Below are 268,081 nucleotides of genomic sequence, written 5' to 3' on the forward strand. Positions count from 1 at the left end.
GCCCGTGAGCCATGGCCGCTGGGCCTGCGCGTCTGGAGCCTGTGCCGCACAACGGGAGGGGCCACAGCAGTGAGAGGCCCGCGTACCGCAAAAAAAAAAAAAAAAAAAAAAAAGAGGCAGAATTAACTTTCTAGTCCTTTTAATTATTTAACTTAAATTTGTAGATATTTCATAAAAATTTTTTATTGTATTTTTATATATATTTAATTTTTTAAACTTAAAAGTTCTGTATTTATAGTTTTTTCCCTCAATTTATTGTATCATGTTCTTTAAATTCTTTGCTTTTAAATTTTAGCTATTGGTTACAACTGCATATTGAATATTACAACAAGGACTGCTAATTCTGTAAGTCTGAAAAATCTTATTGAAATATATATAGTGAAGAAACAGTAGATATTTGAGGTTGATGTTTATTTTCACTATAAATGAGAAATTGCTCTTAAAATCTGAAGTTTTACATAAATTTGTCTTTACAGAAATTACGAGGCCAAACTGAAGCTCTTTATATACTAACAAAATGTAACAGTACTCGTTTTGAGTTTATATTTACAAATTTGGTTCCTGGAAGTCCTAGACTTTTTACTTCTGTGATTGCAGTACACAGGTATGGTAATACTTTATAGATTATTGAATATTTTTAAGGTAATTCTATGATATAAAGGTTTAGAGTAAAATTTCAACATGTGGTGCTGTCTTCCTCCAAGCTCTATTGCAAACATCCTGAAGATACATAGAACATGTTGCATTACCATTTAATAAACACTTTGAAGGTATTTATAAAGCACATAAAACTGCTGAAGAGTCTATTAAATTAGCTACCAAGGTAGTTAAAAATGAAATAGAGAATTCGTTCAATGTAGATAACCAAGTTGAATAATCCAATTAAGGAATTAAGGTTATTTTTCTAACAGTAGAAGGCATGATTGGGTGATTTCTCTAAAGAGAAATTTTTTGTTGTTTTGTGGTTATTTTGATTTTTTGTTTCCTTAATTATTCTCTTTTTACTACCCCAGCTCTTTTTTTTTTTTAACCAGCCCTAAGTACTATGATTTTTTTTAAAAGTTTGGCTAAGATGACAGGCCAAAAAAAAAAAACCACACACACAAAAATTTATACACACAGATATATATAGTATGTATATATACCATTGTTTTAATTCGAATTTCTTTTATTACTAGTGATGTTGAAAGTTTTCATATTTGTTGGCTATGTATAGTTTTCTGTTGTAAATTTCTTAATTTTACTCCTATCTGTCATGTATGTTGCAAATTAATTTCTTTCCTAGTTATTTTATTTTTAAATTTTGTTGATGATTTTTTACTCTATATAATTGTTTGCTTTTCTTGGAGATATAACTCACATAACATAAAATTTACCATTTTTAAGTTTACAGTTTGGTAGTGTTAGTATATTCACCACTTCTCAATTCCAGAATATTTCCATCACTCCAAAAAAGAAACCCCCATAGTAGTCACTTCCCATTCCCTCATCCCCATGGTCCCCTGGCAACCACTGATTTACTTTCTGTCTCTGGATTTGCCTATTCTGAGCATTTCATATAAATGAAATCATACAATATAGTGACATTTTATGTCTGACTTCTTTCACTTATGTAATGTTTTCAAGCATGCTACATGTTGTAGCATATATCAGTACGTCATTCCTTTTTATAGCTGAATAAGATTCCATTGTATAGATACATATTTTTTTAATCCACTCATCAGCTGATAGACATTTGGGTTGTTTCCACTTCTTAGCTGTTAGGAATAATGCTGCTGTGAGCATTTGTGTACAAGTTTTTGTGTGAAAACATATTTTTTTAAGCTCTCTTAGGCATATACCTAATCTTTTTATTTCAGTTTACTTAGAGAAGTAATATGAAATGGAGTATGAAGGGAACAGGGAAGCTACTTTTCTTTAATAGTATAAAAATGTTATGTGTTCCCTCCAAAACAATTTATAACATGAATAGTTTCCATTTTTTCCACTGGTTAAATATTGATGATTACCACTCTAAAGGAAATTAAGATTTATAGTCAAATGCTCGAATCCTGCCCTTTCATAATTTACATACTAGAAGATTAATTAATGTAAAAATCAGAAGTTTAACAATACATATTATAATTTATATAAATGATTTCTAAAGTTATTCAGGTGAAGAAAACCCTTTAGTTTTATTAAAAGGGTAAATTAGCCTGTATTTTTGTGGAGTTAAAATTAGAATTAATCAAAAGTTAATCAGAATTTTCTTCTGTGTTTATTATTTATCAATAGGGAGACATGGAAAGAAAACAAAGTTATAGGGATTTTATTGCATACATACACAGACACAGATACATACACTGTCCTAGGGTACCTTTTGGAGTTGGTACAGATTCATTCTAATTTTCTGTATAAAGGTAGATGTGAGCATAATGTTTTCAGGTTTCAGTGAGAAAAGTAATTGCAGTTTTATTTATATCAAAAGAATAATGGTGCCTTTAACTAAAACAGAGAAATCAAGGGAAGCTTTTTGATAGAAAAATTAATTTCCATGTCTGTTTTTACAAGCACTGTTCTTCAGCTTAAAGAAAAAAAATCTGCTTCCTCTCATTTGTGCCATACTATATATATTGACTTAAAAATTAGACATCTAGGGACTTTCCTGGTAGTGCAGTGGTTAAGAATCTGCCTGCCAATGCAGGGGACACAGTTTTGATCCCTGGTCTGGGAAGATCCCACATGCCACTGAGCAACTAAGCCCATGTGCTACAACTACTGAGCCTGCTGTCTAGGGCCTGTGAGCCACAACTACTGAGCCACATGCCATAACTACTGAAGCCCACGCGCCTAGAGCCCGTGCTCTGCAACAAGAGAAGCCACCGCAATGAGAAGCACGTGCACCACAACGAAGAGTAGCCCCCGCTCACCTCAACTAGATAAAGTCCGCGTACAGCAACAAAGACCCAACACAGCCAAAAATAGATTAAATAAAATAAATTTTAAAAAAATTAGACATCTTGGGACTTCCCTGGTGGCGCAGTGGTTGGGAATCTGCCTGCCGATGCAGGGGACACGGGTTCGAGCCCTGGTCTGGGAAGATCGCACATGCCGTGGAGCAACTAAGCCCGTGAGCCACAACTACTGAGTCTGCGCATCTGGAGCCTGTGCTCTGCAACAAGAGAGCCCGCGACAGTGAGAGGCCCGCGCACCGCGATGAAGAGTGGCCCCCGCTTGCCGCAACTGGAGAAAGCCCTCACACAGAAACGAAGACCCAACACAGCCAAAAATAAATAAATAAATTTAAAAAAAAATTAGACATCTTAAATATAGGTACTGAGATAAAATGTGTAAATACTACACTGAAATGACAAATACAGTACAAAAGACTATAATCACCAAAACTTATTGAGAAGAAAAAATTTTTAATGTACCTTAGTAACTATTTGAGTATATAACTGTGTATTTTTGTAGATAAGTAAACATAATCTAAGAAAATCACATTTTCAGTTTGGATTAGTCTTTTGTTCTTTTTTATAGAGCATATGAAACTTCTAAAATGTATCGTGATTTTAAATTGAGAAGTGCGCTAATTCAAAATAAGCAACTAAGATTACTACCACGAGAACACGTATATGATAAAATCAATGGAGTATGGAATTTATCCAGTGATCAGGTACCATGCAAAGAACTAATGAACCTTTTGGGGCAGTGCTTTCTTTGGTAATCATTTTTCCATTTATGATTGGGTTTGTATATTTATTTAACTGTTAAGCATTAGAGCTCTTAATTAACATAGCTCTTGATATACGTAATATTCTGATTTTCATATTTGTATGGTTTTATGCTCTTTTTATCAACATTTGTTATGTGTAGACTTAGAGCTGGAATGGGCCTTAAAAGTCATCTAGTCCAGTCTCTATTTACGTACAGATGAAAAACTCAGGCCCTAAAGAATTAAGTGACCTCCACATCTATTCTGTTCCACAGCCACGCTCTTCCCCCATACCACACTACCCTCCACATCATGATAACTTAGGCTGATTGAGGAGTGTCATAGGGTGGACAGTTACGGAAGCCTTTTAATCCAGTCTTTATGGAATTAAACATATAACTCATTTGGTGACTCCTACATCCATGATTGTAACTTTTCATTTCCTCTTGAAATTATGACCAGAGGAAACATATAAGCAACTAATAGTTGGAATAAGAAACAAATCAATTTCTAGAGAATAATTTGTCTCTTACTAAGAATAGTTTCCAGCCTTTGTGGGTGTTTCAACCTAGATTCAACTGATAACCAGTGTGGCAAAGCTGTAGCATTTGATTGAAGAGCTCTTGCTAACCATGGAATCATAAGCTTAAATTGTAAATAAACTTTGCACACTTGAAAAGTTCTAGTTTTAAACTATGATAAATATTCTATAAGATATAGACAGCTCCCCATCTGAATAACTACTCCTCATAATACTCAATTCTGGTATTTTATGCTGCTGTGAGAATCAGAATTATTCTCGTGTTTAGAAAATAAAGAGTAAGTATTCAGACATGATTGTTGATGCCTCTCTCATCACTCTCTTTTACAGGGAAATTTAGGAACTTTTTTTATTACCAATGTGAGAATCGTGTGGCATGCAAATATGAATGACAATTTTAATGTCAGTATACCATATCTGCAAATTGTAAGTGCATGCATTTTGATGACCTTATTTTAATGTAGAATAAATAATTTCTGTTCAACAGTTAATAGGAATTTTGGGATTAGATGGGTTTTCTCTCTCCCTAGTGGCAACAGTTTAGCTGAGAGCATACTTTTTTTTTTTTTTTTTTTTTTTTTTTTTTTTGCGGTATGCGGGCCTCTCACTGTTGTGGCCTCCCCCGTTGCGGAGCACAGGCTCCGGACGCGCAGGCCCAGCGGCCATGGCTCACGGGCCCAGCCGCTCCGCGGCATATGGGATCCTCCCAGACCGGGGCACGAACCCGTATCCCCTGCATCGGCAGGCGGACTCTCAACCACTGCGCCACCAGGGAGGCCCAGAGCATACTTTTTAAATGTTGGTAATCAGAAAAGACCCAATTGTACTTCCATTCAAGGGAAACGGCACCATTATCAACTTGCTGTTAAGAGAGAAATATACTGGATTCTAAAAATTTTAATAGTTATCATACAGATTAAGGTGATTTTTCTTAGATTTTATTCAAAGGGCTTTTAGCTACTAAAGTTTTCCATAACCTTTCCAGGAGGCAAGTATATAGTGGTTCTTTGGCATGGCTTCAGCTCACTGACCCACACACTTTATGGCTGTCTTGCTACTTTCTGCTCAAACCCTTTTAAAGCCAGAGCGAATTCATTAATTCTGTGAATGAACAGTTTTTATTGTATTCAGATACAGCATGTACTATAAGCTGGATTCATACTACAAGTTCAGTGAAAGGAATCAAGATGGTTTTTAGTCATAATGGTTTTAGCTTAAATTAAAGCTGTTAAAATTTAGAATAAGAACTAATTATACCTGAGACCAGTTTGTTGGGGGGTAGATGGAGATGGTTCTTTTTACTCTGCTGCTGCTTTCATGGTAAGTATGTGATTCAGTGAAACAAGTAGTAAACTCCAATAATCTGAAGAATTTCATCTCATATATTAAAAAAAACCCTACTTACTGGACCCTAGTGCAAATTAGATGGAACATAAAAGTAGTTAATGAGAATCCTGTGAGGCTATCCTATGATAATCACCCTTATTATAGAATATAAGTAGTCTTAAGACTAAATAGTTTCATTAATAAATATTTATTGAGTATTCGATACAATGTATGTGATATCTGGAAGACGTCATTCTTTAAAGAGACCTCTTAACCTATGAGAAAGATGATTCTTTACAAAATATTCCCAAGTCTATCTTTTGCTAAATTGTTTGATTACTGAGTTACTTTAAAATATTTGATCATTCATTTGCCAAATACTGAGCACCTACTCTATGCTCAGTGATGAAACTCATGAACCAGTACGCAGTTTCTGCCTTTAAGGAGCTTTCAGTGTGGTGGAGAAAAACAACACATTAAACAGAAAATCATAGGATCTGATAGGAAAAAAATTATTTCTGGCCATCTAAAGAAATATGAGAATTTATAAGCATAGCTGGAAATATGTGACAGAGTCTACATAGGTATTTGATAAGTTGATGTTTGTATTGTTCGTTGCTGTTTTATATTGCATTTACATATCAATGTCTATTATGCTGAATAATTACTGAGTAGTAAACAACCTTGTGATTTCTGTTCTTCAAGTAGGATACTTTTCGTTATTTAAGAATACTGTTGCCAAATACGGATTCTGGAATGAATTCAGCCTGGCCTAAACAACTTGCAATCTGATATCATCACAATCTGTCACTGGGGCAGTCATGTTCTAACTTCAGCTCTGGGCCTCAGCCATTGTCCTGACTCCCTTCCTATAGATGTATATTTATATATGTATCTTCTTGCCAGTTTCTATCTTACCAGCCTGTGTCATCCACAGTTAACCTGGTTAGATTACCTATCCATAAGCAGGATGCCAGTGTTCTATGGTTCTTAACCAGGACTCTGCGTACTCCTGGCAGGGTGTGAAGTAGTCTAGATGGAAGCCCAGGTTTTCATAACAATTACCATTTAGGCTGTCTGTCTGTGTCTCTCTTTTTCTCAACTTCCAATGCCCATCTGTCTGGAAGTATGATACACAGTCACCTACCACAGATTATTATCCTTCTTGGACTTTTGGTCTGCTGGTTATAATGTTAGATCCCCCATGGTTCTCTCTAACCCTGTCAGCAAGTATGTTTTGTTTCACTTTCTACAGGTCCTGCATGTCATTATGCTTCTACCCCTCTACCCTTCTCCCAGGCCACTGGTATCACTGCTCATCCACTAGCCAAGCTTCACCCTCATGTCACACTTACCAGTTGAGTTAATTATATTTGACCTATCCTAGCCTTCTTTGATGCCCAGTGATGAATGCCCATACTTTTTTTTTTCAATAAATGCAGTGGAGGTTCTTTCAGAATTTAGTCATTTATTGTGTAAGAAACAGAAGGCACATGCAACATTTTTTTAACATCTTTACTGGAGTATAATTGCTTTACATTGTTGTGTTAGTTTCTGCTGTATAACAAAGTGAATCAGCTATATGTACACATATATCCCCATATCCCCTCCCTCTTGCGTCTCCCTCCCACCCTTCCTATCCCACCCCTCTAGGTGGACACAGAGCACCGAGCTGATCTCCCTGTGCTATGTGGCTGCTTCCCACTAGCTATCTATTTTACATTTGGTAGTGTATATATGTCCATGCCACTCTCTCACTTCATCCCAGCTTACCCTTCCCCCTTCCCCTGTCCCCAAGTCCATTCCCTACGTCTGAGTCTTTATTCCTGTCCTGCCCTTAGGTTCTTCAGAACATTTTTTTTTTTAGATTCCATATATATGTGTTAGCATACAGTATTTGTTTTTCTTTTTCTGACTTACTTCACTCTGTATGACAGATTCAAGGTCCATCCACCTCACTACAAATAACTCAATTTCGTTTCTTTTTACAGCTGAGTAATATTCCATTGTATATAAGCACATGGGACTTTTAAAAACTAACCCAGCCTTAGGAGCCACAAAAGACACTGGCTCTCCATAACTAAAGGATTGCTGGCCTTTGGTTTAAAATATTCAGAAAAGTTGTGGACTCCGTGAAGCAGGGGACATTTAAGTCAGAATTTTGTACATATTTCAGAGATGTCATCTTTGTGTTGCCTTACAAATTTGCCACCTATTTCCAGTACGAAAATTTTCATTTACTTGATCTCTATAGGAGTGTAAGGAAAAAGGAAAGAGGAAGAGTTCTGTTCTTCAGACTATGAAAAGTAGTTACTGTGTAAAAGTTGAAAAATGTGTTAAAGTGTCACTACTATCAGATAATAAAAACAAGCATTTTTTTTTCGTTTTATGTCTAGCGGTCAATAAAGATTAGAGATTCAAAATTTGGTTTAGCTCTTGTCATAGAAAGCTCTCAGCAGGTAAGATACTTTATATTTTTATTAATCTTTAATAGATTTAAAAAACTATGTGACAGTCTATATTTTTAGTTTTATTTTTATAGTAACCAGTTTATGTCCAAGAAGAGTATTAGCTGTAACATGAGATTATATGAAGAGTTTGAGTTTGAAGTCATATAGTAATTGTCCCCATGGGAAGAATCCTGCTTATATTTCTCTTTTGGGCAGACATATTAATTATGATTACAGTCATGACATTATTTCAATCTTTACACAACCCTATGATACAGTTACTATTTTTTCCGCATTTTATATTCAAGGAAACTGAGACTTGGAGAAATTAGAAACCTTGCCCATGGTCTAATAACAGTAAGTGATAGGGCTAGGTTTTGATTCCAGGTCTGACTGATTCACAAGACTGTCTTTGAGCAACACAGGTCTATACAGATAAACACACCCTATTTGAGATTTTATACCATCAAACTCAGATTGTACTGTATCTAATTATAGACTGCTATACCCCGTTATGCCTGGTTTTTGCATTTATTTGTTTTTATAAATTTTTTTTAAAAAGAGATTTTTCTCTTCTAAATTCTAAATTTAAATACAAATGTCTACTCACTCCTTTCCCCAGCATCATACAGCTAGTTGTATGATGTAAACCATACATCATATGTAGTGTTGTAAAACCAGGATTTGAACACAAAAGTGTATGCTCTCAACCATCACCATATGGGTACTTAATTTTTTAACACTTCTTCTCCAACAAACTGTCATGGGCAAGTTTCTTCCCTAATTTTTCAAGGAGATAGCCTCAGGTATGCCATTCCCTTTTTTATTTTAATATATAGTCTATTCCTTTTCAAGGTCTAGCTCAGGAAAAACTCAGTTCCCTTGGCCTTCACAATCTATGGTGTATTTTTTTTAATCTTGAAATATTAGCTTTGATACTTACAGATGAAATTATGTGATATCTGGATATATTTCAAAATAATCCTGAGTGGGTGAGGGGAGGAGATTTAGGGGATGGGGAGGTTACATATGGAACAGAGCTGGCCATATGTTGTTACTTGTTGAAGCTGGATGATGGCTACATGGACATTTATTGTACTCTTCTATTTTTGTATATGCTAGAAGTTTTCATAATAAAAAATTTAATTTTAAAAAATCAGCCTACATATTGTGCTCTGAAATAAGGACAGCTAGAGCTGTAGTTTATCATATACTGTAAAGACTGTTCCTCAGGCTTTTCATTTTTTCATTATTTTCTCTTACAGAGTGGAGGATATGTTCTTGGCTTTAAAATAGATCCTGTGGAAAAACTACAAGAATCAGTTAAGGAAATTAATTCACTTCACAAAGTCTATTCTACCAGTCCTATATTTGGAGTGGATTATGAGATGGAAGAAAAGGTAATTTGTTCAATGTGTGATATACAGAGTTTGCTCAATTGCCTTTACACAATCTATAAAATTCAGATATACACACACTGTGTACAATTTAATTTTAAACTATGTTTAAAATGATGAATATAGAGGCTCTGCTCAGTGAGTATGGCCAATGCTAATTTGTGCCTACCACCTGTTTTCTCCCTGGCTGCTTCACCATTCATTCCTGCCGTTCTAGGTAGCAGCCTATCCAAGATGTCCCCATATGCAAGGCTCTTCTGATGTAGAGACTTGAATCTCCCACTCTGACAGCTTTATTTTTATTTTACTTCAGCCAGCCATTAGCATTTGGTTAAACCTTACAGGCCTCACAGACACCATTCTCTTCCCCCAATGACCCACAATATAGCAACTCCAGGAGGCTGCTCCATTAATATGGCCTGTGTCTGTTCCTATTCATCAGATCCTCTTCCATGTCAGTTATGAAAAATTTTGAATATCATGCCCACATGTCTGCTCTTTGCCTTCCTCACGACTTCTGGTTTCTGCACCAATCCCACTCTCCAGGTACATCAGCTGTCCTTTGGCTTTACTCTTCAACCTCTGCAGCTGGGCCCCTTGTCATCTGGTGTTTCACTGTTGTCCTCACCAGCCACTTCATCAGAGACTCCTCGCCATCTGCTCTGACAGTGGTACCCTTGCCAGAGGCGCTCTGTCACACGTTCCCTTGCTGTCTGTTCTTGTCCTGGGGCCCTCACCGTACGCTCTGTTGCTGGTGTCCCTGCCACCCACTCTTTCATCAGGGTCCCTGCCAATACTCAGCATGTTGAGCCATATCACATATATTATCTGTCTCTCTTCCTGCTCTTGGACTACAGCAGGTGACCAGGGAGATCAAGAAGTAGGACTGGACAGCTAAGTACAAATTCATACCCTCTGACTTCAACCTCGTTGTGCTCCATATACTTAATTTGTTTGTCTCCCTGTCAAATTCCATATATATCCCTTTCCCCTTCCAGCTGAAACTTGTCTCTGGATTGTTGACACCATATTGTACATACACTCTAAGTATTTCATCTCCTTAACCATCATTTTCTGCTTTCTTCCCAACCTGCACTTCTTTCAGCATTCTCCCTTTTACTCTACCTTCTCTGTATATTCCCCAGTAATATCACCTCCTCCTCCAGTTTCTTCAAGTTGTACTTCTGTAGATGACTCCCAAATCTTTCTGATCTTGGCATACTCTCTAAGCTTACCAGGGTTCCAAATATTTCTTGAATATTTTCATAGATGAGCATTCCAAATAACATGAATTGAATTTCTCATTTAAAAGTTTATCTTAGGGGCTTCCCTGGTGGCGCAGTGGTTGAGAGTCTGCCTGCCGATTCAGGGGACACAGGTTCGTGCCCCGGTCCGGGAAGATCCCACATGCCGCGGAGCGGCTGGGCCCGTGAGCCATGGCCTCTAAGCCTGCACGTCCAGAGCCTGTGCTCCGCAACAGGAGAGGCCACAACAGTGAGAGGCCCGCGTACCGCAAAAAAAAAAAAAAAAAAAAAAGTTTATCTTAGTAATTTAATTAATAATTTTCCAAGTCAGTAAGATACACTAGGACATGGTTGAGTATCTCAAACTTGGCATACCTAAAATCTTGTCATTTTTCTCAAAAGCAGTATCTTGCTGATTTATCTATTTATTCACTACTTATTTATTTTTAACATTGTCAAAGTCAGATGTGCTCAAAACTCCGGGATTTTCCTTTTTTATTTTTCCCATTATCTTACTTTACACATTCAGTCAGTTGTACCAGTCTCTCCCCTGTTCCTATACCTTTCTTTCCATTCAAACTGCAGTTTCCTTTGCTACTTTTGCTTGTAAAATAATGTTGTAGAACAAGCATGGTCCTTGGAACCTGACAAACCTGACTTCAATCCCAATTTCACCATTTATTTGTGATCCTAGGCAAACTTGAGCTTCAGTTTTCACATTATAAAATGGAGGTAATCTCTCTTACAAAGTTATTGATCATGTCTGTAAAGTGGCTGGCACATTGGAGACAATATGTTAGTTCTCCTACCCATTCTGTCTCTACCTTTCATTTCTCTTCTTTTCCCCTTCTTTGGCCCTCAGTACATAATAATAACCAGCCATAGTAGCTTGCTTTGTCACCACATATAAGTCCTTACTCCAAAGCCACTTCTTCAGGGAGGTCTTTGGACTATCCATCTAAAACACCAACCCCTGTCACTTTTTTATCCTTTATTCTGCTTATTTGTTTGCTTACTTGCTTGCTTGCTTTATTTTTGGTAACACTAATCAGTCTCCTTCACTATAAATAATCTCCATGAAGTCAGGGATTTTTGTCTATTTTCTTTAATCATTATATCTCCAGCAATCAAAACTAGCACATAATAGGCTCTTAATGAATATTCATAGTTGTTGAATGGCTATGTTGAATGCCTACTCTTTGCTGTTAACTGCTCTAAGAACTTTATATGCCTCATCTCGTTTAATCCTCCTAAAAACACTATAAAGTGTATCATCATCATTATTATTAGCCCTATCTCACAGTTAAGGAGACTGAGGCTTAGATAGGTTAATTTACTTGTACGCAGTCGCCCAGCTCTGAACATGGTTGAAACACCAGCTGTCCTCAGACTAGGGCATCAGGTCACCTCTTGTCATCAGTACACTTCTACCATCAATCTTACCCCACCAATTACCTATAAGTAGTCCACATTCTCTGAGCTGGTATTAAAAAATTTCAGTAAACTTCAGTCTACCTTTCCCACCTTATCTGCACAGCCACAGTGTCTGGTTCTGTAGGCTGTGCACTGCTCAGAGAACATGGTTCCCGTAGACTCCAGTGTGAGTGATACTCCTTGGCATTATTCAGTACAATATTCTGTGTAGCTCCTTCTGTCTTGTGGGACTCTCATATTTTGACCGTATCAGATTATTCATCTTCTTCGGCCGTATCCTGTGGTTTCTCACCTTTGCTGATACTGATCCCCTCTGTCAGGAATACCCTTTCCCCTAATCCCACCTATGAAAATCATCCTCATCCTAAAAGCCCTAGATCACGTGCCAGCTTTTTCTTCATGAAAGTTTCTGGCATGCACAAGCCAGAAGTTGTGCTGTCTCCAAACTCTTCTATTATAATAGATATTGCATTTGTTACAGCTATTTTTTGGAGGTTGAACTATATGATATTATTAATATTTGACCATTTTTTACTAAAATGGCAATTTCATAGAGTTCAACCTGATATTTAGTTATTTATAATTGTGTTTTGTCCTTCACTCCATTCCCACTAGATTACACACCTTTTGTGGTAAGGGCAGAGACTTTAAACCTTTGGTAGTACCAGCATGGTGCCTCATACACTAAAGATATTCACATATTTGAAAAATGAATTAATAGATATATTAATTTATTTAATATATATATTTATTCTGCTTTACCTTTAGAACATTCCATACAAATCTTAGTTCTTCTTTTTCACAAATTTCTTTTTTCACAAATTTTACTTAATGACTATTTTGAGGAAAATTTAAAACTTGCTATTATACAAAAGTTAGTTTTTTTAAAACTTAAACTATCAGATAGTTTTTAACTATCAGAAAATCAGATAAAATTCAATGAGAGTTTTTTCTTGATGGATATTTCTAAGCATCATATTAAGTTTGTGTAAATTTGTCATTTTAAATCTTTTGATGATATTGACTTGAGATTTAAAAGCTTGGGTTTAACTGACTCATTTTATTATTCATGTTAGTTTTAATAGAATATAAATTATGCAGCGATTTTTGTAAGACGAGTGGTTGGTAACTGTGATATCCTTTTACAGGTATTTACAATTCTCACAGCACATTTTACTAAAATTATTTATTTGATTAATATTGTCTCTTTGATACATTTTAACATCTGATTTAACTGATTTTCTTTTTCTTTTTTCTTTTTTTAACATCTACGTATTTTCAGCCAAAGTCCCTTGAAGCTCTGACAGTTGAACAAATTCAAGATGATGTAGAAATAGACTCTGATGATCACACAGATGCTTTTGTGGTGAGCATCACAAAGAAGAGCTACTAAATTTCTCGTGATTTTTTTAAAATCTGAGTCATGTTTAATTAAATAATGGTTTAAGTGTGTAAAATAGCATAGAACTTGAGACTTTTTAGAATGTCTTAAACATGAGTTGGAGAGTAGTTTTTTTTTCAGGTTAGGGATTTTTTTGTGTGTGTGAAAATACTTTTAAATTACCAAACTGGGAAATAGTTTGAGAACATACTTATTCAGAGGATTTCAGATATGTGAAAAGTTTTTTCACACTTTAAGATAACAGAATATATTAAATATAGTTAATTTAATTAATTTAAAGTCTATACTTTCCATAAGTAACCTTTATGAGATGGACCTCCCTCCTTTCACTTTATAGGTATATTATCTTAAAATGGATTTCTATTTGAACAGTAAACTTTCTTGTTTCCAAATTTGTATTATTTAATTAATAGCCAAAATAATAATAATACTTTCTATGTACTGTGGTGTATGAATCTGACTAGACTATCTCTCTGGGAATGAAAGTTTTTAAGCAAAGTGTGAAATAAGTATAAGATAGTTAATAATAAACTACTACTGCCTTGGTGTATGCATTTGCTGACACAGTGAAGCACTGATTGCTTTGTTTTGTTTTGCCAGCATCTTCTTCTAAACCAAAAGTAGGGGTGAAATCTTATAGCTGCTTAGTCATTCTTTTTATCTCCTTTCAAGTTAACAATGCTAATTATACACCAATTACAAAGCACATTTTTAGCGCTTAAAGCGTAACTCTTGAAGACATAAATAATGATTGACAGAAGAAGTGAATTCTGCTACCAGCATTGTAAAGATAGGTGAGAAAACCATTAGACACACAGTAACAGAAGATAAAATACAGTTAGTTACAGAATTGTTCTGTAAATTAATTACCTGTTCCTTGGCCTATTAACCTATTATATATCAAGTATGTGAAATATAATTTTCCTTGTCTTATAGGCTTATTTTGCTGATGGCAATAAGGTAAGGATATTTTACCTATAGTATATGAAAAAATTTTTCTATATTCCAGTATTTAGTATTCACAAACTTATGTGAAACCTATTTTTTGGTTTTTTTTTTTCCTCTTCCTTGCCCACCTTCTCTATTCCCATCTCATCCTCTTATCTCCCAAAAAGCAACAAGATCGTGAACCTGTGTTTTCAGAAGAACTGGGGCTTGCAATAGAGAAATTGAAGGATGGATTCACCCTACAGGGACTTTGGGAAGTAATGAGTTGATCTTGAGTTGAGCTGGGTTTCTATTTAAAGTTATCTCAAGATTAAAGATACTAGTCACCTGCTATAAGGCATGGCATAGTTTTTACATTTACAGAAAAAGCTTTTCAGAGAGTTTTTTAATGATTAAGGAAAAACTCATTTGTTGAAGATTTTATTGCCAGTCTTCTAAAAATTATATTTGAAATTGTAATCAAAATGTATCTGGTTTGTTGTAAATATGTTTATTTTGTAACTAATACTTGGAAGTTATTAGTCTGTGGATATTAAAAGACTGTATCATGTTGAGCTTCATAAAGAATTTATGCAGCACCATTAAATGTTTTGAAAGTGTTATCTAAAAGCATAAGACTATTCTTATGGAGTAATCAAAATGCTGCTTTTTTAATTATAAAAATCTGGTTTAAATATATTTATCGCATAGCTCCAAAGGTAAGCCAGCACTCATATAAATTATAAACCTTAAGCTTGTCATTTTTAGGTAACCATTTATGTAAAAACTAAAAACTTTAGCTAACTTTGGAGGATATCAACCCCTACGTAAAGTTTTGGGCACTATTTTGGAAATAATTTCAATATTGTTTTGGCAAGAATACATTTATTTTGTAAGGAAATAGTTTTAAATAGTTTGTAAATAAATAGTTTATTTGTTGACTTGCTCTTTGTTTGCATTCATTGAAACTTCTTTGAAGTTTTCAAAAATATGATATTATTTTCTGATTTCTTGGTCAGGTAAGATTTGGTGACCTCTCTTGCATAAGTGTTTTTTGCCACTGCTTCAGTATAAAGAAACTTTGTAAGGAACTTCTCTCAAAACATTAACCCTCTTTTTCTAGAGTGAAAAAAGTGAGTGTGTAAAATCATTTAAAATAAGATGCAACTGTATGTACAACCGTAGACACATAGTACAATCAAGGGCTAACCTGAATTTAATAAAGATCAATGAACAAAAGCTATAAGTTGGTTTCTTCATTTAAATAGGAAAGGATTTTTACATTTTTAAGGGATGGGGTTATAATAACCTATATTAGGGGGAAAATGTTGCTTGAAAAATGTGTACAGGTCAAAAACATGCAGCTAGGAATATTGTTTCAATAGTTTTTCAAGCAAAACAGACTATAAAATTGCCAATTAGTAAGGAATAATCTCAAAACGTCAAAACACTGTGTTTGCATCTGACTCATTAATCTTTTCAGATGTTAGGTGTTACGTATAAAGAGAAATGAGTCATTTATTGTTTAAACAAGGGAGCAGCTGTTGGTTTTTTCTAGTGTTTTAAAACCTTTAGTGGCCTCTATAAATGGAAAGAGTCAATGAGCTCTTCTCTCAGCTGTTGTTTTAGCAGCTGACAGTACCATTGACTTCACCGTGATGTAAAATAAGGGAAAAAACTTTTACTGATGGATGGAGACCTTGAAGTTTAAAAATACATAATTCCCTGATCTGGGGGCATTCATTGATTCACTCAACAAATATTTATGGGGCACCAGTGAGGCCCTGTGGCTATAGCATTGAGCAAAACAAACCTCCCCCAAATCCCTGTCTTTATGGAGCTTATGTTCTTTTGAGCATGTTTAAGAATACCAACCTTTGAAATTACAGTATTTTTACAGCCCCACTGAGTTTTTAAAAATGTGAGAATATAATTTTGTAATAAAATATTTCATGAAGAAGTATATGATGCTATTTGTATGTAAACAGAGGATCAATTATTTTCAAGTCACACTTTCTGCATCCCATAATTAATATGGTGTGTTCTATTATAATCAACAACTTAAATTATGATTCTAGTCATATACTTTTTGTGTGTGTGTATAAAGCCTGTTTTTCAAATTATACCAGGGATGTAGCACTTCGTCCTGATTTTGCTATGTTCTATTGATTACATTGTTCTCATGGGGTTACAATACATCTGTTCTATTTTTTTAATTTTTATTTAATGAAAGATCAACACAAAACCACAGAATACCTTTAGTGATCATACTGTATGTGTGTAGATTTTTTCTTTCCCTAGGGCCGACTTTTAACCTTTTTTTTTTCTTGTCTTAATGTTTGCCACATCAAATCCTTTGTAGAGCAAGGCAGGGTGTGAACAAATTAAATAATTTCATAATTAAATTCAATACTAATTATAGTTTTTCCACTTAAAAATACCGATAATTTGGAATGTCTTAGAAAATAGCAGTTTCTCTGCATTTATTTTCAATCATGATGGGGGGATATTATTATTTTAAAGGTTTTTTTTCCAAAAAAAAATCTATAATTATAGTACCTAAGTAGAAGTCTTTGTTTCCTACTTCTAAAAGAAGATTATATATCCCACTGTTTTGAGTAGAAAATAAAAATTTGTAGCAGTTATTGGAAAGGGGATCTTGCTTATGAGTATCCAAATGAACTCAGCTCATATTCTTGAACTTTGCATCATTAATTCAGATAGCCGAGTAGCTTGCCACTAGACCATTTTTAGCGGACTGACTCATTTTTATGATTCAGTTTTCTGTTAGATTAATAAACATTTTCTTGCGGTAGCCTTTATTAGCATATCTTCTAATGCTTTATGTATTTTAAAGTTTTCCACTTCATTTAAACCTCTTGTTTCTTAGCTGTTTCCTTAGTGATTAAAAGTTCCAGTTGTTCCTTTCAATCTGTAACAGCTGCAAGAACTCTTCTTTCCAAACTAGCTCTCCTAAATTCCCTTGTTAGAGTTGGTATCTATATTTAGCTGGTGGGATTAAATTGCAAAGGCTTCAAGCCGGGCAAAGCACACTGATCTGCCTTTTTACTGCTAGACCTGTGTGCTGTGAGGAGCTAAGGCCTTAGTGTCCCCTTCCTTACCCAGGTTACTCACAAAATGGATTCCCAGCGGGAACTTGCAGAGGAACTGCGGCTTTACCAATCCACCCTTCTTCAGGATGGTCTAAAAGATCTCCTGGATGAGAAAAAATTCATCGATTGCACACTAAAAGCAGGTGACAAAAGTCTTCCTTGCCACAGATTGATTTTGTCAGCTTGTAGTCCTTACTTCCGTGAGTATTTTTTATCTGAAATTGATGAGGCAAAAAAAAAGGAGGTAGTACTAGATAATGTGGATCCTGCTGTACTGGATTTAATCATTAAGTACCTGTACTCTGCCAGTATTGATCTCAACGACGGAAATGTGCAAGATATTTTTGCATTGGCCAGCCGCTTTCAGATCCCCTCTGTGTTCACTGTCTGTGTTTCTTATCTTCAGAAAAGACTTGCTCCTGGTAACTGTCTAGCTATCCTAAGATTAGGACTTCTTCTTGACTGCCCGAGACTCGCCATCTCTGCCCGTGAATTTGTGTCTGATCGCTTTGTACAGATTTGTAAGGAAGAGGACTTCATGCAACTGTCTCCACAGGAGCTGATCTCAGTCATTTCCAATGACAGCCTAAATGTAGAAAAGGAAGAAGCGGTATTTGAGGCAGTGATGAAATGGGTGCGAACAGACAAAGAAAACAGGGTTAAAAACCTTAACGAAGTGTTTGATTGTATCCGTTTTCGCCTTATGACAGAGAAATATTTTAAAGATCATGTTGAGAAAGATGATATAATTAAAAGCAACCCAGAACTCCAGAAAAAAATCAAAGTTCTCAAAGATGCCTTTGCAGGCAAACTCCCAGAACCTAGCAAAAACACAGAGAAGGCTGGGGCTAGTGAGGTGAATGGTGATGTTGGTGATGAAGATTTACTTCCTGGTTACCTGAACGATATTCCCAGGCATGGAATGTTTGTCAAAGACCTCATCCTCTTGGTTAATGACACAGCTGCAGTGGCTTATGATCCCACGGAAAATGAATGCTACCTTACTGCATTGGCTGAGCAGATCCCCAGAAATCATTCCAGCATTGTTACCCAGCAAAATCAGGTGTACGTGGTAGGAGGCCTCTATGTGGATGAAGAAAATAAAGATCAACCTCTACAGTCGTACTTCTTCCAGGTAAGAAAGGATGTTTTCATATATGTAGAGACATAAAGGAAAGGCTGTTATTCACCATCTAGTTAGCTGACTTGTGAATTATTCAGGCTGCTTGTATTTTACTCTGCTTGATGTGCTATTCCAGTCCCTTGAATTTTCATTACTTAGAGGGAGGGCTGACAAATATTTGAATCAGTTAACTGCTTGTTAATATTTAATAAACATTTTGGTAAAGAATGAGGTTCTATTAATATTTAATAAACGTTTTGGTAAAGAATGAGGTTCTAATTAATGTATAAGTGATGGCTCACGATTTTCTTTATGCACTTTTACCCAAAATGTCATGTTTATAGTTGATTGTGACTGTAATTCTTTAAAGTCCAGTATTTTAGTAAAAACGAAATTTAATCTTGTGTCCTCTTTCTGAAAAACAGGTTACTGTATTTCCCAAAATCAAAGTACTTTACACGTTACAAAATGTTATAATTGATCAGATTTTCTACCTTCTTCCAAGTTTCCTTGAACTGATTTGAAGTTCCTGGAGGTAGCATTTCATCTCTTATTTATGGTTACTGCCCAAAATATAGTTTTGTTGACAATGAAAAGAACTTGTATACATATTTTACATGCTTTGGATTACCTTCTAGGAAACACTGTATACACAAGTGTCACTAATTTGGATTAATTGTATTTAGAAATATTTATTTATGATAAATTATCAAATTTATTTGGATCAGAGTTGTACTTAGACATATTGGCAACTTAATCTGTATTATGAAACCATAGAAGTTTCCAAGAAAACACATCCTCCTAAACTAACACTCTTTGTAGTTTGTTTGAAAGGAGTTCGTTGCATATTATCAACATATTATATTTACCAGTTTATGAAGGAATCAGCGGCTTAACCTTCATCTTTAATAATGTCAGTACCAGTACTTTGTAGCTTACAGATAGTTCAAAAGAGTTTGTTTAGGTCATGGCTACTTATGGCCTGGGGTTTATGGGCACTTGAGTTGGAAAGGCCAAAGATAAGCATGTGTAGAATGTCATACCACAGTCACTGAGTGCTTTCAAAGTGTGTGACATACGGTGCATTTATAAAGCACACTCATAAAGCACACTCTTTTTTTTTTTTTTTTTTTTTTTTTTGCGGTATGCGGGCCTCTCACTGTTGCGGCCTCTCCTGTTGCGGAGCACAGGCTCCGGACGCGCAGGCTCAGCAGCCATGGCTCACGGGCCCAGCGGCTCCGCGGCATGTGGGATCTTCCCCAACCGGGGCACGAACCCGTGTCCACTGAATCGGCAGGCGGACTCTCAATCACTGCGCCACCAGGGAAGCCCTAAAGCACACTCTTTAACCAGCTTTTTCTAATCTTGAAAAATGTAATAATACATGTTAATCACGGTTCTTAATTTTCCAAGTTCCATTAAAGAATGTTAACTATGAAATATAAAAATAAAATAGAAGCTGTAATCATAAGTATTTGAATGTGGGCCACAAAATTTCCTAAGCCCTAATTTTAAATTCAGATAAATTTCAGGAAGGGTAAATTCAATTGAAAAGGCAATAATTTTATCTAAGAAGTAAAAATGACATCAAAAAACAGACAGACAGATACCTGGAAATCATAGACCCAAAGAATACTTAATAGCCTTATCTTTATTCTCGTCCATCCTGTTACTGCCCTTGCTTTTATTGACACAGCCTCTCATTTCTGAAACCTGCTTGATGTTGTTCCTTTTAGCTACAAAAGGTTATGTAAAGTTGAAAAGGTCGACTCCCTGTCATTTACCATGACTTGCTCCTTCTAAAAGACACAAATAGTGGGACAAGATGCCAGGATAAAAACACCTGACTGTAAAAGAGGGTTATGACTCACAAGAAAATATATGTATGAGAATCTCAGGCTTTGTATTTTCTGCTTGGTCACCTCTGTTTAAAATGTATTAAGTTAGGATTCATATGACCTTTGATTGTATACTAGAATTAGATTATGAGAATTTTTTTACCTAGGTAAGAGCCGGTTTTTTCCATAGACTTAATAGTTTCATCAAATCTTTGAACACCACATCTTAAAGTAATCTAGGTCCAAACTCTAATTTTAAGAGTGAGAAAACTGAAGCCAGAGAGGTTAAATAGCTTGACAGCTCATCTGTAAAATAGACACTGTCTCATCTGCTGTAGGAAGTGCCCTATCCGGGGTAGTATAGGAATGTAGACAGTATTGTGTAGTGTGGGCAGTAAACCCTCCGGTTTGGGATTATGATGGCTGCTGTTCCCATTTAAAAAGACAAAGTATGGATTTGTATAGCTTGCATCAAGTATCACTTAAAAGGTCTGTGAGTTTGTGCAAACTATTTAACCTTTCTGTACCTCAGTTTCCTCATATGTAAAATGGAGAAAATAAAAGTCCCTATCCTGGAGGACTAGATGAGATTACCTGTGTCAAGCATTTAGCATGAAGCCTGTCACAGAGTAAAAACTCCATAAATGCTCATTATTACTGCTACTATACTACATACCACTTTCTTGATAAATAATTTTTTTTCAAAAAATGAAAACATTAGTGATCACAATCTGGATGTTGAAATTTGTGACTGCAAACTAACAGCGTATGTGTGGGGATCAAACCGCTCATCTCAGCTAGTTTTAATTAGTACTTTGCTTTAACCAAGGTTACTAGACCAGATAGAGATAGGCTTCCATAGGGACCCCTCCCTATACCACAGACTTTAATATCTGCATCTATCCTTGGTATCCAATTATTCTGGGTTTTATTCCTTTTTCTTCCACTGCATAGAAGTAGCACTAGAGAGGACAACAAATCTGTGAATGCACACCCTCAGAAAGCAGTTTTCTTGTGTTTTGGTGTCCTAAAATGCAAAGTGGAGAATCATAAAATTACCAATAGTAAGTGCTAAAGCTGATGCCAGCCATATCAGAATCACGTATCCCAGAGCGTGGGCTCTTGGAGCGCGGTCTTAGGCTTGCAGAATCGGCAGTAGCAAGAACAAGCAAAGTTACTTCCTAATATAAACGAGAGAGAGAGAGAGAAGCGTATTTTAAATGACTCCCCGAAAAAGGCTAGGAAGTTATAGGCTATAACACCTGCCTATATCTGAAGTACTAAAGTGAAGCATGGAGAACCTAAAAATGTTGAAGGAAAGAAAAAAGATAATGCCTAGTGCCCCTGCTGTCTGTGAACTGAGCGACAGGTCCAGCTGTCCCGGGCGCCAGCTTGGGAGCATGTTAAATATAGCATGTGGGGTTCACTCATGTACTGTGACCCTCTTTTTCCCCAGTGTCCTAAAAGTATTATGATTCCTTGTTCAAACCTGAACAAGGCAACATGGGAAGAAAATTTGACAAGAAATCTCACAGTTCTTAACTAATCGCCGGTGACTATTTTATTTTCTCTTTCTTCAAGTTCTGCAGGTTTGAATACTTTTAGCTATTTTGGTAGGCCAAGTAGCTTTTCTCATTTTTCTCGGTAATTCAAAGGTAAAATATGATCCTTTTGGGGTTGTAGTTTTACTTGTGAGAACTTTGACTATCTCAGTGAATTCTAAACAACAAAGTATAGCATATTTTTTGGTACACCTGTAACAAGCTCCACAATTCCTCGTATATTCTTTCTTTCAGCTTGATAATGTAGCATCTGAGTGGGTTGGACTTCCACCTCTGCCTTCAGCCAGGTGTCTCTTCGGTCTGGGAGAAGTAGATGACAAAATCTATGTAGTTGCAGGCAAAGATCTTCAAACAGAGGCTTCGCTGGATTCAGTATTGTGCTATGAGCCTGTGTAAGTTGGCATGACGTTCTCGTTTCCTAAGCATTCAGGTATATGAGTGCTTATATCAAAGTCATAATTTTAGAACCTGAAATTCACTGAAAGCATATAAATTCTATCTTCTGATTTTAGGGCAGCCAAATGGAATGAAGTTAAAAAACTTCCTATCAAAGTCTATGGCCATAGTGTGATTTCACATAAGGGGATGATATATTGTCTCGGAGGAAAGACAGATGACAAGTAAGTACCCTGACATCTCCTTATGGTTTATATCCAAGTGATTTTTTTATTACAAGGGTTCCTTCCTGTTTTCACTTGAATCTACATGCTGAAATAGGACTTGGTTCTCACCCATAACATTTTGAAAGTAAAATTTCAAAATAAAATTTTGAAAAGTTATTGGAGGATATTTAAAATGATTGATGAAGGAAAACTGTATACAGTTTAAAGTTGCTAAAGTCAATTTGTGTATGCCCAGCATATTGCTAAGAACAAACATAATATCTCCAACATAAGCATTCTTACAGTGGAAGAGCAGTATTTAGGAACATAATCAAGCCTTTTATTTGGCTAATTTATAATTATATTTTACTACATTAAAACCAGTGGGCTTTTCATTCATTTAGCCATAAGTGATAAAAATTAAGTGTATCTCTTTAATATAATATTTTAAATATAACTATTAAAACAATAGTGCTTAAAAATCATGGATTTGTACTTTACATTCATCAGAGAGAATTTAGATAGTTGAGTTTGAAACTGGTGAATGGGGACTGAAAAGGGGGCAGTTCTTTCCTCAGCAATGTTTCACTTATTTACTCCTGGACAGGTGATATTCAAAATATTTAACAACTGGTCACAAACAGGCACAGATCAAACAGAATAGATATACCTGATATACCCAGTAGCACCCAGTCTCTTATGAGAAAAAGAGGATGAACTTTCCTATAACTTGCTTTCTAGGTACTTCTCAAGGGATAGGTCATTAGGAAAGAGATCTTATACCCCCAAGGGAGAAGTGAGTTTAGAGCGCTCCAGAAGTCAGTCAGTTAAGCCAGTAGCCTGTCTGGTAAAATGAAGATTTTTAGCTTCAATAGTGAGAACAAATTTCCTGCCCCTGAAAACTCTGCCTAATTTGGCTTGTATCATTTACCCAGTTTGTTCAAGAGATGCCCAATCCTGGAAAGGGAGTCAGAATTAAGAATTTAAGGGCAAAGCAGGAAAGGAGAATAAAATATGGAAATGTGCTAGAATTAAAGAACTGTATATTGTGCAGTTAATAGTTAATGGCTATTACTCAATTAAAATGACATATTACAGAAAATATGACTTTTAAAGCAAAGGGTTTTTATACAGTCTGTCCATATTCAAAGATAATATATTCTGAAATTTTGATATTCCCATCAAATAAACATTTAAAGGAAGACCATATTATAAACACAGAGCAAAATCTTGTTTGGAACATTTTTCCTGAGTAATAGAATGGAAAATCTGTATTAAGCAGTGTTATGACTGGAAACATAGTGACTCCGCCAAATGATTTAAATTGTTTCCTTCAAGTAGTATTAGTAACTAGGAAATTGATGTGTCAGTAAGAAGCATGCAAGTCTTGTCAGTAAGAATACATTAATCTTGAGAATATGATTAACCAAAACAACATTGCGGGCTTCCCTGGTGGCGCAGTGGTTAAGAGTCCACCTGCCGATGCAGGGGACACGGGTTCGAGCCCTGGTCCAGGAAGATCCCACATGCTTCAGAGCAACTAGGCCCGTGCGCCACAACTACTGAGCCCACGTGCCACAGCTACTGAAGCCCGCGTGCCTGGAGCCCGTGCTCCGAAACAAGAGAAGCCACCACAGTGAGAAGCCCGTGCACCACAATGAAGAGTAACTCCCGCTCACTGCAACTAAAGAAAGCCTGCGCAGCAACGAAGACCCAACACAGCCATAAATAAATAAATAAAGTTCCCTTTAAAACAAACAAACAAAAAAAACCCAGAACATTGCTTGACAAATGCCAAAGTCAAGAACTTTGAAAAGAGTCATTGCCTAAAATAAGCACTGAATTATACTAGTTATCGCCACTGCATTTGAAGAACATGATTTTGGATTGTGTTCTTATGGAGGAGTTTTAAGATAATACTCATAGTCATATATTAGAGGAAATGCTTCTACTCCAGATATCTGGTCTTTTATAAAACTAAAGAAAAAAATTGTCCTCACAAAAAGTTGAGGTTTTGTTTGGTTGCTTTTTGGCTTTACCAAATATATCCAGTTAATGAATTCTTATTTGGAATTCGAACTCCCATCAGTAAATTATGGAATCACAACAACATACTAAGAAGGATAATTCAGGTAAGTCCAGGTTTTTCTGGTACCATTTAGCATATAAAATTGTTTTCATTACTCATCAGCTCAGATGAATAGTTGTCTAATCTTTAGTCCCAGATTTCTTAAAATGCATTGGTATATTAGTGGTAGACTAAAATAAAATGAGCCATCATATTGCAGTTACATTTAAAATAGGTACTTTCACACCTAGTTATTTCTTAAGTTAATTGATTCATTCTTAGGATATTCAGATAATGAAATGAATAAACATTTTTGTTACTGAGGCACAATAAAGGGTTCATAAATTTTTGTTATCTCTATTGTGTATTGAATTTAGTAGCAGATAGGATTAAAATCTACTCTGCCTGGGCCTCTAGGCAATTGCCAAAAGTAAAGGATCCTGGGCTTCCCTGGTGGCACAGTGGTTGAGAGTCTGCCTGCCAATGCAGGGGACACGGGCTCGTGCCCCGGTCTGGGAAGATCCCACATGCCGCGGAGTGGCTAGGCCCATGAGCCATGGCCGCTGGGCCTGCACGTCCGGAGCCTGTGCTCCGCAACGGGAGAGGCCACAACAGTGAGAGGCCCGCGTACCGCAAAAAAAAAAAAAAAAAAAAAAAAGTAAAGGATCCTACCTTCCTGTAGAATAATTAAGATTTAAAATAGCTTTAGTCTTCATATTTGGAATTATCCTTTGCTTGGTGACATATGTTCAGATTAAGAATTTTCCTGATCCTCACTATACTACATATTTCAAACAAGAAGCAAAGGTAAGTGATTAGTGAAGTTGCTTCTTTCAAAACAGAAAGCTTCTAAAAGGACCATTTTGTTGTGTTTTATGTTTACAGAAAGTGTACAAACAGGGTGTTTACCTACAACCCCAAAAGAGGAGACTGGAAAGATCTGGCTCCAATGAAAACCCCTCGTTCCATGTTTGGAGTGGCAGTCCATAAAGGCAAAATTGTGATTGCTGGAGGTGTCACTGAAGATGGTCTTTCAGCTTCAGTTGAAGCTTTTGACCTCACCACCAATAAGTAAGCTGCCATCTCTTACTACAGCATATGAATCACTATATGTTTTAATTTCTAATTTTGGATAAAAATTAAGCTTTCCAATTAGGACATGGGGAGAAGAGGGTAGGGAGGCAAGGACTGAAGAGGAAGTATCTTCATCTGTGTTTCTTTTGGTGTTATGGGTGTGAAATGCCTAACATTTTGACGCATTATGTGTGTTTGTAATTTGGAATACATGACCCTCAAGTAAATGTTGGAGTGATCAATCTATCCTTACTTGTTATTAACTTTGTGAATTTAGTCATGCAAAGGTAATACTTCTGAATAATTATATACACATAAATGGATATACATCTCTCTATAAGGTTATTTGATTTGAAATATGTAGTTTCTTTAAGGACAAAAAGACCTCCACTTAGTTTGTGATATTTGTAATGCTTCAGATGTTTGATTCTTTTGTGTTCTTTATAATTTTCTTTTTTTTTTCACTTTTAAGCTTGTATTGGCTTAAAGTTAATGTAAAAGATATTTGACAGATATTCTTTACATAGAATTAGTCCTTTTCAAGTTTTTGAGCTCACACATCTAGATAAGTATATAGTTTTTATGCTCCTCGTTTAGCAATGAAGAAAAAATTACAGCACTATTATTACTTTTTTAAGGAACCATGTATGCCTGATTACAAAACAGACTTTAGTTCATCTGAAAATTACACGGAAGTTTTATGGAATTAGATTTTTATGATCGTTAAAAACCATGTTTTCTGAAGACTATATAATATGGGTAAAAACCCATGTTATAAGAAGTTAAAGCAGCAGCACACGAAACTGCAAATACTCTATGTTCTTAGTTTTGTTCATATGCGTAGTTGGATGTTTAAATTTATATGCATTTTTTAAAATGACAAAATTATAGCAAAATATTGCTTATGATTATGTCTGAAGGACATGATCATGGGTGATATTTGTTTTCTTCTATACCTTTCTGTTTCTCCAGATTTTGTACAATGTACATATATTTTTATAATTAGAGAAACAGATAATATGTTTAGAGAAAAACTATGAGGTCCACCTTTATGCCAGAGTAATGGAAGAAAGCTACCAAAATGACTAACTCATTCTAGACTCTTGATACTTCCAATTAATTTGATTGATTTTATCTTTAGTGGTCCTATTTCATATAGCTATTAACATTAAAAGTTCCCTTAAATCCTTTACTTAAAAGGACGAAGTATAGGGCTTCCCTGGTGGCGCAGTGGTTGAGAGTCCACCTGCTGATGCAGGGGACACGGGTTCGTGCCCTGGTCTGGGAAGATCCCACATGCCACGGAGCGGCTGGGCCCGTGAGCCATGGCCGCTGAGCCTGCGCGTCCGGAGCCTGTGCTCCGCAACGGGAGAAGCCACAACAGTGAGAGGCCCGCATACCACAAAAAAAAAAAAAAAAAAAAAAAAGGACGAAGTATAAACTATTAAAAAGAAAATTTCCAACCCTAGTTTGTAAACTATTCTTATCACATGCTTTATTAAAAAGGGTTTGGAGATTTCTTGAGATGCTATGGAGATCAGAGTTTTTAAAAATTTGTATTAGCATTCAAATGAAATCCAACACAGTAGGGCCTAGGAGCCCTAGAACTTCCCCCAAAAACTCCATTTTTTTTTTTTGGCCACACTGCACAGCATGTGGGATCTTAGTTTTCCAACCAGGGATCGAACCCGTGCCCCCTGCAGGGGAAGCACAGAGTCTTAACCACTGGACCACCAGGGAAGTCCCTCAAAGCTCCACTATTTATGGCATACAGTTTGATAACCACTGCTGAAGGTGCTAACTAATGAAGGTGAAGTATTCTTGGATTGACATATTGAGGGCTTTAAAATCTAATTTGGTTACATCTTTCAAATAAAGGAATATTTAGATATTTTCCAGTAGCAAATTTAATCTTCTAATTTTTGATGTTTATGCTACTTGAAGTTTTTAATTATAATTTCCTATAATTGTTCAGTAAATACATTTGGCATTTTTTAAAGTTTTACATTAACTGTATCCTCAATAATTCCTAGGTGGGAACTAATGACTGAATTTCCCCAAGAAAGAAGTTCCATCAGTTTGGTCAGCCTGGCTGGATCCCTGTATGCCATTGGTGGTTTTGCCATGATTCAGCTGGAGTCTAAAGAATTTGCACCCACTGAAGTCAATGACATATGGAAGTAAGTTTTCTTCACTCCAATTTTCTGAACCAAATATTAAATCAAATAAGATAAAACAATTTTGAATAGGAAGCTAGACTTTCCCAAAATGCGCAGGCTCAGCGGCCATGGCTCACGGGCCCAGCCGCTCCGTGGCATGTGGGATCTTCCCAGACCGGGGCACGAACCCGTGTCCCCTGCATCAGCAGGTGGACTCTCAACCACTGCGCCACCAGGAAAGCCCTGTATGCTTCTTTTTTTTTTTTCAAAATTTTATTTATTTATTTATTTTTGGCTGTGTTGGGTCTTTGTTCCCGTGCGTGGGCTTTCTCTAGTTGCGGCGAGCAGGGGCCACTCTTCATCGCGGTGCGCAGGCCTCTCACTGTTGCGGCCTCTCTTGTTGTGGAGCATAAGCTCCAGACGCGCAGGCTCAGTAGTTGTGGCTCACGGGCCTAGTTACTCCGCGGCATGTGGGATCCTCCCAGACCAGGGCTCGAACCCGTGTCCCCTGCATTGGCAGGCAAACTCTCAGCCACTGCGCCACCAGGGAAGCCCTATGCTACTTCCTGATAGTAAACTAAACACTCTTTGAACGTGTTGAACTTTTACACATTGCCACTTACTTAATCAGGTACTGCTTCTAGTTAGCTGTGAGCTTGGGAAAGAACTTATCGGGGCCTATTTCTTAATCAGTGATTGAGAGTTGGACAACTGATCCTTTAAGCTCCCTTCCAGCCTTAAAAGTGTAATGAACGCTCTAGGCATCCAGTAGAGCAAAGGCTTCCAAACCACTTACCTTTCTCCCAGAGAGTACTTTACTTCCTAAGAAAACAGAGTCTGGAATAAACACTAAACCTCTTGAGTTTTCCATGATTCATTAACTCTATTTTGAATCTAATTTAAATATTTTCCCAATTTTCTGAGGATTCAGTTATAAAAGCTTTTTAGAAAAGTGAAAAGTAGCAATCCACTTGACCTCCAAGATAGGTGCTGGGTAGGTCTCCCAAGTATAACACTTGCAGTTGTTACCCAATTGAACTATTTTACAGTTAAGCTTAAAATGAATGTATTTAAAAAGGTGTGTGTGTGTGTGTGTGTGTGTGTGTGTGTGTGTAGTTTACCATGGTTTCTAATGCAGTGAATGTCACGTAGAGGACCAGTGTATCCAGAAGTCTTGGGAGCAGAAGTGTAACTTGTGTCATGGAAGAAAGTCACATAGTAAAATAGCTGGGGCAGGGCATACAGTGTGCAGACGTCTGGTCACTATCAGGTCACCACATGTGCTGTCTTCAGCCCAGGCACCATGCTTGCTGATCTAAGTTTACAGGAGGTAGATCTCAGTTGCCTGAGGTGAGCATGAGTTCATGCTGTATACTCATCCAGAAACTGCCAGACTTACGCTTTACCTGTCAGTTTAAAGGCCAGCCCCACTCCCAAGTCGGGATGCCCTTACCTGGCCTGTCACCAGATTGTCCAGAATCTTGGTACTCGAAGTATGGTCTGTGGACCAGCTGAGTTGGCATCTCCTGAGAGCTTCTTAGAAGTGCGGAATCCCAAGCCCCAACCCAGACCTACTCAATCAGAATCTTAATTTTAACAAGATTAGTGGGTGATTTGCTTGCACATTTAAGTTTATAAGTACAGCTTTGGAAGAGTGATCAGTGAAGGCATAACACTGAGCCTGAGAGTGAAAAGTAGGTAACATTTGTTCTATACCTGAACTAGTACATGCCTTATTCCCAGCTGGTAAACTAGAAGGCTGAAAGGCTGGCAGCTTAACCAAACAATTATTTTGTGCATCAGACATCATTTCCTTATGTTGTTGTAACAGTAACTAACTGTGTAGGGGGCAAGAAAAAGTGGCTATAAAAGGAAGTTAACTGGGACTTCCCTAGTGGCACAGTGGATAAGAATCTGCCTGTCAATGCAGGGGACACGGGTTTGATCCCTGGTCCGGGAAGATCCCACATGCCATGGGGCAACTAAGCCCGTGTGCCACAACTACTGAGCCTGTGCTCTAGAGCCTGCAAGCCACAACTACTGAAGCCCATGCACCTAGAGCCTGTGCTCCGCAACAAGAGAAGCCACCGCAATGAGAAGCCCGCGCACCGCAGTGAAGAGTAGCCCCTGCTCGCCATGACTAGAGAAAGCCCGCACACAGCAACAAAGACCCAATGCCGCCAAAAATAAATAAATAAAATAAATAAATTTATTTTAAAAATAAAGGAAGTTAACTATTACCTTTCTCCCTCCAAAAAAGAGGGAAGAAGATAAAGAAACTGGAAATTTCCAGGGAAAGAGGTTAGACCTAGCAAGAGGATGAGATGGGGATAGACTGGAAAGCAGCAGAAAAAAATATGAAATAATGGAGGGCTGGGAAGGTTAGGGTTTTTGGAAAATGGGGATAGGTATCAAGAGTGAATAGGCAGTGATTGTTAACCCTAGCTGCTTTTACCGTTTTTTTTTTTTTTGTTTTTTTTGGCTGCACTGTGCGGCATGTGAATCTTAGTTCCCTGACCAGGGATTGAATCCACGCTCCCTGCATTGGGAGCGTGGTGTCTTAACCACTGGACCACCAGGGAAGTCCCCTGGCTGCTTTTAAAATATACCAGTGCCTGGGCCTTCATGCAGACCAATTAAATCAGTTTCTAGGCAGGGCCTGGGCATCACTAGTTCTTAAAACCTTCCAGGTGATTCTAATATGCAGCAAGCCTTGAGAAACACTGATGTTAAGGAATGGTGCTATCAGCTGAGCCCCACATGAGCCACTCTGGACCCTAATGGTGATCAAAAGCCAAGTTGCTTCAACAGAATACTGCAGGCAGCAAAGGGAAGTACAGCATCTCCTGGTAATTTTAGCAGGAGAGATTCTGATGATGGTTTATTTCTGCGATTAAGGCAGTGCTTCTCCAAACTGCTTGCTCATTGGAATCACCTCGGGAACTTCAAAAAGCACTGATGCTGACTCTGTTCCCCTCTGTTGATTGTGACTTAATTGACCTGGGATTTGGTCTGGGCTTTGGAACTTCCAAAAGGTCCCCAGGTGATTCTAATGTGCAGACAAACTTGGGAACCACTGGATTTGGGAAAGGCAAGAGGAGGGGGCATTCATCATTATCTGCTTGGCTGTAAAATTTTAAATTTAGGTATTGGTATTTTCCATTTAGGTAATAAAATCTGGGGCAATAATTCTCAAACCTTGCTGCATATTAGAATCACTTTGGGAACTTTAAAAAATCCTCACGCCCAGGCCATAGTCCATACCAATAAAGTCAATCTCTAGGGGTGGGACCCAGGCATCAACATTTTTAATGTCTCCAGGTAGTTCCAATTTGCGAGTCAAGTTTGAGAACCAATGATCTGCAGTGGGTCCCAAGGCAGCATCAGCACCAGCTGAGTACTTGGTAGATGTGCAAATCTTTAGTCCTCACCCCGCAGACCTACTGAACCTCCGGGGGTAGGGGCCAGCAAACTGTGTTCTAACAAGCCCTCCAGGTGACTTTGATATGCGGTAAGTTGAAAGCCACTGACCTACAGAGAAGTGGCTACCCACTTGCCCTCAGCTTCCTAGTGAATCTCTATTCACACATGCAGAGATGAAAATAAGTGTACTACATTCTACATCTATAGACCCTCTTACTATGATATGTAAAAAATAATTTCCATTCTCATATTTTTTCTTGAAATCATTCCATTATGTAGGACAAAGCTGAAAGTTAAAAATATAACTGCCAGGAAGCAAATGCTTTTAGGCCTCATTTAACCTCAACCTCCTATTGCTTAAATGTGGTCACTTTTTCATTAGATCATTTAAAACTGTTCTTTATCTTTTAATTTGTTGCTCCAAATTTTATATAGATAATCAAGGTTCTTTTCCTGATTAGTGGTAGAATATTTTTTGTCTACTTTTCCCCACATAAAAATCACACAGTGCACAGTACAGCTGTACAGCTGTTAAATTTGGACCATTGATGAAATTAAGTCAGATAGGCATCAGCTAATTTTAAAATTATTTTAAATCTCACTCACTCCTTGTAGAATGATTTGGGAGTATTTCCTATGTGCCAAGTATTGATAGCTTCTGGAGGAGGGAAGATAGCAATGTGAATAAGATATATGTACTTTTGAGCTTGTTGAGGACATAAATATAGGGGAAAAAATTAAAATAGAAGGGTAATTGTCATAATGGATACCATACAAAGGGCACTGTGAGAAATGAAGAGAAAACAACAAACTGCTTGAGGAAGGTGAGAAAGGCTTCAGAAAGAAGACAGTGTTTTGGAGTTTCCCATGCAGAGATGGCATTCCAGGCATCAGGCAGAGGAAAAGCACACAGGTCTCAAAGGAACCCAAGTTGTCTGTATCTTTATAACCCTGAATATTCAGAGGGGACGACCAGTTCTTACCTAATGTCAAGTGCAAAGAGTAGTACTCACACAGGACAATAAAGGGGAAAGAGAATGGCTTCTTACAGAGTGACCACTAGTGTCATGTACCATGCTGAGCACTAGTGTATGGGAACAGCTGAAATCATAATCAAAGTGACTAACAGTCCCTGCTCTTCCCAGTTCTTACTCTTTGCTGACCTTGACTCATGGGGACCAGCCATCTTTAGCAGTCCAAAGGTGAAAGATTAATTGCCTGTCTTTTACCGGTCATCTCTGGACGGTCTCTGATTCCCACAGAAGGCTTAACTGCCTAAGCATCCAGATTAAATACCATGCCAGTAATATGGGCATATGCTCAGAGAATGCGTACTTTTGGAGGAATTCAAGTGTTTGTTAGTCTACAAGTCAGGTGCATCCTCCTCTGGGTAAGAGCCAGTAGGGTTTTCTCAGAGAACAACATTTGTATATTCAACACCGGGAAATCTATAGAACTATCTACTTAAAAACAACTTACTGATTGCTTTCTTTTTCTCCATCAGGTATGAAGATGATAAAAAAGAATGGGCTGGAATGTTGAAAGAAATACGTTATGCTTCAGGAGCTAGTTGCCTAGCAACACGGTTAAATCTCTTCAAACTGTCTAAGCTATAAACAAGAAGGTGAAAGACCATAATAGATAGGGAGGTGGTCTGTTTGGATAATAGGGCTTTAATTTATTGTTTTTAAAAAGGCTATACAGAGATTCATGTAGAAATTATTCACTATGTTATTGTCCAAGAGATTAGCAATGGGAATCAAAACCTCAAAGTTACTGAATCTTCAATGTAATGATCGGAGCTTAAAACCATTTTCTAAGAAATTAAATCTTAAATTGAACAGATTATTCCTTTTGTTAATCTGTCTCAATCAACTGTAAAGAAGCTTCCTAAATCTGAGTTTACTAATCCTTTCATTTGCATTGTTGAGGTAACTTTACACTTGTTTTCTATTACAAATGAAATTGGAGAATGAAATATGTACATCTGCATTTTCTAAAAATGTTTAAAATAGCAAAAACCTTTCCTCATGCTTCAGGATATAACAAGAATCCTGTGCATTATATAAAAGATTATATGCTGTAAGAAAACTTTGGAAATGCTATTTAAGGAGTATAATAAATGGGTCTCATTTAAATTTAAAAAAATTAAAATAATAAAATAAAATAATATAGTTCCTGCCACATAGTATGCACTCAAAGAATGAACTGTAAACTACTTAAGTTTCTTAAAAGCTACGTCTTTTATATTAAGAATTTTAAACAATTTCCCAACTAGATAGTAGAGAAAATAGTCCATTGTAAAATGTCTGTTTATTTTAATAGGTATTAATTGACCTAGAAATCAATTCTACATTATTTTTTAATTGAATCAAGCCACTTAATTAAAATAAGTCCAAATATGACACACCATAACTAATTTTCAGTAAAAACTATGATGATGATTTGCCTTCTCCAAATATCCGTTCTCTCAGGTAGTCCATTCGAGCATTCTTTGTTGACAGTGCCATAGAGTTCCATTCAAAATGAGGGATCTGTAAAATAAGTAATGTAGTCTGAATGAAAGCTCAAAAGCAGCAACAAAAAACATCAGGGAAGACCTCTAAGAATACTGAGAAGAGCTATAGGAACCCTAAGACATTAGTTTACATAAGCATAGCCTTTGAACCCTATTTGGAAGGTTGCCTTCTTCTTGACAACACCTGGAAGACCCTTTTCTGCTTCACAGCTCCTTTCATCCTCCTGTTCCTACAATACCAACAATGGACATTTTTCCCATGTGCCTTTCTTATATTTGTACACTAGCCTTTTTCTCTTATAACTCCATCCATCTCCATAGTGCCTCTCTTTATTGTAAGATGAATATAAAAATCAAGAGATCTTCTAGAGACAATTTTAAAAATTATTTTTATTTACTATTCTTAAAAAAAAACAGAGGGTGTTCTATTTCAGACAGATTTTAATATAGCTTTTTTTTTAATATTAAAAAAAGGTAATTCTACAACTTTCACCTTAAAAGGGGACACATGTAAAGCCAGTGTCTCTGGGTTTTTTAAAGGCTGAATTACATAAGTATTTCATACCTGAATTACATGATAGCCCAAAATTTCCAAGTGTCGTTTTTTCATAGCAGATTTTCCTTTTAAATGAGGGATGTTTCTACAAAATGCTCTCGAATCCAAAAATTCCAAAGCAATCCTACATAAGATGAAAATAAATATTTACTTCTGAAATTGAGAAACTGAATAATTATAAGCCTTTCAGGAACAAGGGTGCATCTTTATAAACTAAAAACCGCCAAATGAATAAATGAGTATACTAAGTTATTTTTCTACTTAAATTAGTAATTAATGACAAATAATCCGATTCATTAGAATTAAACCAAATTATAGTAAGTATCTGCATGCTTTCATCTATTTGTTTCTTTGTCCAATACATATTTATTATGCACCTACCATAAGTAAGGCACTGTGAGGGATACAAAAATAAAAGGACACACTTTATAGTCTAACAAAGAACATATGATACATAGTAAGTAACTGTAATGCAGTGTAGGAAGCAGCTATGTGCTATCTGAAAAGTAGAGAGGCATGGGAGGTCCAAAGAAGAAGATACTATTTATTTCCACTGAGGACAACTTGAAGGTTAGTGCTTTAGATATTGCTAGGCTTTGGACAATGAAGGATGGAGATTAAAGCAGAAAGCATAAGAAAAGCAAAGGTATGTGGGTAGCATGCATGAGATACATGAGGAGCAGATTCTACTATAAATAACCCTTGATAGCTGAGTTCATTAAATCGTGCCAAATTTAACATTTAGATAACAAAATCTGAAACTAAGAAAGGTACTTTTCAGCTCCTGGTGGCAGTCTTGATCCAGCTATTTGAGTATTTAATTCCGAGTGTACTTTTGGTAGTTTTCCCAAAGTTGTATTATGGCTTCCATACGGAATAGGTTTTTTCCTTTTATCCAAGATACACTCAAAATCTGTAAGAAAGTATAGGAACCAACAATATGAATTAGGTAAATTCTTATAGGTAAAATTTTAAGATATATTTTAAATATTTATATGTGTATATAAAGACACACATACACTCACAAACATGAAGAATGAGGTACCTCCCTAATTATCCAACTTATTTCATTTATTTATTTATTTATTTTGGCCACACCACACAGCATGCAGGATCTTAGTTCCCCGACCAGGGATTGAACCCGTGCCCCCTGCAGTGGAAGCTCGGAGTCTTAACCAATGGACCGCCAGGGAAGTCCCTATCCAACTTATTTTATATATATGATCTAGTCCAAGATCACCTCTCTTTGAAAATCAATGAATAAAAATCAACCAGCAAGTATTACTAAACTATTATTTAGCATGGGGGCTATATTTAGCACTGCACTAAGCCAAATCACATTACAGTTTTATTTTAATCCCCTTAAATCTCTTGGTCACAATTGGAGGAAGCTAAACCAACTCATCTGAAAATTAGTAAAGACAAAGATTGAAGCATGTATCCTGTCTTTCCTGTATGAACTGTACATAGGGTAACTAAACAGTTGACATAGGAAAGTTCTTTTTAGACAAATTCCAACTAATAAATGCAGAATGACAGATGTAGAAAATCACTACTTTTCCACCCTTGATGAATAATGCATTTAGACAATAATTTTAATGGCTGCTAAAATCAGTAGGTGAAAAGCTGATGGGAAAGCTTCCTAACGGATAAGCTGACAACATATAAACACACTGATGAATCTTAATATAATAAAAAGGGGACAACCAGAATTGTATGTCTTCTGATAAGATGGAGTAAGAAGCACATACCACCTATGAAAAAGCTGGCCAAAAAAATGACCACTGCCACTCCCAAACTAACCTGAATCTAATCAAGCCTCTATATCTAACTACTGGTTTACAGGAAAAATAGGGGATGCAGAAGCATGTTGAATGACACCACAGGGTTTCAACTGGAAAAGTCCAACAAACAGTAAAATAAAACATATAAAAATAATTGAGACACTTGAATGTTGACAAGCTATATAATATTAAAAAATTATTATGAATAGTTGTAGAGGTGAAAATGATGGCACTGTGGTTATATATCCTTTTAGATATACATTCTAAAATGACATATTATCTGTGATTTGCTTGAAAAAGATCAGGTGGGTCTCTGGTTAGTGAGTATTAATAATTTTTAATGCTGGATGAGGGTTCATTATACTATTCTATTCTTGAATATGTATGAAATTTTTCCATAATAAAAACAATCATAAAAATGTATTTAAACCAAGAAAAATGAAAAAAGAAACAATGAATGAAAAGGAAGAAAGAGTAGGTTTAATTACCTATTCTTTATATATAAGGGAAACTGGGGCACTGAAGCATCTTCAAGTTAATTATCAAAAATGAAATATACTTTTCTCATAAAGAAAATGAATTCTGGAGCTAGAATGCCCAGGTCATCCTGGCTTTGCCATCTGCCAGCTACATAACCTTGGGCAAACAACAATGTCTCTGGGCCTCAGTTTCCTTATCTATAAAACAGAATAATTTGTAAAACTTATAGGGACATAGTAAGTTTATTATATATAAAACACATAATATCTAACACATAATTAATATGTAACATAATAATATGTAAGTGTATCAATTACTATTATTGTTATATGAAATTACAGCATTGTTTGAAAGATACACATACCAGCAAAAAAATTTAATAAATCATAGCATAGTCATTCAATGAAATATTATGCAGTCACTAAAAATAATGTATAATTATATTTGTTGGCATAGAAAAATATTCACAACATATAAACAAAGTTATAAACACTATAAAATAAGCCATTTGTTTTTTTAAAAAGTCAGAACTTTTAAAAGTACATATTACTTGCACACATGAACATGTATTGCTTGTAAAATTAGAAAGAAAACAACAAATGTCATTAAAAATGAAAAAAAAATTCAGAAGGAGAAACATAGACACCAAAAGTAAAGAGTGTTTGCATCATGGGTGATTTTCCTTTTTGTTATCTGTCCTTTCTGGTTTTTCTATAAGTATGTATTATGTATCATATAAATGAGTGTTTTCTTCCAATCCTTAGTTCTTAATCATACTACTGTATTGTCTTAATTATCCCATATCCTTATATACAAATATTACCAATTAAATCTTATTTTTAATGATCTATATATATTTTCACATAAAAATAAGCCTCTTGACAACATGAGGTACAAATATGAGTTGGCAATACAATGGGCTTGGGATATAATAACCCTAGTTCCCCAACCAGGGACTGAAGCCATACCCCCTTCAGTGGAAGTGCAGAGTCCTAACCACTGGATCACCAGGGAATTTCCTGAAAATTTCCAAGATAACGAAAAAATTTTTTTAAAAGTTTTAAAATTCCAGTTGATGAGATGATTCTGTTTAGTTTGGCTTTCTGAAAGTAGCTAATAACCTACCAAAGACTTACCTATTTTGTAGTAATAAGGTGTAAGAACAGAGGCTTTTACAAAATTGATTCCTCCTAGTACCTCTGCTAACATTTTATAAATCTGCTGTTGTGCTCCATTCATACTGCCAAAATCTTCAGGAGAATAAAAATAATTAGTTCACTTAAAATAATCAGCTTTTGAATGAAAATCATCCCATATCTACAAACTGAAAAATAGATTAATATTTCCAACAAGAGCTTCCATGTATTGTAATATACCACCTGCAATAACACTAAATTCAGCACAAGTTCTTTGGCTCTCTACCAAAAGAGGTTTAGTGTTCTAAATATTAAGAAATTCTTACAACACAAATTTCTCTACAAAATGGTTCCATTAAACAAGTTATGGCACTCTTGGGAACTCTGGTGTCATGGTTAGGTTTAACAATAAAAACAGTACACTACCTAATAATGTACTTTAGAATTAAGCTTTACTTTCTGACCCAAACAAAACTCAAACCTTTTTTATACTGCTGTTGACAGAAGCGGTCATGAAACCATGGAATCTGATATTCAGGACATTCCAAGCAGACTGCTCTATTTAATTCCATAAGGCGAAATTGGACCTTCATATTTAGAGATGAACATAAAACTGAAATTTAAAAAATACATTAATAGACTTTGATAGCTTGAACTTAGCAAAGACGATTCAGTTTTCACATTCATTTATCCCCATAATGGTTGTAACTTTTATTCTCATATTACAAAATCATTTCATTTGCATACACATGCTTTATATTTTTAAATTATTACATTCAGTGGGATGATTAGGACCAACACCTATGTTTCTCACTAATTATGAATATTAAAACTACATTTTAGGGGCTCCTCTGGTGGCACAGTGGTTAAGAATCCACCTGCCAATGAAGGGGACATGGGTTCGAGCCCTGGTCCGGGAAGATCCCACATGCTGCAGAGCAACTAAATCCATGCGCCACAACAACTGAGCCTGCACTCTAGAGCCCGCAAACCACAACTACTGAGCCCAGTGCCACAACTACTGAAGCCCACGTGCCTAGAGCCCGTGCTCCGCAACAAGAGAAACCACTGCAATGAGAAGCCCGCACACCGCAACAAACAGTAGCCCTGCTCATGGCAACTAGAGAAAACCGTGCACAGCAACGAAGAACCAAAGCAGCCAAAAATAAATAAATTAAATAAAAACAAAAAAACCTACATTAAAAAAAATACTACTAAAGAATATTCATTGACCTAATATTCCACATTTAGCAATCTATCCTAAGGAAATAAAGATGAGGGCAATGACTCATGTATAATAATCATTATTTATAGTAATGAATTGGAAACAACCTACATGCTAACAAATTTTATTACTTCCTTATAATGGCAGATTCTATAGACTAAAAAATCATGACATCAAAAAATATTTAATGGCATGGAAAATTGTTCAAAATATAGTGCAATGACAAAAGCAACAGACAAAAGTGAACATATGTATAATTCAAATTTTGTTTTAAAATATATATAGGTATATAAACATACATATAAGGGCAGGAGACAGAAAAGAAATACTCCAAAACATTAAAAGTTGTAGTTTCACTTGGTGGTAAGATTATGAATAATCTTTTATTTTCTATTTTATACTGTTCTATATTCTAAATTTTCTACAATAATCAGGAAATACTTTTATAAACAGAAAAAAAACCCCAGTATTAACATTTAAATGCCTTAGTATGTAGGTAGAGCTGAAACTTGGATACAAAATACAAGTGACAATTTATTAAACTAAAAAATATATATTTTTTGTTTTTTGTTTTTGTGGTATGCGGGCCTCTCACTGTTGTGGCCTCTCCCATTGCGAAGCACAGGCTCCTGACGCGCAGGCTCAGTGGCCATGACTCACGGGCTCAGCCGCTCCGCGGCATGTGGGATCTTCCCGGACCAGGGCACGAACCCATGTCCCCTGCATCGGCAGGCAGACTCTCAACCACTGCGCCACCAGGGAAGCCCTAAATTAAAAAATATATTATGCTTGCTTGTTGTAAAGCAAAAAGTTTATTGTTTTTTAATAATAATGTTTAACAAGTATATAGTAGTTTTTCTTTGAAAGTGTTTTTATGTATCTTATCACATTTTTAACTTTTTTCGCTTATGAAATTTACATACAGAAAAAAAATTCATAAAATGTATATGTATAGTTTAACACATAATTATAAAGAAAAATCATATATTTATAACCCACGCGAATAAAATACTCCTAAACAATAAAAAAAAAATATATATATATATACATACGTTCAAGTTGAGAATCTAATTTGGCTAAGAATCTGATGTTAAAAATTGCCTTCAGTAGATCTTCTGAAAAATATTCACGTGTGGCCAAAGAGTAACCAAGAAACACTAACATGAGAGGATCCAATATACCTAGAACAAAATTAAGATTAAAAAAAATTAAAATCTACAGCTGCTTCACATATACGTAATATATATTCAGGTAAAACCAGGTTTTAAAAAAATAATACAAACACAACCTTGACAAAATTAATCTATACTGTCACAAGTCCAGATAGTGGCAAAGTGGTTACCTTTGGGTGGGTGAAGAATGGGAATGAGGGCCGGGGAGAAGGGTACTATGCTAATATGCTATTTCTTGATCTGGGTACTGATTCCTTGGCTGATTCAATTTGTATAAATTCACATACTATATATATACTAAGGATATGTACACATTTCTGTGTTATTATACTTCCATTAAGTCTTTAAAATTGCCTTGAAAAGAGAAAGATTGAAAATAAAGGGTCAGTAGAGTATGTAAAGATAAGTGATCCCAGTCTCTATATACTGATAATATTGCTCAGAATGTGTGCAGAATCTTTCTAAGCACTTTACAAATATTAACTCATTTAAACCTCATTTCAGTGTAAAGTAGGAATGATTATTATCTCCGTTTTATAAACTCAGTGTACTGAAGCACAGAGAAGTTTAATGATTTGCCCCAAGTCACATGGTTAGCAAGTGGAGGGTGAGATTTAACTTGGAGAGTCCAGCTCCAGAGTCCACACCACGGTCCTGTGCTGCTCTCTAGGGCTCTCAGATCCCCAGGCTGGGTACAGACATATATGAAGCTCAGGTTTCACTCAGTACCTCCTCCCTTACCTGTCAGCCAGCAACACGGTACGTGTCTCAGAGATAAGGCTTGAGGTTATTTACTGGATTTGCTTCATCCAAGAGATATTTATTTATTTATTTTTTTAAATTTTTATTGAAGTATAGTTGATTTACAATGTTGTTAGTTTCTCGTATACAGCAAAGTGATTCAGTTATACATATACATATTCTCTTTTTCATACTCCTTTCCATTATGGTTTATTACAGGACACTGAATATAGTTCCCTCTGATATACAGTAGGAACTTGTTTATCTACTTTATATATAGTATCAATTGTTTGTATCTGCTAATCCTAAACTCCTAATTTATCCCTCCCCCACCCCCTTTCCCCTTTGGTAACCATAAGTTTGTATTCTATGTCGTGAGTGTTTCCATTTTGTCAATAAGTTCATTTGTATCATATTTTAGATTCCACATATAAGTGATATCATATGGTATTTGTCTTTCTCTCCCAAGAGACATTTCTGATGAGAGGGAAGGGGTCCTCTAAAATGTGCCATTAGCAGCAATGTTCTTACAAAGGACAAAAAAAGATGTTAAATCTTTTCAATGTTTCGCTGAGTTTATTTAGTAAAGCAAGATCAAGTCACAAACAAGGTTAATAGCGATGATCTCCACCAGCAAAACTGATCTGTCAAAACTAATGTTTATTCAAAATAAAGAAAAGTATTATTCCATTAGAATTTTGCTTATACAGGTCTCCAAGAATTTTCCAAACATTTTCCCAGTAAGTCTTAAAAAAAAAAATCAAAGCTGTACTTCTCAAACTCTCATCTCTTATATCTTTTATTTGAAGAAAAAAAAAAAAGAATGTATTTTCATTTCCTTCTGATTGTTGACACACAACTGAACAACCAGGAGAGCACATTCAAAGTCTCATCTTTCAGTTTCAAGTCTCATCTTTCTATATATAATTGTATTACTAAAAGGAGGTATATATGAATGCCACACATGTATACACCCATACATGAATAAACACATACATATCAGTCCCATTTTGTCTATTAGAGACACACAAAAATAGACATGGTTAGACACTATCTAGCATATAGACCCCACAAAAATGTAGCAAAGTCAATGAGCATCATACTGACATAATTAATATATTTATACTGGTCTCACACAGCCTAACTAGAGGTCTACAAGCCTAGAGAAACATAATTCCTGCCCTATTATAGAGCCTAACACCTTATGCTGGTCGTGGAAGCTCCCAGTTAAGTATTTGTTGCTTGGATGACGGAATGGGAATTTCTTACTCTCCAGGCACAGCAAAAAGCTCTGCGGAAGCTGGTCTCTGGCTGTCTCCCCAACCTCTTCTCCTACTAACTCAGTCTCCCGCATTCCACTCCTGCCACACTGAATCTGCTGTTCCCGAAAGAAACCAAGCATATTCTCACCTCAGGGCCTTTTGCACTTGCTTTTCTTTACCCTGGGATTCTCTTCCCCACCTATGGACATGAGTCACCCTCTCTTTTTTTTTTTCCACATCTTTACCGGAGTATAATTGCTTTACAATGTTGCGTTAGTTTCTGCTGTACAACAAAGTGAATCAACCATATGTATACATATATCCCCATATGCCCTCCCTCTTAAGCTTCCCTCCCATCCTCCCTATCCCACCCCTCTAGGTCATCACAAAGCACCAAGCTGATTGCCCTGCATGATGCAGCAGCTTCCCACTAGCTATCTATTTTACATTTGGTAGTGTATATATGTCAATGCTGCTCTCTCACTATGTCCTAGCCTCCCCTAAACCCCCGTGCCCTCAAGTCCATTCTCTGCATCTGCGCCTTTATTCCTGCCCTGCCACTAAGTTCATCAGTACCGCTTTTTAAAATTCCATATATATGCATTAGCGTACAGTATTTGTTTTTCTCTTTCTGACTTACTTCACTCTGTATGACAGACTCTAGGTCCATCCACTTCACTACAGATAACTCAATTTCGTTCCTTTTTATGGCTGAGTAATACTCCATTGTATATATGGGCCACATCTTCTTTATCCACTCATCTGTTGATGGACACTTAGGTTGCTTCCATGTCCTGGCTATTGTAAACAGAGCTGCAATGAACATCGTGGTACATGACTCTTTTTGAATTATGGTTTTCTCAGGCTATATGCCCAGTAGTGGGATTGCTGGGTCATATGGTAGTTCTATGTTTAGTTTTTCAAGGAACATCCATAGTGTTCTCCATAGTGGCTATATCAATTTACACTCCCACCAATAGTGCAGGAGGGTTCCCTTTTCTCCACACCCTCTCTGGCATTTATTGTTTCTAGATTTTTTGATGATGATTGTTTAGATTTTTTTTTTGCAGTATGCGGGCCTCTCACTGTTGTGGCCTCTCCCGTTGCGGAGCACAGGTTCCAGACGTGCAGGTTCAGCGGCCATGGCTCACGGGCCCAGCCGCTCCGCGGCATGTGGGATCTTCCCGGACCAGGGCATGAACCCATGTCCCCTGCATTGGCAGGCGGACTCTCAACCACTGCGCCACCAGGGAAGCCCTGTTTAGATTTTTTGAGACATCATCCTGACCGGTGTCTCACTTCATTCAATCCATGGTCAATGATACCTCCTCGCTCCATCCAGCCCACCTCACTATCCTCCATCCTACACACCTACCCTGCTCTAGTGGTCTTAAATACTTATCACCATTTCACCTTATGTATTTGTTTATTGTCTATGCCAGTTTCACCCCATCAGAAAGTAAAATCAACGATGGTAGAGTCTACCTGTTGTTATTCTCTCCTATATCTCCCCAGTGACTAAAGACTGCCTGACAATAAGTACTTGGTGAATGTTGACTGAAAAAGCAGTAACTACTGAGCCAGACATTTCACTTCTAAAACACACTATACTGACAAGTAAGACATGTGGGTCTGAGAAGAGAAGCACCATTAAAACCTTTTTCTTTAAGGCCAAACAGAAAGAAATACAATTCAGGACCAAAATAAAGAATGAAAAGAAAAAAATAATTTCCTGCCTCCGCTACCCTCACGTACTGCTTCTGCTAAGGCCAACAGTAGGAAGGAATATTTCTACTCCACTTTTTTCTGGTACTGAAACACTATTTAGACTTTTTAAAGAGACACATAATAATCAGCACCAGAGCAGCAACTTTTCTGACAATTAATAAACATCTACATAGGACCTTAAGAAATATTTATTTTCTATTTAAAAAATGAACAAACTTTTAAAATTGAAAACAATCAAATGTGATATGTCCCCAGAAATGATACAAATATCAGGTATACAGCACCACATAAAGGCATTTTTTGCTGAAAATGTTTAATCTGAATCTAATCAAGCATCTATAACTAACTTCCAGTTTACTAGGAGCACAGGAGATGGAGGAGCAAGTTAAAAGCAAGCACTCAGACAAATGCAGAATGTGGCACAACCCACAATAAATGGCCAATCTCTATTGCAAAAAATAAACATCAAGAAAAAAAAAAGATTAGGAGAAAGTGACATAACAACTCAATGTTGGTTTCTTTAAAAAATTTATCAACTAAAATTTGGTGACAATTGGGAAATTTTTATTATGGACTGAGCAGGTAGAAGGTGGTACTTGTTCACTTTCTTAAGTGTGACACTGGTATTGTGCTTACATAGAAGAATGTCCTTATAACCTGAAGTATTTAGGGCTGACACTTCAAGTGGTTCATCATACGCGCACGCATACACACACACACACACACACACACACACAGAGGTAATGTGGCAAAATGTTAATGATTATTCAAAAGCTACATTGTGGGTATACAGTATACAGATGTTTGTTACATTGTTCTTTCAATTTTACTGTGTATTTGAAAACTTAGGGACATCCCTGGTGGAGCAGTGGTTAAGAATCCGCCTGACAGTCCAGGGGACACAAGTTCAAGCCCTGGTCCGGGAAGATCCCACATGCTGCGGAGCAACTAAGCCCGTGCACCACAACTACTGAGCCTGCACTTTACAGCCCGTGAGCCACAACTACTGAGCCCACATGCCACAACTACTGAAGCCCACGAGCCACACCTACTGAGCCCACATGCTGCAACTAATAAAGCCCCCACGCCTAGAGCCCGTGCTCCACAACAAGAGAAGCCACCGCAGTGAGAAGCCCGTGCACCACAACTAAGAGTAGCTCCTGCTTGCCACAACTAGAGAAAGCCCACATGCAGCAACAAGGACCCAACACAGCCAAAAATAAATAAAAAATAAATAAATTTATTTTAAAAAAAAGAAAACTTAGATAACAAAAAATCTTTCTCTTAAGTCAATGCAGAGCAAAAAACAAACAACAAAAAACAAAAACCAGAGAATATTCTAGACCATAAGATACCAAAGAGATAACTTAACGGAATGAGTGAACCTTGATTGAATCCTGGGTCCAAAATAACCACTCTAAATAAGGTACTTTGAGAATGAGAGAGATTTAAAAATGGATTGTGTATTAGGTATTAGGGGACTATTAATATTCTTAGGTGTGATAAGAGTATTGTGGTGATTTAGGAGATCATTATTCTTAGGAGGTGTATACCTAAGCAATTAGGGGTAAAGAGTCACAGTGCCTACAACTTACTTTGAAATGGCTTAGAAAAAAACAAGAGAGCAAGAGAAACGAACAGTAAAGCAAATATGATAAAATGTGAACCACTGAATCTAACCAGTGAGTTTATAGGTTCTACTTGTTCAATTCTTTCACTTTTTAATGTAAGTTTGACATTTTTCATAATAAAAAAGTTTAAAAAATGGATCCAAAATACTTTTTGAAGGTATAAAACTCATGGCTATTATCACTATCCTTTAAAAAAGGAATATGTCTTAGAGTAGCAGCAACAGTATCCTCCAACCTCCTCATCAATGTATTACCAAACAATATACCTACTTAAGTAAGAATTAAGGTGTTGAAGGCAAGTTCCAAAAAATTCATCCCTTTGAGGTGGATCATAGTTCAGGGCGCTGAACGGAAGAATAATAGCAAGGATTGCAAAAGGATGAATCTGTAAAAATAGAACAAAAAAGTTATTGCTTCAACTTCAGCAAAACAAAACAAAATTTAGCCTAATTATTATCTTAAGCAGAAGTCTTTATCTAACATGCCTATAGTTAAATGAACATGCCCACAGTTAAATGGCACATGTATCATTCTGTTTATTAAGTCTTCTACCTTGCTATAATTTATTTAATTCCACCACTAATTTCTAGTAACTCTAAATATTAATGCAGGAAAAATAAATCAGATAAGATACAGATTGATTTTGTTTGGTGTAAAATCCTGTTCCAGAATTCCTTAGTCATTAAAATGGTGAGAAAATAGTGTCACAATTTCCATGATATCAGCACATTTTATAGACTCATAATATAATGTAATTAAGGAAGTTTCTTAGTTTATAATAATAATCATAATTCATTTTTCTTTCCTTTTTTCTTTTTTATTCATTCATCCAATACTTAATAACTGGCAGGCACTATAGACTTTTATTTTCAGTTATTAGAAATAATGTCTTCTAAGTAAAAGCCATATCCTGATCTATATAATAGATTTTGTAAGTGACTGTCTTCTCACATAATCCAAAAAGCAGCATTTTACGAGTTCCAGAAATAAATGTGTAAGACACACTGACAATTCAAGAATACTGAAGTCAGTGGAGATCTTATAATTTTCTCAGTTTTCACACTTATCTCACTCTTTTGAATAGTTTTTAAATAGTAAAAGTAACTATCACAGGATTATAGAAAACAAGAAAAAGAAAACAAAAATCATTCATCTTCTTTATCCTTATACAACTATCATTTTAAGAATTTCCTTCTAGTCAATGAATTTTCACTGCTGATCTTAACAATATTTGTAATAAACCAAAAGATGACAACTTATCTCCCCAAATCTGCACTGCTGGAGGAAGGGGTTTTAAAGGGAGGAACGACAAACTGCTGAACCAGAAACTAGAGTATAATTTTTTTTTTTTGGCCATGCCCCGCAGCTTATGGGATCTTAGTTCCCTGACCAGGGATTGAACCCAGGCCCTCAGCAGTGAAAGTGCAGAGCCCTAACCACTGGACCACCAGGGAATTCCCACTAGAGCTTAATTTTTAAACTTCAAATTCCAATCAAGTTCTCAAAGTACTTATGATAAACATTTATGCTTCTAGAAGTTGACAACTATATAAAACTAATGTGTAACAAACATTTCAATTTCACCTTTTCATTCTGCTGAAGGACCACTGAGGCTATCCTATCAAGTAGCGAAGTACTGAGGTAGTTAGTTCTAGAAATAAAAGATGCAATCCCTGCAACATTTATGTAATTAATTTCATCCATCAAACGCTGTAAGGTAACAACAGTTTCTTCAAGAAGTGAATCAGCAAACCAGTCTCCTTTTAAAGATTTAACTTCTTCCCATAACAGATTCAAACTGCTGCATTTTTGTAGTCTCTGACGACCGTAGTGATCTAATCTTTGAAGTAGTTTCAACTGTTTCCCAGGAATATTATTCCGATACATGGGATCATACTGAATACATCTTAAAACAGATGTGGCAAAACTATTCAGGTCATTTAGGTCACACTGTGGTAAAACTGCTTCAATTTGAGATATCCTTGCTTCGTCTAAGTGAGGAGAAGGAAGCATCGAAAGGGCACAAACCAGGAGGGAAATCTCACTAGGTATGACACTGACTTTCAAATAACTATAAAGAAAGAGGGAAAAATGAAAAGAACAAAATTAATACATCAGCAAAAAAACCAATACACATATAAGTATTAAAATATGAATAATTATTATTACAATTAATAGGTGTGATAGGCTTAAAATATAAGTTAATTTAAGAAGGGTTGGATAAATTCAAAGATGACAGCTTCTTAAAGGATTACTAAGGGAAGCCTTAAGATGTTCTAAAGCACTGCCCCTATTTTTTATGCAAAAATAAAACCGTAGTCCCTGACAAACAAAACGTCAGTGTCAGAACAATGTCTGCAGTACTGCAGCTGGAGATGGAACTTGGACTGAAGTTCTGATGTGACCTGTCAGGAGCTGGTATGACCTAGAACAGGCAAAGAGTGACCACTCAGTAATAGTGATTCCCTTCTTTCTTCTGCTACATGAGAAGCCCAACTTTCAAAAAACAAAAACAGGATAACAGCGCATAAATTGACCCCATTCTCCACTCCTCCTTTCCCAAACCCCTATGGTAAAAACCCTACCACCAGGACAGCAGTTGTTAAAATACAAATTAAAAACTGGGAGCTTTTAAAGAACCTTTAGGGTTAGAAGTGTTGGAAGAGATAATCAAATATAAATTAAAACAAAATTGAGTCACTTTTAAAAATATTAAGTTAGCATATTAAAATAATGATAATGTTCAATGCTAGCAGGGGTACACTGATACAGGCTTTCTCATTCACTAACAGTAAACTTAAAAAGTTGGTGCAAACTTTCTGGAAAGTAATTTAGTAGTAGCTTAAGAACTTTAAAAGTAATTATATCATTTGACATGATCAATCTCTGTCTAGTAAACTAGCCTAAGAAAATAATCTAAAATGCACGCAAAGATTTATGTTATGTTATTCATCATATTTTTTATGTGGCTAAAATTTGAAAACAGTCTACATACCCAATGATGGGGAATAGTTAAGAGAATTATGGTACAATCATATGATGGTTAATATCCAATCACTAAAAACATTTACAAATAGTTTTAAATGATGTAGGAAAATGCTGTTAAGGTTAAGTGCAGGGGTTGGAGAAGGAAAAATACAAAGCTGCACGTTCATGACTCTTAACTATGGAAAAAGAAAGCATATAGATATAGATACAGATATAAAATGTAAGTATATACCACAAGGAAATAAACCAAACTGTTGACCGGAGATGAAAGGGCTTAAAAATGATTTTTATTTTCTTCTTTATACTTTTCTCTGTTTTCAAAATGATTTTTTTTTCACATCAGATGGGTCACATGTTGACATCATAACAGGTTTGAGGGAGGCACATCTCACGCAATAGTGTGAACACCCAATCATCATGCTTATGAAGTACAAAAGGATCTCAAAATGATTTTCATATAATATTTGGTCCATTGCCTGACACAAAGTAGGTACTCAATAAGTAGTAAATGACTATTTTATTCTTATAACCACAAAAAAATAATATACTATTTTATATTAAGAAAAGAAAGTCCCCAAGACCTATATGTGTTTGCAGAATTGACCCAAGGGATAGGAACTCTCAGTATTTGCCAATCTTGTGATACTTGTCTGAAAATAAACCCCCAACAGACACAAACCTGCCAACCTCCATTCATGTTTTTCCTTATGGTGGTTTCTCAAATTCCAAAACTTACATATGCAATCGTGTTTACAATACTACCACAAATCCACCACCATGGCTAAAATTAGAAAATAAAAAAATACCAAGTATTAGTGAGGATATGGAGTAACAGGAATGCTCACATTTTGCTAGTGGTAATATAAACTGGCACAGTCACTTTAGAAAACTATTTAGCGTTCCCTGGTGGACTAGTGGTTAGGATTCCGGGCTTTCAATACCATGGCCCGGGTTCAACCCCTAGTTGGAGAACTGTTAAAAAAAGAAAAGAAAAAAAAAATAGAAAACTGTTTAGCAGGATCTACTGAAGATGAACATATGTATAACCTACAAACCAACAATCATAGTCCTTGGTAAATATCCACAGAAATGCACACATATGTTCACTAAAAGATACATGTGAGGATACGTATCATAACAGGAATATTTATAATAGCCAGAAAAGTGGAAATAAATATCTGTCAACACTAGAACAGACTAAAAAAAAAATTGTTACATTCTTACTAGAGTATACAGCAAAAACATGGGTAAACCTCATAAATAAAATATTAAACAAAAGAAGCCAGGCACTGAACAGGCAAAACTAATCTCTGCAGTAGAAGCAGGGATAGTAGCTAACCTGGGGAAGGGGGGGGGAAGGAGGAGGGAGTAGTAATGTGGAGGGGATATGTATATTTTATGTAGATTATATTTCAATATATTTTTTAAAAAAGAACATATTATTCCAGCACATGAACTTCCTGGGTTCCCCAAATGGTTTCAGGAGCTATTTATACAAACACTTATGTGAACTATTTTAATCAGATTGTGTTCTTTCACACAATCTACACTGAAGAGGGGGAAGGGTTAAAATTTTAAATTACAGAGATATGTAAGGGCTCTCGCTACTCAGAATTACTAAACTTGGACTTCCCTGGTGGTGCAGTGGTTAAGAATCCGCCTGCCAATGCAGGGGACACGGGTTCAATTCCTGGTCCAGGAAGATCCCACATGCCACAGAGCAACTAAGCCCGTGCACCACAACTACTGAGCCTGCGCTCTAGAGCCCGTGAGCCACAACTACTGAGGCCGCGTGCCACAACTACTGAAGCCCGCGCACCCAGAGCCTGTGCTCTGCAACAAAAGAAGCCACCGCAATGAGAAGCCCCCACTCACTGCAACCAGAGAAAGCCTGCGCGCATCAACAAAGTTCCAACACAGTCAAAAATAAATAAATATATATATATATTTTTTTTTAAACTTCTGCTTTAAAAAAAAAAAAGAATTACTAAACTTCAACACTGTCATATTTGCTTCAAGTTTTTTTAATAAAGTAGATAAAAACATTACAGGTAAAATGAAATTACCTGTGATGCTCCCACTCCTATCTTATTTTTATGTAAGCATACCTGTAGGCAAACAGTATTGTGTAATTTAATCTTTCAAAAAAGATCATGCTGACCAAATAAATAATGTTGCTGGGCCAGTTTATGATATCTAATTTAGAACATAAAATTCTTTTTTTTTTTTTTTGCGGTACGCGGGCCCCCCACCGCTGTGGCCTCTCCCATCGCAGAGCACAGGCTCCGGACGCACAGGCCCAGCGGCCATGGCCCACGGGCCCAGCCGCTCCGTGGCATGTGGGATCTTCCCGGACCGGGACACGATCCCGCGACCCTTGCATCGGCAGGCAGACTCCCAACCACTGCGCCACCAGGGAAGCCCATAGAACATAAAATTCTTAATAGAGGCTTTGTGAAAGTTGATGTTAAATATGGAAAGGATGAAGACACAATAATCCTGTACTTAATCACCTTGATAAGAAGAAAGTTATTTAAGAAAACAGTGAATCTTCTTATAACATACCTAACATGCAAAATTCTCATCTGATAAAGTGCTACCTCTTATTCTTCAGTTCAAATCTTAACCATACGGCTTCCCTGGTGGCACAGTGGTTGAGAGTCCGCCTGCCGATGCAGGGGACACGGATTCGTGCCCCGGTCCGGGAAGATCCCACATGCCGAGGAGCGGCTGGGCTCGTGAGCCATGGCCGCTGAGCCTGCGCATCCAGAGCCTGTGCTCCGCAATGGGAGAGGCCACAACAGTGAGAGGCCCGCGTACCGCAAAAAAAAAAAAAAAAAAAAAAAAAAAAAAAAACCCACAAATCTTAACCATAATGGATATCACCTTATTATAGTAAAAATCATTTTCAATTATATGTCACTCTTTTGATTACAGCATAGAGTCCCATGCCTGGTCTTTCAAAAATCACAGTAAGGGGCTTCCCTGGAGGCACAGTGGTTGAGAGTCCGCCTGCCGATGCAGGGGATACGGGTTCGTGCCCCGGTCTGGGAGGATCCCGCATGCCGCGGAGCGGCTGGGCCCGTGAGCCATGGCCACTGAGCCTGCGCGTCCGGAGCCTGTGCTCCGCAACGGGAGAGGCCACAACAGTGAGAGGCCCGCGTACCGCAAAAAAAAAAAAAAAAAAAAAAATCACAGTGAGAAATCAAACTAGTATGGAAAAATGGAGGGGAAAAAGGTTAATCTGCTTTTAATTTCATTCATTATTCTGATCCTTAAAATAAAAATTTTTAATGGAAAACTCCATTTTAGCATAATGAAAAGTAAATGGAAAACTAAATAACTTAGTTGAAATATGAATGCTGTATCCATAGGAATGCAGAAATTTTAAAATTATAAAGGGAAAATCTGTATGAAAACACTTTTTCACTAACATTACCCCCACATATTTATTCTTAAAATTTCGAATTTAAAAACTTAATATGCCTTAAAACAGGCAACTAAGCAGACTAAACGCCCCCAAATGTGAGCACTCCCAAATGGAGTTTTGCCTTCTTCAGCAGCTCCAATCTTTTCATGGTTATTCCAGCCCAGCAGGAAAGGAGAATGGCTTGGCTTTGTGTATTCAGGTCCTAGGGAACTCATCACCCTACTGACCTCCTTTCCATTTCAAAATATATCAAGCACAAGCACTGGCAAAATGGGCATGGCAGGGAGACGAGTGTCTTTAACATTTTTAATAACCTACCCATTTCTGCTTTCAAAACTTACAACAACTCTATACATAATTAAAGAAAACAAACAGTGAAATAAAGAAATTAAAAAAACAATAGTGAAAGACTTAAACACATCTACTCTAATCTTACCTAAGCAGCAATTCTCTGAGTTTCACAAAAAGCTCTTTACTTTGAAAATGTAGAAAAATCAATGCTTGAGTTATCCTCAATAACTCTACTGGTTTATAGTTATCCAAATGTTTATGCAGAATTGAAGCAATTCTAAAAAGAATGATATAACATGTATTATAACCAGTTCATTCATGTACTTTTATTAAACTTTTACTGAGGAGCTGTTTCATGCCAGACATGCTCTGTGCTGGAGAAACAGCAATGAATGACACAAGGTTTTCTGTTCAAGATGATGATAGAAATGTAAAACTGATTTAATTTTCTTCCTTAAATCCTCTGGTCCTCTAATGGAGATGCTTAAAAGCAATGGGAAATGCGAAGAGACAATAAGTTGGAAGAATTAGGGCAGAAGGAATATCTTTTAAAGGAATATATAATATTATGATAATGAAAAGATAAATACACACAATCTGAACCATGTATTTTTGTCTCTTCTTAAATCTCAAGTTAACAAAAAAGGCAATATATGGCAGTATGATTTCAAGGTAACAACTGTGGTGTGAAACAATTCAAGTTCATATAGATGTTAACTGTTCTGCAAAAACTGTCCTTTTAAAGTCAGTTCTGCTCTATGCTCTCCACTTTCCTAGATTATATCCTCTGCTTGAGAATAACAACAGCAGCAAATGAAATGAAATATGCTGTAAACTATTTAAAAATCTCTATTTTGAAAAATAAATTATTTAGAAAATAAACAATGACTTAAATGTTAATTCCTTATTTCTTCAAAACCAAGATTACAGGAAAAAAACATGTTTTTTTCTCAAAAAAAAAAGCAACTTATGAATGTCAACTAAACTTAACACCATGAATTTCAGAAAAGATTACTTTTTAATCAGACGTGAATTTCTGCTTTCCATCTCTTCCATTGCTCCCATCACTGCCAGGGCTTGCTGGCTAGTCAACTCCTCTGACATCAATAATATAGTTGATTTAAGTCTAGAAGCAAAGAAAAATATTTTTATGTTGAAAAACTGATGATTAGCTTATAAATTTTTTTTAAATAAGTTCTTAGGTAAGAAATAGAAAAGACATAATAGAAACAAAAACCGAATTCAATATATAATTCTAATTTTCTCCCCACATAACTGGGGATAATACAAAATACTATTAAATAAAGAAAAATACATTGTTTTCTTCAAAGTAATTAAGGCCTCAATATAATCCTAAACTATCTCTTTAAAAATATAGATAAAATGTTTTTAAATTAATTGGTTAATTAATAATTCTAACATTGTAAACCTTGTAACCCTTAGCTAGAGAGCTAAGGAACTAACAATTGATATTCCAACTCTACCCCAATTTTTTAAAACTGAGTAAGATCTGACCAGGAAGTCAATATACCTGCATATTAACAGAAATCCTATATACTACTTACTGTAACATTATAAACTGAAAATTTACAAAGATGGTCCATTTTGAAACCATCCAAAGTAATCCAGTAATAAAAGTATATAAGTGTGTCTTTTAGAATAATTTAGAAGACTAAAAATGAAATCTAAAGAAAGCAAGATAAACTAATTTTCTATTCATCCTACATAGTTCCACACAATCCTTTTCACCAACCTTATCAAACATTTCAAACCCAGCTTCTCCCCATAGCTTTTCCCAACCATTTTAGTCCACGTTTTTCTCACTTTTCTGTCTGCCCACAGCAGTTACTATCTATATCACTAATTTTAGTAGTTACTCATAAACTATGTTGAAGTGTCATGCTATTTACATATTTCAATTATGTATTTCTGTACTCTCAGGTGGAATAAAAATTCCTTGAAGGCAGGGACTCAATTAAATTCAACTTTTGTACTGCCTTGGCATAAAAGATTTTAACAGTACATGGTGACAAAAAAAGAGAAAGATTCCAATAAAATTTTTTTAATAATCATCTTGTTTCCATGTTGATACAGTCTCTTAAAATGTACCCTTAAATTTCTTCATATAATTCAAAGGATTCTTAAAAATAAAACTCTCCATGAAGTCTTTGCCAACAGAAATGAGGCAGATACTTCTATTATGTAACTCCTGGAACCCCTGCTTAACTGAATCTATGAATCACACTTACTTGTTTGCTCATATCTAGTAATCATGTATTAATTTAATATTTGCTCATCTTTATAGCCCAAATATTTCTATCTACATCAAATCTGGCAAAACAGACATAGAGAATGGACCTGAGGACACGGGGAGGGGGAAGGGTAAGCTGGGACGAAGTGAGAGAGTGGCATGGACATATATACACTACCAAACGTAAAATAGATAGCTAGTGGGAAGCAGCTGCACAGCACAGGGAGATCAGCTCGGTGCTTTGTGTCCACCTAGAGGAGTGGGATATGGAGGGTGGGAGGGCGATGCAAGAGGGAGGAGATATGGGGATATATGTATATGCATAGCTGATTCACTTTGTTATACAGCAGAAACTAACACACCATTGTAAAGCAATTATACTCCAATAAAGATGTTAAAAAAAAAAATCTGGCAAAACTGGAAATTCTTAAAAGATAGGAATCAGACCAAAATCACTAAAACCTGACACTGGGAACATATACCAATGTGCATAATAAATGCTTTTGATGATGAATTTGAAGACACCAAAGCATAAAATGGTCCATTGTTAGGACTACTATAATTCTGAATATTCCACACTCTGTATTGGGGGTGGGGGAGTCTTATCTCTCTGTGTAAAGCCAGTCACCTGGCTTAAGAAGGAAGAATAATAGCACTTAAATGATGTTCTCCCACATCCACTGCTGTGTTGGCCACCAGGGGATTACTGGCCCCCATTCAAAGCGGTAGGAGACTAAGAGTTTGAGATGTAAGTTAGAATAATCAGAGGAAGAATCAAGGAGCAGAACACAAGAGATAATTCTCCCTTCTACAGTTGAGTGGAGTGACTTTCCTGACTTCCAGAACTGCAAGATCGAAGCCTGAAGGCTCTATATATTCTCAACAAGAAAAGTAAAGTATTTTTAGCTGAACTTACTGTTTCTCTTCTTCAGGTCCTGCCACAGGTCCCAATGTTACAAACAATTTTACAAAGCTAGCTGGGTGGTCAAACCGAGGAATCATTTCTGTTAGCCTCTTCTTAGTCATTAAAATAAATTCAAAACTATGAAACTGTAGAGAGTGGTATAGACTAAGTATTTTACTGATGGAGTCCAAATCAAGGTGGTTCACATTGCTCAAAAACACTTTATTGCACCTTTCCAATAGTGGGTAATAACTATATTTAATATTTCGAAGAAACTGTACTATTCTTCTTGCAATGTTGACCTGGGAAGAATCTATGGTGTCAAAAAGTTGCTCTGTTTTGTTCACTAATTGCTCTTGAAAACGCTGTGATATTAAAGAAGATATGCTGACCATTAAAACAGACAAGCACCTGAAAAAGGAAGAAGATGCAAAGATTTTTACATTATCTAAGAAAAATGAGCAATTCTAAGACTAAATGCTTAGAAACGGAAAGGAACTGATAAAAATACTATAGGTTTTATACAACAAAATTTTTCTTTTAAATACTAATGGGACTTGAACTCTGATCTCCCAGTAATCAAACCCCTTTAGACAAAAAAGAATTGAAGTATTTTTTTTTTTTAGTGTGTATAATATCTCGTTCTATAGATAAATGCTTTGAAGGAAAATATGTTAGTGAAATTTACTCAGAAATCACTCTGGGCCAACAGCCCATTGAGTGCAACATAGAAAGTCTCATTCTATATTTTTGGAAGTAGACTTCACTTTCTCTGTGTATCTGTAATTTACCAGTAAAAATCTTGGCAAAGTATTTCTCACTAATGATTTCATATTTTTTAATGTTTCAGGCTACATTAATATTAATATATAACAGCAGGACAATATTGAATGTGAATATTTCTTCACTCAATGAACACTCTTAAGAAACATAAATCAATCTTCTAGGCACTGTGGAAGACACCAAAATTACAAAGGTGAGGTCTCTGCTTTCAAAAGACAGTTCTTACATGATACAAAAATCAAAAAATGTGGGCTTCCCTGGTGGCGCAGTGGTTGAGAGTCCGCCTGCTGATGCAGGGGACACGGGTTCGTGCCCCGGTCCGGGAAGATCCCACATGCCACGGAGCGGCTGGGCCCGTGAGCCATGGCCGCTGGGCCTGCGCGTCCGGAGCCCTTGCTCCGCAACAGGAGAGGCCACAGGGGTGAGAGGCCCGCGTACCGCCAAAAAAAATAATAATAATAATAATCAAAGAACTCTAAATATAAGAATATACCTAATAATAAATAAAGAATGCAAAATGTAAGATATATAACAAACACGTGGGGATAATAATTATAAAACAATATACAAAAAAGACATGAATATCTCAACCATTAGGATAGGGGGCCTGTTTGCATTTTTTTCTTCCAAAATTTCTTCAATCTTTTCAATAAAACAAATTATGTTTTAAAAACCCAGTTGTACAATACTTTGGCTTCTCTAATCAGAATGTTTAATGTTAGTACCAATTAACATTAATTAGTAAACTAGCACTACTATTTAGTTTAATCATGAACCCTTTGAATACGATTTTTTTTAATTGTATATATATTTGTAACTGCAGTTTGGAGTGGGGAAATGTCCAAAGATTTCATTAGGTTCTCAAATGGGTCTATAGTAATTTTTTAAAGTTAAAAAAATTTACTTTACAGTGATTTTTATTGTCTCTGCTTTTATAAGCTACTTTCATGTATGTGTGAAAATATATATAACGTAAAATTTACCATTTTAAACATTTCTAAGTGTACAGTTCAGTTGTATTAAGTACATTCACACTGTTGTACAACCAACACCACCATCCGTCTGCAGGACTTTTTCATCTTCTCAAACTAAAACTCCTTACCGATTAAACAGTAATTCCCCATTCTCCCCTCCCCCAACCCCTGGCAACAACCATTCTACTTTGTTCCTATGAATTTGACTACTTTAGGTACCTCATATAAAGTGAAATCATACAATACTTGTACTTTTGTGTATAGCTTATTTCACTTAGCATAATGTCTTCAGGGTTCATCCATGTTGTAACATATATCAGAATTTCCCTCCTTTTTAAGGCTGAATGATATTCCATTGTGGGTATATACCAAATTTTGATTGCCAATCATTTGTTGATGGACATTAAGGTTGTTTCAACCCTTTGGCTATTATGACTAATGCTGCTATGAACACTGGTGTATGCTATAGACTGAACTATGGTTCCCCCCAACTCCAAATTTATATGTTAAAGCCCTAGCTGGCAATATGACTATACTTAGAGGTAGGGACTTCCAGGAGGTAATTAAGGTTAAATGAGGTCGTAAGGATGGCAGGCAAACATGTTAGCTTGCAAGTAAGGAAAAATCACAAATCTCGACAACATTGTGTTATACTTTACATATTTCATCTCTAATTCCCACAGCAACATTGCACAGTAGATACTACTATACCTGTTGTATAGATGAGGACAGTGAACTTCCAAGAGATTATAAAGTCACATAGTTAGGAACTAGCAAGTCTAAGTGTGTGTGCATTCAAAGCCCAGAATCTTTCCACCATGACACAAAGCCCCTAAATAGATTTACCTTAAGTCCTGTATCGTTTCCAAGTTCCTATTTACAATATCAGCTATTTTTCCCATTAATGGACTAAAACATAAATGTTGATCTGCCAGGCAAGAGGAAAATTTTGACAGCACATTAATATCAAACCTATTAAAGTAAATATACAAAGGGGATCATTACTATTTATTTTCACTTAAAACATAATAGTTATAAAATAAAAAGCAATAAAAAATACTAATATATTACTACTATAAAATGAATTTTTCTAAAATGTTGATTATTTATTATTATAAAAGTAACCCAGGCTAAGAGTTAAAAAGCCAAATTCTATTTGAAGATTTTAAAAAGGGAAAAAAAACACTTTAAATTGTTTGAATCATTTACTTATTAATTTTTTGAGGACAGAACAATTTCAACTCAAGGTTGTATATTAACAAATAAAACAACCTCTACTACAATCATGCTTGAAAAACTTCAGAATTTTCCTATAGGAAAAACGACCCGATTTCTTCAACAAGTAAATGGCAAGACAAAAGAGCAGGAAGGAGAACTGTTACAGATTTTTAAAGACTTTGAATTCACTAAAAGACAAGCATAAGGAATTGCACAGCAGCACAATATGTAACAGCAAAAAACTAAATGCTAAATAGCAACAATCTCAACGCCCATCAAGAGTACAGTGAATAGGGCTTCCCTGGTGGCGCAGTGGTTGAGAGTCCGCCTGCCGATGCAGGGGACACGGGTTCGTGCCCCGATCCCGGAAGATCCCACATGCCGCGGAGCGGCTGGGCCCGCGAGCCATGGCCGCGGAGCCTGTGTGTCCGGAGCCTGTGCTCCGCAACGGGAGAGGCCACAGCAGTGAGAGGCCCGCGTACAGCAAAAAAAAAAAAAAAAAAAAGAGTACAGTGAATAAATTGCACATATTCCTAGAATACTATACAGCAATAAAAAAAGAACAAATAGTGCAATATCATGGAAGAATCTTTAAAATATATTGAGTGAAATAAACTAGGTATGAGTTCTTACTATATGATTTCTCACTCTTTTTTTTCTTTCTTTTTTTTTTTTTTGGCCACGCTGCACGGCTTGTAGGATCTTAGTTCCCCAACCAGGGATTGAACCCAGGCCACGGCAGTTGAGAGAGTGCCGAGTCCTAACCATTGGACCACCAGGGAATTCCCAGGATTTCATTTTTATAAAAGCAAAACTAATTTATGGTAGTACAACCCAAGAGAGTGGTCACTCTTAGGGCGGGAAGGTAGGGAGTGATTGGAAGAGAGCATGAAAGAAACTTCTGGGAAACTAGTGATATTCTCCGTCTTGATCTTGGTGCTATTACACAGAAGTATAAGTATATTTTCAGTATGTGAAAATTCATCAAGATGTATACTTATGATTGGTGTAATTTTAAATGATATCCTTTAATAAAATGAGTACTTACAAAAAAAGGCAGAGGGCTTCCCTGGTGGCGCAGTGGTTGAGAGTCCACCTGCCGATGCAGGGGACACGGGTTCGTGCCCCGGTCCGGGAAGACCCCACATGCCGCGGAGCGGCTGGGTCCGTGAGCCATGGCCGCTGAGCCTCCGCGTCCGGAGCCTGTGCTCCACAGCGGGAGGCCACAGCAGTGAGAGGCCCGCATACAGCAAAAAAAAAAAAAAAAAAAAGGCAGAGAAAAACTTGACTAAATGTAATCAGTAAACCTTGTTTGGATACTTATTTAAACAAACTGCCTTATAAAAAGACCTTTATAGACCAATCAAGGAAATTTGAACTCAGTTATTAGAGAATTTAAGGAATAATTATTCATTTTCGTAGGTATAAAAATGGCATGGTGATTATATATTTTTTTAAAGAGTGCTTTTTGTCTATCAGAAATATATACTAAGGTAAATACTGATGAAATGATACCACAATTTAAACTATACTGAAGGGTAGGGAGGGAACTGGAGGTGATCTAGACAAAACAAGACTGCTATATGTTGGTAATCGTTGACACTGGATGATGCGTACAAAGGAGTTCATTATACTAATTTCTCTACTTTAGTAGATGTTTAAAATCTTCCATAATAAAGAGGGTTTTTAATCTGAATTTCAAATGTATGCTAATTATTCTTGCTATGACACCATATAGTGTTAATTCATAATAATCTATCCTATTTGAATCATTACAAATTATATTTATGTAACAAGTTCATAGATATAGCAAAATCATTTAATTAACTTACCACAGTAACAAAAATTTAACATCATAGGCCACCATGATTATAAAAAAATCAGAAATTAACACTTATTCTATGATTCTATTAGAAATTCTACACATGGACTACAAATAAGGGTTTAAAAAATTTTTATTACTTAGTATTATAAAAAAATAAAAGTATTGCTACAAATTAAAAAAACACCATATAGAACAGAGTCATTACCACCTGAGCTATTGTGAAATTAAGAAAAATTAAAAAGAAATGTCTGATTCACTGGGAAGTATAATTGTATATTTGTAATTTAATTGTTTAAGTAGTAGATAGTAAAACCAAAAAGAAAAAAGCACCTATTCTACAACTGATTTGTTCAAGATGCGTAATACACATACCATTTAATGCTGCTTTGAAGAAAAAAGTTTTGAGCTATTATCAACAATGACCAAATTTAACCCAAAGACCCAATAGAGTCGGTCCTCCGTATCCACGTATCCAAGGGTTCCAAATCCACGGATTCAAGCAACAGTGAATCGAAAATATTCAGTTAAAAAACATTCCAGAAAGCTCCAAAGAGCACAACTTGAATGTGCCGCATGCTGAGCAACTATTTACATAGCATTTCCATTGTACGAGGTATTATAATTAATCAAGAGATGATTTAAAGTAGATGGGAGGATGTCTGTAGGTTTTATGCCAATACTACATCATTTTATATAAAGGACTTGAGCATCAATGGATTTTAGTGTCTGAGGGGATGCTAGAACCAACTGTCCTTGGATACTGCAGGAGGACTGTAGTTTGAATTGCTCATGAAAGGACTAAGATTATTCTCCCTACCCTCAACAAAAAGATAGTTACAGGTAGAGAGAATGCAAAAATGGAGAGAGAAAACAGACAGGTTTAGATAATATTAACTAAAACCGCCATTCAGTAAATGAATGTGGAATTTCTAAGCCCAGAGGTCTGGTGGGTACCTTGTTTAATTTAATCCAGCTCACACAACAAAGGCCTACAGTGCTTTATATGACAATTATAAGAATTTACCATTGTTTATGCTTTAAACATATGCTGCTACAAAGGAGGAGCTGTAAAGTTTATGCTGCTCCTCTCATCTAAATACAAATAAACAGCTATTGTTTCTTATCTTAGTCAATCCTTTCTCTTCTGCCCTAGGTTACTATTTGGTTTAGAGGGAGCACTGTTCTGTGGTTTTCCTCCTGTCTCTTTCTCACCTTGATTTTCCCTTTCCTCACTAACATTTGCTTTATTCTACTAATAATGGACCTTGGCTATCCAGAACCCCTAGGTTTAAAAATTCAAAGTTTTCATAAATAGCCAAAATGAGCTCTGCTACTATCTCAGCTGTTTTATAAATGGAGAGCTTCTCATATATTCTTATAAAACATAAATAGTATAGGATACCATAGGCTTCTCTGTACTCATAATACTCTGAACAAATTTCACATTTTTCTAGATGATTATTTTTTATTTTTTTTTTTGCTTTCTTTCTTTTTTCTTTTTTTCTCTTTTTATTTTTTTACAAACCCTTGTGTTGAGGGCTGACTTTCAATAGATCACAGCAGGGAGCTGCTCTGCTACTATGAAACCCCCCACCCAGAAGTAGGTCATCTACCAATGGTTTAGCACCAGGTTCCCCAAGAATGTGGGGTGTGGGACGGGGGAGGGGGCGGCCGTATTTCTGGTCATGCCCCGTTCTAGATGATTATTGATTATAGCAATATGCTAAAGATATAGCTGTGTACAGAGTAGGAAAGAGATCTGAATTGATACTATTCACAGTAGTGGACCTGAAAGCTTCTAAGACAGTTAGCTTCTAAGACTCTGCTCACTGCCTCTTCATAAAGATGGAGTGATAGACAAGTACCTATAGATGCTGCTAAACAGTTATATAGCTTTCCTTTCTCCTGAACTGGTATCTTCTTTCTCCTTTTATGACTCCTGAACATCTAGGGTTTTTACTGACAGCCTATCACTCAGAATGTTTTTCTTTCTGAAGCAGAACTCTTTCAGAAAAGAAAATTCAGAAGGCCTAGTCCAAGAATAGCAGTGACTCTATTTATATTTTGATTAATTATATATGTTTAAAGCACACTACATTCCACACCCTTAAATAGGGAATATTTGAAATACTTTTATTTCTCTCTTAAGGAAAAAAACACATTCCCCATTCTTTTCCTACAAGATTTCACCACGCTAAAAAAGCATACTTTACACAATCAAAAACCCCTTGAAGTAAACTGAATTTAAATACATTTTTTTCAATGAAGCTTGATAGTTAGGCAGCAGCTCCCCATTCTTTCCCTATAAGATTTCACTGTGCTAACCCTGAAAAGGATAACCCTGATCTTAGTTGAAAAACCCAGAGTACTTGCCTTTCCAGTCTTCTCCATGCTTCTGTAACTAGTGCTTCAACTAGCGGGTCATGGGCCTCAAAACCAAACCTCAATAAAATCAAGAGAAAATAATTTTCCATACAGAAACATTTTAAAATTATTAAAAACATACATGCAGTAAGGATTATAATGCAAAAGTAAACCTCAAGTTATTATATTCTTACACAATCAGTCCTTATTTCTGGTCTGATCTCATTTCAGTATTCTGATTTCTTGGTACAATCTAATAAACCCCTATACTTTATCCCATGTCCTTCTCATCCTTTTATCTGTACATTTCAATGACCTCCACTGAACAAACAAAATGTTCAATGATACATTTTATGTTAAAAGTACACCTAACAAGTACTACTTTGCTCTGACCGCAAAAAAATATTTCTATAGGAGAAAGTTTGTAAAATAAAGAAAAACTTTAAGTGGGTAATAAAAATCATTTATAACTCTGCTACTCATAAATACCCACCATCATGAACTTGGAGCATTTCCTTCCAGTTATTTTTCTACATACTTGAAGACATATATATATTTCTTTCACATTTTTATATCCTGCCTTTTTCAGTAAGTTAACATTATATTGTGGACATTTGCCCATATCATTACATATTCTTCAAAACATAATTTTTAGTGGTTGTGTACTATTAATTATGTGAATAAATTATCATTTAAACATTCACCAACTTACTAGGATCTTAGTTTTTCAATATTACAAACAATGTCGGGATGAATAACCATGTACAAGAATCTTTTTTTTTTTAATTAATTAATTTATTTATTTATTTTTGGCTGCTTTGGGTCTTCATTGCTACGCGCAGGCTTTCTCTAGTTGTGGAGAGCGGAGGCTACTCTTTGTTGCGGTGTGCGGGCTTCTCATTACGGTGGCTTCTCTTGTTGCGGAGCACAGGCTCTAGGCACGTGGGCTTCAGTTGTTGTGGCTCACCGGCTCTAGAGCACAGGATCACTAGTTGTGGTACACAGGCTTAGTTGCTCCGCTGTTATGTGGGATCTTCCCAGACCAGGGATGGAACCTGTGTTCCCTGCATTGGCAGGCAGATTCTTATCTACTGCGCCACCAGAGAAGCCCAAGAATCTTTACATGTATCTCAGATTACTTTCATAGGATAAATCTTAGAAGCAAAATTATTGGGTCCAAGGACATTTTTATAGTTCTGGATACATATTATACCACCAGAAGCATATAGCAGTTCCTTCACTAACAATGCGAAGCATATACCTTCATTAACAATGGATATTTTCTATATATAATTAAGCAATATATATTATATGTTGTACATATAAAAATCTCTTTTTAACCAATTTCAACATCTTTATAATGTTAAGGCTAGGTTATTTTGTCTCCTAAAAGTCAAAGACTTTCAGGTTGAGTCACGAAACAAAATCATACTACATGCTATTTTAAAAACTTGAAAACAAAATTATATTTTACTCTTAAAATCCTTTCCTTACTAAACTATGACTTAGGAGGGATACACAGAAATGCGGTTTGGGGGCAAATCTCCATGAAGCAGCATTTCTCCATCTGTGCAGTGTTCTTGCAGTTGTTCAACACAATGTTTTGTAGATAAGTAAGTTTGGAAAATACCCCCGCTGAAAGGTTCACAATATACATTAGCATATGTATATTGAAGAGTCCTGCAGGCTCTGAAGGCTCTGAAGAGTCCTGCAATAAAGATCTGTTTAATTTCGTCTGATTCAGCATTTTCCAAACTAATATGACCACTGAGAAAACAAAACTGATTATCATACCCATCCCACCATGTACCTCAGAGAAAAAACTTTGCAAATCTGAGAAAGCCCACCAAAAAAGGGATGTCACTCTTTTTTAGTCTACCACCACCCCCCCAAAATAAGTAAAGCCTTAAGCCCCTTTCTTGTATATGGTGACACCCTAATAAAAACAACTGTATCTCTGCTTTGTACAGTGCTGACATCTATAGCTACTTAAATGGCCCTTGCACCTTGGATAATTTCACCAATGAGACTAATAAACAGATTAATTTTAACTTTTGTGTCCTTTTTTCTTTTATACAGCTGCTGAATTCTTCATTTAGGGCATCCAGCTCTTCTGAAGGCTGGATTCCCTTGCGAATGATGTAAAATTTCTTTTCTTTTTAAATTTTCTCCCAACCTTATTGACATATGATTAACAAAAATTGTATATATTTAGGTTGTACAGCATAATGTTTTGATATGTATATACACTGTGAAATGATTACCATAATCAAAGAATATCCTCTACATATCTTTAAAATATTAGATATCAGGGCAATTCCCTGGTGGCTCAGTGGTAAGAATCCACCTGCCAATGCAGGGGACACAGGTTTGATCCCTGGTCCGGGAAGATCCCACATGCCGCAGAGCAACTAAACCCGTGTGCCATAACCACTGAGCCCACCGTGCTGCAACTACTGAAGCCTGCTCACCTAGAGCCTGTGCTCCGCAGCAAGAGAAGCCACTGCAATGAGAAGCCCGTGCACCGCAATGAAGAGTAGCCCCACTTGCCACAACTAGAGAAAGCCCGCATGCAGCAACGAAGACCCGATGCAGCTAAAAATAAATAAAATTAAAATAAAATAAAAAAATAGTAATCAGGAAAACTAAAGGGAAAAAAACATTTTTTCCTTTTAAAGAGATTTTTAGAAAATTAAATATAAAAATAAACTACAATCATTTCTATAAAATCTAAAAGTACATTACTTACTGTTGTATGATGTATAACACATTCACCAAGGTATTGTCATTCATGAATTCCATTTTAGTTGTAGTTAAATTATGAAGAGTAAGAAATTGAGGATGGTCTCTGATACATTCCACATTTTTTAACAAGCTGATCTTCTGCTTTTGAAACTGCCAAAGCATACTGAGTGCACATGCCACTTGCTTTTCTGAAAGTATGGCTTTGTTTTTTTCAATAAGATCAAATATTTGCTCTTCATCTGTACACTTATTCATCTGACTAAGTAATGGTTCGAAACTAAAGGGTCGAAACTGAAACACTCTCCGGGAGAATGGACAAATAGCTCTTAGGCGAAGCATATTGTAAACAATCAGTCTAGGAAAAAAACCTATCTTTTCATTTACATCACAAATTTTCTTAGGTAAAGAAAACCATTTGCAACTAGCAGTCAGGTGCAATATGCTGGTATAAAAATAACTGTTTTTCCTTCATGTAGCTTGCTTCCATTATGATGACTCCAAATCCCATTCCAATATGCAATTTCTGTAAAAAAATCAGTTTAACACAGTTATGTTATAACTATCAAATTCCAAAATTCTAATTAAAATAACAAGCTTTTCCTCCACTAACTACACACTTTGTTCTTAGCCTGAACCTGAGAGCAGGATTTAATCCAAAACTAAATATCCAGGAAAAGGGGTTTCCTTCCATACTCTATTTCATTTATTTATTTATTTATTTATTTTAGTATTTATTTTTGGCTGCATTGGGTCTTTGCTGCTGTGTGCGGGCTTTCTCTGGTTGCGGTGAGCGGGGGTTACTCTTTGTTGCAGTGCACAGGCTTCTCATTGCAGTGGCTTCTCTTGTTGCAGAGCATGGGCTCTAGGCTCGTGGGCTTCAGTAGTTGTGGTTCGCGGGCTCTAGAGCGCAGGCTCAGTAGTTGTGGCACACGGGCTTAGTTGCTCCGCAGCATGTGGGATCTTCCTGGACCAGGGCTCAAACCTGTGTCCCCTGCATTGGCAGGCGGATTCTTAACCACTGCGCCACCAGGGAAGCCTCCCGCATTCCATTTTAAAAATGTTAAATCTTACACTTAACATGAAATTTTCAAATTTGACTATAAAAGCAGAAGGGAAAAAAAAAATCCCAAACCAAAAAGAAGCAACTTTTTAAATAAAAGAACAAAACTGCAATAAATAAACATATTGCCTTTATAGTTTCTATGAAGAGTAGCCATTAATTCAGAGCCATAATAAAAAAATTTTTTTCAGAGGGATGATTTCTGGTATATTTGCTTTCAAGATAATTTCTTGCTCCTTTCTCCTTGTACACTAAAAGAGCTCAAACAGTTTAATCACGATTGACCTTAAGTCGGTTTTAAGCAATAAATGAGATGATTAAAGCCCAATCAGGACATATGAAGAAATCAAGTAATGTAGTTGCGTAGTGATGCAACAGGAAAACCAAAGACAATAAAGAAAAAGAATAATTTGTTTTTAAAATACATTATAAATGTCTATATTTCTAGTTGAGAAACAATGGTTAGAAAAGCTGGGACTAAAATCCTATCATCTAACACTGCTGCAATATTTTACAAAGGACTTTTAAAATATGTTATCCCATTAAATTCTCTCAATTAACCTGCCAGGTAGATGCTATCATTTGCATTTTACAGAGAAAAGCTAGGTTCAAAAAGGCTAAAAAAAACTACTCTAGTACTAATGAAGCTGGGACAACCACCCAGTTCTTTCAACTTGAACATCCTCATTACATCAACAAACCAACACTAAAAGTATGCCTCAGAATCCTATGGCTACGCCGAACTGTCTGTACCCGAGAAAAAACGATAAGACAATATTGACTACTTTGTGGCAATCTGTACATCATCCCGATCCAAGCCGACTTGGGTCACACACATACACAACTCTGCACAAAGCAAAGAGTCTCCTGCCTATCCACATTTGAAAGTGGAAGGAACTCACTGGTTACAATACCAAGGTGTCAAGTCCCCAGCTAAGTGACCTTGGGGAAGTGACTTAACCAAAGGAGGGGCCTTGGGACTATAAATGAGAGATAGGTTACCCGCCGTGAACAGGTATTGTGCAGGATACACAACGACACCCTTTGCAAATGGCAGGCATCCTCCGCGCTTGGCACACAGTGGCGCTGAACGAATGAATTTGGTCTCCCGGTCCTGGCTGGGAGAGGGATCAGCCCTGCCCTAGTCCTCCGCGCTCCGGGAAATCCAATACCCCGAAGAAAGCCTCCGTTTCTCAGCCGAACCCAGGGTCCCCGGCCCGAGAATGTGCTGTGAGCAAAAAGAAAACCTATCGCCGCCACCCGGCCGGACCTGCGGTCAAGTTTTTCCCTCAACGCCAGGGAACTTCGCGGTGAAGCCTGGTTACGAGGGCTCAGAACTCCAGGCTATTCCACGTCTCCCAGCAAGGGACGCAACATGCTCGGTTGTGTCGTTCACGCCCCCCTCATATCCCAGAGTTTTTAGCCTTTCCTCGAAAGACATCACCTTACCTCTGGTGGTGTCCGTCCCCAAACCATGAAAAGAAGCCGGGCGAACACAGCGTGCACCGCCGAAGGCACGCACTACACGCCCAGGGGCACGTCGCGGCGAGGTCGGCGGAATGGACGTCGCTTACGCATTTGGCGGGAATTCTGGGTATTGTAGTTCCTCATTGAGACACGGTCCACAGGTCTTTAAGTTATAGGTCCTTAGGGCACGTGTTTCTCAACTATATGAGGTTTTTCTCCCAGTCCGTGAAGACTGATATTTTTATAATATACAATAGAAATGAATACTTAGAAAAGTGAAATTTGAAAACTTAAACATGGAAAAGACACGTCCAGATTTTTATTTATGTTCAACGCGTATGGAATAACTATCGAATGCTATAAAAGCATCAAACTTCTCTCAGTTTCTGCACTTGCGTAGTGGTAGGCAGGTACCAGTCCCAGACCACAAAAAATTTAAGAGCTTTATTGAGAAATTATTTACACACCATACGATTCATCCATTTATGGTGTATAATTCAGTGGCTTTTCTTAATTCAGAGTTGTGGAACATCACCACAATCAATTTTAGAATATTTTTATAATCCCCCAAAAAACCCTGTAACCATTTAGCAGTCACTCCCCCAACATCCCTAACACTCTAGGCAACCACTAATCACAGAGCACTCTTGGAGTAACACTGATTTGGATTGTTGGGAACTAGATCAACTGATAATAAATATGAAAACTGAGGTCGATCTGAATGCACAGGATAGAAGGGGTTTCAGAACAAATGTGAGAAAAAGCATAGGGATGAGACTCAGCATGACCTCTGTCAGTGCCCTTCAGTCAAAGACCACCAGGAATACACCTAGTGTTAAAGTTGGAATTACTGGTTGGTTGCAATGAAGCAGAACACACCCTAAGGGGTGTCAAATTAAGACGGTGTTAGAAAGAACTTACTATAGTATTTGCCCTTTTGTTAAGTGATTCAGGGGTTTAAGAGGGACTTTTCTCTACATTAGCTGCTGTGAGAATTTCACTGAGTATCTTAATAAACTTTATCTAGAAGGCAGAAAGAAGTGAGGTTGAAGCTGTAATTGGTAAAGAAGCAGCCCTCACTCATATTAGCCAAGGTAAGTGGATGTTTGGTCATTTTTTGTGGTTTGGACAATATTCTTTTTTTTAAGTAAATTTATTTACTTATTTATATTTGGCTGCGTTGGGTCTTTGCTGCTGCGCGCGGGCTTTCTCTAGTTGCGGCAAGTGGGGGCTACTCATTGCAGTGCATGGGCTTCTCCTTGCGGTGGCTTCTCCTGTTGCGGAGCACAGGCTCTAGGTACGCAGGCTTCAGAAGTTGTGGCTCATGGGCTCTAGAGCGCAGGCTCAGTAGTTGTGGCACACGGGCTTAGCTGCTCCGTGGCATGTGGGATCTTCCCGGACCAGGGCTCGAACCCGTGTCCCCTGCATTGGCAGGCAGATTCTTAACTACTGCACCACCAGGGAAGTCCTGGTTTGGACAATATTCTTGTTTTTGTCTGAGTTCAGGTATAATTACGGAATGGTCTTGTTTTGGTCTTGACCCATCAGTCAGAGAGTAACCTTGTTTCATGTTGGTATTCTGTGCAATTGTTATGTTCAACAGAATACCAAGGCTGAGCTATGAGTGCCAGATCAGCTCCTGGCAAAAGTAAGGCCTAAACGATAGTGACAGGACAGTTTCTTCACTTGTTAGGGGCTATTTGTCTCCTTCTCACCCGTTTGTGGAATTATTAGGAGACGAGTCTAAGGAACAAACAGATGCCAACAGCTTGCCTTCCTCTAGAAACACTGTCCATGTGAGAAAAGAAAATCCTTTTTGTTTAGTCACTGTTAGCGACTTTTTTCTTTACTTGCAGTCTAAGGCATTCATAAAATACGTATTTATATACAAATCACACCTGAGAACTAAGGTAATAATTTAAATCCACAGCTATAAAATTTCATTTTAGCTAACGATTTAAGTCACGAAGAAGCATCTTTTACAGGGCTGACAAGTGGTTAACAAAGGGTGGCTGTAACTTTCCTCTTAGCAAATGTCAATGCCCTTCAGCCAAAACCCACCAGGAACCTGCAGTTGATGGACTTCTTGTTACAGCTCAGGAAAATGAACACTGTAGGAAACCATTTGGCAGCTCAGTAAAAGAGTGTTAGAAGGAACCTCTTACAGGATTTGGGCTTTGGTGGGTAATTTCGGGGAGGGCCTAAGGAAGATGAGGTTTGCTCTATCTTGGGTGCTGTCAGGAAATAGGGCAATTCTGTGATTGGGCACCTTAATAAATTTTAACTATAGAGAAGGCTGACCGAAGCGGGGATAAAGCTGAGATTGGTAAAGAAGTAGCATTCATTCATTTAGCAAGAGGGGAATCTTTGGTATTTTGTGTTGCACAGTGAATTTGTCTGATCTTGATGTTCTATGAGATTCCTTATTCCCACAGGAGGCCAATATGCTTTAAACTGTGCCAGATTAGTTTGAAATAACATTGATGCTTAGCTATGAACATCAGATCAGTTTCCCAACATCAGGAACTGTTTTACTTTTTTATCACAAGTTAATGAATGCTTTTTCTCCTGGAGTAATTCTGCCAGTAAAAAAATGTTTTTGTTGGATATAACACCAAAATTACTGGCACCAAGAGAAAAAAATAGGTTAACTAGACTTCATCAAACTACAAAAACTTGTATGCATCAAACGACACTATCAACAGAGTGAAAAGGCAACCCACAGAATGGGAGAAAATATTGCAAATGATGTATCTGCAGGGATTAATATTTAGAATATGTAAAGAACTCCTTCAACCCAATGACAAAAAAATTTCTTTAATGGGCAAAGGACTTCAATAGACCTTACTCCATGGCCGCAGGCACGTGAAAAAATGTTCAAGGGGCTTCCCTGGTGGCACAGTGGTTGAGAGTCCGCCTGCCGATGCAGGGGACACGGGTTCATGCCCCGGTCCGGGAAGACCCCACATGCCGCGGAGCGGCTAGGCCCGTGAGCTATGGCGGCTGAGCCTGCGCGTCCAGAGCCTGTGCTCCGCAACGGGAGAGGCCACAACAGTGAGAGGCCCAAGTACCACGAAAAAAAAAAAAGTGTATGTATTATGTGACGCAATAATCTCACCTCTGCCTATCTTTCCTACAGATTTATAAGCCTCAATATATAAGGATATACATAAAAGGATGTTTATTACAGTATTATTTATATTAACCAAAATTTGAAACAACTGAAATGTCCAATAGGAGAATGACTAGATAAACTATATTATGCCCATACTATGGAATGCTGTATAGATAACAAAGATGTTCATGACTTATTTTTATTTTTATTTTTTGCGGTACATGGGCCTCTCACTGCTGTGGCCTCTCGCGTTGCGGAGCACAGGCTCCGGACGCGCAGGCCCCGCAGCCATGGCCCACGGGCCCAGCCGTTCCGCAGCATGTGGGATCCTCCCAGACCGGGGCACGAACCTGTGTCCCCTGCATCAGCAGGCGGACTCTCAACCACTGCACCACCAGGGAAGCCCCTACATTTTAATTCAAATGAAAGCATAATATGTAATATGTGTGATGTGATCTCATTTTTGTCAAAGGGAGGGAGAAAGGATACTAAATAAGGATTTTTAATGTTAGAATAGGAATAGAGAAGAGTATCATTGGATACCTCAAGAAAATGTAGTTGGAAAGGGTTAGGGGCAATTATTAAATTTTAAACCTCTATAGAATGTTCAAATTTATACACTTGTTTATATTACTGTGAAATATATGTGACAATAGAAATGCACTTTTAAAAAGTTAAACATAATATTGGCAATATAATAGAAAATTAGAACAAACAATAATTTATTTATCTATGGGTAGAAGCAAAAATTTTCATTGTTCTAAAGTAAAGGTAGGTTAATTGTAGTAGTCCAGCCCATCTACTTCCTCTCTTTTGGTATCAGACTCCATACTTCACACTACAAAGACTAAAATGACCCAGGCTAGACCAAATCTAGTACTGCTTCAGGCCCTTGGCCTATTAGATGGGTAATGATGTCTGGTGTAATGAGTAAAGCCAAATATCAATGGCTTAATCTACAGAATTTGATTTCTCAATCACATGACATTACAACCAGTGGGTAACCCTGGTCAGTGGAGGACTTTTCTCCACACAGAGATTCAGGAAACTAGGCTTCTTCAATAATCTCCCAAGCCTTTAAAATACTCTGGATCCAGCTGATGGAAACAGGAAGAGATGACATGGAAAAGGCACAGCACTTCATAAACACCTTGGTCTGGACGTAATACACATCCTTTTCATGCACTTTCCACTAATGAGAAGTATTTGCATATGCTTACTCAGATGCAAGAAAACGTAGTTCTTAGCAGGACAGACATTTCCCCGTGACACCCCTCACTTTGTAAGGGGAGGCACAAACATTTCCCAGTGACACCCCTCACTCTCTAAGGGGAGGCACAAATTTGGGGGCTGTCACTGCAATGTTAACCAAAGACTTTTCTGGCATTTTATAATTGGAGCTGGCAGAGACTCCGTTTATCAAGATGTGACATAGCCTCTTGAAGAAGTCAGTCAAGAGAATAAGCCAAAAAACAGGTAAGTAGAATTAGACAAGAGAGAAGTTCCGTGACATTCCATCTATTTTTTCTTCTCTGTATTGGTTATACATTGCTGTATAAAATACATGCCCAAACTTAATGAATTAAAATAACATTTATTATCCCACAGCTTCTGTGGATCAGAAATTCAGAAGTAGCTTAGCAAAACAGTTCTGGCTCACAATTTCTAATGTAATTGAAGTCAGATGTCAACAAGGACTGGAGTTATTTGAAGGCTTGACTGAGGCCAGAGGATTGCTTTTAAATGGCTCACTCACATGGCTGTTGGCAGGAGGCCTCAATTCCTCTATGGCTTTTAACAGGAAGCCTGTTTCTTGCCACACGTGCCTCTCCATAGTCTGCTTGAGTGTCTTAAAGACATGGCAGCTGATTCCCCCTAGAGTGACTGATCCAAGAGATACAGCAAGGAGGAAATCAAAATGCTTTTATGACCTAGTCTCCAAAAATCACAAACTATCACTTTGCCTTAGTCGTTGGAAGAAAGTTACATTAAAGAACTTACGGACATGTTAAAGCCACCACAGTGTCCAACAGTTTTGTTTCATGAAGCAATACATTCCCCATTTTACCTAAACTACTTCAAGCTGGGCATCTCTTATTTGCAAATGAGAGCTCTCACTAATACTGGAATCAAAAGGCACATACAGGGCTTCCCTGGTGGCGCAGTGGTTGAGAGTCCACCTGCCGATGCAGGGGACACGGGTTCGTGCCCTGGTCCGGGAAGATCCCACGTGCCGCGGAGCAGCTGGGCCTGTGAGCCATGGCCGCTGAGCCTGTGCGTCCGGAGCCTGTGCTCCGCAACGGAAGGGGCCACAACAATGAGAGGCCCGCGTACCAAAAAAAAAAAAAAAAAAAAGGCACATACAACAAAAGTATTGTACAACCACTTCAGAAAACTCATTGGTAGTATCTACAAAAGCTGATTCTATCCACACCCTAAGATCCAACAATTCCATTCCTAGGTATATTTCCAACGTACATGCAAAATATATGTGCTCCAATATACCAGATTCAAGAATGTTCATAGAAACTTTATTCATAATATCCAAAACTCAAAAATATCCATCTAAAGTAGAATGGATAAATTATTCAATACCCATTGTGATGGTCAATTTTATGTGTCAACTTGACTGGGCCAAGGGCTACCCAGATTAAATATTATTTTCAGGTGTGTCTGTGAGGGTGTTTCTGGATGAGATTAGCATCTGACCTGGTGGACTCAGTAAAGTAGACTGCCCTCCCCAATGTGGGTGGGCATTATCCAGTCCATGGAGGGCCTTAATAGAACAAGAAGGCACAGGAAGGAGGAATTCACCCCTTCTACTTCCTCCCTGGTTGCTTAAGCTGGGATATTGGTCTTCCGCTCTTGGACTGAGATTTTCACCATCAGCTCCCCTGGATCTGGAACTTGGACTGGAATTATACCACCGGCTTTCCAGGGTCTCTAGCTTGCAGACAGCAGATTGTGAGACTTTTCAGCCCTCATAATCATGTGAGCCAATTCTTCATAATAATTCTCTTCCTATTTATATCCTATTCCTTCTGTTTCTTTGGAGAACCCCAACTAATACACACATATAATGGAGTACTATACGGACATTAGAAAGAACAAACTATTGTTGCACGCAGCAATATTGATAATCTCACAAACACAACGTTGAGCAAAAGAGCCAGCCACAAATGAATATATATGCATAATTCCATTTATATAAGTTTCTAAAACAGACAAAACGAATATATGCTGATGGAGCTCCGAATAGAAATTATCTTTGATAGGGGTGGGGTGATAGCATTATGGGGTGGGGGTATGAGGGGCGCTTCCGGGATGCTGATATTGCTCTATGTCTTAATCTAGTGGAGGTTTCACCTGTATGTTCACTTTGTAAAAATGTATGAAGCTATACTTACGGTTTATGAATATATGTTAAACTTTAATTTTAAAATCCTACCTTTAAAAAAGGTATACAAAGTAAGTTAAGGTCTAACTGAAATCACCCCTTGAAACCCCGTTTTGATGATTATAAAAATTTTTCTTTAAATCTGTTAATAAAAGTGATTCTAACAGTCCACCTACAAGTGCTAGAGTCTAAATGTATTTCAAAACACTAGCAACATCACAGCAAATCTTGTGTCTGCTCATAGTACAAAATGGTCACATAAACTAATTATGCAAATAACTATCTTTTTTAAAAAATAAATTTATTTATTTTATTTTTGGCTGCGTTGGGTCTTCGTTGCTGAGCACGGGCTTCCTCTAGTTGCAGCGAGCGGGGGCTACTCGTCATTGTGATACACAGGCTTCTCATTGCAGTGGTTTCTCTTGTTGTGGAGCACGGGCTCTAGGTGCGCGGGTTTCAGTAGTTGTGGCACACGGGCTCAGTAGTTGTGGCTTGCAGGCTCCAGAGCACAGGCTCAGTAGTTGTGGCATATGGGCTTAGTCGCTCCGTGGCATGTGGGATCTTCCTGCACCAGGGCCCGAACCCATGTCCCCTGCATTGGCAGGCAGATTCCTAACCACTGCGCCACCAGAGAAGTCCCTCAAATAACTATGTTTTAATGGGATATGTGGCCCAGACTTAATTTTCTATTAAAATAACTTTTCTTCTTATTTCTGGACACATGTCAATACTACATTTCTCAGTACCCTGTAATTGGGTTTGGCCCTGCAATTAAGTTTTTGTTGATGGAATTAGAGACAAAGTGGCATGTATTACTTCCTGGTTTAGGCCTTAAGACACAACCTCTTTCCTTCCTGCCGCCTGAAACCGGCAATACACTCTAATCATGCATTGTCAAGGCCCTGGAGCATATTGGAATTATACATAAGGAACTCAAGGTCCTGACTGACTATATGGAGTAAAGCTGCCCTCTGATCTGGCCCTCTCACCTCAGATCTATTATGTAAGAGAGAAATAAATCCTTTGTTCTTCAAGCCACCATATTGCTGTAGATAATAATACTTCCTGTTACTTGCAACATCTTCCTTCTTGGAACAATAAATCCGTGTCAAATCTATTTGGGAAAGTTTTGGATTTCACAGACCAATGAAATTTCAACATGTTTGAGACCCAGCAAAGCATGCCAATTTTTCATTTGTCCAAGTAAGGACATCTAGAGAAAGAAAACAACTACCACATTCTATAACCATCTGAGAAAAGGTGACATGCTTAATTAAAATGAACAAAACAACTTTTTTGGCCGTGCCACACGGCTTATGGGATTTTAGTTCCCCGACCAGGGATTGAACCTGGTGCCCCAGCAGTGAGAGCGCTGAGTCCTAACCATTGGACCGCCAGAGAATTCCCCCCAAAACAACTCTTCTTAAGAAAAGAGCAGTGAAAACTTTGTCATAGTTCAGCACCAGCCACCAGTCCTTGAATGGACATTTGTAATGCTGCTTCAAGACTTCTTTCAAGAATCTTCTAAAATCTGACCACTTATAATGTATACTATATCTAAGTACTTATTAACATTTTACTGTTAAATAATTCTTCAGTCACTTCATATGAAAGTCTATCTCTCTAGGAAGATAGTATATCTTAGAACAAGATTAGTAATGTCACCTTTGTACACCTCAAAATGTTAACCATGGGGCTTCCCTGGTGGCGCAGCGGTTGAGAGTCTGCCTGCCGATGCAGGGGACATGGGTTCATGCCCTGGTCTGGGAAGATCCCACATGCCACGGAGCGGCTGGGCCCGTGAGCCATGTCCCCTGAGCCTGCGCGTCCGGAGCCTGTGCTTCGCAACAGGAGAGGCCACAACAGTAGGAGGCCCGCGTACCGCAAAAAAAAAAGAAAAGTTAACTATGGTATAATCTGTAATATATCCTCAAAGATGTCTCTGGCTGAATGGGTGAGAAAGAGGGAGACTACACCAATGTCACAGCAATGTCACACATTACCTCTACCAGTAAGCAGAAACCTAAAAAATAAATCTGTATATTATAGCTAAATAAAAATATATTCTGAAGGAAGCTGAACAAACAAAAGTCAAACAAACCAACGCTTAAAAAATCTATCTTAATAGAGTGCTCAGTATAAATCGGATTTTTAAAGGTATTGCAGAATTGCCCTCCCCACTGCAAAGTGTACATTCATACAACCTCTGAACTGTTCAAAGAGGAGTATGCTGCTGCTCCCCTGCAATGAAGGCAATGGCTTAAAAGTGGCAGGGATTGTCCTCTCAGTTTTACAGCTAATAAAACTGGTGAAGATGTTTAAAGAGTACCACATGCCCAACTGTTGTTGATAATTACTAGTTTACCTCAGGTAAATGAGTGAAAAATTTAAATGACTGTAACTTAACGTTCTTTTCACACCGTAATAAAATCTAAGTCCTCTTAGCTGTTTCCTTTAAAACTCACTCACCCATATCTCCACAATGATTGCCGCCAACTCCCCTGAACAGCAGGGGGAATTAATTCTAAAAATCTAGGGATTCTTAGACTGTTAAAACAATTAAATAACAATATATGTCCCAAAATAGTGTTCTCCCCTGGAAAACTGGATTTGCAGTCAAAGCCTTGCTCTGGTATTTAGGAACAGTGTGTCTGGGAGGGAGGCACGTATCTTCCCTGAGCCTCAATTTCTTTACCTGTGAAACAAGGATAATAATCTGTATCATGGGGCTGCTGTGAGAATATTTAAAAACGACAACAAAGAGCGTCAATGCCCTTTATAATTTCCTCCTTTTCTCAAACAGCACTTTGTTCATCTCTGTTTTTTAGAACTTGTGTCATAGCGTTAACTGGAAGCTGACCTGGAAGCTCCTTGAAGGTAGGGTCTCCTTCCCAATACCCTGGCAGAGGATCAATAAATGTTTATTAAGTGAAGCACTTCATTTCACGAACGACAAGGCGGTTACAAACGCTCTCAATCAACTCACACAGAAAGCATTAAGTTACCTATAAACCAGGCATTTAACAGACACCAAAATCCTAGAACTCCGTGGAGGGTGAGGTGACGCAGGCGAGAGATCACCCGAAGATGCAGTCGGCCGCGCCGTGACGTACTTCCGGCGCGACGCTTTCCCTCCACGCCGGGACTGGGGGGAGGGAGGCGGTCATTGGCCTTAGCGCCTTTTCTGGCGGCGGTAGATTTGAAGCGATTTAAAGGACTGGACCCCGGGAAGAGGAGAGTGTACTGGTGCAAGTAGGTGGCGCGGGGCCCGTGTTGTTTCGGTGGCGTCCTTTGCAGCAGTGCCGGGGTACGAGAGCGGGAAGGGCCCGAGGAGAGGGGCGGAGCCGACGCGATAGGCCCAGACCGACTTAATCGTCTTCCCCTCGAGGTATCGGGGCTGCCAGGTGCCAGAGGCGGCCCCCAAGGACCGTGACGCTAGCTTTTCAGTTTTGCGGTTGCAGAGGCCTTCTAACCGTGCCTCGCAGGCCTGGGAAATGGCCTTCCCCTTGCCCGCCCCCGCCCTCTCCACTCGGGCGCACACCTCCCTCCCTGACGCATTTTGCCGCACAAGCTGTAATATGGCGGCAGCGATGGTGGCCTGAACTCTAGGGAGCCGGGGTGATTTTGATGCTTCAAAATCGTAAGACTAAGCACGAATGCGGGGTAGGTGGGAGGATAGGTGGGGAAGTGGGACGCGTTACCTGCCGTCCTGTCAGATTAGGGTTGGAGAGTGGCAGGCGAGGAGCCTGGATCTCAGGGTTTAAGATTAGGCTGAAGACAGGCTTTCCCCCTACTCCGACCTTTTTCTCTCACAGACGGTTATCGTGCGTGGTGAAGTGACACAGGCCACTTAGTTCTCCTGAAACTCAAATCCAGGCTCTTCCCTTCTCATCCCAGAGCTGACTCCAAGTTCTCCCACGGTTCCGAGGAGCTGTGAGCAGCGCAGGCCTTTTAGGAGGAAATAGTTACTGTTTTGGAGGAGGGTGATGGCTTCGGAGCTCCATATGCCTTGGGGGAAGTGTGCGAATTTGGCTCGTCTTTAGTCTTTTAAGGTGTTGAATCGAGGTCTGCGGGAATGGAAAACTCTCAGTCGTTTTGGAAATGTTACAAAAGCACCATTTTGTGCATTGATTTTAATTTCTTCCCACAACAGTACTTTATGCAGGACCAAGTTTTTGCAATGGTGATCAGAAATACGACCAAGGAACAATTAAGTGTTGTGGAAATTAGGGGGTACGTTAATTTTCAGTAGCTTAAAACCAGATAGAAAAGTATGTGAGTGAGTCTATGGATTACCGTTTGGCAAAGAATGGCCAGTAATTTCCCGGTTTGTATAGACGATGGAGAGTGGGTGTGTAAACATTTTCTGAAATCGAGGTATAAAATCCAGAAAAGGCACAGATATCTAGAATGGCTGTTTCTCTCATTCGTATTTTTTATGCATCCGAAAATTTACCCGTTTTATCTTCCGCTCCTCCTTTTTTTAGTTTAACCATTTGAGATGGGATTATTTCTGTGAGAAATTACATACTTCTGCTTTAAACAGAGCTCATTTTACATTAACGTTTTCTAATTTATGATTCAGGATTGTTGGTGTCCTGAGATCCTAATGGGTCTTGTCTTGTAGTAGGATTCTGTGTTTTTTTTCGTTTTGTTTTTTAACTTTGTTTACCTTTTTAAGGTTTTTGTCTTTGCAGGCTCTTGTCACAGTTACCTTCCCCTGTTGTCAGGGGTGTACAAGTATGCAAACTTCCTAGGTCAGAAACTTTGGATTTGTTTCTGGCCCAGCCATCTTTCTGAACCTCAGTTTTTTTCATCTATAAAATGATATTTGATTTCGGACTATCGTCAGCTGTGGGCTTCAAAAATAAATATTCAGGTTTGCTAAAATTCTGTGTAAAAGAACTCCGCAGTTCTTGAATGAGTGAAGTGAAGAGCATACATTACATTTATTGTGACTTGTTAAAGGCCTCTGATTTTTGGTGCTTGTTATTGTGGTCTTGCAGTATCGGTGGCCTCTAAGTAAAGTCTTTGTCCTTGTGATATTTTGCATATTTTAAATTAGATTTTCTGTCAGGCAGCATCCATTCTCTATGCAAAGGGAAATTGGTAGCCTTCATAGTAGGATGAACTAGTCCTATTAGTTATCAGGACACCATCTACAGTTCTTCAAATGTTGCTCTTTTAAGAAATACATGTAGATGTTTTCCCTTGTTTTATTTGTAGGATATTTCAACAGAATTATAATGTATTTATTTTCTGTATCCTGATGTACTAAGGTGTCTTACTTGTTCTATGTAGTTGGAATCCATAGATAATTAATTCAAGTGATTTGAAGAGTTTGTTGCAAATCTGTCTCCTACGTGGTATTGTTCTTTTTTTTTTTCTTTAATATTAGCACCAAGTTTCAGTTTTCATTTGATTAAGTGTCAGTAGTTTTGACCTGGTTTAATGCATATATGGTCTCCATAAGAACTCAGTATATTTTTATTTCTGTAAGGCAAATCTCGCATCTTGAAATTTACTACAGGCAGTATTATAAATACTCAGAGAAAACTACTGTAACTGGGACTGTGTACTTTTAGTGCCAGACAGGAAATCTTTTGCACTTTGTTTTAGTTTGAGTAGTGGCTTAAAATGATTACCAACTTGTTCTTGAAATTTAAATACATCATACTTATAAATATAGATATCAATTTTGGTATTAAAATGGTTATTTTTAAAACATGAATGATTCCTTAACTTACTGATTTTTAACTTGCATGAAGCCTATTGGTTTATATATTAAGCTACTGTTAATTGTGCATAAAGTTTAGCTTAAGGTTTATTCATAATTAAATCATTGCATTGTGGTTGTATGGCGAAAAGTAAAATTATGTAAGCCATTATCTGGAATATTTGTGAATAAGCTAGTTTCTACAGTGAAGCTGTAGTCTTAACCAGAAAACGCTTGCTTTTTTGTCCGCTTGTGACTTTGAGCTAGTCACTTCAGCTCTCTAATCCTCTTGTTATCAGTGCATAAAATCAGAAGATTGGACCAGATTATCTATTTCCTTCAAACTTCAAAAGTGTGTAATTTTTTATTTAGGAGTTACTGGATTGAATAACATTGCTAGGATGGTGTGATTCTATCACTGAAGACAGTGGGATAAATTTATCATTATAAGAGTTTAGATAATTGCAGGTACAATATTAATATTAGCAGAGATTTCCCAGTTAGTATATGCTTTTTAGTTTGGTACTAACATAGCTGTACTACATTTTTATGTCTCTCGGATTGTATATGCAAAAAGTTATTTAACACCGAACTTGGCAACATTACAGCTTTTCTCTTTAAGTTTTCTGAAGGATTTAAGAATTTAGTAAGTGCCTATACACTGTTAATTATGTTTTTACCAGGGCAGAGGTTAGTGACTGTCAGAGACACTAAGGGAAGGGGAACTGTACAGAAGATCATAGTTGCCTTTTTCTGACACCTCAGAACGTTAACTTGTTTGTACTTAATTCGCTAGCAATCTGGAATTCGTAAATGTATTTATATGTTTTTTTAGCAATCCATTTTTATTTCTCATTTGATCTCTGAATTACATTAAGGTAGGGTAAAGAATGAATGTAAAATGTGAATGTTAGATTGCCATTTTTGAAAGTAATCTTCAAGATCTGCTATAGTTTTAGTTAAACTTAATAAGATTGCACTTAGAGGTAGAAGTCTTATATGAAAATTGTTACCTTTTAAGCAGATGAGAACTTCCAATCTTTGTTTCTTGGTTTTCTTGGTTTTGAACTGAAGATGTTCTCTCTTATAGTGGATTCTGTTTAAAGAAAAAGAAAAGAAAATAGACCCTTAATAGAATGCAGCCCTAGAAGGCAGATCTAGAAAACAGGCTCTATTTCAACTGTGGAAGAGGCCAAGAAGATTTACTAACTACAGATACGTATTAGCGATACCCCAGGTGAGAAGCAGTACATATGGGAGAAAAGGCACTGAGTAAGAGTCAGCTTCTGCTCATGCTTTAACTCGCATTCTCTTTGGTAACATAGTCCTGGGCCAGAAGATATAAAGGATCTGAGTTCAAGGAGTTTACAGACAAGTTTATGATAATGAAAATAAAATTCAACAAACGAAAATCATTTAAACTTCAGAGAGTCAGGGTGAAATTCCCAGTGTACTTTGGCTATGTTGAATTTTTAAGGACACTTAGGAATTAGCCAAGGGGATCAGAAATGTCAAAGACCCGCTTGTCATCTTAATAGTTAAAAGTATTTACTGTCTCCTTTTTCAAGACCAAATGCTATGCTGACTCCCTCATACTGTGTGAAACTTCCAGGTAATTCTTTGAATGTAATAAAGTCACTGCATTATTTATTGCCTGATTACAAATACCGTGTTCTTTACTATATATTTTAATAATTAGTTGCCTGTGTCCTTCTCCCGCCCCACCCCACCCCTATCCTTCATGTTACTTTAGGGTGAATATGGAAATTATTTTATGTATGAAACTACAAAATTAAACTTTTTACTTATGAATTTGTTACATCTCTCTGATATTTTTATGAAATATATTTGTTGCAGAAGTTTATACATCCTAGCATTTAATATTTTGAAATTTTGTTACATTATATATTGTTGACATACAAAAATGACTGTGATAGTGATAAACATTTAAAACAACAGACTAATTCTATCTGGTTAGAAGAAAGTGGAAGAATATACATAAAAGTGTTAAAAGTCAGGATTTTGTGCTTTTTTGTGTACTCTAACTTTTTTCAGTGAGCTTATTAACTTTACTGATTATTTTTCAAAGTATTTTCATTATAAATAAAGTAGATGAAAGTAAGTATGAATACTCAGATGTCTGAGAGAGTCAGGCAGGTGAGGTGAATGCAAGAGGTCAAGTAGATGATAAACGGTAACAGCTAACATGCAATAGTGGAAACTAGGTCGAACTGGAACATATATACCTCATCTAAAGGGGCACACTATGCTGATTTCTGTACAGGAGTGGGGCATGTTGCTACATATGGTGATTTTTTTTTTAAAGAAAAATTTATAGCTGCATTTTATAAAACAGCTGCAACTCATTTAGATTAAACAACTTTGCAGTGAACAGTTCACCTGCAGACTACTGCTCTGAAAGCTGTCTTTATGTACTATCCTTAGGAAATTCATGACTTATTTTATTGAAAATTGCATAGGCTTGACTTTTTTCCCTGAATTGTATTTTTGGTATCTCTCAGTATTTTCTCTTTACTCTTTCTTGAAAAAAAAAAAAAAGAAAGGAAAATTGACCAGATATTTGTCTTGTGTTTGATTTTAGATATTGTAATACCAGGAAATAATAAAGAGGAAATACTGTGTCCTGTTTCTGATTAGATAAAATTTGATTTCAGTAATGTTAGAGAAATAGCATTGCGCCATCTTTTGTGTCACCATTGTTCTTCATTAGCTACTAATATTAGAACATTTACAAACTCAAGATATTTGTACAGTGCTTTTAATAATAATATGTTGTCTTTCATATTTCTTAAACTTAAAGCATATTTGATTTGTTATTTCAAGCAACCATTTAAATCTATTTCTATGAAAAGTACAGTATCCCCACATAGTATAACCTAAATATATATTATAACCACACACAGACATGTACATTATAATCTTAGAAAATTATATGTACATTTTCTATTCTATTATGAATTTTTTATTTATAACAGCAGTTATGTTTGTTAAAGAAAGTAGAAAGAAGTACAGTGAGGCAAAAACACTCTCCAGTCTTAAAACGAAATACCGTAGTGATCATTTCCTTTCAATCTTCTTTTTTTTTTTTTTTGACTGCGTTGGGTCTTCCTTGCTGTGCATGGGCTTTTCTCTAGTTGCAGCGAGTGGGGGCTACCCTTTGATGTGCTGCGCAGGCTTCTCATTGCGGTGGCTTGTCTTGTTGCGGAGCACAGGCTCTGGGTGCGCAGGCTTCAGTAGTTGTGGCTTATGGCCTCTAGAGCTCAGGCTCAGTAGTTGTGGTTCACGGGTTTAGCTGTTCCACAGCATGTGGGATCTTCCCGGACCAGAGCTCGAACCCGTGTCCCCTGCATTGGCAGGAGGATTCTGAACCACTGTGCCACCAGGGAAGTCCTCCTTTCAATCTTTTTTTTTTTTCTTTTTGTAAATCTTTGAATTTCTGGGCTAGGAGTAGTTTATGTGATAATAATAATATTGCATATACTGTTTTATATCTTGATTATTTTTAACAAATTATGAGCATTTTCCAAATTATTTATCTTTGTAAGCATTGCTTCAATAACTATGATATTTTGTTCAACTAGAGAGCATAATGTAACCATTTGTCATAATATTGAATAGATTACTTCTGATAGTATATTACTGAAAGGAGCACTAAGATGGCCAACTTTATACATGAAGGCTTTCTAAATTTAAGATAGTTCCTTACAGTAGATTCCTAGCAATTGGATTTTTTAAGGTATAAACCAGTTTAAGGTATAAAAACTTAAGGGGTTCACATATGTTTCCAGAGGAGTTGCTTGCTGTATTGGGAATTATTCTTTTAAAAAACTTTGCTATTTTAATAGGCAGAAAATTATCTCATTTTATTAGTATTTCTTTAAAAATATTTTTCCTGCTTATAAAATTAGTACCTGTTTGTTGAAGAAAATTTGGAAAACAGAAATACATAAAAATTACCCTTAAATTCATGGCCCAGATATTATCAATGTTAATATTTTGGTGTAAATCCTTTTTTTTTTTAAGATGTAATTGACATATAACTTTATATTTGTTTCAGATGTACAGCATGATCACTTATTAAATGTATACATTGCAAAATGATCACCACAGTAAGTCTAGTTAACATTCATCACCTCACATACTTAGAAAATTTTTTTTCTTCTGATGAGATTGTCTATTTAGCAACTTTCAGTGCAGCACGATATTATTAGCCATGCTGTACATTACATTCTCAGTACTTTATATGTTCAGGTTTGGGTTTTTTTTTAGGATTCCATGTGTAAGTGCGATTGTACAGTATTTGTCTTTCTCTGTCTGACTTACTTCACTTAACATAATGCCCCCAAGGCCCATCCATGTTGTCACAGTGGGAGGATTTTTTTCTTTTTTGTGACTGAATAACATTCCCTCTGTATATGTGCATGTAACACATTTGGAGTTTGTTTTCAAGAACATAGTAAATAGGAAATCAACTGTAACTGTAAACAATTCAGTATGTTTTGGGCAGTGCTATCTATACTATACTCATTTTGTAAGAATAAAAATCTCTACCTGAGATATGTGGCTAAACAAATAACTTTAGAAGTTTTTTTTGGAGGAAAATAAATAAATCACTAAACTTCCTCTTCTCTTCTTCTACCTTCAAAAGTAGAGAATTTAAGAAGGCCTGTAAAAGTTATTTAGAAGATAAAAGATAATCAGGTACTAAGTAGTAATTTAATATTTTTCTTTAAGATAGGATAGTTTCCTCAGATTTATGGATTCAGTGTATTCTCAACTTCAAATGTGCATGAGTTGAAATTCTATACAAATAAAAACTTAATGCAACAAACTTGGCAAGATTTTAAAATTACTAAGTTTTGTTTTGTTTTATTGTTTTCAGGAAGTCTATGTCTGTAGTTTCCTGGAGGATTGAAAGGCATCTTTTTTGCTTTATTTCATGTGAAACAAATTTTTAGTATATATAGTGTATCTTTTAGAAATAAAAAATGGAGGAAGTTGTGAGAAAATGGTATTTCCCCCCCTTTCCGTGCAATAAAGAATAAATACATAGAATTTGTATTTTTCAAATTGTTGGTAATTTGGGCAAAGTCTTCCATGCTTTTATTGTTGAGTATTCTGACTTGTGGTTTGTGGTATGTGTAAAATTGATAGGAATGGTGGTAGTTATATGAACCTATATGTGTGATAAAATTGTGTAGAACTAAATAAATACACACACAAATGAGTACAGGTAGAACTGGGGAAATGTGAAGTGTATAAGTATTGTTATGCTTTTATGCTACAGTTGTGCTATTATACCATAGTTTTGTAAAATGTTACCATTGGGGAAACATGTATCTATGTATTATTTCCTGTAACTGAATCTAAAATTGTCTCAATAAAAATTTCACGATTTAAAATATCATTCATTGCTTACTGAGCTACCAGCTTAGATACTATAATTTTCAGAAATGCATAAACATTTCAGTTAGTCTCTGTTCTAAACAGATGAAACTGTCATTTTTATAGTGTACCATTTTGGATGCTATTTACACTAAGTGCCTATGTTTCTTCTGCTTTTCACCTTACCCTGTCATTCTCCACCAAGTATTACAATTCAAACATTCTAAGTCCTTAAAATAAACGCCTATCAAAAGAATGTCTTGGGGCTTCCCTGGTGGTTCAGTGGTTGAGAGTCCGCCTGCCGATTCAGGGAACATGGGTTCGTGCCCCGGTCCGGGAAGATCCCACATGCCGCGGGGCGGCTGGGCCCGTGAGCCATGGCCGCTGAGCCTGCACATCCGGAGCCTATGCTCCGCAACAGGAGAGGCCGCAACAGGAGAGGCCACAACAGTGAGAGGCGCACGTACCGCAAAAAAAAAAAAAAAAAAAAAAAAGGCTTAACTAATAGCCATCTGCTATGTAGGTAAAACTTACATAGAGTATCTCACTTACTGATATTTTTTGTGTCTGCACTAGCGTATCAGTAAAGGCTATTGTTTATGATCAAAAAAATAGCTTTATATGTAAAATGTAATGTATTTTTACTCAGAATGTAAATCTACCATATATTACTATTGTTAAAGTATCCCACTTTCTTTCTTCCTTGGGGAATTATTTTTGGCATTTTTGGGGAATTTGAATGGATTTCTTTTAAAAACTCCACCATTTTAATCAAAATTTATTTTGTTTTCTAGGAGCAAAAAGATTGGATCAACTTGTCCTTGATTTTTCTCTATTTAAAGGTAATCTGCCTGCTTAGTTCACTAATCACAGACTTACTACAGTTTTCTGTTTGAGGTGACAATCTACATTTGGTTGTTAAAATAGAAATTGTGTTATATAATGGCTAGACCTATAATGTCTTTTCTGGTTGCCTCACAAGATGCAATCTAATCTCTCAAAGAAAAGAATAATTCATGTGATTTATGTCATGGAAATAAATATTAAAATAAATTCAGACTACATTTTTCATTTATGCTCCACAGAGTTTTGTTTTGTTTTCAGAAATGTATGAAAAATCTTTGCTGTTTTCGTCTGTTTGCCTGAAACTGTATTTTACTCATAGATTGAAGTATTGAAGCCATGGGAATAAAGGTTCAGCGTCCTCGATGTTTTTTTGACATCGCCATTAATAATCAACCTGGTAAGGAAATTAATGCCCCTATTTAACATTTATGTATAAGTACTTAATATTTTAAGTTAATAAAGAAATTTAAACCAACTACCTTCTTTTTTAGCTGGAAGAGTTGTCTTTGAATTATTTTCTGATGTGTGCCCCAAAACATGCGAGAACTTTCGTTGTCTTTGTACAGGTTTGTTGACATTTTCACTTGCCCTAATAGTAGTCCCATTTGACTTCAGTTTGCTTTGATTTTTTATTTAACGTGTTTTAGATTTTTTCATGCATATTATTTCCTTCTCAGCATGCTGACTATGCAACATTTACTAGACATGAAAGTAATTCTTACACATATTAATTGTAATGGGATTGTATCTGAAATTGATTTCTACACTCAGTAGAAAAGCATGGGTGCTTTTTAAATGAATTTTTTTTTAGTTCCTGAGGGAAGTTAAAATTCTGTAGTTTAAAGAAGTCTGTATAGGTCAAGAGAGGTGTATTTTACTGGGCAGAAGCTTTCATCATTAATTTTTTTTAACTTTCAAATGTTTTATTTATTTTATTTAAATTTTTCTTCTAGTTTTATTGATGTAATTGACATATACTGCTGTATAAGTTTAAGGTGTACAGCATAATGATTTGATTTACTTGCATCATAAAGTGATTATCACAAAGTTTAGTGACCATCCATAATCTCATATAGATACAAAATTAAAGAAGTAGTGAAAAATTTTTTTCTTGTGATTTCATCATGAATTTTGCTTTAATACTAGTTCCTTAATTTCTTTTCTACTTAACAGCCTACTAATTTTTCTTCTTTGTAGGTGAAAAGGGGACAGGGAAATCAACTCAGAAGCCATTACATTATAAAAGTTGTCTCTTTCACAGAGTTGTCAAAGATTTTATGGTTCAAGGTGGTGACTTCAGTGAAGGTAAGACTTTGATTCCCACAAAGAAAATCATATATTTATATTCCTTGTTAAATACATGGATCTCAAAGTTAGACAAGTCTCTAGAAGTACTAGGCCAGTTTTCTTCTCAGCCCACTAATCATTGGTCAAACAATTAGAAGTACTGGGAATTCCCTGGTGGTCCAGTGGTTGGGACATGGAGCTTTCACTGCCGAGGGCCTGGGTTCAGTCCCTGGTTGGGGAACTGAGATCCTGCAAGCCGCCTGGCGTGGCCAAAAAAAATTAGAAGTACTCATAGAAATAGATAAAAAGGAGGAAACACATAGGAAAAAATTTCATGTTTGATACATGAATTAATTTCAGAAATTTGCTTCTGGATAAAAACCAAAACACTATTCATCTCTTAGTAGCCTATCAGTGTTCATGTTTGATTTTGTCACAGCCAGTAATCCTTTACTACAGTATGGTTTTTACCTCTATTATTGTAAAAACATTGAAACTGTGTTTTTAAAGACACTTTGAGAAGCTACTAGTAATTTCTTTTAAAAGACCTACATAATCATTAGGATCTGAACATTCTTTCTTCCACAGATCTTAATAAGCTTTGTTACACTCATACTGTTGTATCATAGAGGAGAGAAAGTAATTTGGGATCTTGTCAGTATTGACTTTAAGTTAAGGTCTTATAATTTGCTGTGAACGTTTGAGTATTGTTGACTCAAAGTCATTCAGGTAGCTACTTTGTAAGAAGCATTGTGTTTAGGTAGCACCTTCGAGGAGATTACTGATTTATCAGTTCTAAGAGTCCCATGTTTTTTCATTCTTAGGAAATGGACGAGGAGGGGAATCCATTTATGGAGGATTTTTTGAAGGTAAAAATGTTTATGTTTAAATTGTTTTTAATGTTTTCTAGTATTCATTTGATTTTTCTGTATGGAATCAATGATTATTGATATACTAATATCCAACTACCTTCAACTAAATGAAGTTAATTTTCTTGTGAAAATTTTATGTGATAGACTTTTTATAAAGGTAGGATTTTTTTGTGATTAGTACATTCGTACATTATATGACTTGAAGGGTTTCAGTGATCTGTAATAAACTTTTAGAATTGTAGTGCTAGAATAGGAACTTCCATAGCTTGATCTTAATCTTTATTAAAAGAGATTCAGCTATATTTCTTAGTGACGATATCAACATTTTTGTTGAAGTTTTTTTTTTATGAAGATTTTTTTTTTAATCTTTGATATTCTGAATTTGGCTGTAATGTTTTTCCCAAATTTAAGTTTTCTGTCTGGAATTTTTTATTAATGTGAAGATCATTTGAAAGACTATAAACATGTGATTGTGGAATTAATTTCATATTTCCCATCTTGCACTTTTGGGAGTCAGTGAGATTTTGTTTCACGTTCCACCTGCTTTTTTCCAATTCTAATCCAAGATTCGAAGACAATCTGCTGTTTCTACCATGGCAGAGATTAAGTTTAATGAGTGCCTCTCTGTGCTAAGAATAATATTGAAAGGGGGTTGATAAAGTGTTTGGATTTTATAGCAAGGGATTGAAAATTAGAAATATTTTAATCTGAAAAGATGGAGGAAATTGGCTAATATTGGATTTCTCTTCTTTTAACCTTTTATCTAAATTTTGTCTGACACTAAAGAGCACATGATATGAACACAAGATATGAAGAGGAATGAAAATGAATTTTGGGGGGGAGTTATACCTATAACTGAAAACTTTGCTTCTCTGTAGATGAGAGTTTTGCTGTTAAACACAACAAAGAATTTCTCTTGTCAATGGCCAACAGAGGCAAGGATACAAATGGCTCACAGTTCTTCATGTAAGAATTTATGATCTGATGATTTAAAATATCACTTTTTTGGTGTGTCGTTTCTCTGTGTGCCTGCTACTGATCACTAATAAATAGGAGAGGGACGTATGGGGGAGAGAATTTTTGAAGGAGGAAGAACAAAGAATTGTTGAAAGGGGAGTTGAACTGTACTGCTAAAGTTTTCAAAAGATGAAGACTTTTGTCAAGAGGACTCCAGAGCCAGCTTGAAGGGGTGGCATTCCCCCTGGCCAAATTAGGACAAGTTGAGCATTGATTATTTTGAAAATAAATAATTATGGTATCATATTATCAAATAAAATGGAAATCCAGGAGTCCATTCAGATATAAATAATAAATGAATAAATAACAAGGGAGAAAGAAAAACTGTTCCTTAGTAGAATGCAACTAATAAATGTAAAAGGAATTATAGAGTTAGAAATGTCCCTGTTTTGCAGTCATCTCAGTACCATTGATTCAGGAAAGAATTACCTATGGATGGTAAATTTATAGGGTAAGTTTAACAAGGAACAGGATGTTTGCATTGAGTATCTCTTTGTAAATTACTTAATTATAAAGAGTAAAATACAGTTGTTCCTCATTATTCAAAGATTCTGTATTTGTGAATTTGCTTACTCACTAAATTTATTTGTAACCCAAAGTCAATAGTGCTAATGTTTTCCAGTTCTGACTACAAAAAAATTGTTACCAGGGCTCTTGTCAGCAATTCATACTTTTTATCATGTCCCATTGGTAAAGATTTGCTCTCCTCTTCAATAACTGTAAACTCTTCTGGTCTCAGAAGAACTTAAATCTGTCAGCATCATGTGGATTATTCTTGTGTTTTCTATTCCACATTTGTAACTCCCTTCAACAGTGAGAAATCTCCCTCCAAGTGTGTTCAGAATTTCTACTCATTTGTTGAATCTTGTATTTAAAAATTGCCATCCTATACTGCTGTGAAGAGTAACCTACTAACTAGAGTTCACTATTTATTTATAGCAATTTTTGTTTTTACAGTGAGGGTATGTAGTTAAATTATCATGTTTAAAAATGACTTGGATTAGTACTTTTTAGTGTAAATTTTGTGTGGTTTTGTGACTCAAAATATGTTAAATTCATTTCCGATTACATTTCATTTGTTCTCCCTCTCAGGTTGATTTATTTCTTGCCCTTTTTTTTAAGCTTTTAAAACATTAACATGATTCCAAGAGTCAAAGCGAAGAGAATACTTCTGAAGTATCACTCCCACCTAAGTCTTCACTCCATTCCCATTCCCCCATTTTTTTACCTTTTTTTTTTCCACCACCTATCCATATTAGTAACCAGCCTCATTAGTTTCTGGTTTATTTTTCTGTATATCTTTTTACAAACATAAGCACAGATGTATATATTTTTCTTATTTTCCCTTTTTTCTTATACAATAGATAGCATACTGTATATGTTTTTTTCTTTTCACTTAATGATATAACCTAGAAATCACTCCATATCAGTTCATAGAGATCTTTCTCATTTTTTTTCCCACAGATGCATAGTAGTCTGTTGTGTGTATATACTGCAGTTTATTCAGCCAATTGCCTATATACAGGTGTTTCTGATTTTTTAAATGAAAACAACTTATATCACATTTGTTGTAGGAAAATTAGAACACACAGATTAAAAGAAGAAAAACAATCCCATCCCCAGAGCATCTTTACATGCAATAAAAATACAGGTAGATAGTTGCATATAGTCTGTAATCAGCTTTTGGATGTAATATAAATTTCTGTGTACATCACTAAATATGAATTAACATGTTAATCCATTGTTTGAATGTACTGTGGTTTTATTTATTTAATCTTAGTTTTGAACATCTGGTTTGCTTCTTGTTTTCAAACTGCTACAGTGAACATTGTTGTACCTATTGTTTGACGCATTTTTTAATTCTTTTATGTAAGTTGCTAGAAGTTTACTTAGTGAAATGTTTACACATTTTTAAGGCTATCCATATATATTGCTACATTGACTTCCAAAAGGAAGTATGTAGTTTACTCTAGAGCAACAGTATGTAAGTGCCAGTTTCACCAGATCCTCAGCAACACTGAGTGTTATCATTTATTTTCACTTTTTAAAATAAAATCCCTCCTGTGCTTACCAAAACCCATATGTTAAATTCAAATAACCCTTCATGTATATTCTCAGACTCTTCCAATTGTTGGTTTCTCCTGACCTCTTTCCACTTCTCGATAACTATTCTTTACTACTTCTGTGTTCTGTTGTTTTTTAGAGGAAACAACTTCAGTTTTTAATCTTTTTTAAAATGTTTTATTTTATTGTTTTATATTAATTATATAATATAAACTTCGCCATTTTAACCGTTTGTTCACTGCATAACTCACTGGTATTAATTACATTCACAGTGCTCTGCAACCACCACCACTGTTTTCCAAAACTATTTCATCATTCCAGAGAGTAGCCATTTCCCTTTCCCTCAGCCCCTGGTAACCTTTATTCTACTTCTGTCTCTGTGAGTTTGCCTATTCTATATATGTACGTGGAATCATACAATATTTGTCCTTTTGTGTCTAACTTATTTCACTTAGCATGTTTTCAAGGTTCATCCATGTTTTATAGCATGTATCAGAACTTCATTCATTTTTATGATTGAATATCATTCCATTATGTATACATACCCCATTTTGTTTATCCATATTCATTTGTTAGTGGGCATTTGGGTTGTTTTCACTTTTTGTCTCTTGTGAATAATGCTGCAGTGAACATTGGCATATATATTTGTTTCCCTGTTTTCAGTTCTTTTGGATAGATACCTAGGAATAGAATTTCTGGATCATATGGTAGTTCTATGGTTAGCTCTTTGAGGAACCACCAAACTGTTTTCCACAATGGCTACATCATTTCACATTCCCACCAGCATTATACAAAGAGTTCTAGTTTTTCCATTCTCATCAACACTTTTTCACCAATCTGAGAGTGACCATGAACGCAATGCAAGTATTGGTTTAGGGGTTACAAATTAATTCTAGTGAGCAAGCCAGTGGACAAATACGTAATCTGTAAAGTGAGGATTGACTGTATCTTAATGCAAATTATATACACTAAATGTAACACAAATACATATATAGTGTACCACCTAGGTTTTTACATTTCTAGGTGGTTTTAGCAAGTTCAGGTGATCATAGCTGTTACAGTGAGAAAACAATAACAGGTTATTAGTTTTTAAAATACGGTGAACTTTTAAAAATACATGTATGTGTTAGAATTTTTTTTAGTGTGTGTTTTAATCAAAAGTTAGCTTAAATTGTGTTCCTTCTTCCAAATTTCTAATGCCTTTTTTGATAAGATTTTTAAAATAACAAATCTTGTACAATGCCCATATTCAGTCTGTTGTACCAGTGTGTCTTCATAGCTACTCAGATAGCAGCTTTCTTAGCTACAAAGCTTTAAGGTTGTTGTGGAGAAAAGAAGGATTTTTTAAAATTACTTTTTGCTAATTTTAGGTGTTGTCCAAATTTTAATGCAGATATCTTTCTTCAATGTGAAGTTTACTTTATGTTAGGGATGACAAACTCAAATACCCATAGGTCTTAGGCAAGTAATATAAGGGAGTAAAGGCTGCTGGGACAAGAAACTTAATGATTAATCTCTGTATTAGAGAAGGCAGGGATACTCAGCCTGACCAATTATTGCCACATGCCAGGTGCCATGTCTTTCCATGTTTTCAAAAGGGTCTGGAATCTGGATTTTTATATAGAAGTATCCATATTTTTAAGTCTTGGCAGCTAATTTAAAAATTTATAAACACTACATGGACCATTTCTGTTCAGGTCCAACAGAACATGTATGAGGACATCAGAATATGACCTGGGCTTTAACTGTTGCAAATGTTAAGATTGAAAAACACTGTTGTTAAACCCATAAACTGGTGAAATGGTTTGATAAATTATGGTATGCTCAGACAGTAGAACACTGTACAACCGTGGATATCAATAAGAACCCAGTTACATGCAAGAAACATGGATGGATAGAAATAACACCAAAATGTCAACTTTAATTTCATGTAAGTTTTCAACAGTGTATAGGTATTTCAGAACAAGATTTTGAAAATGCATTGTCGAAAGCATCTTGCATTTGATTCTATTTAAGGTTAAGGTAAATAAGATTCTATTATGTTAAGATAGCATATATATGATTTCTTTGTTTGCTACTTTGTTTCCAATGCAGTTATTTTCTTTTCCTTTTTAGAGATGCTAACTTTGTTTTTCTCTGACTTTGTTTTTATTCTTCTATCTGATGACTTCCAAAAGAACAACAAAACCAACTCCTCATTTAGATGGGTAAAGATTATTTTAATTTATTTTACAACCTACTTTAAATTAATATTAAAATAAGAAGCTTTTATTTAGTCATCTTTACTTGACTCTTTAGGCATCATGTTGTTTTTGGGCAAGTGATTTCTGGTCAAGAAGTTGTGAGAGAGATAGAAAACCAGAAAACAGATGCAGCTAGCAAACCATTTGCTGAGGTGCGGATACTCAGTTGTGGAGAGCTAATTCCCAAATCTAAAGGTAAAAAAAAGTATATATTTCTCTTTCTTAAAATCTGTTTGTTTATTTATTTATTTGGCTGTGTTGCGTCTTCGTTGCTGCACTGGCTGTCTCTAGTTGCAGCTAGCAGGGGCTACTCTTGGTTGGGGTGCGCGGGCTTCTCATTGCGGTGGCTCCTTTTGTTGCAGAACGGGCTTTAGGTGCACAGGCTTCAGTAGTTGTGGCTCGCAGGCTCTAGAGCGCAGGCTCAGTAGTTGTGGTGCACAGGCTTAGTTGCTCTGCGGCATGTGGGATCTTCCCAGACCAGGGCTCGAACCCGTGTCTCCTGCATTGTCAGGCAGATTCTTAAGCACTGTGCCACCAAGGAAGTCCCTAAAAGCAAGTATGTATTTCTGTTAACTCTTACGCACACAAAACAAACACACTCTAATTAGTTGGCACGATCTTTACGCTAAAGTGATTATAAATATGAAGTTTTTGTGTTTTTAAATGTATTTTTGTGTTTTTCAGATGTGTTTTATCTTACTTCATACTTTGTTCATTTATCATGGAACTGCTTGACTTTCCTTGAATTATTTGCAGTAATTCATCCATCTGCCTCCACTTTATTTTTTGGGCTTTTTAAAAAGTGTAGTTGTCTAAATAGCGTGGTAAATAAATATTCTTCTAGGGAAAGAGACAGTGTGGGGAGGATGACAGTTGAAGAGATTAACATAGACTAATAAACTTCACGGGAATAAATTATTTCCCCTTCATGCACTGCTTAGATTCAGAAGCATCTGACATGTTTGAGAAACTTAACCTAGACAAGAACACTTGAAGTTAACATGACTGGTAGTTTGATATATTATCTGAAATGGTAGAACTTGGTTTTTTAAGTAAGTATTTTAAGTCTTTATATTATATAAGAAATATGTAACTGCTATTGTTTATTACAGATATTGAGCCTGACACTCTAAAAGTAATGGGGTGAGATTACCTTCAAATCTGTGTAGAAATATTATAATAAAATAAAATATTGAATTGACCTAATCTTCCTATTAATCGTCCAGGGAATAATAAATAATCTCAGTACTTAGTTTTTCATGGTTAACAAGAGAGTCTCTGTAATCTTTTCTGATCCTCACAAGAACTGTATAATATCAATATTATTTTCCTCATTTTACAGATATAGTCAAGGAGATTAGTATTTACCACAGCAGGGAACTAACTAGACCTCAAGCCCAAGTTTGCTGGCTCCAGATCTAGAGCTTTTTCTGTTACATGTTGCTACCTCATTAAAGTCTTTAATATTCCTTTCAGAATTGCCCTAAGTAGAATATTCTGTTCTCAAATTTTAGGTATACTGATGTGCTCTGTAATATGCACGTTTTATTTTGCTTTTCTTTAGTTCTCCAATCAGGGATTGAACCAGGGCCCACAGCAGTGAAAGTGCGAGTCCTAACCACTGGACCGCCAGGGAATTCCCTGGAGAAGGCTTATTTTTAATTTTCTTTCTCTGCATTCCACTTTGATTCTAATGATTTCACTTTCTTCTCTGTTATGTCAAATATATACCTTGTAAACCATCACAGGAATATTGCTGCAGCTCATACTGGAACTGTTTGATTAACTTCTTGTGTTCAAGAGTCTGACTATCTATCCTTATTTACAAACAGCAGTTACAATGTATGCCTTGTGTTCGTGATGATTCAGAAAGAATGAAGTGTCGTTGAGTATCTTACCTTTTTTTGAAAAAATAGAAACTAAAAAGCAACCTATATTAATCTTTGCATATTTTAGACCCTGAATCTTCTGCTAATTAATTCTTCAAAGTGTTGTCAGTACAATTGGAATATTTTGGTTTAAGGCATTATTTCTTCCCACATCATCTAGAAAGTATTCATCTTTTATTCTGTACTTAACTGTTTTTTGGCTTTTTTCTTGTGTTTTGTAGTCTTCAAGGATCTTGTGTTAGGATCTATTCTCTGCTTATAAAAGCTAAGGATGCTGTGTGGTTTACATATTTAGAAGAGATAATTAAAAAGCTTACATCTTAAACCATAAATGTTATCATAGACTCTAATAAATTTGGTGTAAAGATTCTTTTGGTACTAAATGGTCAGTGTTTGAATATTTGCTGAAAGGAAGAGAAGATGAATGAATGTCATTCTTTGTATATTATTATGTTTTTATAATATATTTTCACTTGAAGCAATAAATGCTCATTTTTCCCATGCCATTGTGGCCAGGAAGTTGTGCTGAAAGTTGATGTAGTGTTCTAGTGTGTGTTCCTCAGACTTACGCTAAGGAAGTATATCTTGCCCTTATCAGTTTCATCAGTTGGGGAAGATTTGGCCCTTTGTTACTGTCTGCACAGGAGTTACTGAAAGGCCAGATTTGTTTTGAGTCATACCTTCCATGTCTGCTCTGTTCTGGATCACACTATAGAAAGAGGAAAAGATCTTTATGTTTGAGGTCACACAGTTTGGCACCTGTTACTCTACAGTCCTTCAATTAGCATTCAGAACATTGGTCAGAATGGATTTTGTCATGCATCAATAAAATCTTTTTTTTTTTAGGCAGAGCTGTGTCTTCCATCCAATTTATAAGTTTGATGGCCTTCTTACAATCTTAAATTGGACATAGTCAAAAAGCTTTGTGTAACACAGCGGTGTTCATCATCATCATCATATTTAAAACCTTGTTTGAGAGATACACACCCCACTTTAAAAAGAAATAAATACCGAATCTTTTTTTTTTCTTTTTCTGACTTCCTGAAAGAAAACAAAAAGACTTCTGAAGAAATCTGACTGTCTGGGCCCACCTGTAAGTGGTCTTGGTGAGTCTGGGTAATCATCCTGGGCCTTCCCTTTGCTGTTGTGAGATTGGAAATTCTACTCTTTGTGGCTATTTGAATGTGCCTGAGAAGGTTCACAGAGTCAAGGGGAAGATCCTTCCAACAGATGCAGAGGAGGAACACAGGAGGCTAATCAAAACTACAACCCTGTAGAGGCTATCAAGGGGCAGAGTGTAGGATAGAACACAGACCACTACCCTGATTAAGGTACTTCCTGGCTTTTCAAGAGTTACCATGATCTCAGATCATGCTGGTCTCTTCTGAGTTCCCTGCAGTTGTTAAAGAGAGGTCTGTCCACCTTTGCCATGCAGCATGAGTTGGGGATGATGATACATTACAGAGTACATAGAAACACAAGTGCTGAGTTATGGCAGCATGGCAATAAATAAATAGTTATATGAGCAGAAATCTTGCATATATGTGGTAGAAAACAGATTACCTTGCAGTACAGAAAGAAGAGCACAATAGAGGAAGCAGCTGGTGAATCTTGTACTCAGGAGACAGTAGAAAAGATCAGACACTCATTTGTATGGTGACAGGATCCCATTTCAGTGTCTTTATCCTGGAATTAAGAGCCATGGTGATAGCACTTTTAATGGAGAATAGTGGGATGTTAAACTTCAAAACTGTTTAGAGGGGAGACCCAGTATTTTTGAAATGAAAAGAGGTTCATTTGAGGTATAGTTCTCTTCTTTATTTCAAACCTTATTTTGATGATGGCCTTGAAATTTCCTTCAATATAAAGGTTTCACATGAAATTCATTGGTATAAAATTTATACCTCTCAAAAAACTAGTAAAGCAGCATTTTCTTACCATATGTTCTTACAAGTAAAATGTTCTGGAAGTTTGTTTTTTCACCTTAACAACATACTAGTAAAGTCAGTACCCAGTAGTAGTACACCACATCCTACCTCCCCTCCCAACAAAGGTCAGTGAACAGGGTTGGGAATTTCTTTTACATAGTGATTGATAAGCAAACTGCATAATCTAAATAATCTAAAATAAACTAACCAGAAGTGGCCCAGGAGTTAAAAAGTGTTGCTCTTTTATCTTAAGGATGGTTATATGCTTATAAATGAGACTTTGAAATAGACTTTAAGTGGTTAGGCAGGAAGTAGGATTTTTTGGAGAACAGGGTGACAACAATTGTTGTCAGACTTGGGAGTTTTAAAATTTAATACATTGATTTTGTTCAAAATTTAGAAAGCATAAAAGGATAATGAAAAGTCTTTTTCCCATTTCTGCCCATCAGTTCCCATTCTCAAATTTTCTATACCATTCTACGTGTAGTGAATGTTGATAATATAAGATAAATTCCTAGAAATAGAATTAACAGATTATAGGGGTTATGCATTTGTAATGTTGGTAGGCATTGCCACTAGAATATAGGAAAGTTAATTTCCCCTTGCCCTTTGCAGAGCCACATAATATCAAACTCTTTAATCTTTGCCAGCTTAATTACAGGGTTGGTGGTTGTTGTTGTTTTTAAAGCTGGTTTAAATAAACATTTCTCTAAGGTATTTGATGTTATCTCCTTAGGAGCCATTTATATTTGTTTTTATATGAGTTGATTGTTAATTGCTTTGCCTCATATTTTTACTCAACTCCAAGCCTCCTTGTATTTCCTTCTGTTTGGAGAAATTAGCCATTTTTTTAAGGGTAGGTCTGCTGGTAACTATCTTAGTTTTCTGAAAATGTCTTTATTTCCCTTTCTTTCATGATGGGTATTTTCACTAGATGTAGAATTCTGGGTTGGCAGTTCTTTCAACACATAAAAAAGTGTTAGGCCACTTCCTTCTGGCCTCTATGGTTTCAAGTGAGAAGTCTGTTGTCATTCAAATCGTTGTTACCTGTAGGTAACGAGGGAATTTTCTGCCATTATTATTTAAAAAATTTTTTTAATTTCAAATTTTTCTCCTGGGATTCCGATAACACAAATTGTAGATCTTTTGTTTATTGTTCTACAGGTCTCTGAGGCTCTGTTCATTTTTTGTTTGTTTGTTTTATTTTCTCTGATGTTGTGGTTGGGTAATTTCTATTGGTCTGTCTCTGGATCGCTAACAATTTCCCTGTCATCCCCACTCTGATAATCAGCACATTTTATTTCAGTTATTGTATCACTGTATTTTTCAGTTCTAAAATTCCTTTTGATACTTTATATCTTCTTTTCTCCTGAGATTTTAAACTTTTTTTCATTTGTTTAAAGAACATTAATAATTGCTTGTGGAAGCATTTTTAAGATGGCTTTTTAAAACTCCTTGTTAATTCCAACATGTGAGTCTTCTGGGTGTTGGCATCTTTTGATTGTTTTTTCTTACTTAAGTTGTGATTTTGCTTGAAAATGGTTCTTGAAATTATTAGTGATTTTTTTTTTTAATTTTGTCCTGGAAATTTGGGGTATTGTATGTTATGAGACTCTGGATTCTGTTTATGTTTTCTATTTTTAGCAGGCAGTCACCTTATATAGGTTTAGCATGTAGGTCCTGGCCTCCTTTTGTAGATTGTGGTTTCAATGATAATTCAATTTCCAGAGCCCTTGCAGTACTATTCTGGTTTCATTTGTATGCTACTGAAAAACTGGATGCTATTCAACACTGTAGTTTAATTCTCAAACCTTTTGCCATATTAGTTCTGGTTAGTTTAACTTGGGGGTCTCCTCCCAGGACTTCATCTATAAATTTAAAGAATCTTTTTCTCTAGCTTCCTTCTCTGAAATCTGTGCCACCTGCTGGTGCAGTGAGGGGAGCTGAAGCCCAGGCTTCCCACTTTGTCTCTACTGACATCACTCTGGCAAGGGAAGGGGAACACTGCTTGAAGGGGAGGGTACCGGAAATCCAAATTCTCTACTTTGTCTCTGCTGATAGAGCCAAGAGGGAGTTGGTGAACCTTTTTTTTTAATTTTCCCCCTTAGTATTTGCTTAGAGTAAAGCAGGTATTGGTGACTTTTTTTTTGTCCTGCTAAACCATCTTTTTTCTATTTCTCTGTCTGGAGAGAGCAGGCCTTTCTTGAGGCTTTTAAAAACCTGTATCCATTGGCATTTCTGAGTTGCAGGCTTCTCCAGTGTGATGTCTAGGGTATATGGGAGACAGATTGAAAACCACCATGTCACCTTCAAATCCAGAGATCCCTGGCCACTCTGCCTTCTTTCTACCTTTCAGAGTCTTCTTATGTTTGTTTCTTTTTGTATTATGTCTAGGATTTCTACTTAAACTTAGCAGGAGGATAGGAAGGGATGAATCTCTTCCATCTTCACAATTTCTCCATTCCTTTCTTTATACTTTTAAAGTGTTGTAAAAAAAACTTCCCTTTTATATCCAGAATCTACTCATCCTTAAATTACACCTATAAAGGAGTTTGTTCAGTGCTTACTATCACTTTGTAAGCACTCTACAGATACTACTCCACACTACTTTTTCCTGCCCCTATTTCAAATCCTAACATAGTTAGTTCTGCTATACTGCTTGTTTTGAAAGCATGCATTTATTCCATTCAGTTGATACATTAGAAGACAATTTGAACATAACATCAGTTTCACCTTTGCCTATGCATGCTCTTGTCTACAAGAAATACTGAGTGCAGAAAACCATACGCAGTTGAACAGCTTTACAGGAATACACAAAAATTACACATACACAGGGGAGTTCCCTGGTGGCCTGGTGTTAGGATTTGGCGCTTTCACTGCCCCATGGCCCGGGTTCATTCCCTGGTCGGGGAAATGAGATCCTGCAAGCTGTACGACACAGCCAAAAAAAAAAAATTTACATATACACACACCTCACACATCTACTAAGCTACCTGAGTCCATCACTTGTGTTATGAGCCACGCCTAACTACCGTTTGTACTAAAACTTTCCATCTAATTTCATATCACCCCCCCTTGCACTAACTTTACAGTAACTCACAAGCAGTAGCCCTACTGACATTCACTTCCACAAGCAAGCCCATGATTTTCTTAAAGTGCTGTGTTTATTGTCGTATTTATGTATTTCTTAACTATTTAACACGTGTGAAAGCTCTGTTGCTATTTTTATTAGTTTCCTATCTTTTTTTTTTAATGCGTCACTGATGAAGTTTTTGAGTTTTGTGCCCCTAACCCCATTTTTCCTATAAGCCATGTGGTTTTTATTGTACAGTTTTTCATGGTACAGTGATTTATAGAAATGCATATGTTGGGGGACTTCCCTGGCGGTCCAGTGGTGAACACTCGTACTTCCAGTGCAGGGGGCGCGGGTTCGATCCCAGGTTGGGGAACTAAGATCCACATGCCATGCAGCAGGGCCAAAAAATTAAAAAAAAAAAAAAGAAAGAAAGAAAAGAAAAAGAAATGCATATGCTGTCTAACAGCAGAACTGACTGTGCTTCTCCAAACCCTTTCTACTTTACTCTTGTCCTTATTGACCATATTCACTATTAAATCTCTATATAATTTATAGTCAGAGTTTCTAGAAAATTTATTACAACTCAGTGTATGTTTTCAGATGCTGTTTGCTATTAAATTCACACTAGTTGGTCTTATTTTCCAAATAGACAGTAAACTCTGTGAGGGCAGAAGTTTGCTATGGAACTTCCCCATTTATACTCTATGATTCTTTCCCTCCATGTCCTGGCATCATGTTAAACATATATCTATGTACTATTCACTTAAACATACTTGTTGATCTGAGAAGGATAAAATTTCATTCAGATTCACGATGTGCCTAAGTCATATTTTTAAATTTAGGTTAACACAAATTTTAAAACTCAAGCTACATTCTGTTAGAACTAATATTGATATTGTCATGTCTCTATTTTTTTCTTCTTACTCTTCTGTTTTTAACTGCTCTTTCTCAGTCATTTTATCTTTTTTTTCTGAGCAGATTCATAGGAAAAGGGGATATAAATTAAATTTCACTAAAAAATAATGTTGAGAAACATGAAAAGAGGGAGCCTTTCAACCTTAGAGCTTTCTAGGTTCTATTCCAAGGCATCCTCCCTAAAAAACACAGTTTATTTTCCTTTTATAGTTCATATCATCTAATATGTGGGCAGATTATATTACCCTAAAAATAGTTATAAATCTTTTTTATGATTTTCTATATTGTTGTGATATTTTGCTTCACTCAAATGCTTACATGAAAAGCGAAGTGAAAACTAAATAATGGTTATTTGAAATATATTTAATACATTTGGTGGGGAGAATGGGCTTGCTTTTTTTTTTTTTTTTTTGATAAGGTTAGATTGTTTATTTGAGATTTTTCTTGTTTCTTGAGGTAGGGTTGTATTGCTATAAACTTCCCTCTTCGAACTGCTTTTGCTGCATTCCATAGGCTATGGATCATCGTGTTCTCGTCATTTGTCTCTAGGTATTTTTTGATTTCCACTTTGATTTCTTAAGTGATCTCTTCGTTATTTATTAACATATTGTTTAGCCTCCACATGTTTGTGTTTTTTACATTGTTTTCCCTGTAATTTATTTCTCATCTCATAGAGTTGTGGTCAGAAAAGATGTTTGATATGATTTCAGTTTTCTTAAGTTTACTGAGGCTTGATTTGTGACCCAAGATGTGATCTATACTGGAGAATGTTCCGTGCACACTTGAGAAGAAAGTGGAATCTGCTGTTTTTGGATGGAATGTCCTATAAATATCAATTAAATCTATCTGGTCTATTGTGTCATTTAAAGCTTGTGCTTCCTTATTAATTTTCTGTCTGGATGATCTGTCCATTGGTGTAAGTGAGGTGTTAAAGTCCCCCACTATTATTGTGTCACTCTCAATTTCCTCTTTTATAGCTGTTAGCATTTGCTTTATGGATTGAGGTGCTCTTGTGTTGGTGTATATAAATTTATAATTATTGTATCTTCTCCTTGGATTGATCCCTTGATCATTTTGTAGTGTCCTTCTTTATCTCTTACAACATTATTTTAAGGTCTGTTTTATCTGTTATGAGTATTACTACTCCAGCTTTCTTCTGATTTCCATTTGCATGGAATATCGTTTTCCATCCCCTCACTTTCAGTCTGTATGTGTCCCTGGGTCTGAAGTGGGTCTTTTCTTTTTTTTCCTGTGTTGTACAATATATTCTTGTATCTTATTTATTATTTTTTTTATACAGCACATTCTTATTAGTCATCAGTTTTATACACATCAGTGTATACGTGTCAATCCCAATCGCCCAATTCATCACACCACCACCACCACCACCCCGCAGCTTTCTGCCCTTGGTGTCCATATGTTTGTTCTCTATATCTGTGTCTCAATTTCTGCCCTGCAAACCGGTTCATCTGTACCATTTTTCTAGGTTCCACATACATGCGTTAATATACAATATTTGTTTTTCTTTTTCTGACTTACTTCACTCTGTATGACAGTCTCTAGATCCATCCACGTCTCAACAAATGACCCAATTTCGTTCCTTTTTATGGCTGAGTAATATTCCATTGTATATATGTACCACAACTTCTTTATCCATTCGTCTGTCGATGGGCATTTAGGTTGCTTCCATGACCTGGCTATTGTAAATAGTGCTGCAATGAACATTGGAGTGCATGTGTCTTTTTGAATTGTGGTTTTCGCTGAGTATATGCCCAGTAGTGGTCTTGCTGGATCATATGGTAATTCTATTTTTAGTTTTTTAAGGAACCTCCATACTGTTCTCCATAGTGGCTGTATCAATTTACATTCCCACCAGCAGTGCAAGAGGGTTCCCTTTTCTCCACACCCTCTCCAGCATTTGTTGTTTGTAGATTTTCTGATGAAGCCCATTCTAACTGGTGTGAGGTGATACCTCGTTGTAATTTTGGTTTGCATTTCTCTAATAATTAGTGATGTTGAGCCGCTTTTCATGTGCTTCTTGGCCATCTGTACGTCTTCTTTGGAGAAATGTCTATTTAGGTCTTCTGCCCATTTTTGGATTGGGTTGTTTGTTTTTTTAATATGGAGCTGCATGGGCTGTTTATGTATTTTAGAGATTAATCCTCTGTCGATTCGTTTGCAAATATTTTCTCCCATTCTGAGGCTTGTCTTTTTGTCTTGTTTCTAGTTTCCTTTGCTGTGCAAAAGCTTTTAAGTTTCATTAGGTCCCATTTGTTTACTTTTGTTTTTATTTCCATTACTCTAGGAGGTGGATCAAAAAAGATCTTGGCTGTGATTTATGTCAAAGAGTGTTCTTCCTATGTTTTCCTCTAAGAGTTTGATAGTGTCTGGACTTACCTTTAGGTCTTTAATCCATTTGGAGCTTATTTTTGTGTATGGTGTTAGAGAGTGTTCTAATTTCATTCTTTTACATGTAGCTGTCCAGTTTTCCCAGCACCACTTACTGAAGAGACTGTCTTTTCTCCATTGTATATGTTTACCTCCTTTGTCATAAATTAGTTGACCATAGGTGCATGGGTTTATCGCTGGGCTTTCCATCTTGTTCCATTGATGTATGTTTCTGTTTTTGTGCCAGTACCATATTGTCTTGATGACTGTAGCTTTGTAGTATAGTCTGAAGTCAGGGAGTCTGAGTCCTCCAGCTCCGTTTTTTCCCGTCAAGACTGCTTTGGCTCTTCAGGATCTTTTGTGTCTCCATACAAATTTTAAGATTTTTTTGTTCTAGTTCCGTAAAAAATGCCATTGGTAATTTGATAGGGGTTGCATTGAATCTGTAGATTGCTTTGGGTAGTATAGTCATTTTCACAATATTGATTCTTCCAATCCAAGAACATGGTATATCTCTCCATCTGTTGGTATCATCTTTAATTTCTTTCATCAGTGTCTTATAGTTTTCTGCATACAGGTCTTTTGTCTCCCTAGGTAGGTTTATTCCTAGGTATTTTATTCTTTTTGTTGCAGTGGTAAATGGGAGTGTTTCCTTAATTTCTCTTTCAGATTCTTCATCATTAGTGTATAGGAATGAAAGAGATTTCTGTGCATTAATTTTATATCCTGCAGCTTTACCAAATTTATTGATTAGCTCTAGTACTTTTCTGGTGGCATTTTTAGGATTCTCTATGTATAGTATCATGTCATCTGCAAACAGTGACAGTTTTACTTCTTTTCCTATTTGTATTCCTTTTATTTCTTTTTTGTCTCTGATTGCCAAGGCTAGGACTTCCAAAACCATGCTGAATAATAGCGGTGAGAGTGGACATCCTTGTCTTGTTCCTGATCTTAGAGGAAATGCTTTCAGTTTTTCACCATTGAGAATGATGTTGGCTGTGGGTTTGTTGTATATGGCCTTTATTATGTCGAGGTAGGTTCCCTCTATGCCCACTTTCTGGAGTGTTTTTATTAAAAATGGGTGTTGAATTTTGTCAAAAGCTTTTTCTGCATCTATTGAGATGATCATATGGTTTCTATTCTTCAGTTTGTTAATATGTTGTATCACATTGATTGATTTGCATATATTGAAGAATCCTTGCATCCCTGGGATAAATCCCACTTGATCATGGTGCATGAGCCTTTTAATGTTCTGTTTGCTAGGATTTTGTTGAGGATTTTTACATCTATATTCATCAGTGATATTGGTCTGTATTTTTCTTTTCTTGTACTATCTTTGTCTGGTTTTGGTATCAGGGTGATGGTGGCCTCATAGAATGAGTTTGGAAGTGTTCCTTCCTCTGCAAGTTTTTGGAAGAGTTTGAGAAGGATGGATGTTAGCTCTTCTCTAAATGTTTGATAGAATTCACCTGTGAAGCCATCTGGTCCTGAACTTTCGTTTGTTGGAAGATTTTTAATCACAGTTACAATTTCATTACTTGTGATTGGTCTGTTCATATTTTCTCTTTCTTCCTGGTTCAGTCTTGGAAGGCTATACCTTTCTAAGAATTTGTCCATTTCTTCCAGGTTGTCCATTTTATTGGCATGGAGTTGCTTGTAGTAGTCTCTTAGGATGCTTTGTATTTCTGCGGTGTCTGTTGTAACTTCTCCTTTTTCATTTCTAATTTTATTGATTTGAGTCCTCTCCTGCTTTTTCTTGATGAGTCTGGCTAATGGTTTATCAATTTTGTTTATCTTCTCAAAGAACCAGCTTTTAGTTTTATTGATCGTTGCTTTTGTTTTCTTTGTTTCTATTTCAGTTATTTCTGCTCTGATCTTTATGACTTCTTTTCTTCTGCTAACTTTGGGTTTTGTTTGTTCTTCTTTCTCTAGTTCCTTTAGGTGTAAGGTTAGATTTTCTTGAGGTAGGCTTGTATAGCTATAAACTTCCCTCTTAGAACTGCTTTTGCTGCATCCCATAGGTTTTGGATCGTCGTGTTTTCGTTGTTATTTTTTTCTAGGGATTTTTTGATTTCCTCTTTGATTTCTTCAGTGATCTCTTGGTTATTTAGTAATGTGATGTTTAGCCTCCATTTCTTTGAGTTTTTTACGTTTTTTCCCCTGTAATTCATTTCTAATCTCATAGCGTTGTGGTCAGAAAAGATGCTTGATATGATTTTAGTTTTCTTAAATTTACTGAGGCTTGATTTGTGACCCAAGATGTGCTCAATCCTGGAGAATGTTCCGTGCGCACTTGAGAAGAAAGTGTTATCTGCTGTTTTTGGATGGAATGTCCTATAAATATCAATTAAATCTATCTGGGCTATTGTTTCATTTAAAGCTTGTGTTTCCTTATTAAATTTCTGTTTGGATGATCTCTCCATTGGTGTAAGTGAGCTGTTAAAGTCCCCCACTGTTATTGTGTCACTGTCAGTTTCCTGCTTTACAGCTGTTAGCAGTTGCCTTATATATTGAGGTGCTCCTATGTTGGGTGCATATATATTTATAATTGTTATATCTTCTTCTTGGATTGATCCCTTGATCATTATGTAGTGTCCTTCCTTGTCTCTTGTAACTTTCTTTATTTTAAAGTCTATTTTATCTGATATGAGCATTACTACTCCAGCTTTCTTTTGATTTCCATTTGCATGGAATATCTTTTTCCATCCCCTCACTTTCCGTCTGTATGTGTCCATAGGTCTGAAGTGGGTCTCTTGTAGACAGCATATATATGGGTCTTGTTTTTGTATCCATTCAACAAACCTGTGTCTTTTGGTTGGAGCATTTAATCCATTCACGTTTAAGGTAATTATCAATATTTATGTTCCTATGACCATTTTCTTAATTGTTTTGGGTTTGTTTTTGTGGGTCCTTTTCTTCTCTTGTGTTTCCCACTTAGAGAAGTTCCCTTAGCATTTGTTGTAGAGCTGGTTTGGTGGTACTGAATTCTCTTAGCTTTTGCTTGTCTATAAAGCTTTTGAGATTTCTCCATCGAATCTGAGTGAGATCCTTACCAGGTAGAGTAATCTTTGTTGTAGGTTCTTCCCTTTCATCACTTTAAGTATATCGTGCCACTCCCTTCTGGCTTGTAGAGTTTCTGCTGAGAAATCAGCTGTTAACCTTATGGGAGTTTCCTTGTATGTTATTTGTTGTTTTTCCCTTGCTGCTTTCAATAATTTTTCTGTGTCTTTAATTTTTGCCAATTTGATTACTGTGTGTCTCGGCGTGTTTCTCCTTGGGTTTATTCTGTATGGGACTCGCTGCGCTTGTTGGACTTGGGTGGCTATTTCCTTTCCCATGTTAGGGAAGTTTTCGACTGTAATCTCTTCACATATTTTCTCTGGTCCTTTCTCTCTCTCTTCTCCTTCTGGGACCTCTGTAATGCGAATGTTGGTGTGTTTAATGTTGTCCCAGAGATCTCTTAGGCTGTCTTCATTTCTTTTCATTCTTTTTTCTGTTTTTTTTTTTTGTTTTTTTTTTTTTTTTGCGGTACACGGGCCTCTCACTGCTGTGGCCTCTCCCGTTGCGGAGCACAGCCTCCGGACGCACAGGCTCAGCGGCCATGGCTCATGGGCCTAGCCGCTCCGCAGCATGTGGGATCTTCCCGGACCGGGGCAGGAACCCGTGTCCCCTGCATTGGCAGGCAGACTCTCAACCACTGCGCCACCAGGGAAACCCTCATTCTTTTTTCTTTATTCTGTTCCATGGCAGTGAATTCCATCATTCTGTCTTCCAGGTCACTTATCCGTTCTTCTGCCTCAGTTATTCTGCTGTTGATTCTTTCTAGTGTATTTTTCATTTCAGTTATTGTATTGTTCATCTCTGTTTGTTTGTTCTTTAATTCTTCTAGGTGTTTGTTCTTTAATTCTTCCAGGTCTTTATTAAACATTTCTTGCATATTCTCGATCTTTGCCTCCATTCTTTTTCTGAGGTCCCAGATCATCTTCACTATCATTATTCTGAATTCTTTTTCTGGAAGTTTGCCTATCTCCATTTAGTTGTTTTTCTGGGGTTTTATCTTGTTCCTTCATCTGGTACATAGTCCTCTGCCTTTTCATTTTGTCTGTCTTTCTGTGAATGGGTTTTTCGTTCCACAGGCTGCAGGACTCTGTAGTTCTTGCTTCTTGGGCTTGCCTTTTAACGAAACCAACTTCAGTGTATTTCTCAGGAAAGAATCACAATGCAAAATAAATGTAAATTGGAGTTGGTGAATAAAGCTTTGTTAATCATGGGAAGAGCATTACTATGTTTTGTCAAGTAATTTTAACAGCTGTATTCTGTGCTTATGTGGAATATTTTTATTTTGTCTCCATATTATATGGCGTCAGATATTTGTATTTAGAGTTACTCATGTTCATTATGAATTTATTTTCTTCCTTAGGTTTCTTTAAGTTTGATTCTCCCCCCTCCCACCTCCACCCCTCAGGTTTTTAGTGTATGCAAGTAGGTTTTTCAGTTTGCGTACCCATACTGCCTCACCATCAGCAGTGGTCTTGGGATCAGATTAACAATTGGACTCATGAGACAAGATAGGCTTCACTCAGCACTAAGCTTATTTATCATTAAGAAAGGGTACAAGACAGGAAACAGCACAGCTTGAACAGCAGCATCATAGTAGAGATGTCATGAGTTCTAGGCAGAGCTTGCATATATCCCAGGCATCTCAGCTTAATAGGTTCATGGTCCTGAGGAGCATGACTGGGTGCCGAAGACTACCTAATAAGTTCATTGCAGCTATTACCTCTTGAGTTCCTTCAGCTTTTATACCTTGTTCCCATTCTCCAGTACAGCAGCATCTCTTCGGTATCAGAGAAATAATCGTAACACTGAACCACAGACCCTTGGGCAAGTACACAGTAACTCTAGCCAGATTCTCATTCATCTCTGTAACTCAGTACACTCCGATGAATTCTGAGTTAAGAGTTTCAAGAGGGACTTCCCTGGTGGTGCAGTGGTTAGGAATCCTCCTGCCAATGCAGGGGAGGGACACTGGCTCAATCTCTGGTCCAGGAAGATCCCACACGCCGTGGAGCTTAGAACTAAGCCCGTGCGCCACAACTACTGAGCCCGTGTGCCACAACTGCTGAAGCCTGCACGCCTAGAGCCTGTGCTCCGCAACAAGAGAAGCCACCACAATGAGAAGCCTGTGCACCACAATGAAGAGTTAGCCTCCACTCACCACAACTAGACAAGGCCCCAATGCAGTCATAAGTAAATATGTTTAATTTGGCCAAGTGCCAAATCCTCAGGTGTTCTGAAGCTAACAGAAAGGTTACAAACCAGCTGTTAACCCTTTCAATTAAGGTCTGTAAACAGACAGCCAACAGTCAGTCCAAAGGTATTTTCTTTGTCCTCTTTGATTTTTTTTTAATTATGGAAAATACTAACATATACAAAAGTGATTGAAATTGTATAACAAATCACCATGTTCATTACCCATCTTTACCAGTTAATTTATGGCTAGTCTCATGTTACCTATCCTTGGACAGTTCTCCATTTCCTGTTTGAAGCAAATTCTAGACATAACATTTTATTGATAAATATTTCACTATCTAAAAGGTGATTCTTCTGAAAAAAATAACCATACCATAATCATATGCAGACATAATATACACATACGTTCCTAAATGTCATAAGTCCTTACAATGTTCAAATTTCTAATTGTTTAGTTAATGTTAATTTTTTGATGTTTGAATTTGAATCCAAATCAGGTTCAAACATTTGGGTTGGTGTTGTAAATTTTTTTTGTTTTTAATAGATTATCCCACCATTTCTTTTTATATTTCTTGAGATTTATTTGTTGAACAAGCTAGGTCATTTGTCCTGTAGTGTTTCTTTCCCATTATTGTACACACTGAATTTTACAGATTGCATCCTTGTGTTATGTAATGTGTTCCTTCTGTGCTTCTATTTCGTATAACTTTGTAGTTAGATCTAGAAAATTGATGAGATATAGTTTTGATTTTTTAAAATTCTATTTGATGGGAGCAAGAGTCACTTAAGACAGGTTGTCTCTGTGCTCTGCAGTGGCCACTGGTGGGCAGTGCCTCCTTAGGAGTTGTGAAATGGTGATATTCTAACTCTGTAATTCCTTATTCATTTATTCTTGGAGTACTTTTGATAAAGAGCATCTTCCCTTCATCTACTATTTGGTTAGCCAGTGGAACAGTTCATATACGATAAGAAGGATAAATGCTTTATATTTTATTTACCTATATCATTATGAACTGATGGATTCTAGTATATTTTGTGTTCCACTGTATTGAAGTTATCCATATATCCATATTGTCCCAGCTTTAGTCTGAATTCACTTACTTCTTTTTTAATTAAGGCATAATGGACTTAAAATATCCTATAGATTTCAGGTATACAACAGTGATTTGATATTTTTATACATTACAAAATGAACACCATAATAAGTCTAGTTACTCTCTGTCACCATACAGAGATATTACAATATTATTGACTATATTCCCTGTGCTCTACACTACATCCCCATGACTTATTTTATAACTGGAAATTTGTACCTCTTAATCCCATAAACCTGTTTCCCCATCCCCTTAATTGCCTTCTCCTCTGGCAAACACTAGTTTCTTCACTATATCTATGAGTCTGTTTCTGTTTTGTTATGTTTGTTCATTTGTTTTTTAGATTCCACATATAATTGAAATCACACAGTATTTGCCTTTTTCTGTCTGACTTATTTCACTTAGCATAATACCCTCTAGATCCATCCATGTTGTCACAAGGTGTAGGAGCTCCTTCCTTTTATGGCTAAGTAATATTCCATTGTGTGTGTGCGCGCGCGCACATGGCGTGTGCAAGCTACATCTTCTTTATCCATTCACGTATCGATGGACACTTAGGTTGCTTCCTTATCTTGGCTATTGTAAATAATGCTGCAGTGAAGGTTGAGTTGCATATATCTTTCAGAATTAGTGTTTTCGTTTTCTTTGGATAAATACCCAAAAATAGAATTGCTGGGTCATATGGCACTGCTATTTTAACTTCTTGAGTATCCTCCATGCTGCTACTTCCTATACTGGCTACACCAATTTACATTCCCACAAACAGTGCACAAGGGGTCCCTTTTCTCCACATCCTCACCAACGCTTGTTATGTGTTGTCTTTTTGATAATAGCCATTCTGACAGGTGTGAGGTGCTATCTCATTGTTTTGATTTGCATTTCTCTGATGATTAGTGATGTTGAGCATCTTTTCATGTGCCTGTTGGCATCTGTATGTCTCCTTTGGGAAAATGTCTATTCAGGTCCTCTGCTCATTTTTTAATCGGATTGTTGAATTCACTTCTCTAAGTCCACCATGGTTTGAATTAGAATACTGTTAGGTGGGCGAAGCTCTGTTCAGTCTGTCATATCTTTCTTCATTTCCTGGTTAACCTCACTTATTTTTGTTAGTTTCCTCATCCTTAAAGCATTTGAGTTTTGGGACCCCTTTTAAAATTAAACTTCCTTAACCCAAAATAAAATTTAAATTTGAAATTACTTTTGTAGAGACCCCAAAACATAGTTATTAATCATTGGCAAATGACTACCAGTACCCCCTGTTGTAAGTCTGCTCTTCAACCAAAGCTAAATTTCTTAATCATTAGAGGAATACTCAGGCATTGAATAAGCCCATGCCAGTGGAATTGTGTTTCTTATCTTTCCACATTCATGCATAGTATTTTTTCTATTACTTCTCTCCTACAGTTGTACTTCCAATATTGATAATAAGAGAAAAAGACAAAAAGATTAGAATCTGGGATTCTTGAATGTTATTTCTGTGCCTTTAAAAAATTATGTTATTCATATGATTCCTAAAATTAACTTAGTTTAATGTTTTAGATTTACCTATTACTTTTCCCAAATTCTTTAGATACAAATATAACTCTCGCCCATGAATCTGGAGATCTGGATTCTAATCTTGAGTCTTAACTCCTTTCCTTTACCCCTCAGGTCAAATAGCTGGATGAGCTAAGTGTTAAATACTGGACTTTGAGAATCTGCAAAAAAATCTAAACTCCCATTTACAAAGTTTGTCTAGAAAGTGTTCACCAAACCGTTTTGCTTTTTATTAAAGCTAGGAAAGAAGAAAAGAAAAGACATAAATCCTCCTCCTCCTCCTCATCATCATCCAGTGACTCAGATAGTTCAAGCGATTCTCAGTCCTCTTCTGATTCTTCTGATTCTGAAAGTGCTTCTGAAGAGAAATCCAAAAAAAGAAAGAAGAAACATAGGAAAAATTCTCGTAAACACAAGAAAGAAAAGAAGAAGCGAAAGAAAAGCAAGAAAAGGTCTTAATTTACTTTTACAGTACTGACTTTGTATTCTAATTCCCTTCTCTTTATATATAAATCTATTGGGATTTTGGATCAATTATACGGAACATGAAAATAGTGAAAAATGTTTCATAGCATGAAGTATAAGACCATTTTGATATTCTACAGTCTATAGATTAAATTTGGGTACATTCATTTTAATTTTCAACAGAAGCATTCAGTTCATTTTGTCTGAACTCAATGACCTTTTGGTTATATAGGTTTGTATTTTATGGGAGGAATATAAGATTAGTGAGAATTATAGGAAACCAATTATTGTTTTCTTTATTTTCTGTAGCAGTCTCTCACTTTTTTGTTCTTTATTTTTTTTCCTCCTATGATAGCATAGGGTAGAAAGCAGATAATGTCAGCATATTTCTTTTCTGTTTCGTCTGAAATAATCTGTGGTTGTACTAAAACTCACCTTTATAAGCCTGTTGCCTCTAAAGCAGTTTCTTTACTTATATTTTCAAGTATTTTAAATTTATCAGAGGGCATTGCGCATGAAGTATCATATTTTGGTTCCATTTTATTGGAAAATATTTTTTGAGAATGTGATAACAGAAACATTTGGTTTTGGTTTTTGGTTGGTTTGTCAGAGGAATGAGTATTTTCCCCATGTAATTGCATCTTTGGTCAGAGATGGGGGACAGAATGGTGTATATATTGTACATATTACAAAGGAAAGAAATACCAACAATTGGAAAATCGGGGTAGGTACATAATAACCAAGTGGAATTTGTTTTGTGTGTTTCTTTTAAAGTGCATCTAGTGAAAGTGAGGCTGAAAATCTTGAAGCACAACCCCAGTCTACTGTTCGTCCAGAAGAAATCCCTCCAATACCTGAAAATAGATTCCTAATGAGAAAAAGTCCTCCTAAAGCTGATGAAAAAGAAAGGAAGAACAGGGAGAGAGAGAGAGAGTGGTATGTGAATATGTTTATTTTATAAACTGCCCTACATTCTCTACCGCAGAACCTTTCTTTTTGAAAAAACCATTTTCGCTTATTTTAGATAAGATTTAATTGGTGACCTTGTCCCAAGATTGAAATTTCTTAATAGGATAATGTTAGCAAAGCTCCTTTTTGCTAACCACATAGCTGAAAAGATAAATTGACTTAATTCAGACAGATTTTTGAATAAAAGTTAAATTAATTTAAAAAAAAACAAGCACTGCAAATGGCAAAAAGATATGTTAAGTGGCATTCCAAACAAATTCCATTTAAAACAAGTGTTTTACTCTGTTATTTGTATACATTAAACTTTTAAGCAAGTAAGAGCCTTTATTTTTCAGTTTGTCTGATGGGGGAAAATGCTGTTTTCCTTGCCCGGTTTACAATATTGTGGTATTGAAAATTGACAGCATATTCAAGTACTTTGAAAATTTTTCTACATAAGTTCACATTATTAGTATTAGAAGTTGTTGGATCTTTATGAATCATTTTAATAATTATGTCCAAAGATAGGAAAAAAGATGGGTATCTTTCTCTTATTTATAATTGGAAATAACGTGTTTAAAAGTGATAAAATTCTGAGCATTCCCCCTATACTTTCACAATATAGTAAAAATATAAAAATAAGTCTTGGTTACTTGCATTGGGATAATTTTGATGGATTGGATTGAGTTTACTTTACTCAGTTAATAGGAAATTGTGTTTCTAAGGAAGTAAACATTAAGCAGAAGATATTTGAACTACATTAGAATGCATTTTTCAAATATAACATACACAGATATTGTTAGTGCTAATTAAATATTAACTCATTATTATTTGAAAATAAATAGTTTCTCTTTCTGGTATAAAGCATGTTATTAAACATTTTGCTAATTCAGACCATCTTGTCTCTGTTTAATTCACATTAATTACATTTCTCTAATTTTATTACCAGTGAACAACTGCTTATAGGCTAGTAAGATACTTTAGAATCAGATAGCTTTAAAATTGTTCTCTCAACAGCATGTAGCCTACTCTGAGTTCCTTAGCGCTATCAAGTTGACTTCATCTTAGTGATGATTATATAACAGTGTTTCTCAACAGGACACAGTTGGCATTTGGGAACAGGATAGTTCTTCATCTTCACACATTACAAGATTTTAGCATTCCTCACTTGTCACTCGGTACCAATAGCACCCTCTAGTCATTGACAGTTGTAAAAATGCTCCCATACTTTTCCAGATAACTACTAGGATTGATAACATTCCTGGTTGAGAACCACTGATTATATATGTAAGACTTTAAATTTATTAGTAGATCAATAAAGCTATGTTCTCCAGATTTATTTTTATAAAATAATGTTTTTTAATTTTCCCTTTGCTTCCTTCTAGTAATCTACTTAACTCCCAGCCTGCTTCATACCAGAGGCGACTTTTAGTTACTAGGTCTGGCAGGAAAATTAAAGGAAGAGGACCAAGGGTAGGTGATTCTTTTCCCAGAAGTCCTAATAGTATTGCATTTATCTTAAATAATCCTAGAGTGTTTCTTAAGTATTGTTTTATACATAAGTAGTTAAAATTTAGAGTAGATACGGATGTTGAATTATATGTTCTCTTTTTATAGTAACTTCTTTGTGTTGGTTCTTCCACATTGAAAATCCATGGGATGTTAATGGATTTTACATGTACATGGTATAAAATGAGATTGAGGTTTTTCTTGTACCCCTTTGTTACTTCCTGACCACTGTGTCCCTATGCTTGTTAAAAATTAACCCTATTCTTATATTTCATACTCTTTCTCTTCGCTAGATTCTCCTCATCAGAATTTAAATATCTTCTTGTTTTTTCAAAACTTTTAACCAACGTGGCTATACTTAGTATATTATTTCTTCACTTCCTACTCGTTCCTCAGCCATTTCAGTTTGTCTTCTGCCATTCTGCTGAAAAACAGCACTTGCTTTATGGTCAGTTCCATGTCACAGAATCCATTGGATCCTTTCAGTCTTTGTCTTATTTAATCTCCCTCCTTGTAATACTCTTTCCCCTTTGCTTCCATCATCTTTTCTTCCTGTCTCTGGCCAGTCTACCTTAAATTTCCAATGCTAGTTCGTGCTCTTCTACCTGATCTTTAAATATTGTAGTATCTCAGGGTTCTAACTCTTCTCACTCTGCATATGCTTCTTGGGCAATATCATCACTCTCATAACTTCAGTGGGTACCTGTATGCTGATAACTGTCAGTTTTTCATCTGCCTTTCTGGTACCAAAGGTTTATTTGATAACCGTTTAGGTGCCTAATGGGCACTTTAAACTTATCATATACAATGGTGAGCATAAACACTTCTTCAGGCCTGACCCACCTTTAGATTTCTGCCACCTGTGCAAGTACTTAGACCTGAAGCCCAAGAATCATTTTGTTTCTCCCCTTTCTTTCCTACCTTATAACTATATAACTTATCCATCACCAAATCCTGTCAGTTCAACCTCAACCTCCCAAATACTCTGAAATCTATCTGCTTCTCTCAAGCTCCACTCCTGCCATCTTAGGTCAGTTCACCATTGTATATTCTCTGAACTATAAGTGGCTTCCTAACTATTCTCATGGCAGTTCTCAAACTTTTTTTTCTTCAGACCTCTTTACACTCTTAAAAATGATTGAGGATTCAAAAGAGCTTTTGTTGATGTGGGATATAGCTATCGATATTTACTGTTTTAGAACTTAAACCCAAGAAATATTTAAAACAAGAACATATAAACACACATTTCATTAGCAATGAAAGCAAAGATATCAAACCATGTTATGCCTCATTGATTTCCTACCTGAAAATTGGGAAATTTAGTTATTTTAGAAGGCATGGAAATATCAGACATTTTTTTGAACCTAGAAATACGTATACTTTAGCAATTGTTATAATGCTTTTATATTTTTATGTATTAATTTTTTCCCTCTTTTTTTAAAGCGTTATCGAACTCCTTCTAGATCCAGATCAAGGGATCGTTTCAGACGTAGTGAGACTCCTCCACATTGGAGGCAGGAGATGCAGAGAGCTCAAAGAATGAGGGTATCAAGTGGTGAAAGATGGATCAAAGGGGATAAGTAAGATTTAACTCTTATTTCAAATGTAGTAACAAGTTTTTTTTTAACTATTTAAAATTATTTCATTTAAAACCATTTCAATTGTTTCTGAATGTCTTAAGGAAAATAGAATATCATTTCAACAATAATGGACACCATTGTTTTCCTAATAAAGTTTCCCCAAAACTTTTTTTCTTCATTTTTTAGGAGTGAGTTAAATGAAATAAAAGAAAATCAAAGAAGCCCAGTTAGAGTAAAAGAGAAAAAAATAACTGAGCATAGGCATGTTTCTGAGAGTCCAAACAGAAAAAGTGAAAAGGAAAAGAAAGTTAAAGACCATAAATCTAACAGCAAAGAGAGAGACATCAGAAGAAATTCAGAAAAAGATGATAAATATAAAAACAAGGTAAAGAAAAGGGCCAAATCGAAAAGTAGGAGTAAGAGCAAAGAGAAATCCAAGAGTAAGGAAAGAGATACAAAGCATAATAGACATGAAGAAAAGAGGATGAGGTCAAGGAGTAAAGAAAGGGATCATGAGAATGTTAAAGAAAAAGAAAAGTCTGATTCTAAAGGAAAAGATCAGGAAAGGAGTAGAAGTAAAGAGAAGTCTAAACAGTTAGAATCCAAAAGCAATGAGCATGATCATAATAAAAGTAAGGACAAGGACAGACGTGCACAGTCTAGGAGTAGAGAACGCGATGTAACTAAAGGCAAACACAGTTACAATAGTAGAACACGGGAACGAAGCAGAAGTAGGGACAGGAGCAGAAGAGTGCGGTCTAGAAGCCATGACCGAGATCGCAGCAGAAGCAAGGAGTATCATAGGTACAGAGAACAGGAGTACAGAAGAAGAGGAAGGTCACGGAGCCGAGAGAGAAGAGCAACGCCAGGAAGATCAAGAAGTAAAGACAGGAGGAGAAGGAGGAGGGATTCACGGAGCTCAGAGAGAGAAGAAAGTCAAAGCAGAAACAAAGAAAAATACAGAAACCAAGAAAGTAAAAGTTCACACAGAAAAGAGAATTCTGAGGGTGAGAAGAGAATGTACTCTAAAAATCGTGATCATAGTAGCTCAAATAGTAACAGGGAAAAAAAGGCTGATAGAGATCAAAGTCCGTTCTCAAAAATGAAACAAAGTAGTCAGGAATTAATTAAAGTTGAATTAAAGTTCTCCACTTTGAAAAATAAGGAGGATGAGAAGACCAGATCCTCGGTGGAAAAAGAAAACCAAAAATCAAAGGGTCAAGAAAATGACCACACACATGATAAAAATAAAAAATTTGATCATGAATCAAGCCCTGGAACAGATGAAGACAAAAGTGGATGAGTGAGTTATATAAACTTATTTCCATTCTGTCTCAAATTTTAAGTTTTAGAGACTTGCTGATGAATCCCCTTTATGTTGTTTTCTTTTGTTTTGGGTTTATGTTCGTCCTTTTTTTTTTTTTTTTTTTCTCCAATGTGGACTTTATTGAGTCAATCTTTTGATAATCTGCAACCTGGATAATTTGTACTGCAAAAGTTTTAATAAACTTGAAATGAGAAAAACACTTTGGTGTAATACTGTGTGCTGTGTTTAACTATTTCATGTATGCATTTTTGTGTTGCAACAATCAGCCAGTAGCAAACATGCTATTCTACACCCTAATTTGTGTGATCGGTCAGTTGGAAACAAACATAACTGATTGTTGGAATACATTGTTACAAAAGCTTGTTTTTCTCATGATTAACCTTAGAAGCCACTAGGTAGAAGAAATCTTGTGTAGATTTTTCTATTGCATTTATAACAGAGGCTTGCAGCAGCAGCTTTTAATTACACAGAAGTGGGACCCTAATAACTTGAGATATTAAGTCATTACTTTTGATTTTAGAGTAATTTGTGCTTTAAAATAGATAGTTATTTATATTGCACTTCATGTTACTCTTTATAGTTCTACCAGTAGCTTGTTTCATATTAATATTTTTCCTCTTTAGTTTTGTTTTACTTCACTGTCTATGAATATAGTTGAGTATTTTTTTCAGTTGATGTACTGATTGGGCTTGGCTTGCTGTTACACAGCATCTGACAAGAACTGTACCTTGAAGATCAGGTTGTAATTCTCAATTCTGTGTTGCTGTTGGTCTGAAGAGATGAAACTTGCTTTGGGGGAATGTTTTATTATTATTATTATTATTATTACCATTACCCTTCTCTAAAATGAAAAAAATAGTTTTCTCACTAAAACATACCACTTGTGCAGGTCTTTATGTTAGACAGATTCTAAAAATTGTTAGTATTGACACATTAACTTAGATTTCTCTTTTTGGCCACTGACCTATATAGAGTTGAGTATTAATGTTGCATGTTTTTTTTTTTTTAACTTGACCTGACTTCTCTAACTCTCATAACTGTGAGTTTCAACCGGCAAGAAAATGCATCTTTTTTATCTATGTATCACTGTAGGCTGTAGCATGTTTATGACTCTGGTTTCTTCTATTCAGGGGGCTTTATACCATAACTGTTAATCATTATTTTAACTTGGCATGTATAACATTGCCACATAGAGTAGAAAGTTGCAAAATTTGATAGCTTATAGTGTGAAACACTAAAGATATCCAAAGTCCATTTAGAATTTTGTGTGGTATATTGCTATTTTAGTGATGTGTGGCCTTTTATTCTGTAATTTCTCTTCTAAATAAAATATTGAACATCCAATAAACACAAAACCTGCCTCATTTGAAAAGAAATTTCAGAATTCCAATTAGTGGTTGCCTCTAGAGTGCTTTTGTACTTTAATATTTGTCACTAGTGTCAAATAGCTACTCTGTTACCAAGATGGCTCCTTCGTAAACCCAGTAGCTACTCAGTGTTATTTGTACTGAGCAAAGCAATGCTTATTAGCATAATACTTCCCATTATTGATTAATACAGTAATGATACATTTGGCATTGTGGTAGCCATTTATATAACAAATAGGGTAATGATTGTTTGCAATATCTTGAAACAAATATCCTTAGCAGAGTCTTACCAAATTTTTTTCCTATGGTAAAAGTAATAGATGTTTATGATAATCCAGGGTGGTTGAATCCTTAGAGACTTTGACCACAAACCTTAGAGATAATTGAGTCTTGAGTCCCCAAGCTGTATAATGTTATATGTTTTAAATTAGTTATTGTTTGTCTTAAATTCAGTAAACTGCATTTAAAAAGTCTTTGTTATAAACTATTTGAGCTTCAAGAAAGGTGCTGTTTAAGAAAGGATTTCTAATAATTATATTTTTTAAAAAAAACATGCTAAGTAAAAATACTTCTATGTTCTCTGATCCCGGAGCTTTATCCACTAAGAATTATAGACAAGTAACCATAGGGGGAAAAAATAGTAATTTCTTTAAGTAGTATTCAGTTTTGGTCATCAAAGAAGCAATTCCATGCTAAACATTATTTATAAGCCTTTAAAAAAAAACTTCGTTAGCTGTTTTTACAATAGAACAGATATATGAAGGAGTTGAAGTGAGAGATGACAATCAGCTAGATTTTATTTTCAGAATATAACATTTAGAAAATGATCAAACAGCATTAATTGTACCTCATCTGCCTTTGCATCTGAATAGTACACTAATCAAATGATCCTTTCATTACATTTTTAATAGTTGTGCAACCTTTAGTTTTTACTTTGAACAACTGTTTTCCTAAAAGTCAACTATTTAATTTCTTACTGCCAAATTGATAATAGTTAGGTTTGAGCTTACAGTTTACCTCAAAGTATGTTTGATTTAATATCCTCTTAAAGATATTTAAATTAGTTTGTTTTTATTGCTTGATTGGCAATATATGAGAAATTTTTTCATGATTATTTCATGTGAATTTTCTCTAGGTAAACCATCTGCCACAGAAATTGACACTGCAGAGAGATTAACGTTAAAGAGCTTGTAGAGAAGCTACTAGGTTGCTTTAAAACATTTTTAAGTTACTCTATAGGTAGTGAGTTCATAGAGCATTGTAGTTTCTAAGTTTCTTAATCAGATCCCTCACAGAAGTTTCAAAGAATTTGTCTTATAAATCCATCTTTGCACAAGTATAATATTGATTCATATTGGCTTTGCCTAATGGCCTTTGATTCTGTACTCAGTGGAAGATAGGAAACTGAAAAGTAAAAATTTCTTAATATTGGGAACGGGAACACACTGGGCTTCTCATGTTTTCAGTAGTAGTAATTACTGACAGTTCTAATTTGTTTTCAGGTTAGTGTGTGGAACAAATTAGTATGGTTTTAGTAGTTGATTTTGCTTTACTCTGGGTGGCAGTTTTTTTCATCACACTTTGAACCTTTGTGGAATTTGAAAATTTCCATCAGCAAGGTTGGAGAAGGGAGTTGTTGAGGGGTTTTGTTTGTTTTTATGTACTGGGGGGAGTGGTGGGATTGATTTGTGTGTCTGCCCCACCCCCCTTTTTCAAGCAAATTCCTATGTTTACCAAAAGCACATGCTGTATATTTTGTTCCCCCTTTGTGTGTTTATAGTATTTTGAAGGATAAATAAATTGGGTATTTGTATGTGGGGATATTAAAAGTTATGGCTGCTCTCTTTACGGAAGGGAAAAACAAATGAAGTTAATGCACTTCTTTTCGTAGCTCAGAAGTCACTGTGATGTATATTTTTTTAATGAAATTTAGGAATAAAGCTGTTGTTGCAATTGTATAATTAGTATCAAAATGCTGCTTCTCTTATCATTAGTAACTGTTAAACTTTTCTGCAAACTGCGTTTTACAGAATTGAAACGCTGAAACTATCAACTTTTATAGTTAAACATTGTATAGAATAAACTATACTATCATAAACAGTTCGTTTTTGTATTTTTTAAATCATTGTATTAGCTTATTTGGCCTTTATTTTTATTAAAAGCTAAATAATGAAGATAAATCAATTAAAATGATACTTTTATTTTACCCATGGGGATACAGAAATTGTATTAGGAAAAAACTGAGCAAAGAGTTTAACAATGCTGAACTTCTTTTAAGAATTTAGCCAGCAGTGACAATTTCCAGGTTTAGGAATAAGTTCTAGTGTAATTGTTCAGTCATAGTGCTTCACATTGCAAGGTGTCTTTTGCCTCAGCAGACTTTTAAGGTTATACACGGAATTTGCATTACTGTCAACTGGAATGCTACTATTTGCTTTTTAATTCCTCCAAATTTCTCAGCAGCAGGAACACTATTATATTCTGTGCCTGCCAGCTTTAATATAACACTTACCATTGTAAAGCCATATAAATGTTAATTGAGTTTGTAAAACAGATTGTCTAGTTTTTGGTTTCTTGTTTATTTTTGGTTTTATTTAAATTAGTCATATTTAGGGAAAATGAACCTAGTTAACTTGAGAGTCACTGAAAATATATATGCTTAAGTAAAAACGTTCTCACCATTCAGTAGTTTTTATGTGTTAGCAGGTGAATATTATTAAACTCTCAAATTCTGGAGTGTTTTTAAATGTTTTATTAAGCCAGGAGAATATGTAAAATGTGAGTGCTTCATATGGACTGTGCAAATTTGTTATTAAAATACTTTTAGTTTCAATGTGCTTTTTCTATTTTCATTGCTTTCTAGGTTTCTTTCCTAAACATATTTCCTAACCTAGTACTATGTTTCTTTTTTAAGCGCGGATTCATAATTTTTACACCTCCCCCACCCCACCAAGTCCTCTCAATACCCAAAATGTCCTAGTTCCAGTTTACATCTTTGCCACAAATTTTAGCTATGGTTTCTTTTATCATGTTAGCAGATCAGAGCAGTTGTGTACTAATAGATGCAGGTTGTATAATATTATGAATATACTTAATGCCACTGAATATTCTTAAATGGCTAAAATTATACATTCGGTTGTGTATGTGTTTTATCAAAATAAAAAATGGAATCTGACTTAATCTTGAATGGGGAAGAATCAGATCAGACATAATTGTACTTAGATGAAAAGCAGCTTTATTAACAAATTATAAGCATATAATTCACTTGAATTTGTAGCTCATAATATTAGCTATGACTCAGTCTGCTTAAAAATAAACTTTTTTCTACCATGTAAAACCTAGCCTTCCCTTAGACTTTTGAAAATTATTATATTTTGATCCCTGAGAGGTATAAAAAGGGAGCTGGACTCCAGTGATATCATTTGCCTGATAGCTGGGTCTTAATACACCTCTGTCCACAAAAACTGGTCCACGACCACCTCCAGGTCCTTCCTGTACAGCTTTTACAAGAGGATAAATATATTTGTTTGTTGATTCAGACTCAGATTCAATTACTTTTCTGGCATAATCCTGAAATTCCTTCTGCTTTCCAGCCACAAGAGCTTCAGTAAGTCTGCAGTACTCTAATTCTGCTTGTTTTGCTTGCAGTGCATTAAATTTATTTTTGGCCTATTTGGGAAGGAAAGAAAAAATATACTTTGTATTAGTAAAAAAAAAATCAATTTTCTAAATATATATAGCATTTGAAGTTGTAGATAGAGCTTTCTAATATTTGACAAGCTTTCTAATATTTGATATTTGACAAGTCCTGACTTAACAACTATATAATTTATTTCATAAATTCTCCCATGCTTCTCACAATAGTATCATGTTCAAAGTAGTGGCTCAGTATTATGTGATGGTACATCTTCAAACAATGCAGCATGAAATTAAGATTAAAAATCAAATAACCAAGTTTAAAATCCTGTTTCTACCATTTAGAAGATGTGTACTTTGACAAGTATAGAAGACATATCACTTGCTGTCCCTATCCATCCACTATTCTGAAGGAATGCACCCAAACCCAGTGTCCCAAATCAGCCAGATATACCATGTGACTCAGCCACATAAGATTAAGTCAGCAATGAATATCTGAATTAAGTGGTTAAACCAGTTACATTCTCTTTCCTCAGAATTTGAAGTTGGAACAAGTGACATTTATCAATGTTGGAGCTAGGTAGAATAAGCAATCTACCTACCAAAAGCCAGTTTACTAACATTTCATCATTGTTTTAACTTTATAATTTACAAAACCATTGTTCTTTTAACTGCTTATATGAGGTGACTAATGGGTTTTTAAAGATTTCTATAAAGTTTTGTTTGACACCTTTTTATTGTGTCTTCTCAGAAGCATTTTAAGAAATGCTGAGTTTATCAAAAATTAAGATTTTGTCTACTTATGAATATAGTATTCATGAAAATATATTTCAAACTCAGTAACCAACACTTCAGCATAAAACAGTAGCTTAAACCTGATAGATCTACCAGGAATTGAAATTTGTGAGGAAATAAAACAACCATATGAATACAAAATACCAAATTTTTGTTACTGAGTGCTACGTTTCAAAACAGGCTTTCATGCTATTTGTTGAATAGGGGATAGGATACTGGAAGTTTAAAAAAATAGAAAATGACATTCAATAACATTAGGAAAGAATCAGAAAAGACTAAGAACTATCTCATCAATGATAAAATGCTGTAATTTGGGATCTTAACAAGGAGCAGTTGGGATATACTGTATTGGTTTGGTAGCAGTTTTGTAGAAAGATATTGAGGGAACGGAGAAATATTTGAAGTACAGAAAAGAGAATGGAAGGAAAGGTAACTATAATGGAATACATGACTGGTACCTTAAACTTTATATGCATTAAGCATAAATATGGATTTGTAAAGAAAATACTGATTTAAAATCCTAAAAATTATAACACATGGGGGTAAAGTAACAAATACCTTTGGAGGATGCTAGAGAGAGAGCTAATTATTTTGAAAACTCGAAAATACAGTTAAAGAATCAAATATCCTGTCTTTTAAAATTGTACTTCAGAGAAACTGCTGATCATGAAAATTTCTTTGAAAACTTCAGCAAATCAATGAGAAGGAAGCAGAAAATACATTTTTCCACCTGATGATTTAAATCTAGGTAACAATCATCAAAGGCTGTTTGTATCACAGAAAGACAACAGTCATTACATGCCTTCTAATGGAAATACACAACACCAGTTATGAGGAGTTTTCACCAAAAAGTTGAACCTGAATCTGACCTAAAGTAGATTTTACATGAAATGTGAGGAACAATACTACCCTGCAGGGATCCAATCAGCAAAATGCAGACTATAATAATTCCAAAAGATAAGAAACCCTGTTCCTTCAACAAATAAATTGCAAGATAAACATAATGGAGACAAGGAGGGAGAACCTAAGATAAAAACAGAGGATGGGGGTGGAGGAGGAGTTATAGGTTAAAAGAAACTTGAAAGACATATCAATCAACCAAATAGAATATATGGGCCCTGTTTCATCCTCAAACAAAAACTCTAAAAAATATTCATGAGACAATCTGGGGGAAATTTAAATGCTGAATGTTAATTGTTTTATATTTTTGAATGTTAATTTTTTTAGGTGTTTTAACAGAATTGTGATTATGTTAATTTCTAAAGAGTCCCTGAGCTTTAGAGATAAGATACTGAAACATACATTGATAAAATGATATGATATCTGGAATTTGCTTCAAAATAATATGGCAGATCCTACTTCTGATAATGGCCGCATGAGGAGGTTGGCCAATTATTCTCCACAGAAAACAAGTTTATTATTAAAAATTATTAAAATCAACCATTTCAGAGCACTGGTAAGTGACCATGTACAGGCAACTACTTGAGAAGTGTTTTTTCATGAAAAACTGCTACTAAATCAGAAGGTAAGAACTGCAAGTTTCTGGCATTCTTTGGAGGGCATTGCTATCCCTCCAGCTCAGGAGGTGAAAACTTGCAATTTAACTGGACAATGATGTCAGATTCTATTTGGGTTGAGTGGCAAAGCAGCTAGAAATTGAAGGGGGAGATTCTGGAATGACACAGAGAAGAGTTGAAATGATAAACTCTACAGACATCCCTGACTAATTGATAAAACACATTCACACAGGATACCTCAGGAGCCTGGCAAAAAAAGCCTGGGAGAAATTAGGAATTTAGTGTTCTTTGGACTACCGCCCTCAACCTGCCCACAGCTTGCATAGCAGGGGTAGGAGTAAAAAAATTACTGGCTGAAGGTGTCTGAACATAAACTCTACCCATATTATTGGATGACTGTCAACACCAGTACAGTGAGGAACCCTAGGAGTCGAGGCTTTAAAAAATAAAAGTGAGCAAAGACATCAGAGGCTACCTTCTGTGGTGAAAACAGATTTCATAGCTTGCGTCCAGGAAAAGCAGTTGCCTACTAAAAAAGCAACAACTCATAACAAAATGGAATCTACAACATATTCTATAAAATGTCAAGTTTTCAACCAAAAATTACTAGACCTGCAAAGAAATAGAAACGTGTTACATTATTCTCAGGAAACAGAAACTAACTTTGAATGAAACTGTGTATTGACTTTAGCAATTAGATTTCAAAGCAGTTATTATGAATATATCCAGTGAATTAAAGGAAATATGCTCAGAATGAGTGAACTGGGAATCAGAGAAATAGAAACAATATAAAAAATATTAAAAAGAACCAAATGAAAACTGTAGAGTTGAAAGTTCAATAATTGAAAATTTCACTAGATAAGCTCAACATCAGAATCAGTGAATCTGAAGGTAGGTCAATAGAAACTGTCCCATCTGAGGAACAAAGAGAAAAATATTGGCTAAAAGTGATCAGAATTATCAGAGGTTTCTGGTATAATATCAGATGTCTCTGTGTATGTGCAGATTGGGTCCCTGAAGAAAAAAGGATAAAGAAGCAGGAAAAATATTTGAAGAAATAACAGAAAATTCCCCACGTTTGGTGATATTAACTAGCACATCCAAGAGGCACCACAAATCCCAAATAGAAAAAACTCAAAAAAAATGCATCATAGTCAATCTGCAGGAAGCCAAAAATGAAGAAAAAACTTCATTTTCAAGAGAAAAATGACACATCACATATAGGGGACAAACAATGATTGACAGCAGATTTCTAGTCATAAACAGTGAAGGCCAGAAGACACTGGAACAAACATTCTAAAGGCTGAGAATAATGATATCCAATAATTTCATATCCAATGAAAAGGCAAGATAAAGACATCTCCAGAAAAACATTAACTCAAAGAATTTATTGCTAGCCCACCTGTGCTATAAAATGTGCTAAAGGAAGTCTTCAGACTGAATAAGCATATGAAAAGAGGCTCAACATCACTAATCATGAGGGAAATGCAAATGAAAACCACAATGAGATACCATTTCAAATCCATTATGATAAGCAACAACAAACACAGAAAATGTTGAGAATTTGGAGAAACTGGAACCCTTGAACATTGCTGCTCAGAGTGTTAAATGGTACAGTTGCTGTAGAAAACATTATGGTGGTTCTGAAGAAAATTAAACATATAATTACCATATGATCCAGCAATTCCACTTATGGGTATATAAGCAAAAGAATTGAAAACAGGGACTCAAACAGATATCTTATGCCAATGTGCAGGAGCATTATTTGCAATAGCCAAAAAATGGGAACAACCCAAATATCTATTGATGGATGTATGGATAAACAAAATGTGGTATATATGTACAATGGAATATTATTCAGCATTAATAAGGAATGAAACTCTGACACATGCAGCAACATGAATGAACCTTGAAGACATAAGCTCAGTGAAATAAGACAGGCAAAAAAGGACAAATATTGTATGATTCCACTAATATGTGGTACCTGGAATAAGCAAATTCACAGAGACAAAAAGGAGAACACTGGTTACCAGGAACTGGGAGGAAGGGGAAGAGAGAGTTACTGTTTAATGGGTACAGAGTTTCAGAGTAGGGTGATGAAAAAGTTTTGAAGATGGACAGGTTGACAGTTGCACCTCAGTGTAAATGTGCTTAATGCCCTTGGACTGTATAATTAAAAATAGAATCAGCGGTCCCCAACCTTTTTGTCACCAGGGACCGGTTTTGTGGTAGACAATTTTTCCAAGGATGGGAGGGGGAGGTATGGTTCAGGCAGTAATGCAAGCCATGATTCAGGTGGTAATGCAAGCAATGGGGAGCGATGGGGAGTGGCAAATGAAGCTTTGCTCGCTCGCACACTGCTCACCTCCTGCTATGCAGCCCGGTTCCTAACATGCCACGGACCGCTACCAGTCTGCGGCCCAGGAATTGGGGACCCCTGGTTAGAATGATAAATTTTATGTTATGTATATTTCACATTAAACAAATAAATTAAGGTCTTCCCTGGTGGCACAGTGGTTGAGAGGTCCGCCTGCCAATGCAGGGGACACGGGTTCATGCCCCAGTCCGGGAAAATCCCACATGCCGCGGAGCGGCTGGGCCCATGAGCTATGGCCGCTGAGCCTGTGCGTCCGGAGCCTGTGCTCTGCAATGGGAGAGGCCACAACAGCGAGATGCCCACGTACCACAAAAAAAAAAAAAAAAAAAAAAAAAAAAAAAAGTTAAAACTCAACAATTAGAAAGAAACCCAGGGCTTCCCTGGTGGTGCAGTGGTTAAGAATCTGCCTGCCAATGCAGGGGACACGGGTTCAATCCCTGGTCCGGGAAGATCCCACATGCCATGGAGCAACTAAGCCCATGTGCCACAACTACTGAGCCTGCGCTCTAGAGCCCACAAGCCACAACTACTGAGCCTGCATGCCACAACTACTGAAGCCCACGCACCTAGAGCCCATGCTCTGCAACAAGAGAAGCCACCACAATGAGAAGCCCATGCACTGCAACGAAGAGTAGCCCCCGCTTGCCACAACTAGAGAAAGCCCGCATGCAGCAATGAAGACCCAACGCAGCCAAAAATAAAACAAAATAAATTTAAAAAGAGAAAAGAAAGCAACCCAACTAAAAAATTTGCAAAAGATTTAAACTTCACAAGGCACACAAATGACTAAAAAGTACATGAAAAGATGTTCAATATCTTTAGTCATTAGGGAAATGCAAAATAACAGCATGAGATAACACTATACTAGAATAGTTAAAAATTAAAGGATGGCAATAACAAGTGTTAGCAAGGATGTAGGGCAACTTGTCCTTGCACTCATTGCTGGTAGGAACGGAAAATGGTACAGCTATTCTGGAAAAACAGTTTTTAGACACAAATGATTGGATGCCAGGTCCTCCACACATGTTCTAAAATCTCTGGGACCCCCACTCACCTCAAATATGAAAGTGATCCCAATCAACATATTCTCTGGGTAGTGGTTTTAAAGAGGGGGAAAGAGTAAAGGAAGCATCACGGCCTGCCATTTGCATTTGTATTTTCTTTCATATTTATCAAAACACAGTAGAAACTAAAGAAGGATAAATAGTTGTGCAAAAGACATAAACCTAGTGTGAGAACTTCAATACACATAAAAACAAAAACTAACTCTTCACATTTTTAATACATTTTATTTTCATAACCATAATGACCATCTGATCTTACTTGATAAAGGAAACTGCTTTGGGAAACAGAAAACTATCATGAACTCTATATTACATATTTATTGCTAAAAGAAGTATAAACATTTAGGAATAATTACCATTTGCTGAATATGGGCATCTTGAACTTCTCGACATTCTTTATCAGCTTTCCGTTTTTTCTCCTTTTCACACTCCCAGAAAATCTGGTCCGCTTTCAGGATAGCTAGCAATTGTTCTTTAGCCTCTATTTTTCTTTGTCTTTCTTCTTCCTCTTTATTTTTTATCTAGATGATAAAAGGCAAAGGAAAAAATTAAAACCACTTTTAGCAACCAACAGCCTTCAATAAGGCACAAAAGTTAGAAAGCTCTTAGCAGAAAGTCAGCCAGGAGAAATGCAAGGGCAGAAAATTGGACACACATGGACTGATGCCCACGTGGCCAGTTTACTTTGATTTTGTTCTATTTCCTTAATATCAAGAAACAATAAAAACGTAAGTAGAATGATACTGGTTTTAAAAAAAATACAGGAACAGAAAAGACCATCTCAGGGTAGGGAAATATTTGTAAGGTAAAAAACTAATTGCTACAATGTTTATAAAGTATCCAATTTATATCTCTTGACAGTCAGTCATGTAGGAGATAAATTCTGAAGGATTAAGATATACAGAAATGCAATGGGGTAATTTTTACTTGATTTGTCTTAAAAACATTCAAACGAAAGGTATATTAAATGAATAACTTTTTGCACTTCAGATGGTTCTGAAACAGAAGAGATTATTATTACTTTGCATCTATAAAGATCTTATTTGTAATTGTCTACCATGTCATCTTCTGTTAGAAAGTAAACATGGTCTGATTTCAAGACTATAGGAAGATAATTTATACATTGTTTTTCAAATCTGCTAGTTTTTGTCAGGGAGGCAGAGGGAGTATATTAGGAGGGAGTAAGGAGAAACTACAGTGTAAAGGGCTCAAATTTGTTTTTTGATTTTTATTTCTCATCATTAAATTGCTTACCACAAGAGCTCTATGTTCTGCAATTGCTTTTAGTTCTGCTTTGTTTTTTTCATACTTTTCTCTTTCTCTTTTTTCCCATTCGGCCTCAGCTTCTGCAATATCTCTAGCAATAATCAAATCTTCATTGTTAAATTTCTCTTTCATTAATTTACTCAGGAAGTTATTTATTCTTTCTCTCCGTTCCTCCATTAGCCTATAACAAAATAACCATCACTTGTCAAGTCTTCATGAATGGATTTTTTATGGAGCCAATATACTTTACTTAGAGAGTCAGATATTTTATAGTCTTTTACAAGACTGAAAGGGAGCCCCATTGCTCCTTTCATATATTAAGTGGAAATTATTTTTAATACTTTATTTTATACTTTATTTTTAGAATAAAGTCTATTCTAAAAATCCAAAGGGAAAAATGCATATAGTATGATCTTGTGTATGTGTGTGTATAGGAAATAAAGTGTAAAATTCTCCACATGAAAAATATTTTAAAATACTTTATTAGACTATCCTACTTGCTCTAATATTGAACACATAGATTATAAAAATAAGTCAAAGGCCTTTCTTTAAATGTAACCTCAAAAACAGAAAAAGCTATCAAAATCCTGAATAAATTCATCCTTACTATGCCCTGTCTGCAATTTATTCATAGCACTTTATTGACTTCATCTGTTTATATGAAGATAAATAACTCTCCTTTTACACTGTGAGATTTCCAAGGTCAGAGACAGGGTAAGTCCTCTCTCTAGTCCAGGGCCAAGCATGGTGCCTGGCACATCATCGACAATAACTACATACTTGTTAAAGGAATGGGGGCATTTTCATTAAGGAAATTGGGCAAAATATACTTTTAAATTTAGTTGTGACATATTCACTGATTATTGAGTGAATTTGCAAAGCGACATGGGAGAAACAATGAGAAAGGACACAGCACATGCCCCAGGGGAATGACAATCTAAAGTGGAGAAAAGACAATTATGTAAATAACTATGCAGGCAAAAGTGATAAATGCCATGAGAAAGCTAGAAAATGATGTGGGCATGACATTTCATCTAGGCTTTCAAAAACAATATTTTAAACACTTTGATTACCTACTATGTGCCAGGGACTATTCTAGGTACTGGGACATAACAGTAAACAAAAACATTAAAAATCTCTACTTTCATGGAGCTTTCACAATAGTTGGGGTAGAGAGACAGCAAACAAAATAAATAATTAAAATAGTGCTGTATCATGCAACAAAGAAAAAGAAAGCAGTTAAAGTGATGAGCAATGTGGGGTGTGGGCTTGTAATTTTAAATAACATAGGGATGGCCGGAATGAGAAGGCAATATTTGAGTAATGATCTGAAAGAGTTAAAGGAGGTGAGCATTCCCCAAAGAGGGTACAGGAGAAGTCCAGTGTGAGTGACAAAGAGGGAAAGAAGGAGAGAACAGTAACAGATGAGGTTTGAGAGAGGAGGCTGGGGTCAGCTGGGAATTAGGATGGATGTAGAGCCTTATGGGCCATAGTCAAGACTCTAAGTGATATAAAGCCATCAGAGGGTTTTGCACAAGTGAAAAGCATTGCCTAGACAAAAACACGATGTACTGTAAGTCTCTTACCTCACCTCACCCCAAACTGCTCACTAAGGTAAGAAATGACCTCTAAATCTGATGGGTGCTTCATTTTTAAAATCTCATTTAACCCCTCTAGTGATCTAACACTGATGACTGCTCTCTTCTTACTGAGTCTCCACCCCCGCTCTCTTGCTGTTTCTCTGCTTTTCCTCCATTCTCTGGGAACTATTCCTTGGTCTTCATATTACCTTCATTCTCCATTTGACATTTAACTATGGATTTCCCTAAGGACTATGTCACCTTCATTTCTTACCTACTCCCCCAGGTGAGCTCACCTGTATCCACAGTTCCAATTCCCACTTGTACATCAATGGCTCACGAAGCCATCTCCAGCTCATACCCCTCTCCTAAAGCAGAGATTTTCAGTATTTCCAACCACCTACCACACAGATGTCATCAATATTCCAAGGGAACCCCAATTCACGTGCTCCAAGCTGAAATCACCATGTCACTAAACGCCCTGACATAACTAATGAGACCTTTTTCCTAGAGACTACTCTCATATCACAACTTCTGATTTAGAATAAAATAATTTCAGACAGTACTTTATTAATCACAAAAATTATTTTAGAAGCTGACCTGTGTGTTTCAGCTTCTTTTTCTTTCCCCATTTGTGTAAGACGTTTTTTTGCTTTGATAAATTTTCTAATCTTTTCATCTTCTTCCTCTTGCTGCTGCCGTTCTACAGCTTTGATGGTATTTTTGTCATTCAGATGTTCCTTGGAGGAAAAAATTGTGTATTATCCTATCACAAAGAAAAGTATCTTTCAACATAGAGATATCTAATACGATATCAAATGTCAAATGGTCACAGCTTCTAATACACTTATTTCTCTCTTGGAAGTTTATCCCAAGGAGATAATCAGAGGTGAACATTACGTTTTATGTACCTACCATGCACTTCACCTCAAAGTTATTTATAATAGTGAAAATTGGAAACAACCTCTAAATAGTCAATAATGGAGAAACGGTTAAATAAATTACACTCTCAAAGACATGGGAAGATACAAATAACATAATCAGTAAGTAGGAGAAAAAAGCAGAATATAAAACACTACCATGGAGTATTTTAGTTTTGCAAATATATATAAATACAAGTTTATAATGAATGTATAACTGGAAGAAATGTATCAAATGTTAACAGTAGTTATCTCTAGGGTATGAGATTATAGGTGACTTTCACATCTTAATTTTCTGTATTTCTTTTCAAATATCTCATTTCTTTACAAATATGAATTTAAAATAATTCTATAATCAGATAAAATACAGTAAATATGTATACATTCATTTAATGTTTGAATAGTTAATATGTCATATGCTACACAAATTTACAATATTTTAAAAACACACAGTGTAAAGCGGCCTTCCTACCACATCCCCCATCTGCCTATTCCTAATTCCACCCACCAGACTCAATTACCGTGAAACTACTTTCTTGTCCAGGCTCTCTTTTTGTGCATATACAAAAAATTATACAGATGTATATTCTAATTTAAAAATGTTTAATAGGTCAGTTTTTTAACAAAGAATAAAAATCTGTTCATATCAGCATATTTTTTTAAATTAGAGCATCACTTCAGAAGTCCAATATAAATTAGAGGGGTTCTAAAGTTCTACAACCTGACCTGCATTAGCCATCATAAAAATAGGTGTCTTTGAACACAACAGCCTGGATACATAGATGTATCAGTGCTTTCTGTTACTGCAAGTAGAAATCAATTCAAGGTAAAAGTTATTAGGTATAATATTTAATATTCCACTACATTTATAACTCAGGGTCTACTATGTACCTACTACTCTTAAGTACTCTTTTATTTTATGGGGTATTACTTTTCAAAGCTGTAATCTGGTTACAAGATATATTAGTTGACATGAAAAGGTAATGAAAATATCAAACTCTTAAAAGTGATGGTTTTGAATTATTATTATTATTATTATTTTTTTTTGGTACGCGGGCCTCTCACTGTTGTGGCCTCTCCCGTTGCGGAGCACAGGCTCTGGACGCACAGGCTCAGCGGCCATAGCTCACGGGCCCAGCCGCTCCGCGGCATGTGGGATCCTCCCGGACGGGGGCACGAACCCGTGTCCCCTGCATTGGCAGACGGACTCTCAACCACTGCGCCACCAGGGAAGCCCAAAAAACTTTATTTTACTGTTTTTTTCTAAGGTTATTGTAAATGTTCATACAGATATTTTATAATAAGAAAAGCCCAGAGTTAACACAAAGTTAATCTTGATTTTTAAAAATTGAAAGCCTCAGCTCAAGGGCATATGGCTAGTAAGTAGCAGAGTTAGCATACAAAACAAGGTCTGTCCTATTCCAAAGTGACTTGGAAAGATAAAAAATATTATATCCATGAACCAAGAATAAGATTTTCTGCAAAAGGAATAATAATATTACAAGTAAAACTCTTAAAAATTAAAATTTTGATAGCTAAAATTAAAAATTCAATAGAAGATTTAGAAGACAAAGTTGAGAATAACTCTCAAAGTCAAACAAAACCCAAAAATGACAGGAACAATTAATTGCCCACCCAAGAGTCTTTCTTCTCTTCTGCATTAGTAGCAGGATCCAGATTTTGTTCAGAGTGGCAATATGCTCACCTAGAAGACTATATTTCCAAGCTTTCTTTTCAGCTAGGTGTCACTAAATTACAACCAATGAGATTTAATGGAAATTGTTAAGTGGGAATTCTGAAAAAGTTCCTTAAAAGGAGGACAGATAGTTAGGAAATCCTTTTTTGTCCTTCATCCTTTCTCCTTCTTGCTGCCTGGAATGTGGCCAGGAGCTCCAGCAGCTATTCAAGGCCATGAGGCAATCCTGAGGACAGAAGCCACCTATGTTCCAAGAATAGCAAAGCAAAAAAAGAAAAGCTGTCTCATTCCCCCTTGATTCTGGAGGTACCATATCAGCCTTGGCATGACCACCTCTGCACTTCAGATAAAGGTACTGTTGCAATTTATTTTGTAAGTTTTTACATTCTTTATTTTGGGTTTTCTGTTATACACTTTTGAGTCTTACCCTAACTAATAATATGAGAAAATATTTTTTTAAATTACAGCATCACTTCAGAAAGTCCAATATAAATCAGAGGGGTTCTAGAATGGAAGAAACAAAATAGAAAGGGACAAAATTATACAAGAAATAAAACAAGAAAACTTGATGCATTTATGGGTTGAAGCATCAACTGAGTGCTCAGCAAAATGAAAAACACCTAAACAAGGTATGCCCCTGTTAAATCTTAGAGCTGCAGAGATAAAGACCCTCAGAGCTTTCAGAGAAAGAGAGACAAGGGAAGTAAAAACAAAACACACCAGATCACATACATAGAATGAAGACCATAAATGGCATAATACTTTTCCATAGCAATACTGAAAGCTAGAATATTATGAAAACATAAATACAAACCTCTGAATTCTGAACCCAGAATTCTACATCCAAACTATAAAGCAGGCATTACTTTATTATTTTTTATAAATTTATTTAGTTACTTTTGGCTGCATTGGGTCTTTGTTGCTGCACGCAGGCTTTCCTCTAGTTGCAGCGAGCAGGGGCTACCCTTTGTTGTGGCACATGGGCTTCTCATTGCAGTGGCTTCTCTTGTTGCAGAGCACAGGCTCTAGGTGTGTGGGCTTCAGTAGTTGTGGCACACATACTCAGTAGTTGTGGCTCGTGGGCTCTAGAGCGCAGGCTCAGCAGTTGTGGCACACGGGCTTAGTTGCTCCGCGGCATGTGGGATCTTCCCAGACTAGGGCTCAAACCCGTGTCCCTGCATTGGCAGGCGGATTCTTAACCACTGTGCCACCAGGGAAGTCCCTAAAATACATAGATTATTTAGAATATAATTTTCCAAGAAGCAGAAGGAGTGAAGCAATGACTGCTACTCTTCTTTTAAGCATTTTGGTGATGTTTGATGTTTTAAATCTGTGTATATGTTACTTAAGAATAAAAAATAACTTTAAAGAAATGAATATAAAAAATTACAAAATAACTTGCAACTACCATAAAATAATTATTACCATTTGTTCAGCATATATTAATAGTGCAGGAGATACCAAACACGTATCACCCCATTCATTGCTCATAACAACTCTCATTTTTAGGATAACAAAATTCATTTTTAAAAAGTCTCATTCTCTTAATTCTTGTTCATGAATGAGAGCACATCCAAATGAAATAACAGCAAATATAGCTCCCCCCAAAGTACACTTAAAAACCCAACTTAATAGCAAACTTGTTTTCTATACCACTATTATTTATTAAAAAAATATTAAAAATTTGGCATTGGACTTTGTAATTTTTTGAAGAGATACATTTTTGAAGTATTTTCAACTTACAAAAAATAGTCTCCTGCTTTCATTGATCGCTTCTTTTTTCTTTCCTCTCTCTTTTTTCATTTCTATTTCATATAATGAATTCTGTCGCTTTATTTCCTCAGCATCCTTTTCTTCCTCTTTTCTCCTTCTCTCTTCTTCCTCTTCATGTTCCTTTATTCTGAAGAAAAAAAACATAATTATAACTGAGAGTGACGCAGAAAAATAGAATATATTTTAAAGAAATGAATTAGAGTCTTACCTGGGATGATTTGAAGCTGTAAAGGAGAAGTTGTGGATTTCTTTGGGGACAACAGATAGGTAAAGAGCAGCGATTAAAACCAAATCCAGGGCTTCCCTGGTGGCGCAGTGGTAGAGAGTCTGCCTGCCGATGCAGGGGACGTGGGTTCGTGCCCCGGTCCGGGAGGATCCCACGTGCCGCGGAGCGGCTGGGCCTGTGAGCCATGGCCTCTGGGCCTGCGCGTCCAGAGCCTGTGCTCCGCAATGGGAGGGGCCACAGCAGTGATAGGCCCGTGTACCGCAAAAAAAAAAAAAAAAAAAAAAAACCAAATCCAGGGACTTCTCTGGTGGTCCACTGGGTAAGAGTCTGCGCTCCCAGTGCAGGAGGCCTGGGTTCTGGGAACTAGAGCCCACATGCATGCCACAAATAAGAGGTCCGCATGCCGCAACTAAAGATCCTGCGTGCCACAACTAAGACCTGGCACAGCCTAAATAAATAAATAAATAAATAAATTTTTTTTTTTAAAAAAAGGACATAGGAACCAATTGCAATGTATGAACCTTACTTGGAATCTGATTCAAACAAATAAATTGTAGAAAAAAATTTTTTTAAATACAAAAACAAATACAATCTTGGTTAACCCAGGATTGCCAATATCTTCCTTTCTTCAAAATTTGTTTCATTCCTCAACAAAATTAAGTCCTACAGTAGATTCAAATGTTCCTTTCCTTTAGAAAGAACCAGTTAGCTGAATGACAGACACTATGCTGAAATGGTGACATTATTTTACAGAAAAGTCCCTAATCCCTACTGCTTTTCAATTTCAGCACTAGAAGATGCTATCTAAGCTATGGATCTAGCCTCTCAGGAGATGGGGTTTAATGGAAGAAGGGCAACAACTTCCTTACCCAGCTGGCCACTTCGGTTGTTATCCTTTCTCTAGCCAACATTGACTAACTACTGATGCCTTCTGAGTGGTTAGCCATTAAATGCTGGTTGTCTCACAGGGCTTATGAGTGAGTTCTTCAGAGATCCCTGAGCAGTGTCCTCACTGCAGAGCTCTGATTTGCATTTAGCTCCACCTCTACCTCTACAACCCCCACCCCCCCACCCCACCACCATCACAACCAGGAGCATCCACCATCAGTAGTTTATTGCGGACTCTCTGCGACCACATCTGGCAGTCAATCCTCAGCATACTAGCAAAACAGCTCAAGCCCCCTGGTATCTTTGTCTATGTGCCCACGCATCCTGTTCAGCCAATCAACACGTGTGCAGGCTGCTCCACTGGTGCTCTCTATCAGTTGTCTCCAGTTCTTTTTCTTCCTGAACAGGTGGGTACAGAGTGGGTAAACAACCCACTTAAATAGACAAAAAGACTGAGGAGTAAACCTTTCTTTCATATGCACCCAATCATAACATTTTTTTCTTGGTTTCAGGGAGGGGGAAAATTCCCTCCCCTGTGCCACGGGGGACTTTACAGTTAAGTGAGCCAGTAAGTTCACTTTGGTATTATTAAGCCAGTTCAGAACAGGTGAGTAAGCAGCCACTTAGAGTCACAGTCACTCTCTTTAGGAAGAGCTAAGAAAAAGTCACTGTTGGCCACAGCTAAATCAACTTTATGATTGCCCTAAAAATACTAGGTTTTCAAATTTTGATTTATTTGTTTAGTTTGTTAGAACTATTTAATAGTATACCAATCTCTTAGAAGCAAATTCACGTCAATAATCAAGATTTAAAGGACATTATAAAAAGAGATGTATCTAATTTTGAGAAAGTTTTTGAAGTTTTAAAAATTGCTACTTTAAAGGAAAACAAGATATAAAACATCTGCAATTTTAACATTCCTTAGCAAATCTGGAAATCACTAACATTATACCTATACATGTATTGGACAATTCATTGTTTTAGCCAAAAGAAATTTACCTATTCTGAGAGTGAATAAGAAAAAAATGTCTCTAGTGTCAGTGAAGAGATAATATTGACAAGGATTTATATAACTATTAAATAAAGACTGTCAATAAAGACTTTTACCTTAGTTTGGGTAGACTACTCAACTATCTGCCATAGGTTTAGCTTAATGCAAAATCAACATTTTGAAGGAAATCCAAGATCCTCTAGTTCAGGGAAGAAATACATAACATTTATATCTTTACTTCCAACACCCATGACCATAGCAGACATCAATAATCAATGCAAAACAAAAATCAATGCAAAAATCTTGGTCCTGCTCAGCCCAATGAACTGGCAGCCTCTGCCAAACCATCAGAGCAGAATTTGTCATGAAACCTCTTTGCTACCCCTAATTTACATTCTGAAGCCCCCAAATCTGTACTGATCTAGCCCAGATCTGACTTGACTTTATATAGATGTTACATAGAACTCCTATAAAAGTGGAAGGGACCCCTACCCAAAATGTGGTTCAGATGACCCTCCACACACCAAGAGAATTTGAGAGAAAATATTATCACATAAGGGACACCCAACAGAGCTGTGTAGGCATAAGTAGGTCTGGATTGACTTGGGCAAAGCAGAGGAAGTGAGTTTGGGTCTTTATTGTGACTAAGGGGTGAAACTGGGGAAAAGCTCCTGTGCACAGGAGATTTAAATTTCCTACTGGCAACGAAGGAAGAGGCAAGCCCAGGGGTCCTCTTATTAGCCTGTCCAGATGTGAGGCCAAAGGGGAAGGAAGGGTGGGGCCTAACAAGAAGTCAGCAGCTCAACATCAAAAATGAGGTCTCTGGGGCTTCCCTGGTGGTGCAGTGGTTGAGAGTCTGCCTGCCGATGCAGGGGACACGGGTTCGTGCTCCGGTCAGGGAAGATCCCACATGCCGCGGAACGACTGGGCCCGTGAGCCATGGCCGCTGACCCTGCGCGTCCAGAGCCTGTGCTCCGCAACGAGAGAGGCCACAACAGTGAGAGGCCCACGTACCGCAAAAAAAAAAAAAAAAAAATGAGGTCTCTGGGGCTTCCCTGGTGGCAAAGTGGTTGGGAATCTGCCTGCCAACGCAGGGGACAGGAGTTCGAGCCCTGATCTGGGAAGATCCCACATGCCGCGGAGCAACTAAGCCCGTGCGCCACAACTACTGAGCCTGCGTTCTAGAGCCTGTGAGCCACAACTACTGAGCCTGCACGCCTAGAGCCCGTGCTCCACAGCAAGAGAAGCCACTGCAATGAGAAGCCCGCGCACCGCAACAAAGAGTAGCCCCCGCTCACCGCAACTAGAGAAAGCCAGTGAGCAGCAACGAAGACCCAATGCAGCCAAAAATATAAATAAAAAATAAATTTATTTATTTAAAAAAAATGAGGTCTCTATTACAATAGACATGCTTGATTCTTGAAGAGACAACCCAAGAGGCATCCCCATCTGACTATTTTATTATATAGGTACATTCACTATGTCTAAAAGAAAATTCATCCTCCTCCTCTTCTAAACAGATCCTTTTGGTCTCTTGTCCTTATTGTGGTGAACAGTACCAACTTCTTTTCTGTTGCCTGTTCTAGAGACTTAAGGATCACACTTAACTCTTCTGTAATCTTGAGACCTCTCATTCATTTATTTAACAACTATTTATTGAATTTCTACTACAATCATGAAACAGACAAACGTGGTTCCTGACCTCAAGAAGCTTACATTCCAGTGGGAAGACAGGCAAAAACAAGCAAACAAAAGCAAGTAAATAGAAAAATAATGTAATTACAAATCCAGGTAAGTCTTGTAAAGAAAGTAACAGAACAAGGGACTTCCCTGGTGGTCCAGTGGTAAAGAATCATCCTCCTTCCAATACAGGGGATGCGGGTTCGATCCCTGGTAGGGGAACTAAGGTCCCACACGCCACGGGGCAACTAAGCCCACGTGCCACAACTACTGAGCTCACACGCCTCAACAAGAGAGCCTGCATGGCACAAACTACAAAGCCTACCTGCTCTGGAACCCATGCGCCACAACTAGAGAGAGAAAACCTGCACGCCTTAACTAGGGAGAAACCCACGTGCTGCAACAAAGAGCCCATGCGCCACAACAAACGATCCCGTGAGCCACAACTAAGACCTGATGCAGCCAAAAAAATAAAGAAAATAAATAAATTTTAAATATATATATATACATAAAAGAAAATAACAGGACAAGAAAAAGAATAACAATTGAGTTATTTATTTTACGTAGCAGAGAGAGCTGTTTGGACAGAGCTGTTCCCTAAGACAAAGAAGACCTCTTTGAGCTGGTGAGAAGCCCACAGATGAAGAACGGGAAGGTAAAATTCCAGACAGAAGAAAAAGCATGTGAAAAGGCCATGTGGCGAGCAATGATCTGACAGGAGCCTGAGGCCTGGAAGATCAGGGTAATGGAGGTATAATAACTAAGGAGAAAGAGTGGTGGGAAAGGAGTTTGAGAAGTAGATGAGGCCCTTTGACACAAGGCCTTGCCAGAGATAGTCGAGTTTCCATTTTATCTTAAATGAATGGAAAGTCACTGAAATGTTTTAGGTAGGAGAATCATAAGATCAATTTTCATTTTAATAAAATCTCTCTGGATGATGAAAAGAGAAGGGATTAGGAAGAGAGAATAGGAGGCCAGTTAAGAGGTTGAGGCAATAATCCATGGGATATGAGGGTGGCTTGGACTAAGATGACAGCAATAAATTCAAGATTTGTTTTGGAGAAAAAAATCAACATGAATTGCTGATAGATTTGACTTGGGAAATAAAGGAAAATAAAGATGGATTCCTAGGTTTCTGGTTTGAACAACTGACTGGTAAGGATACCACTAGGAAGTCCACTGTGGGTGTGGAGAATCAATAATTCCGTGTTAGATATTTTAAGTCTGAGGTACGTAAGAGATATCCAAATGGAGATGTCTTAAAGGTGGTGAGATATGTGAAACTGGGACTTAAGGGAGAGTCTGGACTAGAGTGACAGATTTGGAAGTTACAAGATTTAGGATGGCTTTTAATCAGTAGGAATAAATAAGATCACTTAAGCCCTCTTCTCTTATCCAGGAGAAAGTGATGCAAGCTGTCCTATGATGATTTTTCCTTTTCTTGGGAAGCTGATGAGATTAACAGTAACTGAGTTGTTCTTAAGCAAGGTCTATGGGCCTCTTCCTAGAGAAGGGCTTACCTATCAATAGAAGGAAATAGAATTATTCCTTGTCTATACTCTTAAGTGTCTTTTCAATAATTATGTTTAAGGCTGTTGGTCAAAATCCCTCTTTGGGGGGATTTTGGTGTCACTAGAGTCCCTTATTTGCCCTATCCTCATCATGCCCAGGCAGACTCTTATACTGCTCAAAGACCACCAATCTCCAGGCCTGCAGCCTAGAGATTGGTTAAGAAGCATGTGAAAAATCTCACTTTCAGGTACAGGGCCTGCAGCTGTACCGGGTGTTTTAGTCATCTATTGCTGAGTAACTAATTACCCCTAAATTTAGTGGCTTAAAACAATAAACATTTATTATCTCATACCATTTCTGAGATTCAGGAAGCTGAGAGTGGCCTAGCTGGGTTGTCCTCAAGAGATTACAGTCAAGATGTTGGAGCTGTAATCATCTGAAGGCTTGACAGAGTCTGGAGAACCAATTTTCACATATCCATTGGTAGGAGGCCTCAGCTCCTTGCCACATGGACCTCTCCACAGAGCTTCCTGAGTATCTTACAACATGGCAGTTAGCTTCCTCAGAATAAGCAATCCAAGAGAGATGCCAAGGAGAAAGCCACAATGCCTTTTATATCCTAATCTCAGGATGTCACACACCATTACTTCTACCTCATTTTATTCTTTGGAAATGAGTTACTATGTACGGCCCACACTCAAGAGGGAAAGGTATTAGGCTCTACCCTCTGAAGGGAGGAATATCAAATCTGTGTGGATATATTTTAAATCACCACCAGATGACACCTGGGTAGCACTTGGTAATACAATTAGTAGAGCATTCAAAAGAGTCTTGCCTCTTGGAACCTGCAATTCCCATTTCTTAGGGATTAAAAGAATTAAAGTTTGGTCTCTGCTCAAAGAGGAGAGTCATCCCAAATTTTGGGAGACCTTAAGACACATGGCCTACAAGGCACATCATGATCTGGCCCTTGCCTGTCTCTCCGATCTCATCTTTAACATTGCCCTCTTAGTCCTCTATATTACAGCCATCTTGTAGTTATTCAAATCCACCATATTCTGTCTCACCTGTGGGCCTTCACCCATGTTATTTCCTCCTCTGCTTAAAATAATTTTACATCCCTTACTCTTTGCATGGCTTATTCCTACTCTTCTTCAGAATTAAGTACAGGAGCTGATCTCTTCTGAAAAGCCTTCTCTAGACTGAATCAGTTGTCCATTTTATATTCTTCCATACACTCTGTATATATATTTCCCAAAATATTTACTATCATTGTCTAATTATTTGTTCCATATCTATACCCTCCTCCTCAGATTGTAAACTTCTTAAGGAAAAAGGACTATTGTATTCATCTTTGTATTCTCAGTGACTAGAATAGTGGATGGCAAACATTGTTCAATAAATGTCTGTAACAATGAATGACGATTGAATGAATAAATAAATAGCCTCTCTTGAAATTTTGCTCCGGAATAAACTCTTATTATTCAAGAAAAGGGGAAAAAATCCTCTTCTTATCCTCTATTTTCTACCATATAGTCCTCTGTTTCCACTCAGGTTAATACCAATGCTATGATTCCAATTTTACTTTTGTCTTAAAGAGGCTTTTTATTGGCTCATCACCATTCCTAACGATATTTTAAAGTAACATGCACTCTGAGTTGTATATAACTGATACATGCATCAACATTCAACAGAATACAACATGGTGATAATTTTGTAATTGAATTTTTTGTTTGTTTGGTTTGTTTTTTTATGTTTTGGCCACACCACGTGGCATTCAGGACCTTAGTTCCCCGACCAGGGGTCAAACCCGTGCCCCCTACAGTGGAAGCTCAGGGTCTTAACTGTTGGACCATCAGGGAAGTCCCTGAATGTTTCTTTTTTCTGTTTTTTTTTTAGATTTTAATGGCAGCTTTATTGAGATATAATTTTCACACCATAAAATGCACCCCTTAAAGTGTACAATTCAGTTGTTTTTAGAACATTTATAGATATTTTCAACCATCACCACTATCTAAATTTGAGAATCTTTTCATCATCCCAAAAAGAGACCCTGTATTACTCACCATTGTGCCCTCTTCCAGCTGCTAACAACCACTACTCTACTTTCTATGAATGTTTCTTAATAAATTTAAGATGTAGGACTTCTGGAACCAAACTGGCAAACCAAGCTCACATGTCACATATCCTTCCCCTCCTAATTCCCCACAGTTCAACCAATGGAATGGGGAAAATTCTATACCACTACTAGAAACTAAAGCAAGGTCTTACCCACATACCTGAATTTTCAAGAAATTTTAGGGAAAAATAGGGCAGTTGAGAATGCAATGAGAATAAGTAACACTTGGCCACCATTTGCAAAGACAGAGCCTACTGTGAAGAGTAAGTAATGGAATTTATGCTGACCTCAGAGCCTAATGGAAAATCTCCTAGACTACACTGAAGATAATCCAAAGAAACAACTAAAACAAACCCTAAACCTGCCTGAACCTCCACCCTATTGCCAAAGACCACATGAAAGGGGATCCTGTGGTCCAAACACAGCCCACATACAAAGGCTGTAAGTGGGAGGATGTCCTGTAGGTTTTAACACTGGCCAGGTAGCTTGCTGACTATCAGGCTGCTACCTGTAATTACACCTGAGTGGCAACAGCCAATATAAGAAGAGAGATTTCTCAAGGGTGAATCACTGGTCAAATATTTGCCTCCCTCTGCCAACAGCTCTGTCCCCAACTTGCACTAACCCCACCAAAGAAAAAACTTACAATAAATCCAACATTTCCCTTCTCTTTTTACTAAGGGTTAAAAGAAATGAAGAATACATAATTTGGCAAAACATGTATCCTGTGAATTCATGTCTATGTCACTTAGATATTTGTGATTTTGACAAATAAATATATATACAAAAACCAAAACCTTTTTTTCATAGTAATGAAAAAAGACAGATTTGAGCACATAAAAATAAATATTTTCTAAATACTGAAAACCATGCAGAAAAGGTGACACAAATCCGCGATATGTCATATATAAAAACCACTTATTAATCACTTTTTAATTAATCAATGATAAACATACATTTCAGTGTGAAACAACTTACACAGAAGAACAAAGGAGTAACCAATTCATGATAACAAAACCCAAAACAAATGAACATTTACACATGAGAAAATGCACTGCCTTACTAGAAACTAAGAGAAATGTAAATTAAAAGATACCAGTTTTTGCACATTAAATCACAAAAAAAATACTATCCAGAATTGGTTATAATATAAAGAAAATTGTATCAGACATCATGAATGCATACTTAAAACCTTCTCAAAGGGCAATTTGGCAGTATCTCTCAAATGTAAATCCAAGTCCATTTCAAGAAATCTATCCTACATAAATACATCTTTGCACAAAAGACATATGCTCAAGGATGTTCACTGCAGCATTGTTAGAAATGGGGCAGGGGAGTGGAATCCAAATTTCCCTCAGTAATAATGTAGTTAAATAAATCATGGTACATGTTTAGTATACAATATGATTTTGATTTTTTTTTTTTTTTTGTGGTACGCGGGCCTCTCACTGTTGTGGCCTCTCCTGTTGCGGAGCACAGGCTCTGGATGCGCAGGCTCAGCAGCTATGGCTCACGGGCCTAGCCGATCCATAGCATGTGGGATCTTCCCGGACCGGGGCACGAACCCATGTCCCCTGCATCGGCAGGCGGACTCTCAACCACTGCGCCACCAGGGAAGCCCTACAATATGATTATTTTAAAAGATGTGACAGATCCATATTTTCTGGCATAAAAAATGTTCAAGGTATACCGTTGAATGAAAAAATAAAGTCACAGAAAAATATATAACATCCATGTTGAAAAATATATACACACTTAAATATGTCCTCAATATAAGTATCGGTAACTGCAATAAAACAGCCTGAAGTGATAGCTATAAAACTTTTAGGGACTGCCCTGGCAGCACAGTGGTTAAGAATCTGCCTGCCAATGCAGGGGACACGGGTTCGAGCCCTAGTCCGGGAAGATCCCACATGCCGCAGACCAACTAAGCCCGTGCACCACAACTACTGAGCCTGTGCTCTAGAGCCCGCGAGCCACAACTACTGAAGTCCGCGCGCCTAGGGCCCGTGCTCTGCAACAAGAGAAGCCGTTGCAATGAGAAGCCCGTGCACCGCAGCAAAGAGTAGCCCCTGCGTGCCGCAACTAGAGAAAGCCCGTGTGCTACAAAGACCCAACGTGGCCAAAAAAAAACAGAAAAACTTTTAATAATAGCTATTTTTGAAGAGTTAAATGGGACTTAAAGAGACAAACATTGAATAGAGTGGAAATAAAAAGAGCTTCTAAATTTTACTCCAAATTTTGCTGTATTGCTTGAATTTTAAACAATAAGCATATATTCATTTATTATTGGTAACATTTTTTTAAAAATTTTGAAGAGGAGATGAACGTACACTCAACTGTTAACCGTGCCTAATCTGGATTGCAGCATTTCTCATGATTTTTCATTTATATTTTATTTTGTTTAATTATATTTTTAATTCTATAATGATCATGAATTGATGATGTAATGTTTAATTATGAAAATATTTTTTTCTGTAAAAATGGTAAAACTGTCCACCAGAGTATAATTTAATTTTTGGATTCATTTATATAATGTATATACATTTAAACTACAGTATGAAGAAACTGGTCTCACAGTGGAGAAACACGGTAGCTGATGGACAAGGAAGAGATTTTTCACTAAATCCCCTCTGTGCCTTTTCCTATTTGCATGCGTCAGTTACTCAGAAAAGTAAAATAACACACAAATACACCCCCCCATATATACACTACTAGCTACTTTTCAAAAAAGATCAGGTTTGATTTCTATTTACCAACATGGAAAGAATTCATTACATACTGGCAAGTGAAAAAAATATTTGAAAAAATAATACTGTCGATCCAATTTTATTTTATAAAATGTGAGTACACATGCTCAGAAAAAAAAGTCTGTATCAGTGGATCAATGACTGCCACGGGCTGAGGGCAGGGGATAGAATTTCATGCAAAGGGGCACGAGAGAAATTTCTGGGGCGATCAAGTGTTCTGTATCTTGATTTGGGGGTGGTTATACAGCAATATGCTTTTTATTTTTATTTTTTAATATCTTTATTAGAGTATAATTGCTTTACAATGTTGTATTAGTTTCTGTTGTACAACAAAGTGAATCAGCTATAGCAATATGCTTTTTAAAAGCTGAATTTTTTTTTTTTTTTTGCGGTACGCGGGCCTCTCACTGTTGTGGCCTCTCCCGTTGCGGAGCACAGGCTCTGGACGTGCAGGCTCAGCGGCCATAGCTCACAGGCCTAGCTGCTCCGCGGCATGTGGGATCTTCCCGGACTGGGGCACGAACCCGTGTCCTCTGCATCGGCAGGTGGACTCTCAACCACTGCGCCACCAGGGAAACCCCAAAGGTGAATTTTCTTAAATGTAAATTATATCTCAATGAATGTGACCCTCTCCACCACTAACACCAAAAAGAAGTCTGTATGGCTACATACCAAAACAATAACAAATTACTGTGTTGGATTAGGTTATTGTTCAAAATGACTCTCTCACTCCCACTTCCATGGGAGTCCACTCCTCTGTCCCACTGACGTCAGCATGGTTACATGACTTGCTTTAGACTCACGGTGGGCCAGCTGTATTTCCTTGCCCTTTGACTTTGAGTTTCGCCATGTGCTTGCAAGCGTGGGCTCAATCTCTTGCATCTGTCAATATCATGAGAAAAGTTTTCCCCAGGTGCTTGCTGTCCCTTCATCCTGGACCTCAGAATGAGGCCCCCATGGAGCAGGATCAGAGCCTTTCTCACAGTTACAAGCAAACACAGCCAGTCCTACAGTTTGAAGACAAGCTACCCAGCCAGGCCCAAACAACCCACAGATACATGAGAAATAAATGTTTACTGCTGAATGTCACTACACTGTGTAGTGGTTTGTTATGCAACATTATTATAACAATAGTAACCAATATATTATCTCTGGGTAAGGTGGTAATAGTGATTTTAACCTCTTTCTTTTTATTTTTTCTACTTACTAGGTATATTAGCATATATTACTTTTATAATCAGAAAAAAAAGCTATATCCATTATGAGAAAAAGAGGAAAGTACAAAAAAGGTAATATATGTATACATACTGTTTTAAATGATCTTTGCCAAGAGCCACTCTATCTCTGCGTTGTTTTTCTGCCTTTTCTTGTTCTTCTTTAAAAGCTCTTTCAATGTTGAGTTTCACTTGTTCCTCCCATTTTTTATCTGATTTTATTTTACTCTTTTGGAATTCAATCTGTGCATCACGTTCTTTCAAAACTCTACTATGAAGAAGTCCTGACTACAAAAAAAATTGCAATATTTTAAGAAAATAAAGTCTAATTATGTATAGATATGTTAAATATATATATATATATATATATATATATAAATACAAGAAAACCCAAGTAGTACATGAAAGTTTTTCACGCTTTCTGTCTGGTAAAATTGATATTGCTTTGCATATTCAATGGCCTTTTTCCTTTCTCCTTGTTTGTGTATTGCTTCTTCCACATCAAGAATTTGTCTTTCTGCCTCTATTTCTTTATCACGTTTCTTTTTGGCTTCAAGTTTCTGTTCTTTCATCTCCTACAAAAAGACAAAAGCAGTAGCCTGTTTTCTTTTTTCAACTTTATGATAATTTGAGCTTTCCTTATGAGTCTTTATTGTATTTGCATATATCACTAACAAATATGAGGTTACACTTATGAGCTAATTTTTAATTGAATTTTTTAGGTAGTTAACACATTTACATGGTTCAAAATCCATAATATTAAAAAAGTATATGGGGACTTCCCTGGTGGTCCAGTGGTTAAGACTCCATGCTTCCAATGCAGGGGGCGTGGGTTCGATCCCTGCTCAGGGAACTAGGATCCCACATGCCACATGGTGCAGCCAAAAAACCCCCAAAAAATATATATATATATTATATATTATATATATATATATATACATATAATATATATATACATATATATTATATATGTATATATATATTATATGTATATATATATAATATATGTATATATATATTACAAAAGTATTTAGTGGAACTCTCCCTCAAATCCTAACTTCCATCTGCAGTCTCTAAGATAACCACTATTAGTTTCTTGCATTTACTTCCATAGTTCCTTTCTATATTTAAGTAACAAATATATATATGTATATTACTACTTGTGTTCCTTTAAAAAATCAACAATGCATATTTTACATGTTCTTCTACACCCCTGAGGAGGTAGCCAATGTCCCATGTCAGAAGAAGTCTTTTTCTCCTTTATGGGTCACACTTCCTATGTCTTAAGAAAATCCTACTTACCCTGAATTCTTGAAGATATCCTATGATTTATTTTTAAAGTTCTACTGTTTCACTTTTCACATTTAGGTCTAAAATCCAGCTGAAATTCATTTTTGTATATTCTGTACCATAGGGATAAAATTTCATCTTGTCCATATGCCAATTTATCTTAGTATCTGTTATTGAATTCCCATCTTTTCCCTTCTGATTTGCAATGACATTTCTAGCATATGTCAAGTTCCCATATATAACACAGGATTGCTTCTAGGCTCTCTCTGATGATGTATCATTTTGCCAATCTCTGTGCCTATAGTACAGTTTTTATTATTATATTTCCACTACGTTTACTACATTTCTTTTTCTTCTTTAACACCCATGGAGGTGTAAAGTATTAGGTATACTGTGGTACTTCTGGAAGAAAAAAAAAACAGGGGGTATATTCCACTCCCCATCTATTTATAGACCATGGGCTTTTCTAAAATCAAGTTTTTTAGAGTATAAATTACATATGCTTTTAGTGTACAGTTTTACAAATGCATAAAGTCACTTATAGAACAGTTCCATCCTCCCAAAAAACTCCCTCATGCCCTGTTAGAGTCAACTACCCGCACCCCCTGGCAACCACTGATCTGTTTTCTTTCTCTATAGGTTTTGCCTTTTTCAGAATATCATATATTATATTGCATATATTACATATATGATATCAGTCATGATATAATTCTTCCCTCTTCTAGAAAAAAAAGAATTAATAAATTATGAACACTATTTCTAAAGCAAGGTAACACAAGCTTTCTGTGTCCCCTCCCAAAGATAAATAATGTACATTGCAACAAAGTAAGGAAATATGCAATGTTGAAAAAAATAAAAGGTGAGAACTCTCTGAACAGATAGTTTTAAAAATTCTACTAGAAAATAGGAGAAAATCCTGCCTTATAGTTCCTCAAATGATATAGGAAAGTGTAGTGGGAGATGAGAACACCTTTTCTCAGCATTTTCCTCCAGGTGAGACAGTAAAAGGAGTTAGAGGACACCTCCCCACTTTGAAGTAGTTTCCCACTCATGTACATGGAACTGCAGGTTAGAGGTACAATAAACTGCAGGTTATTGTACCTCTTAGGTAGAGAATCTTACAGAAGCACAAAGAAGGGCACAGCAAAGACATATGTAGTTCTAGAAAAAGATAGGAAGAGAGACAAATCAAAGGCAGATGAAAAGAAGCTGCCTTGATTCCTCAAGAAGCTCCTTGGTTCCTCAGTTTCAAATCCTGTGTTTTTGTGCAATCCTCCATCAACAATAACCAGCATTACCCTGATACCCAAACCAGACAAAGACATTTCAAGAAAACTACAGACCATATCCCCCATGAACACGGCTGCAAAAATTAACATTTTAACAAACTGAATCCATCAAAAAGATAATATGTCATGACCAGCAGACGTTTATCCCAGGAATGCAAGCTTGGTTCAATATTTGAAAATAATGAATGAAATATACCATATAACAAAATGAAAAAGTAAAACTTCATGATTACCTCAGTAGATATAAGCAAAAGAAAAGCACTTCAAAAATCTAACCTCCATTCCTGTACAATAAGTCAAAAAGAAAAAGAAAAAAAATAAAGAACTAAAAGGCACCCAGATTGGAAAGAAGGAAGTAAAATTTGTAAAACTGTCTTTACCTTTTTTTTTTTTGGCTGTGCTCTGCGGCATGAGAGATCTTATTTCCCTGACCAGGGATGGAACCCGTGCCCCCTGCAGTGGAAGCATGGAGTCTCAACCACAGAACTGCCAGAGAAGTCCCTGTCTTTACTTTCTGACATCATGATTGTCTATGTAGAAAATCTGATGGAATCTATAAAAAAGCTACTAGAACTAATAAGTGAGGTTAGCAGTGTTGCAAGATACAAGATCAACATAGAAAAAATTAACTGTATTTCTATAGCTAACAATGAATAACAAATTGAAATGTTAAAAAAATCATTTATAATACATAAAAATAGTAATTACTTAGGGATAAATATGAATAAGACTTATACCCTAAAAACTATAAAATATTGCTGACATAAATTAAATAAGACCTATGCAAATGGAAGAAAAACACTGTGTTCATGGGTCAGAAGACTCAATACTGTCAAAATGTAAATTCTCTCCAAACTGATCTAGAAATTCAACACAATCCCAAACAAAATCCCAGCTGGCTTTTTCGTAGAAATTGACAAGCTGATTCCAAAATTCATGTAGAAGCGCAAAGGACCTAGAATAGCCAGAACAACTTTGAAAAAGAACAAAGTTGGAGGACTAATACTATCTGATTTCAAGACTTATTATTAAAGCTACAATTCTCAGATTAGTGTGTTGTTGAAATAAAGATAGATGAATAGATCAATGGAACAGCAGAGTCCAGAAATTCCCCCTGCACATATATGGACAATCAGATTTTCAACAAATGTGCAAAGGCAATTCAGTGGGGGAAAGAACAGTCTTTTCAACAAACTATGCTGAAACAATTGGATATTCATATGCAAAAAAATAAACATCAATCCATACCTCACTTCTAAATATAGATCATATATATATATATATATATATATATATATATATATATATATATATATATATACATAAAAGACCTAAAACTTTAAACTTAAACACATAAGAAAATCTTTGTGATCTTGAGTTAGGCAAAAATTTCTTAGGTAACTCACTAAAAGGATGATCCATACAAGAAAAATTGATAAACTGGACTTCATTAAAATTAAAAACTCGGGCTTCCCTGGTGGCGCAGTGGTTGAGAGTCCGCCTGCTGATGCAGGGGACACGGGTTCGCGCCCCGGTCTGGGAAGATCCCACATGCCGCGGAGCGGCTGGGCCCGTGAGCCATGGCTGCTGAGCCTGCGCGTCCGGAGCCTGTGCTTCGCAACGGGAGAGGCCACAACAATGAGAGGCCCACATACCGCAAGAAAAAAAAAAATTAAAAACTCTGCTCTTAGAAAGACACTGTAATGGAATATAAAGCCAAGCCATGAACTGGGAGAAAATATTTTCAAATCAAATATCTAATAAAGGACTTATATTCAGAATATATTTTAAAAGTTCTCTAAACTCAATAAGAAGACAAACCCAGCAAAATATCTGAACAGACACTTTACCAAAGAAGATATACAGATAGAAAATGAGTCCATGAAAAGATGTTCAACATCATTGTAATTAGAGAAATTAAAATTATAATGAGATACTACTTCACACCTATTAGAAAGTCTATAGTTAAAAAGACTGAACATAGCAATTTGGCAAATATGTGGAGGAAACACATATTAGAACTATGTGTTCTAATATGAATTAGAACTATCATACACCGCTGGAGGGAATGTAAAATTACGACTACTTTGGGAAACAGCTTGGAAGTTAGATGTTACAAAATTAAATGTACAGCTATCATATGATTCTACACCAAGATATTTACCCAAAAGAAATGAAAGCATATGTCCATACATAGACTTATACACAAATGTTCATAAGCAGCTTTATGTATAATAACCAAAAATTGGAAACAGCTCAAATGTCAATATTTTCTTGATGTCAAACTATCAACAACTGAGCAGAAAAACAAATTGTGATATATCCATATAATGGAATACCACTCAGCAATAAAGATGAATGAATAATTGATACAAAAACATGAAAGAATTTCAAAATAATTGTGCTGAGTGAAATTTATAATAGACAGCAGATCAGTGGTTGTCTGGAGACACCGGAGGGGGCATGGGGAGGAGTGAGAGGGAGTAAAATGGGTTATGAGGGAACTTTTTTGTGGTGATGAATATATTCATTATCTTTATTATAATAATGGTTTCAGGGCTATATAAATATGTCAAATCTTAAATTGTACACTTTAAATATGTCCAGGTTATTGTATGTCACTTATACCTAAATAAAGCTGTTGAAAATGTGTTTCAATGCATTTTAATGATATTTTCTATGTTAAAAATATTTATAAAAGAGCACTAAGAAACAAGAGTAAGTCTTCAGTGCACATGTACTCCTGGGTGGTTAATACTTACTGCATATGTATTAGTCCAATGTTTTACCACTTCTTGGGATCGGAAATGCATTTCTTTCTTTGCCTTTCTTTCTGCACGAAGGTGTGCTGCTTCTCTTGTCAAACTGTCAAGGCTGTCTCGAATCCTTTCCCACTCATTGTGTGGAATTATGGTGACCTGCTGGAGATCTACTTTGCTAGGCAGAAGAGGTGGATAGAGGACTTGATCTTCTTCACAGTTCTTTACTTCTAATAAATTTTTTAAAATGAGTATTAAAAACTTTCAAGAAGAGTTTGATATTTTTTCTCACACATTTCTATATTGGCATGATATCTGGAAGTTGTTTCAAAGAATAATTTTATTCTTGTTATCTTAAGAACAGCTGGGACTAAGTGAAAAGTATACAAGACCTTGAAATCAGAAGACATAGATTTGAGTCCTTGCTTAGTCAATTCCTTACTGTGTAAACTTGGGCAAGTCATTTAACTTCTTGGAGTCTCAGTATCAACATCTTTAAAGTTGAGATCAATAATACCTACCCCAACAGGTTGTTATAAAAGCATTTTCAAAGTTAATCAAGCAGCAGTTTATAAGTGGATAACTTTGGGGAATGTTCATCTTTGGGGGTTGTAGACATTGCGCTTGTCTACTCTATACAACCCCTTCCTAACTGAGTAGCAGCAATGTAATTTGGAGAACTGACTACAGTCTCAGTCCCGGGGTGGGCCTCATTAATTTAAGAATACTTGCATCTCCCTTGACAATAATTATTCCTGTAGCAAGAAAATAAATAGGAGAAGAGTTACGAGACTTTTAGAAAAGTTCTTGCTTGTACTTCTGGGAGAGACATCTGAGAGTGACTCTCAGGCTAGATACAAACGAGGAAGCATGAAGGCCAGACAAGCAGCCATCCTATGACCAAAAGAGGAAGCAGCCTTAGGATGAAGCTGTTAACTGTGAAACACAAAGAAGAAACAAAGGAAGACCCTGAAGACCCTGCACCTAGAGCCCGTGCTCCGCAACAAGAAAAGCCACCTCAATGAGAAGCCCACGCACTGCAGTGAAGAGTGGCCCCAGCTCACCACAACTAGACAAAGCCCACATGCAGCAACAAAGACCCAACACAGCCAAAAATAAATTAATAAATTTATGAAAAAAATATGCTTTTCTTTCTCTGACCCAAGAGTCATTCTAATTCTTTAAGATGTGAAATAAAATGGAGACAATTTAATTTTCCAAAATACTAAAGGGGCTGGGTAGACCAAATAGCCCATACTGGCAGGAGCTGCTCCTTACAAAGTATACAGTGGTGAGCAAGCTTTGGCAGCAGTGGCAGGAAAACAAGATGCCAAAAAGCTGTGTAGTGAACAATGTGATCCCTCATGACACCTCAATCTTCTGTAGAGTAACTACATTCATGAGATATTTTATTCAAGAACTTTTCATGAACTCTGATACAGGAGGAGAACCAAGAGAACAACCACAAAAGCAGCAGAAAAAATAGGACAATCCATGGAAAGTTTGGGAAAGGCTTTTTACTATCTCAGGTAACAAAAGTTGGGCCAAGTTCCCTTATATCTTTTTTTTTAATAAATATGTTTATTTTTTATTTTTATTTTTGGCTGTGTTGGGTCTTCGTTGCTGCACATGGGCTTTCTCTAGCTATGGCGAGTGGGGGCTACTCTTCGTTGCGGTGTGCGGGCTTCTCATTGTGGTGGCTTCTCTTGTTGAGGAGCACAGACTCTAGGCACGCGGGCTTCAGTAGTTGTGGCCCGTGGGCTCAGTAGTTGTGGCGCACGGGCTTAGCTGCTCTGCGGCATGTGGGGTCTTCTGGACCAGGACTCAAACCCATGTCCCCTGCATTGGCAGGCGGATTCTTAAGCACTGCGCCACCAGGGAAGTCCCAGTTCCCTCATATCTTTGAGGATCAGGAGAGCCCTGATTGACCTCTGAGCTATGAATGATTTCACATATCCATGCTTTAATCCACTGGGTTGATGCAGAGTTCAGTTCTCAGAGGGCAGTCTTATTTCCATGATTCCTACCTCACAGAGACTTTCACACAATGCTAGTAATGGCTGTTGGAGAAGTGAAGCAATTAAAACTTTTTAAAATTGCCACCGATTGTTTTAACAAACATAACTGGCGAGCTCTGAATCAGGTCAAATAAAGACAAGCCTTGTGAGTGGGTCTTTCCAAGGAACTGCCAGACAGGTCAAATAATAAGTTATCTGGGAAATGGGCTTTGGAAGGGGTTCAGCGCTATTTTGCTCCCTCCACAGGCTGCTAAGCCACTGGATTTCACTGTGATTGCAGTGGTTTTCTAGACTACCATAGGACAGGGAGAAAGAAGGGGACTAGAACAAGTTAAGATGCAAAAAAAAACTCATTGTTCTTACCAAGATTCAGTTATTTGTCTTGATAAACACTCCCCAATTGTTGCAAACTTTTGGTTTCCTGAGTTCTCAAAAATGGATTTTGAGGGCTTCCCTGGTGGCGCAGTGGTTGAGAGTCCGCCTGCCGATGAAGGGGGCACGGGTTCGTGCCCCGGTCCGGGAAGATCCCACATGCCGCGGAGCGGCTGGGCCCGTGAGCCATGGCCGCTGAGCCTGCGCGTCCGGAGCCTGTGCCCCGCAACGGGAGAGGCCACAGCAGTGAGAGGCCCGCGTACCACAAAAAAAAATGGATTTTGACAATTTTTGCCGTTGTTCTTTTTGATTTAATGCAGCACTTTATATATAGGAAAGTGAATATGTGAGCATAGTTTTGTTTTTTCAGTACATGACACATGGGTACTGTCTCTCTCCTACATGTCATGACCCTCTGCTACTACTTCTTAAGCCCTCCACAGCATAAATATCCACTAGTGTCCACTGGTGGGAGACTGGCTGGCTCTCACTCAGCATTTGGCACAAGGGACTCTATTGCTACAGAAGCTCAGGCGATGACATGAAGATAGTCCAAGTTCCCAAGGTTCTGTCACCATTAATTGGGAATTTACAATCTTAAGAAACTAAAATCAATGGAATTAATAAAGAGATCTTTAAATGTCTCACTAGGCTACTTCTATTACAAAATCAAATTTTTATAAAAGGCCATGTGAATTACAATACCTTAAGTAGCATTATTTTCACACTCTATCAAAGTATACGCCTTAGGATAAGACCTTACTTTCATTTTACAGTTGAAGAAATTGAGATTTTCCTTCAGACACTTTCCTAAGAGTACTCAGTAGGTTCACAGCAGAGCCAAGACTCTAATGAGGTCAGTGATATTTCCAAAATACATTCCGATTCACTCAATGAATAACAAAGCTTAAGTGCGAGAAAATTCAGCAAACACCAGACTCTTGGAGCTGCAACGGCACAGCTTGAGTATCGGGCCAGCTGGTCAACTGGGAGGCTCTGACTTCTTTTTCTCTACCCTTATTTCTGTATACTTCCCCCACCTACCCATTCATCCAAGGGCAAAACTGTCTAATTTACACAGAGCCCGACGATGCCCACGGTGCTGTTTTTGACTTGGTGGAGCCCGTTTCAGAGGAAAGGCACGCTCGCCTCTCACTCCATGCCTGGAGACCAGAAACAATCCCTGTGGTGGGATGGACCAGTTTAGCTCACCCGTGCTTTCCTCTGCCCGTCCACAGCGCCTTCCGAGCCGCACCAGCATCTCTGAGGTACCCATGGCGCTCTCAGACTTGGAAAGGCGATTCCGACGCGGAAGTTTCCGCGGACTCCAGGCAAGTTTTAGCCAAACCGCGAAGTTGCTTAGCAACGACGCCGGAAGTGACAACAGTCGTCGCCGAGGAACGAATAACGCGCCGCTGTGGGCTGTGGTCCGGAGAAGGGAGGCTGCGCCTGCGCGGGAAGTCAAGGCCAGGCGTGCGAGTGGGGCGGTCCTCCCCTGCAGGCGTCCGGAGTGGGCCGGAGGACAGAGCCCTCAGAAGCGGCGCCGAGGCCAGAACGGCTGCGGGTCTCTGGCCTGGGTCAGTGACGAGCCCTGGGACCCGGCTGGGCCCGGCCTGGTGCTCCCATCGGCATCCAACGTGAACCTCTCGGGGAACGACACCCGACTAGGTCCCTGCCCCTGGTTTCGGGATGTACCCGGCAGGTGTGCGGGAGAGCGAGGCCTGGGCTTGGCGTGTGTGACCCACAGACCTCGCGGGGGAAGGTGAACGGCAAAGCCCTCTTCCCTCAACTATAGAAACTCAGGGATTAATTGACAGAAAATCTGTTTTTAAATACTTTGGTTTCTAACGCATGATCTGGGCTAGATGGGGCTTAGTTTTCTTTTTCTTTTTTTAAATCGCAATGTTAAAACTTGGATTATAACATCCATGTTAGGGCCTTTAAGATATCTTTAATTGCTCGGTAAATACAGTATAGTAAATTGAATGTATTTGGAGGACCAATCAGACCTCTAAGGACACAAAACCCTGTTAAGAGTGAATATGGGCTACGTTTCAAAAGATCCTTTTCTAACACGTCGAGGTACAAATGATTACATTACAAGGTAGTTGGCTATGACACATACACATTAGGCATCAAACTGGAGTTGCTCAATATGAAAGGAGGTAAGATCTTTAATCACTGAAGTTCTAACACATAGTTGTACTGTTTTTCTTCAGGTTTTCTATCAGATGATCCATCGTAATAATGCTGGTAAGTATGCAAGGATTAATAAAATAATTGTTGGCAGAAATATAGTTTTTGCACATACAACATTGGTGGTTTTTTGGAATCATAGTTTTAAAAATGTTGGGCTTCCCTGGTGGCACAGTGGTTGAGAGTCCGCCTGCCGATGCGGGGGACACGGGTTCGTGCCCCGGTCCGCGAGGATCCCACATGCCGCGGAGCGGCTGGGCCCGTGAGCCATGGCCGCTGAGCCTGCACGTCCAGAGCCTGTGCCCCGCAACGGGAGAGGCCACAACAGTGAGAGGCCCGCGTACCGCAAAAAAAAAAAAAAAAAAAAAAAAAGTCAAGACCTGGGAAGAGTCAGAGATTTTATCCTACTTGCATGCTAACAACTTAGGCTGCCACCGTTGTGTAGAAGATGCAGACCCCTAGAACAGTGATGAATTACAGCAGTAGCAGTAGCCAGAATATCAGTAGTTTTTCCCCTGTTGCCACAGGATGATGCAAAGAGTTCCAGAAGTCACCTGCACATGGAGTGTGTTGCATTACAGGACAGGAACTCTGAGCTTAGGGCATCCAGATCTTTACTATAATGGACAATAAGCATGCCTTTCAAGACTGTTCACTATACATACATTTTTTAAAATAAATTTATTTATTTTTTTACTTATTTATTTTTGGCTGCGTTGGGTCCTCGTTGCTGTGCTCGGGCGTTCTCTAGTTGCAGTGACCTGGGCTACTCTTCTTTGTGGGGCGCGGGCTTCTCATTGTGGTGGCTTCTTTTGCTGTGGAGCACGGGCTCTAGGTGTGCGGGCTTCAGTAGTTGTGGTACGTGGGCTCAGTAGTTGTGGCTCACGGGCTCTAGAGCACAGGCTCTGTAGTTGTGGCGCATGGGCTTAGCTGCTCCACAGCATGTGGGATCTTCCCGGACCAGGGCTGGAACCCGTGTCCCCTGCATTGGCAGGCGGATTCTTAACCACTGCGCCACCAGGGAAGCCCTTACATACATTTTTGAGACGATAGTCCAGAGCAAAGGCCAGTGAGTACCTTGCTTGTAAGATATGCAGCGCCACTAGAGACCCGTGGAGATCACCTCCTAACAAAAAGTCTGTGGAATTTTAACTAAATCGGTTACAAAAATTATTGAGTCTTATAACATTTGGTGTCAGTAATTTGCCAGTTTGGCGTAGTGTTCAGGTGTCATTTGACTTACAACACTTGGTTCTAACTCTAATCCATGGATCTTTACAGCCAAGTGTATCTAGAATTAGTTATTTACCCTCTATGGCCACCACTCATTTTTTTTTCTTTGTTGTGAAATTAAGAAGGCAGCATATGCACTTTGATCTGAAACAGAGCTTAAGTTATTCCGGGGAAAATATTTTATTACAAATCAGTGTAGGAAAAGAATGCACTGCAATTGATGCTACCACTGTATACAGACATTTCTTTTTTAAAAACAAAAATGAGATTATACTGTAAACACTGTTTTGTGACTTGTTTGTTTAATTTGAACATCTTAACCTCTTACTCACTAAATAAATGGTCTGTTATATGGCTATCATGTACATATCTTATTTAAGCAATCCCCTATTCTTGGATGTCTATGTAGTTTCTAGTTTTCATTATTGTAAAAAAGCACATAGGCTATTGTTAGACCCTGGAAACATTGCAGACATACAAAGTATATACTTTTCATGCTTCCGGAGAGAACAGTTAATAACTGCTTCTGGTATTTTAACAAACTGATTTCAAAATAGATTCACTTTCACTAAATCTTTCTACACATCCTTAATTTTTGGAGACATTTTTATTTCAAGTACAGCACTAAATCTTTGAAAGTTTATTGACAACAGAATGTGGTATTTGTCTATTATTTAATAAGTAAAAAGAAAAACTGGAATCTGGAAATCTTAACATAATCAGCCTAACACCTGTGATTTTATCCCCTGGATAAGAGCTTATATTCACATAACATTCCCTGTTTTGTATTTAAGGTTTTTGTTTAAACAAAATTTTATTCCTCCCATTGCCATAGGTGCTTTTCTGATGTAAGAGAAAACGTATTAGAAAACGTAAATTTTTAAATATCTTAAATACTTTTATTAATTTTAGGAGTTAAGAAGTCTCCATTCCTTTGCTTGGAACCAGAAGACTTTTTCCCCTGCATATAGAGTAGGAGTAATGTTGGTTAGAAACTGGCTGGTGTTTAAAACTGAAGATTGTCATGACTGTTTAACCTAAGCTCCATGCTGAAGTAAGATTAATTGTCTTGGAAATACTAAATTGGGTAAGTATTTTAAATAAAGGTTTATGTTGAGTGGTGGGAAAAACTAATGGAAAAAGATCTGAAATTAAGAAAAGTACACTTGTAGATAGAAATTAATAGTCAACAGTGGAACTAAGTTAACAGTTGGAACTTCAGGCTTATGATACATCTTATTTGGAGGTTAATAGTGAAGGAATTTTAGTAACTTGTGGCTGATTAAGTCTAGGCTTGAAACACTTTTCAACCAACAATGAGTTACATTTGAAAAAAATTTTTTTAATTATGTATGAATTCAGAATGCCTAAAAAGCATTTTAATTTAAAATGTGCTTAGGTGCATTACCAATGTGATTGTCAACTGCACTTTATTGCTATTTGTTACATTGTTTCTGTGGGAAAGTGATTTCTGCACTTAAATCTCTGGAAGGCAATTAGGGACACCTGGATTAGACATTTAGAGATTCATGGATCCAGGGTATCAGAATACTCTGTACCATCTAAATTCATACAACAGGAGATACGTCCTCTAGGTTAGTTATTCTCCAGATATTCTAAATTGAGAGGCAAAAAATACTTACTATTATATGAGTCGTGAGCTCATTCTCAGTTTCACCTACTGGATATCTATCATTATAAACCAGAGAATACATGTAGATAAATGCCATGTTTTCTTTTTTTTTTTTTTTTTTGGCTGCATCAATCGGGTCTTATGTGCAGCACTCGGGATCTTCATTGCGGCACGTGGGCTCCTCGTTGTGGCGCACAGGCTCTCTAGTTGTGGTGCACAGGCTCCAGAGTGCTTGGGCTCTATAGTTTGCGGCCCATGCATTCTCTAGTTGTGGCCCCCGTGCTCAGCAGTTGCAGTGCGTGGGCTTAGTTGCCCCGCAGCATGTGGGACCTTAGTTCCCCGACCAGGGATCGAACCTGCATCCCCTGCATTGGAAGGTGGATTCTTAACCACTGGACCACCAGGGAAGTCCCCCATGTTTTCTATTTTTAATTGATCTCTTCTTTTTCTTATTGGTGGGGTTCTTCACTTTTCATTTTAGGATTTCTTGCTAAAACTTCAGAATGGTTGTAAAGTAGATCACAGATGGTTAGTGTGTACTTCGAGATTAATGAATGTTTTCATGTTATTAAACATCTTTTCATCAAAATGACCTACTTAATATTTTATTTTTAAACTGATTAATAGTCGTTATTCTATTTCTTAGGCACTAGAGTGTATTACTAAAGCATGAACTTTGGAGTCAGGCAGACCTGAGTCCAAATTCTAGCTCTGCCATTTAACTAATACTTAACCAACTTAATTAATACTTAAGCTCCAGTTATATATCTTTAAGATGAGGATAATAATAATTCCTACTAAATGGGTTTATGACAGATCATGAGATTGTAAGGTTCTTAGTCCAGTATCTGGCATATAGTGATATCTATAAAAATATCAGTTACTCTTTAAAAAAAAATTTTTTTTTTGTTTACAGACACTAATTGTAGCTTTTCCTGGGAATTCTGTATAATTATCTTTTTTACATGATAATTTTCATTTATACCATCTGTTGATTCATTCCTTTTCTCTTGAGATTTAAGTTAATGATCTTCATTATCTATTAATGAAAACAGAGACTTGAGTAATTGTCATATCAAAAGCAGTGTGATTATTCACATATATCCAGATTATTTGGTACTCCAGAGCTAAACTATCTAGAGAAAATATAAATAAATATGAAAATTGTTAACAAAAGTTACTTCTAGTGTGGAAGAATTTAACTGACCTCCAGTTCAAGTAATTTGTTTAGACTTTCAAGTACAACATCAAGCAACCATTTGGTCATAACATTGACAATGATGATTTCAAGCTAAAAACCTTTTTAAAAAAATTATTTAAATTTTGCAAGGTTTCACATTATGTTAAATTTGGTCAGAGTTTTGGTTAGTTCACAGAGAATATGTATTGTACATGACCTATTATTTAAAATGAGGCTCATTGTAAACATTTTAAACTAATAAGTTTGCGATTGATAATTTAAAAACAATAAGAATGACTAGCCTACATTTTTTTCTGTCTTATAGCTTTTCTAAAAGTATAAGGGAATAATTGTTTCATTACTTCTCTCATTGGATTGCTCTCTAGTTTAATTCTGAGTGCTCAAAGAATCACCCCCTCAGGAACACAATAATACCCTGAGTATCCTTTTTATATGTTCTGTTTTCCATTCATTTAACATACTCAAATATGAACTTTGCTTCTTAGGAAAAAGTGCTTAAATGGTAGTCTTAGAATGCTTAGTCATTTTAACTTGTTTATATTCACCCTTTGTTTCAGCAGATTAAGAGTAATTTTGTTAAATAGATACTATAGCTAGATATGTAGAACCGAGTATGTTTAGGGAATAATATTTCTTCTTTTCCAGGGTAACCCAAATCTGTTTCTGGAACCATGAAAATTTTGTTGGTTTTTGACTTTGACAATACAATCATAGATGATAATAGCGACACCTGGATTGTACAATGTGCTCCAGAGAAAAAGCTTCCTATTGAACTACAAGATTCTTATGAAAAAGGATTTTGGACAGAATTTATGGGCAGAGTCTTTAAGTATTTGGGAGATAAAGGTGTAAGAGAAGATGAAATGAAAAGAGCAATGATATCAATGCCTTTCACTCCAGGGATGGTGGAACTTCTAAACTTTATAAGAAAGAACAAGGATAAATTTGACTGCATCATTATTTCAGATTCAAATTCAGTCTTCATAGATTGGATTTTAGAAGCTACCAATGTTCGTGACGTGTTTGATAAAGTCTTTACAAATCCAGCAGCTTTTGATAACGATGGTCATCTCACTGTGGAAAATTATCATGCTCATTCTTGCACTAGGTGCCCCCCAAATCTTTGCAAAAATGTAGTTTTGGTAGAATTTGTAGGTAAACAGTTACAACGAGGAGTGAATTATACACGAATTGTTTATATAGGTGATGGCGGAAACGATGTCTGTCCAGTAACCTTTTTAAAGAAGAATGATGTTGCCATGCCACGGAAAGGATATACTTTACAGAAAACTCTTTCTAGGATGTCTCAAAATCTTGAGCCTATGGAGTCTTCTGTTGTATCTTGGTCTTCAGGTGTTGAAATAATTTCTCATTTACAATTTCTAATAAAGGAGTAATACGCCAATAATTGAAATGTGTATCAGTTAAGACTAAATACAGCAGCATAAAACTAAAACCCCAAATAAGTGGCTTTAAAAAAAGAAAAAAAGTTTTCCCTCTCACTTAGAAGAATTTCAGAGTTAAGTATCTCAAAGTTTCTGTGTTGCTCTACCAACCTCAGCACTTGACTTCCAACTTATGATCCAAGATTGCTGTTCAAGCTCCTTCCCTCACATCAACTGTCTGGCCAACAAGGAGGACAGTGAGAGAGAAGGTTGCATCCTCATTTAAATTTCACTGGCCAGTACTTAGTCACGATGCTCCTTCCTAACTGTAAGGAAGGATGAAAAATATAGCTTTTATTTCAGATGGTCATATGCCTGGGAAAAATGGAAAAAAGTAGAGTACAAAACTGAGGTAAGTGCAACTAGTGGACTCTACCAAAGATGGTTAATAGGTAGATTATATTTTTAAATTTATTCCCAGAGAGAATAGTCTTATATTTTACTTTCTTTGGTATTTATTTCCAAAGTATGTCTAGCAGTTACAGATCTTCAAAATAAGCCTAATGCTTAGTTCACGTAAGAATACACTATTTCCAAATCAGTTAATTTTAGAGATAGGGATACAGTGTCTATTGCCCAAGTGTTCATTAATTTCACACTTTCCTTTTGAAATGAAATACAAATTACTGTTCTTCAAGTATTTTAAATTTATATCATTATTACAGACTGTAACTCCAGAATGCTGATTTAATCAGTATGTTTTTTCTGTTTGGCAATGAAATATTGAGTGATACAATATATAGTTTGTAGGAATACTCAACATTTAAGAAACTGTTTCATATAGGGATATTAGCAAGATATCAGCTGACCTAGAAAGTTGTACAGTACTGTGTTAATTTCTAGGCTCACATGTTTTAGGCATAAATATCCCTTATGTAATAACGTTAGGATTTTCTTTTCCATATAGAAAGCTCCAGAAATAAAAATGTTCAATGTAATGGGAAAAAAATTGGTACTCTATTTTTTTCCAGGTTGAAAAAGTAAACTTTGTTTTGCTTTAAATTAATAGGTTAGATTATGGTTTTTTGTTTTTTTTTTGCGGTACGCGGGCCTCTCACTGCTGTGGCCTCTCCCGTTGCGGAGCACAGGCTCCGGACGCGCAGGCTCAGAGGCCATGGCTCACGGGCCCAGCCGCTCCGCGGCATGTGGGATCTTCCTGGACCGGGGCACAAACCCATGTCCCCTGCATCGGCAGGCGGACTCTTAACCACTGCGCCACCAGGGAAGCCCTATGGTTTTTTTTTTTTTTTTTTTTTTTTTTTTTTTTTTTTGCTGTACGCGGGCCTCTCACTGCTGTGGCCTCTCCCGTTGCGGAGCACAGGCTCCGGACACACAGGCTCCGCGGCCATGGCTCGCGGGCCCAGCCGCTCCGCGGCATGTGGGATCCTCCGGGATCGGGGCACGAACCCGTGTCCCCTGCATCGGCAGGCGGACTCTCAACCACTGCGCCACCAGGGAAGCCCAGCCCTATGGTTTTTTTAATTTTTAAATTTTATTTTATTTATGAAACACTTACTCTTATAGATTGTTGTTGTTGTTTTGTGGTACGTGGGCCTCTCACTGTTGTGGCCGCGCAGGCTCAGCGGCTATGGCCCACGGGCCCAGCCGCCCCACGGCATGCGGGATCCTCCCAGACCGGGACACGAACCCATGTCCCCTGCATCGGCAGGCGGACACTACGCCACCAGGGAAGCCCTACTCTTATAGATTGTGATTTCTCTACAAGTTGAGGCCAGTAACAACTTATAAATTATGCAAGTAAAAAAATAATAAGACTTTCATTTTTAGTAGTTGTAGATCAAGTAATTTGGACCAGATTTTCTACAGAGTACATCGGGAAAAGCTGATAGCTGAACAAAATTTTTAAAATATCTGCTTAAATACATGAGAGAGCTGACAATAATTGTCGGCTAAGGAAGCACAGAAACTTAGGTAGGGGAGCTGCTTTTCCCTGAAAGGGTTGGCCAATTCTGTAAGTGGTATCTGACATACTGAGTGGCTATCTTGACAGTCTTAATGGGACCCAGGTGAAGAGGTATTGGAGTATGAGGCCTGCAGTGATAAACCCTTCCCCTTACTTTGAATAAGGATGCCAAAAGGCTGCCCATCATGAGTAAGAGTGATTCAGAAGTAAACAGGCCTTCAAAGGGCTGGCAGCTCACCTTTGAATACTCTCAATCCCTGAAATTGGACTGAAGTTATCTAAGGTTTTTAGAACTCCCAGGTGCTTGACTAAAGCAAATCTGAACTCTCTTAGAGGAAGTTAATATCCTTAGTATGTTGGGCAGACTCTAAGCTAACCCCCCATGATCCCTATAAGCTCGTATTCTCTGTGTGTGTGTGTGGGGGGTGTATGTGTGGAGAAGGTGATCTAGGACTTGATTCTAATTAATGCAATACCACAAAGATGATGGGATGTATCATTTATGTGTATATGATTATATTACATCAGATCCTTATGCCCATCTTGTTAGGGAACTCTCTCCCTTGCTAATTTTAAAGAAGCAAGCTGCCATGTTGTGAACTGGCCTTCAGAGAGGGCCACATGGCAAGCAACTGAGGGTGGTCTCTAGCTAAAAGTAAGAAGTAGGTCCTTGGTCCAACAGTCTGCAGGGAACTGAATACTGCAACCATGTGAGTTTGGAAGTGTATCCTTTCATAGTGGAACCTCAGCTGAGATCACAGCTCAGGCTGACACCTTGATTTAGCCTTGTAAGATCCTGAAACAGAGGCCCTTTGAGCTGTGCTTGGACTCTTAACCCACGGAACCTATGAGATAATAAATGTATGTTGTTTGAAGATGCTAAGTTGGTGGTAAAACTGTTAGCAGCAATAGAAAATAAATGCAATAGGCCTCAAAATCTAAACAGTTTTGTAAGTACATTGTAAAGCACATAGTAAAAAGTAGCTACACCAAGAGATATAAATGAACACCAGCAGAAGTTTTTATTTAAATAGATGTGCATGACCTCCAAGTATTGGAGTTTACAGACACAAACTAATGAGAATTTTGGCAAAGAACTGAAAATTACATAAACAATATGGAACTACTAGAACTGAAAAATAACATGACTGAAATTAGAATCTTAATGGATGGATTTGACAATAAAACAGGCATAGCCGAAGAGAGTTAGTGAATAAACACAAGTTAGAAGAAAATATCCAGAATAATGCAGAGAGAGACAAAACAATGAAAATACAGAAGAGAACTTAAGACATAGAAGATATAGCAAGATCTAACATAGGAAATTGGTATCCCAGAAAGAGAGGAGAAAGAAAATGAAACAAGCAATATTTTAAGAGATAATGAGAACATTACAAAATTGCCGAAATATATCAAACCACAGATTCAAGAGCTCTCATGAACCCCAAACAGGAAAATAAAATGAAAACCACATGAAATCACATTCTTGTAAAACTGCCAATAACCAATGATGGAAAAAGCATCAGATAGCTACGGGGAAAAAAAAAGATGACATTGAAAGGAGCAACAATTAAACTAACAGCTGATATTATTTTTTTCTAAAATGTTTGATAGAATTCAAGGACGCCATCTAAGCCTGGAGTTTTCTTTGCTGGAAGGTTTTAACTACTAGTTTGATTTCTTTTGTAGATTATAGGTAAAGGTTGTATAGTTTCCTTGAGTAAGCTTTGGTAGTTTGTGACTGTATTTGTTATCTCTTGCTGCATAGTAAGTTACCTGAGAATTTAACAGCTTAAAACTAAGCATTCATTATCTCACAGTTTCTGTGGCTCAGGAATTCAGGAACCCTTAACTGGATTGTTCTGGCTCAGGATCTCTAATAGGGCAAGATGTCAGCTAGGGCTCTAGTCATACGAAAGCTTGACTAGAGCTGAAGGCTCTGCTTGCAAGGTGGCTGACTCACATGGCTTTTGGCAGACCTCAGTTCCTCACTGATTGCTATCAGGAATCTCAATTTACTGCTGATTGCTGGCAGGAGGCCTCAATTTCCAACCACATGGGTATCTCTAGAGAGTTGCCTGAATGTCCTGAAGACATGGTTTCCTGCCAAGTGACCAATCCAAGAGAGAGGGCAAAGAGGAAACCACGATGCCTTAGTGACCTAGTCTCAGAAATCAAACACCATCCATTCCTCTATATTCTATTTGTATTCTAAAACAGAATACAGGGACTTCCCTGGTGGTCCAGTGGTTAAGACTTTGCCTTCCAATGCAGGGGGTGCGGGTTCGATCCCCAGTTGGGTAGCTAAGATCCCACATGGCTCGCAGCCAAAAAAACCAAAACATAAAACAGAAGCAATATTATAACAAATTCAATAAAGACTTTAAAAATAGTCCCCATAAAAAAAAATCTTAAAAAAACCCAACAGTACAAAGACCCACACTCAAAGGGAGGGGAATTAGGCTCTACCTTTCAGTGGAGGTACTTTTAAACCACCATGGTGTCTCTCAAGGACTTTGTCCATTTCATGTAAGTTGTGAAATTTATGGGCATAAAGTTTTTCATAATACTCTCGTATTAATCCTTTAATTTGTAGTCAACACATGGATATCTACTGTCTAGATTTTACCATTAGCATTTTACTCTGGGGACTTCCCTGGTGGTCCAGTGGTTAAGAATCTGCCTTCCAATGCAGGGGACGCAGGTTTGATCCCTGGTCAGGCAACTAAGGTCCCACATGCTGTGGCGCAACTAAGCCTGCATGCTCTACAGCCGACGCTCTGCAACTACCAAGCCCTCGCACTCTGGAGCCCGCATGCTGCAACTAAGACCCAACGCAGCCAAATAGATAAATAAATTTTTTTTTTAAACCCAAAGAACATTTTACTCTGCTTGTTTTATCACATACCTGTCCATTCCTCTATCTATCCATCTTTTTTTTTTCTTCTGCCTTTTTAACATAAGCATTGTTTGTCCCCTTTCCTTCTTTGTTCCCCAATGTATAAAACCATGTGCTTCTCTGGCTCTGATTGGAACTCAGTTATCCTCAAGCTCTATGTGAACTCTGGGAATTATTTGATTTATAGTTCTTGGGATCATTCTCTGCCCAGACTTATAGTGTTTCACCCTATGCATGTGTCTTAGTATCCAACCATAGACTCATGGGGACAACCTCTCTTACAGATTTCTGAAACTCTTTCTCCATTTAGCTCTGTCCTCTCTGGTAGTCTGTCCTACAAAAAGCCAATTGTGCCTCCCCAAACTTATCTCCATCTCCTCAACTCAGTGAGACTACCATGGTCCACTTGGGATTCTCCCTCCCTGCACCTCAGGCTGGAAAATGTCTCTAGGCAGAAATGCAGGCAATTATAGGGCTCACCTCATCTGTTTCCCTTCTCTCAGGGATCACATTCCTGCACTGCCTCTTGTCCAGTGCCTGAAAACTGCTATTTCATATATTTTGTCCAGTTTTCTTATTGTTTACAGTGGAATGGTTAGTCCAGTCCCAGTTCCTCCAGGAACAGAAATTGTAGTATCTCATTTTTCATTCCTAATGTAACATGGTGATTAAAAGCTCTGCTCTAGATTAAAAGACCTGAATTTGAATTCTAGCCCTGGATTGGGTAAATTACTAGCCTCTCAACACCTCAAGTTTCTTTTTTTTTCAATTTTATTTATTTATCTGGCTGCACCAGGTCTTAGTTGTGGAACTTGGGATCTTCGCTGCGGCATGTGGGATCTTTAGTTGCGACATGCAACCACTGCAATACAGGCACCAACCAATCAGAACAGAAGCACCAAACAAGAATGGATTCTGGCCACAGACATAACAGTTCCTGTGTCTGAATAGCAGCCCTGTACTTGTCATATATGCCAGCACCTCACACACATACGATGCACTCAATGTTAGTTCACTGAAGTCCAACTTTTAGTCTGTTCTGTTTCTTTTTAAATGTCTGGACATGTCCCTTGCTCATTTATCTATAGAGTCTTGTGTTCTGCTTATCTGTTTTCCTGAGTACTTCATATATGGAAGATACAAACATGTTGGCATTAAATTGTGTTAATCTTTTCTAAATCTTATGTTTTATTATTTCTAGATAATCTGGTCTTAATCTTTATTTTAAAATATAAACATACCTAAATTTAATATGTGCCTTATTGTCTCATTAGATTATGTTAGAGTTAATGAAACAAATATACTGATACACACTAGGCTTTTTACAGTAAAATGTAAGATTCTTGTTCTCTAAAATTTTTCCTTTGAAAAGAAAAGAATCTCTGTGTTCCCCTCATAGCTAAGCAAATTCTTTGTGACCAGTTTTACTATGCTGAACTGTGAACTTATAGAATAGAGATGCTAGAGTTAAAAATGGGAATTGAAGAAGACTATTGAAGAGAGAGGTAGAAGAACCTCCTGTTCTTCACACGAGATTCTAGGATAGCCGTGGTAGGCAGAATTCTAAAATGGTCCCTTGAGATTTCCCACACCCTTGTGTACATGCCAAGCATAATCCCCAGTACTGTGAATTTGATGTATTTTACTACCATGATTAGGTTATGTTTTATGGCACAATTGACTTTAAAATAGATTGTCCGGTGGACCTGACCTAAACACACGAGCCCTTTAAAAGCAGAGCGTTTTCCTGGCTGGTAGCGGAAAAGGAAGTCAGTGATTCAAAGCCCAAGAAAGATTCAACATGCCATGGCTGGTTTAAAGATGGAAGAAGGCATATAGTAAGGAATGCTGACAGCCTCTGGAGCTGAGAGCAGCCCCTGGCTGACAGCCAGCAAAGAAACAGGGACCACAATCCTACAATTAACTACAAGGAAATGAATTCTACCACCAACCATTTGAGTTTGGTAGAGGACTGTGAGCCCCAGATGAGAAACACAGCCCAGGCTGGCACCTTGATTTCAGCCTGGTGAGACCCTGAGCAGAGAACCGACTCACACCATGCCCAGATTTCTGACCTACAGATATTTGTGACAATGTTCTTGTGTTGTTTTAAACTGCTAAATTTGTAGTAATTTGTTACATAGCAATAAAAAACTAACACAAAAGCTAATCTCAAGGAATTGCCTAATTTTTATACACATCCTATTTTGTAATTATGTTTGGCAATTCATACTCTAAAGTAATGAATCGCTTTTTATTCTTCTGACTAGACACTGAACATCGTGATGTATGAAGAGATGCTTATGAAAATGTCTCTGCCTTTGAGAGTTTCGAGGATGACTTAATTTTTTCTGCTAATCCATTTTCTAATTTTTTATAATATGACTGTACTTTTTTAAAAAGAAAAACAAATGTAAAGAAATCAAGACCTCCTGAGAGATAGAGCGCACCCTACAACCACCTACCAGTGAATGGACCAGAGCTGAGCTGCTCAGACAGGACTGACTACGCATAATTTGAGAGACCCAGAACACAGTGAAAATGAGGCACCTCTTGTTCAAAGATTATTAAGAATTTCAAGACAGCAAAGCATTAAACCAAGAGTGGGGCCTTCTGGATGCACAGGTCACACATGAAGCCAGATCTGTGCCCAGACCTTCTCCAGCAACTTCCAGGTAAAAGCTTTACCAAGAACTGCTTACAGTCCAAAGGCCCCAGTGCTTCTTCACTGCTTGGGTAACATTTGCAAACTGATTGCTCATAATGTCACCATACACCAAATCCTTTCAGAATTTTCTCCAAGGGTGTTTGTATATATGTATGTGTGTGTGTGTCTGTGTATATATGCATATAGGTGTATATGTATATATATGTGCTTTTTTTAAACATCTTTATTGGAGTATAATTGCTTTACAATAGGGTGTTAGTTTCTGCTTTATAACAAAGTGAATCAGTTATACATATACATATGTTCCCATATCTCTTCCCTCTTACGTCTCCCTCCCTCCCACCCTCCCTATCCCACCCCTCTAGGTGGTCACAAAGCACCGAGCTGATCTCCCTGTGCTATGTGGCTGCTTCCCACTAGCTATCTATTTTACGTTTGGTAGTGTATATATGTCCATGCCACTCTCTCACTTTGTCACAGCTTACACTTCCCCCTCCCCATATCCTCAAGTCCATTCTCTAGTAGGTCTGTGTCTTTATTCCTGTCTTACCCCTAGGTTCTTCATGACATTTTTTTTTCTTAGATTCCATATATATGTGTTAGCATATGGTATTTGTCTTTCTCTTTCTGACTTACTTCACTCTGTATGACAGACTCTAGGTACATATGACCCAGCAATCCCACTACTGGGCATATACTCTGAGAAAACCATAATGCAAAAAGAGTCATGTACCAAAATGTTCATTGCAGCTCTATTTACAATAGCCAGGAGATGGAAACAACCTAAGTGTCCATCATCGGGTATATGTGCTCTTTGACATAGACGGATTATTCTTATAATTGTTATATTGCTTTTGCCACTTAAAATTATAAGTATTTACCTGTATTAATAAATACTGTTTAAGGTTAAAATCTTAAATATAAATTCACATTTTTTGCAATTTAAATGGAATGAAGAGGTAAAAAATTGATAGAATTGTAAAGAGAAAGGAAGGGAGGGAGGGAGGGAGGGAGGGAGGAAAGATCCCTGTCCTTTAAGGAACTCCTATAGTAAAATAAGAGGACAGTACTGAAGTGTGACATGGTTACTATATTAGGAAGGGATAAGCATTACTACATACATAATTTAAGTATAAACTCATTTTATCTTAAAATATCTTTCAAAATAGGAATATTTCTCCAATTTTTTTATATAAGAAAACAAGCTTGGTGAGGTCACAGAACTAAGTAATAAAAGAATTCTTCAAAACTAGGTGATGTTGGGTTTCCCTGGTGGCGCAGTGGTTGAGAGTGCGCCTGCCGATGCAGGGGACACGGGTTCGTGCCCCGGTCCGGGAGGATCCCACATGCTGCGGAGCGGCTGGGCCCGTGAGCCATGGCCACTGAGACTGCGCGTCCGGAGCCTGTGCTCCGCAACGGGAGAGGCCACAACAGTGAGAGGCCCACGTACCACAAAAAAAAACACAAAAAACAAAAAAAACAACTAGGTGATGTTGAGTCAATAGACCTGAATTCTAGTCCCAGCTCTAACTGCTAAGTTGCTCTGTGACTTTGGTGAATTATTTTGCTTCTCTGGAATTCATTTTATTTTCTGTAAAATGACTAGACTGAGTGAGTTTTATCCCTAACTACCTTCCAGTTCTAAAATTCTGTAATTCTAAAATCATTATGAATTTAAGTGCTTTCTAGGTTTGGCTACAAATAGCTTTTAAAAATCTATCCTCTAAGTAAAGTTAAGTCATCCTATTTTTAAGGCCTTTAGAAGGAGGTTTTCATTTTACCACAAAACCATTTTGGGGTCAGCCTTTTAATTTTTAGCATATTAATAGATCACAGGATTGAACTCTTCATGTTGCTTAGTTTTCTTGTCTTTGAGCTAAATAACCATGATTTCCTTATCTGACCCTCAGAAAGCAGTTTTATTTTCATAACTCTCCTCTGACCTACTGACAGTCCTCTGTTAGATTGTCCCTGAACTGGACACAGTACTGTATTCAAGGATCAAGACACTGATTATCTATCTCATTTTGCTCATATAAGCATTCTCTTTCTTCTCTTCCTTTTTTCCTCAATGTATATTAGAACAGTGCTTCTCTGTGGATCATATTAAAATGCAAATTGTTTTCAATTGGTCTGGGGTGGGACTTGAGATTCGCTTTTCTAACACACTCAAAGGTGAAATACTTCAAATACTTAGATGCCTCTTGATTGCCTAACCTGCTGAATCTAGCACCATTTCCTATAAGGACAATAAAAGCCAGAAAGCAATCTTGACTGGCTTATAGGTCAAGTCTGGGTGCCATAGAAATAATCTGAAACTCAGTTCAACCCCTAAAACTGAGTCCAACCTGGCCCTCTAAATGAGCAGACAAAATGTGATGATGTGCAGACTTACCTGCCACGGAATAGCCTAACCCAGCTCCTATGCACTTGATCACCAAAGAGGAATTACTGGACACACAAATTAACTGCTAGAGCGGGACCTGGTATAGGCTTTCTTGACTTTGGCACTATAGACTTTTAGGCTGGATAATTTCTTGCTGGGGGCTGGGGGAGGAATATGTGTTTCCTGTGCATTGTAGGATAGCAGCATTCCTGACCTCTACTCACTAGATGCCATTTTTTTGCGGTACACGGGCCTCTCACTGTTGTGGCCTCTCCCGTTGCGAAGCACAGGCTCCGGACGCGCAGGCTCAGCGGCCATGGCTCACGGGCCCAGCCGCTCCACGGCATGTGGGATCTTCCCAGACCGGGGCATGAACCCGTGTCCCCTGCATCGGCAGGCGGACTCTCAACCACTGCGCCACCAGGGAAGCCCCAAGTGAAGAGATATTGTATGTACAGAATACCACTACTCTTAAAGCCACAGATCCAGAATACTTTCCCCCAGGTAATAATTTCCTTATCACCAAGTCCACAGCCTTGTCACATCATAGCAATCACCACCTGAGTGTTTAATAAATATTGTTGATGCCTAACTCAATCACTTCCTTCCTGTGTTAGATACATATGAGACTTCTTTCCCTACCCAGGTATTATATGTACTGTGGCACAAATCTATTGGTTTAAATCTGCTTTTGTAGTGCAAGTGTAGTCTTTTACAGAACAAGTTATAATTACATTTTTATTCTACTTTTTAAAAAAATGTTATATCTGATATGCCTACATATTCATTTAGTTTTATAGCATTTGAATTTTTTAGCTCCTGGTTAATACTAGCCCTGAAGGAGAGTTAGAGAAGATTTTCATTTATGGTCTCATAAGCAGCTTCCAAGGGACAGCTGATATATCAATAGGGCAACTGAAGGCAGGCACCAGACTGAGAAGAGTAGTTCTGTTTTGTTTTTTTTAAGTAGATCTTTACTGGAGTATAATTGCTTCACAATACTGTGTTAGTTTCTGTTGTACAACAAAGTGAATCAGCTATACATATACATATATCCCCATATCTCTTCCCTTTTGCGTCTCCCTCCCATCCTCCCTATCCCAGCCCTCTAGGTCATCGCAAAGCACCGAGCTGATCTCCCTGTGCTATGCTGCTGCTTCCCACTAGCTATCTATTTTACATTTGGTAGTGTATATATGTTGATGCTACTCTCACTTCGCCCCAGATTACCACCCACCCCGCCCGTGTCCTCAAGTCCATTCTCTATTTCTACGTCTTTATTCCTGCCTTGCCACTAGGTTCATCAGTACCATTTTTTTTTTTTTAGATCCCATATATATGTGTTAGCATATGGTATTTGTTTTTCTCTTTCTGACTGACCTCACTCTGTATGACAGACTCTAGGTCCATCCACCTCACTACAAATAACTCAATTTCATTTATTTTTATGGCTGAGTAATATTCCATTGTATATATGTGCCACATCTTCTTTATCCATTCATCTGTCGATGGACACTTAGGTTGCTTCCATGTCCTGGCTATTGTAAATAGAGCTGTAATGAACATTGTGGTACATGACTCATTTTGAATTATGGTTTTCTCAGGGTATATGCCCAGTAGTGGGATTGCTGGGTCATACGGTAGTTCTATTTTTAGTTTTTTAAGGAAACTCCATACTGTTCTCCATAGTGATTGTATCAATTTACATTCCCACAGTAGTTCTGTTAATAGTGTGATAATGGGACTGGAATTTATAGCCACTTTCTGCCCCTATTATGAGATATGCTTTTTTTTTTCCAGAAGATTAGAGAGAGAGTCCTTTACTGACCTAATAACCTCACAGTACATCTTTAGATGAGACCAGTTGTAGGGAATATATAAATAATAATTAATTGCCTTAACTCTTTTACCTTATACCCTATCATTTTGTGCTCCCTGATGGGTTTCTTTTTTCAGGTGGACAATGTGATAGTTCTGTTGTAGAGAGATTTTTTGATGTGCTCTATAAGGGCTTATGGAATAATATATTCTGGGCCAAAAACTAAATCTATCTTACTTATGTCATACAAACTGATGTCTGTGTGATGATAGTTCATATGGAAACAAAATATTAATGTAAATGTTTCCTAACAGAAATTCTTAGAAACTCCCATTGTTTATGAAAGATGTTACTTAGTAAAAAATTAGTTTGTCTTTTATATTCAAAAATAAATTTTCAGTTGTATGTCTAAACAACTAGTAAAAAATATTTGCAAGTAAACTACCATTTGCCGCATAGGATTTTATAATCAGTGCAAACTGGAAAACTTGCTCCTTCACATTTTTTTCTACCACTTTACAGTCATATTCAGGATTTTGTTACATGTCAGAATCTCAACTGTTCTCACAGCTTGGTCCATGCAGTATTTTGTTATCCTCGGTTAAATATGAGTACGTTCTTTCAGGGATTTATTAACAATTTAGCCCTTTTCAGGTTTAAATTCAGAAAAAATATCCTATTGCACAATTTGGGGGGATAAAAATACTAGAGTAAACAAATATTTTGAGGGTCTACTATGTGCAAGAAGACAAATCCAAACAAAACAAAAACTTGTGGAAGTATAACTGTAGGACTATGTCTTACAAACAATGTTGTCCTTCAAAGCATTTACAAATGCTTTTAAAGAGGTGGGACATATACATATGTAATTCATAATTCCCAAGTAAGATTCATAAAGCATATTAGTAATCAGCATAAACAAAAAGTACTTAAGTCAAGGAAGGACTAGATGACCATATAGTATTGTACTGTGTACTCAGTCAATTGATTAACTGTCATATAAGAGAAGCTTTATGAAAGAGGTAGATTGTGATCTATACCTTAAGGGATGGAAAGGATTTGGAAAAATGGAAAGGACTTAATAGAGCTTCCCAGATGAAGGGAATAATGTAAGCCAAGATGGGGGTGAGCACAGCGTCTTCTTGAGATAGTGATGATGTGGCTGGCCTGATGAAGTTAAGGGTTTAAACTGGGGAGTAGTGGAATCAAGCTTTGTAAGTAGGATTTGGCCAATTTATGGACGGGTTTGAAAGCTAATCAATGGAATTTGAATTTCTTCCAGGTACCTCTTAAGAGCAAGTAAAGGGAAGCGATGTCAAGAAAATGCTGTTTGGGGAGGATGAAAGGTAGTGTACAGCTTGGGAGGAACGGGGAGAGACTGACACAGAGAAATCTTGCAGTAAGCCAAGTGAGAAGTGATAAAGACCCAATAAGCGTGCTGTCAGAGAGAACGAAAAGGAAGGGATAGATAAACCGGATGCTTTGAATTTGAAAATGAAAGAAAGCACAAAACTTTTAGATCATGTGGTACAGGAGGGCAGTGTCTGCAGATTAAGTCATTTATATAATTTCTTAGAGGACTATGAGCCCTGAGCAAGTTTGTAAAGTAAATTCTGAAAGTCTTACTTTTTAAAAAAAAATTTACTTATTTATTTATTTATTTTTTTGGCTGCGTTGGGTCTTCGTTGCTGCACGCAGGTTTTCTCCAGTTGCAGTGAGCGGGGGCTACCCTTCATTGCAGTGCGCGGGCTTCTCATTGCAGTGGAGCACGGACTCTAGGCATGTGGGCTCAGTAGTTGTGGCTCACAGGCTCTAGAGCACAGGCTCAATAGTTGTGGTGCACGGGCTTAGTTGCTCCATGGCATGTGGGATCTTCCCGGACCAGGGATTGAACCCGTGTCCCCTGCATTGGCAGGCGGATTCTTAACCACTGCACCACCAGGGAAGCTCCTGAAAGTCTTACTTTTAATCTATTCATAGTTTCACTGGTATAAAAAAATATTTATTGAGTACCTGTTATGTGGCAGACACTGTTCTAGGAATACCAGAATGAACTGGGGATATACCATGATCAAAACACAAAATCACTGCTTTCATGGAGTTTACATTCTAGTGGGAGAAACCTCACAATGGACTGGAAAAATATGCAAACTATATGATATTATAGATGGTAATAAGGATTATGAATTAAAGCAGGGAGGGGGTATTGGGAATAACAGGTAGGGTACGGAGATAAATTTAAATAGGTTGGTAAAAGAAGGCCTTGTTGGGAAGTTGATATTGAGCAAAAACCCAGTGGAGGTGAGCAATCGGGTCAAGTGGCAGTATGGGGAAAAGAGCAGTGCAGGCAAAAGGAATAGCTAGCAGTAAGGCCCTGAGGCGGTGCCATTCCCGGTGAGGGCAGAAGCAGGGCTGGAGGTGGGGTGTGGAGGCCACTGTGAGTACTTTGGCTTTTACTGAATGGGACAGGGAGTCATTGGAGAATTTTAATCTCTTACTTAGGTAAGAGTATCAGTCTGTCTTGGTTGATTTGAGCCAATGCTCTTTTGTTCTTTTTCTAGCCAGAATTGGGTTTCTTCTTTTTTTTTTTTTTTTGTAATTGAAAAAGGTCCTAGTTTATTATCTTCTGCCTTGTATTACTTTTATCTGGAATTTGGCTGTAACACTGGCACCCAAAAACATATTCTCAGTAAACGGCTATCCTTTAAATGACCCTCCCCCAAAGAGTAGTAAGCTAGTTCCTACTTTGAGAATAAACTAGTGGTCTTTCATATGTTTTTTGAACAAGTACCCCAAGAGTAACATACATACTCACTTCCACATTTTCAGATTGATATTGAAAACTTTTCATTATAAGTTTAAACATTTGCCAAGGTTGTAATTTCTAGAGTATTGTAAATAATGACTTTTTAGTAGGCTTTAAAATAACTCATTAAAATCTATTTAGTAAAAGCTAACTATAGTAATTTGAAACCTGCCATCATTCATTTAAAAATGCATAAACAAGTTGTTCTGTAACAGTGGGAAATTTTTATCTTATTCTTTTTTTTCTTGAACTCATATTTCCATTCCACTTCTCCCAGAGAGTGTTGTCCTACTGAAAATACAGACAGTCCTCACATAAAAATGTGCAAAATCACCCTGCAAAACAATCTTAATAATCAGTAGGAACAATTGTGATTGTCCTGTGACCTTTAAATTTTTTGTCAGAACATTAAAAACTGTCTTACTGCCAGTTATAAATGTATAGGAAAATGAAAAAGAGTAAGACCAATATTTACTTAGTGCACTGCAATTAGAAACATTGGAAATGAAAGTATTTTATTTTTCTGTAAAAAACTTATTAAGAGTAAACAGTTTTCACCATCTTCTTTTTGTCCTGTAACTTACAATACAGAGCGATCATCTTCCTATGACTTAGTGAATTGTCATACTTCTAAGTTTGGATCAGTTTCCAACATTTTATCCTTTGCATTTAAAAAATTATTTATTTATTTATTTATTTATGGCTGCATTGGGTGTTCGCTGCTGCATGCAGGCTTTCTCTAGTTGCGGTGAACGGAGGCTACTCTTCGTTGCAGTGCGAGGGCTTCATTGTGGTGGCTCCTCTCGTTGCGGAGCACAGGCTCTAGGCACGTGGGCTTCAGTAGTTGTGGATCGCAGGCTCTGGAGTTGTGGCGCATGGGCTTAGTTGCTCCACGGCATGTGGGATCTTCCCGGACCAGGGCTTGAACCCGTGTCCCCTGCATTGGCAGGCAGATTCTTAACCGCTGCGCCACCAGGGAAGTCCTCCAAGAGTTCTTCTAAAATGAAATTTTTTTGTCAGTATTACTTCTTCTAGGACACCATTATCCGCTTTGTCAACAACCACTGTCCTCTTTAAGTCACAAAGTTCACCTGCACCAAGGTCAGCTGGCTGCAGATCTAGAGTCTCTTCGCTGGTGGCACTGTCAACATTCCCATGCTCATCTATTTCTTCTAGAACTTCATTCTGTTCAACTCAAATTCCACTTTTGGCATTATCACTTTTAATTCTTTGCTACATTTTCATTTTTGTTGGCCAATGCCCTCTCTCACTCATCTATTTTTGTAAAATACTATGTAGATTTATCACTGGAAGACAGGAGGTAAGACAACCACAAGCTTTGTTGTCTGAATGTGAACTGAATAACAGATGCACAGTGACCAACCACCAAGGACTTTGAAAGAAGAGACATGATGGGTCACTGACCTTGATGCTCATCTGTTATTTATGTAGTGATTTGTGGACTGAAGAGCTAGAGGGCAAAATTTCTATTTTATGCAATTATTCACAGTTAATATACCATAGTAATTGAAATCTGAACTCTGTTTGAAGGATTGGTGTTATTTAACAAAATGGTGGTTACTGAAATTCATGCATATTGGAAACATTCAAAGAAAGGATTGTCCATGTATTTTTATTCTTGAAAATCTTTTATTAGTGACCTCTTAAGCTTCTCTGCAACAAAAATGTACATAAATTAGAATTTTAACTGTTTTATGTCCTTGATTCTTAAGTAGTAAAAAAATTCTGAGCTGATTAACATTACAATTATTACTATAATTGACCAAACAACATAAATATGTTTAAATCAAAAGTAAAAATTTATCAAAAATTATTTCAGTCTGATGAATTGGGCTATTTTCCTTTCATTGAGACCATATATCTTTGGCCGAGTATTGTTTTCTGCTGGCATGAGACGGAGTTTAGGATCAGTAATATTCCTGTTTTTCATTTCTATAGATATAATCCCTGAGAAAATGTGTTCACATAGACAACTAGATGGGAATGAGAGGAATTTTATTATAGCAGTGCCACTCATTTTGTGGATTCTTTCCAAGTTATTTGTCAAAAATGCTCTTTAACTTTTGTTGAAAACAAGGACTTGGGAACATTCTGACTTGTGAAAGCACTTGTTACCCAGTCATCAGAATGTTTTCCTTATTTTCCCGGAAGCATACCAAAAAGGCTTTGCCAAGACATAGCAACTCCAAGGCAGCCACATATACCTACCTGTGCTGGTTGTATACTGTACAACTCCTGAGACAGTGTTCACATGACACTCTACTTGAATGGAATGAGCTGGAATTATGCAGTGCATAACTTACACAGCTGTATGTGGTGGCCTTATAAATTATACATATTTTTTTTTTACTTAACACCAACTTGTTCTATCCAGTACGTTAAATGAAGTACACAAAATTTTCTGTATATACTGGCACATTTACATATATTGATAATGTTTATCACAATTAGCGTACCGAACATTTAATGACATAGCAATACTTAGTGGAAAGATGTATTAATAAGGTAAAAACAACAAATAAAATTGTTATTTTTAGAAACCAAGTCTTTCGAAAAGCTCAGTATGATGTCAAAAGGACTCCAACTCCATGCCAAGCTTAGTATCTGCCAAGAGTCTTTATGTCTCATCTCCACGGTGGCTCTCTATTTTCCTAAGACTTGGATTCACAGATGGCACACTTGTTTTCTTGAACAGTGTCATTAATTTATTTAACTTATGAATGCTAATTACATGTTTCTGAGTACATCGAATCTATTAGCATTTGCAGTGGTCTTTTTGATAAAGCATGTGGTAAAGAGGAACTGCTCCTGCCCATACCCTTCAGGACCTGCTCTTTTCTTGGCAGGCTGAAGCAGTCTAATGCATACTGATATGCACTTTTTGGGGTCTTTTTTTTTTTGAGATATAATTGACATGTAGCCCATATACACTTTTAAGCAATAATTCACAACCAGGGAATATCAGGCAATGGAAGCCAAAGTATGAACTGGGTTCTGCAGCAATCTGAAATAACAGAACAAATGACAATATAGTGAATTCTGTTATTCGAGAATCATTTATTACATGCTGTTATGATTCTAGAAGCCCCTCCTCTGAGTTAGGTAGAACCTATATTTACTATACATCAAACTTAGCACCATAGCCACAAACAGCCATTGCCACACTTCAATGACAACCATGGAAAGAATGCCCCATCTTCAGTCAATCGCACTTGTGTCCTTGAATGACAACACCAACAATAATATCACTATCCATGAAGGACAAAGTGTCTGTAATTACAGTTAACTACAAAGTGCATAATTTTTGAAGAAATGTTAATATGATATTAATTTCCAAATTGAGGTTGTAATGGAGAATTAAGTGTAAATATCCTTTCATTATAATAGTTAACATTTATATACCACATCCTAAGTGCTTTCACTGTCATAATTTTATCTTTCCAATATCCTTATGTTAGTTGAGAAAGTACTGAGAACGGAGGCCATTTATTCAGATCTTGCTATAGCAAGAGTCAGGACCATCATTTGCCTTTGATAGAAGCTCAAAGGCAGACAGGGGAGTGGGAAAGCTTTATAAAAGTGGAAAAAAGGGGAAGGTCTCAGGTATACATTGGAGGTTGTTGGCCTGGGAAAGCTGGAGTCCAGCTACTAGAATCAGAGAGTATTTTATGTGATTGGTATGGGGAGCATATTTGGCTTTCTCTGACTGGTCCCAAGTTGAAAGTAGGGGTAAAAATAGGGAAGTTGGGGCTTCCCTGGTGGCGCAGTGGTTGAGAGTCCGCCTGCCGATGCAGGGGACGCGGGTTCGTGCCCCACTCCGGGAAGATCCCACATGGCCCGTGAGCCATGGCCGCTGAGCCTACGCGTCCGGAGCCTGTGCTCCGCAACGGGAGAGGCCACAGCAGTGCGAGGCCCTCGTACCGCAAAAAAAAAAAAAAAAAAAAAGAAACAGGGAAGTTGGCAGTCATTGACCACCTCCTTACTGTTCTGGTCCAATTGCTGCAGAAGTTGTGGTTTGGCTTCCTGGACTTCTTATGTGGTTCAGAGTTCTTTTGTCATATACAGTCTGGCCATTGTCTGTTTGTATATTGTCTCTCAGACCATATTCTGAGAAACACACTGGGCCTCTGGTGTTCCTTTCATCCTGGTCTCCTTCCTCCCTTAAGCTGGCTAGACTATAAACTCCGCGCGAGCTATGGACCATCTTTCACCACGCTATTGCCAGTGCCTAGGCACTCAATAAAATCTTGTAAATGAATGCATGGTAAATGAAAATATTTGATATTGCCTTTTGTAGGAACAAGAACATGAACTTTGTGGTGTAGCATATGTACATCTTGATTGGACTGGCTGCCACCAGGAAGAAAGGCTGGAGGCTGCTCCTTCCAGCTACTCTGTTCTAAATACTGTAACCTGAATCCTTGGCCCTGGCAGCTCTCAGTTTTTCTCAAAGCTCCAAGTTAACCCACAGTGTACACATCAGGCCCAGGGGCTTCCCCAGCACTCCTCCGGAGTGCTCTGCTGGGGGCGGGATGGAGTTCGCGGGAAAGCGGCAACTACTTCTAGCATTTTGAAGGCAACCTGAACCCCAGACCTTTAAGTTTGCTGCATTCTCTCCAACCCCGACCTCCAATTCCACTCCACCATTAGGGCCTGGGCTGGGGAGAGCTACTGAAAGAGGGAAAAGGGGGCCCGCCAGCCCCTATATATGGTCCTAATTCAGGACTTAGAGCGTTTGTCTAGAGAGAAAACGCTCAGCAATGTCTGTGCGTGGGGTGGGGATGGGGGACAGGTCCCGAGAGAAGGGCAAAAGCTAGCGGCGCGGGCGGTCTCCTCGGGGAAGCCGTCCCACCTGCTGCCGGGGAGCCCGCCGGGGAGGGGCCGCAGCCACGCGCCCGCGCGCCCACCCCGCCCCTGCCCGCAGCGCGGCCCCGCCAGCCGGGAGTTCCCGCGAGCTGCCCCGCGCCCCAGGCGCGTGGGGGGCCATTTGGTTGGAGGCGGGGAGCAGCCGGGGCACCAAAATAGGAGCCGCTTGTGGGCTGGAGCTGCACTAGCAGGCAGCCTCCGCCGCGTCTCTTCCAAAGATGGTCAGAGGGTCCGGAGGTGCCCCCGTCCCCGCTCGCCGCTAGCCCGCGGGCCCGCAGCGCGACCCGGAGCCACCGCTTGAGGTGAGTGCGGGGCAAGGCCAGCCGGTGGGGAGCGAACGGGGCCGGGCGCAGGGGAGCGAGGCCAGCCCGCGGCAGAGGCGCGGAGACAATGGCCGCGCGGGCGGCGGGCCGGGCCGAGCGCGGGGCCGTCCGCGGCGCCTTCCCCACACCTGTGCGGCGTCCCGGGGTGGAGGGACGCGGGCGCCCGGCCCGGCGGCGGCGCGCGGCGCCCTCGAGGCGAGTCCCCGTGCCAGGCCGCCGGGCGGGGCGGTCTCCGGGCGGAAACGCGGGCCGGGGGCCGGGCGCGCGGCGCGCGGAAAGCCCTGCGGCAGCCGGGGAGGGGGTACGCGGATGGAGGGGCCGCCGTCCGGCCGTTTTCCTTTCCGTCCTTCCTTGAGCAGAAAGGCACAGGATTTCCCTTTTCCGAGATTTCTTCTGTCCAGTTATATTTCGATCATCCCTTTCCTGGCATCTCGATTCGACTTGAAAGGGAGACGGAACTCGGGGAAAAGGTTGAATTGGGGCCGAGCCGAGACGGCCAAGGTCCAGCCTCGAGTGGGGTGACCTCTTGGACACTTGGTTTGCCAAGTGGGGGCTCTCTCTAGGACCGGCAGCTCGGGGCAGATTTCGGAGACTGGGTGAATGGAGTAGCAAATCAATATTTCTTCTCGAAAGGACCCCTGAGCAATCCGGGGGCCTCATATCAGACTCCGAGCTACCCTGCATTGAAATTGGCCATCATATAAATTATGAAATAGTGTGTCCACATTTTGCGTTTGTGACAGAGTGCTGAACTTAGTCTAGTTTTGTATATTCGATGCTAATCAATCATTATAATGACAGAAATATTTAGCATTGATTATGAGGTAATGCGCACAATTGAAAACGTTTATTGTTTCATGTTTATTGCAGCCATGGCTCTAAAAGGACAAGAAGATTATATTTACCTTTTCAAGGATTCGACGCATCCAGTGGATCTTCTGGATGCATTCAAAACATTTTACTTGGATGGATTATTTACTGATATTACCCTTCAGTGTCCTTCAGGCATAATCTTCCATTGTCACCGAGCTGTTTTAGCTGCTTGCAGCAATTATTTTAAAGCAATGTTCACAGCTGACATGAAAGAAAAATTTAAAAATAAAATAAAAATCTCTGGCATCCAACATGATATCTTGGAAGGCCTTGTAAATTATGCGTACACGTCCCAAATTGAGATAACTAAAAGAAATGTTCAAAGCCTGCTTGAAGCAGCAGATCTGCTACAATTCCTTTCGGTAAAGAAAGCATGTGAGCAGTTTTTGGTAAGGCACTTGGATATTGATAATTGTATTGGAATGCACTCCTTTGCAGAATTTCACGTGTGTCCAGAACTAGAGAAGGAATCTCGAAGAATTCTATGCTCAAGGTTTAAGGAAGTATGGCAACAAGAAGAATTTCTGGAAATCAGCCTTGAAAAGTTCCTCTTTATCTTGTCCAGAAAGAATCTCAGTGTTTGGAAAGAAGAAGCTGTCATAGAGCCAGTTATCAAGTGGACTGCTCATGATGTAGAAAATCGAATTGAATGCCTGTATAATCTACTAAGCTATATCAACATAGATATAGATCCAGTGTATTTAAAAACAGCTTTGGGCCTTCAAAGAAGCTGCCTGTTAACCGAAAATAAGATCCGATCTCTCATATACAATGCTTTGAATCCCATGCATAAAGAGATTTCTCAGAGGTCCACAGCCACAATGTATATCATTGGAGGCTATTACTGGCATCCTTTATCAGAGGTGCACGTATGGGATCCTTTGACAAATGTTTGGATCCAGGGAGCAGAAATACCAGATTACACTAGGGAGAGCTATGGTGTTACATGTTTGGGACCCAATATTTATGTAACTGGGGGTTACAGAACGGATAACATAGAAGCTCTTGACACAGTGTGGATCTATAACAGTGAAAGTGATGAATGGACAGAAGGTTTGCCAATGCTCAATGCCAGGTATTACCACTGTGCAGTCACCTTGGGTGGCTGTGTCTATGCTTTAGGTGGTTACAGAAAAGGGGCTCCAGCAGAAGAGGCCGAGTTCTATGATCCATTAAAAGAGAAATGGATTCCTATCGCAAACATGATTAAAGGTAAGTGCAGATTGTGTTTATTCTGTATTTTTTAGGTGTTTGAGGTTAGGTCAAGGGTCTCTCACTTCTCTCACAGATAACGTTAAAAAGAATTTATCACTTTGGAATGCTACCTAGAAACTATAGTGGCTTATACAAATAATGTTACATAGAATGTTCCAAGTGAAAATATAGTATAGCAGTCCCCAACTTGACTGAGTTATGTGATCAGAGTATGCTACCCAGGCTAGAAGAGAAATACTATTTATATAAGAAAACAGTATAATTCATTCTTCTTATTCTACAGCCTGTTTTGAATCTCATCTTGCTTTGAGTCTTAAGAATTTATATTTAAATCAAAGGCTAAATGAAGAGAGAAAGCTGGGTAGTTTTATTCATGTTTAATTGTCCTTTTTTTTTGCTTGCTCTTGACGTTGAACCTTTTTGATTCTGCTTTTAAATATTCAGCTTTTTTTCCTCTCATCATCTGATCGTCTGTCTTTTAAAAGGTCTTTCATTAAAACCTTGAAAGGTTTGGTTCCTATAGGGTGTAACAAATTACATTCTCTCAAAAGCTAGAGACAAACACCCTCTGCTCTTCGGAATTCCAGTCTTGTCTTAGAGGGTAAAGGAGAGGGGCAGGTCCCCTACCTCCCGCACGTGGCCCACACAGTGGCTATTGGATCTCAGCATCTGTCTGATAAACACTGTATTTTCTGCTGTGTTTGGTACTAAATTAGCCTTGTCTTTCTCTCCCACTGTAAAAAAAGTTAAGCTAGAATCTCACTTATTTCATTACATTTATTCATTGGTGCTGGGGAGTTGCGCACAAACTGGTACGTTGTTACCAAATTTGAGTCATTTTATTCCAGATGTTTCTTCCCAGGCCTTTCTGTTTCTTTTTTAATGCTAGTGAGGGTGTGGGAATCTGACCCGGTGTGATTCTTGGATGAGAACAGGAAGCCTGAGAGGCAGAATGGCCTTGTGACCAGACATGCTGCTTCTGAAGCCAAACTGCCTGGATCCAAATCCTGACTTTCACCTCACTTGCTGGTGAGCTTGGGCAAATGGTTTAATCTCCCTGTGCCCCAGTTTTGCCATCTGTACAATGGGGGTCACAATATTACATAGCATAGTTCTGAAAGGATTAATTGAGTTTATTCATGTGAAGTGCTTAGAACCATGCCTGGCACAGAGTAAGCACTCAGTAAGTGTTAGGCATTATTGTCATGAACATCTTATAGAAGAACATGTCAGCTTTGACAGGGCAGAAATATCTTTCATATTCAATTACAATCGCTCTCCTGCATGTTCGAAGATTGCGAAGTAGTTGGCAGGTTGGGAGAAGGTGGCTTAATGCCTGCTGCGATAGCTGCTCTGGTTTTTGACTCTGCCTGAGCTTGACCCCCCAATTTACTAATTCCCCCAGTCCTCTCCCCAGGGTGGCTCTTAATGTCCTGACTCCTTTCCTACAAAAGACACAAGGAAAGTTCAAATATTTTAGCAGCTATTGTAAACCTGGATATATTTCTGCCTCTGTTTCTTTTTTTTTTTTAATGTGATGGAACTGCACTTTTTTTTTTTTTTTTTTTTTTTGTCTGTGTTGGGTCTTCGTTTCTGTGCAAGGGCTTTCTCTAGTTGCGGCGAGCGGGGGCCACTCTTCATCGCGGTGCGCGGGCCTCTTGCTGTTGCGGCCTCTCTTGTTGCAGAGCACAGCCTCCAGACGCGCAGGCTCAGTAGTTGTGGCTCACGGGCCCAGTTGCTCCGCGGCATGTGGGATCTTCCCAGACCAGGGCTCAAACCCGTGTCCCCTGCATTGGCAGGCGGATTCTCAACCACTGTGCCATCAGGGAAGCCCTCTGCCTCTGTTTCTTAATGATAAGATCACCATTTCAGTGGTTCTGCAGTTTAGAGTATATTTCTTTGAGGATTGAAATGTATTACTTTACTGAAATGTTGTTAAATCATGTGTGAAACAGTGCTTCCTGAAAAGAAAATGCTGCAATGGTGTATCCACTGTAAAGAAGGCCACACGTGTTCTTGCCTTAGCCTTGAGTGGAATGGAAAACCCTCGTATGCTGAAGTCTTCCCCTACTCCCCAGCTGGGTCTGAAATTCCAGAGTTTTATACTTTTAACTTAAGTTTTGATTCCTGATTATATCTGACCATCCCAGGGAAGGGTAACACTTTTGTCAGTTATGTGCACTTTTTGCTAGTACTGGTTCTGATGGCTGGACTCATGCTGAACTTTAAGTTTCCCATTTGTCTCTAGAAAGGATAACACTATGTTCCCCAGTTTGTTTTATTTTGTAGCCATAAAGTGAACTAGCAGCTTTCCCTGGTAATGAGCACCTAAATTGGGCAGAGTCAAATTTCAAATTCATTTCCTTTTTTAGTTGACGGGTATACAGAGAAGAAATAAATACTCGGCTGTTTAGAAAGTCCTAACGTTTTTTCCCCCTCATCATAACTGCCCTGCTTATAAACTCACTTTTGTTTTGGAGTAGAAATGCACAGGGAGATTGAACTGCACCGGCCCATCTAATAGGCTAAGTAAAAAGTCGGTTGAAAGACTTAAAACTGACATTTTCAACTAAAACGAGCCTCCTCATCTTTCTTCCTCACGTCTCCTTCCCCTGCTGAATCCATTTCTTCCTTATTTTTCTGTGGCATCAGTGTTTCCCAGTTTTCCGAGCTCAGGACCTCAGGATGAGTCTTGTTTGTCTTGGACGCAGTCAGTCATCAAGGCCCATCTCTTCTGCCCGTGTCTCTTACCTTGGTATCCTTCCCTCCGACTCAAGGCCCAGTCTAAAGTCAGGCCCTCAGTACCTCGCACCGGGGCCAATACCTAGCTCTTTCTGACTCTTGCCCTTCTACTCCTGTAGTCCCTCCCTTCTTCTCTTTAAAAACCTTAAAAAGTCCTGCTAAATTAAGTCCATGTTTCTTAGTTGGGCATCAGGATCCTTTGCTGTGTGGCTTCAGTTTACCACGTCAGCTTTAATTCCCACACGACAGCCCCAGGTGTGCCACCTGCCCTGCCCAAGTGCTGGGAATCAAACTCTGCTACGTGACATTGTCCAATAAGCACTCACCTTTCCCTCTGCCTAGGATGGCTTCCTCTCACCTGTGCCTGCCAAAGGCTACCTACTAAGGCCCAGGTCAAATTCTGCCACTGCCTGCCATGATTCCCCTAGTCAAAGCAGTGTCTCCTTGCTCTGAACGTTCAAGGAGTTCTCTACCCTGTGTTCTAATTATTTGTGTAAATGTCTCACCCCTTTTAAAAAAAGGTTCAGGGAGCCTCTTTTCTTTTTTATTCTTCTGCCCTTCATAGCATCTAGCACAATGCCTTGCATCTACTGTCAATAATAACAAAAGCAATAATAATCTTAGTCCGATATTCATTGCAAAACCGAATGAAAGAGCAATCTGAAGATGTGATTTTAATTAACACACAGGCGTGGGAAATGCTACTGCCTGTGTCTTACATGAAGTTATCTACGTCATTGGCGGCCACTGCGGCTACAGAGGAAGCTGCACCTATGACAAGGTCCAGAGCTACAATTCAGATATCAATGAATGGAGCCTCATCACCTCCAGTCCACATCCAGGTAACAAATTACTGTCTCAAATAGTACATGTTGTGATGCATCTTATCAGCATAAGAGATGGCTAAAAATGGGCTGGAAGTAGAAGGTGCTAAATTTGTAGTAGGCTACACATGGGTATAATTAAAGGCTCAAAATATTCACATGTTCATTTAACAATAATCACAATTAGCTTATTCCAACTAGATGACATCTACAAATACTTTCCCTGATGTCTTTACATGACACATATTTTAAGCCTGTGTGGTTAAAAGAATTAGTTGCTTCATAAATTTTTTTTACTGAGATTCTTTTTTTGTGTTTCCTAATCCTTAGTTATATGCTTTCTTTCATTTTGTACATGCATTATATAAAACACAATTTTTATTGACAGTTAAAAACCACTAGTCTATGAAATAGTTGGGAAGGATACCTGTTGATTCAGTTCAGCAGGAAATGATTTTTTTTTTTTTAGAAGCATGTTCTTTCTGGGTTTCAGTAGCTATTAAGCACTTACTCCTGTGATGTGCAGGGCCAACTGTGTTGGCCTTAACAGTTGTCTACCCACAAAGAATGGCCTGCCTTCTGTGGTGTCCTTTGTTCTTTGACTTGTCTCTTTGGGTAGAGCTCAGGGGGAAGGATAAACCTGTTACAGTTACCTGGTTAAGTTTAAGCCATCTGATTAAGGTTTTTTTCATTAGGAAAGATTCATATCACCATATCACCATACTACTCTGAATCATTTTCCATATAGCATCCGGCTTCTGTGTGAGTCACTGGAGAGCATAGTTGGAATTCACGAACTTGAACCATCTGAGAATAATAATGATAGTTAACCTTCTTGAGCACTTTCCATAGGTCAGGTACTGACTGAGCGCTTTGCATGTAATATTACCTTAAATTCTAACTACAATCCTGTAAGTATTGTTTACCCCTGTTTTACATATTTGTAAAGGCTTAGAAAGGATAAGTAGCTTTGCCAAGGTCACACAGTTTGGAAGTGGTGGATCAGGATTCAAAGTCAGGCAGTTTGATTGCATTGACCTGTGCTATAACCGATAAGCAATCTGCCTCTCCATAAGGGAACAGGCTCTCCTACTTTTGACAAATGCAGCTAGTTCCACCATACGTCATATATGTCATCTCACGGTTCAGGGGGAGCACACCTGAATCTGGTGCTGTGGCTCCATATACCACAGGACTTACACAAGGAGGGACTTCAGCCATACGCTGTCCTGGCTCTGAAGACATCTTGGAGGTAGACTTTCGTCTCCTAGTAGTTCAGATGTATTATCCCAGACTCCCCACAACTTTCTGTGATAACTAATGAAATTATAATAGAAAATAATAATAACTGTCATACTGAGTACAGGCATACCTTGTTTTATTGTACTTCGCTTTATTGTACTTTGCAGATATTGCATTTTTTACAAATTGAAGGTTTGTGGCAGCCCTGCCTTGAGAATTCTATCGGTGCCATTTTTCCAACAGCATTTGCTCACTTTGTGTCTCGCCACATTTTTGTTATTCTCGCAGTGTTTCAAACTTTTTCATTATTATTACATTTGTTATTGTGATTAGTGATCTTTGATGTTCTATTTTAATTGAATTGGCATTTTTTAGCACTAAAATATTTTGAAATTAAGGTATATTCATTGTTTTCTTAGACATAAAAAATATGCCATTGCACACTTAATAGACTACAGTATAGTATAAACATAACTTTTTTTTTTTTGCGGTACGCGGGCCTCTCACTGCTGCGGCCTCTCCCGTTGCGGAGCACAGGCTCTGGACGCGCAGGCTCAGCGGCCATGGCTCAAGGGCCCAGCCGCTCCGCAGCATGTGGGATCCGCCCGGCCTGGGGCACGAATCCACGTCCCCTGCACCGGCAGGCAGACTCCCAACCACTGCGCCACCAGGAAGCCCTAAACATAATTTTTATATGCCCTGGAAAACCAAAAAATTTGTGTGATGCTTTATTGTGATATTCACTTTATTACTGTGCTCTGGAACCCAATCTGCGATATCGTCAAGGTATGCCTGTAATAGCTAACATTTATTCAATAAGTATATACCTGGCACTAACTATTCCAATACTTTATCTGTATTAATCCTTTGAAACCTCACGGCAATCCTGGGAGCTAGGTACTGCTACTATTTTATAGGTCACTGAGGCACACAGAGAGTGAATATATTGCCCAAGGTCAGCTAGCTAGGGCTGTTGTGAGGTTCAAATCCAGGCAGTCTGGCTGGGAGCTCATGCTCTTAACAACTACACTGTTACTTCATTTTTTTTTTTGCGGTACGCGGGCCTCTCACTGCTGTGGCCTCTGCCGTTGCGGAGCACAGGCTCCGGACGCGCAGGCTCAGTGGCCCTGGCTCAAGGGCCCAGCCGCTCCGCGGCATGTGGGATCCTCCTGGACCGGGACACGAACCCGTGTCCCCTGCATCGGCAGGCAGACTCTCAACCACTGCGCCACCAGGGAAGCCCTGTTACTTCATTTGATCCTCATGTTAACCTTATGAGTTAGATCTAACTTCTCTGACTTATCTTTACAAAGAAAATCCAACATATGAAAAGTCAGATTAACAAATCAGAGGGCAGTTGTTTACATTACAAACTTAATTTATATTTCATAAAGAGATTCCTTTAAAAATAAATGTTTTGAGGGACTTCTCTGGTGGCTCAGTGGTTAAGAATCCACCTGCCAATGCAGGGGACATGGGTTCGATCCCTGGTCTGGGAAGATCCCACATGCCGCAGAGCAACTAAGCCCGTGCGCCACAACTACTGAGCCTGTGCTCAAGAGCCCACAAGCCACAACTACTGAAGCCCGCGCGCTTAGAGCCCGTGCTCTGTGACAAGAGAAGCCCGCACTCACTGCAACTAGAGAAAGCCCGTGCACAGCAATGAAGACCCAATGCAGCCAAAAATAAAATAAGTAAATTAATTAATTTAAAAATAAATATAGAAATAAAGGTCTCATAACATACTTAAGTTGGGTATAGCTTGTTAACTGCTTGAAAGAGAGTTTAAAAGGTAGTGAGACTTAAGCCAAAGTATGTAAAGCCATGGCAAATCAAAAAATCAATTAGAAATGAATATTAGAATTCCATATGGAGCATTTTGATTCACATTGGACATTTTCCTGACATAATGTGAGAAACGAAGTTATCAAATTAGCACCCTACGTGGCATCTTCTATTTGGCTCTCACAGTGTTCAAAATATTTTTTAACTGGCTTGTTACCAATATTCAAAATTCAGGAGATTTCAAATAAAAATCATGATTTATGGCCTTTAGAAAAATTGCAAGATCTGGCGACCTTGGATCATATTCCTTCCTGGCAACAATTAGTGGTGCCAAGTAGTGGCTGTTCCCTTTAGATGAGGCTTATATGCTCCGTTTCACCACAGTCTCTTCCATTCTCATCACATCATCGACTTGGGAGGCCCATGCTGCTGTTTTTCTTACCCCTAGCCCAGTTCATTCAGCTAGTCTGTTATCTCCTTGGCCCTGGAAGGCATTTGGACCCACATCCTCTGAATTATAGCAAGTTATGCCTCTTATGCATTTTAGGAGCACCTCGTGAAGAATGTAAAATGTCAGTCTTGAGTCTACCTTATAGATATGTAGCTTAGACCACAAAGAAATGACTACTGTTATTTTTAAAAGGTAATCTAAATGTTATCTTTTTTCTTAATGCTTTGAAGGGTGGTTGCTTTGTATAGTTGAAAAACAGGGGACTATAATCCCATTAAATTCAAGATAACATTTATTGAGACCTTATCTTGGGAAAGATACCATTCTATCGACAGTTATTACCTAAGACACAAAGATGATTAATTTTACTGCCAGAGGAACTCAGTATCTAGTAGTAAATACACATACATAACAGGAATACAAGATAGTCTTACAAATAAGTGCTACTGAAATTGAGGGTAGAGAGAGCTTCAGTCTAATTAAGGGGACCCTGACAATCTTAGAAGGCTTCCAGGCATAGGCTGTTATGATTTGGGCCTTAAGGAATAGCTACAGTTAAGGAAGGTAGTTTTTGAGGAAGAGCGTTCTGGCAGAAATTTAGCCAGTGAAGGAAGGCTGAAGGGAAATTTCCAGGTTCATTCCAGTTCCTGAGAGTAAAAGTATATTAATGAGATGCAAGAGGGTAGGATGAGAGACTGGATGGGAGAGTTCAGTTGAAGAGCATGTCATGGAGGGCTTTGAATGGCAGCCTGGAGAATTTTAAAAATAGAGAGCTTAAAGTTTTCAGAGCAAGAGAATGATGCGTGATCAGTTGTAGCTTCAAGAAAAGAACTCCTTTGAGAATAGACTGGGAGAAAGATGGCAGGGAGATCTGCTAAAGCTATTGTAATAAACCAGGTGAGAAATACTGAAAGCCTGAAGTGGTAGGAGTAGAAAACAGGCAGGTGCGAGGAATGTTACAGATTCACCATTGATTGAATGGTAGTGATCGCTCCCTTGGGTGACTGGACATTGGCGATGAGGACGAGAAAGGAATTGACAGTCATTCCAGGCTCTCTGGCTGATTGACTAGGAGCACTGAAGTAGCAACCAGTGGGAGGGGAGAAGAGGAGAGATGATGAACTCAGTTTTGTAGTGAAATGTCAAGGACCAGTCAGATAACTCAGAAGAGCTGTCCAGCAAGCGATGGGAAGTGTGGTTCTGCAGCTCAGGAGGAAGAATGCAGCTAAACACAGAGATCTGTGAGTTGTTTGCTTAGAGATGGTGACTTATGTGTGGAGGTGAATGAGATGCCTTGGGAGGTTGGGACCAACAACACAGTAGTGAGCAGAATCTTGGGAAACAGCATTAGTTAAAGGATGAGCTGAGGAAGAAGAGTGCGTGAAGAACCCGGGAGAAGCAGTAAGTGATAGAGAGGGAAAATCCGTGGAGAGCTGTGTCCAGTGGGAATAACATTCTCTCCTGGCTCTGCTATTTATTTACTTGTGTAATCTTGGGCAGCAGCTTAAGCTCTTGGGTCTTACTTTCCAGCAAAATGAGGAAGTTAGATTAGATAAGCTTTACAGGTCTTTTCAGTGAGAAAAAACTCTTAGGTAAAAATCTTAAAGTATTTCAATGGATATTGAATACCTGAAAATATTGTGGTTGTCTCTGAATCCCTGGCTGGCTTTGTTCCTATCACTCATGCCACACTGAATACAGACTGCCATGTATTTATAGTGCATATTTGTGTGTAAACTCTTCTGAGCCCTGACAGATGGTGCTATTCCTCATACTTGGCTTGAAATTGTTCATTCATTCATTTGTCCAGCAGATATTTGCTGAGTGCTTCCTGCTTGCTGTGTACAGTGCTAGGGGCTCCATAAACAAGACACAGTCCCTTAGCATCAGTAGCCGCATAGAGTGACCAACAAGAAAAAAGGCACTTATAGCTGAGGAAGTTTCCATCGACCATAACAGAACATTATGTTGCATTTGGGTAACAGGGGAAAAACTACCAGGAATTTATTTATTTATCTGTTTGTTTGTTTGTTTGTTTATGGCTGCATTGGTTCTTCATTGCTGCATACAGGCTTTCTCTAGTTGCGGTGAGCGGGGGCTGCTCTTCATTGCAGTGCGCGGGCTTGTCGTTGCAGTGGCGTCTCTTTCTGTGGAGCACGGGCCGTAGGCATGTGGGCTCAGTAGTTGTGGCTTGCGGGCTTAGTTGCCCCACAGCATGTGGTATGTTCCTGGACCAGGGATAGAACCTGTGTCCCCTGCATTGGCAGGCGGATTCTTCACCACTGTGCCACCAGAGAAGCCCACTTTATTTATTTTTATACTTTAAAAAAATTGAGATATAGTTTATGTACAATATTATATAAGTTTTAGGTGTACAGCATAGTGATTTATAATTTTAAATTTTTTTTATAGTTAAAATTTTTTATACTCTATAGTTATTATAAAGTATTGGCTATATTCCCTGTGTTGTACAATATATCCTTGTAGCCTATTTATTTTATACATAATAGTTTGTACTTCTTAATCCCCTACCCCTATCTTGCCCCTTCACCACTTCCCTCTCCCCACTGGTAACCACTAGCTTGTTCTCTATATCTGTGAGTCTATTTCTTTTTTGTTATATTAACTAGCTTGTTTTATTTTTTAGATTCCACATATAAGTGATACCATGCAGTATTTGTCTTTCTCTGTCTGACTTATTTCACTTAGCATAATACCCTCCAAGTCCATCCATGTTGTTGCAAGTGGCAAAATTTCTTTTTCATGGCTGAGTACTATTCCTGTGTGTGTGTGTGTGTGTGTGTGTGTGTGTGTGTGTGTGTATTATATATATATATCACATCTTTTTTATCTGTTCATCTGGGGTTTCTTTGCTTTATCATTTTTTTAAAAATTATTTATTGGAGTATAGTTGATTTACAATGTTGTGTTAGTTTCAGGTGTATAGCAAAGTGAATCAGATACATATACATATATCCACTCTTTTTTAGATTCTTTTCCCATATAGGCCATTACAGAGTATTCAGTAGAGTTCCCTGTGCTATACAGTAGGTCTTATTGGTTATCTGTTTTACACATAGTAGTATGTATATGTTAATCCCAATATCCCAATTTATCCCTCCCCCTCTTACCCCCTGATAACCATAAGTTTGTTTTCTACTCTGTAACTCTATTTCTGTTTTGTAGATAAGTTCATTTGTACCCTTTTTTAAGATTCCATATATAAGCAATATCATATAATATTCATCATTCTCTGACTTACTTCACTCAGTATGACAATCTCTAGGTCCATCCATGTTGCTGCAAATGAATTATTTTGTTCTTTTTTTATGGCTAATATTCCATTGTATATACATACCATATATTCTTTATCCATTCCTCTGCTGATGGACATTTAGGTTGCTTCCGTGTCCTGGCTATTGTAAATAGTGCTGCAGTGTACATTGGGGTGCATGTGTCTTTTTTTTTTTTTTTTTTTTTTGCGGTATGCGGGCCTCTCACTGTTGTGGCCTCCCCCGCTGCGGAGCACAGGCTCCGGACGCGCAGGCCCAGCGGCCATGGCTCACGGGCCCAGCCGCTCCGCGGCATATGGGATCCTCCCAGACCGGGGCACGAACCCGTATCCCCTGCATCGGCAGGCGGACTCTCAACCACTGCGCCACCAGGGAGGCCCGCATGTGTCTTTTTGAATTATGGTTTTCTCTGGGTATATGTCCAGTAGTGGGATTGCTGGGTCATACAGTAGTTCTATTTTTAGTTTTCTAAGGAACCTCCATACTGTTGTCCATAGTGGCTGTATCAATTTACATTCCCACCAATAGTGCATGAGGGTTCTCTTTTCTCCACACCCTCTCCAGCATTTATTGTTTCTAGATTTCTTGATGATGGCCATTCTGACCAGTGTGAGGTGATACCTCATTGTAGTTTTGATTTGCATTTCTCTAATAATTAGTGATTTTGAGCATCTTTTCATGTATTTGTTGGCGATTTATATGTCTTCTTTATAGAAATGTCTATCTAGGTTGTCTGCCCATTTTTTGATTGGGTTTTTTTTTTATATGGAGCTGCATGAGCTGTTTGTATATTTTGGAGATTGATCCTTTGTCAGTTGCTTGATTTGCAAATATCTTCTCTGATTCTGAGAGTTGTCTTTTAGTCTTGTTTATGGTTTCCTTTGCTGTGCAAACGCTTTTAAGTTTAATTAGGTCCCATTTGTTTATTTTTGTTTTTTATTCTCATTACTCTAAGTGGTGGATGAAAAAGATCTTGCTGCTGTTTATGTCAAAGAGTGTTCTGCCTGTCTTTTTCTCTAAGAGTTTTATAGTATCTGGCCTTACATTTAGGTCTTTAATCCATTTGGAGCTTATTTTTGTGTATGGTGTGAGAAAATGTTCTAATTTCATTCTTTTCCATGTAGCTGTCTAGGTTTCCCAGCACCACTTGTTGAAGAGACTGTCTTTTCTCCGTTGTATATTTTTGCCTCCTTTGCCATAGATTAATTGATCATGAGGATACAGCATTAATATACAGAAATCTGTTGGATTTCTATATGCTAACAATGAACTATCAGAAAGAGAAATTAAAGAAACAATCCCATTTACCATTGCATCAAAAAGAATAAAATACCTGGGACTAAACCTTCCTAAGGAGGTAAAGACCTGTGCTCGGAAAACTGTAAGACACTGATGAAAGAAATTGAAGATGCTATAAACAGATGGAAAGACATACTGTGTTCATGGATTGGAAGAATTAATATTGTTAAAATGACCACACTACCCTAAGGCAATCTACAGATTCAGCGCAATCCCTATCAAAACACCAAGGGTAGAGCTTCCCTGGTAGTGCAGTGGTTAAGAATCTGCCTGCCAATGCAGGAGACACGGGTTCGAGCCCTGGTCTGGGAAGATCCCACATGCTGCAGAGCAGCTAAGCCTGTGTGTCACAACTACTAAGCCTGCACTCTAGAGCCCGCAAGCCACAACTACTGAGCCCATGTGCCGCAACTACTGAAGTGCCCTATAGCCTGTGCTCTGCAACGAGAAGCCACCACAAGAAGAAGCTTGCACACCACAACGAAGAGTAGCCCCCGCTCACCACAACTAGAGAAAGCCCGCGCTCAGCAATGAAGACCCAATGCAGCCAAAAATAAATAAAATAAATAAATTAATTAATTAATTTAAAAAATACCAAGGGTGTTTTTTACAGAACTAGAAAAAATAATTTTAAAATTTGTGTGGAAGCACAGAAGACCCCGAATAGCCAAAACCGTCTTGAAAAAGAAGAACAGAGCTGGAGGAATCGCAGACTTTAGACTATACTACACAACTCCTGTAATCAAAACAGTATGGTACTGGCACAAAAACAGACACATAGATAAATGGAACAGAATAGAGAGCCCAGGAGTCACTTTATTTTAAATATTTTTACTGCTATAGAAAGATTGAGATACTTCTCTTAAAATAAGAGTTCCAAATTGAGGATTTTTTGTGAGATTTGAATAACTTAAGAAAAGCTTACTAAGCTCATTGTTGAATCATTTATACCAACTGATAAAAGTTTTGAATCATCATTAATTTTCACAATAACCATTTGACAGAAAGACTCATAATTTATATAAACAAACAATGTGTCACAAGTACTCAAAAACAACTAAATCCTATAAAAATTCTGCATGTGTATAACTGAAAGGCAATAAATGGGTTTTCAGAGGTAGGGAATTCTTTTGTTCTTGGATGTCAGAAACCAGAGAACAACAGTATGGGGACTCAAAGCAGAAATACCAGTCTTCTCAGACTTTTCCTTAGGCTTTGAAACCTAAATAGTAAGAACTTTACTGATAAGAATTTGTCTTCCCTACTTAAAGGGGAAATCACATTTCTGATTGTACATTCTTTCTTTCTAAAGAAGGCCTTATAAGCTTTTCTTCCACGAAATAATGGGAGCGCATATTTGGGCACAGAGGGTACAAGGTACAATTCATTCATTGATTCAACAAACTTTTATTGAGTCCTTACAAGATGCCAGACACCTGCCATCCTTCAGTTGGGAGTGGAGTGGTGGGCAGGACACAGTTCCTGCACTGTCAGAAGGAAGAGAGAGACTGTAAACAGGAACCACAACAGATCATGAGAAGAGCTACAGAGAGAATTAAAATAGGGTGATGTGGTAGAGATGCCTGACTGGCTCCTTCAGGTTGGATGATCTGGGAAGGCCCTCTGAGGAGGTGAGAGTAAGATGAGACCTGAATGACATGGAGAAGGTAGCTGTGCAAGGACCTGGGAAAAGAAGGTGTTCCAGACAGATGGAACAGCTCGGCAATGGCAAGCTAAATCTTCATTTATTCGCCATAGTATTAGTGCCACTGACAACTCCTGCTCTTTCTTCAGGTCTGCAGCTAGAAGTATTTAAGTGTAATCTAATGGTTGATACTTCCAGAGAAAGAACTCACTCACAGGCTGGGAGCAATATTAGAACTGAGGGGGCCTCCCTGGTGGCGCAGTGGTTGAGAGTCCGCCTGCCGATGCAGGTTCGTGCCCCGGTCTGGGAGGATCCCATATGCTGCGGAGCGGCTGGGCCCGTGAGCCATGGCCGCTGAGCCTGCGCATCCGGAGCCTGCGCGTCCGGAGCCTGTGCTCCGCAACGGGAGAGGCCACAGCAGTGAGAGGCCCGCATACCGCAAAAAGAAAAAAAAAAAAAAAAAAAAGAACTGAGGGCGTGGAAGAAACAGGGCTGGGACTAGGGTCAGGCAAGTGACCTGTGCCCTTGAGGCACAGAACTGAAGGAGTTGCTCGGAAGTGGAAGAGTCTCCTGTTTTGTGCTCTGGGCACCTCACTTGCCTTACCCTAGTCACAGCCCTGGGAAGAAGGGAGAGGAAGTGAAGTTGCCAAAGATCCTGGTGCCTGGAAGAGCCAGCAGGTTTGGATGTGGAGGGGGAGATAAAATGGAAAAAATTAAAATGGGCTGGAAAGCTGACCCCCAAGAGGTGGACTCCCAGCCCCAGGATGCAGACCTCACACGGCAGCCCTCGGCCTTTGAGCACCTTTCACAGCTTCTTAAGGTCACAGACTGTAGTTCCCCACTAAACTGGCTTATATTTCTCTAACTTCTTGTGTCTTTAACTTGACCAGCAGTGTGAGAGAGGCAAGCGCCTGTGGCAGCAGGTACTGTACAGGGTTAGCTGCTAAGACCCGAAGGACCGTACACCAGTTACCTGGGACGTCTTCATGGCAGAGGGATTCTGCTGCTACCACCTTTTACACATAGGCGTAGAGAAAAAGGTGCCTGTGCTGGGAAGTTCCCGGAAGGGTAGTGGTCGGAGGATGAGTTCCTCCCGGCATCCTGCAAAGCCAGTTTAGGGATAACCTGAAAGACAGTGGCAGGAATAGGTAATCTGAGTCTGGTGATTGGGAGTGGATTTTAAGGCTCCGTGTTGTGGTAGTGTGTGCTGGAATCAAAATGTCACAACTACTCTATTTTTGTATGCTAAATTGTAAAGCATTATTATCACCACCCTAAGGTATCTCTTTTGCTTGTTATCCTAATAGAAATATGCTTTTTTCTTTTTAATAGAATATGGATTGTGTTCAGTTCCATTTGAAAATAAACTCTATCTAGTTGGTGGACAAACTACAATCACAGAATGCTATGACCCTGAACAGAATGAATGGAGAGAGATCGCTCCCATGATGGAAAGGAGGATGGAGTGTGGTGCCGTCATCATGAATGGATGTATTTATGTCACTGGGGGGTACTCCTACTCAAAAGGGACATATCTTCAGAGCATTGAGAAATATGATCCAGATCTTAATAAGTGGGAAATCGTGGGTAATCTTCCAAGTGCCATGCGGTCCCACGGGTGTGTTTGTGTGTATAATGTTTGATTAAGTCCATAGAAATGACCAAGTAATCACTGTTTCAGGGTGTAGTGAAAAAGAATGTAGGGTTTGGAGTGTCTTACTTGTTATTGTGGCCTGGCACACGTTAGGTGAATTCTCATGCCTAACCCCCACTCTACACCCCAACCCCCCTGTGATTAATGGTCAAGAAACATGTATATTTACAGTTGAATCAGTGGGGTTACTACCTTTAATCTCTGCTCATCAAAGGTGATCTGGAACACTGGACACTTGGTAAAAGGTGAAACGTCTTTGCAGTGAATTTTTTTCTCCTGGTAGCATCAACACTGGGTGTAGGTCAAAATCATTCTGTGGAGTGAAATATTTCTTATGACAGTGTAATAGTGTACATTAATGTAATGTAATAGTGTACATTAAGGTTCCATTTAGCTAACAAGGAATTTGAAATATAAAGAGGGAATATTCTCTACCTCTACAAAATCAATACTTAAAAATATTTTTTAACCTTTAGAATTATTTAGAATGGACTTAAGTCTAATGTTTTTCCTTTGTAGTGTGTATTATTTATAGTTATGATTCTTTATTTACTGACTACCAGAGATATACAAGATGTTGTGCAAAAGATTATTACTATTCAGAGTTTACAAACTAAATTTAAAAGAATGGAAAATCTGAAAAATTGCAGAGGAAAGAGTTGAATATTTGTTGATCCTAAGAGCTATTTTTAATTTTCAACTTTGATGTAAATTGCTAGTTTAGGTGTCTTTAAGCATATCAGAAAATCCTCTTTATTCATAAGTATAGGTACTTGTCTGCATGTGAAATTGAAATTTAGAGCCAGAAAGCATGTAGAACATTGTGATATAGTAGAAAATACGTTGATGAGAAGAAATTTGAATTCATTTTCCACTAACTAGATTTTGTGACTTGGATTGAGTCACCTAACCTCAATTAGAACTTCCCTTCCCATGTACACTGGCTCTTTGGGTGATAGATGTGCCTAGATATGGATCCCCACAGCTCTTGGAGTAGCCAGAGGTGGCCTGGGTAGCTGAAACTTCAGGGCCAGAAACATCTTTGTCCATTTTCTCCAGTGTGCCTACCATATCACTTTCCATGTGTGCCATAACTTGAGAAAATTTAAGAAGCGTAGCTTAACTCATCTAACCTTTTAGTAATCTGTTAGATCATCTACCCTCACTCTTCATTTTTTGAGACAATAATTATTTTTAACTTTAAGTATGTAAGTGTAAAACTACCTAATTTTTCTGAGTTATTTTTAAATTTTAGAAAGAACCTGTTTAATACATTCGTTTAAGAAGGCATTTTAAACAGATACAACCCTTTGGTAACACAATATGGCACTACATAGAAAGCCATAAAAATGACCATATCTTTTCCTCATAAATTCTACTCCTTGATTTGTAACCTAAAGAATAACATACAAACAAAACAAACAAAAAGGTAAATGCATGAGGTTGTTTATGTCTGCATTATTTACAATAGCGAAAAATTGGAAATAATCTAAATGGCAAAGAAGAAAGTGGGCTAATAAAAAGAGTGAAGCCTTATACTGCCATTAAAAAAATTGTTTGGAAGACTGTAGAAACATGGGCATGTCTGTGATATGGTAAGTAAAATAAGCACAATATAAAATGGTATGAACACTATCATTGTGTCTGTAAAATCTTTATGCATGTGGAAAGTAATATGCAGAAGTGAAATTCATTGTGTTAGTGTAGGGGGATATGGAATGATTTTTAAATTATTTAAATGTTTTCCTTTCATATTACTTTGTATTTTCAATAAAAATAAATAAATCACTGCAACGTGGTAAAGCTGCTTGAATTTGGGCCAGTTGAATTAAAGGACAATTGAGTTTCTGAATTAGTGAAACAACTGAATTACAGAGTATTTCAATCTGTACTTGAATTACAGAATATTTTATTGCTCTCAAGAACATTTGCATTTAATGCTGAACCAGTAATACGTTATCCAGTAGGGCTTTAGAGATCTCTTTTATGAATGGATGAGAACAATTGCAATCACTTTTGCCTCCTTTCAGCTTATCTAGGCCCTATAAAAGTCCAGCCTCTGGAAATTCTTTCCTGACTGTTTCAGCCACAGTAAAACTTCCATTGTCACATTTAAAGAATTTAACATTTATATGTGCATGTTATGTCTCTTGGCTAATTTTGAGATCATGGATCCCATCTTATTCTTAAGGATCTTGAAAATAGTTTGTGATCTCAGGCATTTAATTTCCAGCTTCTATTTTCTATAAAATTCTTTTTTTGTTCTTGATATATGCACACAAGAAAGAATTAAGAAAGGTAAACATTTCGGTCAGAATTATTCCAAGTTCCAAATCACTGTTGTATGAATGAAAAATATTTTACTATAATTAAATACAGGCCATTGCTTTGGGAGGGCAAACACTATTTTACAAAATAATTAAAGTTGTGGAGATGATTTTAAGTATGACTTAATTAAGAGGACTCCAAGTATCCAAATTTTGAAAGTTGCTGTTTCTCACGAGTCTTATTTTTAGTTTTTAGCTACAACTGAAATAGGATCAATATCTAGGGTACTTGCTTAAAGGCACATTAGCCTTTATTTCCATATGCATAGAAAAAATTTTTAGGTCTCTTAATCTATGAGTTCCCCATCCATCTTTTCTTTTTTTAACTCCTTGCAATTTAATTGTTGAAGCTAGATCATTCATTCTGCTTTCCCAGAGTTAAGATTTTACTGATTGTGTTCCTATTGTGTAGTTTAGCACGTTACTATGTCCCCTGTGTTTCCTATAAGTTGGTAGTTAGATCCAGAAGCTTAATCAGATTCAGGTTTGATTTTTTTTTTTTGGGGGGTCAAAATTACTTCACAGGTGGTGGTGTGTTCATTCATCAAAAGACATAATTGTCTCTTTCTGATGTTGGCAGCCATAGATGCTCAATACCCAGATCCTTAATTCATTAGGGATTGCAAAATGGTGATTTCCAATGCTCTCTCTTCTTGGTGTATTTGTTGAAATACTTCTATAAAGAAAAACCTTCCTTCACTTACTAGTTGTTTACCCAGAGGTATAGTTTGTATAGGAAAGGTAGAAGAAACACTTGATTCCTAACTTTATGTACCAGTTTGCAAAATGAATAGTTGTTAGCATCCTTCAAAGGTGATTTATTAGATTTATTGTTTTTTATTTTTTTTAACATTTATTTATTTATTTTTGGCTGCGTTGGGTCTTCGTTGCTGTGCACGGGCTTTCTCTAGTTGGGGCAAGTGGGGGCTACTCTTCATTGTGGTGTGCGGGCTTCTCACTGCAGTGGCTTCTCTTGTTGCTGAGCACGGGCTCTAGGTGCACGGGCTTCAATAGTTGTGGCTCATGGGCTCAGCAGTTGTGGCTCGCGGGCTCTAGAGCACAGGCTCAGTAGTTGTGGCGCACGGGCTTAGTTGCTCCGAGACATGTGGGATCTTCTCGGACCAGGGCTCGAACCCGTGTCCCCTGCATTGGCAGGCAGATTCTTAACCACTGCGCCACCAGGGGAGTCCCTATTGTTTCTTTTAAATTGTTTTGAACTCATGGATTTAAATGTACTTGGCGTCTTTCAGTCCATTGTAGTTACTCTTACTGATGCTCCGTTTATCATCTTGAGCCAGTGAAAGGCTCTGTAGAGTGCTTCCCAGAGTTGTTCCCTTTTGGCACAGCTCCAGTAGTTTTTGATAGCTTCTTTGTTCTCTGGTATGACCAGATACTCCTGGCTCATCTTGTGCATTTCCCGCCTCAAACCTGGAATCAGCCATTTCTCCAAGCAGCCCTGATTTCTTTCAGGGAAAAATGGTATTTCAAGACCATCGTCTGGACGCTAGGGATGCTTACTGCTACTAGATTGTTTCTTGTTTCTAGGCATAAAATTAAAATACATAACAATAAAAATACTAAAGACAGGGATAATTAGAGTTAAATTTTTCTAAGGTCCTAGCATCGTCAGGAAGTGGTAAAAGCACCACAGGGTATTCACCTAATCTCTTCTATCCCAATATCTGTAGCCCCTTTTCCCACAGAAAGTATTCTGGTTCTCAGAGTTACCTAGGAAAATAAAATTAAGAAATCACTTTGTAACTCATTTTTTTTATTCCACATCTCTCTCTCCATTTTTCTCTCTTTTCCTCTCTCTCCCTCTGTCTGTCTCTCTCTATCTCCCCCCAACACACACACACACACACACACACCGTTCTCAGAATAACAATACCAACAAGCAGTTTGGGTATGAATTTTCAATAATTTTGGACTTCTTCAAAATTCCAAATAGAAAGTAGATGGGAAGGTGAGGTTGAAACTGGCTAACTACCACCTGAGACTTTACATCAGGCAGAAGGAAAGAATGGTAAGGAATCCCAGCCAGGAACTCTAAACATACATAAAAATAAAGTTATAGAGCATTTTGTTCTTCATAATTTTTGAAAGTCTTTGAAATACCATCCTTGTTAAGAGTTTCTTTCTGCTTTTCCATCCTACAGTTTCTAGCAAAAGGCATTTATTTTTGGAGGCTCAACCAAGAGCTCATAGGACTTTTTCAGATAACATTTCCCCCTTGTTGGCCTAATAGCAGGTCCAATGAACACAAAAGACACATACAATTATTTTCCAGTGTTGTTAAGTAGGAATGGAAACCCAAAGTTATTGGTTTAACAATGTATTTATAGTCTTTTTTTTTTTTTTTTTTTTGGTGGTACGCGGACCTCTCACTGTTGTGGCCTCTCCCGTCGTGGAGCACAGGCTCCAGACGCGCAGGCTCAGCGGCCATGGCTCACGGGCCCAGCCGCTCCGCAGCTTGTGGGATCTTCCCAGACAGGAGCATGTACCCGTGTCCCCTGCATCGGCAGGCGGACTCTCAACCACTGTGCCACCAGGGAAGCCCTATGGTCTTTTTTATCTTTGCTTTTAAAAGAAGTTAGGAAGGCAATGTGATGGAGTCCATAACCTTTGTCTCTTAATCAAGGAGAAAGTTCTCTAAAAAGGTTTGGGGCAGGAATTGCCCACAGTTCAGAAGCCCCATTGTGTCCATGCGTTCCCTCAGCCCCACCAAAATCACAGCACACACTTGGTTCACAAAATTGTTAGAAGGTTTAAACCAAAATCGTGCCCAATATAAATTATCATTATCCTCTTGGCTGGACACAAGTTCAGTCTTCCAGTGTGTTTTGTGGCTTTGTATTTCCTATTTGTGTTTTTCATCTGCGCACCTGTAATATTTTGAAAAGTAGTTCTAACTGGGCTTCTTTCCATAATGACATCCGCCTTCTGTGAACCTGTGTTTTTACTCCATAAGTTATAAATAAAGATGTTCTTGGCCATTGCAGTGAATGAGCTGAAGCTTTGAAATTTTTTTTCAATGAGGAAACTCAGTTTTATGAGAAAACAACTGCGAAAAGGTAACAAAACATCTGTGGAAGTAGCACAGCATCCCGTCTCATAAATCTAGGATCAGAAACTCTCAGCAGGCTCCTTCCCTTTTCTTTCCCCTTTCCTTTCTGTAAAAACTAAACATTTAGAATAATTTAAGTTAAGGGAAAGGAGAGCCGCCCACTAAGTTCTCCAGTGTCCTGTTCTCCTCAACTTGTAGAGCAGCTTTAGTTCTGGTCTTGGAGGATAGTTTGCACTCATTTCTGTTTGAGAAATGCCTTTGCTGATGAGCAGATAAATCCCTGCTGACTACAGAAACAATAGAGTCTACAAGACACTGTGATCATGCCATTCCTCTGTGCAGTTCCTTGTGATGTCTCCATCTTATTTAAAGTCCAAGTCCTTCCAATATTATGCATGTGTGCTGTTGTAGACGGACACAAAAATGGATAGTCACATGCTCAGGTGAAAGCTCAGAGTCTTGTTAAAAACAGGAAGAAGGGGTTAACAGATACTGGGACCATTAACAATCTCTGTCAGATACTAAAATGCTATAAAACCACTAAAATTAAAAATCTGGTGTGTTATATTTCAAAATAAAGAAGCAAGGTTAAAAACCTGAGGTACTGAGACGTGAATAGAAAAACAGATCATCAGAAAACCTTTATCTTATATTACATTTTCATATGTGTCTGGGTCTGTATTCATGCTCACATGGACGGAGTTTTTTTAAAATTTTTATTGGAGTATAGTTGATTTACAATGTTGTGTTAGTTTCAGGTGTATGGAAGTTTAAATTGGTACATTTATCAGGGCAACCGGGAAAAATGTGTCAAAATTACAAGTGCAAATACTTCTTTTACCTTTTTTTAATTGAAATATAATTAACTTACAATGTGTTCGTTTCAAATTGATTCAGTTTTCTTTTTCAGATTCTTTTCCATTATAAGTTATTACAACATATTGCGTATAGTTCCCTGTGCTATACAGTAGGTCCTTACTGTTTACCTATTTTATATATAGTAGTGTGTATCTGTTAATCCCAAACTCCTAATTTATCCCCCCCCACTGCTATCCCCTTTAGTAACCATAAGTTTGTGTTCCATGTCTATGAGTCTATTTGTTTTATAAATAAGTTCATTTGCATCATTTTTTAAGATTCCACATATAAGTGATATCATGCTATTTGTCTTTCTCTGTCTGACTTACTTCACTTAATATGATTGTCTCTAGGTCCATCCATGTTACTGCAAATGGCATTATTTCATTTTTTTTTTACGGCTGAGTAATACTTCATTGTATATATACCACGTCTTCTTTATCTAGTCATCTGCTGATGGACATTTAGGTTGCTTCCATGTCTTGGCTATTGTAAATAGTGCTGCTACGAACATTGGGGTGCATGTGTCTTTTTGAGTTTGTGTTTCCTCTAGATATATGCCCAGGAGTCATGGGCATATATTAAAAATCTGGTGTGCTATATTTCAAAGTAAAGAAGCAAGGTTAAAAACCTGAGGATCAGATTGTTGGATCATATGGTAACTCTCTTTTTAGTTTTTTAAGGAACCTCCATACTGTTCTCCATAGTGGCTGTACCAGTTTACGTTCTCACCAACAGTGTAGGAGGATTCCTTTTTCTCCACACCCTCGCCAGCATTTATTATTTGTAGACTTTTTAATCATGGCCATTCTAACTGGTGTGAGGTGACACCTCATTGTAGTTTTGACTTGCATTTCTCTAATAATTAGCAATATTGAGCATTTTTTCATATGCCTGTTGGCCATTTGTATGTCTTCTTTGGAGAACTGTCCATTTAGGTTCTCTGCCCATTTTTTGACTGGGTTGTTTGTTTGTTTGATGTTAAGCTGTATGAGCTGTTTGTATATTTTGGAAATTAATCCCTTGTCAGCAGCATCGTTTGCAAATATTTTCTCTCAGTCCATAGGTTGTGTTTTCATTTTGTTTATGGTTTCCTTTGCTGTGCAAAAGCTCTCAGGTTTAATAAGGCCCCATTTGTTTATTTTTGCTTTTATTTCCATTGCTTTTAGGAGACAGATCCAAAAAAATATTGCCACGATTTATGTTAAAGAGTGTTCTGCCTGTGTTTTCCTCTAGAAGTTTTATAGCGTCTGGTCTTACATTAAGTTCTTTAATCCATTTTGAGTTTATTTTTGTGTATGGTGTGAGAAAATGTTCTAATTTCATTCTTTTCCATGTAGCTGTCCAGGTTTCCAAGCACCACTTATTGAAGAGACTGTCTTTTCTCCTTTTGTATATTCTTGCCTGCTTAGTTGTAGATTAATTGCCCATAAGTGTGTGGGTTTCTTTCTGGGCTTTCTATCCTGTTCCATTGATCTATAAATGCAAATCCTTTTGAATCAGAAGAGTCCTTTGTTAGGGTGGGAACACTTCTTCCCCTCTCCTGATGTGTCCTTCTACGTGGAAGTAGCTCTACTAGTTTAACACCCACCCACCCCCGCTTGCTTCTCCCTAGGGAAGGAGGGATGACTTTCCTTTCTGTTTTTCATTTTTTTCTTCCAGTTTTATTGATATAAGTGACATACAGCACTTTGTAAGACAAAGGTGTACAGCATAATGATATGACTTACATACATCATGGAATGATTATCACAGTAAGTTTAGTGACTATCCATCATCACAGAGATAAAAATTTAAAGCAACAGAAAAAAACTTTTTTCTTTGTGATGAGAACTCTTAGGATTTACTCTCCTAACAACTTACATATATAACATACAACAATGTTAATTATATTTATCATGTTGTACATTACATTCCTAGTGCTTATTTATCTTATAACTGGAAGTTTGTACCTTTTGACCACCTTCATCTAATTCCCCCTTCCTCTGCCCCTCGTCTAGTAATTACAAATTTGATCTCTTTTTCTATGAGTTTGTTTCTTTTTGAAGTATAATTGACCTACAACACTATGTTACTTCCTGTTATACAACATAGTGATTCCATATTTCTGTACATTTCAAAATAATCATCACGTTAAGTCTAGTTATGATATGTCACCATACAAAGATATTACATCTATTGACTATATTCCCCACACTGTACAGTTCATACCTGTGACTCATTTATTTTGCAACTGAAAGTTTGTCCCTCTTAATCTCGCTCAACTATTTCTTTCCTCCCCCCACTTTACCACCCTCTGGCGACCACCCATTTGTTCTCTATACAGTAAGTCCCCTACATATAAGCCTTTAAGTTGCGAACTTTCAAAGATGCGAAGGTGCGTTCAAATGTCCAATCACGTAAGTTAGTTCACTTACGTGTCTGGCGTGCATCCTCTACAAGTGGTTGTGCTTTTGTGTACTTTACAGTACTGTATAGAGTAAAGTAGTACAGGATCTTTATTTCAAGCCCAGGATGTCTGGAAGCAAGTGTAAAAGCAGCGGTGATGTAGCTGGTATCGCTAACAAGTGCCAAGTGCCAAGAAAGGATGAAGAGAGACAAGAGGAAGAAGAAGTAACTGAAGAACTGAAGAGATTCACGACACAGGAAATGGCAAGGGGATTTTCTTTCTTTGAGGAGGCACTGTTAGTTTTTAAGGCACAGGACCTGAACATAGGCCGGTACGTGAAGGTTGCAGCAGCCGTTCAGAATGCAATCCAGTGCTACCGTGTCATCTATGACAAGAAAAAAAGAGCTATTACCCAGACATCGCTGGATCTTTTTTTCAAGAGGGTAGATGGAATTGAATCCAGCAAGGAACCAGAACCTGTGCCACCAGTGTCAGGCATGAGTGAAATTGCAGCTTGCCCTCCATCTCCTACTGCTGACGACCCTTCGGCTCTACCATCTCCCCCCTCCTCTTCCTCTTCCAGTCAGTAACTCTTCTTGCCTGTTCACTTGATGCCAGCCCCTGTATGCCAGCTGTTGTTCTGTACTACTGTGCTTTTCAAGGTACTGTACTGCAAGATTTAAAATGTTTTCTTTATTTTTTATGTATTATTTGTGTGAAAAGTATTATAAACCTATTACAACACAGTACTATAGCCAATTGCGTTAGTTGGCTCCCTAGGCTGGCTTTGTTGGACTTACGAGCAAACTGGACTTACGAACACGCTCTCAGAACGGAAATCGTTCGTATGGAGGCGACTTACTGTATCTACGATTTTTGTTTTGTTATGTTTATTCATTTGTTTCTTAGATTCCACATATAAGTGAAATCATACAGTATTTGTCTTTCCCTGACTTATCTCACTTAACATAATGCCCTCTATGTCCATCCATGTTGCTGCAAATGGCAAGATTTCATTCTTTTTATGGCTGAGTAATATTCCATTATTTTAATATGCACCACATCTTCTTTATCCACTCATCTATTGATGGGCATTTAGGTTGCTTCCGTATCTTGGCTATTGTAAATAATGCTGCTATGAACATAGGCATGCTTATGTCTTTTCTAATTAGTGTTTTCATTTTCTTCAGATAAATACCCAGGAGTAGAATTGCTAAGTCATATGGTAGTCCTGTTTTTAATTTTTTGAGGAATCTCCATACTGTTTTCCATAGTGGCTGCACCGAAGATGACTTTTCTAATTATTACATTTGTAAAGAATAAACTGGGAAGGCTCCACTCAGCCCCTTCTCTTCCTAACACCTGCACTGAGAGGCCTATAGTTGACCAACATTGCCTATGATTAAATGGAGAGAGATTTAGAATTAGGAAGCCCTCTTATAGGCAAATGTAAGTCACATTCTTCAGCATCAGCTTTTATCAGTGATACAGGTCATACTTTTGATCAACTATCTGCCTAATTCTTTTGTCTTATTTCCCAGTTGGCTCAGAAGCTGGGTGAGGATGAGAAGTGTTATTTATTGCTCTAAGAGCTAAAGACGCATCTAGGAATTTATCCTACAGATGTATTTACATATGTGTGAAATGACGTGTGTACAGTTATTCATTGCAGGATTGTTTGGAACAGGAGAAGATTGAGAACAATCTAAATGTCCCTGTAGAATTATTTAAATAAATTAACACACACTGCACAATGGAGTATTATACAGCCATAATACTTGAGCAAGCTCCAATATAAAGTAAAAAAAAAAAAAAAGCTACAAAACAAAAACAAATACTATAGTACAGAACTATAGTATAATATGTTATTAATTGTGTAAGAAAAGGAAAAATACACAAATGTTTACTAGTGCATTCACAGAATACTTCAGGAAAGATATATAAGAAACTGGTGACTTTATTTACTTACTTTCCCTCAGGGGAAAGGGACTCAGTAGCGAGGTGCATTTTATATTTGTTGCTTCTTAAAGTCACAGAAATAATGGGTGAGAACAAATTGAAAGCAGAAATCATACGTCACAAAGTAGTATTAAGTACCTATACATCTTTCATCTTTATTTGTTTAGAAGATGGGTTTAAATCAATCACTCAATCATTCAGCCAATCAGAATGCAGTTGTACTTATTTAGTCATGTAAACTGAGGCAATTGTTACAATTTGACTTTTTTTAAAAACTTAATTTACCTTTGAATAAATCAACATGTAACTGAGAACCTAAATGAAAATTTCAAGTAAATAGAATAAAAACATAGGTACATGAAGAGTTGTCCTATCTGGCAAGTTTCATCATGAAAAGTTATTTATCTGTTTATTTTCATTTATTCAGGAACTACTTATTGAGAGCTTCCTCTGTGCCAAGCCTTGCTCTAAACTCTGGGAAGATAGAGGCGAGCAAGACACTGTCCCTGTTCTTAGTAGAGCTCCCCTAACAGGGCACACAGACAATAAACAAGTAAACAAGCAGATAATTCTTAAAAAGCCATGTGCTAAAAGAAAATAAAGCAGAGCCAAGAGGACAGAGTGACTAAAGTGGGAGAAGAAGAAGTATTATTTTCCCCAAGGTAATTTGTGGGTGGTGGATAAAATTTATTAAAAACATATATTATGCCCCTCTGTGCCAAGGACTGTGTTTGGACACTGGTCATAAAGCAGTAAACAGAAGACACTGTTGCTGCTCTCAGAAAGCTTACGACACTCTATTGAGGCGGACTGACAATAAGTAATCAAGTCAATATGTAAAATGCAGAGTCAGATTTACCACGATGCCCCAGGGAAGGCTGGGAATTGCTGAGGGTTGTAGTATGTTCTAGGTGTGCTCCTGGTCCAACCCTATTTGCCTTGTGCTCATTTTGTTGTTTTGTGACATGGGACTCCAAAGACCAATGAAGCAACATATATGAGAAGAAGAAGGGAATTCGCTGGCAGTCCAGTGGTTGGGACTCTGTGCTTCCACTGCACGGGGCCTGGGTTGAATCCCTGCTCAGGGAACTAAGATCCCGCAGGCCGTGTGGCACAGCCAAAAATAAATAAATAAATTATAAAATTTAGAAGGACAAAGGATTTTTCGTAGGCTTAGTTACTTCTTTTAGAATATTTTACATCTCCAAAAACCAGGAACAATTATATTAATAAGTACATGCACGCATTAAGCAGTAAATTCGTAAGAAATACAAAGGGTGAATTTTCATGAAAACAAGTTCATTTTCTTCAGACGAATCTGAAAGTTAAGATTGTACAAAGCTTCGGGACTTCCCTGGTGGTCCAGTGGCTAAAACTCCGAGCTCCCAAAGCAGGGGGCCCAGGTTTAATCCCTGGACAGGGAACTAGATCCCACATGCCACAACTAAAGATCCCGCACGTGGCAACGAAGATCCCTCGTGCTGCAACTAAGAGCCAGTGCAGCCAAATAAATAAATAAATATTTTTTAAAAATGTACAAAGCTGGGAATTCCCTGGTGGTCCAGTGGTTAGGACTCTGTGCTTCCACTGCAGGAGTTACAGTTTCGATCCCTGGTCAGGAAACTGAGATCCCGCAAGCTGTGTGTGGCAGCCAAAAAATAAATTAACTAATTAAAAAAAAAAAAGATTGTACAAAGCCTATACTGGCCGACTCACATGTCTGCACTTGATCTCCCACAATGAACTCCTGAAATCCTAAAATGTTGAAGTTCTCACTATTTTTATCTGTGGTCCTTTATAGCTGTCTGACTCTCAGAACCAGAACAAACCTCTGAATCTTCCTGTGCATCTCCCAAAGTTTGTTTCATCCAGAGACAAAGGAGGAAGAATCCTTCAAGTTGGTAACTCTTAGCTCTGTTTTTAGAGTAAACATATCCATTTAATCAAAACAGACCGTGTACTTGCACTGAGTATTATTTTAAGGGAAACAGCAGAGGACAGAGGGATAGGGGAAAACCAAAAGAGATCAAAGGGTTATTAAACAACCTGGAATGAATGATAATAAACTTTTTAAAAAGTTTCAAAGCAGTGTATCCTGTTTTTATCCTGTCCACCCTCAGTAAAGAAATGGTCGTTAGAGAAAAGCTTGATGAATTTAACAAGACTCCGAGCTTTCCTGAGGCAGGGGGCAGAACCTGTTTTATTTACTTTTGTATCTTCAGGTCCAAACACATGGTAGGCACACATGTGTATTTGTGGAATTAATACTTAATGTTAAACTAAGCAATAGCAACCATGATTCTTTTACACTGCCTGATGAGACTTGGGTTCAATTTGATATAAGCGTTTCTCATTGCTCTTCAAAAGGCCTGCTCACGAGAAACTCAAGAGGATGAAATGGAGAACTCCCAGGCCCTGCCTCATACTCAGAGGAAATGGGAGACTGCCTGACTGTGGGCATCACAAGAACTTCAAGGTCCAGAACCTGACGGGCCTGGCTGGCATGGCTTGCTGAGTCTCAGAATAATCACCTTCTATGGTAGCCTAAGTTGTTCCTGAGGCTTTGACTTGAGGGACAGCCCACCCTACAGAATTGCTAAGAAAGGCAAACTTTGGGTGCACTCTGAAAGATTCAAGGGAGGCTATGGGGAGCCACATTCACCCTCCGGTATGTATATCCTGTTTATATCCTTCGCTCTGCTTGTTAGCTTATCCAGAACAAAGCCAAGGTAATATCAACTTGAGTGGAGGCTAAGTATTTATTCTCTCCATTCCCTGAACCCAGACCAGATTCCATGGTCCAATTTTCAGCTTACATTATATCATCCAGCTCTGTTTTCACAGTAAACGTATTTAATAAAAGATGACAGTTTATGCAGAGTGAGTATTATTTTAAGAGAAGGTAGAGGAATAGGCTCATGCCCTGAAAGAGCTCACTTTCCAGTGAGGGAGACAAAAAGTATAAAAACCTTTACCATTGAAAGCCATGTCAAAGCTATGGGGGCTGAGACCTATGATGAACCATGGGTGATTCACTCCATTGAATGTAATAGTGTGTAAACCTACCTTCTCAAATTACTTATTTTTAATAGAATTTTAAAACATAATATAAGATTATCCAGTACAGAATTATTTAATCTATCTAAACTAGACCTCTGTGAGTATACCACAATACCACACACTTCTACCTCTGATTCCAATATTTCTTTGGGGTCGGGGCAGAAGGCCACTGTACTTAACCTTGCCCTGGTGCCTGCAGTGAGTGGCTCATGGGTCACCTTGTACGGGTGGGTTCTCTCTCTTTCCCAGGCAGCAACCTAAGCTGTCCCTGTGGCCTGGATATGGTATGAGAGGTCTCACAGAGATGAGAACCAGAGTCTCGGTTTCCAGGGTTAGGAGAGTGGGGAGATAGTGTGCACCCCTCCCATGGGAACAAGCGTCATCAAGCTAGGAAAGCTCAGGGGTTTATACCGAGTGAACCCTACTGTGTTTGTTCTAGCATATGACATAGTGTCCTTTAATAGATGAGGAAGCACTTATGTGTTGGTTCTGATAAGGTACAAAGGATCGAACTTGGACTTAGAATCTTAATTCATATACAGAAACAGGAAGAAGTGCCCCAACTGGGGAAGTGTGGGGCGCTGTGGCAGCATAGAAGAACTAACGTCTGGACTAAGACCTGAAAATGACTGACTTGACTTGTTCCGCCACCCAGCCAGCAGTCCCCTTGTACCCCACCTCCCTCTTTTCTACAGTCACTGGAAGCCCAAGCCTCCCTGGTCACCTCCTCTGTATGGTCATGCTCATTCTGCTCAGCACAGCTCCCAATCTGACCAAACTCCCCACCCTTCCAGGCCCTCCGAAACCTTTCTACGTGCCTTCTAGAACCCTGGAGTTCCAGATGTGTGGTAAACACTCTGCCCCCTAACCTTAACCTCCCTCATCAATGCTGCTTCTGACTCCTTGACCTTACTGTGCATGACCTGTTGATATCCTGAGGACACTGGCTCCTCTATAGCCTTTTCAAGTGAAGTAAGTATTTCTCTCATATCCTATATAATTCCAGGCTTGAATGAAGGATGCTTGTTTTTTCTCTTTGCTTCCCATTCCACTCGAACTATTCTTCCTCTTCCTTCAAAAGTTCCAGCTCCTTGTTTCTACAATCGAATGATCTCCCATCTCCCAGTCACTCCCCCTCATTCACTGAAGACTTGACAGCTGCTCATTGTCTTCCTCTTCATCCCTACTTTTGTCTTTTTTTTTTTTCTTTCGGCTGTGCCGCACAGCTTGTAGGATCTTAGTTCCCAGACCAGGAATCGAACCCTCACCCTCGGTAGTGAAAGTTCTGAGTCATAATCACTGGACCGCCAGGGAATTCCCTACTCTTATCACTTTTATCCAAATAGTTTACTATCCAACACCCTGGGTTCTCCAGTCCACTGACCCCACTACTTCTTTTTTTACACTGCCCATTATGTTTGTCCTGTCTTCTTCCTCCCCTTGTCTATCTTTGATTCCCTGATCCATCATTATGAAAAGCAACTCTAGCTCTTATACACTTGCCTGCCCTGCTGGGTATAACTCCAGATATTCTCTGGGCCTGCAGCAGAGCAGCTGAATGCTGAATCAGTGCCTTAAATTTATGACCACAGAGTTGAAACGAGCACTCAGTATCTGTTCCATAATCACAAAAGGTTTTCCTAGTAAAGTCAGTATTTCACTGTCTGAGTCAACTATATATATATTTTTTAATCCTAAAAATTTCAACCCTCCCTTACTATCAGATAATGACCTACCATATGCTTTACTGAAAAAACTTAGCAACTAAAGAGGGACCCTATTCCTCTAACCACCAACTCTTCCAGTATCTTTACCAATATTTTCTGTCTTCCCACTTGGTACAAGACAAGCACCATTGCTCTATCGAAGGCCAGTCCCTTCATATTCTGGATCCTGTCTTTTCTTGCTTTCTCGAGGACATCACTCTTATAATTGTTCTCTCATGGATCACCAATTTCTCCCTCTATTATTATGATAGACTCTAGATCTCCTCCTAGCAGCCCTTATCTTTGTTCCCCTTCATAGCAAATCTTCGTAAAATAATTGTAAGTACTTCTCTGTTTCCAAATCCTCACTGCCATTCACTGTTACAACCCACTCCAGGACTTCCATACCTATCACATCACTGAAACTGTTATCAAGTCACCTATGACTTTAATGTTGCCAAATTCCATAAACACTTCTTTTTCCTCATTTTACTGGAGGTCTTGTGAAAACTGATCTAAGCTGGTTTGACCTTTCTCAATTATTAGGTTCTTTGGTAGATATCAGTAGCCTCTAGTAGGTAAATGAGGGCTGCAGTTCTCTCCTCATTCTGAGCTAGGTACTTTACAGAGGGAATTCTACCAAACTACTATTTAGCATCCCCTATAACCATAAAATCTTGAACTTTTATTTCTCCCAATTAAAAAAAATTTGCCCCAAAACATTGATTCCAATTATTCATTCTGAGGTTCTGGCCATTGCTGCCCCAAATTCCCTGATTTGCCCCCTGACTATTTCCAGTGTTGCCTTACTCTTCACTGCAGGTTACTAAAACCTTGGATTTCTATCTTCTTGGCTGTTCTAAAAATGTTGGGTTTCCCAGAAGAGTTACCACTTGAAATCTATTGTCTATTAATGAGGATTATTTTTGGCAGTTTTTCAAAAAGTTAATTAATTGTTGGATAGTGTGTGAGAAATTGTCTGCTGCCCTCCCTACTCCGCTGGCTGAGTGGTTCATGTCTACCTAGTGGAATTTATCAGTTGGGTAGGGTCAGGGGCCAATTACTTTCTCAGATGATGCCACTTAGTGCCATCTTCAGCATTGCAGGACTTGCTTTGGGGAACCTAATCTCAAAACTTGCAGCCCTAATTGGTTACTCTTGAAGAATATTAAGAAACCAACTCATTATTCTGAAAATTGTTGAAGAGAAGAAAAAAATCAAGCGTATATCCTGCCTTTCCTGTATGAGCTGTACATTAAGGAAACTAAAACATGAACGTGGTAATCTTTTTAAGTAGAATAATTCCAGCTAATTATGTACAGTTCAGTGGTATTAAATACATTCACACTGTTGTGAAACCATCACCACCATCCATCCCCATAACTCTTTTCATGTGGTGAAACTGAAATTCTACACCCATTAAACAATAACTCCCTATTCTCCCCTGCCTCCAGCCCCTGGCCACCACATTTACACTTTCTGTTTTTATAATATAGGTGGAATCACATAGTATTTGTATTTTTGTGACTGGTTTGTTTCACTTAGCATAATGTCCTCAGGGTTCGTCCATGCTGTAGCATATTGCAGAATCTCCTTCCCTTTTAATTAAAAAATCTTTTGTTTATTTTATTATTTTTGGGGGCTGCGTGGGGTCTTAGTTGCGGCACGTGGGATCTTCGTTGTAGCATGTGGGATCTTTCGTTGCAGCGCTTGGGTTTGCTGCAGCACGTGGGCTTCTCTCTAGTTGTGGCGCATGGGTTTTCTCGTCTCTAGCTGTGGAGTGAAGGCTCCAGAACACGTGTGCTCTGTAGTTTGCAGCACGCGGACTCTAGTTGAGGCGTGCAGGCTCAGCAGTTGTGGTGCACGGGCTTAGCTGCCCCGTAGCATGTGGGATCTTAGTTCCCTGACCAGGGATCGAACCCGCATCCCCTGCATTGCAGGACGGATTCTTTACCACTGGACTACCAGGGAAGTCCCTCCTTCTTCTTCAAGGTGAATTCCATTGTATGTATTGAAATCCATCCCGTTGCCTGTATATTACACATTTTGCTTATCTATTCATCAGTGAGTGGAAACTTGGGTTGCTTCCTTGTTTTAACTATTGTGAATAATGCTGCTATTAACATGAATGTACTATCTGGATTTTTTAAGTGGCTATTTTACATCTTGACTTTTTAAAAAAGTTGGATACATTTGGATAGCCATTCTAGAACTAGGCATGGTAACAATCTTTTCAATAAATGATGCTAGAGCTATTAACTTTCTATCCATATAGAAAAAAAGGAACTTGGTCATGTACCTTATAATATATTTCAAAATTAACTTGAGATGAATCGCAGAACTAAACGTGAAAATAATGCAATAAATTTCTAAAAGAAGTCAGGGGAGAATATTGTCATGACTTTGGAGTAGGCAATAATTTCTTAAATTTAAAAAGCAATAATCATCCAAAGACACCAACAGGAGAGTGAAAAAGCAAGCCACGGCCTAGGGGAGGATATTCACAATACATATATCTGACGTAGGATTTGTATCTAGGTTATGTAAAGGACTCCTAAAAATCACTTTTAAAAACGGGCAAAACACTTGATAGGCCCTTCACAAAGGAGGATGTCCAAATGGAGAGTAAGCATATAAAAAGTGCTCCATATCAGAAATCATCAAGGAAATGCAAATTAAAGGCACAATGAGATACCACCACACCATCATTAGAATGGTCAAAATTAAAAAGAATGTAAGGGGAATTCCCTGGTGGTCCAGTGGTTAGGACTCTGAGATTTCATTGCCAAGGGCCCGGGTTCAATCCCTGGTCGGGGAATTAAGATCCCGCGTGCTGTGCGGCACAGCCAAAAAAGTAAAGTAAAATAAAAAGAATGATAGGATGCTGTCTAGGATGTTTAGCAGTTACATTGCTGGTGCAAGTGAAAAATGATCTGACCACTTTAGAAAGCTATTTGGCAGTTCATAGTAAAGCTAAACACATGTCTGCCCTGTGACTCAGTAATTTTACTCTTAACTATACACCTCACAGAAATGAGTGTATTTCATTTCATTCACACAGAATGTATCTACCCAAAGACATGCACAAGAGTGTTCAGAGAAGCCTATCCATAACAGCCAAATGTCCATCAACAGAAGAATAGGTAAGTCAACTGTGGTACAAACATATACGACATATATATTTACTACATGATTCCAGTTACGTGACCTTCTAGAACAGGCAAAGCTAATCTATCCTGCTTACTTTTAAGGAGGCTATTGACTGAAAGAGGGAACTTTCTGGAGTCCTGAAAATGTTCTCTATCTCAGTCTGGGTGGTGGTTACAAAGTAGTGTTCATTTGTGAAACTTCATTAAGCCATACACTTAAAATTCATGCACTTCACTGTTTGTATGTTATAATTCAATTTTAAAGTTTTTTTTTAGAAAGTTTACCCCCCAAAGACTCCTTCTTTTCCCTTTATGTGTCACAAATATTTTATTTTAGACAAAGTCTTAGTACAGAACTTGTGCTATTTTATGAATTTCCACGTGTTGTCGCCTATAAAAGGTCTGCTTATAATTTACGTATATACCAACCTGTTCACTGGGTCAAATGTGGCAAATTGACCCAAGAAAATTTGGTTACTCACAATTATTAGATAATTGGGGGGAATATTAGAGGCCTCCAGTTGTCAGACATAGGATTGGGCTCTAGGTTTCCCCCCAAGAACCTCATGCGCAGGTGATCTGTTACAATGAAGGCAAGTCTCAGACAAGATTCTGTCATACGTTTGAATATCTATTAGCAGGAAGACAACAAAACGGTCCTACAACCCATTCCCAAAGCTCAGGGAGACTTCTGGCTTTTAGGCACTCTGACATTCGTCTTACACACACACAAAAATAGAAAAGTCTAGCACAAGCCAAGCAGCCTCAGGGTGGTGCTCTCGGCCTGGAGCTTTGATTTATTTGAGTATTCTGCCACTTAGTGGCAGATCTGTTGCCTAACTGTGACCAAAAATCTAGCAATATTGCTTTTATTTATTTTTTTAAAATCTCGTTTAATGGTAAGTCCATTCTAGGAAGCCATCAGGGCTCTAGGCTGTCAGGGACTTGGCTCCCTTCTATTGCTGCTTTGCCATACCTATTGTGTTGCCTTCATTTTCTTGGTTCAATTTTGCTCATGACCACATCCACACCTAGCTAGTGGGAAAAGAACAAACTCATTCTCTTTAAGAAGGACCTAGAAATTGCACACATCACTTTTCCATCTCATTGACCAGACATGGTCTTATTTAGCTGAAAGGGAGGCTGGAAAAAATGCAGTTTTAATCTCTGATTGGCCTTGCGTTTGGTTAAAAATCAGGGGTGATGTTATTATTATTTATTTATTTATTTATGGCTGTGTTGGGTCTTCGTTTCTGTGCAAGGCCTTTCTCTAGTTGTGGCAAGCGGGGGCCACTCTTCATCATGGTGCGCGGGCCTCTCACTGTCGCGGCCTCTCTTGTTGCGGAGCACAGGCTCCAGACGCGCAGGCTCAGTAATTGTGGTTCATGGGCCCAGTTGCTCCCTGGCATGTGGGATCTTCCTAGACCAGGGCGCAAACCCACGTCCCCTGCATTGGCAGGCAGACTCCCAACAACTGCGCCACCAGGGAAGCCCAGGGGTGATATTATTATAGAGGAAGGGGAGAGCCAATACTGGGGGATAAGTAACAGTCTCTGCCATAATGACAAAATTGGTCAGGCTGCAACCCTTCTCAGAAGAATTTACTCAGTTGATTATTTCTTCCTTGAAACATCCTCCCCCTTTAGCTTCTATGGCACCATATTTTCCTAGTACCTCAGGCTGTGCTTATTCTAGTTCCTGTACATGCTTCTCTTCCTTTATCCAGTATCCAAAAAGTTGGAATGCTAGAGGGTTCAGTCTTGGGCCCTCTTATCTTCACTGTCTGTACTCTCTCTAGGAGAGCTCATCTAATGCCATGGCTTTAAATGTCTTCTATATGCTAATAACTCCAAAATTCGTATCTCCAACCCTGACTTCTCCCCTAAGTTCCAAACTCATTTACCAACTGTCCACTTGACATCTTTACCTGGATGGCTAACAAGTATTTCAAACTAAATGTCTAACTAAGCTAGAATAATGCCATTATCCTAGACTAATTGTTCTCAGTATTGGAGGAAGGGCAGGGGAAAAGCAATAACCATCTCTTAGTATTTAGAAATGTAAGGGGATTTTTCAGTGCCGCAACGGCTAGGGGTGCTACTTATATTTCATTTAAAACTTTTTTGTTTAACTCAGCATCATGTTTGTGAATTTCATCAGTGTTAATGCATGCAGTTTTGGTTTATTTGTTTTCATCATTGTATAGTTTGTTTATTTATTTATTTATTTATTTATGCAGTATGCGGGCCTCTCACTGTTGTAGCCTCTCCCGTTGCGGAGCACAGGCTCCGGACGCGCAGGCTCAGCGGCCATGGCTCACGGGCCCAGCCGCTCCACAGCATGTGGGATCTTCCCGGACCGGGGCACGAACCCGCGTCCCCTGCATCGGCAGGCGGACTCTCAACCACTGCGCCACCAGGGAAGCCCCATTGTATAGTTTATTATTTCATTGTTTAATTACACCACAATTTAGTTACCTATTCTTTTTTGATGGACATTTAATGGATTTCCAATTCTTTGCATTTATATACTATGCTGCTATGATATTCTTGAACATGTCTTCTTATGCACAGATGTAAAAATTTCCCTAGAATATACTTTTAGGAGTAGACTTTGGGGCCATCAGCTATGCATATCATAAACTTTAGCAGATATTACCAAGTTGCTCTCTAAAATAGTTGTACTAAATCTACACTCAAAGAGAAGTTCTTTTAGTATATTATCCTACAAAGTTATGTTATTAAAGAGATGGACATCAGCATGAGAGAGAGTCTTCTTTTTTTTTTTTTTTTTTTGCGGTACGCGGGCCTCTCACTGTTGTGGCCTCTCCCGTTGCGGAGCACAGGCTCCGGACGCACAGGCTCAGCGGCCATGGCTCACGGGCCCAGCCGCTCCGCGGCATGTGGGATCCTCCCGGACCAGGGCACAAACCTGTGTCCCCTGCATCGGCAGGCGGACTCTCAACCACTGCGCCACCAGGGAAGCCCGAGAGAGAGTCTTCTTGATGCTTCATCTGAAAAAAGAACCTTCCTGGTGTGCAGCCAGGAATCCATTTTCCCTAAAGGGTGGTGGCTGCATGGAGCTCGGCTCCTAGAAGAGAGACAGAGACAGAGACAGAGAAAGAGACACAGACAGAGAAAGAAAAGGAGAAGAAAAGAAAGAGAAAGTAAAGGATCAGGGACCTGACAGGAACACTAAATGTTTTGCAGTAAGTGGTTTCTGGTAACAGACTGTATCTGCAGTTCTACCCAGACATTGTGTGGGCATAAAAGGAGCAGGGTCATTTGTTTAGGTGTCACTGTCTCTAGGCAGAGTTTGGGTCTTTTCATTCCCACTGCCAAGCTCCACACCAGGACGTTAGTAGGCATGTAGTAAATACTATACTGAACAGCTGAGTGGGCATACGCTGACATGCATATGATTTGCCCTGTTAAATACCTATATTCTCACTGACTTGATCAAAAAGTGAATTAAGTTTTTATTTTGTCTGGTACAAAGTAGAGACTAGATAAATATTTGTTGAGTGGATAAAAGAGAACATGATTCATTTGAATTTAAACTACCTCAGCGTAACTCTATTAATTTTTTCTCATTGGCTTGATGTAATGTCTGGATTGAACCTATAACTGAATTTTTTTCCAAATAAATTCATTTGATCTGTTTTGGGACTGCCAAAAAACTCTGAAATCACTTAACAGGCTATTTCACCAATACCATTTTAAATTTTCAAGAAAACTCAGGGGAAAATAAAAGATTGCCTCACCACAAGAAAAAACTCCTTTAAGTGACTAAAACTATTGTGCAAAAAGTATACTAATAGACAAGGGCTCTTGGGAATTCCCTGGCGGTCCGGTGGTTAGGACTCCGTGCTTTCACTGCCGTTGGCCCGGGATTCAATCCCTGGTTGGGGAACCAAGATTAAAAAAAAAAAGAAGGCTCTAGCAGACCAACAGGCTTCTGCACTAGATGGCCTTTCAGTTTTTTTAAATGACGTTCTTTGTTGGTTTTAAATTAATATATGCTGCTCCTCTTCCTATATGCCATGCACAGTTCCCAGCAAGGTACATATGTTGTATCACATTTAATGCTCACGACAACGGTACGAGGTATAAGATATTTAGCATTGGCCCAATTTTATATGTGAGGGATAGAGAAGTTGAGTAACTTGCCCAAGATCACACAGCCTGTAAACTGGAGAGCCGTTATTTGAATGCAGGCAGTCTGGTTTCAGAATTCCAGCTCTGTTTTTTTTGACGGGGCTGCGCATCGTGCGGGATCTTACCTGGACCAGGGATCCAACTGCGTGCCCCCTGCAGTGGGAGCGCAGAGTCTTAACCACTGGACCGCCAGGGAAGTCCTCAGAGTTCCAGCTCTTAAACGCTCTACTGTATTGTTTTCCCAACTCTAAGATTCCATGAATTTTTCATTTTTTAAAAATTTTACTTGTCATTTTTTTGAGAGGGAACTATTACGGATAATTAAAACAATTTTTAAAAAAGTATAATCTGAAAAAAAAGGCAACCACTTCATGTGAATGGACAGCCTAAGGAAGGGCTGGAAATATAAGTTCTATCCAGAATACTTAAAAATAAATATTTAACCTAATACCCTCCAAGGTCCCGCTGGCCATTTTAACCCAAACTCCTCGAACTGAGGCCGGGACTTCTCCGGCCTTGGGAGCCCGCGGCCGCGGCGCATGCTCAGAGCGCGGAGCCGGCTCGGGCCCGCCCGAAGCCCCGCCCACCATGGCCGCAAGGGCTGCCGGGACAACCCCCATCTTCTTTAGGCGCGTTGGGTAAGCCGGCGGCGCTAGGGATAGGAGACGTTGCTGTCGCTGTTAGTGACCCTGTGGCGCGTCTCTGTGGGACCGGGAACTTAAAGGTGAGCAACTCCAGGTGGCTAAAAAGAAGAAGGTACAAAAGGGTCTGCTTTGCGTGGTGCGCGACGGCGCGTTCCCTTTCCTTGCTGCCTCACGCTGGTTGCGTGCGCTCCTCGCCTTCCTCGCCTTCCTCGCGTTCGGGGCGAGCGCCTCGTGGGCCGCAGCCGGAGGCGGCGCGCTGGGCTGGGGAGTGAGGGGCGCGGGCAGCCGCGAGGTGGGGAGCCGGCCTCTGCGTTCTTCGCAGGAGCTAGGGTTCCCCCGCACGTGGTTGGGGCCCAGGCGACCGAGGGGTTGCTTTGGGACGGGCTGTGGCGGGTTCTTTGGACCCAGGCTGCCTGCATCCCCACTGCGTCTTTAAGGTTTCGTACCGCCACCGCTTTCCAGCGTCGCCGAAAGCGGATGTTTCTGTCCGGCTGTGTAAGTTTCTGGAGAGGTAGACGTGGGTTAAACGCCGAAGGGTTCCTTGGATCGTGTGGGACAGATTGGAGGCCGGGGAATCGGGGCCGCAGGTGTTCCCCTGGCGTCACTCTCTTGGGTTTTAATGGTCCTCATTCACTCACGTCAAGGCTTCTGAGCGAAATTGGAAAGTGAGGATAATATTTCACTTCTAGTTGTATGTACATTCTGAGAAAGTATCTCATGAAACGAAGTTCCAAAATTGGGTAGGCCAAAGAAGTCTTACAGGGACTAAATAGGTCTTTTATCTCACCCTTTGTTTTATAGGGGGCCCTAGATCACAGAAATAGCTTAGGAATTATGATCGACAACCAAATGCGTAAGATTGGCCAAATTTTGTAGTGAGATGTTGCACCATAGGAGAGCTTCCAGTGTGCCTCCAGGTTGTATTGCATAGCAATTACAAATTGTAAAGCCATGCCTCCAAGAAGTGTACCAGTCATAGTTCATCGCTAGAGTTAATTAATGGCAGATATCCTTGATGAATTCTTCTAAATATACTGTTGTACACGGTGTTTGGATGGTTTTAATGGAGCACTAGAAGCAAGTAATTTGAAGTCAGGAGACTTTGTTATCCCTAGCAAACCAACTTCACAGCTTCATTTTTTTCCTACAATGCTATTGTCAGGGATGTGAAACAGGAAACTGGCTGTAAGGTTAACCAATATATTAGTAAATTAGTAGGCATACGCCCAGTTTAGTGTTGTTTTAGTGTCCTCAGGTTCTCAAATGATCATTTTCATATGTTCCTTATCATTAGCATTTATTTAATCTAACCCTGACTGTATGTAGTGTTTGAATTTTTTTTACCTTAAAGTTTTGATACATAATTTTGTTGATAACAAGTTTTTGGTAAGTCAGCTATGACTAATTTAAACGAAATTCGGCCCACACCAAACAAGACTGAGATCCATAGTAATATACTGACAGGTGATGATCTTAAACCTGGTTAATGATTGGTAAGTGGTTGAATGGAGTTTTTTCCCTCAGAGCTTTCTAGATCAGCTAAATGAAGATAACCACTCACTTTGTTATAGAAGATGGAACAGTGATCTACTGGAAGGGGTGTGGATTATCCATAGTTTTTCATCACTAATTTCAAAGTTTTCTTTTGTTGAAATTTGAGAATTGAGTAGAGAAATTGAACCCATGAAATTAAAAATTACTGATTTTTAGGAAAACAGTGGGATATTGATAATTTTAGAACATCCTTTTAATGGTCTTGAGTTTTACGTAAAAAGTAAATAACTTTTTTATGCCAATTTGGGAAATGTTACAGATAGCCAGAATGGCAGAAAATGGTGATAATGAAAAAATGGCTGCTCTGGAGGCCAAAATCTGTCATCAAATCGAGGTATGATTCCTGTGGTATTACACTGCAAAACCAGGCTCTTTGAGAGGAAATTTAGGGCCTCAAAACAAATACAGATAGACCATTTCATTTCAGTATATTGACCTATTGAACTTCTGGTTTGTCTTTGATTCTTGGAGTTAGATAAACATACAGTAGTATACAGTTTTATATTGGTGGAGCCTAATTCTGAAACTCAAGAACAAAGACATTTCAAAAGGTAACACTATAGTGTTAGTTAACTTTTTTCTCCTAGTCTGTAAAGCGAGGATAATAGTGTACCCTCCTCATAAGGTGGTTGTGAGGATTACATTAGTTCACAAAATGTAAAACATTTGGAATAGTGCCTAGCACATAGTAAAATAATTTTTAAAATCCTTTGTAAAATACCTTCCCTGTTAAATAGCACATTATTCTTGCAGGTCCTAGTAGTTTTTCCTGCCAAATTAGGTGTTCTCAGCCATTTTAACTTTTTAAAGGTGTTTTTTGTTCTTTGGGTTTTTCTTTTTTTGGTGGTGTTTTGTATTTTTTTTTTTTTTTTGATGTGACCATTTTTAAAGTCTATATTGAATTTGTTACAATATTCTGTTTTATGTTTTGGTTTTTTGGCTGTGAGGCATGTGGGATCTTAGCTGGAACCTGCAGCCCCTACATTGAAAGATGAAGTCTTAACCACTGGACTACCAGGGAAGTCCCAGCCATTGTAACTTTTAAGAGTATCTGTTTTCTCTTAACATTTTTTTGAATTTAGGTATTGTATTTAAGTTGATGCTTTACAGTATCAGTAATGGCTACATGGGAAATTATCTCTTAATTTATGTTTATATTCTTAATGAGGAACTTCAGATCATATTGTTTGGTGTGTTTTGCAACTCTCAGAACTTTTTTAAAGTTGCACTTCTCTGTTATTTTAAATTTCCTGTGTTACAGCTTTTTTTAAATTAATTTCTTTATAATTGTGAAGAAAACTGTATATAGAGAAAGTTAATAATGTCCCACAACCTGCCACCTCTCAAATCTCACCCTCTTGAGGTAATCAAGGTTAAAAGCCTGATAAATACCTTTACACAAATTGGTCAGTGCTCACAGTAACATAATTTTTTCCCTTTTCCCCCCACCAAACATAGGACGCATTATGGGGGAGTAGTTTTGTATCATCAGTAATTTACATCATCCCCTATTTGATATGTAGGACATATCCAGTTTTTTAGCTGTAGTAGTTCCATGATGAATATCTTTTTTTTTTTTTTTTTTTGCGGTACGCGGGCCTCTCACTGTTGTGGCCTCTCCCGTTGTGGAGCGCAGGCTCAGCGGCCATGGCTCACGGGCCCAGCCGCTCTGCGGCATGTGGGATCTTCCCAGACCGGGGCACGAACCTGTGTTCCCTGCATCGGCAGGCAGACTCTCAACCACTGCGCCACCAGGGAAGCCCTATGATGAATATCTTTATATATAAATGTTACTAAACATGTTTATTGATTTCTCTAAGATAAAATTCCTAGAGGGAGATGTACTGCCTCAAGGGTTATACACGTTTTTTTAGAACTTTTGATTTTTTTTTTTGAGGTACGTGGGCCTCTCACTGTTGCGGCCTCTCCCGTTGCGGAGCACAGGCTCCGGACACGCAGGCTCAGCCTCAGCGGCCATGGCTCACGGGCCCAGCCGCTCCGCGGCATGTGGGATCCTCCCGGACCGGGGCACGAATCCGTGTCCCCTGCATCGGCAGGCAGACTCTCAACCACTGCACCACCAGGGAAGCCCCCCAGAACTTTTGATTTTTGATACTTACTGCCAGTTAACATCTCTACCTGCATGACCATTTCTCTGTGTTCAGGCCAATACTGGGTATTCTTGTCTTTAGAGTTTTGGCTAAATGCTTTTCATTGCTTTAAATTGCATTTATTTGGTTAATAGTGAGCTTGAACTTTTTAATGTTTATAGTACATTTTTATTTTTAATAATTTAAAAAAATGTCCTTTATTGGGACTTCCCTGGCAGACAAGTGGTTAAGACTCCATGCTTCCAATGCAGGGGGCACAGGTTTCATCCCTGGTTGGGGAACTAAGATCCCGCATGCAGTGTGGTGAGGCCAAAACAAAAGTGTCCTTTACTCATTTTTTCTATTAGGGTTTTCAGAGGTTTTTTTTCTTCTTCGTTGATTTATAAGAAGTATTAATAAGCTTTTGTTTGTCTTTTACTTTTTGTGCTACTTTTGGCATTCCAAGTAGTCACACCTGGGTCTTTTCATGTATACTTTTTTCTTTATTTTTATACTAAGGAAGAGTGCCTCTGTGCTTAAATTAGGTAAACACTCACCTAATTTTTTTTAACATCTTTATTGGAGTATAATTGCTTTACAGTGGTGTGTTAGTTTCTGCTTTATAACAAAGTGAATCAGCTATACATATACATATATCCCCATATCCCCTCCCTCTTGCGTCTCCCTCCCACCCTCCCTATCCCACCCCTCTAGGTGGTCACAAAGCACCGAGCTGATCTCCCTGTGCTAGGTGGCTGCTTCTCACTAGCTATTTTACATTTGGTAGTGTATATATGTCCATGCCACTCTCACTTCGCCCCAGCTTACCTAATTTTTTAACTTTTAAATTTTTCTAATGTTTTAAAAATTAGAGTGATTAATCAGATTATTCTAGTTTCTTAAATTTAACAATCTGTTCTTTACACACTGACTTGAAATAAGAGGCTTTTCATGTACCAAATCCTTAAATATGTTTTTGTTTTAAGGCTTTCTATTGTCACATCTGCTAATTATATTGTTTCAATAATTATTTTTAGTTTTATCTTTCTGTTAATATGTATTATAAATATTACAGTGTATTTAAGAGAAAATGTTTATTGCAAGTTTTTTTTTTTTTTTTTTTTTTTTTAATTTATTTTCGCTGTGCCGGGTCTTAGTTGTGGCATGGGGACTTCTCAGTTGTGGCATGCCTGTGGGATCTAGTTCCCCAACCAGGGATCGAACCTGGGCCCCTGCATGGGGAGCATGGAGTCTTCCCCACTGACCACCAGGGAAGTCCCACCAGTTAAGTGTTGACATGTGTTTTTAAAGACTAGAACTTGGTGATGTAATGGTAATTTTTAAAACTCAGTATTATACAGTGCTCTGCAATATACTGTAATTATCTTGCAGTATTATTTTGGTGACTTCAATTTGCCACGTGACAAATTTTTAAAGGAACAGATCAAACTGGATGAAGGCTGGGTACCTTTGGAGATAATGATAAAATTTAATAGGTAAAAACCTTTTTTAAATTATAAGATTTTCTGCTAACAGCAAGTGCTACTACTAAGTTTTACAATGCTTTTATATATTTTCTTTTGCAGGTTAAACCGTCTAACAACAGACTTTAATGTAATAGTAGAAGCATTGAGCAAATCAAAGGTGGAACTTATGGAAATAAGTGAAGATAAAACTAAAATTAGAAGATCTCCAAGCAAACCCCTCCCTGAAGTGACTGATGAGTATAAAAATGATGTAAAAAACAGATCTGTTTATATTGTAAGTGGGCCTTTAATGCATTTAATTATATCTTAAATTTATTTAGAAAGCACATAGGGTGGGTAAGCATAAGGGCTCAGGAACCATAGCTTCACCACTTACTGTATATCCTTGGGCAATATTCTTAGCTTCTGTAAGCCTTGTCTTCATAAATGGGGATAATATTTTTTACCTTATAGAACTGTTGTGAGAATTAAATGAAAAAACCCATATAACATTGGACAAAATCTTTGACATACATATTTTAAGTACCCAGTGCACATCAACTGTTCTTACTTATCAACAGCTAAACTTGTTAGCTGTTTTCTTTAGCACATTAATTTTTAAACAGATTTTTTTATTCTGCAAAAATTCAGACATACAGAAGTAGATTGAATATATAATGTACCATTATCCAACTTCAACAGTTACTAACATGATTAATCTTGTTTTATCTTTGGCCTATCTGGATTATTTTGAAGTGAATCCCAGATAAACGAGTCACTTCTATTGCACTGGTCAACAGTGGCTCTTAACCAGAGCTATTAAACATTTAAGAGACAGAGAAAGAGAGAGAGATATATCCTCACTTCATTTCAAGACACAATAAATCAGAATTTCTGACAAATCGTTTACTTGAGTTGTCACTTGTACATTCCTTCCTACTCTTCACAGAAAGGCTTCCCAGTTGATGCAACCCTTGATGACATAAAAGAATGGTTGGAAGATAAAGGTCAGGTACTAAATATTCAGATGAGAAGAACATTGCACAAAGCATTTAAGGTATGGTTGTATGATGTAACAGACTTTTTCTAGTAGAAAAATACTTGGGATGTAACTTTAAAAAAAACCCCAACTTTTCTTCCACTTTTAATAGGGATCTATATTTGCTGTATTTGATACCATTGAATCTGCTAAGAAGTTTGTCGAGACCCCTGGCCAGAAGTACAAAGACACAGACCTGCTAATACTTTTCAAGTAAGTCAACTTGCTGATTTTTTTTTTTTTTTGGCCACTTAGTTGTCTGGAATTGACACACTGGGGTAAGGAGTATAGAATAACATTCCCTACAGTAAGACCAGTATTTTTAGTATCCTTAGGCATCCTTTGAGAAATGCTTGAAGTTTGCTCACTGGAACTACTAGTCCTTTGAGACTGTAAGGAAGTGTTAGGACCTTTTCAAGCAACTAATAAGGGAGGTTAAGTTTTAGTACTTATTTTGCATGTGAAACTTATAGTTAGGCTTGATGCTAAAATCTGAGCTTTTGGTGTGGTTAGAGAATAGATCACTGTACAATTTTTTCATCTATTCTTCTCGTAATCTGTATATGCCTGTATTTTTATACAGTACAAAGGATTATTTAATAGAGATTTGAATCACATTCTTGGTGTGTGTGTGTGTGTGTGCGCACCTGTGTGTGTGTCTAAAAATTAGGACAAACCAGGACATTTTCATGATATGGTTGTAGGGCCATAATCCCCTTTTGCATTGCAGTCTTCTAAATGCTATGTACTAAACCTGATGGACTTAGAGATGCACAGTGATAAATCATGCTGTCAGTGTTAAACTCTCAGAAAGATTTTTTTAACTTGTGATTTTCATAATTGCTCTTATTCTTGGGCCTCAGGGATTTCAGAATTTTTGCTTTTGTGAAATTAACACTAAAAAACTATGAAGCAAAGTAGTTGCATAACTTTTGGTATACTTTCTTTTTTCTATACGTGAAAAATGAAAATCAGCATGAGATTCTTAGCGAATATAGGGTTTCTTTTTTGTGGTGATGAAAATGTTCTGAAATTCATTAGTAGTGATGATTGTTGTACAATTCTTAATATACTAAAAGTCATTGAATTATATGCTTTGAAAGAATGAATTTTATGGCATGTGAATTCTTTCTTAGTAAAGCTGTTATTTTAAAAAATAAGAGTAACTTCCTTAATGTATTTTGAATTTATAGGTAATTTTGTTGATAGAGAATGTAACATTCATTCCTGTGTGATGTCTTAAATCATTCAATATAATTTGCAGTCCTCTTTGTTCTCATGAACTTAGCCTTTATATTTTGTGTCCTTCAGGGAAGATTACTTTGCAAAAAAAAATGAAGAAAGAAAGCAAAATAAAATCGAAGCTAAATTACGAGCTAAACAGTAAGTATGTTGAGCTAATCATAACATTTTAGTTCCTTAAAGCTTTGACAGGTAAAGTTATTGGTCCTGGGAACTGAAGCTGATGATGAGCTCTGAAATGAGTACAGTAGGCCTTTCTTTTGCTAATGAAACATTGAGGTCTTAAGCTGCCTTGATACTCTTGGGGCCACATTGTGTTGCACTCTAGCATCAGACAGTCAGAAAGCCTAAGGACTGGCTTTGGTTATTAAGTAGTTTAGTCATCATGCTTAAGGTTAACTTTATCAGGGTTTAATTTTCTCATACATGAAGTAAATGGAAACGTTCTAATGATATTTTTACTTGTAGAGAGCAAGAAGAAAAACCAAAGTTAGCAGAAAATGCTGAAATGGTACGTATATATTACTAAGAAATCTGTAATTCAAATTTAGGAGAATAAACCTGGGGACTTTTTAAAGAACATATGTAAGCAAGTCTACAGTTGTCAGCACTGAAGTACTAGCCAAATATTGCCTAAAATTATTACTTATCCAGCGCAGTAAGATTTATATAATAACTATTATTTGCTGGAGAAGTTAAATAAGTTAAAATCAGAAGCCATTGTAGAACAAACGATGATAAAGGAAAATGCACCAACTACTTATTTAAACTTATACTACTTCAAAATAGCATTTTAGTTTCTAGTTTATTCCTTATATATATATATATAGAGAGAGAGAGAGAGAGAGAGAGAGGTATATGCCATTTCTGGTTTGTGGTTGCTTTTAAGAAACTTTTATCACCTTATATATTTTTATAGAAATCTCTAGAAGAAAAGATTGGCTGCTTGCTGAAATTCTCGGGGGACTTAGATGATCAGACGTGTAGAGAAGATTTGCATATCCTTTTCTCAAATCATGGTGAAATAAAATGGATAGACTTTGTCAGAGGAGCCAAAGAGGTTTGGAAATATTCATATGCTTTTTACCACACAGTTTAAAAATTCATAGAAACTTATCTTTTAGAAGATGACATTAGAAGAAAGCAATTTTTTGTTAGTATGTTTATGAAAAGTTTCTACTTGGTCATTTACTTTGTTTTATTATTGTTGTAACTGGATGTGATATCTGATATTTTCTGAATTGTGCTATAAATAACATGGAATTAGTGACTTCAAGTTTTTTAATAACTTCCTGATGTTCAGTAAAATTCCCTGGCCTTTGTTTTCTGTCTTTGGTGTAGGGAATAATTCTGTTTAAAGAAAAAGCTAAGGAAGCACTGGATAAAGCAAAAGACGCAAATAATGGTAACCTACAATTAAGGAACAAAGAGGTCACCTGGGAAGTACTAGAAGGAGATGTGGAAAAAGAAGCATTGAAAAAAATAATAGAAGATCAACAAGAATCCCTAAACAAATGGAAGTCAAAAGGTCATTAATTCTGATTTTCTTTGACTATTTAACTCATTTGCTTGGGTAAAAATTTTAATTGGTGGTAAAAGACATTGACAAGAGGTTTAAAACATTACAGATTTCTCAATTTTGTCTCTACAGGTCGCAGATTTAAAGGAAAAGGAAAGGGAAATAAAGCTGCCCAGATTGGGTCTGCTAAAGGAAAAGTACAGTTTCAGGGCAAGAAAACTAAATTTGATAGTGATGATGAACATGATGAAAATGGTGAGTTTTTTCTAGTAATTTTAAGTCCTTTGGTACTTTGATGAGAAATTATTTGTGGGAGAGAACAGCAATGTGGTTTTACAACTTCTGTGTAAGTCATGTTCTCAGATTGTGATTGACCCTGGTTATGCTATTTTACATGTGGAAAACAAAGATGTTGGGAAGCTAAGTTTAGAGAGCCAGGTCCGTACTAAAGGAAAAGCCTTTTCTCATTGGTGTAGGAAAGTTGTTGCTAATCTATTTAAACAATTATTTTTTATAGTTATGCTCAGTATTAAAATAGAGTAATGCTTACAGTGAACTTAACGAAAATTAATTGTCATTGTATAGGTAAAAAGAGTAAGAGAAGTAAAGCAGTAAAAAGAGCAAGAGAAGAAACAGACCAAGAAGAACCTGCATCAAAACAACAGAAAACAGAAAATGGTGCCGGAGACCAGTAATTTAGTAAACATTTTTTATTCATTTTAATTAGATTTTAAGCTGCTTTTGTCTTTGGAGGCTTTTAAAAAGAAAACCGAATTAGGTCCACTTCAATGTCCACCTGTAAGAAAGGAAAATTTTTTTGTTGTTTAACTTGTCTTTTCTTGTTGTTATTGTTACCCAAATGAGTATTTTTTTATGTATAATTCTGTTTGTGTTCTTTCAGATTATTCAAATATCAAAAGAAACATTCTAACGCTAAATTGCCTTTGTAATATGAGAATGTATTAGTACAAAGTAATAAAATGTATACTGCATAAAAATAAAATTAGTTTATTTTTTATTTTTGTGCCCAAAGTATTTGAGAATTTAACTTAAACCAGCATATTGGCTGTAGTGGTTATAGGCCCATCCCAGAGTTAAGTATTTATCTTCTAGGCTGGCTTTCTGTATTCACTCAAACAACTTGATAACATTAGAAATAATTAATTACTTACTGTGAAGTTTTTCAGTACTGAATGTAGATAAACCAGAATCAAGAGACTTACTGATTTTCTTTTATGAAACTTGTATGATGCCGGCAGGTCATATCGTAGCTCTACAAAACAAAAGCCACCTAAGGGTAAAAACTATACTTCCAAACATTTACCGCCCTTGACTTAAAAAAAAAAAAAAAATTTAAGGAAGTACTAAATGCTGATAAGCCAAACATTTCAGAGCTGTCACTTAATTTATCCAGGACTGATTTGATATATCCCCACAATAAGCCATGGCAAACTGAGCCTGGCATTTGTTTTGGTCATTTATATCAAACTTTGAGATTATGGGGAAGAGTATAGAAGGTTAACAAGCGGACAAAAAAAGTATATCCTATGAAAATATGATAGTATCTTCCTATTTTTAATCTCCTAAATAATCTATAGCTACCAATTGCATAACAACCATGCTTATTTTTTAAATTTCCGGTTTGGATTTTAGTAATGGTGGTAAGTAACTAATTATTTTCCTACTGAGCTCTCAAATGAAAAACCACTTTTCATATCCTTTTCTTCTAAAGGATAATGTAGGTTCTCAAAACTTAGTACTGATCAACTTTAGAGGGATGGCAGTAAGTCTACCTACCTATGCTTCATATTTTGCAACGAATTCTAACTCTAAATCACAGCTTTCAACTTTTAATGTGCAATCAAATCACCTTCAGATCAAATCAAATCCTGTTCAAATGCAGATTATAATTCAGTAGGTCTGGGTGCAGCCTGAAATTCTTCAAGTCTGACAAGCTCCCAAGGGATGTCAATGCTGATGGTCCACATCTGAGGACCACACTTGGGGCAGCAAGGCTCTGGCTTGGTGTGCTACTACTGGAACTGTTCTAAGGTCTGCATGTTGCATATTACAATACCGTAAACTAGGTAAGGAATGACAATACTGAATGTACTAGGAAGATAGACTTTTACACATTACATTACTAATTATTATGAAGGCAATAGATCTAGCTATGTGGTTAACACTATTAGTACCAATCCAGTCGGTTTATTATTGTGTAAAAAAATTTCCCCCTTATTGTACTCTTATTTCAGGCTTTTCAGAATTACTTGGATTATAGTTAGCTTCTAGTTACATGCTTTTCCCATTTGGATGTTTGTGAATATTCAGTTTACTAATAAAAATGTATCAAACATGATGTACATGCTGTGGATGATGATATTCTATCCCCCACTAAAAAAATTAAAAGCTTCATGTTATTTGACTCCAGAGACAATTAGAAAGTTGAAATAGAAGGGTAATCCACGCATAATCTGGTGGTATTTTCCAGGAATGAATTTCAAACTAAGGCCTGACAAACTCTAAGCCCAAGCTTTTAAGTCACTGTGATGATTATAAGGTTCTGTCTGAGCCTGGAAGGAACAAATACTTGGGTGCCATTAAAAGTTTTCAGTAAAATGCATAAATTGGGACAGTCTTGGGCAAACACTGATACCCTGCCTTTATTCCGTTTTCAACCCACTACCAACCACACACATTTTGTCACACTAAAATACATGTTCTACGATATCTTTTCTCAGCACATGTAAAAATTCTGGTTAGGCTAATGCCTGTTGGCCTTCGTAGATAATTAGGGTTGAGATTTGTTTAGGAGAAACAATTATCTTACCTGCAATAATATCTATCTTGATTTTCCATTCTGCAGCTTTCTTTTGAATATGCTGAACATAAAATAAATAACATGTTAATGTGAGCTGATCTTTAAGCAGTTTTTTAAAAATTGCTTTTTACTAATACTTGATTGTAAGTTTTCAAGCTTTTAAAATTTCATTAGAATTTAGACCCTTAAAATCTTTTCAACTGGATGAATATTTTGAAAATACGAAACCAAGCCATTTAATAATCTGAGCCAAATTACATAATTCAAGTAATAAAGCTATTATTTCAGAAGTGCATCAAAGTAAATGTACTCATGGTTTCTGCAGCATTATTTCATCAATATATACAGGTATCCTAGAAACCATTCAGCAGAGATCTGTGTCCATGAGCAATTCAGTGGCAGTATGGTACAGAGGTTAAGGACATGGTTTCTGGAACCAGACGGCCTGCATTTGAACTGAAGCTCTATTAGCTATGTAACGCTGAGCAAATTACGCATTTTTTGTGTGCCTCAGTTCCCTCATCCGTTAAATGAGGATGATAATGATATCTCATCAGATTGTTGCAGAATGTGAAAAGTGCTTTGAACTGTGGTGGCATACAGAGCAAGTACTAAATGTTAGCTATTTATAGGTCTAAGAATTTTGAACCACTTCCTAAAATTTTTGATTACTAATTTGTTATAAAAATTGCTTTATGAATTAAAATATATACACAACACTCCAACATTAATAAAAATGGAAAAAAAGGTGCCCATAATCCCCTAAGTAAATTTTATGCATAATTTTCTAGAACTACTGTAGTAGAGATAGCAATATTTGGCATAAGCATTTTGTTCATGTTGGTAGTGTTCACAGTACTCAAACTGATTGATAAAATACTCAATTATCCCTATATTTCAGGTTCAAATATTTCCATTATAAACAATACTGACAATATGTTTGTGCTTGTAGTCTGTTCTTGAATTTAATAATCCCAGTTCTGGGCATATTTTTTCCCCTACTTTGAGATCTAAAATTTCTGTATAAGGATATAGACTTTAATACAAATAATATTATAATTTAATGGAATCCTAGCATCCTTGGTAAATTTTTGAGAAATAAAGTATGATGACATTTCTTTGCTATCTGAGCCCTAAGGTTAGTGAAAGAGGTTTTAGATGTTAGATTATACAATGGAATGTGGTTGGTTCTGGCAGAGATGTCAAAGAATAAATGGGGTAAGCTTGGGATAAACACTGAAAGAACAGTGCCTGGCCTACCTACTTTGCTTTAACTATAAGCCAAGGACTAAATTCTCACAATGCCTAATGAAAGAAGATATGGCAACAGCCGTAAGAGTCATCCAGATTATTAACATATCTGCCAAGATACGCTTATATTTTACCTAAGTATTTCTATCAAAAAATTCCATCAAATGCACCTCTATTATGAATCGAGGGCCAAGCACTTTTAAAAGACAACGGTCTACAGTTAACGGGTCTGAGGTAAGCTTCAATAACAATGTTACTAGTTATATAGAATACTTAAAACAAGCAAAATTATCACAAAGCTTAGAGCAGATATATATCTACAGCATAAACTAAGGACTGTCTTAGTATTAGAAGTTCATTCATTATCATACCTCCTTCACAGTATGCACAATACACACCAGATTAATTTCTCAAATTAGTTAGTTGCTGTGCTAATGGAAATACTTCTACACTGCCAAAATAAAAATGGATTTAAGTAAATATTTGCTTAAAATTCTATGAAGCGGATCAAGACAGTGCTGATACTGCTGCCTCCTGGTGGTGGAACATGGCAATACCCAACAGTGAAGATGGGAGTTCCTTGACTACAGGCATTCATTCAATTAATTAGACTTTGCTGCTTAACTGCACTTTTTATTGGCATATTTTACTTGGTTTGCATGAACTGTATATCAGCAATATAAAATTTATGTTATGCCAAACTGCAGAAGAGTTCATAGCAGGCCTGACTGCTTATCCTTAGAAAGGTCTACATGTTAAGTTTGGCCTTTGGCTAGAGTATGGGAACTTAGATTTTGGGAGAGTTTCCACTCCCCATTCCTTAATAATAGTGGCTCACTGTGCGTAAAATGTTTATGCTGAGTACCTGTTTTGTTACTGGGAGTCTGGAATTTGGGTATGTGCCAGGCAGGGGGTGCCTATGTGATGAGTACCCAATAAAAACCCTTGGCACCAAGATTCCAATGACCTTCCCTGGGTGACAACATTTCACATGCCTTGTCACAAAACTTCTTTGCTGGAAGAATTAAGTGCATCCTGTACGACTTCACTGGGAGAGAACTCTGGAAGCTTGCACCTGGTTTCTCCTGGACTGTGACCAATGCACCTTTCCCTTTGCTAATTTTGCTCTGTATCCTTTAGCTGTAATAAATCCCAGTCAAGAGTATGATGATATGCTCAGTCCTATGAGACTTCCTTGTGAATCATCAAACCTGAAGATGATCTTGGGGACCTCCTCAACACAGGCTTTTTAGATACCAATAATTCCTGGTGTTTGTTTTCACTTACTGAATGGGGATTTATTTACCAGTAAAGTCATGTTGTGTTCTGCTGCTTACCTGCAGGTACCACTACTAACTGTTTAACAGTATACAGGCATACCTTGGAGATATTACAGGTTTGGTTCCAGACCACCGCAATAAAGTGAATATCACCAGAGTGAGTCACCTGAATTTTTTTGTTTCCCAGTGCATATAAACGTTCTGTTTACACTATAAGTGTGCAATACTTTATTGCTAAACAATGCCAAAACAATTATAATAGTAATATCAAAGATCACGGATCACCATAACAAATATAATAAAAAAGTTGGGAATACTGCAAGAATTACCAAAACATGACACAGAGACACAAAGTGAGCAAATGCTATTGGAAAGATGGTGCTGACAGACTTGCTTGATGCAGGGTTGCCACAAACCTTCAATTTGTAAAAAATGCATTATCTACATAGTGCAATAAAGCAAATGGCAATAAAACAAGGTATGCCTGTATATATTTTTAGCTATGTAATTTTATATATTTTTAAAGGTTATTAGATTACCATATATTCATAATTTGTTTCCAACTGAATTCCAGTACACTGCATTTATACAAATAAAATATTTTTCCTACAAAACTACTTAAAAATCTCTTAATACGTGTCTGATTTAAAATAATAACAGCTAACATGACAATTGCCAGACACTATTTAAGTGCTTTATAAATATTAACTCATTTAATCCTCACACCAACCCTGCAAAGTATAAGGTGCTCTAAGTTCCTCATGCTGTAAGAGTATAGGCGAGTACAGGGTAGGTGACGAAAATGAACTCAAGTACCTTGACCAAGATAAGACAGCTGGGAAGCAGCAGAGTTCAGATTTGAATCTAGGTAGGCTGGCTCTATAGTCTGTGTTCTTGATCACTATGTTAAACTGACACTAAAAAAAGGTACCGCCCGACCCCCAATTTTCTGGAATACATCCTACACAGCCTTGTGTTATGTGCTGACAATGAAGAACAATGGAAGAAGTGGGTTCTGAACTCAGATCAGCTTAGCCTCCCAGGTTCAGTGTTCTGAAAAACCAGGCCGCCCTTGCCTCCCTTATGCACACCAGGCCACACCAGGACACTGGGACGGACCAACCAGGGCTTACGCAGGCAAACCAGGACATACTGGAACCACCGTTACACCTACTCCTCTATTCCTGAATTATATAATCACTCTCCTGTTAACAGCTCCTGCTTGAACAAACCTTTGACAAAATAAAGCTAATCACAAATGCTAGCTAGTTAAAGGGAAAATTTAATTTCTAAGTGCCAGATGTCTTAAAAGTTCAGGAGAATTAGATACCCTGGTATTTAGTATTCACAGTAAATCCTTAAAATACTGTCATGAATTTTAAAATAAATGACACAGAATATTATGATGATTTGAACTTACTTCTCTAGTTGAGGATTTGTGTAAAGAATATACTGCTATTCTTGCCATTTCCAAAGCAGTCTTCAGAAAGGCCATGTCTGTCCCTGTAAAGAGTAGAAAAAGCCCCTATTTACATTATATACCTGTTATCAAAATAGAAGATTAAAGGAATATTAAGTATTTAGAAACATTTTTTTCCAAACTCCAAAATAGCCATTTCAAATTCTTTCTGTAACAAGACAGGGTACAAATAACCAAGATATCTAAATATCTTTTAAGGTTGATGGAATAAAACCAGAATTATACTGTCCCGTTTAAATGAGGCTAAAGTAAAAATTTTAATATTATATTCCAAATTAACAACTTTCAAAGAGGGCAGAAGCGAACAAGTAAAGTAGTAATCAGAATGGTGGGGGCAGGTGGAGGGAGGACTTTTTAAACTATGCGTGTCTTTTCCTCTTCTTACTGACTTCTTACCCTCCTTGCCCCCAAAATACATAAAATAAATAGCCACAGTGAGTCACTGTTACTGATGGACACATGTTGAAACCTTCAAATGTTGAGACATTAAAAAGAGGTTCTAAAAATATAAAAGCCTTTATAGGATTTATACTCATTCATAAGGGTTAGGTAAATCATTCTAGAAAGCAGATGAAGAATAAGTAATAAGTGGATAAATTTGTTCACTTAGCACAAACTTATGAAAACAAAGATTGAAAAATTCAATTCCCTAGCCATGCATTAAACAAACTGAAATTCAAACTGTAATAACTATACAGGTAAGAGATTGGCTTATTTAATGAACAGTGATAAAATCACTTAACCCAAACAATCAATGAGAAAATGGTTTTTAAGACTTGCTTTTCTACAGACACCAGTACATATGATTCTTATTACTAACCTTTATTATTTTTGGTCCCAAAGGGAGGATTCATAATTACTGTATCAAATGACTTGGGCATTCTGTTAGATAATGAGCACACATCACACTGAACCATGTCAACATTTGTTAACTCAAACTCTTCTACATTCCTATTAAATATTTCCAATGCATCTTCATCTATGTCAAATCCAACACACAACCTATAAATATAAAACACAAAGTGACTACTACTTAAAGCTCCCCAGTCAGCACAACAACAAAACCAAAACCATGTACCTTTTTAACCCAACTGACCAAGTGACAGTGAGTGTTGTCTTTTAACAGCATGATTTCCCAAACTGTCAGGGGTTGGAAACGCAGGTTCATATAAAAGAGGGGCATATGACTTCTGCTGTTACTGTTTTTTATTGTTTTTTTTTTAGTTTGTTTTGATGTTCTGCCCATTCTAAATGTACTCAGTATTAGATTCTTGCTCCTCTCAGTTGATTTTATTTACTCTTCTTATTAAAACCATCCCATACCCAAATAGTATGTACTGGATCACATACCCTGCTCCCAGCATTGCAGTTCCAATGCTAAGCACTCCACAGCCACATCCTAGATCTGCAACCACTTTATTTTCAATGTCATCATATGTGTTATGAATTGTATAGAGCATACATGCTGAATGATAAAAAAAAAATATTAAGGAATAAGTAGGCAAGTTGATGAACGAAATCCAACTTGTGCAAATGACTCTTTGTAAAACAGTTTCTTATCTTGCATTATTTAGACCTCCCCTAAATCGTGTTCCAGATTATTAAAAAAATAGTAAGGTATAATAACTTGGTATGTAGTAAGGATAATAACACATACCAGTGGTTCCCCCAAACTAGTCTCTGCTGACAACGCCAAGAATAACAAAACTTTGAGGTAAAATGAGAAAAATAAGGTCAAAATGTTTTATTTTTCCTCAACCTGTTCAAAACATTGCCATACACATATACATATATCAGTTTTTCTTTGATGTTGAAATATCACTTTTATGAAAGGATGGTAAGAGTAAATAGGTTTAAAAAATACCTTTCCTTGTCAAAATATAGACCTGGGAACCCTATATCAGTTTCCAAAATTGTTGTGAAATTTTACTGATCTTTGAAATCTGTAAGTCTGGGAACCACTAATACTGAACAAGCATTGACATTAAAACAGAACTTTTTTTGCAGCAAGTTTGTCACCATAACACAGGTACTGTAAGTTCAAGCTAGAATGGGAAAGGAAAAGACCTACATCCACAATATAGCCTTTAGACGCATATATTCACACACATATATTCATGATCTACAGACACATGTATCTACTAATGAGACCTGATAAAAGAACTATTGAGAAGCAGAACAGAAGCTGCTGAGATGAGAAAGGGATCTTTCAAATACACCAAGGTTGGGGCTATACTGAAGGTTAAGCATGAGTAACTTCACTGATATCTCCCTGTGGATATCTGAACCCACCAAGGGCTGCTGGCCATCACTGATGCCCCAGGATCCAGAGGTTTTATCAAAAACACAATTACAGGGATATGTCAGGCTGACTGTGCTGTTCTGATTATTGCTGCAGGTTTAGTGACTTTGAAGCTAGTATCTCAAAGAATTAGCACAACCATGTGTATATTACACACTGGCTTTGAATCAACTGATTGTTATTTGGAAAAAAAAAAAAAAAGGATTCCACTAAGAAACCCTGCAGCCAGAAGACATTAAAGAAATCATTATCTAAATTGAGATAACTGGTCTTACCTCAGACACAATTTTGTGCAATTTTTGGTTGGAACTATGACAATATGTTGGGAGTTAAGTGGAGGTATACTTTTTCCTTGACTTTCTTTGGCAGCTTAGAAACAGAACTATGTTGAAGTTAGGGGGACTCCTCCTTGCAGATGTGCCCAACAAATTAATTTTCCTAAGACTCCCTCAATGACTTTGGTAATATGTTTATTAAATATAAATGGTTTTTCCTGTGTTCTTTTACTTCCAGTATCAATCTCTCACATCAAGCAACACTGCTGATTCTCCGATCATTTGTTAAAATTGAAATGCATCCTCATCTTTAATATAGCACCTATTATGGATTTGTTAAAACTCAGTCCTTCCACTACCAACTCTAGTATTCATTTCTAGGGCAGAGTATAGCACGTAGGAATCTTCGTACTGGCAATTCGTTACACCGGGAAATGGATCCTTATTTAGCAAGTATTTACTGAGCTCCTGAGTGGTACCAGGAGCTCTTGTAGGCTCTGGGAATTGTGTGAACAAGACCAGCACATTTTTGCCCTCAAGGAGTTAATAGTGTAATAAGATTAACAAACACGTTAAAAAGTGTCTGACAGTGTTGAGGGGTATGCAGAAAAACAAACAGTAAAACGATAGAGTGTCTCGTGCGTGGGATGTTTTCAGGGGCAATGTCAAGGAAGTCCTCTCTAACGCAACATGAAATCTTAGAGCAGAATTCCTCTATATCCAAATAACTGTTCTATTTTCACAATGGAGTGGGTAGACAGGACTAACCTGCGAGACAAGGGCATGGTAAGCTGCCGCCCTACCTGCAATGTGCGGCCTGGTTGGATACTGTTCTAGAAGGAGCTTGGGCTTTTCGAATCCATCCACTTGTTGCAGGCGACTCTCTAGTTCCTTAAGCCTTAATTTCTTCATGTTTTAAAAAGTGTGCGTTCGCAGGGTTTAACGGCGCTGGATCTGCAGAGAAACCTATTTCACCGGGATCTCCCCGCCAACTCCGATCCCCCGCCCCTTTTTCAGGGCCGCGGGCTGAGGGCCAGGCTGGGAACGCAGGGGGCGAAAGGTACGCCCGGCCCAGGCGGTTCTCGCTCTCCTCCCCGCGCCAGCGGTGGGCAGAGTCCTCGGCCAGCCTTCGGTCCGCCTCCAGGGTACCCCGCACCGATACTGGACTGGAGTCGCCGAGGTCTCCTCATGCCGCGTCTCCACCCTTCCCCAGGCTGCTCTCGCCTGGCCCGGGACCGGAAGCGCCGTCACGCACGCGCACACGCGTCCGCCATCCAGCGGCCCCCACGCCGAGCTGCAACCGCGGCCCCGCGCACGGGTTCCGATGGCAGCCGAGCGCTCCCTTCGCCTCCACAGCGGCGCGGTCGGTGCCCGCAGGAAAGCCCGCCTTTCTCTTCCCGCAGGGACCGGCCCCCGCCACCTGTCGCGTGGCCACTACCGTCTAGTCTTTCCTTGAGTACCGTCAGATCCTTGAAGGAAGTGGGGAGAAAGAGGGTGAAGGTGAGGGTGAAAGTCACGGTCGATTTGTTTTAATGCCCAATGTGGTCCTTTCTGCCTCCTGTCTCCCAAGCTCCCTCTCAAAGAGTAGCAACCTCCACTCACCTTTGCTTTCTTTGCCATTCGCATGCCCTACTTTGTTTCCCTCTTTTTAGGTCAACTGTGTCACTTACCTCAGCTCTTACAGCGTGGTGATGTCCGAGAAGCCCAAGCAAGAGAGAGTTTAAAGAATGGGAAGTGGTGTCAAATGCTGGAAAGAAGTTAGGCTTTTATAGAGTAGGAGCAGAAGCTGAGTTGTCGCGGATGGAGAACTGAATGGAAATTAAGGAATTAGAAAGAGTAAATGGGAACAATTCTTAAGAAAAGTGACTAAGAGGAGTGAGAATGGCTGATGCTTAGTAAGGTTGGGGAAAGTTTTAAATTTATTTATCTTTTAACTGATAGAAGGATTTGTGAACATACCTAAATTCAGACAGAATAGAGGTAGTTGAAAGGCAGGGGTTCAAAACGCAAGAAAGAGGATATTGGATGGAGTTAGGATCCTGAGAAGGAATGATCCAGTGCTTAAGTGAAAGGATTGCCCTTAATTTGGGGAATGGACCCTTCTTTTCATTATCAAAGGAAGGGGAAAAAAAGGAGTGGATGGATGAGGATGAAATAGAGTGGTGTCTGAGGCTGCTACGTCCTATGAAAAGCAGAATTCAAAGTTATTTGTCATGAGGATTAAATGAGTTAATACATGTAAAGTTCTTAGCACATAAAGTTAGTACATAAAGTTCTTTGTCACATAACAAATGCCCAGTAAATGTTTGGTGGTGGTGGTATCTGTTGAGAGGAACGAGCTAGAGTGAGCAGTTTGAGCTAAATGGATGATCCAGACTAGCCGAGTATATGGAAGGACAGTTGACCCATCTGAGGAAAAGGCGCTTTTTTTTTTTTTATTTTGAGGTAATTGTAGATTCATACATAATCGTAAAAAACAGCACAGAGATCCTGTGTATCTTTTACCCCGTTTCCCCTAACAATAACATTTTGCAGAACTGTAGTACAGTATCACAACCAGTATATTGACAAATACAGTCAAGACAACATTTCCATCACCTTGAAGATCATTCATGTTGCACTTCTGTAGCCACACCCACTTCACTCCAGCCCCCCCACTCCCTGTTTAACTCCTAGCAACTACTAATCTGTTCTCCATTTTTAGGATCTTGTCATTTCAAGAATTTTATATAAATGGAAGTATACAGTATGTAAACTTCGGGGACTGGCTTTTTTTTTTACTCAACATAATTTTCTGGAGATCCAAGTTGTGTGTATCAATAGTTTGTTCCTTTTTACTGCTATGGTATGGATGTACCAGTTTGTTTAAATTTTCACCCATTGAAGAATATCTGGGTTGCCTCAGCTTTTTGTCTATTACAACTAAAGTTGCTATGGAAACTTCTGTAAAATTTTTGTGTGAACATAAGTTTTCATTTCTCTGGGATAAATGCCTAGGAGTGCAATTGCTCAGTGCAACTGCCCTATGGTAATTGCATGTTTAGTTTTTTAAGAAACTGTCAAACTTTTCCAGAGTGGCTATAACATTTTACATTCCCACCAGTAATATATGAATGATCCAGTTTCTCTGCATCCTAGCCAGCATTTGGTGTTACTACTATTTTTAATTTTAGCTATTCAGATAGATATGTGGTGATATCTCATTGTGGTTTTAATTTCCACTTCCTTAATGGCTAGTAATGTTGAACATTTTTTTCATGTACTTTGCCATCTGTATATCCATTTTGGTGAAATGTCTGTTCATTTCTTTTGCTCATTTTCTAGTTGAATTGTTTGGTGTGTTTTTGTTTTGTTTTGTTTTTTAATGTTATGCTTGGGGATTTCTTTATATATTCTAGATACTAGACCTTTGTCAAATATGTGGTTTCCAAGTATTTCTCTAAGTTTGCAGCTTGTCTTTTATCCTCTTAGAATCTTTTGAAAAACAAAAGTTTTAAATTTTGGTGAGGTCCAATTTATCAGGTTTTCTTTTCATATATAGTGATTTTTTAGAAAATTAATTAACTAATTAATTTTTGGCTGCATTGGGTCTTCGTTGCTGAGCAGGCTTTCTCTAGTTGCAGTGAGCGAGGGCTACTCTTCATTGTTGTGCGAGGGCTACTCTTCATTGCGGTGCACGGGCTTCTCATTGCAGTGGCTTCTCTTGTTGCGGAGCACGGGCTCTAGGCACGTGGGCTTCAGTAGTTGTGGTTCACAGGCTCTAGAGCGCAGGATCAGTAGTTGTAGGCTTAGTTGCTCCGCAGCATGTGGGATCTTTCCGGACCAGGGATTGAACCCACGTCCCCTGCATTGTCAGGTGGATTCTTAGCCACTGGGCCACCAGGGAAGTCCCTCACATATATTGCTTTTGATGTCAAGCCTAAGAACTCTTTGTCTAATCTTAGAACTAAAAAAGATTTACGCCTATGTTTTTTTTTTCTTGGTAAAGCTTTTATAGTTTTCCATTTTTTATTTAATCCATTTTGAGGTATTTTTGTGTATAAAGTGTCATGTTTAGGTAGAGGATTTTGTTCCCATCCCTATGAATGTACATTTGCTTCAGCACCATTTGTTTAAAAGGCTATACTTTCTCCATTATTGTTTTTGCACCTTTGTGAAAATTCATTTCAGTGTATTTGTTTGGGTCAATTTCCGGGTTTTCTAGTCTGTTCCATTGTTCTGTGTATTTGTACATCCTCCAATACCATACAGTCTTGATTACTGAAGCTATATAATACATCTTGAAATTGGGTAGGCTGATTCTTCCCACTTTCTTCTTCTTTTTTAAAAAAAATTTTAATAATTTTTTTGATGTGGGCCATTTTTTAAAAGTCTTTATTGAATTTGTTACAATATTGCTTCTGTTTTATGTTTTGTTTTTTTGGCTGTGAGGCATGTGGGATCTTAGCTCACCAACCAGGGATTGAACCCACACCCCCTGCATTGAAAGGTGAAGTATCAACCACTGGACTTCCAGAGAAGTCCTTATTTTTCTTTTTATAAAGTATTTTAGCTATTCTAATTTCTTTGCCTTTCCATATAATTTTATTTTTAAATAATTAATTAATTAATTAATTATTTGGTTGTGCCGGGTCTTAGTTGCGGCTCATGGGCTCCTTAGTTCCAGCTTGCTGGCTCCTTAGTTGCGGCTCCAGGGCTCCTTAGTTGCACACGCTGTCCCCTTAGCTCTGGCATGTGAACTCTCGGTTGCGGCATGCATGTGGGATCTAGTTCCCTGACCAGGGATTGAACCCAGACCCCCTGCACTGGGACCGTGGAATCCCAACCACTGCGCCACCAGGGAAGTCCCTCCATATAGATTTTAGAGTAGTATTGTCTATATTACAGAAAATGTTCTTGGTATTTTAATAGGAATTAGGTTAAATCTGCATTTCAGTTTGTGAAGAATTGATATGTTAACAACATCGAATTTTCCAGTCCATGAACACAGTCTCTTTTCATTTATTTAAGCCTTAGATTTATTTCATCAGTGTTTTGTAGTTTTCTGTGTATGTGTTCTACATATTTTGTTAGACTTACACCTAAGTATTTAATTTTTATTTTGCACAAGTGTAAGTGGTATTGCATCTAAAATTTTGTTGTCCGTGTGTTCATTGCTGATATATAGAAATATTGGGTTGGCCAAAGGGTTTGGTTTTTTCTATAAGATGGCTCTAGTATCTCTTAGTTGTCTTTAATTTCATTCGAAGTTTTGTTTTCGAATTTTGTTAGATTGTATTGTGACAGCTGTCATATCAGCATGCATTTTTTAAAAAACTTATCAAAATTGGTGAATTTTTGTGAAGCCATTTTAATATTGAAGATGGAAGAAAAAAAGCAACATTTTCGGCATATTATGCTTTATTAATTCAAGAGAGGTAAAAATGCAACTAAAACGCAAAAAAAGATTTGTGCAGTGTATGGAGAAGGTGCTGTGACTGATTGAATGTGTCAAAAGTGGTTTGCCAAGTTTCATGCTGGAGATTTCTCACTGGATGATGCTACACGGTCGGGTAGACCAGTTGAAGTTGATAGCAATCAAATCGAGACATTAATTGAGAACAATCAATGTTACACCACACGGGAGATAGCCGACATACTCAAAATATCCAAATCAAGAGTTGAAAATCATCTGCACTAGCTTGGTTATGTTAATTGCTTTGATGTTTGGTTTTCACATAAGTTAAGCGAAAAAAACCTTCTTGACTGTATTTCCGTATGTGAGTCTCTACTTAAACGTAACGAAAATGTTATGTTTTTAAAACAAATTGTGACAGGTGATGAAAAGTAGATACTGTACAATAATGTGGAACAGAAGAGATCATGGGGCAAGGAAAATTATCCACCACCAACCACACCAAAGGCCGGTCTTCATCCAAAGAAGGTGAAGTTGTATATATGGTGGGATTGGAAGGGAGTCCTCTATTATGAGCTCTTTCCGGAAAACCAAACGATTAATTCCAACAAGTACTGCTCCCAATTAGACCAACTGGAAGCAGCACTAGACAAAAAACATCCAGAATTACAGAAAACGCATAATCTTCCATCAGGATAATGCAAGACTGCACGTTTGTTTGATGACCAGGCAAAAACAATTACAGCTTGGCTGGGAAGTTCTCATTCATCGGCCATTTTCTTTCTTTTCTTTCTTTATTATTTTCTTTATTTTTTTCTTTACCTTTTTTTTTCTTTTTTTTCCTTTATTTTTTTCTTTATTTTTAATTTTTTTTAATTTCTGAGATATACATTTTAAAGTAATAACTAGAATTATGACTTATAACATTATACCAGAACATATAAGATTTTTAGAAATTTCATGTAATGTCTGAAACATTTATATTAACATATTTCCATACAAATAACCCCAAAAAAGTTTAGTATTAGTTGTCTTTTGTTTGTTTGTTTGTTTTTTATACTGCAGGTTCTTATTAATCATCAATTTTATACACATCAGTGTATACATGTCAATCCCAATCGCCCAATTCAGCACACCACCATCCCCACCCCACCACGGTTTTCCCCCCTTGGTGTCCATACGCTTGTTCTCTACATCTGTGTCTCAACTTCTGCCCTGCAAACCAGTTCATCTGTACCATTTTTCTAGGTTCCACATACATGCATTAATATACGATATTTGTTTTTCTCTTTCTGACTTACTTCACTCTGTATGACAGTCTCTAGATCCATCCACGTCTCAACAAATGACTCAATTTCGTTCCTTTTTATGGCTGAGTAATATTCCATTGTATATATGTACCACAACTTCTTTATCCATTCATCTGTCGATGGGCATTTAGGTTGCTTCCATGACCTGGCTATTGTAAATAGTGCTGCATTGAACACTGGGGTGCATGTGTCTTTTTGAATTATGGTTTTCTCTGGGTATATGCCCAGTAGTGGGATTGCTGGATCATATGGTAATTCTATTTTTAGTTTTTAAAGGAACCTCCATGCTGTTCTCCATAGTGGCTGTATCAATTGACATTCCCACCAACAGGGCAAGAGGGTTCCCTTTTCTCCACACCCTCTCCAGCATTTGTTGTTTGTAGATTTTCTGATGATGCCCATTCTAACTGGTGTGAGGTGATACCTCATTGTAGTTTTTTTTTGTTTTTTTTTTTTGCGGTACGCAGGCCTCTCACTGTTGTGGCCTCTCCCGTTGCGGAGCACAGGCTCTGGTTGCGCAGGCTCAGCGGCCATGGCTCATGGGCCCAGCTGCTCCGCGGCATGTGGGATCCTCCCAGACCGGGGCACGAACCCGTATCCCCTGCATCGGCAGGCGGACTCTCAACCACTGCGCCACCAGGGAAGCCCCTCATTGTAGTTTTGATTTGCATTTCTCTAATAATTAGTGATGTTGAGCAGCTTTTCATGTGCTTCTTGGCCATCTGTATGTCTTCTTTGGAGAAATGTTTATTTAGGTCTTCTACCCATTTTTTGATTGGGTTGTTTGTTTCTTTAATATTGAGCTGCATGAGCTGTTTATATATTTTGGAGATTAATCCTTTGTCCGTTGATTCATTTGCAAATATTTTCTCCCATTCTGAGGGTTGTCTTTTCCTCTTGTTTATGGTTTCCTTTGCTGTGGAAAAGCTTTTAAGTTTCATTAGGTCCCATTTGTTTACTTTTGTTTTTATTTCCATTACTCTAGGAGGTGGATCAAAAAGATCTTGCTGTGATTTTTGTCAAAGAGTGTTCTTCCTATGTTTTCCTCTAAGAGTTTTATAGTGTCTGGTCTTGCATATAGGTCTGGAATCCATTTTGAGTTTATTTTTGTGTATGGTGTTAGGGAGTGTTCTAATTTCATTCTTTTACATGTAGCTGTCCAGTTTTCCCAGCACCACTTATTGAAGAGACTGTCTTTTCTCCATTGTATATCTTTGCATCCTTTGTCATAGATTAGTTGACCATAGGTGCGTGGGTTTATCTCTGGGCTTTCTATCTTGTTCCATTGATGTATGTTTCTGTTTTTGTGCCAGTACCATATTGTCTTGATGACTGTAGCTTTGTAGTATAGTCTGAAGTCAGGGAGTCTGATTCCTCCAGCTCCATTTTTTCCCCTCAAGACTGCTGTGGCTATTCGGGATCTTTTGTGTCTCCATACAAATTTTAAGTTGATTTGTTCTAGTTCCGTAAAAAATGCCATTGGTAATTTGATAGGGATTGCATTGAGTCTGTAGATTGCTTTGGGTAGTATAGTCATTTTCACAATATTGATTCTTCCAATCTAAGAACATGGTATATCTCTCCATCTGTTGGTATCATCTTTAATTTCTTTCATCAGTGTCTTATAGTTTTCTGCATACAGGTCTTTTGTCTCCCTAGGTAGGTTTATTCCTAGGTATTTTATCCTTTTTGTTGAAATGGTAAATGGGAGTGTTTCCTTAATTTCTCTTTCAGATTTTTCATCATTAGTGTATAGGAATGCAAGAGATTTCTGTGCATTAATTTTGTATCCTGCAACTTTACCAAATTCATTGATTAGCTCTAGTAGTTTTCTGGTGGCATTTTTAGGATTCTCTATGTATAGTATCATGTCATCTGCAAACAGTGACAGTTTTACTTCTTCTTTTCCAATTTGTATTCCTTTTCTTTCTTTTTTTTTTTTTTTTGTGGTATGCGGGCCTCTCACTGTGTGGCCTCTCCCTTTGCGGAGCACAGGCTCCGGACACGCAGGCTCAGCGGCCATGGCTCACAGTCCTAGCTGCTCTGCGGCACGTGGGATCCTCCCAGACCGGGGCACGAACCTGTGTCCCCTGCATCGGCAGGCGGACTCTCAACCACTGCACCACCAGGGAAGCCCCGTTTTATTTCTTTTTCTTCTCTGATTGCTGTGGCTAGGACTTCCAAAACTATGTTGAATAATAGTGGTGAGAGTGGACATCCTTGTCTCCTTCCTGATCTTAGTGGTGCTTTCAGTTTTTCAGCATTGAGAATGATGTTTGCTGTGGGTTTGTCGTATATGGCCTTTATTATTTTGAGGTAGGTTCCCTCTGTGCCCACTTTCTGGAGAGTTTTTATCATAAATGGTTAAAAACAGTTGTTAGATGCCATGAAGTAAATGGCAATGCCTTAACTGTATGCATGTTGTTAGGCCCGAAGGCCTCTTCCCTCCTTGTCAAGGGGAGTGCTAACCTTCTCTCCTTTCATACAGCACCATCTGCCGTTTTCACCGGACATTGCACCTTCAGATTTCCATTTATTTCGGTCTTTACAAAGTTCTCTTAACGGAAAAAATTTCAGTTCCCTGGAAGATTGTAAAAGGCACCTGGAACAGTTCTTTGCTCAAAGAGATAAAAAGTTTTGGGAAGATGGAGTTATGAAGTTGCCTGAAAAATGGCAGAAGGTAGTGGAACAAAACGGTGAATACGTTGTTCAATAAAGTTCTTGGTGACAATGAAAAATGTGGGTTTTATTTTTACTTAAAACCAAAGGAAATTTTTGGCCAACACAATGTAATAGATTTTTGTGTTTATATATTGTGTCCTGCAATCTTACTATACTCACTTGTTCTGGGAACTTTTTGTTTTGTTTTGTCTTGCTTTTGGTAGATTCCTTGTAATCTTCTATGTAGAAAATCATGTCATCTCCAACTAGGGACAAATTCATTTCTTCCTTTCTCACTGACATGCCTTATATTTCCTTTGCTTGCCTTACTGCACTGAGTAGCACTTCTAGTATTATGTTGAATATGAGTGGTGAGAGTGGACATCTTTGCCTTACTTCTAGTTTGGGGGCGAGAGCATTCATTCTTTCACCACTAAGTATAGCGTTAGCTGTAGGTTTTTTGTAGATGTATATCATCAAGCTGAGGAAGTTCTCCTCTATTCCTTGTTTTCTGAGAGTTTTGATCATGAATAGGTATTAAATTTTGTGAAAGGCTTTTTCTACATCAACTGATATGATCATGTGATTTTGTTTCATCTTTAGCCTTTAATATGGTAGATTACATTGATTGATTTTCAAGTATTGAACCAGCCTTGCATTCCTGGATGAAATCCTACTTGATCAGCATGTAAAATTCTTTTTATACATTGTTGAATTCTATTTGCTAATATTTTATTAAAGATATTTGCATCTATATTTATGATTACTATTTGTAGTTTTCATTTTTTGTACTGGCTTTGTTTGGTTTCAGTAGCAGGGTAATACTAGCTTCATGAAGTGAATGGAATATGTTCCCTTCTATTACTTTTTCTGGAAGAGATTGCATAGAATTAATGTTAATTCTTCTTTAACTGTTTGGTAAAATTCTCAAGTGAAACTATCTGGGCCTGGAAATGAGGGGGTGTTAACTTATGGATTTAATTTCCTTATTAGCTATAGCATTATTCAAATTATCTATTTCATATTAGGTTGTAGTAATTTCTATTTTTCAAGGAATTGGTTCATTTAATCTAAATTGTGAAATCTATGTTTGTAAAGTTGTTTATTAATATCTCCTTATTATCCTTCATGAGCTATAGTGATATCCCATGTTATATTCCTTATTATTGTCAAATGGGGATGGAAGTGTAGGCTCCCTATGTGGTCTCCACTAAAAATGGGGTTGGGAGGAGCAGGGGATGGGGACCTTGGCACAACCTGAGTAAGGTGGAAGTCTAGGCTCCCCACTTGGCCTTTACTAGTGTGGATGTGGATGGGACCACAGTGTTTTCTGTGGTGTTTGGCTGGAATAGAGTGATTATTGTCTGAAAGTTTTCCTTCTTGATAGACTGCCCCTTTCCCTTTTTGTCTGCATCTATTGGTGTTCATGAATTGCTGGATTCTTCAGCTCGAAGTCTGGACTATATGAGACAAAAAGAAAACTCAGGGAACTTACCCACTGTGTTCTTCCTTTGATCTTAGGGCCCTAGCCAGTCTGCCTTTTTCTCTCCCCTTTCAGAGTTTTTTCATGTTTGTTTTATATATAATGTCCAGGGTTTTCAGTTGTACTCAGGGGTGAATAAAGAAAAGTACATCTACTCTCTCTTCCTGGAAGCAGAAATATTATAGGCCATATATGTGTATTTTTAATTGAGCTAAAATTTGTCACTTGAAAGTATAAAATTCAGTGATTTTTAAGTAGATTTACAAGGTTGTATTACCAACAGCGCTAATTCTAGAACACTTTCATCATTCCAGAAAGAAGCACCGCACCCATTAGTAATACTCCCTATTCCTCCTCTTCCCCTAGCACCTGGCAATCACTAATCTGCTTTCTGTTTCTATGAATTTGCCTGTTCCAAACATTTCATGCAAATAAAGTCATATGCATCCTTTTGTTTCTGGCTTCATCATTTAGCATGTCTTCAAGGTCCATCCATGTTGTAGCATGTATCAGAATTTTGCTCCTTTTTATGTCTGCATAATATTTCATTGTATAGATGTACCACTTTTGTGTATCCATTCATCAGTTAATAGACATTTAGGTTGTTTTGACTTTTTGGCTATTATGAATAACACTGCTGTGAACATTAATGCACAAGTTTTGGCGTGAATATGTCTTCAGTTCTCTAGACTATATATCTGGGAGTGGAACTGCTGGGTCATATGTTAATTTTATGTTTAACTTTTTGAGGAACACCGAACTTTTCCACAGTGGCTGCACTGCATTACCTTCCTACAAGCAATGTATGAGGATTCCAATTTTTTCTGTATTGTCAACAACACGTGTTTTCTATTTGTTAGATTATAGCCATCTTAGCAGGTGTGAAGTGGTATTTGCATTTTCCTGATGACTGGTGATATTGAGCTTTTTTTCATATCCTTCTTGGCAATTTGTGTATCTTTTTCAAATAAATGACTATCCAAATCCTTTGCCCATTTAAACATTGTATTATTAGTGTTCTTATTGTTGAGTTGTAAGAGTTCTTTGCATATTCTGGATACTAGATCCTTATCCAATAGATGGTTTGCAAATACTTTCTCACACTCTGTGGGTTGTGTTTTCCCTTTCCCTTAACATGCAAAAGTTTAAAATTTTGATGATATTGAATCTATTTTTAAGTGTTATTTCTAAGAAACTGTTGCCCAATTCAAGGTATGAAAATTTACACCTATGTGTTCTAAGAGTTTTATAGTTCTAGCTCTTTCATTTAGGTCTTTGATCTTGAGTAGATTTTTTAATATAGTATGATGTAGAGATACACATTTATTCTTTTGTATGTGGATATCCAGTTAACTAAACACAGCTTATTGAAAAGACTATGTTGTCTCCCATTGAGTGGTCTTAGCATCCTTGTAGAAATCAATTGAACATAGATGTATGAGTTTATTTCTAGACTCCCACTTCTATTTCATGATCTATATGTGTCTCCTTATGTCAATACCACATTGTCTTTTTTACTATAGCTTTGTAGCGAGTTTTGAAATGGGAAGTATAAGTCCTTCAACTTTGTTCTTCCTTTCCAAGATTGTCTCAACTCTCTGGGTCGCTTGCATTTCCATATGAATATTAAGACCAATTGGTAAATTTCTGCCAAAAAAAAACCCCAAAACAAAACAGTTGGGACTTTGATAGGAGTTGCAATGAATCTGTAGATCAATTTGGGAGTATTACCATCTTAATAATATTAAATCTTCCAATCTATAAACATGGGATGCCTTTCAATCTTTAAGACTTTCTTTAATTTCTTTTGACAATATGTTATAGTTTTAAGTGTATGTCTTGCACTTTTTTGTTAAATTCATTACTAAGTACTTTATTCTTTTTGATGCTATTGTAAATTGAATTGTTTTCTTTATTTTATTTTCAGATCATTCGTTGCTAGTGTATAGAAATACAATTGATTTTTGTTATTGGTCCTGCAACTTTTCTGAACTCATTAGCTCTAATTGTGTGTATGTGTATTTCTTAGTATTTTCTATATATAATGCCCTGTCATCTGCAAATAGAAATAGTTTTACTTCTTTATTTTCAATCTTGATTTTTCCCCCCTTGTCTAATTACTCAGGGTGGAACCTCTAATACAATATTAATAACAGTGGTGAAAGTAGGCTTTCTTGATCTTAGAGGGAAAACTTTCAGTCTTTCACTATTAAGCATGGTGTTAGCTGTGGGTTTTTCACAGATGCTCTTTTATCAGGTTGAAGAAATTTCCTCAAAGGCAATAACTCTAATGCACCATTCTGCAAAGTTATATATTTTTTCTCCTGAAATATTGAGGCAGGGGCAAGGGAGGCCTTAAAGTTGAACAGATTCAAGATAGTAGTTTTGACAATAGAAGCATGAGGGGTGAGTGTGGGTGGAACTGGCAGGACGATGTTTTTGGTGATGGACCAGGGAGTATGTGGCTAGATGGAGAAAAAAGAGACAAGGAAGGGGATGAAATTGAGGGAGATAGTAGTAGAGGGGTGAGGACTTAATCATGTTAATAATAGTTTTAATGGAAGAAAAGGAGTAAGAGATCTAGAATAACAGAGGTTGAGTTCAAATAAGGGAATACTGAGGTTTAATATTTGTATATAGTGCATGGGGCTGGAGGCAGGAACAGTGATTGACTGGAAAGAGCATGAGGGATCTTTTTTATTTTTATTTTTATTTTATTTTATTTTTGGCTGCGTTGGGTCTTTGCTGCTGCGTGCAGTCTTTCTTTAGTTGCAGTGAGCAGGGGCTACTCTTTGTTGCGGTGCGTGTGCTTCTCATTGCGGTGGCTTTTCTTATTGCAGAGCACAGGCTCTAGGCACGTGGGCTCAGTAGTTGTGGCTTGTGGGCTCTAGAGCGCAGGCTCAGTAGTTGTGGCGCACGGGCTTTGTTGCTCCACTGCATGTGGGATCTTCCTGGACCAGGACTCTGACCCGTGTCTCCTGCATTGGCAGGCGGATTCTTAACCACTGAGCCATGAGGGAAGCCCGAGGGATCTTTTTTAAGACGATGAAAATGTTCTAAAACTGGATTTTGGTGATGTTTGCACATCTCTCTAAATTTACTTAAAATAATTGGAATGTTTAAAAAAAGTTAGTCACTAAAATGTGGTACAAAATACATTAGTATGTGAATCAGTTCTAAGAAATGACAAAGCTGAGGGTGAGTCCATGAGAATGGGTGGCTGCAGGGGAGTAGAGGGAGAAGATCAATGTCCGGTATATTATCTGCACAGACGTTGAACTCTCCATAGTGGTGACAAGAACCTGAGATGTAGAAGAAAGCTGCTTTTCTATTGCTAACTCTTTAAAAAAGTATAGGAGCAAGATTGATTTGTACAGGACATTGATAAAGAGGATTAAAGAGTAATTTAAATGGATACCACAAGACTTAACAAGCAAATACTTTCACCACATCAACAGGAGACCCGTTCGCTTAAAATTTATTTGATGGAATAGTAAAATTTGCCATTGGTTCTATATAATAGACACTTTTCTAATGGTAACTGGGAGCTACATAGATGTGTAACTCCTTCCACTAGACAGTTAATAATTTACTCGAGGAAACCAAAGATAAATCTTTGAAAAGTTTAGTAGCAACTATTACCATCTATTAGAGTGGCTAAAATAAAATAGGAGGAAAAAGAGAAAACTCACAATACCAAGTGCTGGAGAAAATACAGAACACCTGGAATTCTCACACATTGCTTATAGGAATGCAAAATGACTTCCTTGGAAAATAGTTTGGCAGTTTCTTATAAAGTTAAACATACACTTATCATGACTCAGAATTTCACTTGTGGGTATTTACCTCAGAGAAATGAAGACACATGTTCACGTAGACACCTGTATATAGATGTTTATAACAGCTTAATTCAAAATTGGAAAAAAAAATGAACCCAAATGTTCACCGACTGGTGAATGGATAAATTTTCAAAAATATTTATTTATTATTTATTTATTTATTTGGCTGCATTGGATCTTAGTTGCAGCACATGGGACCTAGGTCCCTGACCAGGGATTGAACCTGGGCCCCCTGCATTGGGAGTGCAGAGTCTTAGCCACTGGACCACCAGGGAAATCCCTGAATGGACAATTTGTGGTACATCCATACATACCATAGGATACTACTCATCAGTTAAGAAAATTAATTACTGATAAATGCAATAATGTGGGTGAATTTCAAAAGCATTACATTCAGTGAAAGAAGCCAAAATGATACAAATGAACATATTTACAAAACAGAAACAGACTCACAGACTTAGAGAATGAATTTATGGTTACGGGGGTGGGGGCGCTGGGGGAGAGAGGTAGGGAGGGATAGATTGGGAGTTTGGGATTGACATGTACACACTGCTATATTTAAAACAGAAAACCAACAAGTACCTACTGTATAGCACAGGGAACTCTGCTCAATACTCTGTAATAACCTAAATGGCAAAAGAATTTGAAAAAGGATAGATAACATGTATATGTATAAATGAATCACGTTGCTGTACACCTGAAACTAAAACAACATTGTTAATCAACTATGCTCCAATATAAAATAAAAACTTTTTAAAAAAGTGAAAGAAGCCAAACTCAAAAAGCTACATATTGTATAATTTCATGTATATGACACTCTGAAAAGGCAAAACTATCAGAAGTGAATGCAGATCAGTGGATGCCAGGGACTGGCTTTGGGAGGGCTTGACTATAAAAGGGATATGAAGAAACTTTTGGGGATGATGGACTTTGGTGATTATAGGGGTATTCATTTGCCAAAATTCATAGAATGTAACTAAAAAGGGTAAATTTTACTACATGTAAATTATACGCAAATAAACTTAATTTTACAAAAAGTTTATGACAATATCTAACCGGTTATTTATACATGATTCTTAGAGTTTTCCAACTTTTTGGTGTCAGGACAGTTTTATACTCTTTCAAATTATTAAGGATCTCAAAAAATATTTTGTTTATATGGGTTGTATATGCTGATATATCTATTTACTGGTATATTTATATTACTGGAAATTAATACTGAGAAATTAAAAAAAAATTTTTTTTTGGCTGCACTGCACAGCATGTGGGCTCTAGTTCTCTGACCAGGGATTGGACCCTCGCCCTCGGCAGTGAAAGTGCGAAGTCCTAACCACTGGACCACCAGGGAATCCCCAATAACTCTGTTTTTCAAAACAAAAAATATTAGTGAGAAGAGAAGCTTTATTTTACTATCTCTGTAATGTCTGGCTTAATAGAATGCAGTTGGATTCTCATATCTGTTTTTGCATTCAATTTGCTGTGATATGTTGTTTTGGTTGAAGTATTTGAAGAAAATTCAGCCTGACAAAGATATTTAGTTGGAGAAGCCAGGAGTATTTTCATTGCCTATTCAGATGATTGTAGATATTCCTCTTTGTTGTGACACAATTTGAAAGAGATAACTTCTTGAGGTTTAGTTGTGGAAACCTTAGCCATATCGAGGAACTTATACTAGTAAGTTTCAATCCGTTAGTCTTTCCTGGACTTTGAATAGATTTTTTTTACTCACACCCAATTTGGTAACATTATGTATCAATCATTTGGAAAATATTGGTTCACTGAATATTCCAAGTCTTCTGACATGCTTTTTTATACAATATCAAAAAATCACATTTATTAATATCACCACTGATCTCCCCAGAAAAAATTTTTAAGTGTTAGAAACACTGTCAAGCTCATAGTGGTATACACAAATTTTCCAAAATATTAAATTTTGCTTGAAATGTTTTTCATTGGCAAAAAAATACTTCCAGGTGTTTTCTATGAAAGTAAAGGCTTACTTCATCCATTTCAGAAAATGACTGCCAAATACCAAGTCTGAATAACCATAGTTAGTCTGTCAATCACATTTGCAAGTAAAATTGTGTGATTACTATCCAGAACATGTAAAGAACTCCTACAACACAATAACAAAAAGACAAACAAGCCAATTCAAAAATGGGCAAAGGATGTGAATAGACATTTCTCCAAAGAAAGTATGTAAAAGGCCAATAGGCACGTGAAAGGATGTTCAACATCATTTGTCATTAGGGAAATATAAATCAAAACCACAATAAGCCCACACACACATTAGGATGGCTATTATCAATAATAGAAAATAATAAGTGTTGGCAAGGATATGGAGAAATTGGATTTCTTACGCAATGCTGGTGGGACTGTAAAATAGTACAGCTGCTGTGGACACCAATTAACTTCTCATAAAGTTAAACATAGTGTCATTATAAGATCCAGCAATCACACTTCTAGATATATACCCCAAAGAATTGAAAGCAGGAACCCAGATACTTATACACCAATGTTCATTTTAGCATTATGCTCAATAGCCAGAAGGTGGAAACAACCCAAGTGTGAATAATAGATGAATGGATAGACAAAATGTGGTGTACATATAATGGAATATTATTTAGTCATAAGAAAGAATGAAATTTGGATACTTGCTACAACTTGAATGAACCTTGAAAACATGCCAAATGAAAAAAAGCCAGACACAAAATGTCAGCTATTGTATGATTTTGCTTCTGTGAAATACCTAGAATAGGCAAATTCATAGAGACAGAAAGTAGAATAGAGGTACTGGGGGGCTAGGAAAAGAGGGAAATGGGGAGTTATTGTTTAACAGGTACAAAGTTTTTTTTGAGCTGATGAAAAAGTTCTGGAGATGGGTGGTGATGGTTGCCCAACATTGTAAATGTACTTAATACCACCTAATTATGCACTTAAAGTGATTAAAATAGTGTTATGTGTATTTTGCCACAATTTAAAAAAAAATTTTAAATTGCAGTATAGTTGATGTATAATACTGTGTAAGTTTCAGGTGTACAGCACAGAGATTCATATATATATATATATATATATATATATATAAATTATTTAGTTAGTTATTCTTTTTCAGATCCTTTTCCCTTATAGGTTATTACATAATATTGAGTATAGTTCCCTGTGCTATACAGTAGGTCCTTGTTGGTTATCTATTTTATACATAGTAGTGTGTATATGTTAATCCCAGCCTCCTAATTTATCCCTCCCCTACCCCCCTTTCCCTTCAGTAACCATTAGTTTGTTTTCTGTGTCTGTGAGTCTCTTTCTGTTTTGCAAATAAGTTCATTTGCATGTTATGTTATGTATATTTTGCCACGTTTTTTTTTTTTAAGCTGCTGGTTCAGCTTACAGCATTGCACATGTGCTTTTTCCTGGAGACTACGAGGATATTTCAGTATGCAATAAAAGTACTTTATGTGAAATCACTAAGTCATTGAGAATTTTAAGATGCATCCTCATGGATCAAAATGTAATCAAATTAATGTTTTTTGCTGCCTTATTGAGGCCATTTTAAAGGGAAGCTGGCTTGTTTTTCTGCAAGTATTTAACAGAGACAAATGTAATGTCAACTAGATAGTTTAGTGCCATTGCCTTGATTCATATTAAGTTACAGTTTTGTCCATCTTTGGCTTTTGCAACATCAGTGCAAATGTCAATGCAGTTGTTCCAGGATACACCATGAGATTCAAGAAAGTTATTCAATACTCAGAGTGTTTCAACAGAGAATGTGTTTACTGTCTAACATTCACACTGAAGATCCTGTTTGATGATTATATGGCACTGAATCTGCTCAAATACGAGGACAATAGCAGGTCTAGCCATGTTTGTAGATTTAATCTCCCCCTTTTAAGCCAGAGTCATTCTTAAATGTTAAGTCTTCTATTTTATTTTTTTTTTTTTATTTTTTTTTTTTTTGTGGTACGCGGGCCTCTCACTGTTGTGGCCTCTCCCGTTGCGGAGCACAGGCTCCGGATGCGCAGGCTCCGGATGCGCAGGCCCAGCGGCCATGGCTCACGGGCCCAGCCGCTCCGCGGCATATGGGATCCTCCCAGACCGGGGCACGAACCCGTATCCCCTGCATCGGCAGGCGGACTCTCAACCACTGCGCCACCAGGGAGGCCCAAGTCTTCTATTTTAGAAAACAATATTACTAACTTCTTAAAAGCAACAGTTTTAGATAAAATTAAAAAATTAGAAATGTTTTCAAATTTAAAAAATTGTTGAAAAATGAGAACAAATAGTACTGACTTTTTTTTTGTTTGCATAGGTGCGATAACTTAATAATTTCAAAATAACAATTTATCCATGATAATGAGATTGCAGAGACTATAGCAGAAATAACTGAATAAAGCCAGCAAGAATATGATAGAAGTACTGAGAAAAAACTTAATATCTGAAAATACACATTTAAATTCTAATCCTACTACCTCAGAGAATTCTAAAAAACAAAAGAATACAAAGAACACATTTCATGGCCAGAATGATGACATCATCATATATCCTGTAGCATCTGGAAAATGCCACTGTATGCTCCTGAAATAATGAGAGTTTAAAAAGCAAATAATGTATTATTACTATTCTGAAAATAATCTTGACTTCCTGCAAGGGTCTCGGTCCCCTCAAGAGTCTGCATTTCATACTTTGAGAATTGATTAGTAAATATTCAAATATTGAATGTTTGGAATTTGTAAGATACTGTGTTAAGTTCTGGAAAATATTTAATTAAGACATGCTACCTGGGACTTCCCTGGTGGTCCAGTGGGTAAGACTCCACGCTCCCAATGCAGGGTGCTGGGGTTCAATCCCTGGTCGGGGAACTAGATCCTGCATGCACGCCACAGCGGAAGATCCCGAGTGCCGCAGCTAAGACATGGCGCAGCCTAAAAAAAAAAAAGACATGCTTCCTGGTTCTCAAGAAACTCAAGTTACATTATCAAATCATATTTGATGAACTGCCCAAGTCAGTGTTATTGGACAAGTAGTGTGAATTGTCCAAACACAGTTCAATTGTGCTAGGGGCCAGGGGCATAACCTCAGGGACTCTTATAGTAGAAGCCTCCTGATCATTCCCCAAACATCCTTCTATGAATATTTATCTCAGGCTTTGTTCTACATATCCTAGTTGCTTCCCTTTCTCTTTCTACACTACTTCAATAATTTAATATTCTTTTTTTCTTTTTAGGGAATTCTACCTGCTTTCTGTAGCAGGTAAAAATATGTGATCTAAGTATATTTATGCATGTGTTCTGCAGGGGCACACTGAGGATAGGAACTCTTTTTGAATTCTCACTCTGACTCTTGATCATATTGTGGTGTTGTCAGGAAATGACCTTTATAGTCTCTCCTTTATATGTGTGAAAGAGAGGCAAAGAGGCTCACTGAAATTTAAATATGAACTATTCTAATATTTCTAATATTAGAAAGTATGTTTCCTAATATTTCAATTTAAGTAAATTCATAATCACATTTAACTTTCAAATTTGGGATGTTTCTTTCTCTCTCTCTTTTTTTTTTTTTTTTTTTTGGCTGCACCATGTAGCATGCAGGATTTTAGTTCCCTGACTATGGATCGAACCCGTGTCCCCTGCAGTGGAAGCACAGAGTCTTAACCACTAGACCGCCAGGGAAGTCCCTGGAATGTTTCTTATTCAGTGCTGAAGATTCATTTACTTATTCATAAGTTATTAAGCGCAAAATATGTATCTTCCTCACCAGTAGTACTAATTAAAAAAACTTTGTTGACATATAACATATATAAACACAAATTATAAATGAATACTCACTGTACAAGTGAATACAGTGAACAAATCTGTATAACTACCATGAAGAGATAGAAGAGGGCTTCCCTAGTGGTGCAGTGGTTGGGAGTCTGCCTGCCGATGCAGGAGACACAGGTTCGTGCCCCGGTCTCGGAGGGTCCCACATGCTGCAGAGCGGCTGGGCCCATGGGCCATGGCCGCTGGGCCTGCGCGTCCGGAGCCTGTGCTCTGCAGTGGGAGAGGCCGCAGCAGTGAGAGGCCCACGTACCACAAAAAAAAAAAAAAAAAAGAGATAGAAGAGGGGCTTCCCTCATGGCACAGTGGTTAAGAATCCGCCTGCCAATGCAGGGGACACGGGTTCGAGCCCTAGTCCGGGAAGATCCCACATGCCACAGAGCAACTAAGCCTGTGCACCACAACTACTGAGCCTGCACTCTAAAGCCCATGAGCCACAACTACTGAGCCCACGTGCCACAACTACTGAAGCCTGCACGCGTAGAGCCTGTGCTCTGCAGCAAGAGAATCCCCTGCAATGAGGAGCCCGCGCACTGCAACGAAGAGAAGCCCCCGCTAGCCGCAACTAGAGGAAGCCCGTGCACAGCAACAAAGATGTGATCCAGCCAAAAATAAATAAATAAATAAATTTATTTAAAAAAAAAGAAGACATAGAAGAGAAGAGATTGAATACTATCAACACCTAGAAACATCCCCCTCAGGCTCCCCTCCAATCACTCCCCTGCCTCGCTTTCCGAAAGTAATCACTCTCCTAACTTTTAACACCATAGATTAATTTTGCCTTTTTAAAAATTTTTACAAGTGAAGTCATACTCACTGTGTCAGATTTCTTTTGCTCAGCATTGTGTCTGTAAGGTTCATCCATGTTTGCTCATTTTCATTGTATAGTGGTTCATTATATGAATATACTATATTTATTCTACTGTTTATGGATATTTAGTTTCAGTTTTTAAAATTAAGATATAGTTTACATAAAATGCACAAATCTTATGTACAGTTTGATGAAATGTGAATAACAAATGTACCATGTAAACAACACCCCAATTAAGATACAGTTCCATTCATCACAGTAATTTCCCTTCTGTTCCCACCAGTCAATTACTGCCATCCCACAGGCAACCACTGATCTGATTTTGATCATCATAGCTTACCTTTTTTTTTTTTTTGCAGTACGCGGGCCTCTCACTGTTGTGGTCTCTCCCGTTGCGGAGCACAGGCTCCGGATGCGCAGGCTCAGCGGCCATGGCTCACGGGCCCAGCCGCTCCGCGGCATGTGGGATCTTCTTGGACCGGGGCACGAACCCACGTCCCCTGCATCGGCAGGCGGAATCTCAACCACTGCGCCACCAGGGAAGCCCAATAGCTTACTTTTGCCTATTATAAAGCTTCATATAAATGGAATCATGCAAACATACTTTTTTGTGTTTGCTTTATTTCACTTAGTGTAAGGTTTTTGAGCTTCACCCTTGATGTACATCGTTCATTCCCCTTCATTGCTGAGCAGTATCCACTGTATGAATATACCACAATTTGTTTATACATTCATCTGTTGATGGATATTTGGATTGTTTCTAGTTTTTGGCTAGTATAAATAACATTACTATGAATATTCTTGCATAATTTTTTTTCTGGATATATATGTTTTTGTTTCCCTTAAGTGTAATTTTAGGATCATAGAGTAGGTGTTTAACTTTATAAGAAACTGCTGAACTTTTTTCCAAAGTTGCTGAACCATTTTGCACTCCTTCTGGCACTAATTGATAGTTTTAGGTACTCCACATTTTCACCAATATTTGGTATTATTAGTCTTTTAAATTTAAGCCATCCTGTTGAATGTATAGTACACTCAATATGGTTTTAATTAGCAATTTTCTGATTACTAATTTCACATGTTTATTTGCCATCTGGATATCTTCTTTTATGAAATGTCCATTGAAGTTGCTTGTCCAATTTTCTATTGGGATGATTCATTTCCTTTTTGATTGGTAGGAATTCAATATATATTCTAGAGGAACATCCTTTTTGGGTCAGGCATGTTGCAAATATTCTCTCCTACTCTTTAGCTTGCCTTTTTACTCTTAGTGGTCTCTTTTTATTAACAGCTTTCTTGAGACATAATTTACATGCCATACGATTCACCAATTTAAAGTGTACAATTCAATAGTTTTTGGTATATTATTAATTTTAAAAAATTATTGTAAAATATATATAACAAAATTTGCCATTTTTACTATTCTTAGGGTAAAATTCAGTGGCAATAATTATGTTCATAATATTCAACCATCACTACTGTCTATTTCCAAACTTTTTCATCATCCCAAACAGAAACTCTGTAACTCTTAATGGTGTCGTTTAATGAACAGAAAGTTACAATATTGTGGCCCATTTTGTTAGTAAGCCTTTTCTTTTGTGGTTAGTACTTTTTGTGTCCATTAAAAAAATGTTTTCTCACTCCAAGATCAGAAGTAATAATAATTGTAGCAACAGTAATAATGTATTTATAGATTAGGTTACAATTCATAATATGCTTCCATCAGTCTGTAAGTTCCATGTCAGGAGCATTGTATTCTGTGTGAATGGTGCCCCCTGGAGTTGTGCCATGCCAGGCCATGCCATGGACCATGTCTGTTTTGTTCACAGTGCTATCCTCAGCTCTTGCAGAGAGCAACTTGGGAGGGGCTCAATAAATATGAGTTGAATCAATTTGTTGCATGAATAAGGCAGTGGGTGAAAATCTTCTAGTCTTTAGTAGAGATGCACAGAAGGAAAATTTCCTCTGTTTAAAAAAAAGGGAGGGGGGAGAAAATTAGGTTAGGACAACTTGTTACAGTACTAAATGATAATAAAAAAGATTCCAGAGCGTTGTTAAGCATTTTTAACCTTGGAAAAGTTGCACAGACCAGTCTGTAGAGGAGCTAATATAGGTCAAGTCCTTTAGGTACTGTCATGCTTTTTTCCCCGAAATATTTGTAAAGCATGAGTTGAGAAACTTACTAAAAATGTCCTTGTTTTAATATTAAACAAATGAGAGAATCACAGTAAGTATAGTTGCAAGGTCTTAAAGGACTCAGTTTTGAAGGAAGGAAGGAAGGAGAGGGAGGGAGGGAGAGAGGAGGGAAAGGGAGAAAGAGTGGGAGGAAGAGAGGAGAAAGAGAGACAGGCACACATAGGAACAATGAATGAATTCTCTTCCAGGGTTCTTTCTTATGTTTTGAAGGCTATGAATTGAAGGGTATCATTGCTACTTGTAAAACTGGGATAATAATAATTACCTCTCAGGGTTGTCATGAATCTTAAATGTGATCATCTGGCAGAATTCCTTGTACATAGTAGGCACAATGTTTCTTATGGTGTGAATTTCAACAGTTGCCATTAGAACTGGTGAGCTTGCTGTGTGCATAGGTTTGGTGTGTATTTGGAGGCCAGGCAGAAATTCAGCAGTTAATACAGTTGTAGGTGTCTTGTATGTTTATGTTCCCAGCAGGTATTTCCTCCGCTTCCTTCTGGTGATAAGGGTGGCATGGGCCTTGAGCTGGGCCAGTCACAATTCTTCCCCAGGGTTTTAAGTGGATCTGGCAGAGAACAGACCCTTTTTCTCTGTTGTGAGGTTGTGGAGATACGACCTGGAGCTGGGAACAATGGAGCCAATGCTCACTGAAAGCAAAGGTGGAGATGCATCCAGGTTCACCTCTCCCTTCCCCCAGTTGTTTATATGATCTAATATGATCCTCTTTTTGGCTTAAGCTAAGTCAGATTTTTGTCTCTTGAAACCAAGGGAGTCCAGATAAATACAAAAACAACTTTGGAGGGAATTCCCTGGCAGGCCAGTGGTTAGGGCTCTGTGCTTCCACTGCAAGAGGCATGGGTTTGATCCCTGGTGGGCAACTAAGATCCCACATGCCATGCAGCCAAAACCAAAAAACACCAACTTTGGAGAGTTTACATTCATTTGTAAGTTCTCTGTTAAGGGTCTCTAATTTTGGAAGCAATTATGTTATTTATCATCTATAGCTTTTACCTTATCTGTGTGTGGTTTATTTCAATTTGAAAAGCCAATTTAGAAATATCACAAGATTCCTATTCACATAAATTAAGATGCAGTACATAAATGCACATAATTTTTTAGATGGTATTTTGTGGATTTCTTTAACAGCAGTATGTTGTATTGTTATTTATTCAATGTCTTACATAGAGTAACAGTGATTCAATGTAATTTTGTGAGGTATAGCCTTTAAATGTATTTAAATGGGTGTAGTTGAATTTCAATCTGGCTTTCCCTCATGGAAATATGATCATTGTAGGAATTTCCCATGACACAGCATGGTGACTTGAGAGTAATTTAGAAGAAGAGTTTTTATATTACACTAATGAGTTGAAAGAGAAAAATGTCAGACTTTCTGGATTCAAACGATACAAGCCCTAGACATCCTAGGAGAGGCTAAGATTTGAGAGCCTGTCATGTTGATTTTGAAAGCTAAAGCAGTAATATAGTTTCTCCCTGGACAGAAATTTGATGATTTCACTCATCTCAAATAGCAAGTATATTAATTATTATTATTAGCTGTTTTATTACAGTATAATTTCATACGATGAAATTCACCTGTTTTTAGAGTAGAAATAAATGATTTTTAGTAAATTTACATCGTTTTGCAACCATCACCACATTCCATCTTTAGAACATTCCTATCAGCCTAAAAAGATCTCTGTGCTCATTTGCAGGCACTCCCTGTTCTCAACCCCCAGCTTCAAACAACTGCTACTTTATTTTGTGTCTCTATAAATGTACCTTTTCTGGACAGTTCAGATAAATGGAATAATACAATATACACTTTTTTGTGTCTGACTTCTTTCACTGACATAACATTTTTGAAATTCACCCACGTTGTAGCATGCATCAGTACTTCATTTCTTTTTATTGTTAAATAGTATAGCATTATATGAATATGCCACATTTTGTTTATCCATTTACAAATTGATAGACCCTTGGATCACTTCTAGTTTTTGTTTTTGACTATGAATAATACTGCTCTGAATATTCAACTACAAGTCTTTGTGTGGGTATATGTTTTAAATTCTCTTGGGTAGATTCCTAGGGGTGGAATTGTTTAGTTCTATGGTAAATTTATGTTTAACATTTTAAGTACATAACTGGCAAACTGTTTTCCCAAGAGGCTGTACCATTTTACATTCCCATCAATGTTGTATGAGGGGTCCTGTTTCTCCATATCCTTGCCAACATTTGTTACTCTCTTTCTGCTATTGCCATTTTAGTGTGTATAGTGGTGTCTCATAGTTTAGACTTTCATTTTCTTCATTTTAAAAAAATTAATTTATGTATTTATTTTTGGCAGCGTTGGGTCTTTGTTGCTGCGCACGGGCTTTCTCTAGTTGCGGTGAGCAGGGGCTACTCTTTGTTGTGGTGTGTGGGCTTCTCATTACGGTGGCTTCTCGTTGCGGAGCATGGGCTCTAGGCATGCGGGCTTCAGTAGTTGTGGTACGTGGGCTCAGTAGTTGTGGCACACAAGCTTAGTTGCTCCGCAGCATGTGGGATCATCCTGGACCAGGGATGGAACCCATGTCCTCTGCATCGGCAGGCAGATTCTTAACCACTGCACCACCAGGGAAGTCCCTTGACTTGCATGTTCTTAATGACTAATGATGCTGAGCATGTTTTCTATGTCTATTGGCCGCGTAGATATCTTCTTTGGTAAAGTGTCTATTCACATTTTGGGCCCATTTTTCACTTGGGTTATTTCTATTCTTGTTACTACCAGTTATTTTTAATGGTTCTCTGATTTTGAACATATCTGATATCCTCACACACACAGTTGGTGGGAAATCTGGCAAATGTCCAGATTTCTGTACGTTCACTGCAATGTCTATGTCACTGAAATAGGGAGTGGCATTTGACGTTTGTTTGTTTGTTTTTGTTATACAGAAAAAGAGGCACTGGTGACAAGTGGTGGACTTTTGTAGAAATTTGTAGGAATTTCACAGAGCGCAAAGAGACCACTAAGGAATGCTGAAAAGGCTGCATGTGCAGCATGCATCATCGTGGTCAAGCAGAGCAGGCACCCTTGTTATTCTCCACAGGAAAGCAATCCTGGAGAGATGCCAGCACACTTCCCCAACTGCCTGGACCCACAGACACTGATTAGTGAATACACACTAGTTTTACCTTAGTTTGAAATGCTCCTGGATTTTATTTGTTTATAATTTGGTGATTCATAAAGAGAACTATTGAGCAATATTTGAATGATTTATCACTGTTAAATGATGATTGTGAAATGCTGTACTAATGTAGAGAGTCTAGGCATGTGATATAGTATGTTTTTGTTATGTTAGGTTCATTTACATCACTGGTTATGAATTGGAAATACTCATTCTACTTCCTTGGATCGCTTCTCCTACAGTTTTTTTCATTCTTGGTTGTCCTCTGCCTTGTGTTACTAAGTTACTTTTAATAATACACCCAGCTCTCTGGAGGTGAGCTACAGAAACTTAAAAAGCTGTAGATTTTTAGTTCTGGAAAGATCATTAATGATAATCTTTTTCAAGATTCAGATTCTGTTAGATAGGGCAGTGTAACCTCTGGAGATTTTGATATCTTGGGTCTGCGGTG

General features: G+C 37.6%; 9 protein-coding genes across 24 annotated transcripts in view; 6 read left to right on the plus strand and 3 right to left on the minus strand.

Annotated features, from left to right (window-relative positions):
- The window catches only part of BBS5 (Bardet-Biedl syndrome 5), a 20,560-nt gene extending 4,899 nt beyond the window's left edge, over positions 1-15,661 (plus strand). For 3 of the 4 annotated variants that reach the window (XM_082629986.1, XM_082629985.1, XM_082629987.1), the window contains 9 exons: positions 296-345; positions 477-604; positions 3,520-3,655; positions 4,566-4,661; positions 7,958-8,020; positions 9,277-9,411; positions 13,369-13,452; positions 14,425-14,448; positions 14,604-15,661. In XM_082629986.1, coding sequence (XP_082486112.1) covers positions 296-345; positions 477-604; positions 3,520-3,655; positions 4,566-4,661; positions 7,958-8,020; positions 9,277-9,411; positions 13,369-13,452; positions 14,425-14,448; positions 14,604-14,705 — 818 coding nt within the window. In that variant the 3' untranslated portion in view covers positions 14,706-15,661. The remainder of the gene's footprint in view (positions 1-295; positions 346-476; positions 605-3,519; positions 3,656-4,565; positions 4,662-7,957; positions 8,021-9,276; positions 9,412-13,368; positions 13,453-14,424; positions 14,449-14,603) is intronic. The other variant, XM_082629988.1, reaches the window with a different exon arrangement.
- Positions 15,662-17,553: 1,892 nt separating this feature from the next.
- On the plus strand, positions 17,554-33,631 carry KLHL41 (kelch like family member 41; the record flags this gene model as incomplete). The annotated part of the gene is made up of 6 exons (XM_082630154.1): positions 17,554-18,663; positions 22,286-22,443; positions 22,564-22,671; positions 25,607-25,792; positions 27,829-27,975; positions 32,882-33,631. 6 exons carry the CDS (start codon positions 17,554-17,556, stop codon positions 32,991-32,993), a joined length of 1,821 nt encoding a protein of 606 aa, XP_082486280.1. The 3' UTR covers positions 32,994-33,631.
- A 39-nt stretch (positions 33,632-33,670) lies between these two features.
- FASTKD1 (FAST kinase domains 1) lies at positions 33,671-67,959 on the minus strand. 3 transcript variants are annotated; one of them, XM_082630148.1, is made up of 15 exons: positions 67,893-67,959; positions 65,388-65,906; positions 62,648-62,716; positions 58,078-58,203; positions 55,487-55,885; positions 53,335-53,445; positions 52,465-52,596; positions 47,195-47,681; positions 45,881-45,995; positions 40,129-40,257; positions 38,333-38,464; positions 37,852-37,965; positions 35,226-35,364; positions 34,461-34,575; positions 33,671-33,911 (listed from the first exon to the last, which is right to left on the minus strand). In XM_082630148.1, exons 2-15 carry the CDS (start codon positions 65,720-65,722, stop codon positions 33,810-33,812), a joined length of 2,505 nt encoding a protein of 834 aa, XP_082486274.1. In that variant the 5' UTR covers positions 65,723-65,906; positions 67,893-67,959; the 3' UTR covers positions 33,671-33,809. The 3 variants fall into 3 exon arrangements, with proteins under 3 accessions (XP_082486274.1, XP_082486275.1, XP_082486276.1); XM_082630149.1 differs by lacking the exon at positions 40,129-40,257; XM_082630150.1 differs by lacking the exons at positions 65,388-65,906; positions 67,893-67,959 and having other exon boundaries at positions 58,078-58,159.
- A 9,571-nt stretch (positions 67,960-77,530) lies between these two features.
- On the plus strand, positions 77,531-118,371 carry PPIG (peptidylprolyl isomerase G). 7 transcript variants are annotated; one of them, XM_082631158.1, is made up of 15 exons: positions 77,531-77,674; positions 81,229-81,375; positions 86,339-86,386; positions 86,710-86,787; positions 86,882-86,956; positions 87,588-87,695; positions 88,502-88,546; positions 89,428-89,519; positions 93,808-93,837; positions 93,929-94,068; positions 112,191-112,404; positions 113,192-113,353; positions 114,751-114,838; positions 116,318-116,454; positions 116,641-118,371. In XM_082631158.1, the coding sequence occupies exons 5-15, from the start codon at positions 86,912-86,914 to the stop codon at positions 117,755-117,757; spliced, it is 2,178 nt and encodes a 725-aa protein (XP_082487284.1). In that variant the 5' UTR covers positions 77,531-77,674; positions 81,229-81,375; positions 86,339-86,386; positions 86,710-86,787; positions 86,882-86,911; the 3' UTR covers positions 117,758-118,371. The 7 variants fall into 7 exon arrangements, with proteins under 7 accessions (XP_082487284.1, XP_082487279.1, XP_082487278.1 ...); XM_082631153.1 differs by having other exon boundaries at positions 89,428-89,515; positions 116,641-118,369; XM_082631152.1 differs by lacking the exon at positions 81,229-81,375 and having other exon boundaries at positions 89,428-89,515; positions 116,641-118,369.
- Positions 118,372-122,318: 3,947 nt separating this feature from the next.
- Positions 122,319-222,274, minus strand: CFAP210 (cilia and flagella associated protein 210). 2 transcript variants are annotated; one of them, XM_082630616.1, is made up of 9 exons: positions 156,093-156,193; positions 152,494-152,720; positions 147,554-147,727; positions 147,247-147,440; positions 135,743-135,899; positions 131,984-132,123; positions 129,792-129,984; positions 128,894-129,058; positions 122,319-122,817 (listed from the first exon to the last, which is right to left on the minus strand). In XM_082630616.1, the coding sequence occupies exons 1-9, from the start codon at positions 156,154-156,156 to the stop codon at positions 122,473-122,475; spliced, it is 1,659 nt and encodes a 552-aa protein (XP_082486742.1). In that variant the 5' UTR covers positions 156,157-156,193; the 3' UTR covers positions 122,319-122,472. The 2 variants fall into 2 exon arrangements, with proteins under 2 accessions (XP_082486742.1, XP_082486743.1); XM_082630617.1 differs by lacking the exons at positions 152,494-152,720; positions 156,093-156,193 and adding an exon at positions 222,121-222,274.
- On the plus strand, positions 156,249-163,497 carry PHOSPHO2 (phosphatase, orphan 2). 2 transcript variants are annotated; one of them, XM_082630843.1, is made up of 4 exons: positions 156,249-156,642; positions 157,100-157,133; positions 159,222-159,396; positions 161,789-163,497. In XM_082630843.1, the coding sequence occupies exon 4, from the start codon at positions 161,815-161,817 to the stop codon at positions 162,538-162,540; it is 726 nt and encodes a 241-aa protein (XP_082486969.1). In that variant the 5' UTR covers positions 156,249-156,642; positions 157,100-157,133; positions 159,222-159,396; positions 161,789-161,814; the 3' UTR covers positions 162,541-163,497. The 2 variants fall into 2 exon arrangements, with proteins under 2 accessions (XP_082486969.1, XP_082486970.1); XM_082630844.1 differs by having other exon boundaries at positions 156,249-156,457.
- KLHL23 (kelch like family member 23) lies at positions 183,158-199,751 on the plus strand (the record flags this gene model as incomplete). Its single annotated transcript, XM_082630524.1, has 3 exons — positions 183,158-184,385; positions 187,820-187,972; positions 199,002-199,751. 3 exons carry the CDS (start codon positions 183,158-183,160, stop codon positions 199,310-199,312), a joined length of 1,692 nt encoding a protein of 563 aa, XP_082486650.1. The 3' UTR covers positions 199,313-199,751.
- Positions 222,275-222,604: 330 nt separating the features above from the next.
- On the plus strand, positions 222,605-232,361 carry SSB (small RNA binding exonuclease protection factor La). Of its 2 annotated transcripts, XM_082630330.1 has the most exons (12): positions 222,605-222,719; positions 224,453-224,527; positions 227,676-227,779; positions 227,870-228,044; positions 228,699-228,806; positions 228,901-229,001; positions 230,100-230,171; positions 230,499-230,541; positions 230,950-231,090; positions 231,372-231,558; positions 231,682-231,804; positions 232,135-232,361. In XM_082630330.1, the coding sequence occupies exons 2-12, from the start codon at positions 224,462-224,464 to the stop codon at positions 232,242-232,244; spliced, it is 1,230 nt and encodes a 409-aa protein (XP_082486456.1). In that variant the 5' UTR covers positions 222,605-222,719; positions 224,453-224,461; the 3' UTR covers positions 232,245-232,361. The 2 variants fall into 2 exon arrangements, with proteins under 2 accessions (XP_082486456.1, XP_082486457.1); XM_082630331.1 differs by lacking the exon at positions 227,676-227,779.
- On the minus strand, positions 232,262-241,900 carry METTL5 (methyltransferase 5, N6-adenosine). 2 transcript variants are annotated; one of them, XM_082630332.1, is made up of 7 exons: positions 241,762-241,900; positions 239,732-239,846; positions 239,202-239,383; positions 238,322-238,404; positions 234,380-234,431; positions 232,773-232,822; positions 232,262-232,345 (listed from the first exon to the last, which is right to left on the minus strand). In XM_082630332.1, exons 1-7 carry the CDS (start codon positions 241,868-241,870, stop codon positions 232,307-232,309), a joined length of 630 nt encoding a protein of 209 aa, XP_082486458.1. In that variant the 5' UTR covers positions 241,871-241,900; the 3' UTR covers positions 232,262-232,306. The 2 variants fall into 2 exon arrangements, with proteins under 2 accessions (XP_082486458.1, XP_082486459.1); XM_082630333.1 differs by lacking the exon at positions 234,380-234,431.
- Positions 241,901-268,081: the final 26,181 nt, after the last annotated feature.

The sequence above is a fragment of the Mesoplodon mirus genome, assembly GCF_964341445.2.
Source record: "Mesoplodon mirus genome assembly, chromosome: 8".
Classification (NCBI taxonomy): Eukaryota; Metazoa; Chordata; class Mammalia; order Artiodactyla; family Ziphiidae; genus Mesoplodon; species Mesoplodon mirus.

What these genes read in the sequence shown, in the direction of transcription:
- FASTKD1 (XM_082630148.1), bottom strand. Translation starts at nt 65,722, where the DNA reads ATGCTTCGCCTAAGAGCTATTTGTCCATTCTCCCGGAGAGTGTTTCAG. An exon ending in GTGTTATACATCATACAACA is followed by an intron (nt 62,717 to 65,387) that starts GTAAGTAATGTA and finishes GATTTTATTGAG; the next exon opens with GTTTGGTTTTGAGGCCCATG. An exon ending in GAAACGATACAGGACTTAAG is followed by an intron (nt 55,886 to 58,077) that starts GTAAATCTATTT and finishes TTCCTTTTTCAG; the next exon opens with GTGCTTGTCTGTTTTAATGG.
- PPIG (XM_082631153.1), top strand. Translation starts at nt 86,727, where the DNA reads ATGGGAATAAAGGTTCAGCGTCCTCGATGTTTTTTTGACATCGCCATT. An exon ending in CGCCATTAATAATCAACCTG is followed by an intron (nt 86,788 to 86,881) that starts GTAAGGAAATTA and finishes CTTCTTTTTTAG; the next exon opens with CTGGAAGAGTTGTCTTTGAA. An exon ending in AGATGGATCAAAGGGGATAA is followed by an intron (nt 116,455 to 116,640) that starts GTAAGATTTAAC and finishes TTCATTTTTTAG; the next exon opens with GAGTGAGTTAAATGAAATAA.
- CFAP210 (XM_082630616.1), bottom strand. Translation starts at nt 156,156, where the DNA reads ATGGGTACCTCAGAGATGCTGGTGCGGCTCGGAAGGCGCTGTGGACGG. An exon ending in ACGGGCAGAGGAAAGCACGG is followed by an intron (nt 152,721 to 156,092) that starts GTGAGCTAAACT and finishes AAAATTTATTAG; the next exon opens with AAGTAAAGAACTGTGAAGAA. An exon ending in AAAGCGTGAAAAACTTTCAT is followed by an intron (nt 147,441 to 147,553) that starts GTACTACTTGGG and finishes TTTTTTTTGTAG; the next exon opens with TCAGGACTTCTTCATAGTAG.
- PHOSPHO2 (XM_082630843.1), top strand. Translation starts at nt 161,815, where the DNA reads ATGAAAATTTTGTTGGTTTTTGACTTTGACAATACAATCATAGATGAT.
- SSB (XM_082630330.1), top strand. Translation starts at nt 224,462, where the DNA reads ATGGCAGAAAATGGTGATAATGAAAAAATGGCTGCTCTGGAGGCCAAA. An exon ending in AAAACAGATCTGTTTATATT is followed by an intron (nt 228,045 to 228,698) that starts GTAAGTGGGCCT and finishes TACTCTTCACAG; the next exon opens with AAAGGCTTCCCAGTTGATGC. An exon ending in CATTGCACAAAGCATTTAAG is followed by an intron (nt 228,807 to 228,900) that starts GTATGGTTGTAT and finishes CACTTTTAATAG; the next exon opens with GGATCTATATTTGCTGTATT.
- METTL5 (XM_082630332.1), bottom strand. Translation starts at nt 241,870, where the DNA reads ATGAAGAAATTAAGGCTTAAGGAACTAGAGAGTCGCCTGCAACAAGTG. An exon ending in ACTGCAATGCTGGGAGCAGG is followed by an intron (nt 239,384 to 239,731) that starts GTATGTGATCCA and finishes TTATATTTATAG; the next exon opens with GTTGTGTGTTGGATTTGACA. An exon ending in ACAAATCCTCAACTAGAGAA is followed by an intron (nt 234,432 to 238,321) that starts GTAAGTTCAAAT and finishes TTTTATGTTCAG; the next exon opens with CATATTCAAAAGAAAGCTGC.